This window comes from Malaya genurostris, chromosome 2 (assembly GCF_030247185.1).
Source record: "Malaya genurostris strain Urasoe2022 chromosome 2, Malgen_1.1, whole genome shotgun sequence".
Taxonomy (NCBI): Eukaryota; Metazoa; Arthropoda; class Insecta; order Diptera; family Culicidae; genus Malaya; species Malaya genurostris.
The window spans coordinates 21,594,555-21,882,912 of record NC_080571.1 but is presented as its reverse complement, the minus strand read 5'-3'; the positions used below and the strand labels follow the sequence as shown (position 1 = coordinate 21,882,912).

Sequence of the window (288,358 nt, the reverse complement as noted above, 5' to 3'; positions counted from 1 at the left end):
ATACCATCACTGAAAAGGGCGAAAAAACGTAAAAAGTTTTCTAAATCGACCTCAAATCTTCTCCAATTGATAGTTTTATCAGTAGACGGTCAAATAAACCGATTCGGTTATTCTTTTAAGAATCGAAGAAAAATATTGTGAAGAATACCACAGTATTATATAAGATACTATGATTGATATAAGAAAGGCATCATTACACCACTAGGTGAATTGAAACAAGTTTTTTCTATTGCAGTTAATTTCCATATTTTTTTTTTAGTTTAGAAAACAAACTTTACAAATTGGCCAGCTATAACAGGCAAATGGACGAAGGACAAATAGGAAGCGAAGAGAAACGATTCAAGCAAAATTGATGTTTCTATTTGTAAAAATATATCCAAAAAGCTCTACACACGTTTAGGGAGAATCATGTAAATTTATGTCTCCCGACATCGACATATCCGAGCGCTAAGAGTGACATATTTTAGCAGTTAATTTATCATATGAGACATGAATGCTAATAATTTCACAGAAATTATGGTAAAATTACATGTTTAAGCGTTTAAGAATAACGTCCAAAAATGTAATTTTGCACCTGTAAATTTCAGTCATGTGACGAATAATAGAAACATTATTCGTCGAATTGCGTCAACTATAAATTTCCTAACTTTTTGCTGTGTACACACACAAAATCAATTTTACAAGAGACCTAATCCAACACACGATGGAACTCGTAAAGACCGAATTTGTCGTATGGCGCCAAGTTTCATTTGATGATTCAATGTTGGATTAGATAGAATTTCGTTTATCAAGTGCGACTGTATTAATTTAGCAAGCAGATGTGAGTTCTTGCACATAAATTTGCGAGAACTGCGGCGTTCCATTTATGTGCCTCTTATAAGATGTAAAATTACAAGGTTTTTTCAAAGTGTGTACACACTTAGAAAAAAATACATCTTTATAGACGCTCATAAAAGGAGCGTCGCGATTCACTTACATTCACAATTCAAAGCATGTAGAGATAAGTCATATCATTAATTTCACAGTGAATTTAGCTGAAGTTTACATCGATACAGACGCAAAATTTATTATTACATGTTAGTAGATGTAATATTATGGCATCACCGAAGAAATTACGGTATGCTGGAATTTACGTCAAGCGTAAATTTCATTTTTTCCAAGAGTGTAGAAGACAAAAACACTTAACTGTTCATATTGAAAAAAAAAGGATAATTATTAAAAAAACCCCTTCTTAATCCACCAAATAGTCTCATGATTTTTTTATCTTTTTATAAAATAATTTCTGATACTAATTTGGACTCATTTTTGATTTTGTTTTTTGATTTTGAGAAGAGTGATGCTAATCTAAAAACCTGTTTTAATTCACCTAAAGGTGTAATGATACCTTTCTCATGTATAATATTGTGGTATTCTATTCAAAACTTTTCTCTTCGATTTTTGAAAGAAACCAAGAGATTGTTTGTCCATTAACTAGTATAACATACAGAATAAAACAGTGCTTTGATTGCGTAGGTCATCCTTAAGAAAACGAAGTGGGTTCACTATTATATGCACTTCTGGCACCGGAACCCGAGAACCGGTATAATCAAAGTCGGTTCGTACGGCCACTAACTAACATGACACACAAACTCTACTAGTACGCACTCTTAATTACGATTTAAATGTTTGTTGCATCCGAAAATATGCAGTAATTTTTGGTAGGACCATAGGACCTTTCAATTGACCCTAAGATTGGGGATAACGGTTTAGAGTCCAGTTTGAAACATCTTTTACGGTTTTTGTACAATATTGTACACACTTTACCCTATAGCTCCGAAACAGGAAGTCGGATCCGGATGAAATTCAGGAATTCCGTATGGGACCGGAAGACCTTTCATTTGAATTGTCAAAATCGGTTCAGCCATCTCCGATAAAACCTAGTGAGATTACTTGACACACACACACACACACACACACACACACACACACACACACACAGACATTGCTCAGCTCGATGAACTGAGTCGAATGGTATATGACACTTGGCCCTCCGGGCCAATTTTCACTAGTCGGTTTTTCACCCAATTTTCACCCGTCCTAGTCCACTTAGTGGAATTTTCATAGATCTTGAAAAATCGCCATAGGCGGGTTGGGTTACGTCACTTATACCATCATATCTCCGGAAACAAAAGTCACAGCTTTTTGATCTTCGAACTTGATCAATGGCCCGATAGTAGCTTTCAAACGAGCCTAAGTTTGTTAAAATCGGTTCAGTCATCTCTGAGAAAATTGAGCGGTAAATATATCTTCGAAAAGTGCACACACACAGACATTTTCCGATCTCGTCGAACTGAGTCGAATGGTATATAACACTATGGGTCTCCGAGGTTCCGTTTGAAAGTCGGTTTTTCCAGCAATTCTAATACCTTTCTATAGAGAAAGGCAAAAACTCATAAAAGTAATCCGAATTCAGTACTTTGGAGATATTACAGTCAAAAAAATAGGAAAACTACTCCTCGTATCAACGAACCAAGCTTTTTTTAAACAATTACGGCCATTTTAATTGATTCCAATTTCAATTATTTCAATTGATCTTTTCTCATATATTCTATATTCTTAAAAAACCTATTGTTCTTCCCGTTGGGTTAAGACAATTGACAATCGTTTTTGCCTTTCTGATAGAGAAAGGCCATGCAATCACTGTGAAAACCGACTTTTTAATCGAGGTCCGAATGTCATATACCATTCGACTCAGCTCGACGAACTGAGTAAATGTCTGAGTGTGTGTATGCACTCACTTTTCTCAGAGATGGCTGAACCGATTTTCACAAACTAAGATTCAAATGAAAGGTCCCATGGTCCCATTGCTTGCTATTGAATTTCATTCCGATTCGATCCCAGGTTCCGCAGTTACAGGGCGATGAGTGTCAAAATGTTCAAATCGCCATATAGAATGACAATATGTACCATACCGGTACGTGATGGTACGGTGGAAGAATAAGACACAAAACGAAGGATGCGTGATTTGTTCTATTTCGTACACGCTATAAAGAAAACGAATCGGTTACGGATGTCCGCTACTAGTGTGTGATATTGGTAAAAGACGGTGCTGCTGTTGATAAGAGTTTTAGCTATTTTACGATAAGTGCGACCGAAAGAATAAAAAAATGTAAAACCGTTGTAAAATGAATGATATAAAAAGAAAAATAAAAGAATGTCAATATATTGAAGTTTATTTGAAAAAATATGCTATTTCAGAGCCGGTAGTTCAGTAATACCATGCTGATGGTGTAGTGATGTCAAAAGTAATAATAATAATAATAATAATAATAATAATAATAATAATAATAATAATAATAATAATAATAATAATAATAATTCGCTTCGTTTGTTAAATTTCGTTTAAATGGTTTAAACAAAATAGAGCAAAAGATAGCAAGTCTAGGTTTAACTAGGTTCAAAACTTATAAGTTCAAAGGAAAGGTCTTACAGTTTCATACGGAGTTCCTAAATTTGTTGTGGATACTACTTCTGGTTCCGGAACTACAGGGTAAACAGAATTTGTAGATTTTGTTAGATTAGGTCCGACCAAACTTTTTTATTTCTATTCAATGAACAGTTGTTTGAAATGAAAGAAATTCATTAAAATTCACTGACCTCCTCTTTCGACACAATTCTTGGAACCGAAAGTAGCTGAGATGAAAGCGTTAGAGCAAATTCAGCAACTGCAAGATTCATATGGGTGGTCTATAATGTAAATGAAACTGGAACAAACGTATCCCCAGCAATCCGTTTTAGTTTTATTTATTCGACCAGTTCTACTGTCAAATTTAAAACTGGTATACACTGCCGTTCTATTTTTTCTATATTTAAAACACATATAAAACGCTGCTGGGGATGCCAGTTTATTTAGTTATAATTTCTAGATTTAAATTTTAAAACTGACATAAATTATGCATCTAGAACTAGAACACTCTTGAATATGCCCTTAGAAGCGAAGAAGTTTTTGGAAGTTTTTTTATGTATTTCGGCACGACTGTAATTTATCTCTTTGCCAGAAAAAAATCTGGAGGTGGAGTCCTCATAGCCATTAACTCTTGCTTTACTTCAGAAGAAATCTTTACTCTCAAACTTAAAGAATTTCAACATGTATGGGCCAAAGCCTCAATGTCGGGAGAGGTTCATATTCTCTGTTTAGCCCTCCCCTCATCATCATTTGAATTATTTTTTCAATCCTTAGATACAATCACCTCAAATATACAACCCGAAGTAAAGCTCCACATTTTCGGCGATTTTAATCAACAAAATGCGGACTTTATTCCTGACACTGAAAATGAATCAATCTTACTTCCAGTCGTAGGAGAAAACGAAACATTGCATTACTTCTTCGACAAAATTTTTAACTTTGGCCTGGTAAACTCCATAAAAAATCAACAAAACGCATAAGTAGACCTTCTTTTCACAAAATGCACAGAAAACTTTTGTGTGAATGCATCAAACATGCCTTTATGGAAAAATGAAGCATTTCACACTGCAATTGAATATTCATCATTTTCACACAATGTATCCCTTCCCTACAACTTGGAGTATGAAGAAGTGCCGGAATACAAAAAAAAATTAACTTCGAAGAAGTCAAGCGTAGACTAAATATAATTAATTGGCAAAGTGTATTGAATGTAGAAGGAAATGTCGACGAAGAAGTGGACAAATTTTACTATGTTATAAATAATATACTATCTGAAACTTTGCCAATGAAAACAAGAAGAAAAAACCACAGCAGCAAATTACCTGCATGGTTCAATCCACAACTCAAACACCTTAAAAATAGAAAACAGAAAGCACACAAAATTTATAAACAAGAGAAGAGTGAGGCTAACCTCCAAAATTACTTGGCTCTTGGCAATCAACTTAAAATTTCCATTGACGAGGCACAGGAACAATATAACTGCAAAATTGAAAACGAAATAAAATCATGTCCTACAAACTTTTTCAACTACACTAACACGAAACTAAAAAGCAACAATCTTCCATCTCAAATGCATCTCGATGGGCAAATGCATCTGACCGTGATCGTGAATACTTCCCGTTCATACCTGAATTTTCAAATCACAGCTCTGTAAACTGTCTGTCAGAACATGACATTTTGGCTGCACTGAAAAATCTAGACGCTTCAAAAGGACCTGGACCTGATGGAATACCACCTATATTCCTACGAAATCTTGCAGAAGAACTTTCAAAACCACTTCTACAACTTGTCAATTTATCACTAAAAATGTATTTTTCCTAAAACATGGAAATCATCTTTTCTTGTGCCAATATTCAAATCAGGCTCGAAATCTGATATCCGTAACTACCGTTAGTCATTATTTCAAGCAATCCTAAATTATTTTGAAAAAATATAAACGAAAAACTTTTCCAACAACTGAAAAAATGTGATAACAAACAAACAGCATGGATTTTTTAAAGGTCGCTTAACCACAACAAATCTACTAGAATTTATCACTTTCACTATGAATGCCATGGATTCTGGCAACCACGTAGAAACTCTATACACCGACTTTGGTAAAGCTGTCGACCGTATCGATATACCATGACTATTATATAAACTGCATAAATATGGCATAGAACACATTCAACTTCAGTGGATCAAATCATATTTAACGAAACGTGTACAAGTAGTTCGCTTTCAAAACATTCTGTCTGAACCAATTGATGTAACATCGGGTGTACCTCAGGGCTCTTATCTAGGGCCTCTTCCTTTCATACTGTATGTGAACGACATTTCCTTCATACTTAAGTATCTAAAAATGTTTATATATGCAGACGATATGAAACTCTTTATGGAAATTAGAAACACCAGCGACGCCGCAATATTCCAGAACGAAATCCATCTATTCCACAATTGGTGCTGCAAAAGTCTACTCAAGTTCAAAGTAAAAAAATTGAACTCAATATCATTCAGTAGAAAAAATGAAACTATTTCTATAGACATACATCTAGAAAAGCAATGTGTAGAAAAATGTAAAATTGTACGAGATTTAGGCGAAGTCCTAGACTCAAAACTCACTTTTGTGGAAACTACAATACCATAATCAATAAAGCAAATAATATGCTGGGCTTTATTGAACGCTTCAGTAGTAATTTCGAGGACCCATACACAAACAAATTATTATATAGTACATATGTCAGACCTATGTTGGAATATTGCAGCCTAGTATGGAATTTATATAGTATTACTCACAAAGAAAGCATTGAATCGATCCAGAAATAATTTCTATTATATGCACTTCGTAAATTAAACTCGATAGCATTTCCTATACCATCATATGAAGCACGCTGCCAATATACAAACGCTTAAAGAACGTCGTAATCTTTCAATGCTTTATTTTAGTAATAACATTATTTCACAATTAAATTTGAATGTACCTGGACGTCAACTATGAACAAGAAATTTGTTTCTAGAAAATCACAATAGAATGAATTGTGCAAAAAATAGTTCAGTCAATCGAATAATGCGTCACTATAATCAATTTTGTAATCATCTTGACATGACTATGTCAGAAAATCAAATCAATACCCAACTTTATCGTAGAAATAATGCGTAGTATAAGACAACATTGTAAATTTTTATATGTAGTCTACATTTGCTTGACGAAATAAATGAAAAGATTAATTCGGATTCGGTGGCTGCACTGGACTTTTGATTGATTGATTCGGAGTTCATATTGAATTTCACATGACATTCGCCCAATTGGATTCGATTCCGAATTCAGTACGCACTGATAATGTGGGCAAAAGCGGAATTTTCCACTATCGTTGAGACGAAATTCATGAAAGAGGTGTCAGTTCGTTCGAAACATCTTTCTGAATAAGATGAAGATTGATCTAGCAACAGCGAACGAAACTGATTTTTGTTTTTAAATATTGAATGTTTTTCTAAGCTTGGTAATAGAATCTTAATACACACAATTTTACTATGCTTGCTTAACCAAAATATTTAAAAAATTACTACATAAGAATCTCATAAAAAATGTTCTCCATAAATTCCCTGGTTATTCTGATTCAACAGATCTAATGCTTATAATTCCAAGACTGATTTACACATTACAATCGTTTTTTTTCTTCTTCGAGCTACCCGATTCAAGTGCCCTAACTGATGTCAATAATTTTTGACAGCCGGTAACGTGTCTGACGAAAAAACGACAAGGTTGAGGCAGTAGCAAATACAAATTATAATACGGAGTACTTCGACAAATTTTCAAGGACACATTTTGCATCGTGCGGTACACTGTCATGATACACTGTCAGAGTGACAATGTACTTAAACGAGTTTTCTATAAAACTAGCAACACTGAAGGGCAAGAACAAGTTCACCATTGTTACTGTTTATTGTAGTGAAAAATAAACTTGAACTATGTTGTTGTGTATGAGATATGGTTATTCCATATCGGATTTTGTTTTTTGTCCTCCTTGGCTTTTCAGAAATTTGCTCCTTGGCTTTTCGGAAATTGCTCAGTATTATATGTTAGAATGTCTCGGCACTGTTCACCGAATCGTTATGGTAGCCATCCGTTCTTCACATTGCAAATCACTCCCGTCAGAGGAGTAGGAATTTTTCCAACATCTGCTAAATGCGGGGAACCTTTACGTCATAATACTGATAGAAAATAATTCAATTAATAAGTTTATCCATCATGAAAGAAAAACTGTTGTGTCTGCCACCGTTCGGGCTATAATCAATTTGTCTGGGTCACGCATATATGAGTGACTATTGGGAAAATGCATACACAGCTTGCATTTGTTTCTCTTTTAACTTTTATTTTATCGTGTAGAGCGCTAATCGCTGTTTCCGTGGTACGTATACGAATCGTACCCATGTTCCACACCAAGGCCCGTCTATGAAATAAAGTCCCATCACTGCTAAAAAATATCGCAATTCTTCATTCATCGATTAGCTGGAGTGTATCTTTGAATTTGTTGCAATACAACAACGGAAAACATAAACAAACAAACTTGTTTTGCGCCGTAGCAACTAGCATAAAGCGTTGCCAGAAACGATCTCCTTCCACATTTTCAGACTATCGTAACGAAAGGGAGTAATTTGCTAGGCTTACTTGTTCAGGCTGTGAACCAAACATTGGCGGTTCGTTTGTATGGGACTTAGGGGTATTATCACAGACTAACAGACAGGACACTCAAATTAGATTCTTCAATCATTTTAACGGTCATTTCAAATATTGCTTTATTTGGGACAGTACTCACATGTGTCATGATGGCGCCACGTTACCCTATCAAAAACATCCTGTCTGTCATCTAGACTGTGTTTATTTTTTTCATTTACCAACAGAGTTGCCATTCATACAGAATTACCTGTAGTGTATTGATTTGTATACGTCCATGCGAATTTCATGCAGGATTCAGATTTAATACATATTGCCAAAACTATATACAGAATTGTGCCTACTTCTCATCATTCAACGCAATACAAAATCGAACCCGTTTTGTTACAGTATTTACTTACTTCTGGTCTGCCACCACTTAATTTCGGGTGAAAATTACCAACACAATCAAAAATAGTCTAGATGAACAACGTTGAGAAAAATAAAGGGTTACCTTCCAACATCGCTAAAAATGTTAAATATATTATCAACGTAATCCAATAATTTATTGTGACGATTCATTTTCAAATATTATGATGAAATCAGGCATCCCTGCAAGCAGCTGATCGGTGTTGACAAACGAGGGGAAACCAACTAGTAAAAAAACTTTTACGTTACACAAGGGGTGTGCCGATAGTAAATAGTTCGCGCAGTACAATATAGGTGGAACTAGTGCATCACGAAAAATTATTTTTATAAGAATTTACTCATACTGTCATGTCTGTTAGTCTGTGGTATTATTATTTGTATTTGGCAGTAGCTCCATCTAAGAACTTGTTTTGCTTAGCACACCCAAACAACAGGTATCTGTTTCTCGTCCAAATTTTCTCGCGATCGAAACAGGCCATGAATTTTGTAGGGCCTGTTGAAAATGAATTCGTTGTCGGTTTGAAATAAAAACGGTATAATTTGACTGCGTTCGTCTGGAATTGACAGATGAGTTCAGTTACCGAGTAATTTCATGCTCGATTACGCTCGAATCGATTAATTCGTACAATAGCATTTGCTACTTTAAATGAGTAGTACGAAGCAATTGTATAACTCTTGACAAATATATTTAACTGCTTGATAGAACCGGCTGGCGGGTTCAAAGGTTCTCAGAAGAAACATTTTTGCTCTAGTATTTACAGTAGAAAAAGTTTGAGATCAGTTGTTATTCCCTCTCCCGTACAAGGATTTATGAAACATAGACAATTGAGAAAAATGTTTTAATTAAAGCTCAATCCTACGTTAGAGATAGGGTAACAGAGGTATTTTGGTCCGCTTTAGGATCGATTTTATTTTGGCCCACTTTGTAAAAATATCCACCAAATGTTTTAATATCTTTGAAAAATCCTTCCGCAATAGGTAATTTAATGTGATTAGCTTCAAACTGATGCAACATGGGTTACCTAAGATCGATTGAATCCATATAGTTTGTTAGGTGGGCCAAAATATATGAAGTGGCCAAAATACCTCTGTTACCCTACAGTCAGGAAAAGTGACGCTCTGTGATTCTACCGCCAGCAGTTCGTTGTATTGCGAAATCTGGGTTGGGTTTTAATCCTCGCTTTGTTTCTTACAATATGTTACTCGGAATTTAATTTGAATAGCACAACACTGGGGATTTTCTCTAAACACCATATTCTTGTGTTTCTTATGAGTGGAACAAGTTCCCGAAGATCGATTAGTACGTATCCTGTTTCCAACGGTAGCACTGAATTGTGAGTTTTTCCGTTCAAAATAATTACCTTTATTTATTCTTTAATCGTTCTTGCTAAACAACAAGTAATTTTGGAAGTAAATTTTCATCAGAAATATTAAGTTATAATAAAATGATAGTGAAAACGAAAAAAGTTTGACTCAAATTACGTCTGCTTAGTGGTTCAAAATGAACAGAAATGCAGCAAAAGTAGTTCATTTTGAACTGCTAATGCAAAGTCAATTTTAATACGAAATGTAAGCAAAACATTTTAGTTCATGTTTCTTTGCGGAACCAATGTGATTGATGAAATACATTTAATTATAATTTATAAATTAATTTTCAGCAGTTTTCTTCGCGAACAAACGTAATCCATTTCTTCAGATTTGTTATCACATAAAACTGTTCATAAATTCACTATTTTCATTTAATTTAAACATAAAGTTTAGCTACAATTATATTAGTAAATTAAATAATGGTCCTGCCAACAAAAACTCTACTTTCTCACTATTTCACATATTTGTAGTTATCAAACAATCCAATCAACACAAGTATTTCCATTGAACAGTCACTTATCAGTTCTACAGAAAACAACAACACTTACGCAGAACTTCATCTTGCTGATAATCCGACAGAGACGGTGTAGAACTCACTAGAGAAACAGTTGAACTTTAGCGCGAAAACTTGCGTAGATTTATGAACCAAAATATGAAAAAGTCACCACTTTTATAGGCATACGCCCAGCATCCGACGGACCGGCTGCCAGTGTTTCTCGACCGCGGAGGGAGGTCGGAACTGCGACGCTGTGGGCGAACGGCGGATCACCCTTCTCCCGTCGAGACCCGCGAGAACTCGAGTATGATCGCATATTTACGCGCAGCATAAAAAAAAGTCCAGGGTGATTCAGCGCACTATCGACTTAGCCCCCAAAATGTCATAGCCGCCTGCGATGAATGGCCGAAGGGGGTAGGACAATTTTCTACCATATCAGCCCAGGCTCACACACGCACGATCAAAGGAGGCAATGATGATGACGACGACGGTGGCGCGGAACATGATGCGTATTATCGCGCTGCTCAGGCTTCCTTTGATCTCACCCCTCGCTGGGTTCAGTTGAAGCCCAAGATTGAAGTGTGGCCGTGTTCGATTAGGACTGGTGATAAAATTGTTTTGCCTTAATCATACAAATCACGCGGTCACCGATCAAGCGCCATTTGTGAACAGTTTGCAGGAGGTGAGGTGCGGAGGTGTTTTCTGTTTTTGAACCGGTGAATGGAAATCGTCAAACTCGGTGGCAGTTGTGATAGCCCATTTTGAGCTGATACATCAAAACACTACCAAACAAATTCGAGTATCACAAACTGGTGGAAGATTTCAAGATTCCAAAGAGTCGAAATAGCTCCGAAGAGTTCAAAGAGTCCAAAGAGTCCAAAGAGTCCAAAGAGTCCAAAGATTCCAAAGAGTCCAAAGAGTCCAAGAGTCCAAAGAGTCCAAAGAGTCCAAAGAGTCCAAAGAGTCCAAAGAGTCCAAAGAGTCCAAAGAGTCCAAAGAGTCCAAAGAGTCCAAAGAGTCCAAAGAGTCCAAAGAGTCCAAAGAGTCCAAAGAGTCCAAAGAGTCCAAAGAGTCCAAAGAGTCCAAAGAGTCCAAAGAGTCCAAAGAGTCCAAAGAGTCCAAAGAGTCCAAAGAGTCCAAAGAGTCCAAAGAGTCCAAAGAGTCCAAAGAGTCCAAAGAGTCCAAAGAGTCCAAAGAGTCCAAAGAGTCCAAAGAGTCCAAAGAGTCCAAAGAGTCCAAAGAGTCCAAAGAGTCCAAAGAGTCCAAAGAGTCCAAAGAGTCCAAAGAGTCCAAAGAGTCCAAAGAGTCCAAAGAGTCCAAAGAGTCCAAAGAGTCCAAAGAGTCCAAAGAGTCCAAAGAGTCCAAAGAGTCCAAAGAGTCCAAAGAGTCCAAAGAGTCCAAAGAGTCCAAAGAGTCCAAAGAGTCCAAAGAGTCCAAAGAGTCCAAAGAGTCCAAAGAGTCCAAAGAGTCCAAAGAGTCCAAAGAGTCCAAAGAGTCCAAAGAGTCCAAAGAGTCCAAAGAGTCCAAAGAGTCCAAAGAGTCCAAAGAGTCCAAAGAGTCCAAAGAGTCCAAAGAGTCCAAAGAGTCCAAAGAGTCCAAAGAGTCCAAAGAGTCCAAAAAGTCCAAAGAGTCCAAAGAGTCCAAAGAGTCTAAAGAGTCCAAAGAGTCCAAAGAGTCCAAAGAGTCCAAAGAGTCCAAAGAGTCCAAAGAGTCCAAAGAGTCCAAAGAGTCCAAAGAGTCCAAAGAGTCCAAAGAGTCCAAATAGTCCAAATAGTCCAAAGAGTCTAAAAAAGTCCGAAGAGTCCAAAGAGCCCAAGTAGCCCAAGTAGCCCAAGTAGCCCAAGTAGCCCAAGTAGCCCAAGTAGCCCAAGTAGCCCAAGTAGCCCAAGTAGCCCAAGTAGCCCAAGTAGCCCAAGTAGCCCAAGTAGCCCAAGTAGCCCAAGTAGCCCAAGTAGCCCAAGTAGCCCAAGTAGCCCAAGTAGCCCAAGTAGCCCAAGTAGCCCAAGTAGCCCAAGTAGCCCAAGTAGCCCAAGTAGCCCAAGTAGCCCAAGTAGCCCAAGTAGCCCAAGTAGCCCAAGTAGCCCAAGTAGCCCAAGTAGCCCAAGTAGCCCAAGTAGCCCAAGTAGCCCAAGTAGCCCAAGTAGCCCAAGTAGCCCAAGTAGCCCAAGTAGCCCAAGTAGCCCAAGTAGCCCAAGTAGCCCAAGTAGCCCAAGTAGCCCAAGTAGCCCAAGTAGCCCAAGTAGCCCAAGTAGCCCAAGTAGCCCAAGTAGCCCAAGTAGCCCAAGTAGCCCAAGTAGCCCAAGTAGCCCAAGTAGCCCAAGTAGCCCAAGTAGCCCAAGTAGCCCAAGTAGCCCAAGTAGCCCAAGTAGCCCAAGTAGCCCAAGTAGCCCAAGTAGCCCAAGTAGCCCAAGTAGCCCAAGTAGCCCAAGTAGCCCAAGTAGCCCAAGTAGCCCAAGTAGCCCAAGTAGCCCAAGTAGCCCAAGTAGCCCAAGTAGCCCAAGTAGCCCGAACATCGAATATCGAATATCGAATATCGAATATCGAATATCGAATATCGAATATCGAATATCGAATATCGAATATCGAATATCGAATATCGAATATCGAATATCGAATATCGAATATCGAATATCGAATATCGAATATCGAATATCGAATATCGAATATCGAATATCGAATATCGAATATCGAATATCGAATATCGAATATCGAATATCGAATATCGAATATCGAATATCGAATATCGAATATCGAATATCGAATATCGAATATCGAATATCGAATATCGAATATCGAATATCGAATATCGAATATCGAATATCGAATATCGAATATCGAATATCGAATATCGAATATCGAATATCGAATATCGAATATCGAATATCGAATATCGAATATCGAATATCGAATATCGAATATCGAATATCGAATATCGAATATCGAATATCGAATATCGAATATCGAATATCGAATATCGAATATCGAATATCGAATATCGAATATCGAATATCGAATATCGAATATCGAATATCGAATATCGAATATCGAATATCGAATATCGAATATCGAATATCGAATATCGAATATCGAATATCGAATATCGAATATCGAATATCGAATATCGAATATCGAATATCGAATATCGAATATCGAATATCGAATATCGAATATCGAATATCGAATATCGAATATCGAATATCGAATATCGAATATCGAATATCGAATATCGAATATCGAATATCGAATATCGAATATCGAATATCGAATATCGAATATCGAATATCGAATATCGAATATCGAATATCGAATATCGAATATCGAATATCGAATATCGAATATCGAATATCGAATATCGAATATCGAATATCGAATATCGAATATCGAATATCGAATATCGAATATCGAATATCGAATATCGAATATCGAATATCGAATATCGAATATCGAATATCGAATATCGAATATCGAATATCGAATATCGAATATCGAATATCGAATATCGAATATCGAATATCGAATATCGAATATCGAATATCGAATATCGAATATCGAATATCGAATATCGAATATCGAATATCGAATATCGAATATCGAATATCGAATATCGAATATCGAATATCGAATATCGAATATCGAATATCGAATATCGAATATCGAATATCGAATATCGAATATCGAATATCGAATATCGAATATCGAATATCGAATATCGAATATCGAATATCGAATATCGAATATCGAATATCGAATATCGAATATCGAATATCGAATATCGAATATCGAATATCGAATATCGAATATCGAATATCGAATATCGAATATCGAATATCGAATATCGAATATCGAATATCGAATATCGAATATCGAATATCGAATATCGAATATCGAATATCGAATATCGAATATCGAATATCGAATATCGAATATCGAATATCGAATATCGAATATCGAATATCGAATATCGAATATCGAATATCGAATATCGAATATCGAATATCGAATATCGAATATCGAATATCGAATATCGAATATCGAATATCGAATATCGAATATCGAATATCGAATATCGAATATCGAATATCGAATATCGAATATCGAATATCGAATATCGAATATCGAATATCGAATATCGAATATCGAATATCGAATATCGAATATCGAATATCGAATATCGAATATCGAATATCGAATATCGAATATCGAATATCGAATATCGAATATCGAATATCGAATATCGAATATCGAATATCGAATATCGAATATCGAATATCGAATATCGAATATCGAATATCGAATATCGAATATCGAATATCGAATATCGAATATCGAATATCGAATATCGAATATCGAATATCGAATATCGAATATCGAATATCGAATATCGAATATCGAATATCGAATATCGAATATCGAATATCGAATATCGAATATCGAATATCGAATATCGAATATCGAATATCGAATATCGAATATCGAATATCGAATATCGAATATCGAATATCGAATATCGAATATCGAATATCGAATATCGAATATCGAATATCGAATATCGAATATCGAATATCGAATATCGAATATCGAATATCGAATATCGAATATCGAATATCGAATACCGAATACCGAATATCGAATATCGAATATCGAATATCGAATATCGAATATCGAATATCGAATATCGAATATCGAATATCGAATATCGAATATCGAATATCGAATATCGAATATCGAATATCGAATATCGAATATCGAATATCGAATATCGAATATCGAATATCGAATATCGAATATCGAATATCGAATATCGAATATCGAATATCGAATATCGAATATCGAATATCGAATATCGAATATCGAATATCGAATATCGAATATCGAATATCGAATATCGAATATCGAATATCGAATATCGAATATCGAATATCGAATATCGAATATCGAATATCGAATATCGAATATCGAATATCGAATATCGAATATCGAATATCGAATATCGAATATCGAATATCGAATATCGAATATCGAATATCGAATATCGAATATCGAATATCGAATATCGAATATCGAATATCCAATATCGAATATCGAATATCGAATATCGAATATCGAATATCCAATATCGAATATCGAATATCGAATATCGAATATCGAATATCGAATATCGAATATCGAATATCGAATATCGAATATCGAATATCGAATATCGAATATCGAATATCGAATATCGAATATCGAATATCGAATATCGAATATCGAATATCGAATATCGAATATCGAATATCGAATATCGAATATCGAATATCGAATATCGAATATCGAATATCGAATATCGAATATCGAATATCGAATATCGAATATCGAATATCGAATATCGAATATCGAATATCGAATATCGAATATCGAATATCGAATATCGAATATCGAATATCGAATATCGAATATCGAATATCGAATATCGAATATCGAATATCGAATATCGAATATCGAATATCGAATATCGAATATCGAATATCGAATATCGAATATCGAATATCGAATATCGAATATCGAATATCGAATATCGAATATCGAATATCGAATATCGACAATGGACAATGGACAATGGACAATGGACAATGGGCAATGGACAATGGATAATGGATAATGGACAATGGACAATGGACAATGGACAATGGACAATGGACAATGGACAATGGACAATGGACAATGGACAATGGACAATGGACAATGGACAATGGACAATGGACAATGGACAATGGACAATGGACAATGGACAATGGACAATGGACAATGGACAATGGACAATGTACAATGGACAATGGACAATGGACAATGGACAATGGACAATGGACAATGTACAATGGACAATGGACAATGGACAATGGACAATGGACAATGGACAATGGACAATGGACAATGGACAATGGACAATGGACAATGGACAATGGACAATGGACAATGGACAATGGACAATGGACAATGGACAATGGACAATGGACAATGGACAATGGACAATGGACAATGGACAATGGACAATGGACAATGGACAATGGACAATGGACAATGGACAATGGACAATGGACAATGGACAATGGACAATGGACAATGGACAATGGACAATGGACAATGGACAATGGACAATGGACAATGGACAATGGACAATGGACAATGGACAATGGACAATGGACAATGGACAATGGACAATGGACAATGGACAATGGACAATGGACAATGGACAATGGACAATGGACAATGGACAATGGACAATGGGCAATGGACAATGGACAATGGACAATGGACAATCGACAATCGAACATCGGCAATCGACAATCGACTATCGACTATCGACTATCGACAGTCGACAATCGACAATCGACAATCGACAATCGACAATCGACAATCGACAATCGACAATCGACAATCGACTTTCAATACTTGCTCAAAAAAAGCTCTAATGTACATTCGATCCTTTCTGCTGTCTGTTATTGAATTTGATCGATTCTATCGCGCTCTGCTCAGATGACTACAAACATCATACATTAATGGTTTCACTGCACCGTTAATTGGCTTTCCAACTTAAACAGCCCACCCGTTATCGATAATTACGATCGATTAGACAGCTGATTGGCTCCGGACAACATATCAGAACGATCACACGTCCACTGAAATGACTTACCTTGCAAAACCCTGGTCGATGCATTAACAAACGATTGCGGCATAAACATAATGGTAAACCTATATGCATGCATTGTTGTGCCCTATTTTATAGTAGCAGCAGAAACGTCAAGGGCGCTACCAATATTAATCACTTTATAGTTATCCGAAACGTTAATGTTTCCATTCAGATCGGCCTTGACCGGGACGTGTTCGTCCAATTGAGAACCATTCAATGCGAAACATTACCATGTTTGTAAGTTGCCGGAGCATTACGATAAATTCCAGCAAACATAATTGTTTGTTTCTCTGGAAGGCTTCCCGGAATTTTCGTGCAATGGCATTTTTTTCTGAGTAGCTTTCACATTTTTTTTGCGATGAAAATTTTTATCGGGCACTCACAGTTGGTTGAATTGTATTTTTAAGATCTTATTATATATTTAGGAAGTCGTTTATCATTGCAAAACACTTTCGATTCAATGTTCCCAGAAAGGTGCAAATTCCTTCCCCGTCAAAGGATGAGTTTCAACAGTTTCAACGACCCCCTTCCCCTTTCGAGACACGCCAACAGCAACAGAAAGTTATTTTGAAATCATTCGTCTTGACATAAACATGTCGCTGAGTGAATTAATTCTGCATCTCGGTGGGGTTTTAGAACTGTCGCCCAGCATCATACATAAGTCATGTCACTTCTAAATATAGTGCCGCCTAGTACTGATAGCGAGATAGTGATCAGTTAAATACAGCGTCTGTTTTCCGTAGCGGGCCGCCGTCGTCTTGGTCAGCCACTAAACCTAACCTAAAGTGTTGCAACCTAGAGTTAATTTAAGTTTCACTTACCGCCCCGTGCACGCCTTTCCCGCCGTAGGATTGCAGGTGGGCTCTAATCAATCAAAAGTTTTTCCCATCAGCGTGCTACTCTACTTGACTGAATTATGGATGGATTATTTAACTTCTACATCCTTTGCGTACTTTTCCCAGTGGCACTAGTGCAGCTAACAGTACCGAGAAAATGAGGGGAAAACTCCTAACATATCGAAGCGGTTTGCTGAAGATGGCACAGGCATTTTTCTTTATCATATTTCGTCCGGAGATTGCAAAGCAAGTGGTGCGTGGGGATTGTCATGAATAAAAGATCACCTTTTAGCGGTAGGCCCTTGAAAGCCGGGAATGGCACTTCATGTGACCTCACCGGGCTCCCGACATGTAAATGGCAATTTTAATGAGGCATCGCCTTTGAAACCCGAAGCTTTTGCATTGAAAACAGTTGCCTGACTACCATGCAACGATTTTACTGGATTTCTTGCAGGCCGTGGATTCGGTATGCAACAATAACAACTCTGATATGTGTTCGGGAAAATTATCACGAATCGCTAGCGGTTGCAGTTCAACCACCACTTCATTACAGACACTTCTGTAAACGGTTTGTTTAATAAAACATTCAGGTGTATGGTATTTTATTTTGCCCAGCACTGTATGTTCGTGATTCTGTTCAAACTTAAAAAAATGGTTAAGTTTCAGCTTTCATTACTTTACAGAATCTCTTCTCCATAACTCAATACTTGATTCTTTGTCTTGACACATCTTAAAAGTTTGAGTTAGAGTCGAAGCAATTCTGCACCAGTGATGCGACAATTACTTATAGCCAAGGATGGCTTTTATCGTATCAAAGAACGCTCACTGGCCATCAGTGCCATCAAAGAGAGATGGATATCATCGCAACAACAAAAACCCGACATGGCTTATTTAATATAGAATCGACACTAGTGCGAGAGCGAATTTCTCTCGATGACATTGCTGAGAATCAACAGTTAGCACGCTGCTGTGGGGATCCTCTCTGAAACAACAAACGGTCGCTTATTCTCGTTTCGCGATCCGATTCTATGCGGGTAGTTGATAATTGCGATAGAATCATTTTACTATTGCCGCTTATTCTAACTATGTGCATATAACCTTTGTATAAGTTGTGTCTATTAAAATGTATGTGAATGCTCCACACGAGGGTTTTGAATTGTTGCAACCTAGTACGAGAATCATCAAGTTGAATCATCGATTCGATTTTATGCGATAACAGCAACGATCATTATCAGACTGTAAATTGTAATAAAAGAAATTTTGGAGATATGATGGATATAATAGTTGATTCATTGCAGTGGTACATGGAAATCATCCTGAAGCTTTATTCAACAGATGAAGTACGTGTATTAATTTGTCTATAAATTATATCAAATCATTTTACATAACCAATAACGGTCAACAGGCTTCACGCACGTCTTGATTGTTTATTAAGGAGTGTATCGAAAATAAGCTATCCACATTCATTTGTGTTGTACGCATGTATTTGTGATGTTTTTTTATGCTCAGATCATGCTGTGCGTTTGGCTGTCAGCTTTCGTTTGTTTACTTGTTTGTGCGGTTGAAATTCTGCGTTTTCAAAATGTCGCGTATTAAAAAGGAAATGAAAATTAAGGTTCTGAACACATGGCTAAGTGAGAAGGGTATTACTATGCGAAAATTGGCGAAGCGATTTGGAATTCATCATGCCAGTGTTAAAACCATCATTCATAAGTTTGGGGAACACTATTCTTTGGATGAGCTACCAGAAAGAGGCAGAAAACCCGGTTTTTCCAACCCGAAACTGGACCAGAAAGTGGAATCTCTAATCATGAAGAACAAATCAATGTCAATACGTGGCCAAAAAAGCAGGAACGAGTGTCGGAATGATCCAGCGTATCAAGAGGCGAAATCACCTGAAAACCTACAAGAAACAGAACATCTCGAAACAAAGTGTAGAACAGAAGAAGCGAGCAGCAACAAGGGCCCGGAAATTGTATTCGCGTCTTTTGCAGTGACCAGATGCATGCGTTTTGATGGACGATGAGACTCATGTAAAGGAGGACTCAAAAACCCTTCCAGGTCCACAATACTCTACTGTCGTCGTTGGGGATGATGTGAGCGATGCGGACAGGTCAATTCAAGTGGAGAAATTTGGTCGAAAGGTACTAGTATGGCAAGCAATATGTTCCTGTGGTTCGAAGTCAATCAGTTTTTACACTACCGGAACTATAAATGCAGAAATCTATCGATCTGAGTGTCTCCAGAAGAGATTGTTGCCTTTATATAAGAAGCATAGTACATCTCCACTGTTTTGGCCGGCTTTAGCGTCAGCTCACTATGCCAAAACCACCCTCAATTGGCTTGCGAAAAAGGGTATAAATTTCGTTGAGAAAAATATCAATCCACCAAATTGCCCTCAGCTTTGACCCATCGAACGTTACTGGGCAATCGTGAAGAGGGTCTTCAAGAAGGCTGGTAAGGCAGCTGGGAACATGCAGGAGTTCAAAAAAATTTGGGCTCAAGCGACCAAAAAATGCGATGCAACACTTGTCCGGAACTTGATGAAGAGCGTTCGATCAAAAGTTTGAAAATTCGTGAAGATATAATTTAAATTTCATCCGGTTTTCATTATGCTCCAGTTTAACCTCGTACAATAAAGGATCAATGTTTAGTTTAAAAATATATCATTTTTTATCATAATTTGAAAGAAAAATTTGTGTACAGCTTATTTTCGATACACTCCTTATTTGCACTATACTATGTACCGCGAAAATTATTAATTTGTTATATTGGTTGATGTGGGCAGCCGGCTACCGAGAAAAAATTAGTAATTTATTTACTTTAAATCTATTGGAGTAAGGTTATCTAACATTTATAGGTGATTAAATAAACAAGCATTTTCTTACTATTTATATTATCAACATACCAATCTACGTTGCCTCTGTTTTTATCAGAACTAATTGGCTCAAGTGGCAGGATCTCCTAGTTCCCTGTTATTAACATTGTAATTTTAACGGATATTCGCGATAGTTGATTTTTATCATTTAAATTATAATCTTGAATGACAAGCAACATCATGAAAGAAGAACAAAATACCAAGCAAAACTTTACTCAGTAACTAGATGGAAAATAAAGTCGTAAAATAATGAGAAAATATTACAAAAAACCGTTTGTTCAATGAAGAGATAATTTAGTAAAATAAAGTAATCAGATGTGCAAAGTTGAGAAAATATGATAACTGAAAGAAAAACGTGCTTAATCCACCTGGCAGTGAGATACCTTTTTTTATCAATCCGCATGTATTTTTTGCATGAATATTCTTCGGTGTTTCAGTTTTCATGACATTATTCTAATGTCCGTCGATTCAAGTGGCAATTTGAGATTTTAATCACTCATTACTCTGTAATGTCGAAACAGCAAATCGGATCGAATTTAAATCTAAAAGTGTAACAATCGATTAAACATTCCATGATATGTCGAAATAATTTAGGGTAATTTAAGGTACTACCAGAGCCGGTATTCAGGAACCAGCATAACCCAAACCCAATCGTATGGCCATATGACGACTAAATTGCAATATTTTTGAGTCCAACTTTGAATCTTTTCGGGATTGTTATCTTCTATATCGCCTTGAATTTTAAAAATTCATCATCCTACAAGTCCAGAATCGGAAGTCAGAATTGGATAAAATTGGATTTATTTTAATTTGAACTTTTGTTTCTGAAATTTTACGATTTTTCATATGAATCTGAGTTTGTAGAACACGGTTGAGTCATCTCCGAAAAAAATTGAGTGAAATTATTGGTCACACACGGATTTGCTGATCTCGACGAACTGATTCGAATGGTATATGGCTGTTATTTTCTTCCAGCATTTATTTCTGTAAGTCGTTTAAATCAATATAATTATGGAATTGCTTTCAACTCGAAAATTCGTCTGGTTTACATATGTCATATTCGAACGATTATGTTGCCAAAAACGAACCGTGCTAAAATCGGTCCGAGGCAAAATATCATGTTGTACACAGTCTTTTGGGTACTTAAAACCAATTGTATGTAACAGTATAAAAAATCGTGTTTTCCGTTGCTCCCAAGCATTTCTTTGCCAGACAGCGCTCAAAACTTCTACTGCTGGAATAGGGGGAAAAGTCGTTTACACAAAAATTTCGATATCTCCGTTAAAAATGGACGGATTTTAACAATCTATGGCTTGTTGGATAGGTATTATCGTGCGGAATCTAAGTCTGAAAACATATTCTGTTTTCAAGGTCAATTGTGACAGATACTGTAAAAAAACTGAAAATTTTGACATAAAACTTCGTATAACTCAAAAAGTAAACATCCGATCTCAAAACCATTCAATAGCGTTTTGGGTGACGGGGAGACCTTTCATTTGCGACTAGTTTGATCAAAATCGGTCCAGCCATTTCTGAGATCTCGACCTCTTAGTTGACAACACACATACAGACACACACACATACACACACACACGGACATTTGCTCAGTTCGTCGAGCTGAATCGATTGGTATATGTCATTCGGCCCTCCGGGCCTCGGAAAAATTTTCGAAAGTTTGAGCGAATTCTATACCTATTTTTTTTATATATATAAAAAAGGTAAAAAGAAACTTCTGCAATTGTCGCCTCTGACGACATGGAAGCAGGAACACAGTGGATCTATTCTTGGCTCAGTTTTTACCGCCAAGTTTCACACGGCATCTTGGCTGGACTTGTCCGGAGAAATTCTTTGATCAGTTGGAGACAGTTTTAAAACAATTTTGTAAATAATTCGTGTCAGTTATGTAGAACAGTTTTTAACAATTTGAGTCAAACCTGTTGCAGTTTTTTTTTCCAAACAATCATTCCAATATTGCCTGTTATTTTTCAAGATTAAAGTGTTTTTTTTAAAGAAATATTTTTTGTGACATATTTGTGATGATTATTTGGAGAACCAGTTTCAACAATTTTGACGAGAAAGAAATTTTCATCATTTATAATGACGAAAGAAAGAAAATTATTATAAATAAAATTTTGGTGTAAATTTTTCTCTCATTGTTCGTAGAAAATGTCTGACACAGTCAGTGTGAAGGAACAAGACACTTTGAAAGCGTACTGTCAACAATGTGTGCGTAAAAACAAATTCCTGTGCTTTTTTCCTGATTTTAATCAATAAATCTTCCATATGGTTGAAAAATAAACAAATTAGTTGATTCTGCTTACAATTGCAACTTAAGAAAAGCAAACATCTGAAAACTGCTCGTGAAAAATTATTTCAGTTTCAGCTTTCTTCCACTAACACATTTGATTAAAGACTTTCCCAGAAAGTATGAACGCAACCAAAAACCGCTGCCATTTCGCAATGGTTCAGAATCTGTCAATTTTCATGGCTGCGTCCTGTTGTTTAAACTCTTCTCTAATAACTTGTGCAGTTGTTTATTCGTTTTCATTAGTTTGTTTCGGAATGCGTGGACTTTCAGCAGAACAACGTCGAAAAATTGTGTACAAATGGTGCACAGAACGCGAACTGTCACTGAGAAAGATAGCAAAAATGGAAGGAGCAAGTGAAAAAGCCGTGCGAAATGCAATCAGGAAGTTCGGTGAGGATAACACCTTTGAGGATAAACCGAAAACGGGTCGAAAAAAAGGTCCTGCTAACCCTCAGTTGGAGCAAAAGAAGGAGGTTTCAGTTCGGTAGGGGGCCAAAAACGTGGGCACTTCGAAGTCAAATGTTCTTCGTGCTAAATAACGTTTGAGTCTTCGAACCTATAAGAAGCAGAGACAACCAAAACGTAGTCCGAAACAAGAAGCATCGATCAGGCCGAAGCCACAAGGATCTTGTTGTTTTCTGGTTAGATCTTGCTTCTTGCCACTACTCGAAATCAACGGTAGAATGGTATACTACCAAAAATGTCACTTTCGTTCCAAAAGACATGAATCCACCGAATTGCCCACAACTTCGACCAATTGAGGAATTTTGGGCATTAACGAAGGCACATCTTAGGAAGCATGTCTCGGCAGCCGAAACCATTCAACAGTTCGAAAAAGATTGGAAAAAAGTGTCAAAACTTGTCGCCAAGAAGTCTGTACGGAATTTAATGAGGAACGTTCGCAAGAAGGTGCGCCAGCTAGTCTACAATAGCTAAGTAGCAAATGTTGAGAATAATATTCTGTTGTTGTAGTCTAATATTATCAGTATATCAAATAAAATTTGAATCTCTAACACTTGTGAATTATTTACTGCGAAATCAAAGTGTGTCCATACTTTCTAGGACAGTCTTTAGCTACAAACACAAAATATTTTGGAAATAAGACCACTATTTCCGGTGCCTCCGGAATCGAAAACCGGGAACCATGATAGCCGAAATCAGTGTTTTTGGCCGTCTACTGACAATGACTATTGTTTGTTTTACCCATTCAAGTGATGATATAAAATTTTAAACACATTTTACTCCATAATTCCGGAACCGGAAGTCGGATACAGGTGAAATTCAGAAGGTTTGTATATAATCAGAAGACCTAAGTTTGTAAAAATCGGCCATCTTTGAGAAAAATTTGTACACATATTTTAATTTTTTTGCACATTCTACCCCTTAACTTCGGAACCGGAAGTCCTATCCAAACAATGTTCAAAAACTTTGTATGGGAACATAAGACCTTTCATTTGGATATAAGCTTGTGAAAATCGGTTCAGCCATCTCAGAGAAAAGTTAGTGCAAATAAACCTACCTGCCCTATGGACCTCAGTTTAAAAGTCGGTTCTCACAATGATTACATAACTTTTTTCTATGAGAAAGGCAAAAATGATGTTTATACGTTATATATAACAGGAGATATTCACGATCGAATGTTTAACACTCTTTTGGAGAGTAAATCTTGGAATCGGGCCCCATGGTAATTCACGACAAAATCGGTTGACAGGTCTCCGAGAAATTCGGGTGCACTTTTTTCATATTTTTGCACATTTTACCCTGTTACTCCCGAACCGAAAGTTTGATCTGGATAATATTCAAATACAGGTTATGGGACCAAGAGACTTTTCATTCGAGTGTAAGAAGCCAATCTCCGAAAAAATCGAGTGCACATTTTTGTTACATACACACACACGCACACACATACACCCTGGCATTTTCTCAGTTCGTCGAGCTGAGTCGAATGGTGCATGGCATTCGGCCCTCCGGGCCTTGGTTAAAAAATCGGTTTTCACTGTGATTGCATAACCTTTCTATAAAAGAAAGGCAAAAAATGTAAGGAATTTTCCATCTAACATTGGTGAAAAATTGATCAAAACTGTTACTTCATTAAAAAAGTCAAGAATAAATTATTGCTAAAAACGATTGTTTTAAGCTCAATCTTTGATAAACTGGTTGCACTGCACATATAAATACATAGATCTATGACATACGTACCAAATAAAATGTATGAAGCAGGTTCGTAAAAAAAGATTACGTTATAGGGGATTTTGTTCGTAAACAGAGCTGAGCTGAAGTAGATCGCCCGTAATTGCACTTCGTGATTGACCGAATGAGTGAAAATGTACAATGAACCAAGAAAATAAAGCTTGGGAGAAGCAAATCATTTACACTGTACATACCCACTCACTCCTAACTTTTTATTAAATGATCAATAACGACGCCGGCCACGACCAAAGGCTGTGCTACTGAGGGAAAGGAAGGAATGTTAGTCCGATACTCGTTGTTTCTAGAGACCGCGGGTACCACTGTATCTCCACGAGCATCACGGGATAGGAGATTTGTTAGTAGGGAGGGAAAGAGATCCGGATATGTTTTGGTAAACAATATGATCTCAATAAAACCTGATTTTCGATACTCAAGAGAAGAGAAAAATATAAAATATCTCCAAGGAACGCCAAAAATATAAAATATCACCAGTATGCCTTTTCTCCTGCTCGCTCTGCTGTCAGAAACGCGAGATTAAACACGACCACTGAAAAAATGAAATAAAAACACTCGCGAATGGGTCCACTGTAAACCAACCCTAAACCTTCATTCTGAATGACACGATCGACTTGTAAACTTTCACACAGTCCATAGAAATCCAACAACACCGACAATGACATGCAGACGGCGCTTCGATCGGTTAACAGGTTATAATCGTTGAATTTTGGGGCGGTAAATTCTCAGTTTCCGCCGCTTGAACATCTTTAGTTACGCGGATCAATATTATTCAATAAATAGAACTCTGACTACTAGAAACACACTTGCTACACCTGCACTATCACTCAAAATAACTATTTCAACCTAATTTTTAACCATACGTATCAAAAAACACATTGAAATTATACTTTTTTGACAGCAGCACCAGGACACCGCATCGGACTCCCAGTGATGCCAACTCTCCTCTATATCGGCAGAAAAATGGAACATGCTTAAAATAACAAAACTGTTAGTATATTTTTAAATTTGATTTATGATGAATTCTTACAAGAATATGATTGTTTTGAACTAATTCCTCCCTTCAACATCAACAATGTTCTCGGTTTGATTTGAACCAAAATCTCAAATGAAAATAATATTGCTGTAATAAACTAACTATTTATTACATGTCAACCAAAGTTGAGCTGATGTTATCGGCAATGTCCTTGTTGATTTTTGTATCACGAAAAGAATTGGTTCAATCTATCTATGATGTTATTTGTGTAATGATACAACTAAGTTTAATATTTAAATGAACTGTAATAGTTTTATCTCTCATAAACCAGAATCATTTTTTCCCGTTCGAATAAACCAAAGAACTTTTGCCTCCCGCGGATGAAGTTTGTGTCTGCTCTTTTCATTCCATAAGGGGTTTCAAACAATCTAAGCGTATGACTTGATGATTTATAATATTCTTGAAAATTACATAACATTACATTTTCTTTACAAAACAACTATTTGGTGCAGAGAGACACAAATCTCCAAATAACTAGGATAACGTGCCACTTGAGATAATTAGTTCTGAATAATAACACCCGGGCTTGATTGTGGTTTGTGAATAATTTGGTTTTTGAGAATTTGGAAACGAGCATAAATCAAAATGTAAAGTAGTCTCAAAATAACACTGCAAATTAATTTGAATGAAATCATTTCATTCTTAAAAACAAACAAAAGCGTTAGTTGAAATAACTAAATTTAAGTTTACTTGTTTCAACTAAAAAGTTTGTAAATTTAAAGCGCAAAAAATAATTAACTTAAACTAGAGTTCGTTCATTCAAAATTAATTTTTCAAATTTATTTTACTGTGGAATTGTTTGTCAAGGAATTTAATATGTGTTATTTTTTTCAAAATATTGGTTGAAACAAAGTAATCCACTGAGAAAAATTAATCATCATGTTTTGTAGTATCAAGCAGCAATATTTGCAATATAAAACCAGACTTTCTTTTGTCACTATTTCAATAAAAAAATTCATTGTGTGAAACCCAAATTTGATTATTTTTGCAATTTCTGTATAGTAGTCATTTGCTACGATTTCCGTATTTTTTTTCGATTAGGCTTTACTGGAACATGACATAATTTCACAAAATGAACTTTTTTTTTGTGGTTTGTTTACAGTTTGATGGTTCATTAGAGATTCATCGTTTCAATTTAAAAATTGCAAGTCGCCTCACACTATCATGCTGGGCACGCATACAGGGTAAACTTTTTACTTCTTTTCACTGTGGAACATGTTTTTAACAGGCACTTTTTCGTCAATTTTCAATTTGCAGTCGCAAATCAAAACAAACCACCGGCAGCTGTCAAAGATGAACTTGATTCAACGGCAGTTCTCTGGTGGCGTCATCGTGTAAAACCTAATTAGGTTTGTTACCGTCACTGCTAACCTCAATCGGATGAACACATTTTGACAGTTCAGGGGTACTGTTTGTAAACAGACTTTTTTGTTGGTCTGTTGACAAACGGATGAGACCGTTCACGGTCCATATCGCCTAAATATAGTTTCAAAACATTTGTTAACGATTCGATACGGTTCGTTTCAGAATTTATTAAATTAAAGTTGCTATTTGTGAAGTGTAAAGATTGTTTGAGATGTTTTCCTCGATTTTGTTTAAGCTTAAGCGGGATTTTGTACGTAAACAGAGTTACTTAAAAAGAGGTTGTAGATTTGTTTTCCATAAGCGGTAACCATTTTATTAATCAGCATGAGAATGTATTTGTTAGCGGAAATAAAGTTAAGGATCAAGAGTAAACCAAGTTAACTTGTGTCGGTAATTTGTATATTACGTACATTTTATTTGGTACGTATGTCCAGACTCTGTCAGCTTGGAGCGAAATCAATTTTCAGTTCAACAACGCCATCGCACGGCATCACATTCAACATATCATGTCAATTGTATGGGCGCGCAGTGCTGCTATTTTGGCGCGCACGAATTTGACATTTCTCTCCCCTACTTCTAGGTACGAGATTCGACGTGGACTCGCCTGAGGGCGCCATGCTCGCAAAAAAGGATGTTGCCAAAGATTTGTTGGGGAAATGTGAGAGCTGGATATCTTGTTAATATGATGTCTTTGGTATGTCATAGGTCTATATGTATTCATATATGCAGTGCAACCAGTTTGAATTTCATACAATCTTTTTTAGCAATAATTTATTCTCAAATGAATGTTAAGCCTGACATTTTGGATGAAATATCAGTTTTGATAAATTTTTTACCAAAGTTTGATGCGAAATTGCTTACATTTTATGAATGTAGATTTTAATTCCCTAATAAAAAAGTGAGCAGCACTGTTCCAATGCATTTGTATTAGATTATGCTACACAAAATAAACGAAACTAAATGTTTACTGTTACAAAAGCAAAAATAAATAGTTTTACGACAACATTCCATATCCATTACTTTCGCGTGTTAAATTAAAGGTTCCTATTTTGCGGGTTTACTTATAGAAGGTACGTAAATCTTTATATCGCAATAATTTCTGCAATTTTTCTTGTTGCTAATCAAATAAGTTAGTGAAAGTAAGCTGAAACAGAAATAATTTTTTTTGAGCAGTTTTCAGAAAAAACGGAAGAGTTTTAGACTAAGATTTTCGCTTTTCTTGAATTGCAATTTTAAGCAGAATGAACTGATTGGTTTATTTTTGAACCATATGGAAAATTTAAAATCAGAAAAAAGAAGCGCCGGAATTTGTTTTTACGCACACATTGTGGACATTACTCATACGCTTGCAAAGTGTCTTGCTCCTTAAATTAAGAAAAGTTTATACCAACAAAATTGTTGCCGGCTCAAAAATACTGCTCCCTATCTACACAAAAGAGAAGTATTGTTATCATCGTCAATGTTTTCTGATTTCAAGGTTTTGATTTTTTTTTAATATAGGGTAAGGGCTCCCTATTTCATCTCATTTGTAAGGACGTTACCTTGAAAACCTGATTTAGCCACCAAAATCACTACGATTTTTTCATATTTCTGCTTAATTCGCCTTGCTCTACATTGGGAACTGATTCACATTCCTTGGAAATTAAAATAATAATTGAAAAATCAGCTAAAAACACTTCCGATATTACACTATCAGGTTCAAAATGTCAGAATTTTTCTTAAAAAGGGCCTAATGACACAACACACCATATTTAAAAAAAAAAACAGTTTGGAATCATTTCGACGTTTAAATTTTTTTTGGATCGTTTTTATTACCTTTCGTTTCAAATTTAAAATTTTACTCTGCAGTTAATTTGGAGAATTTAAAAAAACAAAAATAGAATTGTTACTATTTAGGCATTAGCCCTTTAAAAAAAACAATGTAGAACCAGAGATGCCATTCATACAGATTTATCTGTATTGTAAAGATTTTTGCGTTCGCGTTCGTTAACACGTTGACTGCCAACTACGAGATAACTCGTATATTCCGTATATTCTGAGAATGGTCGTGGCAGTCAACGTGTTAAATCAGATTACAGATTTTCTAAATTTGATACAGATTTGTAAAGGTTCATAAAAAGTGAGAAGTAAAACGTTTGACTCTGAGTATCTATTAGTATTTGATTACAGTACTTCTTTAAAAGTTTATTAATCAACGGACAAATCACATGTTAAAATGGAAATCTTTTGTGCAAATGTTTGATGATAAATGAACACTGATAAACATTTATATTAAAATATAAAACCAATTTGAATTTGATTTGAATTTGATTTATTTTATTAGTGAAAACAGATAGAGAAGATACATATTTTCTATGAAAATATCTGGCATCTCTGTGCACAGCCGATGAAACACACACATTTAACAGTATTATGGTGACGTATAGCGGAAAGGAACCAGTGCTACTAGATTTGCCACAATGGCTATTTGATTAGTATTGAACACGCTCTATTGGGTAGTATTAGAATCCGAAACAGTTTTATTTATATATAAATATCAATGATATAATTAAACTAATGTCACGGATACCAAAAAATACTTGTTGATGATAATTTGAAGAAGAAAAAATAATTTTTTTTATTTAACATTACGAGAAAACTTGGCAACCTTGCGATACGAAATGAGATTAAAACAAAGCGCAATCAAGTGAATTAAGTGCAATTTTTCATCTCATATTTTTTATAGCTTTTATTGCTTATCAGGTAATTTAAGAAATCTTCAATCGTTGATTAAACAAGTGGAAAGTGAACATTACTAACTATAAGGTCATCCAACATTGAATAGTGGTGTAATTATGTGAAATAGTGATCATGTTTTGAGACGAGCCGATTAGTAAATATTCTGAAACATGATGAATTGTAAAACTTCAGACGAAAGTGGTTCCTAAATCAAAAAGTGAGTTTATTTTAAATGAAAAAAGCGATCGTTGAAGGTTTTTAAACTATTTTTTTCTATTGGAAAGTATGGCAAAACCTAGAATAAATGTTTTAAAACGTTCCACAGTTTCGTTCAGGTACGTTTAAAGATATGATTAATGTTCAAAGTTATGAGGTGAAGGAATGAGATGGAAATTGGAGCTGAGATGAAATAGGGAGCTCTTACCCTATTCACTAATTTTTTAAACGAGTCGTGGTCATAGAATTTTGATAAAAACAGTTGATGTGAATTGTTTTTTAATTTTTATACATGCATACCTGACCTTAACATATTATTTGTTTATGGAGAGTTATATTATTATTGATAATTCTGCATCCAATACGGTTTTGTTACTTTTCACATAATCATGAAAAGTGCCTTGTATCGCCCTTTTATTCTCAATATTGTATTTAATATGTACAGATATATCCATTGAACTAGAGATGGGCAAAACAGCTCATTTCAAAGAACCGTTCAGTGATGCAGAGTTCTATTAAAAGAACTAGTTCTCGAGAGCCAGTTCGTTCGTTCTTTTCATAGTTACTTTGTCTGTTGAATGACTAACCGAGATCTCAATTAGAACTGAGGTATCGTAGATTAAAAAAAACAAAGGTCCACGACTTTGAACTAAAGAACTACCGTTCTCAAAAAAAAAGAACTATTGATCATTCATTCTTTCAAAACAACTAGTTCTTTTGAACCGTTCGCTAACGAATTGCCCATCTCTACATTGAATCATTCAAAAACTCCGTTTCCATCAGAGTGGAATCCAAATCATATGAAAAAAAATCGAGCGTTTTCAAAAACTGCTTTTCAATCAATCCATATCTTCTTTTCGGAAAGCCGTCTTCTGAACGCATTTTCTCATATGAAAAGGTTATGCAATCACTGTGAAAACTGACTTCTGAACCGAGGCCCGGTCATATACCACTCGACTCAGTTCGACGAGTACGCAAAATGTCTGTGTTTGTGTGTATGTATATGCGTATGTGTTTATGTAAAGTTTTTTTGAACTAACTTTTCTCGAACATGTAGAATGTTGTTATTTGTTAATTGATATAAAATTTTGAAATTTTGCTTCCGATTTCTAACCACTGAGGGTAGCAACGATGACAACGAACACATGAACGAAGATGCAATCTGTGAACCAAGTGTACCTCAATCTACAAAACCTCAACTATTGCTGAATAGCATCGAGAGTGCTCTCACTCAAGAAAGCTAATCTTTCTATTGATTTTCTTCACTTAAAATATACAACGATAAGCTACAGGATCTGTAAAGCATCTGCAGGCTTGAGCCGTGTCAAAATTCTAGCGCTCGAACGCAATAAAACTATGTATAACCAATTACTCAATTTGAGCGAATATGGTCGTGCAGTAATTCACCAGAAGGCATAACATAATTGCCGTAACCGGCACCTCGCAATGCTACTGAGCTCTTTAGCATTGTGTAATCACGGCTACTGAATGCTGGCAACATTTCTCAGCCGCTTGACAAATTGTTTTTTAATTCTAGTCACAAATTCAATTACCCATTCCAAGGATCAAAAGTGCATCACTACATAAGAAGTGCATATCTGAAAGTATATATAACATCCCACCACTCGGGGCTGTGTTTGGAAAACAACACCAAATCGAACTACTGTCGCAAGATGACATTCTACGCACCGTTCTCCGCTGATGGTAAATTTCTCGAATGAAAAAAAAAAACATTGAAACAACAACCGCCAAATACGGACGAAGCTCTGCGCGTGAATTCTGTCTCGCCTGTTTGCGGTTTCTTGACTTGCGCAATGTTCAATGCACTCGCTAAAGTGCGAACTGGCCCAACTCAATGACGTCGTCAATCGGTCGGTAAACATCGGTGCCCTAGCAACCAGCTATGTTGGTTTGTTTGTTTGTTTCGATTCCAGATCGGCTGATGTCAATCATCGAGCCAGCAGTGCCAGTGGTCCTTTTCGCTAAATGTGCTTCCACCGCCCATTTCCAGTCTGCGCAATCAGCCAGACGCGGCAGACACATCTAGAACCAGTTTTTATCACCGATTGGGCGACTGCTTGGTCTGAGTCAACCACCAACAGCCTCCAGATGTGGCCAGGTGACCGTACCGTACACAGATTACCGTTACACGTGACCCGTGTGTAAGCCGTGGGGAGGTGGCAGGAGAAATAGACTGACGTTTTTGTGCGGAATTTCGTCCATTGATCAAAGTTGGCTGATAATTAGGGTAGAGTGGATGATTTAGAACTTGAGTCGTGAAATGTTGGAACAATTACCCATGACTTAGAAAAAGAAGAAGAATTTTTGTTCCATGTTGAACATGGCTTGAATGAAAATGTAATTCGAATCAATCGAAACGACCGTACGAATTTACCTTTTTTTCCCCCGCAGTGCTTGAGCAAATAAAGCAAAGACATTAAGTATTGCATTCTTTTTCACAGGTGAATACAGAACGGGTTCGCCCCGTTGGGGTAGTGTCTATAGACGTGTTCAGAAGGTCGTATGCAAAAGGGTACCGGTTGAGTCAATTCACCAATCTGGGCTTTGCTGTTTACGTTTTGTCGTTGGTGTCACAGACCTGCTCGGCGAGGGCACCGACTGATGGCGTAAAATCATTTAAGCCATGAACTACTTTCGGCTACATTACGGCTCACGCATCGGATCTGTTCTGAGCAATTTTTTTTCCATTAGAATGGAAATTGAAATCGAGCTTAAACTAGACAGTTGGTTGGTTGCTTGGTTGGTTAGAACCCGCCAGAGTTTCATCACCGCTTTGCTGACCTTCGTGCCATATGCTTACCTTTTGTAGTGTGTTCAACGAGAAATTGCTCAAACAAACTGAATACTTATTTGTTAGGAAAATTCATTAACCATTCTCGACTGGTATCTGAAATTCTAAAATCCACAGTTAACGGATCGGCATTGAAGCCGTTGCCATGATTGAAATAATAAGCGTTGTGCAATTACTTGAAAAAAAAATCATTTTAAGGTTAATCGACACTTGCTTTTTGAACTTTGTTTTTCAGTTTATTCTTAAAAGTTTCACTGTCTAACGCATCAAGTAGTCCTTGATGTGAATAACAGGAGTGAGAAATTGTTGACACGTTGGCAGGCACGCCGATAGTATGGGAGGCCCCCTTCCGGAAAAATCCGAGTGAGTTAAAAACCTACTCGGAATCCTAAAGAAGCGCATTTCGTATACTTTGTGTACTGCCGAGCCGCAACGTGCCATTTTTTGAGGGCATGTATGTAAAGAAAAATCAAAGATAAACTCAAGATAGAGTAGTCTGCGATTTCTTATGTATCATTTGAATAGGACTCCTCGATGAGCTCGGTTCACTGTCAGTTTCAGTTTATTTTAAGCAAAACAACAAGCGTCTGATCGCTAGATGAATCGTAACTATGACAATGATTGTTTATGTTTGAAAAAATATCAAGTTTATATCACGATTACTGACCCAACATTTTCCATTGGGACATTGTAATCTTGAGTTTATCTTTGGTTCAATGATTAGTTGAACCGAAACAATAAACATCCAGTCGCTCTATGCGCCGTAACTATGATGATGTTTGTTTTCATATTAGTAACAAATCGTGTTCAAATATGCATGATATCGAACAATCTTGCAGCACATTCTGCGGTTCTTTGTGTACGAATGTAGAAGTATTTTATTACATTCAACTAACCTAATATTTAATTAGTGTAAGATGGTTAAATTCACATAACTTGTAAACGTTTGTTTATTTTCTTTCGGTATTGTAACGTAACCATGGTATTTTTGCGGAGCTTTTTAATGTTTATCGACGCTTTTTAACAAGGGGCTAATATTAAAATACTATTACAGAGTTCTCGGGCTCACGATTACTGAACAAGTTTTTTGCTTTGATTTATATGGGACTTCGCAATCTTGAGTTTATCTTTGGTTTTAGTTTCCCTTACCTTCATCAATATTTTAATACAATTCTCTATATTTCTAAAGAATCATCGGTTCCAAAAAATTGGATTGTTTTTCAAAATTTTTCACTCCTTGTCCAAGTCTAACAAAATCTAAATTCATTTTTTTTTAAATAACTATTTATTGGAATATGAGTTTAAATTAAATTATTAAGATTTAAATTTGGTGTTCAGCCACAAATGGTGACTTTTCAGCCCTACTATAAATATGATTCGGTTGTTACCATGAGGACATCATTTGCTTCCGCAATTCGGAGATTTTTGTGTAGGGAAAATTCTAAACCTACTTGTATTGTGTAATGGGGAAAAGGAACTTATTTACTAACTTACTAACTAATACAGAGAGCGAATCGATTCAATTGAAGATTGCATCGATTTTTGTCGGAATTTGCTGATAATATTATGTGACATTACATCTAATGGTTCTATATTTGTGAGTCTGTGTAACTCATTTGTACTAAACCAGGGAGGACGCTTCAGAATCATTTTCAGAATTTTATTCTGAATCCTTTGAAGCGTTTTCTTCCTGGTGGAACAACAGCTTGACCAAATTGGTACCGCATAAAGCATGGCTGGTCTGAAAATTTGTTTATAAATTAACAATTTGTTTTTTAGACAGAGCTTAGAATTTCTGTTTATAAGAGGATATAAACATTTAATATATTTATTACACTTTGCCTGGATTCCTTCAATGTGATCCTTGAAAGTGAGTTTTTTGTCATACGTTGAATCTAAGTATTTAGCTTGATCAGACCATGTCAATTCCAAGCCATTCAATTTGAGAATGTGATTATTGTTTGGTTTAAGAAAAGAAGCAAGTTTTTGAGCTTTTTCGCCATTTGTAAGAAGTATTTGATTTCCTTCCTTGAGAGCAGGAATTGGTTACTGAGGTTTCTTAAGAACCTTAGAAAGTTTCCAGAAAGGTTTAGAATATGGTTTAATTTGTTCAACTTCTTTAGCGAAATTTTCACTTCGCCAAAGAGTAAATCTATGTTTAATTTATTTTTGTAAATCCCTCACTATGTTTTTCATAGCAGGATCACGAGAACGTTGATATTGTCGTCGACGAACATTCTTCAACCGAATGAGCAGTTGAAGATTGTCATCGATGATAGGAGAATTTAATTTAGTTTGAGCTTTGGGAACTGAAATATTTCTAGTTTCGATAATGTAGTGATTCAAATTATCAATTGCTGTGTCGATGTCCGCAGAATTTTCTAAAATAGTTTACGTTTCGTCTTCGACTCATCAGTGCGTCAGCAGCTTATGCTGGCGCGAACCCCCGGATCAACATAATCCGCTGAGCAGACGTAAAGTTAATGCTATTTGCAAAACACTTTTTTATTACACAAGAAGTTTAACGTCTAAATTGACGTCTAGAACGAAACAAGTTTCGGCTTACTGGCCGTACAGATTGTGGTAATTTGAAGGGGAAAAAGCTTGTTTTTACCCCCAAATTTATGCTAGGTGCACATAACCATTTTCTTAAGTTTACGTTTCGTCTTCGACTCGCGCCAGCATAATCTGCTGACGCACTGATGAGTCGAAGACGAAACGTAAACTTAAGAAAATGGTTATGTGCACCTAGCATCAATTTGGGGGTAAAAACAAGCTTTTTCCCCTTCAAATTACCATTTCTAAAATAGTTTCATGATCCACATGTGAGATCTGTAATCCATCCAATTAGCTCTATGATAGTTGAATATAGAACTAATTGGATTAGTTGAAGCTTCGTTGGAAAGTCTGAATGTTACTGGAAGATGATCTGAGTCAAAGTCAGCATGTGTAATCGGTTCACTACAAATGTGACTTTGATCTGTTAGAAATAGATCTATTGTAGACGGGTTTTTCACGGAAGAGAAACAAGTCGGATTACTGGGATGAAGAACTGTGAAGTAACCAGCTGAGAGTTGATTATGAAGTATTTTACCATTACTGTTATTTTGCCTACAATTCCACTGGACATGCTTAGCATTTAAGTCCCCTATTACGAAAAATTTCGATCGATATCTTGTAAGTTTTTGCAAATCGCCTTTAAAGAAATTTAATTGTTCGCCGGTGCATTGGAATGGCAAATATGCTCCAGCGATGAAATAAATTCCATGAATGGTTTCAACTTCGATTCCCAAGCTTTCAATAACTTTAGTATCGAAAGAAGGTAAAATTCGATGTTTAATTTGCCGTTGGACAAAAATGGCAACTCCACCACCCATTCCAGTAAACCTGTCAAATCGATGAACCACATAATGTGGATTACTTTTCAATTTGACATTTGGTTTAAGAAAAGTTTCTGTCACAATGGCAATATGAATTTTGTGAACTTTGAGGAAATTATAAAATTCATCTTCACTCGATTTCAAAGATCGAGCATTCCAATTTAAAATATTCAAATAATTATTTAACATCACTGTTAAATTTCAAATTCATTATAATATTATTTGCGAATTTCCATCCGATTTGAAATGCTTCAAAAAGTGATGAAGTCGAATTCATTCGGATGATCATTTGAAAAAGTTGATCTTGTAGGTAGATCATTTTATTTTCAGTTATATCGCCTAAATCGACTTCATTTAAAGAAGCGAATGGCATTGAAGGAATATTTGTAGGTAGACTGCCATTAGAACAAGATGATTTGACCGATCTACCTATTAATAAATTGTTTTCGTTAGAAGATGAACTGCAAGGCGGTCTTGTGTTTTGATTATTTACATTAGAAGAATTAAGTGGTAGATTTTTACCTGTTATACTAGCATAACTGACATTGGAAGAAGATGATGACGAGGTCGATCTACCTGTCAATAAATTGTTTTCGTTAGAAGAGGAATTGGCAGGCGTACCTGTTTTTTGTTTTGAATTCGAAGAAATAAGTGCCTTAGAAGAATTAGGCGTGACATTTGTAACGATTTTTTGATTTTGAATTTAAGGTCGTTGATTTGACTTGTTGTCTAAGCGAACGAGCGTTTAAATTTTTTTCCCTGACAGGACATTTCAAATAATTGGATTTATTGGAATTGGAATTAGAACATGAAAATTTATCAGTGGTTTCATTCATTGGACAATCGTCTTTCGAATGCGATTTACCACAATTCAAACACCGTATATCCATATGACAATTTTTGGTTCCATGACCGAAGCCTTGGCAACGACGACATTGCATTAAGTTTACAATACGATTATGCCGTTTGTAATGTCCCCAATGAATTTTTATGTGCGAAATGAAACGTACTTTTTCTAAAGTTTTCAAATTGTTTACATCACTTCGATTGAAGTGTATTAGGTCAAGTTCATGGGAAATTCCAGAGCGTGGTTTAGATTAGTATTAGAAGTATTACTTGGGAAGGGGCAAAACCAAACAATTCTTTTAGTTCATTTCTAATTTCATCAGTACTTTTATCATTTGATAAGCCCTTCAAGACAGCCTTGAAGGGTCTGTCTGATTTTATATCATATGAATAAAATTTATGAAGTTTCTCGGACAAATATCGAATAAGTCGCTCATAATCTTCCAATCCATCAACCAAGACTCGACATTCTCCTCTTCGTCCGATTTGAAATGAGACTTTTACTTCCGGGAGAAAAGTAGAAAGCTCAGTACGGAATGCTTTAAAGTCGGAAATCATCACCGTCACTGGTGGCATAGATTGATGTTTTTTCCCAGAACGACAAGCGTCCATTTTGGGAATTTTTGAAGAATTTTCTTCTATGTCGCTACAAACGGATTCAGGAAGAATCTCGTAAATATTGTTAGACGGCATAGAATTAACGGAAGGAATATCCGTCCGTTGTCTTTTATTTTTTCATTCAGATTCTATAAGATCGTGAATGTTATTAGAAAAATGTTGAATAACGGATTGTGATTTATTCCGTATTGAATTATTTTTAGTCTTAAGCTTGTTACCTTTTCGGTTGGACGCAGACATTTTTGAAATGAATGAAATTTCAAATTAAATTAGCTAGGCTAAATTAGTCTTCGATTATACTCCTAGTTTGGAAAAGTCTTGATAAAGACTGATTTTGTGGTAGTTTTAATAAAAACTGATTAGTTCGAAGACTAGTTCTTTGAATAGCTAGCCTTAAAAAAGGCTGATTAATGGCTTAGTCTTGAAAAAGACTGATTATATTAGAATATCACTCTTTGTATAGCCCTGAGAAAGGCTGACTAATTGTTAGTCTTTAAAAAGACTGTTAGTGATTCAGGTAGCCTTGAAAAAGACTGAAGCCTTGAATCAATGAAACTCTAGGTAGCCAGAAGAAATTTCCAGGAGCCAAGAGCTATACGCGTGCGGTGCGAACGACTGTTCAACACCGACTGACAATTTAAGTGATTGTGATATAAATGTAATGGCCAACCTAGACGTATATCAATCACGAGTCTAACTAGGTTTTGCAATACAGTGCCCTTTACTGTTTATCAACGTTTTTTTATTTTGATGTAGGACTACATCTTTCTTTACTATGCTCATCTAGATGACTTTTCAAAATTTTACAACACGAAAGTGTGACGAAATTACTCCAGATTTGAATTCTCAATAACTTTTTGCCTGTTTGAGTATTTTCTCTATTTCTTTCACCAAACGAATGGAAGAAGGTGTTTTTTTCATTGTTGTCAATACCACGTCCAGGGTTGCAAACGGTACTGGAGAATGACATGAAACAGCAGACATTCAAACTGCGCAAATGACAGCAGTCGCCGATTGTACTTCGCCACGACTGCAGGAGAGGAAAAACGTCATAGGTCTCATGACATTTTTTCTCGTGAATGTCGCCGTTTGCTCTCATCGATAGCTGTTCTAATCTTTTCAATCTGAGAATGGCTAGCCACAATAAACAGTAGCTTCTTCCAAATTCAACAACTTTCGATAGGCAGTCGCCAACAAGGCTTAACTTTGAAATTCGTTTTATGTCGATTCTCATGAGGTGTAGGGGGACATGCACAAGAAAGTCTTGCTTTCCAATGCAAACGGTTTTTTTTGTGTATCCTTACGTGTTTTGTTTCTCTGCACTCCCGTTGGAAGGAAGCGGTTCAGTGAGAAAAGCAAAGTAAATGCTTTGACTTCCAGAATTTGGATGCACTTTTTCGATCAAACAATTGAAGCCCGTTTAGCATGAACAAGAATTCTAGAAGTAATAGGAGCGCAAAACTTATTCTCTCTGCTGTAAGATTTCTTGCCTTTGCGTCATATTAGAAAGGCAAAAGCTGCGCTCCTGATACTTCGTGTATGAAATTTGTGTAAATAATTGTAATATTTTTGAAACATCTGCATGAACAAGCTTTGTGATTGAATTTTTTCGAAACTGAAATTGAACCGATAATAAAAACACCGCCGTTCGCATTAAATTTATCGCCACAGATCAATCACAGCGGATATAACAGTCCCGTTATGAAAATGTCATGACATTTTGAGCTCGTGACATTCTCGAAACCCGTGACCAAAAATGAACAAAGCAGCTACTTATTCAGTATGTACCTACACTACCACAAAGCGAACGCTGTGGCTTTGACTGCTGTGAGAGAGTGCGACAAAATTAACTGCTCTCAATATTGCTGTCGTGTGTCGTGGCTCTCATGATTGCGCCAAGCTCTCGTGTCATTGCGAGTTGGCTACTGTTGAACGTGGCAGCTGCGCATATCGTTGGCAGTGACTGTCTTATGCTTGGCAACAGTATAAAAAAATGTCAAATTTTCGCACCCCTGACCACGTCTATTACATATATTTATACAGCGACCCTTGGTAGCCGAGTGTAAATTACATTCGGACTCTGTAAAATTCTGTTCGAGTGGAATATTGCGTTACTTAAAAAGTTAAGCACACACTTAGAAAAGTTTACATCTTTATAGATGCACATAAAAGGAAATAAAGACTGTCCCAGAAGGTATGGACGCAACCAAAAACCGCTGCCATTTCGCAATGGTTCAGAATCTGTCAATTTTTATGGCTGCGTCCTGTTGTTTACACTCTTCTCTAACCACTTGTGCAGTTTTTTATTCGTTTTCATTAGTTTGTTTCGAAATGCGTGGACTTTCAGCAGAACAACGTCGTAAAATTGTGTACAAATGGTGCACAGAACGCGGACTGTCACTGAGAAAGATAGCAAAAAATGGAAGGAGTAAGTGAAAAAGCCGTGCGTAATCCAATCAGGAAGTTCAGCGAGGATAACACCTTTGAGGATAAACCGAAAACGGGTCGAAAAAAAGGTCCTGCTAACCCTCAGTTGGATAAACGTATACTGAAGGCGTTCGAGCAAAAGAAGGAGGTTTCATTTCGGGATGTGCCCAAAAAAGTGGGCACTTCGAAGTCAAATGTTCTTCGTGCTAAAGAACGTGTGAATCTTCGATCCTATAAGAAGCAGAAACAACCAAAACGTAGTCCGATACAAGAAGCATCGATCAGGCCGAGGGTTCCAAAGCTGTACAATACGATTCTTGCTGGAAATTTGAACTGCATAATCATGGACGACGAAACCTACGTGAAACTCGATTACAAATCCTTGCCGGGACCACAATATTATACGGTGCGAGAAGGGCAAGTGTTAAACCAGTCCGAGACATCGATTGAAGTCGGAAAAATTGGTAAGAAAGCTATGGTCTGGCAAGCAATTTGTTGCTGCGGTAAGATTTCGAAACCCTTCATCGCCACTGCTTCAATGCACAGCGAAATATACATCAAGGAATGTTTACAAAAACTGCTTCTACCCATGATTCGAAGCCATAAGGATCCTGTTGGCTTCTGGCTAGATTTTGCTTCATGCCACTACTCGAAATCAACGGTAGAATGGTATACTACCAAAAATGTCACTTTCGTCCCAAAAGACATGGATCCACCCAATTGCCCACAACCCACAATCAATAATTACATAAATATAATCGTAAAACAAGTCGTACAATCGCTCACATATTTCAATATTTCATACATCTTAATATTTGAGTAAAAGCAATTATCAAAATGTGCCAAATTGTGGAATTCTCTACGATATTGAACACTGTCCGGAACCATTCGGCTGCTAGCTTTATTTGTGCTCGTTTAATGCAAAATCTCGCACTGTGAAAATAGGACATAGCTAATCGAATTATTCTAGATTTGCATCGTTTGTTGATCTTCGATTTGCAAAGAAGTAATTTTATTAGTTATTTAGATGACATTTACAGTCATTAGAACGGCTGAATTTGTATAATGTTCCCCATCATTGTCCACATTTTATTTTGTCTTTCTCCAATGCAAACGACCAGCAGCTGAATGACACAATCGCGGTTTTTTTGAAGCGAAACTCACACTGCGAACGTCCAACAGCAGATATGCTCACAGAAGAATTAGTTGTTGTTTTTCTGTGTTTAGGTTTAAGGAACGGAACTGAAGCTAGCAAACATGCAGCAGGGTCCATTTATAGATTCGATTGATTTTGTTGTTTAGGGTTTGAACCTATTTTTCCGCTATTTAAACAATGTTTTTGTAATACACGTGGTATTGACAACCAGAGCTTAAAATTGTCACGCATTCTCAATGAAAGAAACCATTTCAGCAGTCTCATTTTCAATGTTTTACTGTCTCATTCGTAAAAGACATACACCAGAACAAACGAAGAGAGACGAAGCATTTTTGTTTTTCATCGAAAAAATGAGAGAGCATAATTGCCAACGTCACTACTTCCTCTGTGACAAGACGAAACCAAACTAACGTCTTCAGGTAGCAACAGTAGAATTTCAATTCTCATTCTTTCATCGATGTATTGAAAATATGTGACGCTTGGCTATAACAAGTGACTAAAATATGGCAAATCGAAGTAATTACATCCCACAACTTCTATGGAAACCAAAACTACTACAAATTCGAGCACCAACAGTTAAAACTTATTGTGAAACCTTTTTCTGTCGTTTTCAATTCTCACAGCTTTGGTTGAATATCGACACTGCATACTACGGGATTTTCACTGAAAACTGCAAATGACTGAAAGGGCAAATGAAAGAAAAAACACAATTTTGAAACTACTGTCCCGCTTATGTCATTGACTGGTCATGGAATTCGTTCTCATAGTTTGCAAGCGAAGCTGAGAGTGACAGTAATTTCTTGTCATTTTCGACTATTTTTCAGTCAATGAAGATGACTTTTATTAGCTCTGTTGACAACAATAAAAAAAAACACTTTCTTCCATTCATTTGGTGAAAGAAATAGAGAAAATACTCAAACAGGCAAAAAGTTATTGAGAAATCAAATCTGGAGTAATTTCGTTACACTTTCGTGTTGTAAAATTTTAAAAAGTCATCTAGATGATCATAGTAAAGAAAGATGTAGTCCTACGTCAAAATAAAAAAGGCGGGTTGGTAATGTCAGAGACATAACTGGATGTCGTGAGTACGAAAAAACTGGCATTAAAGTACAGATTAGTTACATTAAACAGCTACTATTCTACAACTATATATTCCAAACTTGAAACAATTCCTTTTTAATTTGCCAATATAGGAGGCTAGGTACGACAAATTTGTAGTTTATTTTTATTGAAGCTATGAAGTTCGAAGATATCTGATTCTTCTCAAAATTTCAGTATTAGACAATTGCAATGGCCTGGTCTGAAATGTATCGACGATTTTCGGTATGCAAGAGTCATTTTAATAATAATAATGATAGTAATAATAATGATAATGATAATAACAATAATACAAATTAATCTGTACATATATGTATGTATAAATAAAATACAGATTAACCTGTATATATGGCAACCCTGTATCACATGGCATATTTTCACACGACCCCATACTAGTATAAAGATGTGTTCAACATCATCACTTTCGCTTTCGCATTGCCGTTCGTAATTGAATGTGTTAGTGACGGTACAAATCTGCCTTTCTACCGGTTTTCGGTGCCATCTAGCTGACGGTGTCTCGTACGTTCAGAGTAGCTGCTTTAACTTAAATGACGCTATTTCTCACATCACATTTAATTTTATACCTGCTACTGGCAACGGTGTACGGACGTCCCCTTTGTTAAAATACCTTTCCTGTTCGCAGAACGGGAAACAGTGAGACGATATAAAAGAGAGAGTTAGTAGAGCAGCATCCAGTAATACTGAATTGGCTGTCGAGCTGTTAACAGCATCTTGTGGAATTTTGACGCAGAAACACGCACACAGGTGGAACAGTTAAGGGCAAGGCAAAGTCCCGCTCAAACCGTGCTGGTCTGCAGTTCCCAGTTGGCAGAATCCATCGTCTGTTCCGGAAGGGAAACCTCGCCGAGCGTGTCGGTGCCAGTGCACCAGCCTATCTGACGGCAGTGATGGAGTACTTGGCTGCCGAGGTGTTGGAATTGGCCGGTAGCGCTGCCCGTGACAACAAGAAAACGAAAATCATCCCTCGCCATCTGCAGCTGGCCATCCGTAACGACGAGGAGTTGAAAACCCCGTCCTTTTCAGGACGACCACATCACTGTGATAAAGAAATATTTAAGATTGCTTTAAGTTTAGCCAGTTCTGATACACCTGGAAAGTAGAAAGCGCAAATCAAGTGGAAACCTTTGTTCTAACAATTTTTTCATTTTTATTTTCGGCCGCATACTAAAGTATTCACGACAAAAATACATATTGATCTATATACGTGGCAACTCTGTTTCGCACGGCATATTTGTATACGAGTATAAAGATGTATTCAACATCATCACTTCCACTTTCGCATTGCCATTCGTAATTGAATGTGTTAGTGACGGTGCAAATTATTAAAACTTCTCGTGTGTGTCTTGTATCGGCAACAGTTGCTCGGAAAATGGTAGGGAAGCGACAAAATTCAACTAGTTCTTCATGATTATCTTTACCACTATAAAGTGCTTTTTGAATGAGCCTTGCTTACTGGACTTTTTGGCAGCCTTTCTACCGGTTTGCGGTGCCATCGTGCTGACGGTGTCTCGTGCGCTCAAATTAGCTGCTTTAACTTAAATGACGCTATTTCTCACATCATATTTCATGTTATACCTGCTACTGGCAGCGGTACACGGAGAGCCCTTTGCCAAAATTCCTTTTTTTGTACGCAGAACGGGAAACAGTGGGACGACAGGTCCTCGATGTTGCTCTCGTGTGTCTAGTTTCGGGAATAGATGCTCAGCAAATGGTAGGAAAAATGAACCACTCAACTTTTATATGGATGCTCTTGTATAGATGCAGACATCTCGCGTTCTGATTGGCTGGTGCTGTCATGGGTTAAATCAAACAGGTTTTTCAATAGTGTACTATTGAAAAACTTTAATGTTGTTGCAATACACGTTCAAGTTGAAAATTTTCGATTCTATTGGTAGTTAGATTATATAAGTCCTTCTACAGATCACTGACCTATGAGCTTTCAAAATACGAGAAAGGCAAACGCAAATTTTATGAATTATTCTCTTTGACACTCGTTTGTACCAAACATTTGAGAAAAGTTCAATTTTGAACTATTTTGAGTTTATGTCACACAACTGAAAATTTTATCATAAAATTGTGATCATATTTTCGATGGCATGTCGCAAGAATTATCATTAGATACAACAGGAGATATTCACGATCAAAAACTTATCACTCTCTCAGAGGGTAAATTTTGAAAAGGCGCCCCATAGTAAAGTAAGTCGTATTCACGACAAAAAATTGATAAAAAATTAAATATAATAATTAAACGTCTAGGTTGGCCATTACATTTATATCACATTCACTCAAATTGAAATAAACTAGTAAACAAACCACTGCAAACTGTCAAACCGACGTTCAACCAGATCATATTGTGAGGTTATGTCATATTCGTATGAAACCTGCTGGCATCACCATTATTACACTAGTTTGAATTTTTACAACTTGTGATTAGCAACAATCGGTTAGTAGATCGAGAAACAGTACAACTCTATCGAACCAGACAAACGGTCAATTATCCCACAAAACGAACCCCTCCGGGCGCGTGCATCGTCGACGGACATCAGGCTGCTGACCGGCACAGTTCTTTCTTCGGTAGGAAATTGCACAACCCGAGACACTGTCCACAGAAGAAGGGGGCGATGCAAGAAACATAGAAAAGTACAAATGTAGAAGAAGAAGAAAAAAAACACTCGCATATTTCCATTTCCAATCTTTTCACTCGTGGTGGAACTTGGGGCTCGCACTTTAAGTATATTTCCATCGATTTGTGTTTTCTTTCCTACGCAGACCTTTTTCTTTCTTTCTTTCTTTCGTTCTCGCTTGATGCATACATTTAACAAAATAAGCTTCTAAAATGGTATTGCTGTAATAAGCAGCCGTGTCTCAATAAATGGCAGCTTCGACTTAAGACCTAGATTCGCACTGATGTTGCTGCCCCTCAAAGAAGGGCTCACTGGTGACGTAATAGAAGTATAATAACGTAATCTCTACAATTAACTGACTGACTGTGATCACATAGCTTGGAGTTCCAATGCGCTTCGAATCCGATTCCAAGTGTGACCTAACCCAGGTACTTTTTGATGCCCAGACCGATGCCGGAGTGCAACAGTGGACCCCCGCTGCCGACAATGGTTCCGCCTAGAACTCCACCGCTGATGATGCCGTCACCGATGAGACCACCGCCGCCGCTGACGATCGGTCCACCAATGGCCGGTCCGGCTGCATAAGCTGGAGCATAGGCCGGTGCATAACTGGGGGCAATGGCCGGAGCGTAGCTAGGGGCAATTGCAATTGGCTGCACGGCTGGAGCTGCAACTGGATACGGAATTGGTTGCGGTACCGGAATGGGCTGTGGCACCGGCACAGGTTGCGGAACTGGGACCGGTTGTGGCACTGACACCGGGACGGTTCTGAAATAAATATGATAGAATTACTCTGTTTATTTATTATCCGGCAATCATTTTATAAAAGGGGTTGCAGTGACTCTCGTAAAAAGCGAATGTCTAATAAATATTTCCGGAACTTTCAAATATTCAATCAAAGGATTATTACTTTTACTTCATCGGCGACGAAACGTTGATCGAGCATACCTTCTAGGATCTTCAATTTCATTCCAGACGATTGACGAAAAAGGCCCGAAGCGTTCAATCCTTTCCATCAGAAAAGGAAAAAAAAACCTAACCTCAATCAATCGCATTCCACTGCGTATCCAACGCGCGCGCTAGTCCCGGGCTGGAAAAACTAGCTGCAATTCTCCCGGAGGCAATGTTAGTTCATTTAATCGAAGGGTAAACCGTCGATAAAGAATGTGACATAATTCGAACATTCCTCGGAGGAAACCCGTTTTTCCCAATCAACGTGCCTTTCGAAGCCATTTCATCGGGGCGCTTTCCACCAAGTGAAGCAATTTGCATCCAGGGGGAAACGAGAAAATAATTCTGCCGTTTATTTTTTGCAGTATGCTGCTTTTTCATAAGGGTAATAACACTGGCTTCTCATGTTTGGGTCGAATGTCTAGAGCATTTGACCTTCGATAATTGTTCTGGAAATTTATATCCTCGGTATTTTGAATCCTACACTGAGATAAAAATTCACGTTCGATTTACTTGAAAAATCTTTATTACAAAGCTAAGACAAGACCTGACAACTGGCAATTTTTTTGTAGTGGCAGCACTGTGTAATTAAAATCAGCATCAAGCCGTTTATCTTTTTAGTGAATTAAATCGTAACCAAAAAAGATTTGTTAAATTAGTGTAAACTCGAAAGTGTGTTTAGTTTTACGAGAAGAATGAACTGTTGTGTTCCACACTGTGGTCGCACTAAGCATTTCTATCCAAACTTGACTTTGTCCGATTTCCAAAAGATCCGGTAATACATCAACAATAGATTCGATTTTGCGTTCAACATGAGATATTTCGTGTTTTGCCATCAAAGCTCAAATTATTGTTTTTAAGCGTTAATATATAATAAAAAAATGCATTCTCTAAAACATTTTGCATGTTTATTTCAAATCAAAACCGAGTCTAAAAATTTAAATTTAATAAATATTTTTTTCTTAGCATAAAGTTATTAAAAAAAGCCGATACGTTGGTATTTACTTCACAGGGCGAAAATGACGAGAAGGATGATTCGGAAGGAAGAATAAGAAGCCACTTGTCAGGTCTTGTCTTAGTTACAAAGCAAAAAAAAATTGTGACTTTGATTTGAAATAATATTTCAGCTATCTTTAGGTTGTTCGCAGCGCTGTTTTATTTCATATGGGCTGATCCATTTTAGATCTACGACACGTCAAGCGCAACACTGAGTTCTACAAATTTAAAACAGATTAAAACTGCTCGACGAATTTGTTTTAAATTAATAAACGAAAAGAACAGTTTTAATTTTTTTGCATGAGCGTAAGTAACGAAACCTTATTTAGAAGCACTCTAGCTCAGTATCGTTCAGAAATTCTTCTAGAATTTGAGTGACAACAATTCATATCGTTTTCGAAATCATTTACTTTGTTTGTTCGTCAACATCACAGTCCAGTCCAGTCTAGTCCAGTCAAGTCCAGTCAAGTCCAGTCAAGTCCAGTCAAGTCCAGTCAAGTCCAGTCAAGTCCAGTCAAGTCCAGTCAAGTCCAGTCAAGTCCAGTCAAGTCCAGTCAAGTCCAGTCAAGTCCAGTCAAGTCCAGTCAAGTCCAGTCAAGTCCAGTCAAGTCCAGTCAAGTCCAGTCAAGTCCAGTCAAGTCCAGTCAAGTCCAGTCAAGTCCAGTCAAGTCCAGTCAAGTCCAGTCAAGTCCAGTCAAGTCCAGTCAAGTCCAGTCAAGTCCAGTCAAGTCCAGTCAAGTCCAGTCAAGTCCAGTCAAGTCCAGTCAAGTCCAGTCAAGTCCAGTCAAGTCCAGTCAAGTCCAGTCAAGTCCAGTCAAGTCCAGTCAAGTCCAGTCAAGTCCAGTCAAGTCCAGTCAAGTCCAGTCAAGTCCAGTCAAGTCCAGTCAAGTCCAGTCAAGTCCAGTCAAGTCCAGTCAAGTCCAGTCAAGTCCAGTCAAGTCCAGTCAAGTCCAGTCAAGTCCAGTCAAGTCCAGTCAAGTCCAGTCAAGTCCAGTCAAGTCCAGTCAAGTCCAGTCAAGTCCAATCAAGTCCAGTCAAGTCCAGTCAAGTCCAGTCAAGTCCAGTCAAGTACAAATAGGAGTAGAAAAATTAATACGAACATTGATCTATATTCAGTAGTGTGAAAGAATCATTTCAGTTTTATTCGTATTCAAGCCCTCCAGTTACGTCTGTGACATTAGCCACCCGCTTTTTGTCCTGAATATGTCTTTCTTTACTAAGGGGCGCCTTTTCAAAATTTACACTCTGAGAGAGTGATAAGTTTATGACCGTGAACATCTTCTGTAGTATCTAACGTATCAACATTATTTTTGCTACATGTCATCGGAAATGTGATCATCATTTTATAGTAACATTTTCAATTGTATGACATAATCACAAATACTACCTTGATCAAAAAGTTCACGGAATCATCACCGTGTGGCGCTTTCAGTTACCCGAACAGATTTTGTTTCATTTTGCAGGTTGCCACATCCGTCGTTGATATTCTATCAAATTTTCAGCTTGATATCTGGACATTTATAAAAGTTATTTTCAAAATGGAATTGAATTTGCAACTACGAGTTTGCAGGGCCGGTGAAACATGTTAAACCCAGGTGGGCAATTTCCAGGTGGGCAATTTTTCATACTGCGGAGAACGACCCACTATTTCGAAGTTTTTCTCTACTCTAATGGAAATGATATTTATCCCTAGAAAGTGCAGTCGTTTTTTTAAATATAATATTGATTCTATAAAACTTTTCCTGAAACGCGTAAATTAGAAGTTTGGAGAGTTTTTGGTACTAAGTTTTAAAACAAAATTTCGCATCTAAGGTTTAACCTGGTTTCAAAATCACTGCCAATATTTGTTTTCAATTCAAAGCACCAACCTTCAAAGAACATTTAACATCGATAGCACCATGAACACAGAATCTATCGACATATAATTGACGTTACTAATTCATTTATGAAAAATGGAAATAACGAATTCCGTGTATTGCTAAAACATTGCTTTTTAAAGGGAAAAAACGCACAAGCCCAGCTATAGCTTGAGAAGTGTTTTCCCCACTAGGATCCATTAAAAATGAAGGTTTGTGGTATTCTTATTTTGAACGTGGCTAAATGAAACAGTCAACCGGAAAAAATTATGCAATTTTTGATAATCGTGATGTATGAACGCAAAATCAAAGTTCTTGAGATTAGATATGCTGAGATCGTTAGCACATGAACTGGAAGTTCTTTTACGATCTTGTGCGAAAATCTGAGCATAAAAAAAATCGTCACCAAACGGATCTCGAACACGGCCGCTCATAATCAACAAAAGTCTGTCGCAACAAAATGGAATGCGTTGGTATGGAACAGTGGACGAAACATGGATCCACTATTTTTATCCGGAGTCATACCAGCATTCAGACTGACAAGCCATCTGAAAACGTAACAGGTAGCTGTTGCAATCATGGCATAAGGTTTTAGATGTTCAAGGTACAATTACGTTGACTATCTTGAACAGGAAAGTACCATCAAAAGTGATTCACCGTTAACCAAGACAATGCACCGAGCCATAAATCAATGAACACAATGAAAAAATTAAACGAATTGGGCTGCGATCTGTTTTCTCATCCACATTGTTCACAATTACACAGCCCCCAGCGATTACTTGTCCTTTGCGAATCAGAAAAAGACACGCCGGGGAAAAATATTTGGCTCGAATAAGACAGTCATCGCCGCAAAGGAAGCCGATGTTTAGACCAGTGACAAATCATTCTATAAGGATGGTATTGAACAATTATTAAAGTGCTAGAACGATTGTATGTCATTTGAAGATGATAATGTTGATGAATAAAAAATATGCCTGCACACGAAATTATTTTTTTTTTTTTTTTTTTTTTTTAAATAACTATTTATTGGAATATGAGTTAAAATTAAATTATTAAGATTTAAATTGGGTGTTCAGCCACAAGTGGTGACTTTTCAGCCCTGTTATATATATATGATTTGGTTATTACCATGAAGACATTATTTGCTTCCGCAATTCTGAGATTTTTGTGTAGGGAAAATTCTAAACCTACTTGTATTGTGTAATGGGGAAAAGGAACTTATATACTAACTTACTAACTAATACAGAGAGCGAATCGATTCAATTGAAGATTGCATCGATTTTTGTCGGAATTTGCTTATAATATTATGTGACATTACATCTAATGGTTCTATATTTGTGAGTCTGTGTAACTCATTTGTACTAAACCAGGGAGGACGCTTCAGAATCATTTTCAGAATTTTATTCTGAATCCTTTGAAGCGTTTTCTTCCTGGTGGAACAACAGCTTGACCAAATTGGTACCGCATAAAGCATGGCTGGTCTGAAAATTTGTTTATAAATTAACAATTTGTTTTTTAGACAGAGCTTAGAATTTCTGTTTATAAGAGGATATAAACATTTAATATATTTATTACACTTTGCCTGGATTCCTTCAATGTGATCCTTGAAAGTGAGTTTTTTGTCATACGTTAAACCTAAGTATTTAGCTTGATCAGACCATGTCAATTCCAAGCCATTCAATTTGAGAATGTGATTATTGTTTGGTTTAAGAAAAGAAGCTCTTGGCTTGTGAGGAAAGATAATTAATTGCGTTTTTGCTGCATTTGGTTTAATTTTCCATTTTGACAGATAATCACTGAAAATATTTAAACTTCTTTGTAGGCGACTGCAGATCACTCTTAGATTTCTACCTGTGGCTAACAGACTTGTGTCGTCACAGAATAGCGATTTCTGACAACCAACGGGTAGATTTGGAAGATCAGAAGTGAAAATATTATACAAGATTGGAGCTACACTCGAACCCTGCGGAACACCGGCTCGTACGGGTAGCAATTCAGATTTACAATTCTGATAGCTAACCTGAAGAGTACGATCAGTTAAATAATTTTGAATCATTTTGATCAAATAAATAGGAAACTGGAAATCAGACATTTTTGCTATTAAACCTTTGTGCCAAACACTGTCGAATGCTTTTTCTATGTCTAGAAGAGCAACTCCAGTGGATAACCCAGAAGATTTATTTGATTTTATCATGTTCGTTACTCTGACAAGTTGATGAGTAGTTGAATGTTCATGACGAAATCCAAACTGCTCTGGTAAAAAAATTGAATTCTCATTTATATGAGTCATCATTCTTAACAAGATAATTTTTTCAAAAAGTTTACTGATAGAAGAAAGTAAGCTAATTGGGCGATAACTTGATGTTTCTGCTGGGTTTTTATCAGGTTTTAGGATAGGAATTACTTTAGCGTTTTTCCATCTTTTTGGGAAGTAAGCTAATGAAAAACACTTGTTGAAAATTTTAACCAGGAGTCTCAAGGCAACATCGGGAAGATTTTTAATAAGAATATTAAAAATTCCATCATTACCAGGAGCCTTCATGTTTTTAAGTTTTCTAATAATTGATTTAATTTCATCAAAATTCGTCTCAATAATGTCATCGTGTGATAACACTTGGGTTGAAATATGATCATATTTCAGTGAGACTTCATTTTCAATAGGACTCACAACGTTCAAATTAAAATTGTGGACACTCTCGAACTGCTGAGCAAGTTTTTGAGCTTTTTCGCCATTTGTAAGAAGTATTTGATTTCCTTCCTTGAGAGCAGGAATAGGTTTCTGAGGTTTCTTAAGAACCTTAGAAAGTTTCCAGAAAGGTTTAGAATATGGTTTAATTTGTTCAACTTCTTTAGCGAAATTTTCATTTCGCAAAAGAGTAAATCTATGTTTAATTTCTTTTTGTAAATCCTTAACTATGTTTTTCATAGCAGGATCACGAGAACGTTGATATTGTCGTCGACGAACATTCTTCAACCGAATGAGCAGTTGAAGATTGTCATCGATGATAGGAGAATTTAATTTAGTTTGAGCTTTGGGAACTGAAAGATTTCTAGCTTCGATAATATAATGATTCAAATTATCAATTGCTGTGTCGATATCCGCAGAATTTTCTAAAATAGTTTCATGATCCACATGATTTTCAATGTGAGATCTGTAATCCAACCAATTTGCTCTATGATAGTTGAAAATAGAACTAATTGGATTAATTATAGCTTCGTTGGAAAGTCTGAATGTTACAGGAAGATGATCTGAGTCAAAATCAGCATGAGTAATCGGTTCACTACAAATGTGACTTTGATCTGTTAGAACCAGATCAATTGTAGACGGGTTTTTCACGGAAGAGAAACAAGTAGGATTACTGGGATGAAGAACTGTAAAGTAACCAGCTGAGAGTTGATTATGAAGTATTTTACCATTACTGTTATTTTGCCTACAATTCCACTGGACATGCTTAGCATTTAAGTCCCCTATTACGAAAAATTTCGATCGATATCTTGTAAGTTTTTGCAAATCGCCTTTAAAGAAATTTAATTGTTCGCCGGTGCATTGGAATGGCAAATATGCTCCAGCGATGAAATAAATTCCATGAATGGTTTCAACTTCGATTCCCAAGCTTTCAATAACTTTAGTATTGAAAGAAGGTAAAATTCGATGTTTAATTTGCCGTTGGACAAAAATGGCAACTCCACCACCAATTCCAGTAAACCTGTCAAATCGATGAACCACATAATGTGGATTACTTTTCAATTTTACATTTGGTTTAAGAAAAGTTTCTGTCACAATGGCAATATGAATTTTGTGAACTTTGAGAAAATTATAAAATTCATCTTCACTCGATTTCAAAGATCGAGCATTCCAATTTAAAATATTCAAATAATTATTTAACATCACTGTTAAATTTTAAATTCATTATAATATTATTTGCAAATTTCCATCCGATTTGAAATGCTTCAAAAAGTGATGAAGTCGAATTCATTTGGATGATCATTTGAAAAAGTTGATCTTGTAGGTAGATCATTTTATTTTCAGTTATATCGCCTAAATCGACTTCATTTAAAGAAGCGAATGGCATTGAAGGAATATTTGTAGGTAGACTGCCATTAGAAGAAGATGATTTGGCCGGTCTACCTATTAATAAATTGTTTTCGTTAGAAGAAGAACTGCAAGGCGGTCCTGTGTTTTGATTATTTACATTAGAAGAAATAGGAGATAGATTTCTACCTAATATACCAGCATAACTGACATTAGAAGAAGATGATGACGAGGTCGATCTACCTGTCAATAAATTGTTTTCGTTAGAAGACGAATTGGCAGGTGCCTTAGAAGAATTTTCAGGTATGTTCTGTAAATTTAAGGTCGTTGATTTGACTTGTTGTCTAAGCGAACGAGCGTTTAAAATTTTTTCCCTGACAGGACATTTCAAATAATTGGATTTATGATTTCCATTGCAATTTGAACATGAAAATTTATCAGTGGTTTCATTCATTGGACAAGCGTCTTTCGAATGCGATTTACCACAATTCAAACACCGTATATCCATATGACAATTTTTGGTTCCATGACCGAAGCCTTGGCAACGACGACATTGCGTTAAGTTTGCAATACGATTATGCCGTTTATAATGTTCCCAATGAATTTTAATGTGGGAAATGAAACGTACTTTTTCTAAAGTTTTCAAATTGTTTACATCACTTCGATTGAAGTGTATTAGGTAAAGTTCATGGGAAATTCCAGAGCGTGGTTTAGAAGTACCATTCGCTCTTTTTTTCATAAGTATTACTTGGGAAGGGGCAAAACCAAGCAATTCTTTTAGTTCATTTTTAATTTCATCAATACTTTGATCATTTGATAATCCTTTCAAGACAGCCTTGAAGGGTCTGTCTGATTTTATATCATATGAATAAAATTTATGAAGTTTTTCGGACAAATATCGAATAAGACTTTCGTAATCTTCCAATCCATCCACCAAGACTCGACATTCTCCTCTTCGTCCGATTTGAAATGAGACTTTTACTTCCGGGAGAAAAGTAGAAAGCTCAGTACGGAATGCTTTGAAGTCGGAAATCATCACCGTCACTGGTGGCATAGATTGATGTTTCTTCCCAGAACGACAAGCGTCCATTTTGGGAATTTTTGAAGAATTTTCTTCTATGTCGCTACAATCGGATTCAGGAAGAATCTCGTAAATATTGTTAGACGGCATAGGATCAACGGAAGGGAAATCCGTCCGTTGTCTTTTATTTTTACATTCAGATTCTATAAGATCGTGAATGTTATTAGAAAAATGTTGAATAACGGATTGTGATTTATTCCGTATTGAATTATTTTTAGCCTTAGGCTTGTTGCCTTTCCGGTTGGACGCAGGCATTTTTGAAATTTTAAATTAAATTAACTAGGCTAAATTAGTCTTCGATTAGACTCCTAGCTAGCCTTAGAAAAGGCTGATTAATTTCTTAGTCACTCTAATATCACTCTTTGTATCACTTAGTCACTCTAATATCACTCTTTGTATCACTTAGTCACTTAGTTAGTGATTCAGGTAGCCTTGAAAAAGACTGAAGCCTTGAATCAATGAAACTCTAGGTAGCCAGAAAAAAAATTCCAGGAGCCAAGAGCTATACGCGTGCGGTGCGAACGACTGTTCAACACCGACTGACACGAAATTATGTTTTTCTGGTTAATTCCTGGACTGTTTGAACGATGTGTTAGCAACTTTTACTTCTTTCCTGAACCACATAGAGTTCAAGTTTATTCGATACAGAATCTTGGTTTGTATGAGTGATTTTCTTAAAAGCGAACACATTCATTAAAACGCAGAAATTCAATGGAACCCGTGAACTTGTATGTATTTGTTAGAATGAAATATGATTTTATAGATATAGATTCATCTACTCCAATCGAAGTGTAGACATATTTTTAATACAGTTTATGTAATGATTTGGAAAGTAAAATAAAAATGATTATAATATAGATCTTCAAAACCTGAACACTGTTTGTACGGTTCTCAGTATTTTGAATTTGCACATCGATTTAGAAAGCAAAAACGTAGTCATGCGCCCGATTCTCTTGATCCCCGTCCCTGTCTATCATCTTTATTGGAACTAACAAGATCTTTTTTTTTGTCACTAACTTTTTCGTTCTTCTTTCCCCCGTCTCTTCACATCTCGATGGCAACTAATTAGATATCTGTCGTATTAAGACATGCTGTTCCCACATCTCCTTTTTACCTCGTATTCCACAATATTTACTTCTCTCTTACTGAAGAGAACATTAACATCGCCATCACCGATAACGGAGAACCGCTCCAGTCGATGACCAGTCTGCGGGCCACCCGCCGAGTCTTCGTAGCCTGATGATATTTCCCGCGGACCCACACGGACTGAATGATGCGGCAAACATAGATATTTACCACCGGCCACTGCTGATCGCCACCAGAAAGTTGAACGCGACCCCGATACGACATTACCTAATGACACTATTCTAGTTTTAAGTTAGTCGTTAATTAATATTAGAAAATACCCTCGGTATCGTAGAGCTCAAGCAGTGTGCCTTAAAATTATATTATATTATTGAATAAAAAAAAACGTAGTCCTACGTCAAAAGATTTTGAGTGATTTTCTTCATGTGAAAATATAGAAGGTGAGATGTGACAAGGTGCATTTCATCATGCAGAAATCTTTTAGTAACTTAACTTTCACTTTTTACAAGAGAAGTCGACCTTAAACATCTGCCGGAAAAATCCGATGAAGGTCTTCTACTATTGACTATTCCGGCAAAGCTACCAAAAGTTGTTACTTTCTACTTGCTACTGCATTCTTCTTTTGCCGGTTCGGAATGCAAAGAGTAAAAGACCTTTATCGGTATTTTCCGGTATCTCAGAGACCCGAGTGATTCGCATTGATGAGATGCTTAAGCTCGGCTCCTTTGCTGGATGGAAAAAGTTAAGTTACTAAAAGATTTATGCCTGCTGAAATGACCCTTGTCACGTCTCACCTTTATATCTTCACAATCTTGCTCTACCTTGATAACTAGCATTCTATAATTCTGATTTTATTTATTACTCCGAATTACAATTAAAATATTCTTATTATTATGAATAATGCTAATATTTCTATTGTTTTTTGTTCGAAATTTCAGGTGGGTAAATACCCACCTTTGGAATTTTCGGGTGGGTAGTGCTACCCACCGTACCCACCTCTTTCACCGGCCCTGCGAGTTTGTATTAAATTTTGCGTTAAAAACTGTTTTAATGGTACGACGACATTGCAAATGTCTCGGAAACGATACTCTGATAAAAACAGTCGGTTGTCAGTTGGCACGGATTATTTGGGCGTTATGAAACGTTTGCGTGAAACAATTCGCCAAAAAAGATCAGATTTGGGGGCAAACAACTCGTGAATATTACAATATTCCATCGTTTTCCGTGCACATTTGACTAAAACCGAAACGAATACCATTCTGCAACCACCGAATTCATTTGATTCGACTCCCTGTGAATTCGCCGGATTTGACTCCCTCCCCTTTTTGCTATTCAGTCGACTCAGGAAACCGTTCCGTGGAACGCGAGGATCAAGTGCCGGCATATGTGTGTTGGAGTCGATGGGATGAACTTTGAAAAGAACAATAGCGTTTTTGATGAATAATCTTGTTTTTTAAATTCTCTGAATAAATTCCGGGAACTTTTTGATCAAAGTAGTAATTCAAAATTAAAATTTTCTGAAATGTTTGTTTGCAGAAGAATAGTACCAAAGAACTGTCGTAGCAAAACACACAGCAAAACCACTCCACGGGCCTGCTAATTATGTTGGAAGGCAAATGGTCACTTCAGTTAATCGTTCAGTTCACGAGAAACTGTCCGGAAAACTGAGCGTGTACGGGCTGCTTAAGACCGTGGGCCCGGGGTACTTGCCCTCACTGCCCTTATATAAAAGCGGCCCTGATGTGGAGGAAATGTGGTTTCAACAGGATGGTGGCACTTGTCATACTGAAGCTGAAATGATCGACTTATCGAAAGAACATTTCAACGACAACACTATTCTGAGAAATGGACCGGTGAATTGGCCTCCGCGTTTGTGTGATTTGACACCACTCGATTATTTTCCGTGGGGATACGTGAAGTCATTGCACTATGGTCCGATACGTGAAATTAGCGTGACAAAAATATTTTCACTATTAAATATTAGTTTTTTGTAGTTGTTGTTTGTAATCAAATGGCGCTTCTTTTGATGAAAAATGTTACTAGGGTGGTCCTTGAAATCTGAAATCAAACTTTCTTAATTGAACTCAAAAATGATTTTGTTGTACAATAAAGTTGAAGGAAATTTTATTTTGAACAACTTTGTTGAAAAAAATACCTCTCTAGCTTTTCATTTGATCGAGTTACATCAATTTTCCCAAATAAAAGTAGGGTGGCTCCTGAAAATTAAATTTTTTTGTTCTAACTTTTTTGTGAAACGTTCTACGGAAAAGTTGTCTTCAAAAGAGTTGTTGTACTAATCTTGGCGCACAATTTTGTACAACCAAGCTTTTTCATATGAGCTACCAGTAAAAAGTAACGATTATTTTTTCATCAAAAACTAGTCAAGCTTCAAATATCAATATTCATTAGATGCCAGTTCGATAAAAATATATTCTACGCGGTTCCTGAAAGGTCATAAGTATAAGTAAAAATTTAAGAGAAAATTGGGAGGGTGTTATTTTTAAAACTTATTTAAATTAGTTTAAAAAATACCTTTAAAAAACTCTTAAACATTGCCTAACTCTTAAACGCCTTAACGTATCAACATACTTCCTTCAGCAGAATAATATTATCAAATTAGTTCTACAAGTATTCCATACATTGTCCTTCCGAGAAATGAGACACACAAAGGCGCAAAGATTAGTAAAAAGTTAGAACAAAAAAATGAATTTTCAGGAGCCACCCTACTTTTATTCGGGAAAATTGATGTAACTCGATCAAATGAAAAGATAGAGAGGTACTTTTTTCAGCAAAGTTGTTCAAAATAAAATTTCCTACAACTTTATTGTACAACAAAATCATTTTTGAGTTCAATTAAGAACGTTAGATTTCAGATTTCAATCTAAATGAGGACCACCCTAGTAAAATTTTTCATCAAAAGGAGCGCCATTTAATCACAAACAACTTTTGTGAAGACACCAACTACAAAAAAATATTATTTAATAGTGAAAATATTTTTGTCACGCTAATTTCCCGTTTCGGACCACTGTGCATTGGTGGGTAAACTTGTGTCATTGTTGAAATACGTTGAAATACTTGAAAAAGTGGTCGAAAATAGGATCTTTGTGAAAAACAGTCATGCGGCCATACATCCAAAATCATATTTAATGTTTAATGCCAAGAAATTATTTATCAATAAAAAGAAAATTGACCATTTCATAATTTGGCTTGTATTTTATTTAAATTTTAAATTAGCTAGCTCTTAAAAAACACCCTTCATAAATCAAAAACTATCATGAAATAAACAACTTTCAATTTATACTGGATCGTCTCTTACTTAAGGTCTGAGGCCAGCGTGTTTTTTAGAAGGCTATTTTCACGCTTCAAATCTGATTTTCTCAGAAACGATTACGGATATCAAAAAACTCAACTGAAAATCTCTTAGAAAATTGGCTTAGATTATTCTGGGAAAATTTCAGAATGATTTATTGACTTTAGCGGTCGGAAAAATCTTTTTTCTGAAGGAGGAATTGCATAACTGAAAACGGCAACTTTCAACTTGTTCATTGAATATCTCGCCTTCAAAGGCATGTATCAAACATCTATCCTGACAATATCTTGATAATTTAATTTAGATGCGATTAGTGCATAAAAACATAGGTGTTATCGCGATGAAAATGAAGTGAACGTTATTTCTGTGAAGGTAAGTCGACTTGCATGCACGCGCCATTTTTTCTGCTCCAGTTTTCTAGTAACGTAACGAAAAATGAGAGAGAAATGAAATCGCTCAGAACGGCTGCCAAACAAGCGGTAGCTTTATTGGATGGAGAAACATTTTATGCTTATACATATATTTAACGACAATCGGTCGAATGGGATTGACATATGAAATATAACGCGTATTTTTATGTCTTACTTTCATGTTGTCAAATTACGAAGCGTATTTTTAAGCAACGCGGAACTTCACACGGAATTTGATCTGTACTTTCAAGTAGTAAAATTTTCACGCATATTTTCAAACAACTAAAAAGTTCTAGCGGAATTTGTTCGATACGTTCAAGTTGTCAAACTTTCAAGTGTATTTTTATGCAACAAGAACATTAACGCGAAATTTATTCTGTACTTCAGAGCTGCCAAAAGTTCCACGTGTATTTTTAGGCAACGAAACAGTTCATGTGGATTTTTTTCTGTACTTTAACGATGTCCAATTTCCAAGCGTATTTTGGAACAATTAGAAAGTTCGCGCGAAATTGGTTATGTTCAAGATGACAAATTTCTTAACGTATTTTGAAGAAACTAGAAATTTCATGCGGAACTTGCTCCAATATTTCGAATTGTCAAACATCTCACACGTATTTTTAGGAAACGAGAAAGCTCTTGCGGAATTGGTTCTACACTTTTAATCGTATTTTCAGCATCGAGAAAAATCTTGCGAAAATTGTTCGGTACTTTCGAAATACCAATCATTCAACGTGTTGTCTGGGTAACGAGAAAATTCACGTAGAAATTGTTCTGTACTTTCAAGTTGCCAAAATTTCCCAATTTCATACTTCGTTCTCTTTTGAAACTCCTTTGAAACCGCCCCCTCCCCTCCCCTTGAATGATGTTTGCGCACGGGCTACAAAAACTTCATGTCGAATTTGTTCTGTACTCTCAGGATGCCGAATTTCTAAACATTTTTTAAGTAACTAGAAATTTAACGCAGATCTGGTTCTAATCTTTCAATTTGTCATATATCTCACGCGTCGTTTTAGGCAACAAGAAACGTCTCGTAGAATTTGTTCGGTACTTTCAAGATGCCAAACTTCCAGGCATATTTTTAAGCAAGTAGAAAGTTCTCACGGTAATTCTGTACTTTCAAGATGCCAATTTTGTAAACGTATTTTTAAGCGGCGATTTTTTTTTTGTACATTCATTTCGTTTTTTTTTCTGCACTTTACAGCTGTTAAATTTCCTAGCGTGTTTTTTCGCAATTAGAAAATTCAGGCGGAATTTTTTTCTATACTTCCAAAATACCCAATTACGATGTGTATTTTCAAGCAACTAGAAAGTTCACGCATAATTTGTTCAGTACTTCCAGGTTGCCAAAATTTTCCAGCGTATTTTTAATCGAAGAGAAAGTTCTCTAGGAATTTGTTCGGTACTTTCAAGATGCCAAAAGTTCGTGTATTTTCAAGCTACGCAGAAATTCACGCGAAATTTGTTCTGTACTTTCAAGATGTCCAACAACTAGCTCGTACGGAATTTCCGTATTTTCAAAATGACGAATTTCTATGCGTATTTTTAAGTAACAAGAAATTTCAGGCGGAACTGGTGCTAATCTTTCAAATTATCAAACATCTCACGCGTATTTTTAAGCAACAAGAAAGCTCTCGTGGAATTTGTTCGGTACTTTCAAGATGCCAAACTTCCAGTCATATTTTTAAGCAAGTAGAAAGTTTACCCGGTATTTTTTCTGTACTTTCAAGCTGTTAAATTTTCTAGCGTGTTTTTTTCTAAATTAGAAAGTTCAGGTAGATTTTTTTCCTGTACTTTCATGATGTTCAATTTCGAAGTATATTTTCAAGCAACTAGAAAGTTCACGCATAATTTGTTCAGTACTTTCAAGTTGCCAAAATTTCCCAGCGTATTTTAAAGCGAACATAAAGTTCTCTAGGAATTTTTCCGGTACTGTCGAGATGCCATAAGTTCGTATACTTTTAAGCTGCCCAGAAATTCACGCGTGATTTGTTCTATACTTTCAAGATGTCAAATTTCCAAGCGTATTTTAAAACAACTAGTTCGTGCGGAATTTCGGTATTTTCAAGATGACGAATTTCCATGCGTCTCATCTCTCAAATTGCCATATATTCCAAGTGTATTTTTAAGTACAAGAAAGTTTCCGCGGAGTTTTTCTGTACTTTCAAGTTACCAAATTTCCAAGCGTTTTTCGAAGCGATGAAAAGGTTTGCGTGGAATTTAATTTGTAGCTTAAAGATCCCAAATTTCTAAGCGTATTTTTAGACGACGAGGAAGTTTACGTTGAGTTTGTTCTGTATTTTCAGGATGATAAATTTTCTAAACGTATTTTTATGGAATTAGGAATTTCCCGCGGAACTGGTTCTAACCTTTCAAATCTTCAAACATCTCACTCGTATTTTTAAGCAACGAGAAGGTTCTCGCGGAATTGGATCGGCACTTTTGTGTTGCCAAATTTCTAAGCGTGTTTTTAAGCACTAGAAAGTTCTCGCGGTATTTATTCTGCATATTTTAGCGTATTTTGAAGCGATCAAAAAGTTCACGCGGTATTTAACTGTACCTTCAAGATGCAATATATTTTGAGCATTTAGAAAGCTCACGCGGAACTGGCTCTAATCTTTCAAACTGTCAGCAGTCTCACTCGTGTTTCTAAGCAATGAGAAATTTTGCGCGGAATTTTCTCTATATTTTCAAAAAGTTAAATTTAAGTAGTGTATTTTTAAGCAAAGAAAAACTTCATGTCGAATTTGTTCTGTACTTTCAGGATGCCAAATTCTGAAGCGTATTTTTAAGCAACGAGCGTACACGCGATTTGTTCCGTATTTTCAAGATGACGAATTTTAAAACGAATTTTGAACAAACTAGGAATTTTATGCGGAATTGGTTTTAATCTTACGAATTGCCAAACATTTCACGTGTATTTTTAAGCAACGAGAAAGCTCTTGCGAAATTTTTCCTACACTTTAAGATGCCAAAACTCCAAGCGTATTTTAAAACAAGTAGAGAGTTCGTGCAGAATTTCCATATTTTCAAGATAACGAATTTAAACGTATTTTAAGTAACTAGGAATTTAACGCGGAACTGATTCTAATCTTTCAAATTATCAATTATCTCACGAATAATTTTAAGCAACTAGAAAGTTCACATGGAATTTGTTCTGTACTTTTAAGATGTCAAATTCTCAAACGTATTTTTAAGCAACAGAAATTTGCCCCGTTCGAGAAAGTTCTTGCGAAATTTTTTGTTCTGAATTTTCCAATTGCCAAAATTTCGTGTAACTTTTAACTTGTTCTAAAACTTGTCCAAATATGTGCAGGAACAAAGATGCAAATTCACAAAAAAATTTAATTTGTGATTCAACTTTTAGAAATCATTTCAACATAATGATGATAGTCACCTCCTGCTAACTCGATAACAGGTAACAGGTGACTCAAAAGCGAATGTCGATGCTGCTTCACCTACTTCATGGAAAAAACAATGTCCATTCTGACTCTTCTACATGAGTCGCGGTGTTGGAATTTTGGCTAGATATTCGGTCTGCAACGCACAGTTTATTGAGCAGAAACAAAACGACGTTAGAATCGAAAAGTGAGCATTAAAAGGTTCCATCGAAAATTGTTTTGCTGCCCCAAAAATGTTATGCCTCCATCGCTTCTACCTAGATACTGTTTCAGAAGCTTGTTTAGTTTTGAACTGTACCGTAGGTGGAACTCAACCGCAACACGTTGACTGTCGGATTCGGACTCAGATCAAGTCTCGGGTTCAACATCTTCTCGTGTACTTTTAAGCAATGAGATAGTTCACCCGGAACTTGCCCTGTGCCTTCAAACTGCCAAAAGTTACATGTGTGGAGAAAAAGTTCACGCAGAACTGGTTCAACAGTTCCGCACGAATTTTTAGCAATATAAAATTTGTTCGGTACCTTCAAGGTGCCAAATTTCCAAGCGGATTTTTAGGAAATTAGAGTGTTCACTCGGAATTCGTTCTTTATTTTCAAGTTACCAAATTTCTACACAGGCATATTCAAGTAATAGAAAGTTTACGCTCTTTCAAGAAGCGATAGAGCTCACGCGGAGCTTATTCCAAACTTTCTAATTGTTAGAAGTTCTAAGTGTGTTTTCAAGCAAGAAAACTTACGCGGAATATGTTCTGTACTTTCAAGTTGCTAAATATCCAAACGTTGTTTTAGGCTACCAGAAAGTTCACGCGAACTTGGTTTTGCATTTATAAGTTTCCTATTGTTCCTCGCGTGTTTTTCAAGCGGAATTGGTTATGAACTTTCAAATTGTCAATATAGTTCCACGTGTTTTTTAAGCAACAAGAAATTTCACACGGAATTCGATTTGTTTGTTCAGGTTGCCAAAAATTCCACAAACAGCGAGAAAATTCACGCGAAATTTGTTCAGGACATTCAAGATCCTTTTTTTTGAGTGAATTTTAAAGAAACTAGAATATTCATGTTGAATTTGTTCTGTACTTTCAAGTTCCCGAAACTTCCGTGCGTATTTTTGTGCTATAAAATGTTTATGCAAAGCTTGTTCGGTAATATCAAGTTACCAAAAGTTACACGAGTATTGCTAAGTAACTACAAAGCTCTCTCTCATTTGCAAGTTTCTTATTGTTCCACGTGTATTTTCAAGCAACAGGAAAATTCACTTGGAATGTGCTATGTTTGCTCAGGTTGCCAAAAGTTCCACGTGTACTTTTAAGCAGAAAAGGTGAGTTCACGAGGAATTTGTTCAGTGCTTTAAAGTTGACAAATTTCCAAGCGTATTTTTATGCGACGAGATAGCTCTTGTGGTATTTGATCGGTACTTTAAAAATGCCAAATATTCAACGTGTCTTTCTTAAGCAACGAGAAAGTTCAAGTAGAAATTGTTCTGTACATTCAAGCAATGAAATTTCCATGCGTATTTTCAAGCAACTAGAAGGTTTACGCGGAATTTGTTCTCTACTTTCAGGATGCCAAGCGTATTTCTACACAACGAGAAAATTCACGCGGAAATCGCTCTACGCATTCAAGTTGTCAAAAATTCCACATGTTTTTTTAGCACAAGTTCACCCGGAATTTGTTCAAGAGTTTACGGAATATTTTTGTTTTGAATTTTCAAGTTGCCTAAATTTCCAAGAATTATTTTAAGTGACGGAAAAGTTCTTGAGGAATTTGTTCGATATTTTCAAAATGCATTTAACGCGTTTTTGTAAGCAACAAGAAAATTCACGTATACATTTTTCTGTACTATCTACTTTACTACTAAGTTTCCATGCGTATTTTCAGGCGACGAGAAGGTTCCTGCGAATATTTTCCGGTACTCTCTTAATGTCAAATATTCAATTTTTTTATGTAACGAAAAAACTCACATGGAAATTGATCTGTGCTCTCTGGATTCTAAAGTCCACATGGAATTTGTTCTGTACCTTCTAGTAATAAAATTTTCATGTGTATTTTCAATCAACCAGAAAGTTCACACGTAATTCATTCAAGTTTTCAAATTTAAAAGCGTATCTTTAGGCAACAACAAAATTCACGCGGAATTCGCTCTGTCTGTTCAGGTTATCGGAAGTTCCACGTGGACTTTTAAGCAACGAGAAAAACAACGCGTATTTTTTTGTCTTATTTTCATTTTGCAAATTACGAAGCATATTTTTAAGCAACGAGCAAGTTCACACGGAATTTGATCTGTACTTTCAAGTAGTAAAATTTTAACGCATATTTTCAAACAACTAAAAAGTTCTAGCGGAATTTGTTCGATACGTTCAAGTTGTCAAACTTTCAAGTGTATTTTTATGCAACAAGAACATTAACGCGAAATTTATTCTGTACTTCAGAGCTGCCAAAAGTTCCACATGTATTTTTAGGCAACGAAACAGTTCATGTGGATTTTTTTCTGTACTTTAACGATGCCAAAATTCCAATCGTATTTTCAGCATCGAGAAAAATGTTGCGGAAATTGTTCGGTACTTTTGAAATACCAATCATTCAACGTGTTGTTTGGGTAACGAGAAAATTCACGTAGAAATTGTTCTGTACTTTCAAGTTGCCAAAATTTCCCAGCGTATTTTTAAGTAAAGATATGGTTCTCTCGGAATTCGTTCGGTACTTTTGAGATGCCAATTTTTCAAATGTTCACGCGGTATTTTTTCTGTACTTTTAAGCTGTTGAATTTTCTTGTGTGTTGTTTTGCAATTAGAAAGTTCAGGCGGAATTTGTTCTGTACTTTCAAGTTGCCAAAATTTCCCAGCGTATTTTTAGGCGTATTTTCAAGATGACGAATTCCTAAACGTATGTTTAACTAACTAGAAATTTCACGCAGAACTGATTCTAATCTTTCAGATTATCAAACATCTCACGCGTATTTTTAAGCAACTAGAAAGTTCACACGAAATTTGTTCTGTACTTTCAAGTTGCCAAATTTTCAAGCGTGTTCTTAAGCACTGGAATGTTCTCGCGGATTTTATTCTGTATTTTCAAGCAGGCCCGTGCGCAGGGGGGAGGGGTCATGGAAAATTTTTAACATCAAGTTTCATGAATAATAGAATGCTTATTATAGAAAAGTGCAAATAATTCATACTTCGTTCTCTTTTAAAACTCCTTTGAACTCCCCTCCCCCTCCCCTTGAATGATTTCTGCGCACGGGCAACAAAAACTTCATGTCGAATTTGTTCTGTACTCTCAGAATGCCAAATTCTGAAGCGTATTTTTAAGCAACAAGCGTAGTTTTAAGCTACAAGAAAATTTACACGGCATTTGTTCCGTATTTTCAAGATGACAAATTTTTAAACGTATTTTTAAGAAACTAGGAATTTCATGTGGAATTGGTTCTAATCTTACGAATTGTCAAAAATCTCACGTGTATTTTTAAGCATCGAGAAAGTTCTCGCATAATTTGTTCAGTACTTTCAAGAGGCCAAAATTTCCCAGTGTATTTTCAATCGAAGAGAAAGTTCTCTAGGAATTTGTTCGGTACTTTCAAGATGCCAAAAGTTCGTGTACTTTTAAGCTGCGCAAAAATTCACGCGGAAATTTTTCTGCACTTTAGGATGCCAAAGTTCCAAGCGTATTTTAAAACAAGTAGAGAGTTCGTGCGGAATTTCCGTATTTTCAAGATGACGAATTTCTATGCGTATTTTTAAGTAACTAGGTATTTCACGCGGAACTCATTCTAATCTTTCAAATGATCAAATATCTCACGCGTATTTTTAAGCAACAAGAAAGTTCACACGGAATTTGTTCGGTACTTTCAAGATGCCATATTTCCAAGCGTATCCCTAAACAACAAGAAAATTCACGCGGAGCTCGCTCTGTGCAATCAAATTGTCAAAAGTTCCACGTGTTTTTAAGCAGCGAGAAAGTTCACGCAGAGTTTGTTCAGGACTTTCAGGATACTAAATTTCCTAACGTATTCCTAAGCAACTAGATTGCTCACCGGGAATTTATTCTATACTTTCAAGTTGCCAAAGCGTATTTTTAAGCATCGAGAAAGATCACATGAAATTTATTCTGTACTTTTAAGATGCCAAAGACTTAGGCGTAATTTTAAGCAACGAAATGTCAACATGTTCTTTAAGTAACGAGGAAGTTCACATAGAAATTGTTCTGTACTTTCAAGTGGTAAAAATTCCTTGAGTATTTTCAAGTAACTAGAAAATTCACGCGGTATTTGTTCTGTACTTTCAAGATGATAAATTTCTAAACGTACTTTGAAGAAGCTAGGAATTTCATACGGAACTGGCTCTAATCATTCGAATTGTCAAATATCTCACGTGTACTTTTAAGCAACGAGAAAGCTCTTGCGAATTTTTTCCTACACTTTAAGATTCCAAAACTCCAAGCGTATTTTTAGCATCGAGAAAGTTCTCGCGGAATTTGTTCGGTACTTTCAAGTAGAAAAATTTTCATGAGTATTTTCAAGTAATTAGAAAATTTGTTCGGTACTTTCAAGTTGCCAATTTTTCAAACGTATTTTGGAGTGGTGAGAATATTCACGCGGTATTTTTTTCTGTGCTTTCAAGCTGTTTAATTTCCTAGCGTGTTTTTTCCGCAATTAGAAAGTTCAGGCGGAATTTGTTCTGTACTTTCAAAATGCCAAATATTCAAGCGCACATTTAAGCAACGAGAAAGTTCACGTATAATTTGTTCAGTACTTTGAAATTGCCAAAATTTCCTAGCGTATTTTTAAGCGAAAAGAAAATTCTCTCGGAATTTGTCCGGTACTTTCGAGATGCCAAAAGCTCGTGTATTTTCAAGCTACGCAGAAATTCACGCGGAATTTGTTCTGTACTTTCAAGATGTCAAATTTTCAAGCGTATTTTAAAACAAGTAGAGAGTTCGTGCGGAATTTCAGTATTTTCGAGATGATGAATTTCTATGCGTATTTTTAAGTAACAAGAGATTTCATGCGGAACTGGTTCTAATCTTTCAAATTATCAAACATCTCACGCGTATTTTTAAGCAACAAGAAAGCTCTCGTGGAATTTGTTCGGTACTTTCAAGATGCCAAACTTCCAGTCATATTTTTAAACAAGTAGAAAGTTTACCCGGTATTTTTTCTGTACTTTCAAGCGATTAAATTTCCTAGCGTGTGTTTTTCGCAATTAGAAACTTCAGGTGTATTTTTTTCCTGTACTTTCATGATGCTCAATTTCGAAGTGTATTTTCAAGAAACTAGAAAGCTCACGCATAATTTGTTCAGTACTTTCAAGTTGCCAAAATTTCCCAGCCTATTTTTAAGCGAAAAGAAAGATCTCTCGGAATTTGTCCGGTACTTTCGAGACGCCATAAGTTCGTGTATTTTTAAGCAGAAATTCACGCGGAATTTGTTCTGTACTTTCAAGATGTTAAATTTTCAAGAGTATTTTAAAACAACTAGCTCGTGCGGAATTTCCGTATTTTCAAGATGACGAATTTCCATGAGTCTCATCTTTCAAATTGTCAAATATTCCAAGCGTATCTTTAAGTACAAGAAAGTTTCCGCGGAGTTTTTCTATTCTTTCAAGTTACCAAATTTCCAAGCGTTTTTCGAAGCGATGAGAAGGTTTGCGTGGAATTTAATTTGTAGTTTAAAGATCCCAAATATCTAAGCGTATTTTTACATTACAAAAAAGTTTACGTTGAATTTGTTCTGTACTTTCAGGATGCCAAATTCTTAAGCGTATTTTTAAGCAACGAGCGAAGTTTTAAGCCACAAGAAAGTTCACACGGGATTTGTTCCGTATTTTTAAGATGACGAATTTTAAAACGTATTTTGAAGGAACTAGGAATTTCATGTGGAACTTGTTTTAATCTTACGAATTGTCAAACATCTCACGTGTATTTTTAAGCAACGAGAAAGTTCTCACGGAATTTGTTCGGTACTTTCAAGAAGAAAAATTTTCATGAGTATTTTCAAGTAATTAGAAAATTCTCGCGGAATTTTTCGGCACTTTCAAGTTGCCAATTTGGAACGTATTTTTAAGTGGCGAGAATATTCACGCGGTATTTTTTTCTGTGCTTTCAAGCTGTTTAATTTCCTAGCGTGTTTTTTTCGCTATTAGAAAGTTCAGGCTGAATTTGTTCTGTACTTTCAAGGTGCCAAATAATCAAGCGTACTTTTAAGCAACGAGAAAGTTTACGTATAATTTGTTCAGTACTTTCAAGTTGCCAAAATTTCCCAGCCTATTTTTAAGCGAAAAGAAAGATCTCTCGGAATTTGTCCGGTACTTTCGAGAGGCCATAAGTTCGTGTATTTTCAAGCAGAAATTCACGCGGAATTTGTTCTGTACTTTCAAGATGTTAAATTTTCAAGAGTATTTTAAAACAACTAGCTCGTGCGGAATTTCCGTATTTTCAAGATGACGAATTTCCATGAGTCTCATCTTTCAAATTGTCAAATATTCCAAGCGTATCTTTAAGTACAAGAAAGTTTCCGCGGAGTTTTTCTATACTTTCAAGTTACCAAATTTCAAAGCGTTTTTCGAAGCGATGAGAAGGTTTGCGTGGAATTTAATTTGTAGTTTAAAGATCCCAAATATCTAAGCGTATTTTTAGATTACGAAAAAGTTTACGTTGAATTTGTTCTGTACTTTCAGGATGCCAAATTCTTAAGCGTATTTTTAAGCAACGAGCGAAGTTTTAAGCCACAAGAAAGTTCACACGGGATTTGTTCCGTATTTTTAAGATGACGAATTTTAAAACGTATTTTGAAGGAACTAGGAATTTCATGTGGAACTTGTTTTAATCTTACGAATTGTCAAACATCTCACGTGTATTTTTAAGCAACGAGAAAGTTCTCACGGAATTTGTTCGGTACTTTCAAGAAGAAAAATTTTCATGAGTATTTTCAAGTAATTAGAAAATTCTCGCGGAATTTTTCGGCACTTTCAAGTTGCCAATTTGGAACGTATTTTTAAGTGGCGAGAATATTCACGCGGTATTTTTTTCTGTGCTTTCAAGCTGTTTAATTTCCTAGCGTGTTTTTTTCGCTATTAGAAAGTTCAGGCTGAATTTGTTCTGTACTTTCAAGGTGCCAAATAATCAAGCGTACTTTTAAGCAACGAGAAAGTTTACGTATAATTTGTTCAGTACTTTCAAGTTGCCAAAATTTTCCAGCGTATTTTTAAGCGAAAAGGAAGTTCTCTCGGAATTTGTCCGGTACTTTCGAGATGCCAAAAGTTCGTGTATTTTCAAGCTACGCAGAAATTCACGCGGAATTTGTTCTGTACTTTCAAGATGTCAAATTTTCAAGCGTATTTTAAAACAAGTAGAGAGTTCGTGCGGAATTTCCGTATTTTCGAGATGATGAATTTCTATGCATATTTTTAAGTAACAAGAGATTTCATGCGGAAGTGGTTCTAATCTTTCAAATTATCAAACATCTCACGCGTATTTTTAAGCAACAAGAAAGCTCTCGTGGAATTTGTTCGGTACTTTCAAGATGTCAAACTTCCAGACATTTTTTGAAGCAATTAGAAAGTTCAGGCAGAATTTTTTCCTGTACTTTCAAGATGCAAAATTTCGAAGTGATTTTTCAAGCAACTAGAAGGTTCACGCATAAATTTTAAAAATTTTTAATTTCAGTAGTTTTAAGTTGCCAAAATTTCCCAGCGTGTTTTTAAGCGAAAAGAAAGTTCTCTCGGAATTTGTCTGGTACTTTCGAGATGACAAAAGTTCGTGTATTTTTAAGCTGCGCAGAAATTCACGCGGAACTTTTTCTGCACTTTAAAATGCCAAAGTTAAAACACGTAGAGAGTTCGTGCGGAATTTCCGTATTTTCAAGATGACGAATTTAAACGTATTTTTAAGTAATCAGGAATTTCACGCGGAACTGATTCTAATCTTTCAAATTTTCAAATATTTCACGCGTATTTTTAACCAACAAGAAAGTTCACACGGAATTTGTTCTGTACTTTCAAGATGCCATATTTTGAGCAATTAGAAAGCTCACGTGGAATTCGTTTTGTACTTTCAAGATATCAAATGTCTAAGCGTATTTTTAAGCAACTAGAAAGTTCACACGGAATTTGTTCTGTAGTTTTAAGATGTCAAATTCTCAAACGTATTTTCAAGCAACAGAAATTTGTGGTGTACGAGAAAGTTCATGCGACATGTTTTGTTCTGAATTTTCCAATTGTCAAAATTTCGTGTAACTTTTAACTTGTTCTAAAACATGTCAAAAGATCCTCGAAGAAAGTATCAATTTTTCATATAGTTTGGATTTGTGGACTAATTCTCAACCGACAAGCTGTTCTGAGTTATCTGAAAAAATATGCTATGTTGGAAAACATATATCAGAAAGTAATTTGATGAAATGATACTGCTGATACTTTGAACAGCCAGGTTGAAGTTCAACTGGATGACTGAGTCGTTTCACAAATATTATCTCACTTTATCGTTTTAATTTTTTTCTCCATTCAACGCCCATTTAAGTTAAATAACTTTTCAAAATTTTAGACATATCTATTCGATTTCTGATACCTGATCCAACAAACATTTGCGTAAATGTGCATATTGTTTAAAACTTTGACTCACCTGGTAACAGTAACCGGATAGGGCTGCGGCACGGGAACGGCTACCGGTCGGTCCACCGGCACATGCACTGGATAGGGACGAGGTACGGACACCGGAACCGCTACTGGATGCGGGATGGGCCTATCAACGGGAACCGGAACGGGTACCTGAACGGGAACGGCAACGTGGCGCGTAACGGGGACGGCTACGGGAGTAGGCACCGGAACCGGGACCGGCTGCGAAACCGTCGAATGTGTGTGAATGTTTCGAGTTACCGTAGGGGCTAATGAGATAGCCGGTGCGGCTAAAGCTGGAGCTATCGAAGGACCTATCAACGGACCACCGATGCTTGGCCCTATGACCGGGCCTATGCCTGCCCCATAGAGAGATCCTGCCAATCCTCCTAGCCCGAGTCCATAGCCTAATCCTCCGTAGCCATAGCCGGCATAACCGCCATAGCCGCCATAAAGGGCTCGTTTCTGTGTAATTTTCGGATAGGACACGAATCCGGCGTGCGCAACTCCCAGCAGCGCCACAACTCCGAGAACCTTTAACAAGAACACAAAACCATCAGTGACACATCTTCACTTTCCAAACTTTCACCGGTCACACTTACAAACAGTAGCTTCATGACTGAAGAACGCTAGTCGGTGCACTACACAATTCTGATAGCTAATTCGATAATGTTCACCTACTTTTATATTAAATTTAGATCACTGGAACTGCGGCGGCGAACCATACTTGCGCCTTAGATTTAGTAGAATTCATCATGTAATAGTGGAGGACCAAATTCGCCAACCCATTGCGATTGCAGTCCGGTCCGGACCGGGTCCAGCAACTGATGGCCATAAATAATTTCTTTTTTCTATCTTTCTCTCTCTCTCGCTCGATTGACTGATGTCTTTGACACGCGTGCTTGGAAAAGCGGAAAAACTTGTGCGCCCAGCCGAGATCTAGTTAGCCGCAGATAACATCGTGAATCATTTTCTCGCAACAGTGTTTCACTGCACCGGGTGCGTTGGGGTAAAAGTGGAACAATCGACGCCATTTGTTCTGATGAACTCAGAATCAGCTCAGTCAGTTAATTTTGGCAAAATGTTAATCTATAATGAAATAATTTAAATTTTACTTTATGGTATGCTACATTTTACCCCCCCATAGTTTTCTCCTATATGAAGAAAGCCTATTGCACTAGATTGCACGAAAAAGGGCTCCGGCCAAAAGTTTGTTGTGCGCTCGATTTCATAACTTATTTGCCCCGTGAAACGTCATCTGCTCAAAAGCACTGGCACCGGCAACCAGCGCAATGAAAAGCAGTCTAAGCTCTTGTTTTCTTTTTATGACCGAATCACATATTGCACGAGTTTGCTGGAACGCCTTACCGACTGCAAGTGGAACACGGTTAGTTCTCCGAATACTGCATCGTGAAATAAAAAAAAAACGAACCCAGCATCAACGGTTGTTGACAGTTCCCTCTTTCGCAGTGATTGTTTTAGAACGATTCATGTCACATTCCATCCAGCTGGTATCATTTCTCGAATGCTTACCGGCATACTGCGATCGATCGATGGAGTGTTGTCACGCGTGTGATAATCGCTTCGGATTGATGGGATTTTTCAGTTTTTGTCATGTTACGCATATTTATGCGTAATGTGTGCGTGTGTGTGTGTACTTTGGCTTGGTTCTGTCGGGTTTGGCGCGAGATTGAAAGAGTTGTTAAGGGGAGAAATTTAATTGAACGAAATGTCATAATATGCGGAAAACTATGCGAACCGAGAAAGGTTTTTCACTTTTCCAGTTATTCAGAATTGTTGCCGCACTAATTGGCTGTGGTCTTAATTGGCAAGCTGGTAGGCAATCGTCTAATGAACATTCTAAATTCCTAGAATGGAAAGTTACATTGTTGGTCGTGGAATTGGAAACCGAATACTGAAACAACAATAGAACTGCTTCACGGTTTTATTTTTCCACAGGCAATATTGTTCTAAGCCAAATTTACGAAGAAGTATGCTTTAAATAAAAAAAAAAAACCAAACATTTTCCGTGTATTCCGTTCGTTCGTTCGTACGTTTTTCTTGCACAGCAGCTGCCGAAATAACCGAAATCGAAATATGCGCCGTATGAAATGTGTCTTGTCTGCATACAGATATTTTGGTAGAAGAAAAACAAGGCGGCTTCCACCGGGATGGATATGATATTTTTCATGGAAATGAGCTTTATTCCAGTCCATCAACACTACATTGCACAGTGATCCAGATACCGAAGTATCATGTTTATGTATTCCGAAAGGATACCGATTCGAACGCTAATGATGGAATTCGTTCATTTCTTGGTTCAATTTCACAATCGTAAATTGATCGATAATTAGTTCTGAGGGGTATTTCTCTTGCAGATAGGGGTACACAATCATCAACACAAAATGGCTTGAATTTCCCAATCAAAATCATTTCTAGCTGATTCGCATTCATTCACAATCTAAGTAACTGGCAAATGATAATTCTACACACGAAAGGATCAACATGAACCTCAAATAAGGTTTGCGCGTAGTAAGTTTTATCCAAAGAAAACCTCTCAGTATGACACATCTGTCACGAGCTGTCGTAAGTGAAAAATAAATAGTGAAAAAGGATATATTTTTGTAAAAATAATCGTTCGTATGAATTGAAAAAATTCACTCAATCAGAATTTTTCAACTTTCCATTCCTTATGACTTATTGACGACAATCATATTCTACCACATAAATAACACTGAGCAAATGATAGTAAAACATTGTGCCACATCGAGACAGATAGAAAAATCCACACGGAACCACCCGCGATTTCATTTCAGCCAGAATATTAGTTGATTTTCTGAATTCGATTGGTTAAAATTTGGTACAACTTGTTGTTTTAACTAAACTGTCATTTTTGATTTTCGATTACCAGAAACGATGGTTGAAACAACTAATTTAACTGTTTGAAAAAAAAAATGCTGTCAATTAGTGAGGACACATACCATTCAATTTCAACAAATATTTTAGTTGAAATAACTGGTGTTGTTATTGAAACAAAATTCTGTTAGTTGAAAAATAAATCAGTTTTATTTGTTTTAGACATTGCAAATAGTTGAATCAACTCGAATAATGTTATTGATTTGCGAAAATAATCAAAATATACTTACTGATACACGTCATGATCTATTTGAAATAAGTTCGGTATGTTGAGATTCATGAAATAAATATCGTTGTTAAAATATTAACAGTATTTTATATTGACATGTAATATCATTAGGTCTGGGAAAACCACCGATCACTGCTGATTTCAAGTGATCTTAATTAAGAAATAAATTATCATTACGAAATCAGAACTGATCTGATCTCTAAGTGATTCTGATTTTTGTATGGCCATGATCAGGTCAAGTCGAGATCAGTAAAAATCTACACGGAACCCCTCGCGATCGTGAAACAACCAAAATATTAGTTATCTTTCTGAATTTGATTGGGTAAAATTTAGTACAACTAATCAATTGTTGTTTTTTCTAAACTGTCATTTTTGTTTTTCGATTAACAGAAACGATGGTTGAAATAACAAAATTTTTGGTTGAAAAAAAGATGCTGTCAGTTAGTCAAGACACACACCTTTCAATTTCAATAAAGATTTTAGTCACAACAACCGACCTTGTTTTTGATTTAACAGTTATGTGAGTTGAAAAAACAAATCGATTTTAGTTGTTTTAGATATTAAGATTACTTATTTCAACTTAAGCAAAATTATTGATTTTGAATGATAATAAAATATTCCTTATTGATATACGTTTTGATTTTTTGAATAAAAATTCGGTATGTTGAGATATTACCTTCCATCTATCGGTATGATAAGACCTTTCTCAGCCCTTGCTTTATATTGAATGAATTATTCATTGAAACCATTTTTATTTTTGTTTTTAATATACTGTCTTTTAGTAGTGCTGGTGTCAACGAAACTTTCTAATTGTGACCACTATATTACTTACGAACAAAAAGTCGAAATCGTTTCTTATTGTACCGCCAGAGCAGTAAAGATGTAGATAATTTATCATCACATTAATATTAACTAGTGTTATGATAAACATTAATTTACTATCATTCAAAAGTTTCTCTTCGCGAGTTTTACAAACGTATAAATAAGCGAATTTCGTTTGCATGAAAATGTATATCTATTCGATTTCTGATACCTGATCCAACAAACATTTGCGTAAATGTGCATATTGTTTAAAACTTTGACTCACCTGGTAACAGTAACCGGATAGGGCTGCGGCACGGGAACGGCTACCGGTCGGTCCACCGGCACATGCACTGGATAGGGACGAGGTACGGACACCGGAACCGCTACTGGATGCGGGATGGGCCTATCAACGGGAACCGGAACGGGTACCTGAACGGGAACGGCAACGTGGCGCGTAACGGGGACGGCTACGGGAGTAGGCACCGGAACCGGGACCGGCTGCGAAACCGTCGAATGTGTGTGAATGTTTCGAGTTACCGTAGGGGCTAATGAGATAGCCGGTGCGGCTAAAGCTGGAGCTATCGAAGGACCTATCAACGGACCACCGATGCTTGGCCCTATGACCGGGTTTGCTGGAACGCCTTACCGACTGCAAGTGGAACACGGTTAGTTCTCCGAATACTGCATCGTGAAATAAAAAAAAAACGAACCCAGCATCAACGGTTGTTGACAGTTCCCTCTTTCGCAGTGATTGTTTTAGAACGATTCATGTCACATTCCATCCAGCTGGTATCATTTCTCGAATGCTTACCGGCATACTGCGATCGATCGATGGAGTGTTGTCACGCGTGTGATAATCGCTTCGGATTGATGGGATTTTTCAGTTTTTGTCATGTTACGCATATTTATGCGTAATGTGTGCGTGTGTGTGTGTACTTTGGCTTGGTTCTGTCGGGTTTGGCGCGAGATTGAAAGAGTTGTTAAGGGGAGAAATTTAATTGAACGAAATGTCATAATATGCGGAAAACTATGCGAACCGAGAAAGGTTTTTCACTTTTCCAGTTATTCAGAATTGTTGCCGCACTAATTGGCTGTGGTCTTAATTGGCAAGCTGGTAGGCAATCGTCTAATGAACATTCTAAATTCCTAGAATGGAAAGTTACATTGTTGGTCGTGGAATTGGAAACCGAATACTGAAACAACAATAGAACTGCTTCACGGTTTTATTTTTCCACAGGCAATATTGTTCTAAGCCAAATTTACGAAGAAGTATGCTTTAAATAAAAAAAAAAACCAAACATTTTCCGTGTATTCCGTTCGTTCGTTCGTACGTTTTTCTTGCACAGCAGCTGCCGAAATAACCGAAATCGAAATATGCGCCGTATGAAATGTGTCTTGTCTGCATACAGATATTTTGGTAGAAGAAAAACAAGGCGGCTTCCACCGGGATGGATATGATATTTTTCATGGAAATGAGCTTTATTCCAGTCCATCAACACTACATTGCACAGTGATCCAGATACCGAAGTATCATGTTTATGTATTCCGAAAGGATACCGATTCGAACGCTAATGATGGAATTCGTTCATTTCTTGGTTCAATTTCACAATCGTAAATTGATCGATAATTAGTTCTGAGGGGTATTTCTCTTGCAGATAGGGGTACACAATCATCAACACAAAATGGCTTGAATTTCCCAATCAAAATCATTTCTAGCTGATTCGCATTCATTCACAATCTAAGTAACTGGCAAATGATAATTCTACACACGAAAGGATCAACATGAACCTCAAATAAGGTTTGCGCGTAGTAAGTTTTATCCAAAGAAAACCTCTCAGTATGACACATCTGTCACGAGCTGTCGTAAGTGAAAAATAAATAGTGAAAAAGGATATATTTTTGTAAAAATAATCGTTCGTATGAATTGAAAAAATTCACTCAATCAGAATTTTTCAACTTTCCATTCCTTATGACTTATTGACGACAATCATATTCTACCACATAAATAACACTGAGCAAATGATAGTAAAACATTGTGCCACATCGAGACAGATAGAAAAATCCACACGGAACCACCCGCGATTTCATTTCAGCCAGAATATTAGTTGATTTTCTGAATTCGATTGGTTAAAATTTGGTACAACTTGTTGTTTTAACTAAACTGTCATTTTTGATTTTCGATTACCAGAAACGATGGTTGAAACAACTAATTTAACTGTTTGAAAAAAAAAATGCTGTCAATTAGTGAGGACACATACCATTCAATTTCAACAAATATTTTAGTTGAAATAACTGGTGTTGTTATTGAAACAAAATTCTGTTAGTTGAAAAATAAATCAGTTTTATTTGTTTTAGACATTGCAAATAGTTGAATCAACTCGAATAATGTTATTGATTTGCGAAAATAATCAAAATATACTTACTGATACACGTCATGATCTATTTGAAATAAGTTCGGTATGTTGAGATTCATGAAATAAATATCGTTGTTAAAATATTAACAGTATTTTATATTGACATGTAATATCATTAGGTCTGGGAAAACCACCGATCACTGCTGATTTCAAGTGATCTTAATTAAGAAATAAATTATCATTACGAAATCAGAACTGATCTGATCTCTAAGTGATTCTGATTTTTGTATGGCCATGATCAGGTCAAGTCGAGATCAGTAAAAATCTACACGGAACCCCTCGCGATCGTGAAACAACCAAAATATTAGTTATCTTTCTGAATTTGATTGGGTAAAATTTAGTACAACTAATCAATTGTTGTTTTTTCTAAACTGTCATTTTTGTTTTTCGATTAACAGAAACGATGGTTGAAATAACAAAATTTTTGGTTGAAAAAAAGATGCTGTCAGTTAGTCAAGACACACACCTTTCAATTTCAATAAAGATTTTAGTCACAACAACCGACCTTGTTTTTGATTTAACAGTTATGTGAGTTGAAAAAACAAATCGATTTTAGTTGTTTTAGATATTAAGATTACTTATTTCAACTTAAGCAAAATTATTGATTTTGAATGATAATAAAATATTCCTTATTGATATACGTTTTGATTTTTTGAATAAAAATTCGGTATGTTGAGATATTACCTTCCATCTATCGGTATGATAAGACCTTTCTCAGCCCTTGCTTTATATTGAATGAATTATTCATTGAAACCATTTTTATTTTTGTTTTTAATATACTGTCTTTTAGTAGTGCTGGTGTCAACGAAACTTTCTAATTGTGACCACTATATTACTTACGAACAAAAAGTCGAAATCGTTTCTTATTGTACCGCCAGAGCAGTAAAGATGTAGATAATTTATCATCACATTAATATTAACTAGTGTTATGATAAACATTAATTTACTATCATTCAAAAGTTTCTCTTCGCGAGTTTTACAAACGTATAAATAAGCGAATTTCGTTTGCATGAAAATGTTTAAGAATGGCGTTTGAATTTCAACTAAAGTTTTTATTTATTTATTTGTCGTCAATCAAAAGTAGACCATAAGGATAATTACAATAATCGTCTTAAATTAGTAAACTATTCTAAATAGATCACTAAATAATGTATAATTTATTATGAGTTCAATAATTATAATTGGCTTACCGAATAGAACTGAAATATTGCTTTAGTTTGTTTTTTGACATAGTGAAATCGACTGCTTCTGAATGCTTGTTGTATACATCCATCAATTGATTTATTGGCCCATTTTTTGCATAGTTTGTTCGCTGGTGGTTTGTAATAAAAATATTTCGATTTCTTAAAGGCCGAGATGGTATGTAAAAATTTAGTTTGGACAGGAGTTGACTGGAATCTACGCGATTCGAGACAATGTCATTTACAAATGAGACCATTGAAAATTCTCTGCGTTCTTTTAATGTTTGAATACTGATCAGCATACAGCGAGCTTTATAGGATGGAAGAGGAAGTCTTGTCCAACCTAATTTACGAAGTGCAAATAACAAAAATTGTTTTTGAACTGATTCAATTCGATCTTCCCATGTGATTAAGCAAGGTGACCAAACTAAGCTACAGTATTCTAGTACTGACCGAACATAGGCAATGTATAATGTTTTAATTGTATACGGATCGTGAAAACAGTAACAAAATCGTTTTATGAATCCTAGCATGTTATTGGCTCTGTTTATGATTGTATTATAATGGTCAACAAAAGTCATTTTAGAATCTAGTATTATTCCTAAGTCCCTAATTCTTTCGCATTTTTGAACTGTTTGACTTCCAAGAGTAAGTATCAAGTCAGGTGTATTTCGTTTTTTACTGAATGTTATTCTACTGCATTTTTTCACATTTAGTTGAAGAAGACTTTTGTTACACCATGTATAAAAAGAAAGAATTTCTTCTTGATAAACCTTGGCATCCTCACTTTTCTCTATTTCTAAAAATAGTTTTATATCGTCTGCGTATATTAGAATTTTTATTTTTTTTAAAAGAAAGGAAATGTCGTTTACAAACAAGATAAATAAAAGAGGATCTAAATGAGATCCCTGGGGGACCCCAGAACTGACGTGAATGGGGCTCGACTTTTTACCCTTAAATTTTACAATTTGTTGACGATTTGTTAGATAAGATTCCAACCATTTAAGAAGACCTGGTAAGATTCCCAATTTCTGTAATTTGAACATAAGCATGGGAATGTCAACACGATCGAATGCTTTGCTGAAATCTGTATAAAGAGCTTCAATGTAATTTCCCTTGTCCATAGCGGTCAGGGTATAGTGGACGAATTCAAGCAAATTAGTAGTAGTGGAACGTCCTTTGAAAAATCCATGTTGCATGTGAGTAATTCTATTTTTTATTTGACTAAACAGTTTGTCATTAACGATCGCTTCAAAGAGCTTCGGAATGCAAGAAAGAATAGCAATCCCGCGATAGTTGCATATGTCTGCTTTTTTCCCATTTTTGAAAATTGGTATAAGGAAAGAGTTTTTCCACGTATCTGGAAAAACTCCAGACTGAAGCGAATTATTAAAAAGCCAGCACAAAGGGGTTGCAAGATCTAATGCTAATTTTTTCATAAATATGGGTGGAATCCCATCAGGTCCGGCACTTTTAGAGACATCCAATTTGTTTAGGGCATCTATTATGTCTAGCACTTCGATTTGATTTACATTAATATCTTCAGTAAACTCTGGAAAGAAATTAAAATATTCACGATCGCGGTCATCTTCAGAAAACTTCGTGTAGATTTGTTGAAAAAATTTAGCGAAAAGATTACAAATTTCTTGTGAGTTATTACCAATGTTTTCCTGTAAATACATTCTTGACGGAAAGTTTTCTGATTTCAATTTGTTTCTAACATAACTAAAGAATTTTTTTGGGCAAGACTTTATTTCCTGTTCAGTTCTTGAGTTATACTCTTTGAATGCAGTATCAATTGCTAAACTTAGTTGGTCACAGATGTGTATGTAATTCGATAAATTGTCACTATTATTTTCTCTTTTGTACTTTTTATGAGCTTTTTGTTTTCGATTTCTTAAATTTCTAATATGCTCGTTATACCAAACAGGATACTTTGAATTATTTTGTCGCCTAATTTTCTTTAATGGGACATGTTCATTTATTATGTCGTACAGCCGTGCGTAGAAAATATCGACTGAAATTTCGACATTTCCTTCGTTTCTAAGGAGTTCTTGCCAATCTATTTCTCGTAGCTTACGACTAATACTATCATAATTTGCTGAGTGGTAATCGAAAATCTCCTCATACTCGTAGTCGTCGGGTCTATTAATCTGATGTATAAATATTGAGAATTCGATTGCTGTATGAAAAACTTCATTTTTCCACAATGGAGTTGGTGATTCTATTACACAAAAATCATCGTGAATATTAGTAAATAAAAAATCTAAATAACAGTTTTGCTGATTTTTTACATGATTAATTTGATTAAGACCTAAACCAGATATTTTGTCGAATAAGTAATGAAGTGTTTCATTCTCCCCAACGAGAGGTAGTAAAATGCTATCATTTTCAGCGTCTTGAATAAAGTCGATATTGCGCTGATTAAAGTCTCCATATATATGAACTTTAACTTCCGATGGAAGCTTAGTAATTATTTCATCAGCAACATGCAAAAACTTTTCATATGTGGCTTTTTGGGCATTGTTAGGAGGAAAATATACTGAAACAAAAATATGTGTTTCACCTGTTAAATGAATTCTTACCCATACGTGTTCAAATTCTTTAAATTTCGTAGTGGTTATCATTTCAGCGTCAAATTCTGCTAAAACAGCAATGAGAACACCTCCCCCCGATTTTTTATCAGATGTATGGAGCTCACGATCGTTTCTAAAAACGTTGTAAATGTTTCCGAAGACTTCCGTGCTGTTAACGCTATCATCCCAACTAGTTTCGGTTGCTAGAATAATTCCATACGAACACCCTAAAATATTTTTATGGATTTCATTAATCTTAAGTGCGCTCTTCATACGGTTAAAATTTTGACAATATGCTACGATTTCTGTCGACGACGCTAGATGAGGAGATCTTATTGAACATGATTGTTGACTTGTGATAATATGGTCATTATTCTCTTCTTCTGGGTAATGCGTCAAAATTGTCGAAAACACGAATGTTGAGCACGACACGCCACGCACGTATCAGTTGACGAACACTCAGCAGTCATTTGATTCGGCATCGTTAGTTGCAGGTTGTGCTCTCGATAAGGATTAATCGTCGGTCCTCTTTGAAAATTAATTGTAGGTCTGTAATTTGTTGGTGGTCCCGAAAATCGATCCTTAGCTGCAGCAAGAAGTATTCTATCAGGTGGAAGATTATTTCGGCTGTTGTTGTAGTTGTTGTTATTATAATTGTTGTTATTATTGTTATTGCTATTATTATTCATGTTGTGACTAATAATGCTATTACAATATCGTTTTGTAGATGAATGATGCGTTGAAAGAATATTGGATCTGTTATTGTAATTTTTTCTTGAATTTCGCTTTTTGCGCCTTCTTGACTTGTCAGCCTCATTTTGCTGACGTCGGAACCTAGATTGGCGTGCGTCGTACTCACTCCAATCTGCTTTCCATACTTTTTTGCTGCCTAATAAACGCCATCCAGAATAGTCGGGTTTTTTACAGTTCAATTCGTCATCCAAACTGGGGCATGAGTCAGGTGTCGATGATGATGATACAGCAATTTGGATTCCAGCAATATTTGTTGATAAAGACTTCAACTCCTCTAGAATGTCCAACTCGACCATAGAATTCGGATTGTTAGGTAAACAGGTTGCTGTGTCAAGTGATAGCTGGCTGAGTTGACTTATTTCGTTACTCAGGTCTCGCAAATTTGTAGAAAATTCTGACGTCACGGTTTGCAGTGTCGAGAACACACTTTCCTTTGTCGACTTTAAAGCTGTATCTAGCAGTGCAGTCATGTGATTTTTAATACTTGTCACACTTCCCGGCAAACTGCTATTTTTATTTAGTGCGATCAACTCATTTTTTATGGTAGTGAGTAAGACTTCTAGTCCGTAATTGTAATGGTTGATTTCCCATTCCGATTTTTGTTTTGCTTTGTGCTGTTTTTGACATTAGACAGCATTAAAAACAACATTTTTTTCAACAACTTCAATATGTGCAAATCAAATAGCGAATTGGTTGAATCAACTAATTTTAGTTAAAACAACAACTGCAAAAATTAAAAATTGCGAGATCGTAATTTTTTGATTGGAGGGTTTTCTGTGTAAATTCTAAAAAAAATACTTCTGGTTCGTTCGGAAATGATTGATGTAGAAAAACGTTTTTAATCAGCAAAAGTGCCCCTAAAATAAGTATTGAAAGATGATGCCTTCAAACGGTTGAACTAAAGTTATGCACTGATAAATTTAGTCAATTTATATGAGCTTGGGTGCATCAGTCGCTGGGAATTGGAATTTTGCGACGGCAATTCAAACGCGCCATTCAGTCGCAGCGCGTTCTGTGTGTTTGAAACCCTTCGCTCCTGTTACTTTCATAAATAAAATTCATGTCAAAAAGCGTTTTATCGCTAATGCATGAACATCATCATCGGTATCAAACAGCTGGAAGTAAAACAGTCTGCTGGAAATAAATCAATGATCGAATTTGAAGCATAAAATTTTTGCGCATACCTCAAAGATTACAAGATGATGATTCATTAACATTTTCTAAATTGTCATCGAATCTTTTTTATCCTAAACAAGGTTAACTTTATCACAACACCGCTGTTAGATAAACACTTGTTATCATAAATTTCTCAAATCGAATGGACACAATTTCACCAAACGCTTTAATCGTCGATGTTGTTTTCATTGACATTTTGAAGCGACGCGAACAGATTTCAACTAAAAAAGTTGTTGATTTTGCATTGCGATTATTGTTTTGCTTTCAACTGTCTCCGGCATTTGACAGCATTCAAAACAACATATTTTTCAACTACTTGAATATATGCAAATCAAAAACCATATTGGTTGAATCAAAAAGAAATTAGTTAAATCAACTATCGCAAAAATCAAAAACTGCGATATCGCAATTTTATGATCGAAGGGTTCTCCGGCGGAAAAGCCAGCGATCGCAAAACAACTAAAATATTAGTTGTTTTTCTGATATTGATTGGTTAAAATTAGGTACAACGAATCGACTGTTGTTTTAACTAATCTGTCATTTTTGATTTAACGTGCTGGCAGCTTAGCAACGACACCCAACAAGTAACAAACAAGTAATGAAACGTTTCAGTTGAGCAATGCAAAACACCCTGAGCAAACAATGAAACGTTTCAATGAGATGTCACTCGTGCAATTGAGCAAAGACACAATCCCAGCAATGTTACTTGTATGCATTAGAGGCGTGCAAAACAGCTCATTTTGGTGAACAGCTCCGAACCGATCAGCTCACCAAAGTGAATCGATTCGATGTATCAGCTCATCAGCTCTTTTAGTTTGAACTTAAGGTTAATTTTGTGCGCCGTTTTTTTTTATGCACCGGGTTTCTTTCATATGCATGATCGAAATTAAATCATTGATTTGCAATGATGCAATGAATGCAATGCGAATTAATTTATTTTTAATTGATGTCGACTAAATTGAATCTTTTAAAGAGCCGAAGATCCGATCAGCTCGTTGCGTGTTCCCTTCGTCATAATACAGTGAATTCGGTAGCAAATTAGTGAGCTGGAAAGCTGCGGTTCTTTTGAAAAGAGCTGTGAGCTGTGAGCTGTCAGCTCACTTCAATGATTCGATTCACTGGAACAGCTCAGGAGCGAATTGCCCATCTCTAGTATGCATGAAAGCAAAAAATGTCTCAGTTGTTTCAACCAATTATTCAGTTATTTGAACTTAAGACGCCAATCACAATAAATATTTTCTACTGTTAGCCTCTTCGGGGGGCAGCTAATCGTTCACTGCTTGAACAACGAAATTTTACCAAATTAATTGCTTATATCTTTATCACAGGGAATTAGGAAATTTTTCCTTCACTTGCAGAATGGGTCGCTGGTAAACCTAATGCTACAGATACACTTTCAAGAAAATACAAATAGTACTAATTCACTTTAGCAACAAAAATTTTAAGCGTTAAGCGGTTTTAATAACATTGACATGAACTGTCCTAGAATGCATTACTCTCAGATTAAATTAAAACATTTATACTGTAGGAATATCTATTTAACACATGGGAAAAATTGTGTTTACAATTAATTTTTATATTCTTCTGCATACATTCACTTACATAAAACGACCACTACGTAACTAACATAAATGACGTTCACTTACCATTGAAAATTTTCAATATGAAACGCTTCTGGTGAAATGAAGAGGTTTTTTGTTCTGCGTTTTGCTGTCTTCGTTCTCCGCCAAGTTTTGCTGTCTTCGTTCTCCGACAGCATTTGAATACAACAATTTCGGTTACCTGAATGGTTATGACAAACTCAACAGATATGTTAGTTAAATCAACAACATTTTAGTTGAAACAACCAGGGCGTGAAACAACAATTGCCATATTGTAATTTTGTGATCTGCGGGTTCTCCGTGCACAAATCTAGCGACCCCTTGTAAATGATAAAAATAATCTTCTCGAGCAACACTGTTTAAGTTGCTATGGACTAGTTATGAAGGAACCCCAAAACAAATAAACACACGGAAAGACCGAAATCAGCATTTTGGCGAAAAAAATAGTTGATTTTTTGATTTTAGTTAGTTATTTTTTGGGACAACTAAAAAATCTTACTTTTGCTAATTTAGATTTTTTAATTCTTATTCCCTTAATAATAAAAAAATATTTGTTAAAATTGTTACTTTTTTTCAGTTGAATTCACAAATTAAACGTGCTGTCATTTTTTTTAGCTAAGGCACACTTCATATCCATTCAACTAATTTTTTAGTTGAATCAGAGAAATAAAACGTTGTTTTCAACCAACATAAATGGTTGAATTGGTTTCTGCAATTTGCAGCTATATGGCGCTCTGTCACCGAAAAAACGTTAACACCGTAATGACTACCAGCCACTAGATGGCACACTACTACCGAAAAAAAGTTCAGTCGCGTTTTTTTTCTATATTGGCAGGTATAAATACGATGTTGTATTGAAGAAACAGACATTAGCGAAACATAAACTTCTTTTTGAAAATTTTTCTTCTAAATCGCTGTTTTCTTCATTCGACTTCGCAAAATCGACTCTCTCACTGAAAACTTTGAGCACTCGGAAAACAAAAATCGAATACAATGCAACATTCGAAACTCACTTTACTGTTCCACGCTTCAAATGCGCACAAATTCTGAATAAATACACTTTCCACTAACAGTTTACGTCATTTTTACATATCGGTTTAGAATGTTATGTATGGATATATCGTAACACATGCGAAAAACATCTAAACAATTTGCAAGCAGTTTCAACAAGACTGTCCCTTTTAGCTTTTTAATGAATTGTTTTGCTTTGACACTTCTCACGAATTTTTGACTAATAAACTTCTTAATAAAACCAATTTTATTTTTGTTTTCTTTGTGCTGTCCTTCAGTAATGACGGTGATAGATAAATAGAAACAAATTTTCTGATTTTAATAACAAAATTAGTTGTCAATGAGAATTTCGTGTTGGATGGAAATATTGCTGGTTTGTGTCCAGAATATTCGCCAACTATACACATTCTCTAAAACTAAGAGTTTTTTTAGCGAAGTAAATTCTCAATTTTAACTAATCTTATAGTTATTTTGGAAATTTTGTTGTTAAAATAAACTAATTCAAAAACAGTAATACGAATTAGGCGCAGAGCTAATTTCGGTCGTTCCGTGCATGTTTTGAAAGCGGTGGAATAGTTCTATTAGTGTTAAACTTTGTCCAAATTAAGCAGAAATGCATTTAAATGAACTAGATTTTCGGAATTTAATCGAAACTATGGATGAAACATCATAAATATGCATTTATTGATTAAACTATATGTATAAATACTCAGAATACGAAGTAATCGAATAGGGAGATACAGAATTGTTGTCGTGATGTTAGGATTCATAACAAATGGTCACTAAATTGCCTGCACCCAATTTCATTTGTAGATCTTCCGTAGTTTTATCATACTCTCACTTTCGAGAACTGAAAAAAGGGCAAAAAACAAAAATTACTATTCGATCTTACCTTATTTCCAGTAACGGAAAACTTGCTAAGATGCAGTTTTTCTCGCTCTTGTGGCCGGTATATGTATGTATTGAAACAATTACCATTACAGTAGTATCGCCCCGATTGAAATGGACGACAGACACTTCTTACGGTAGATGAATCAGATCGATCGTTCGATCGTTTCCCAACGAACGAGGACAATGAACTGCTTCCAGCGATTCATCCGTACACTTCAACTGCTAGCTTTTCTGGGCAGTAGGATTCGGTGTAATGTGCCGGTGTCAAAATTCTTTTGTGTCGGTTGATTGCGCAGCAGTGGAACCAGTATTTCACCCTGTTGGCCATTATTCGAGGATTACTAGTGGAATTCCACAAAGAAATCATTTTTCCGTACGTTATGTAGGTACCGCAGAGCACTTGCATCGCTCAGCTCGTTGTCGGTCATTTCCATGTCTTCCTCGTTGGTTTGCGCTGAGCTGTTATCACACAACGGTTTCAAGTCAGCAGTGAGTTATACATCCCAATGTCCCTAAGACCTGAATTTTGAACTTGGCTTAAAAAAAACATAACTCATACTCCTCAATTTTTACATTCCGCTCGAGGCAGGTAAATCCATTAAAATGTTCCGTAATATAATAACCGATCTGAAATTTATTTTGTTTACATTCATCTTGCCTTCGATATGCAGTAACCAAGGTTATGGTGATTGTTATTCAAAATCAATAAATATATCAACTTGTGCTGCCAGTTTAAAAAAATTCACTAGCGTTTTCGATTTGACATTTCCAGTTACTGAGGGGTAGTTATATTTACGATACACTTTTGATAGACGAGTGGCAGTCGGTGCAACTGTATAAAAACGAAAGTGCCAATATTGATAAATGCACCAACGCATTGTGTTAATGTGTGATTGGCACGTTGTTCTAAGCGTCCTCCCCTTGGTATACACACATTGTAGTTAACATTCTATTTCTGTTCTTGATTTCTGTGTTTTCTGTTCATGATCTTATAACTATTTATAGTTTGTTTGTATCAGTACATCATTTCAATTCAAAATTAGAACGATAGCTAGTGGAAGTGGAAGGTGTCTAAAATTGAAAAAGGACAGTAATTAAATTTAGACTGCTTAAAAATTCTGTCTTGTGTTATTACCTTTTAATCACATCAGATACAACACCGATTCGAAGTTCGACTGTGAACAGTATCATCTGCCGAATGAATTTCTCACTGACAAAGAAAGATGTCTTCATTACACGATGACATCGCGCAGCAATCACAACTGTCAGTATATTCCGCTGGGGGTGAAGCCGATCACCGCCTGCTAAGGTCACGGCTATCGACATCAACCTGCTCGATTCGCCGAACGTCAACCAGGCCGGGAACCGATAATTACCGGTAGAGGAAAACCGTCGGTGCAGTGCCGCGGGTTTCACCGTCTCGAAACCGTTTGTGTAGAAATTGCAGCACAATACTCGTCGATTCAGGGGAGGTTGATAGGTGGAACCTGGCCTATTTACGATGAGTCGCCCCAATCACATAAAAGTGCATTTTCAAGTTTCTTCGTCGTACGCAAAGGAAATGATTATGGGAAAAATGCATCTACTGAAACACGTGCTCTGTTTCCTTCCCTGTTACGAGGGGGGCGTTTGAACTTGAAACATTCAGTTATTAGGTTAAATCTATTACAGGTGTAAAAAATTTGCTATAATAAGTATTTATTATTCCTAAATCCTGCCTGTACGATCCGATCCATTTGCCGACAGTGTCCCTATCGTTCGGATGCACGGTCTTCGGTAATTAGCTAACGCTGACGTGGACTTAATCCTGTGACGTCGGTGTCTTTAACTGCCATTGCCTATTGTGTAATGATACACCAACACGTGCAAAAAATAAACGATGGGTCACTTTTCTATCGGCATAAATCGGTTGCGGGATGATTGGCTGAATACTGAAACAACAGTCATTGTTCGGAAGTCGGGTCGGTTGAACGTGCGAAAGTAGATCGGATCGATCGAAAGGCCGTGGACATTCAATAGTGTATTTAAGTGAACTTGAAAAAATATTGATTTGGTGTTGTAGAAATCGTCTTTGTCTATGAATCGAAGATAATGAGTTTGAGAGTACTCGAGATTTCTGGAGAAGAGTTTGAAAGTGAATTTGTTTTGAATGCCTTGTAGAAATCAAACGAAAATTACCAATAATTATTGTTTAAAAACTTGCATTTTCATTGTGAGAAACTGTTTGCTTTGCAATCATATTTGCAAATAAATACGGGCTCATCGATAGTTTTGTGGATACAATATTTATGGAACACTGAATCAAAAAGTTGTGAGTTGTGAGTTACATTTTCCACTCAAGAACACCAAGGGCGGCGCGTTAATCGTCGGCCGACAAGGTCCAGGTCTCGCCACCACCCGGAACAATCGGTTTGATGATCGTTCTGAAGGTCAATTTTTGTGGTTTATTTTGACGTTTAAATTCACTATGGAGGGTTTTTTTTATATTTATATTGTAGGAGAGTGATGAGTTTTTGATCGCGAATATCTTTCGTTGTATTGAACGTAACAGAGCAGTTCTTACTCCATGACTTCGAAAATATGATCAGCAGTTTATTATTAAATTTACAATACTATGAGATAACATTGAATAAGTTAACATTATAGTTTTCTGAATTGCTTTTGAATTAGAATAAAAGAACAGAATTCAGATCCTGGATCCTGGATCTGAACTATGGACTTAGATTTTAAATGTGGATTTGAAAACTAAATTCTGTTACTGAAATCGAATTCACAAAGTCAATTTTGAATTTAAGTTATGGAACTAAGCTCTGAACCGGGATTCCGAATTGGAATTTAAAAATCGAATTCTTAAACTAAAATGAGGATTTAGGCCAGAAATCATTCACAGAATTCAGCGCCAGAGTCTCCGTTCAGAATTTTTGAATTGGGATTGAATATTGAATCTGATTCTTGGATTTAGATTTTGAAACTAAACCAGGATCAAGCTACAGAATCCAGTTCCAAAATTTATTTGAAAATATCATATTCATCATATCATATTCTGGACTAAAAATTTAGTTACAGAATCCAGGACTATTAAAGAATTTTCTGAATTCAGTTTGAGAATTGAGCTTGAGCGACCACCCCTGGTTGCTACTCCGTTACTGATCGGGATTAGCTGAAATTGTACAGGGAGTTTCTAGATGATTCGACCTGGGACTTCTGATAATCCCAGAACTCATTGATCAGTACCGGCGCCGGCCAGGCCCGAACGTAGATCGTCTAAGGAATGGGAAGGGATGTTAGTCCAACACTTGTTGTTACTAGAGGCCGCATATACTACTGCGAACTCCACAAGTGTCACGAGAGAAGAATATTTGTTAGTAAAAATTTCAGTATTGTTAGTATTCGCGCGCGACTCTGTATGTTCCGGTTTCAAGATGCTCGGATGCACGTTTCAACAATATCCTATATTGAAGTCCCGGGAACTCTTGATTCACAGCTCTTTTTCGAAGAAACTGATGAAAAATTAGCAATACCATCGTGTAACGAATAAAAACTTTCCTGTTTTTTTATAAATGAAATTACGTGATACAAAATAAACGAGTGAATAGGATTTAGACAAAGTAGTTGGTTCATTGCACTGACATATTCTAAACAGTTTTCATAAAATCATATTAAATCACCAAATAAAGGTCAACAGATTTCACGCGCGTCTTGTATCTTTATTATTTACGCTTTATTATTTTTATTATTTATTAAAATTATAATTGGTAATATTGGTTGATGATTGAGTATTTTTTACTATTTATTCAATATACCGATATATGTTATCTCTGTTGTTAGCTTTGTAATATTAACGAGTTTGCGCAAAAGTCGATTTTCAACATTCAATTTAAAATCTTGAAAGACAATCAATAACATAGAAGAGGAAAACATATCAAATAAAACTTCTATCCGAAGCTAGTCGCAAATTGATAACTTGATTGAAGAGATATTTTAGTAAAATAGAGTAATCAGAAGTGAAATTGAAAGGAAAAAGGAACTCCTGCAATTGTCGCCTTTTACGACATGGAAGCAGGAACCCAGTGGATCTATTCTTGGTTAATTTATTTCCGCCGGATTCCACACGGCGTCTAGACTGGTACTGTCTGGAGAGAGTTGATAGGTACTATCAATCTCCTATTGGACCCCAGCCCCTGAACAATTTTCTGAATTCAGTTTGAGAATTGAGTTCCAGAAGTCAGTTCTAAAATCCAGGTATAGGATACGTCTCAAGTTTCCGAATTGATCTATCTTCAATCTAGTTCCTAGTTTTAGATCCACGCAGTTCGAAGAAATCTTGTGATTTTACATCTAATAAGATGCACATGATTGGAGCATTCACCAAGGATGGTTTTTATCGTATCAAAGAACGCTCATTAGCAACTCTCTAAACACAATTCAATCAGTCCCATCAAAGAGAAACGGATATCATCGCAGCAACAAAAAACCCGGCAGGGTTGATTTAACATAGAATAGATAGCAGTGCAAGAGCGAATTTCTCTCGATGACCTGTCTGAGAATCAAAGGTTAGCTCGCTGCTGTGGGGATTCTCTCTGAAGCAACAAACGGTCGCTTATTCTCGTTTCGCGATCCGATTCTATACAGGCAGTTGATAGTTGCGATAGGATCATTTTACTATTGCCGCTTATTCTAACTATGTGCATATAACCTTTCTAAAAGTTGTGTCTATGAAAATGTATGTGAATGCTCCACACAAGGGTTTTGAAATATTGCAATCTAGTACGAGAATCATCAAGTCGAATCGTCGATTCGATTCTCTGCGATAATTGTCAACTTGCGATTCTCTCTTAGTAAATTCCACACAGCACCAATCATTAGCAGACTGTATTTTTTTAAGGGCCGTGAAATATTCAGAGTATGAAGTGGATCGTAGAAATGTAGAAAAATTCTCTCACGGTTCATGCATTGAGAGACACGAGTTCTTGTAGCATCTTCTACCGGATTGAAAATGTTATATAGACACAATATAGATAAATATCGAGCAGCTTCTGTCAAATTATCGGCAATTACCAACACTGTATTTCACACAAATTTATTTTTAAAAGAACATGTAAAATTGTGTGATTTGAAAAATACATAGCTTGAAACCAGATAAAATATAAAACACAATATCGATAGTAACAGCACGACTTGAACGGAGAAACATTAGGTCACAAAGCACGTCAGTTAATTAACTAAACCACAGAAGCACATATCTGCGTAGTGAATAATTGATACATATAAATCCACACAGCGGCAACTGGTATCTGAGAGCAAATAACACTCGGAGCCTATAAAAAAGAATGTTCCGTCATTTGACAAGTTAATTAGTTATGAGTTGTATCGTTCGTAGAATTATGTCGCATGTAAAACTCATAAATTTCTTCTGTGCAGAATCTAGTTCCTGAATTCAGGTTAATTTTGAATATCCAGATCCTTGATAAAGTTCCAGAATTTTCATCTAGAAGCCAGTTATAAAATTCAGGATCTGAATTTAGGTTTCAGATTTTAGGTTCAGAACTCACGTTCCGATCTCTGTTCCAGAATCGAGGTGCAAAAATCAGTTCTAGAAATCCGGTTAAAAGTTCAATTCCAGATTTCTGGTTCAGGCCCAGAATCTATCCATGGATCGGGATCTGAAGCTGGGCTCGGGATCAGATCTAGGTCTTGGACCAGAACCGAGATCATATTGCTGGTCCAAGTCCAGATCACGGTATATTGAGTTTTACCAAATATCTAATCCAGAGTATGGCCCTGAACGATTCAGATCAACAACCTGGGCCTGGATCTGAATTTAATCGATGCTACTTTTTATGCGTTTTATTTGAAACTAGCTGATTTACCCGGCGTTGCTCGGAAATGTTTCGTGAAGGCAAGGCCGGAAAAAATTCTAGAAATTGTCCTCCCCATTGATACTCTGATTGTAATGAAACACAACTTAGACGACATCCCGATTGAACAATACTCCGTTCATTTTCAGGTTGCGAATGATCATTGTCCCATCACAGATCTCACAATCATAATTTTCATGGTATTCTCGACAAATTGGGTCAGTTTCATATTTGAACCCTTTGTTAGAAGCATTGAAAACATCTTTCTCTCTATAAATACCTGTGCTTTTCAAGTACTTGAATTATTATGTATATGTGCTTGTAACGTACTTCCGTACTTCCTTGTCTCATTCGATCTACAATATTTTTGGCTTCCATGGTAATAATCGTAGCAAGTGTTCCCTCCTCTTTATAACAGTTTTTATTGACATCATTATTACCACGTAATTGCTTAAAATTTACCATCTGATAATGATTATTTTAAAACGAAAGGCTGTTTAACATCATAACTACATTTGTACTATAGAATAACGTTTTTATATCATTTATTTTACCAACTCTTTAAAAATTTTAGTCGGGCACCTAGGAGGAAAACGTATAGAATAACGATTAAGTTGATACAAATGTTGCTGTAAACTTATTTCCATCACCTTGGGTCGACAGTTTTCTCAATTTACATAAAAAATGTTCATTGATTGTATGGTTTCGTCAATTCAGATCGATGTTGAGAATACATATTCTCCCTCCCTCTTGTGAATATTATTGTGAACCGCATTCAATTGCTAGACATTTGTTGTACTCGTAAAGAAGTGCCAGTTTTTCGTAAAACCCGATCAATTTTCCCTTATACTTTCCATGTTCGGGGCACTTACTCCACTCTCCGACCCTCAAAATAACCTTAAAATCTATTTTAATTTAACTTCCTTTTTGTCAGTGAACTTACTACAGATCTCCTCCATGAGTAGTGTAGAAAGTATCTGTGCTTTTCAAAAAATATCGATTTCCACCTTTGGTACATGTGCCAAACTTGGTGGTGATTCGTTTAGTTGTTTCGTAATTATGCTGAGTCTTAAATACACTCGCGTCCATAGGCCGATAAAGATTGTTTTCCTTTAGTTCTTTGAATTCCCCGACAAATGAAACCAGATCTTTTGAGATTATTTAAAGAAGATTGCGTTGCATCCGAAATTACAACTGTAATACTATCTACTACGACCATTATATCCACCCACCACAAATACGTCTAGAACCATATTTGAGTTTTTCAAAAAGTGTCGACTTTCTTTAATTTATATACATTTCATCATTGACCCCCTTCCCCCATATTAAGGACACTTGCAACACACTCTCCCCACTGAAAATGTTCTAACGATCATCTCTGAAGAGCAAATATCTGTGCCAAATTTGATAGAAATCCGTTCAGTAGTTCCGGAGTTATGCCGTTACAAGCATTACATCCTCCTTTTTAAAGGCACTTACTACATCCACCCCACATTTAATCATACCTATGGAAAATGTTTGCATGGTCTTCAAAAATTATCGATTCTTGTCAAATTTTATGAATTCTTTTCATGACAGGAGGGTTAACGACACTTGCTACGCTCCCTCTCCTACAAAAATATCCCAAGAACCATCTCTGAAATGCAAGAAGTACCTGTGCCAAGTTTGGTGGCAATCCGTTCGGTAGTTCGTTATGGCGTTACAAACATACAAACTTACATCCATTTTTATACACATACTAGAACCTTAATTTACGCGCAGAGCCGGGGATGCGTAAATTAAATGACGCGTTAATTAAATAGAACATAGTTATTTTCCATTTTTTCGCGTAAAAAAGGTAACTTTCATTTGATTTTAGTGTAAATAACATGAACAATCCTGCTACGTCCGATGCTTTAGCGCCTGAGGACTATGTTCTGAGACTATGGAAATGCTTAAGAGATGTTCCAATATCCAAGAACTACTTTCAGTATTGTCCTTAGGGACTACACTGTGTCACAGCAAGAACTACAACGGTTAATGCCTGTTTTGTTTGTGCTTTTAGAGCTACACATTGCAGGTAGTTTTCTCGTCGTCCAAGTACTTCGGTGAAAACAAGTCTTAAGACCTACTATAGCTTTCAGCAGTCTATGTATAGTTTTTCGATGTTGCTCATAGTCGTAGAGCTAAAACTCCATGTAGTTTTTTGAGGGTCTAGAGCAATCGCATTTGTCCTATTGATCGCATGTAGCATCACGAATATGGACCGAGAACGATAAGTTCGTTAATGCACTTTGTTACACTGGTAGATCTTAAGGCCTGAACTTCCGGTAGTTTTTGGATGGAGCATCGGCTATGTTAGTAGACTTTAAGGTCTTTTCCGATGACCTTTTGGATGTGCAAGTTCTTTTACAGACCTTATCACAGTATGTTAATTTTCTGTGAAAAGTGCTACGAGTACATACCGCACTCATGTAAAAGTGATTATATACAATACTTGCTTTCCAGATAATTCTTCGATACTCACGATCTTATTTAGATTCTTTGAAATTAAACAATTCATTTATGTACATTTCACAATATTCAATTCCCTGAAGCAAGTTAGATTGTTTTGTATATTTATATAAATTGAGACTTCCTTCAAAAACCTTTTTTTACGCGATCATCGCGTAAATGAAATAAAGAAAGTCGCGTAAATTCAGGTTTTAGTGTATAGATTACGCGATTTTAGATTTGTTCTACGCGATAGTCGCGTAATCGCGTAAAAAAGTTTTAACGAAGTATATTTATATTTATATGGGAAAGTCTTATAAAGCGGCCCTGCTAGCCAAAATGCCCCCTTTCCTTTCTTAAGCATTGAAGACATTTCTGAACCAAAGTTTTATCACTAACACTATCTTTTCGTAGGATCTTTCTGCTATGCAAGTTTGGTGGTTGTCGTTTGCAGGAAAGTATAAAAAAACTAAAAAATTCATTTGGCAGCTTTTCGATGTTAGGATTTGCTTCGACTAAATAGATGTTTTATCCGCTATTTCTTTGACATACTTATTATCTCAAAACAGTAACTTTATGGACATTTCAAGAAGCATAATGCATCATTGTTGTGGGATAAAATGTCTTTTGTTGTGTGTCATGCCACTGATTTGTTGTGAGACATATTTTACGGCTGCTGGGGCATTATGTCTGAGGCGAGCGAAAAAAACTAAGAATGTGGCCTCTTTGAAAAATGTGTTTATATCAATCAATTCTCATCTTTTCTATTGGAGTCATTGAACATTATGTTCCTCATCCGTATTGCAATGAAATACTTACATTCTCGAGGAAAATATATCAATGCACTTGGAAATATCTCAATGTTGTCTTAAGGGGGGCATATTATAACACTTTACCCTACGTAGAGGAGACCGGGGCGCAAATGGTTACTCGCAATAATTTGAACGCTATATGTCACATCCCATAGGCTAAGCCCTCTATACGTGGGCTCGAGATTAAGCTACAATTAGCTTATGCTCATTCGACATACCGTCCATTCATTTGAACCTCAGTAGTCGGTGAGTGCGGAAGGGTCGATTATTTCGCCCAAGGTAAAATATTCTGCACAGAAAAAAATAATTAATTTTACAGGTGACAGAATTCTACAAACGATACAATTCACAACTACTTAATTTTTCAAATGACGCAATATTCCACTCGCACAGAATTTCACATGCTCCAAGTGTAATTTGCCCTCGGCCACCAAGTGCCGCTGTATGGATTTCTATTTATCAATTATTCAATGAACAGATATGAGCTCTGCGGTCTTGTCGAGTAACCGATGTGCTTGTGATCTAATGTTTCTCGGTTCAAGTCGCGCTGCTGCTATCGATCTTTTGTTTTTTATTTCATTCGAATTCAAGACATGTAATTTTCAAATCATACAATTTCTTGAATATAAATTCGTATGAAATACGATGCTCCATTTATGTGCATTTTATAAGATGTAAAATCACAAGATTTTTTCGAACTGTGTGGTTTCCGAATTTTTAGGTTGTAGAAAATGCTCTCAGGAACAAATCATATTCGGTGAGTGTTTTTGGCTAATTAAGATGCGCTGAATCGAATGGTAGAGGTGGTTTTTATGACAAAATAATTCTGGTTCTTGATATGCAAAATCGATACGAAAGGGTGGGGCGGAAATGGTTACTAGAATGGGTCTGAGTCGTAAATTGATTGCTTTTTCTGGGGGAAAAATTGCTCCTGCACCCCCCCCCCCCCCCCTAATACACCCTAACACAATAGCAGCATTATTTAGCTAGGAAAATTTTCCTTTTTGATTTCGAACCCCCGGATTTTCCAAGCCTACTACATACTAACGTTTACCAATTCATTGTGGAGACGCCCAGTCTTTTTATCTGCGAAAGACTTGATTGATGCGTCAAGCGAGAAACCCAATGTTTTTTTGTTTCAGCAAATCATGCATCGTAATAAAAAGTGATACATAAGTTATTAGCGATTGTGATTGTCTTGAATCAGTGAAGGCTTTTTTTCTAAATACTTATTAACCTTTCTAATAACTGAAGATTGAGAACTGTCTGACCCGTTGCAGGCGTAAACAATACGAACGCTATTCAATCAATCTCGAGTAACGTGTTTAACTGAGAAACTAGTGACTAACCGACGGGGGAATCTTAAACTGAGAACTACAGTGCCTGTGATTTGTGACCAATATGAAGGTCGAAGAGTTGAACTTCAAAAAGATTGCCATCATATGTGCCATCACACTGGTGGGAGGTTTGACGTTCAGTTACGGAATTTTTCCATCCATATTGAAGTTCATGCTGAAACAGGTAAGATGATGATGCAAACATTTTTATATATTTTGTTTTTGCAATATATTTAGAATTATGAAATTTTGATCATAGTTTTATATACACTCATAGAAAACATGAAACTTACACTTGACGTTGGTATTGGTTGAATTTTTGGCGAAAAAATCACGAAGAATCAAGGCAGTATGCGACGGTTCATTGACGAGGTGCAAAAACCAACAGTTATCGGCCCATAACTACGGCCGTGTACTCAAATAGATTTGTGCAGATGACGAATAACACTCAAATAGTATTGCTTTGTTGACAGTTTGGCTGGTCGGAGTCTTTCGAAATCGATTGTCCAAGAAATATAGTTGAATTGAAAAACTCTAGGATTTATCGGTTTCGTCATATATAACCTTTCATTTTAGATTTCATTACTCGACACATGAGTTTTCATATAAGTTGCACAATCGTTGTGAATTAATATTCGTAATAACACAACAGTAATAGTAACATAAACTAACTTGGTAAATTTTGCGAATGAAAGAAAACGCCTGCCGCTGGTTGTTGCACTTGCATACTCAGGAATAAAAAGATTAACGCGAGCACACTTCGGAAGCATGTTCGCCTATGCTGATGATGATGGTGTCGGTTAGTTACTGGTGACGAAGTCTAGATCCATTGTTTTACGCCAGAAAACAGAAAATCACCGGATTTTCGAAAATATAAATATGTGTGCATTATTGGATCGATTTAAAATCGGTGTGAGCTCTGAAAAATTTATGTGAGTTCCGTTTTTGAGATTTTGAATGCTACTAAGAAAATTTGAAATCACTCCCAATGACGAATTTAAATTTTTATACTCATAATCCTGTAAAATTTCAAATCTGCGGGTCTGGCATCTTCCCCTTAAAATTTCAAATATATTCAAAAATTTTAACTCAAAAAAAATCTGCGAACTCCAAGTTTTTTTAAAAGAATGAAACATGGAATTGGTATAGCGAACAAAAAAAAAAAGACCGCGGTAATTTCAAAAATCGGTAAATTTTTACAAACGTCTACTAAAAACGTGATTTTCAAAAGTCTACAAAAAAGTTTGCAACTGAAACATGTCTACAGCTTATTTTATAAATCTGCGGGTCTGGGATCTCTGATCCCGACACGGAAGTTGACTAGATGAAATTAAATCGGATCATGTGTTATTATAAGGCACTTCATTTGAATATAAATTTGTTAAAATCGGCTTGACCATCTGTTTGACAAATAATCCACAAATTTTGCAAACTAGAAGAGCTTACTGAATAGTTTCGAAATGTTTGTTCCTTTTTACATCGTGGCTTATAAGAACACACCATTGGAATTGAAGGTTTGAATACTCATCACTCAGCTTTCCATAGAACTTCTTGCTTTAATCTCTCATTGTCGAATCCGAAATATGTGAGTACATAAATATTTACTTAAATTGCTAAATACTTGCAATCACTCTTCAATGAAAAAAAAAAAACGAAAATTTTTAAAGGGACAAGAATCATCACTTGGATGCATTATTTCTTGTGGGCCCCTCCCGAAACGAAATCCTGGGTACGGGCCTGTTGTAAACTACGTTTTCTCAGAATGAATTTTATCAAATTTCTTCCTCATCGACCGCTGGGAATTGACCGAGAAAAAGACATTTTATTCTCTTGAAGAAAATTGGGATAAATTCATTTTGCCACCTTCAAATTCGGCTGCCGGTTGCTAAAACAATCGTTTTAAAAGTAGTTTGGGCGACTCAGGGGCTGCTTTGATTAATGAAACGAAAACAGCAAAAGACGAACATTTCAACGGGCGGGTTTAACGTGTTGTTCAAGGCGATTTGCTATTCACGTGGCCTACTAGGATTCAAATCTCGACACCCACTAAAGCTACGATCAGACTAGTCAGTTTATCTGTCACAGTTTATCTGCCACAGACAAGTAATTTTTCGGCAGTTTATATTTGGTCTGGCAATGTGATTACACTATTCACAGTTAAATGACTGCAACAGTCAAGTTTGACTGCCGACAGTCAATATTTTGACAGTTGTTATGTTTGACTGTGACAGACTTTTTGAACATGTATATAATCTGATTACATTGATCAGACAAATAAAACTGGTTACAGACTTAAATTTAGGGAGTGGGCTGTTTATTACCGTTTGTCTGCACAAAGTGATCACATTGGAAGAAAGTTTGGGGGGGCAGAGAACTTTTCACGGAATATCGCATTATGATAAAATATCGATCAGGTCTCACAACAGGAAGCTCGTTGCATTGCTACTTGGTGTGTTGTGTTTCGTAGCAATTAAAGAAGGAACATAAATGTGTTTTCGTTTTTTTACATTTTTTATAAATATACAAAATAGGTATAGCAATCGCTTAAAATTTAGAAAAATTTTCCGAGACTCGGAGGCGCATGGTGGATTGGTTATTATTTTAGAAAATCCCAAATACTGAACTTTTCCACAGCTCTTCGATGTATCTTAAAAATATTTTTTAACCAAATATGAAGTGAGCGTGTATTTGTTAAATTGAAACGTTTATTTTGAATGAGAGAAAATAGTCGAAATAGTGACCATCTTTCTGGCAATTTGTGGATACCTTGCGAATCAGACATCCAATTTTCGACTTCTTCGTAGGAATTGAAATGGTGCAAAGTCAATGCGTGGCTATTCGACGAAAACAAATGGTAGTCATTTAATTTAAATTCATATTTGTTCACCTTACTTTTTTATCTCTGAATGATTTACATTTCAAGTGATTCTATAATAAAATATTTCATCTTTGTTACAGTACTTTGGTTGTTCTGTTTCTTATTTCCTATCTGTATCTTGGTGTTCACTGATTTAGTGTCATCGATACAAATAGTATTCGGAAATAAATGAATACGACGGTGAGGGAGAAGCTCCCAGTCCAAAGCTATTATTGTATCCTTCCTGAACTTTGAAACTGATTTTGATTTGACTCTACAGCACTCTTCTTCAAAAGCAAACAAAATTCTTATGCTTTCCCCAAATCATCACTTTCTAGTACAAAACTCGACAATTTTTAAAGGATGAAAATATACGATGTTGTTTGTTCTATGACTATGATGTATATTTGATATGTTTAGCAGATGTCATAACAACCAAAAGAATTCAGTTTTTGCAATGACTGAGCGGAAACATATATTGGAGAAGCCAAATGAATGAAAAACTAATAGAAAAGATGATTTTTTGGAAAAAGATACGCTCAGAGACAGGACTCGAACCTGTCGTTTTAAACGGCAAATTGAGATTTTAATCATCCATTATCCTGTATTGTCGAAACTGCAAATCGTATCGAATTTCAATTTTAACGTGTGACAATCGATTGAACATTCCATGAGATGTAGAAGCAGGTTTCACTTTAGAGTTTTTCGTCATTATTTATGGTACTTCCAGAGCCGGTATTCAGAAACTAGCATAAACCCAAAATGATTCGTATGGCCATAAAATAATACGTCAAACAATTTACATCTTCTATGTATGTATGAATTTTAAAAACTCATTATTCTGTAACTCCAGAATCGGATGAAATTCACCAATTTTGTATGGGTCCAAAAGTCCTTTAATTTGAATTTTTGTTTTTGAAGTTCGACTTGGCCTTTTTGAGAAAATGATTGAGCTTTGAGAAACGATTTGATACTGGAACCGGAATTCTAAAATCGGTGTAGCCTAAATCAGTTAAATTCAGTTAAACCTGTAGTGTAGACATCTTTGAGAAATTGTAGTGCGAATTAAATTTTTGGGTACCTTCCGAATCGAAAACTGTAAACCGCTTAAACTGAAATAAATTTATTTGGTAATCGACTATTCAAATCTAGTTTTTACGTTTCGTCTTCGACTGATCAATGCATCAGCAGATTATGTTGAACTGCTGATACAAAACCCCCGGATCAACATAATCCGCTGAGCAGACGTAAAGTTAATGTTAATTTCGTAGTTAGACGGAAATTGACAGGTTGAATGAAGAGATAATTGAAAATATCTGATAACTGAAAGGAAAACGAAACTGCTGCAATTGTCGCCTTTTACAACATGGAAGCAGGAACCCAGTGGATCTATTCTTGGTTCATTTTTTCCGCCGGATTCCACACGGCATCTAGGCTGGTACTGTCCGCAGAGAGCTAATAGGTACTATCAATCTCTTAGTGGACCCCAGCCCCTAGTATCTCCTAAATCGGAAGTCGGATCTGACTAAAACGTAAGATGTTTTATAGGATTTTAAGACCTCTCATTTGAATCATAGATCGGTTCAGCCTCCTACGAGAAAAATAAGTTGCATTATTTTAATTTCGTTTCACATATCATCCTGTGGCTCCGCAATCAGAAGTCGGATCCAAACGTAATCCAGCTTTTATTACTGTAAGTAGTTTAAATCAACATAATAATGGAATTACTTCCAACTTGAAAATGCTGCCATCATCTTACATGTCACATCATTTACATGTCACACTTGAACGATTATGTTGCCAAAAACGAACCGTGCTAAAATCGGTCCGAGGCAAATTGTCATGAAAAAGGATGCTATATACAGTCTTTTTGGTACTTAGAAACAATTGTATGTAACAGTATAAAAATCGTGTTTCATTTGGGTCCGAAACAGCGTTTTATCATCAAACGCGTAAAACTCCTACTACTGGAATAAGACGAAAAGTCGTTTACACAAAAATATCGATATCTCCTTTAAAAATGGATGGATTTGAACAATCTATAGCTTGTTGGATAGCTATTACCGTGCGGAATCTAAGTTCTGTTTTCAAGGTCAGTTGAGACAGATATTGTCAAAAAACTGAAAAATTTGACATAAAACTTTGTATAACTCAAAAAGTAAACATTCGATCTCAAAACCATTCAATTGCGTTCAAGGTGACAGAAAGACTTTTTATTTGCGACTAATTTGATCAAAATCGGTCCAGCCATCTCTGAGATCTCGACCTCTTTACAACAGACACACACACGGATAATTGTGCAGTTCGTCGAGCTGAATCGATTGGTAAATGACACTAGGCTCTCCGGGCCTCGGAAAAATTTTCTAAAGTTTGAGCGAATTCTATACCTATTTGTTATATTTACCTTATGATAAAAAAAGAACCGGAATTTTCATTTTAAAATTCCCGCGCTTGTCCAATCGGTAAACTCAACGTTGGCAACACTTTTATACATATTCTGTCAAATTTTAACGCATATCGTACGATTAGTTTTAGTTTGGCGTCTATACAAATAAGTTTTCGTGTGGCGATTTTTATAATGGATGAAAATGTAGAACAACGGCTCGCCTTCGAAGCGCCATTCGGTCGATTGTTGTGCGGTTTCGACGTCATATTCGTAGATCCACACCTCATCACCAGTTATGATGCATTCGATGAATGTGGGGTCACTATCTGCGTTGGAAATCATCTCTTTGGCCACATCAACACGACGCTGTTTTTCAATGAAATTCAGCGTTTTTGGCACCAGCCGAGAAGCGACGCGTTTCAAACCCAAAACATCAGTTAAAATGTGTTCGGCTGATCCATAAGAGATGCCCAAAAACTCAGCAATCTCTCTAATCGGTACAGAACAATTTTACAACACGGTTTGCTTCGCCGATTCAATGTTTTCTTCAGTAACAGATGTTGTTGGGCGGCCAGGGATCTCATCATGATCCAAGCTTGTACGACCACCTTTGAAGCGTTTATACCACTCGTATGCCTGTGTTTTTCCTACGATTCACCAAAAACCTTTTCTAACATTTTCAACGTTTCGGAACATCTAAATCCATTTGCAACACAAAATTTGATGCACGCACGTTGTTCTAAATTTTCATCCATTATAAAAATCGCCACACGAAAATTTTTTAACTTCTTTGTATAGACGCCAAACAAAAACTAATCGTGCGATATGCGTCAAAATTTGACAGAATGTGTATAAAAGTGTTGCCAACGTTGAGAGAATAAAAGTTTACCGATTGAACAAGCGCGGGAATTTTAAAATGAAAATTCCGGTTCTATTTTTATCATAAGGTATAAAAAAAAGGTAAAAAAATTGAGTTTCTTTCACATCATACATTCATTATCTACACATTTGTGTCTTAACGCTCACATCATACGGGTATATGTGCTACTACTAAAAAATCCAGAGCGGCACCGAGATCGAAAGCGTCAAAAAATATGTTTCGCAATTGTTAAGTATTTTCCACGCAACAAATACATTTACAATAAATTGTAAATGGAGTGGTAGACTCAAAAATGCAAATGCAATGAAAATCCATAGAATCATCCTACCTCCATAAATATGACAACAAAAGGGTTGAAATTTTGGGATGGTTGTCTCCAGTCCAAGCTCCTTCAAATATTTTGGTATAACGGTATGAACTCGCTTTGTGGCAGAGTTCAGATTTTGACAGATCCACAATTTTATTACCAAACGCTTCGTAATCAATTCAATTATCGAACTAATGAACGAACGATAAGCTATTGGAAACTCGGTAAATATCTACAAAATCTAGAAAAAAAAATCAAATAAGTAAATTTTCTGTTACCGTTCAGAATTTTTTAATTTGGAGTGGTTAATACTTTTTCCTTTAAACGTTCCAGTACTATGCTTCTGGAAATCCATTGCACTTTATCGTGAAAGAGGATCTCGGAAAATTCAGTAGTAATTTCTTTTAAGAATTCTACGAAATATGCGATAAGCTTCATTATTTCGACCGGAAATGACGACATTGACAACGCGGTTCGGTGAGAAGTGGGGTCTAATACTCGTTAATTCCAATCGATTTTAAGTACTTCTTTGTAAAATAAACAATATTTGTATATAGAACTAAAGAGCCGTAGCATCATATCCAAAGAGTTTTGGGCTATCCTGATTCCCGGCTTCCTATTCCTGAAATAGTGGTCATATACTCAAAAAATGGAACTCACTCACTTTTCGTAGTGGTCGCTTGACCGATATTCACAAATTTAGGTTCCAATAAAAGGAAAAACTCCTGAGCTTCTGAACTTTGCGCGGATGCAAGTGTCTAAAATTTCATTTTTGCCATTTTTAAAATTATAAGTATTCAAAATTTAAACCGTCGTTTGAAGTACGACAGCCGAATCATATAAAATCTTATAAAATTTACTAAAATCAATACAGTTTGTAAGCTAGAAAATAATTGATCACGAAAACAACCCTCTTGGGGAAAACCACGTGTATTCACTTCTCACACTGGTGTTGGAACGTTTTGCCAAATACAAATTATAATACGGAATACTTCGACAAATTTTCAAGGACACATTTAGGGATGCCGGAAATTTCGAACTACTCGATTATTTAGTAATCGAGTATAATTTTGAAACTAATCGATTGAAATTTATTCGATTATCTGGGTTATTATTCGATTACTAGTTTATTCATTCGATTATTACTATGGGATTTTTTTAATTATTCGATTAGCTCAATAATCGAATATTAGTTTTAAGTTAATCGATTAAATATTACTCGATTATCTGGGTTATTAATCGATTACTCGATTAATCGATCGATATTACGACATCCCTAGACACATTTTGCATCGTGCGGTACACTGTCATGATTTTTTTTTTTTTTTTTTTTTTAAATACGTTTATTATGTCTCAATTGGAAAAAAAGATAAAATAATTATATCGGGATACTAAAATTAAAACGTAATGCGTTTATACAGGGTGATTTTTTAAGAGCTTGAGAACTTTTTTAAACAATAAAACGCATAAAATTTGCAAAATCTCATCGGTTCTTTATTTTAAACGTTAGATTGGTACATGACATTTACTTTTTGAAGATAATTTCATTTAAATGTTGACCGCGGCTGCGTCTTAGGTGGTCCATTCGGAAAGTCCAATTTTGGGCAACTTTTTCGAGCATTTCGGCCGGAATAGCCCGAATTTCTTCGGAAATGTTGTCTTCCAAAGCTGAAATAGTTACTGGCTTATTTCTGTAGACTTTAGACTTGACGTAGCCCCACAAAAATAGTCTAAAGGCGTCAAATCGCATGATCTTGGTGGCCAACTTACCGGTCCATTTCTTGAGATGAATTGTTCTCCGAATTGTGGCATGTAGCGCCATCTTGTTGAAACCACATGTCAACCAAGTTCAGTTCTTCCATTTTTGGCAACAAAAAGTTTGTTAGCATCGAACGATAGCGATCGCCATTCACTGTAACGTTGCGTCCAACAGCATCTTTGAAAAAATACGGTCCAATGATTCCACCAGCGTACAAACCACACCAAACAGTGCATTTTTCGGGATGCATGGGCAGTTCTTGAACGGCTTCTGGTTGCTCTTCACTCCAAATGCGGCAATTTTGCTTATTTACGTAGCCATTCAACCAGAAATGAGCCTCATCGCTGAACAAAATTTGTCGATAAAAAAGCGGATTTTCCGAATGGACCACCTAAGACGCAGCCGCGGTCAACATTTAAATGAAATTATCTTCAAAAAGTAAATGTCATGTACCAATCTAACGTTTAAAATAAAGAACCGATGAGATTTTGCAAATTTTATGCGTTTTATTGTTTAAAAAAGTTCTCAAGCTCTTAAAAAATCACCCTGTATCTACTGCGCCGCTGCATTCTTCAATAAAGTTGATGTAGCTTAACAAAGTCTTTAAGATTTGCGTTCGCGTAGTTTTCGCGATCCACTCTAATGATGGTCGTAGCAGTTCACCACTCTGGAATGTGTGCCGGCTACCAACTAGTTCCGAAAGTTTTTGCTGTAGAAGATCGTAAGCTTCACTTACTCTCAAGCATTCGAAGAATTTGTGTTCGATGGTTTCAATCTGTCCTGTACAATGCAAACATTGCTCGCCGTCGGTTCGTCGCATTACATTCATTAGTCGTCTGTGTGAAACTTTTTGGTTGACCCACATATACAGTGCACTGCGTTGAGATGGTAGCAGCTCTCGGGCATCGATGTTCTTCCATATCTGAGGCCAGTTATATCCAGGATTTGTTGTTTCTACCTTTGGTCTGTCTGTACGCATTACATAAAAACTGTGAATGAGATTGGTGGATGGGTGTTGGCGGATCTGGAAAGGGAGCTGAGGATAATTTTGTAGTATTGTTTTTAGACAGGGGAGGTCTGAGACGGAATTTGCGCGGGGGGAAGTTGCTTGGTGAAGAAGGGAAGAATAGTACGGAAGGATATCAATCTCTTGCAGATGACGGTTGATCAGCAGTGCCTTGCATTTCAAAGCCGGTAAATGCAGTTTGAGTCCGCCATCTTTTTTACTTCGTGCCAATTGTTGCATCGGCACAGTAGCACATGCACCACGGAAGAGGTAGGTTCTCATGGTGGCCGTAAGTTTTGCAATGTGAGCCGGTGTTGGATACAAATTCGCCGCCACGTACCACATCTTAGACGAAATGAATATGTTCAGAAGGGTTACTTTCTGATGCAACTCTAAACAACGAATCGAGTGCAACCAAACCTGACGTGCAAAAGTTGTCACAATTGCGTCCCAATTGAGCGCCACCATTTCTCGCACTGAGTTTGTGAAGACGATGCCAAGTATTTTTATTGTTGGTTCGGTGCGTACCCAGTCAACTACAAGAGGATTTTCTGTTACACCAACATCGATGGCAGTTGTCTTCGCTTCGTTCAAGCGAGCCCCTGCCACTCGTTCAAAATGCCTAAAGAGCGCACGCATATTATCCAGCCGGTCTGCACTGGTAACAATAGTACTGATGTCGTCCGCATACGCAACAATCAGGTCTGTCCCACACACCCGCTCCAGCTGGCGCAATAGAGGGTGCAAATAAAGCACAAACAAATGCATCGAAAGAGGGTCTCCTTGGCGGACTGACCGCTGAATAGGGAAGGGTGCTGAGAGGTGTCCACGCTTTTTTACTAACACAATTATCCCATCGACGAACTGTGCAGGAAGGTTAGATCTGATCGCCTCATTCATGATCAGGTTGAGCTCTCGGTGGATTACGTCAAAACTGCGTAAGTAAAATTCCTTAGGCAGCCCATCGGACCCGGGTGATTTTTTCGAAGCACTACCACGGATAACAGATAGTATTTCGCTTGTGGTGATTTCGTTCATGCAGGACTCATTAATTGGATCCTGCTCGGGTATAACTCGCTGGCACTGAAAGGGGCCCCCTTCTACTTCCTCTACATACTCACGTGCGTAAAGATCGGTGAAGTATTGCACCATATGGTCCTGGATGGCAACAGAGTCTTCGATGACTTCGTCTCGTTCGTTCTTCAGGCGCTCGATAGTGGTTCTTTTCCGCACACGCTCACCCAGCTGGTAGGTAGAAAGGGGTTCGTTTGCTACGAATGTCTCGTTGATCCGAATAAACATCTCCGAAAATCGTCGCTGGTGAGAGAGCATCTCTGCTTTTATTCGGTTGATCGTGGTAAGCATGCCCGGATTGTTTTGATATCCGTCATACGCTTGTCGTAGTAAGCCGAACAGACGCTGCTGCTCCCGATAGAATTCATCGAAGGCAAGCTTTGACTTCCAGCGATAGAATGATTTTATTTTTGGTTTTGCGCACTTTAACCACCATTCCATCCAAGTATGGTAGTTACGGCGCTGACGAGTCCAATATTGCCACCGTATTTGGAACTCGTCAATGTTTTCGGTGGTCAAAAGATGCGGGCGAAGCGACCAAAATCCGGTACCATGAGGTCTGTCGGTGAAAGGAAGGCAAATTCTAGCGGTAACAGCTTTGTGATCGGAGAAACAGCAGACGTGAGTAGCGGTGGTTCTCAGGTGATTCCGCAGGCCAGCGCTCACATACAGACGATCGAGCCTGGACGAAGAGTTGTGCGTGATGTACGTGTACTCAATGTCACGTGGTCGAAGCTGTAGCCACACGTCCTGTAGTTGTAGTTGTTGGACGGTCGATTGTAACGATCGGCTAGCGTTCGTTCCCGTAGCATCGGATATTCTCAACACGCAGTTGAAGTCGCCACCGAAGATTGTGTGTTCTGTCCGATGACGAAGGTAGTAAGCGACAGTTGTGTTGAAGAAACGTTCGCGTTGCGCTCGTAGAGCAGTACCAGATGGAGCATATACATTACACAGTGTAACATTATTTACACGCAGTGCGATCAATCTTCCGTCCAGGCTTTTTTCCACATGAGAGAATTTTATATGTTCTTTGAGAGCGATTGCGGTTCCTCTCCTCGCATGGTCCACATTGCACACCACGTTGTAGCCGGGTAATGTTAGTGTTTCGTTTTCAACTTCTTGTAAGTAGACGATATCGAGATCCATCGATCGGACGAAAGTGCGGAAAGCACTCAGTTTTGTTTCGTTGGTTATTGTGTTTATATTGATGGTTCCAATGTTAACGCTGACGAAGTCCATCAAGATTGCATTTCACTGTCCGATAGGTCAGTGTGTGCAGACTCGGTCTTGCTGGGTTTTAATTTCTTGTTCGGCTGTCTGTTCGAGCGGCGTGGACCGTTCGATGTCTGCGAGCTGTCCGTTTCATTTCCATCGTTCTTTCATTGTGAACTGATAGTTGCCGGTATCCAGGGCTGGGGGGCAGCTTGTGCTGCAGTAATTCTCAGCTGGATGGAAGCAGGTGTAGCTGGAGGAGCCATTGTGTTGTTCTGCTGTGTCTCGGTTATCTTCGAGTCGAGGCTCGAAATGCTCGGTTGGAGTCCCGCGGGTTCGGGCGACGATTGTGTTTGTGTGTCCGCTGGCTGTTGCCGCGGTGGTTTTTTCATCGGTACTGTCTTCTTCGGCTGGGCCGACATTTTTGTGACGTTCGCGTATGAGAGGTCCGCTGTAAGCTTCTGAACTAGTAGCTTCTTGTTTTGCACACACGGGATGCCAATGTGTACAAATTCGTGGCAATGTAAGCAAGTGTGCCGCTGCCCCTTGTAACCTACCGCTGTGTCTTCCCCCTGGATGGTCACGAGTGATGGGATATTCTTCTTCACCACCATCCGAGCGATACGCACACCAGTTTTCACTCCTTCAAATGCACCGTAACGATTATCCCAAAGGAGGTCACGAACTTTTAGCACCTCGCCGTATTCAGCGAGAAAAGACGCGATTTGTGTGTTGGTGACGTCTTCGGGAAGATCGAATATTTGTACATCAACCGCTCCGTCCTCCATCGTTATTCGTAACTTGTAGGACTTCCCGTCGACGTTGAACTCGTGCTTGTTGTCGTGTTGCTCCACAATCTTCTCGGCCAGCTCGAGGTTACTGACCTTCACGAAGGTACATCCAAGCCGTCTGCTTGGCTGAAGTTGGAGCACATTTTCGCGGGTTAAACCGAGCTCCTTTCCGACGAATTTATGGATCACTTCGTGCGAAAAGTGTTTCGGAAAACTCGAATAATCGATCCGAAACGTGTTTTCACGCATCCCGGCGTTTACGTCGCGGTTATCGCGAGCACGGTACTTGAAACTTGATGGATCCGATTGGCAAATAAACGTAGTGAAAGATTTTGCGACTTCTGAGAAAACATCGACTGTTTGGCTCGGAAGATGAACGCTAACTATGATTCACTGTCATAGTGACAATGTACTTTAACGAGTTTTCTATAAAACTAGCAACACTGAAGGGAGTTCACCATAGTTACTGTTTATTATAGTGAAAAATAAATAAACAAACAGTTTTTATCTGATAATCAAGATCACAAGCGAAATGTAAGTTAAACAATAATCTAGAATGGTTAAGCCACCATGAATATACTACTAGCTGTATTGATATTTGTAGATTCGTGGGTGTTTGTGTTCATTTTTCATCTTTTGTGCTAGTGCCGGTGATATTTAGACTGATTGTTGCAGTTTAATACAGCAACGATAAACATAAAGAAACAAGTTTGTTTTGCACCGTAGCAACTAGCATAAAGCGTTGCCAGAAACGATCTCCTTCCACATTTTCTAACTATCGCGATGAAAGGGAGTGATTTGCTAGGCTTACTTGTTCAGGCTGTGAACCCAACATTGCCGGTTCGTTTGTATGGGACTTAGGGGTATTATTATTTGTATTTGATTTTGCTTTGTGTTTGTATGAAAGTTTTTGGTTGTCATAGAATCTGTGGCAGACAACTTCTGCACAACAGTTTCAGAAACAGTCAAATTTGTCTGTACAGTCATCAACTAACTATTTGTCTGTCGACTATGATCACACTGTGATTACATTGTCACAGATAATCTGCACACTTTGACTGCATACAGAAGGACAGTCAAGCCGATTTTGACTGCTTGCAGACAACTGCGAACCGATTACACTATGATACAGTCAAACTGCACAATTTTGTGCAGATAAACTGGCTAATGTAATCGTACATCAATAGAGTCGATAAATTTGTTTGTCCCGATCACCATAACTGAAGCTATTGATAATTCGGGAACGGGAATAGCGTGACCATTTCTGATCCAAGAGACGTTAAAATGTTTTGAGAAAAAAATTATTCTACAAGATTATTTAATCACAATCCGTTTCCTCTGTTTCAGAATGTTCTTCTCAAGCCGGGTACCCAAATGCGTGGAATGTACGAACATATTCCGTTCCCACTGAACTTCAAAATTCACCTTTTCAACGTCACCAACCCGGATGAGATCATGCGAGGTGGCAAACCTCGCGTCAAAGATGTTGGTCCGTTCTTTTTCGAGTGAGTATTCTTTGATTCTGGAATGCTTTATTTTCGATCAACGATTTTCCCCGCGTCCCGTTTTGGCAGGGAGTGGAAGGATCGGTTCGACTTGGAAGATGATCCGACGGAGGACACCCTGACGTACACGCTGAGGAACACATTCATCTTTCGGCCGGACCTGTCGGCACCGTACACCGGAGAGGAGATCCTCGTGCTACCGGATATCCTGCTGCTGAGTGCTCTGCTGATGGTTCAACGGGATCGCGAAGCCATGATGCCACTGGTTTCGAAAGCGACCAATATTGTGTTTGACCCGATGACCGGTTTCCGCCCGTACCGAGTTATGGACTTTTTGTTCGACGGAATCCCGGTCAATTGTGCCAGTCAGGACTTTGCCGCCAAAGCGCTCTGTTCGGGAATGGAGTCCGAAGGAGCCCTGAAGGAGCATAACGAAACGCATTACTTGTTTTCGATGTTTGGAATGGTGAGAGGAAATTTTGGATCCAGTTTGTCGGTAAGGGCTTGAAAGTGTTGTTTTTTCTTCTATTTCCTTAAGCGAAACGGCACAGACGCCGGTCGATGGGTTGTCTATCGGGGTGTGAAAAACATTCGGGACTTGGGTCGTGTCGTCAGTTACAACGACGAGACCGAGATGGACGTCTACGATGGTGATTCTTGCAATCAGTACATTGGAACGGATTCAACCATCTTTCCACCATTTTTGACGAAGGACGACAAACTGTGGGCTTGGTCTCCGGACATCTGTCGGTCGCTGGGAGCCAACTACGTCGGTAAGGCCAAGTACGCCGGGTTGCCGATGAGTTTGTTCAAGCTTGACTTTGGTGATTTGAAGGTTTGCAGTGAATTGAGGCAGCATTGGGAAAGCTTTCTACAGCATAAATACTTGTTCTTTCAGAACGAACCGGAAAACCATTGTTTCTGTCGGGATCCTCCCGACGATTGTCCACCGAAGGGAACTATGGATTTGAGCCCTTGTCTGGGTGGTCCTCTGATCGGATCGAAGCCGCATTTCATCGATGCAGATCCTCAACTGCTTCGCGATGTAGATGGGCTGGAGCCGGACGAAGAGAAACATAATGTTCGGATTTATTTTGAACTGGTCAGAATGAAAGATTTGGTAAGACCGGATTCGATAATATTTGTACTTTTGTTTTACAGCGTTCCGGAACTCCGGTATCGGGTGTTAAGCGATTGCAGTTCAGTCTTGAACTGGAACCGATCAAAAATCATGAGGTCTTTGGGCAGCTGCCTAAGGTGATATTGCCTCTCATGTGGGTAGAAGAAGGCATTTCGCTGAATAAAACCTGGACAAACCAATTGAAATACCAACTGTTTCTGTACGTATTTTACTTTCTTTTTGCTCATTCGAATGATTCACCTGACTGGGTTTAAATCTTTCCGAGCAGGGGTCTTAAGTTCAACGCAACGGTGAAGTGGCTAACCATCATTATCGGAACGATCGGTTCTATCGGGGCCGGCTATATGCACTTTAAGGGAACCTCCAAAACGATGCAAGTCACTCCGGTAGAAAGTAAGAGTGATTCGGCAACCGGTGAACGGAACCCAAGTGCCAACCCCAACAATAAGGACATGGTGAGCATAAACAACAGTCGAAACCTGCCAGCGGTGATAGATTGGCCGGAAAAACCACCGAAGGTTGTTGCTGCCGAGCTGCAAACGGAAAAATACTGAACCAAACAATGTTTAGAAATAGTGAAAAGTGATTAGTTAAACACTAATTTAAGCACGAAGCACGGTGAAATCCTACCCCTAGGTACTTTTCGAAAGTCTCACAACAGTTAAGATAAGGAAGCTAGGGATGAGACAAACATTAAAAAAATGTACATTCGAATAGTTTATTTAGTGTCATATTGTAGTTATATCGCACCAACACTTTATTGGGACGTGATACAACAATTCTGTAGTTTGCACATTCAGTGTAAAGCAAAAACCTATGAATAATTAGGAATCATCATGATCATGAACACGACTCAGGAAGCTGACTGAGTACTGAGGAACCTTGTGATTAGAACGCAGTGAAATTTCTGAGCGTTCAAACACTAGTTTAAACTGCGATAGTAGATTTTATTGTGCCTAACTCTAAATGAAAAATAAAGTTTCTATTCTACTTCTCTCTTCTAGAATTGGATGATTTTTTTGAAATAATTAGTTACTTGCACAGAAGCTTTCATGGTGCACATTCCATCTCTGTAACATCCCGAGCAAAGTCGAACATCAAAACGAGAGCAAATCGAAATCTAATTATGATAGCAACATCACAATGAAATCTTAGTTTGATTTCAGCTCATCAATTTTTCAATTGACATCACATTATGTTATCTTTTGCTGTTACTTTTGGAAAAAAAAAACTTGCCAGGCAAAAATTGTGCAAAACTCTAAAGATGATTATTCAAAAGCAACAACCTACTGAATGTCAGTTCGCTTTCACATCTCATCCAAGTCAGTCGATAAAACAAAACCGCTTACGTTCGGGACGGAAGAAACCAAGTACAGTATTGTGTAGTGAACAATACCACGATCTCGAAATGAGTGACGAACAAAAGCTACCACCGACACGTTTCGTCTTCCATCTGCACTCCGCCATAGATGGTCCTCAGTACCTTTCTTTCGAAAACACTGAGGGCGCGTTGGTCCTCTGTCAGCATAGTCCAGGTCTCGTGGCCATAGAGAACAACCGGTCTAATGAGCGTTTTGTAGATGGTGAATTTCATGCGGTGGCGTACTTTTCTCGATCGGAGGGTTTTTCTGAGTCCAAAGTACGCACGATTCCCTGCCAAAAAACGTCTATGAACTTCTCTGCTGGTGTCAATGTCGGCGGTCTCCAGTGAGCCCAAATACACATTCATTGGATCTACACAACCATCGTTAGACCAATTTTAGCATATGGATGTCTTGTATGGTGGCAGAAAGGAGAAGTCTCGACAGTTCAGTCAAAGCTCAATCATCTCCATAGGATGGTCCTAATGGCGATGACAGGAGCATTCCGACAACTTCTACTGCTGCTCTAGAGGCGCTACTGTGCATTAAACCACTTCATGTGTTCCTAAAACAAGAAGCATTATCTTGTGCATACCGTCTTAAGGTTACAGGGCTTTGGAACAGTAACCCATTAGATTATGCTACCAGCCACACTCGCTTGTGGTCTCAGATGGTTACCTGGGATGAGTATTTACTCGCTAAAGACTGTTCACTGGTTATTTGGAACGACAGCTTGATGAACACACAGTTTGTTGTACGGACGGTTCTCTGTTGAATGGTCGTGCTGGTGCTGGTGTCTACTGTCGTGAAATGAGGCTAAAGCAGTATCATTCACTTGGTAGATACTGTACTGTGTTCGAAGCAGAAATCTACGCGATTCTGTGTGGAGTACAATCGGCACTTCAGCAGAGGATCTGTGGTAAACGAATTTATTTTTGTTTCGACAGTCAGGCAGCCTTAAAAGCACTCAGTTCGAATGACTTACGGTCGAATCTAGTGATCGCATGTCGAACTCAAATTGAAGACCTTAGCATCTCAAATGCTGTTTACTTCTTATGGGTACCCGGCCATTCTGGTATTACTGGAAATGAATGGGCTGATGAGTTGGCTAGAGCTGGTGCAACGAATGATTTCGTTGGTCCTGAACCAGCTTTACCACTTTCAACTAGTTGGACAAAGCACAAGATTCGTTCTTGGGCTGCATCCAAACATGCCAGCTACTGGCGCAGCTTGCAAACTTGCGCTCAGACAAAAGCATTTCTACCAGATTTAAATCTGAAAATGTCAACGTGTCTACTGCATTTCTCCAAGCATCGTTGCAGTATTCTGGTCAGAGCTCTTACTGGACATTGCAAACTCAATTATCACATGGCTACTATTCAACGTGCTGAGTATTATTCGTGTGATTTGAGTGAATGCGATTATGGTACTTCATATCATCTGATATGTAACTGTCCCGCATTGACGCAGCTACGGGTTTTTGGTTCTCCATACATGATTGAGTCTGTGTATGCGAAGCTAAAATTGAAGGATATTCTCTCGTTTCTCACCCAATGTGGTAAGGAGCTATAGTCAGAAGGGTTCATCGTTCTTCCTGGAGTGAATGAATCCCTTCTGTATTCACCTTAAATAGGGTTTAGCAGATTGTTTGGCATCCTTTAGGGCGTACCGAATTTACTTCTGTTCGTACATACTGCGAATCGTTCTGCTTTATTCCGGGAGTGCAGAATGGTGTCGCTTTTGTAAGATCTCTAAATCCTCTCGGGGGTTGGAGGTTTTATTAACAGCAGACTGTTCGGGACCTCTTAGAGGTTCAGAATTTACTTCTGCTTCCACTAAATGTGATCCTCAGCAGATTGTTCGGCATCCCTTAGGGGTGCAGAATTTACTTCTGCTTTTATGTGTTTTTGTGTCGTAAATTTTTCCCGTCATCCTAGTCCAACCCTTACCATTTCCTTTCAATCCTTCCCTCTTATATATCAGGAAAATGATGCTAAAAACAAATTGATGGCAAGGCACAAAAATATCCAAATATCAAGGGGAACGTGCCATTTGAGCCAATTTGTTCTGATTCCAGATTCCTGATTCCACATGCCGATTTGGAAACATTCAGAATTAGCTACATGGGTCTCCCGCAAGGCTCATACCTCAGTCCGCAAATTAGAGCGAATTCAATATCGTTGTTTGCGAATTGCTTTAGGCTGCATGCATTCGACACATACAATGAGTCTTGAAGTTCTGGCGGGAGTTCTTCCATTAAAAGATCGATTTTGGGAGCTTTCATCACGCCTGCAAATAAGATCTGAGGTGCTGAATCCCATGGTAATTAATAATTTCGAACGACTAGTCGAGCTTCGATCTCAAACAAAATTCATGACAGTATATTTTAACCATATGTTACAGGAAATCAACCCTTCAAGATATATTTCTATCCGTGTCAGCCTCCTAAATGTCCCTGACTGAACTTTATTTTTCGACACATCCATGCAGCGTGAAGTGCGTGGAATCCCGGATCACCTACGCTCGACGGAAATCCCTAAAATATTTTCAAGTAAGTTCAGGCATATTGACTCTGAGAAAATGTTTTACACGGACGGATCGCGAATTGAAGAAGCGACAGGGTTTGGTATGTTCAACAATAATGTTTCGGCCTCATTTAGGCTTCAAGAACCTGCATCTGTTTATATAGCAGAGCTAGCAGCAGTTCATTATAGTTTGAGTGTAATCGTCACATCATTTCCAAACCATTATTTCCTCTTCACAGATAGTCTGAGTGCAATTGAAGCCATTCGCTCAAACATGACTAGCAAGAATGAAACGTTTTTCTTGAGCAAAATAAAACAGTGCCTGAAAAACATATTGAACAATAATGATCTAATCACTATAGTCTGGGTCCTGGCTCATTGCTCCCTTCCAGACAATGAAAGAGCCGATATTTTAGCCAAACGTGGTGCTATAGAGGGTGAAATTTATGAGAGACCGATTGCTTTCAACGAATTCTATAGCGCGTCTCGCCAAAGAACACTATCCACCTGGAAAGCTTCTTGGGATAGAGATGATCTAGGTCGGTGGATGCACTCAATTTTCCTTTAAATATCGACAAAGCCATGGTTCAAGGGACTGGATGTGAGTAGGGACCTCATTCGTGTGATGTCTAGACTAATGTCCAATCACTACACGTTAGATGCACATCTCCTTCGCATTGGACTTTCAGAAATTAATCATTGTGCTTGCGGCGAAGGTTATCGGGATATTGATCATGTCGCTTGGACATGCGTGGAGTATCGTGATGTCAGATGTCAACTAATAAATTCTTTGCGTACCCAAGGTAGACTATCCAATGTCCCAGTTCGAGACATTCTTGCTTGTCGTGACCTTCCAGGACAAGAATTTCATGTAAAAGTGATGCTACGGCGAAGGAAAACTTATGTAAACTGCCGTAATTTTATTTTTTAAATCGACTTTCTGGGAATTGATATATTGAATTTTGATATTCTGATATTGAAAAAAGAAAGTCGTTATTTTCAAAAAAAAATTTTCGAGATGACACTAAATCTCGACGTTTCGTGCAATTCTGAGGCATTTGGCATCGAAATTTTTTTTTTTCGATCTCGAAAATTTCATGTGATATGGTGATTTTTCAAGATCGAAAATTTTCAAACCTTAACCGTCGGGCAGCACCTCTTACCCATATCTGATTCAGCTCAAATTTTGTATGGGGACCATTTTCTAAGTGCTCAAACTTTTGAGTACCACTGCCTTAACCACTTATATAAACAGGTATGTTCAGATATATAACTTGCAAAATAGGTACTGCGCAGAACATGTCCATTGGTCATTCGAAGATAAGGCAGTCACTGATAAGACGTTGTGAAATGTACTAGTCATTAACACTAGATTTAAATAGACAAGATTTCTAGATATTCCGAAATATTACTATGCGTGGTATATAATGATCCGCTCAATTCAAAAGATACACCTTCTATTTATAACAAATTAACACGAATTATTGTAATAGTTGTCGTGCTGTATGTTTCATTTTTATAACTTTATCAGGCTCAAACCATGACCTCGAAACTGACACAGAAGCGCATATGTCAAAGAGCCCGAAGATTTGTCGGTTCTTATTCGAAGGATCCTTTGTCTGAGAGTGATTTCGACGAACTTTTGGAAGAATTTACAAAAACCTTAGATGGAGTCTCATTTCTTTTCAAGAATTAGCATAGCGAACATGACCGAATACACCCAAACCTTCTTTTACGAACCTTATACATGTATGCTTACACACTCACTCGTCTGCATATATGTGTATTTATTTATACATATGAATGATCGCTTTTACTTCACTAATATTTATATGTATTAAGAAATACAAATATTTGCACACATGTGTACGTATATTAACAACTGCGACGCCAACAATTGTGACCAAAGGGTCATCTATCGAGTCTACCACACCAACAGCTGCTATACGATATGCCACGACATCGAACCAGCCTAATTCTAGGTCAGCACTTTCGGCGCATAGATACTTGGAACCACCGACCATCAGGGCGTACAACGTGACCAGCAGACAATCGTCAAATGCAGGATCAGCAGTTTTAGGGAAAGCCAGGGCCATCGTGCAGTCGATATAGAATAAATAAATTAGTCTAGTTCATACCTCCACGGTGTGCAGTTCAGTTATTATTTTTTTAAAATCCGAAATCCCCAAGCGGGCTATTAATTTATAAACATATATAAGTTACGTAAATGGAGGTTTGGGTGTACTGTTGTTTTCAACCAGTGAAAATTTTCGTCGACTGGCACGCAGGGCTTGCATATTGAAGCAACGAATATGAACGAAAGGGTTTCACCGACGACACGACCAGGCACTCCGAAGAAAAATCAGCATTAAAACTGTTCGCTAACGATTCACCGCCAGTTACCACAAACCTAGCGACCCCTTGTAAATGATAAAAATAATCTTCTCGAGCAACACTGTTTAAGTTGCTATGGACTAGTTACCAAGGAACCCCAAAACAAATAAACATGTTTTGAAAGCGGTGGAATAGTTCTATTAGTGTTAAACTTTGTCCAAATTGAGCAGAAATGCATTTAAATGAACTCGATTTTCGGAATTTAATCGATGGATGAAATGGATGAAAACCAACGAACGAAGACAATGATCTGCTTCCAGCGATTTATCCGTAGACTTCAACTGTTAGCTTTTTTGGGCAGTAGGATTCGATGTAATATGCCGGTGTCAAAATTGTTTTGTGTCAGTTGATTGCGCAGCAGTGGAAACAGTATTTCACCTTGTTGGCCACTATTCGAGGATTACTAGTGGAATTTCACAAAGAAATCATTTTACCGTACGTTATGCAGGTACCGCAGAGCACTAGCCTCGCTCAGCTCGTTGTCGGTCATTTCCATGTCTTCCTTCTCACACAACGGTTTCAAGTCAAGACCTGAATTTTGAACTTGGCTTTATAAAATACATAACTCATACTCCTCAATTTTTACATTCCGCTCGAGTCAGGTAAATCCATTAAAATGTTCCGTAATATAATAACCGATCTGTAATTTATTATGTTTACATTCATCTTGCCTTCGATATGCAGTAACCAAGGTTATGGTGACAATTATTCAAAATCAATAAATATATCAACTTGTGCTGCCAGTTTAAAAAAATTCACTAGCGTTTTCGATTTGACATTTCCAGTTACTGAGGGATAGTTATATTTACGATACAGTTTTGATAGACGAGTGGCAGGTCGTGTCGTCGGTTTCACCATCTGTGCTATTCACACACATTCGTATGACAGGTAGAATCGGCCCTCTGTCACGACGCCATCTTGAAGAGATCAAAATCGAAACTTCAAAATCAGCTGATTGCAACGTAAACAAACAAACAGTAATACATTTGTTATACGCGTTTACCTTGTTTAGTGCACGAAAATTAGTGAATTTTTTGTCGACTCTCTCCCAATAACTTGTCGGTTTACCTAAAATACAGCAGACAGTGTTTTGGGACATCAAGTGGAGATAATTTTTACAATTTGAGAGTCGCGATGAGTATCAAAACATCGCAGTGTTTGGGGCTCGAAACGCGAGGGGCTCAACGTAATCGGTATACTTTCAAATGGCTGGTGCTCACATGCCGGTGTCAGATGGGTGGGTAGAATTCACAGCGCAACCCAAGCCAGGAGAGCTGCTTCGTTCGTTCATTAGTTCATGAATATGCCCGCTTGCTGAGACCTATGCTTCATGAGGTTAGCATTTGATGAATGGCTCTCATATTGTAGATGCCTATGAGGAAACTAGTTTCATAACTTTTAGTTCCGATGAATATTAATTTAAAGAACATTGCTTTTAGTGTTTCTAGGATATATACACAGTGTAAACTGCCAAGAAACAAATTGATCGTTTTGAAAATGGGCTCAAATGCAAAATTTCTGCTATAAAATGTTTAAAGTATGTTTGAAATGTGATCAAATTTGGTCTTGGAATGCGAACATTATGTTAAAAATGATTTCTGTAAACCTACTTTTTAAAAATAAACCGTAAACATTGCCTATATGACGTTGCTTCGCGTCTTGTAGCACACCGTGAGGCAAGGTCTTCTTTCTCGTACAATACTAACGAGAGTGAACCCTTCATTTCATTACATTGCCATGGATTGCTTAGTTCATGTGTTAACTGAGAATGAGAGCACAGACAATTTACTTGGCAAGGGGAATTGGTCTGCTCAGTAGCATATACTCTCACGCATCCAGTTTCTCTCTAATATAGGTCTCTCATTCAGCTATGTCAAGCAAAGTGTTCACAGCAGATATTTTTTGTTGCTTCGTTCGTTTGAGGATTCACAATACAAGCCCCGTGGCACGTGAGACAAGACGATTCGTTCCGCTGGTTAACTTCTTCTTACCTAGCAAAACCGAGCGAACCTATACAGGTACCCTCAATGGGTTATATCCTGCAATATTACTCCTAATTCAAGAACAACACTGACAGATTCTGAAAAGGCAACAATCAATAGTTTGTCAAAAGTATTTCCGTATTCGCAGCAAAAATATTGTTTTTTCATCTCACACAATTTTTTTTCAAAAGAGTACAGTGCACTGTATTTCGCTCACTGTACATAGAGAACGGATTCTATGAAATATTGCACAATTTACGTGAAGAACAAAAGCTAGTGAAAGGGACGATTATTGAGATACTTCAGGGATCATTGAGATTAAAAAACAGGAAGAAAATGGTGCATGGAAAAATCCGTTACTGTTATCATGATTAGAAAATCATGAAGCCAATCATTTCAACTTCTCATGAGACCATGAGCAATAAGTCTTCTCGCATGAAAATTTATCGTGATCCGGAAATGCGTTACTTGAAGAATGTATTTCTTTCAAAACTCGTAACTCTGATTTTCTACCCGGATATCACTTTGAACCCTCTGTCTCAAGTGATGTGATGGATTGCTCAATAGATTAATGGTAAGGCAAAAAGCAGACATTGAAAAGCAAGAACTACTGAGAATGTTTACTTGATCCTGAGGCATATTCATTTCATAATTGTGTTGTTTTACCCAACGGCTGACAGAGAATTGACAACGTGAAGATAATTAACCGAAAATTGACATTAAAAGAGACTAAGTACGGTTACGCTTTTCATTTGGTAAACATAAATGTTACATTTTGAATGAATACATCTGAATGTATTCCCACAAATTTAATGCGACTATTGTTGTTAGAATAATATTACTAGAGCTAGTGTAAATCGAAAAATAAATTGAACTGTGAATTATTCGAACGCCAACTAACGAAACATCAGAAAACTTTTTGTTCAACCACTTTGATTAATTTGTTTCATAGATATAACAACATAAGCTGTATTGATTCACCTAAATATTTTAAATATGACGATTTTTCAAACGATGGTTTGAAAAAGTAAAAGGAAATATCAATCAGCGGCATTTGCAAGAATTCGACATAGAGTTTGTTTTAGGAGGTTTGAAATGGGTCGAAATGGGCACTCGCCTTGGACGCAACGTTTTTAGGAGGGCGGCAAACCGACCATTTTTTTTTCTCACCCAAGTCATCTTTCCGGAGATGGAATTCAGCTTGGTTTATATTTTTGCTCACTTTGTATAAGTTGTGTCTATGAAAATGTCTGTGAATGCTCCACACAAGGGTTTTGAAGTATTGCAACCTAGTATGAGAATCATCAAGTCGAATCATCAAGTCGAATCATCGATTCGATTTTCTGCGATAATTGTCAACTTGCGATTCTCTCTTGGGAAATTCCACACAGCACCAATCATTATCAGACTATATTTTTTTTTAAATGGCCGTGAAATACTCAGAGTATGAAGAGGAGCGAAGAAATGTAGAAAAAATCTCTCACGGTTCATGCATTGAGAGACACGATTTCTTGTAGCATCTTCTACCGGATTGAAAATGTTTGATCCTTTTTATATTGCCACTTATTAAAACATTTAAGGTTTTAACAGTCATCGGTCTGTTATTCCGGAATCGAGGGTCGAAAGGCAAAAACCGACCAAGCTTTAGCCTAATTGAAATCGTTCACCGGACCAAGAACTATTTTAAAAAAAGTCATCAGTTAGAGGTTTCCTTTTTATCCGTGGGCCCTCCCGGAACGGAATCTAGATTCCAGGTTAAGATTTCATGTCCAGATCAATAATTCAGGCAAAGAATTATGATTCAGAATTCAGGTCCAAAATCCAAGTCCAAAATTAAGGTACCGATTTCAAGTTCAGGTCCCGATCCAGAATGCCATAATCCTGTTCCAGTATTCAGATAGAGAATTCTGATTCACCGGACCAGAATCCAGGTCCAGGTCCAGAATGGGATTCAAGGTGAATTTTTAAAAATAAAAGCTTAGCATCTCTCACCACCAAAAAAAACTAAATGGGTCTTCTCTGCCATCTGAAATTCTCAAAAATCATCCCAGTGATTTGGACAATATTTGCTTAGTCCCTATTTCCGGAATAAGTTTCACTTCTGATTAAATCGAATACTTAATTAAAAATTTCATTGATATGGAATTCATAAAACTAAACATAAATAAATAAACATAAATGTTTTATTCGGCGAAATTCAAACTCGGCATCTTCAATTTTTTAATCTCTATAGCGCGGTAAAAATTTTAGATTTGGAAAGCGATTACCAGTTTGGTACAGTAATACTTGCTAAACCATCGGTCGAAGAATAGCAGAGACAAACGTTTCATTTCATCACTTTTATTACCCTAATATGTACACTTTTCTTGTTTTGCAAACTAAAGATAGAGATTATCATATGTACACACTTAAAACTGAAGCTGAAAAGCAAATGTTCACTTCCTGTTCAATACAGAACAAAACCTATGAAGTTTGGTTAAAGTAAATCTACATTCTACCACTGACTGGGACAAATAAATTATTGAATTTGCTGTACGGCAGCATACCCATCTAACGAGAAACTAACGATTTTGTTAAAATAGAAAACCCACACTTCCTAGTTGTACTAGCAGAACCGATTAAAACTTGCTTATAGTCTAGAACGTGATGAAACCTTTTTTTTCCACTATCACAATTGTTGAAATAACCGTTGCTCGAGATGTTTTTGTTGATTCTGTGCTCATCTCCGGGACCTTCTGGTCTGGTCCATTTTCCAGCCAAGCTAGCGCCGCTTAGAAATAATATTAAATATTGCTTGAGCAAACCTTCCAGTGGCACGGCACTATGCTATCTATGCTAAGAATAAAAGCCAAATTTTGAAACCAAAAAACCTAGCAGAATGGAAAGTAAAATATTTTCATTTGCACGACGAAACGTTTTTCGCTCCACCAGTCCAAAATGAATAGCTGCGCACAGTTCTGAACAAATTCGGAGATTGCTTATTCGGTTCACTTGAACCTGACTTTTATCTTCCTCCCTTCGTACTAAGCACCCATGTTTTTCGTTCAATCAAAGTAGCTGTTGATTTTGCCATACCATCATAGACACTCAGACGGTACACGCTTCCGGTTTGCATTTCTTTTTTTTTTGTCTTCGCTGACAGTTTGCAGAAGTTGGTCGAGAAATTTTAGTTCCATGATGGGGCGTTTCTGTTTATCGGTGATTGGGTCGGCATTTCATCTATAGAATCAAAAAGATTTTCCCTTTTTTTTTGTTTCCCTCCTTCCAGTCGATAGGCGGAAAGTTTCACATCCTGTCATTTTGCTGCTGTAGATTGCAGTACACTTTGTTTTTAACTTTACTTGATTTTGGTGTGTGTTGCTTCGGGTGTTTGGATTGTCCTTGACTCGTTAGCCCACTCACAAATGGCGGTGCGTGTGTGTGTGTGTGTTCGTTTGTTTGCTCTAGTGAATTTTCTCCTTGGAAAGTTGTATCATCTGGGGTTTCAGTACCCTTCGGATCACCAGGCGGAGCAGGTAGGCTGTTATCAGGAAGAAACAGACGACATCGTAACCGTAGTAAGAGATGAATCTGTAAGAGAGAAAATGTTTCAGTGTTTTGCGGTTAAAAAGGCACGTCAAGCGACTAGGAAAATGTAAATGAAGTACTGGAAGTTTACCGGAGACCTAGTGTTACAGATTGCTAGTGTCAACAAAGCTGAATTTTTGCTACATTTGCTTAACCACATTTCGACGAACTGGCAACAAAAGGGTTGTCATTCAAAGAGTTCTGTCAGATCAAAGTAGTTGCACTTTTGATCACTTTTGCTTCAGCACACATTCATACGGTGTAGTACGATTTAGTACTCACTTTTTTCTGGAGAGAGCTTCTTCTTAAAGCTTTTGACAGTTTGAAGCAGACAATAGCAAAAAAAGTACTGTTAGAAGTCGAAGAAAAAATTCATCAACTTCTTGGGACCCCGACCACCGAACGATATTTTTGTTATTTACTTTGAAAACCAGGCTGATGAACTTCTTATGACATTTGATTGAAAATTGAAAAATTTGAAAAAAACTCGTGTCAGATTTCCTTTAAATACAAACATGACATTTTGTAAACTTCATTTAAGGAGCAAGGCTCTTTGCAAGCGTATGAGTAATGTCAACAATGTGTGCGTAAAAACTTCTTCTCCTGATTTTAATCAATAAATCATCCATAAGGAGTGTATTGAAAATAAGCTATCCACAAATTTTTCCTTCAAATTATGATAAATAACGATATTTTATTCAAACTAAAAATTGATCCTTAATTGTACGAAGTTAAACTTGAGCATAATGAAAACCGAATGAAATTTAAGTTTTAAGAACTTTTCATCGAACGCTCTTCTTCAAGTTCCGGACGAGTGTTGCATCGCATTTTTTGGACGCTTGAGCCCAAATTTTTTTGAACTCCCGCATGTTCCCAGCTGCCTTACCAGTCTTCTTCAAGACCCTCTTCACGATTGCTCAGTAACGCTCGATGGGTCGAAGCTGAGAGCAATTTGGCGGATTAATATTTTTCTCAACGAAATTTATTCCCTTTTCCGCAAGCCAATTGAGAGTGGTTTTGGCATAGTGAGCCGACGCTAAATCCGGCCAAAACAGTGAAGGTGTACTATGCTTCTTATATAAAGGCAGAAATCTCTTCTGGAGACACTCAGATCGATAGATTTCTGCATTTATAGTTCCGATAGTGTAAAAATTGGTTGACTTCAAACCACAGGAACATATTGCTTGCCATACCAGTACCTTTCGACCGAATTTTTCCATTTGAATCGACCTGTCCGCATTGCTCACATCCACCCCAACGACGACAGTAAAGTATTGTGGTCCTGGAAGGGCTTTTGAGTCCCCCTTTACATAAGTCTTATTGTCCATCAAAACGCATGCATCCGGATACTGCAAAAGACGCGAATACAATTTCCGGGCCCTTGTTGCTGCTCGCTTCTTCTGTTCTACACTTTGTTTCGAGATTTTCTGCTTCTTGTCGGTCTTCAGGTGATTTCGCCTCTTGATTCGCTGGATCATTCCGACACTCGTTCCTGCTTTTTTTTGGCCAAATCACGTATTGACATTGATTTATTTTTCATGATTAGCGATACCACTTTCTAGTTCAGTTTCGGGTTGGAAGAACCGGGTTTTCTGCCTCTTCCTGGTAGCTCATCCAAAGAATAGTGTTCCCCAAACTTATTAATGATGGTTTTAATACTGGCATGATGAATTCCTAGCCGCTTCGCCAATTTTCGCAAAATAATACCCTTCTCACTTAGTCATGTGTCCAGAACCTTAATTTTCACTTCCTTTTCAATACGCGACATTTTTTTACTCTCGAAACAACATGAAAAACTACTCTAAAACCTTCTTAAAAACTGCTCGAAAACATCTCTGATAACTGTTCTAAAATCTACTCGAAAACAGCTTAAAACTACTCGAATATGGCTTTAATAACTGCTTTAAAAACTGTTCGGAAACTCAAAAACCGCTCTAAAAACGTTCCAAAAACTAATTGAAAACTGCTCCCCAAACTGAAAACTGCTCCAAAAATCGAAAACTGCATGAAAAACTGCTCTAAAACCTGATAAAAACAGCTCTAAAACATCTCTAATAACTGTTCCAAAATTTACTCGAAAACTGCTTCAAAAACTGCATAAAAAACCGCTCTAAAAGAGCTCTTAAACCTACTTTAAAACTGCATAAAAAACTTCTCTATAATCTGCTTAAAAACTGCTCGAATATGGCTCTAATAACTGCTTTAAAAACTGCATGGAAATTCAATCGCTCTAAAAACTTTAAAAAAACTGATTAAAAACTGCTCCCAAAACTGTTCTAAAAGTGCTCCAAAAACTGCTGGAAAACTGCATTAAAAACTGCTCTAAAACCTGCTTAGAACTGCAAAACCGCATAAAAAACCGCTCTAAAACAGCACTAAACCCTACTTTAAAACTGCACAAAAAACTTCTCTATAATCTGCTTGAAAACTGCTCGAATATGGCTCTAATAACTGCTTTAAAAACTGCACATAAACTCAACTGCTTTAAAAACTGTTCGGAAACTCAAAAACCATAAAAAACCGCTCTACAATCGATCCAAAAACTAATTGAAAACATCTCCCTAAACTGTTCTAAAACTTCTCCAAAAATTGAGAACTGCTTGAAAACTGAAAAAACTGCTCTAAAAACCTGCTAAAAACAGCTCTAAAATCTACTCAAAAACTGCATAAAAACCACTCTAAAAACAGCTCTAGAACCTGCTTAAAAACTGCTTAAAAATCTGCTCTAAAACATGCTTAAAACTGCTCGAATATGGCTCCAATAACTGCTTCTAAAACTGCTCCATAAATTGCTTGAAAACTGCTCTCAAAACTGCATGAAAAACTGTTCTATCAACTGCTTTAAAATTGCTCGAAAACATCTCTAATAACTGTTATAAAATCTACTCGAAAACTGCTTTAAAAGCTGCTTAAAATCTGCATAAAAACCGCTCTAAAAACGATCCAAAAACTAATTGAAAACTGCTTCCTAAACTGTTCTAAAACTGCTCCAAAAATTGAGAACTGCTTGAAAACTGCATAAAAAACTGCTCTAAAAACCTGCTAAAAACAGCTCTAAAATCTACTCGAAAACTGCATAAAAAACCGCTCGAAAAAAAGCTCTAGAACCTGCTTAAAAATCTGCTCTAAAACATGCTTAAAACTGCTCGAATATGGCTTTAATAACTGCTTTAAAAACTGTTCGGAAACTGAAAAAACTTTGAAAACCGCTCTAAAAACATAAAAAAAACTAATTTAAAACTACTTCCAGAACTGGTGTAAAATTTGCCTAAAAAATTGCTTGAAAACTGTTTGAAAACAGCTCCATAAACTGCTTAAAAAACACTCAAAACTGCTCTTAAAACTGCATAAAAAGCTGCTCTAAAACCTGCTTAAAAACTGCTCGAAAACATCTCCAATAACTATTCTAAAATCTACTCGAAAACTTCTTCAAAAACTGCATAAAAAACCGTTTTAAAACTGCTCTAAAACCTATTTTAAAACTGCATAAAAAGCTTCTCTATAATCTGCTCAAAAGCTGCTCGAATATGACTCTAATCACTGCTTTAAAAACTGCACGGAAACTTAACTGCTCTAAAAACGTTCAAAAAACTGATTGAAAACTACTTCCAAAACTGCTCCAAAAATTGCTTGAAAACTGCTCTCAAAACTGCATAAAAACTGCTCAATAAACTGCTTAAAAATTGCTTAAGAACTTCTCTCAAAATTTCATAAAAAGCTGCTCTAAAACCTGCTTTAAAACTGCTCGAAAACATCTCTAATAACTGTTTGGAAATCTACTCGAAAACTGCTTCAAAAACTGCATAAAATCTGCATAAAAACCACTCTGAAACCTGCTTAAAAACTTCTCGAATATGGCTTTAATAACTGCTTAATAACTGCTTTAAAAACTGTTCTGAAACTCAAAAACCATAAAAACCGCTCTAAAAAAGTTCAAAAAACTAATTGAAAACTGCTCCCAAAACTGTTCTGAAACTGCTCCAAAAATTGAAAACTGCATAAAAAAACTACTCTGAAACCTGCTTAAAACAGCTCAAAACATCTCTAATAACTGTTCTAAAATCTACTCGAAAACTGCATTAAAACCGCTCTAAAAACAGCTCTACAACCTGCTTAAAAACTGCATAAAAATCTGCTCTAAAACATGATTAAAACTGCTCGAATATGGCTCTAATAACTGCTTTAAAAACTGTTCCGAAACTAAAAAAACTTAAAAAATCGCTCCAAAGACGTCAACAAAACTGATTGAAAACTACTTTCAAAACTGCTTAAAAATGGCTTGAAAACTGCTTTCGAAACTACATGAAAAACTACTCCAAAACCTGCTTATAAACAGCTCGAAAACATCTCTAATAACTGTTCTAAAATTTACTCGAAAACTGCTTCAAAAACTGATTAAAAGTGCATAAAAAATCGTTTTAAAACCTGTTTAAAAACTATTCGAATATGGCTTCAATAACTGCTTTAAAAACTGTTCAGAAACTCAAAAACCATAAAAACCGCTCTAAAAACGTTCCAAAAACTAATTGAAAACTATTTCCAAAACTGTTCTAAAACCGCTCCAAAAATCGAAAATTGCTTGAAAACTGCATAAAAAAATGCTCTAAAACCTGCTTAAAACAGCTCGGAATCATATCTAATAACTGTTCTAAAATCTACTCGAAAACTGCATAAGAACCACTCTAAAAACAGCTCTACAACCTGCTTAAAAACTGCATAAAAATCTGCTCTAAAACATGCTTAAAAACTGCTCGAATATGGCTCTAATAACTGCTTTAAAAACTGTTCGGTAACTAAAAAAACTTTAACAACCGCTCTAAAATCGTAAAAAAAACTGATTGAAAACTACTTCTAAAACTGTTCTAAAACTGCTTAAAAAATTGCTTGAAAACTACTCTCAAAACAACATAAAAAACTGCTCTAAAACCTGCTTAAAAACTGCTCGAAAACATATCTAATAACTGTTCTAAAATCTACCCGAAAACTGCTTAAAAAACTGCTTAAAATCTGCATAAAAAACCGCTCTAAAACCTTAAAAACTGTTCGGAAACTCAAAAACCTCAAAAACCGCTCTAACGATGTCCAAAAAACTGCTTAAAAACTGCTTCCAAAACTCTTCTAAAATTGCTTGAAAATTGCTCTAAAAACTGCTCTTAAAACTGCTCTCAAAACTGCTTAAAACTGCTCTTAAAACTGCTGTAAAACTGCTCTCAAAACTGCTCTAAAACTGCTCTCAAAACTGCTCTAAAACCTGCTTAAAACTGCTCCAGTAACTGCTCTAATAACTGCTAGAACACACTAAATTTTTTGGCCTATAATCGCCTCTAGCAAACCATGGAAGTAATTTACATGATTTAATACCGTAATGGTACTGGTTTGTGTGACGTGCGCATAACAATTATCTTAATTTTATGTTTCGTCTTCGACTCTTCAGTTCATTAGCTGCACGCAAAGTTAATGCACACTTTTTGCATCGAAGTAACATGTTAAAGACACGAACCGGCTTTATCTGCTTAGTGGTTTATGTTGAACCGTTTGGTGGTGTTAGGCACTTCAAACATAAACAGCTAATGCACTGTTGAGCCGAAGACGAAGCGCAACTATACTAGTCCTGGTTTTCTTGTCAACTGCGTCAGAGCTAAGCTTAACAAATTAAGGGCAACGTGTTAAATATTCCGCTCATGACTGCATTATTTAGGCTTCTGCAGTCATTAAGTCATCAGAACGAGAATACACCTGTACTGAAAACTTACGTGAGATTCCTCGCTGGCGTCTGCAGGTGGTACGCTCCGTTATGCCGCAACACGTACTCCGTCCAGTAGATGGCCGTCTCCAGAGGGGTCGTTCTTTGGTCTCGGAGTAGCATCTGACGACGCCTAAAATAGAAAACAGAAAACAGTTTCAGCCAGCACTTCAATTCACCAATCGTGCCCTTACTTGGCATCGTTTCGATACTTTGGATCGTGTATCACCCGATGGATAGCCCGCACCAGTTGTTCACTGGTCAGCGTCGTCAAGTCCAGCTGAAGTGCGTAGCCGTCGGTTTCCGCTTTGGCCGCATTCGAATCGTGATCACAGAAAACCGGCATCGTCACCACCGGGACGCCGTGGTAGACCGTTTCGAACATACTGAGCAGGCCACCGTGTGTCACGAAGGCACGCAACTTCCGGTGACCGAGGATATCCTGTTGCGGTAGCCAACGTCCCAGTTTAACATTCGACGGTAGATCTTTGATGCTTGCACTGGATTCGTACTTCCACAGCACTCGATAGGGCAACCGAGCAAACGTCTGAATCAACAGCTTTCGCAGTTGATCCGGCATGTTGGCCGCCTTAACGGAGGAACCCATCGACACGTAGATAAAGCCGGACTCACCTGCTCCGGCGATAAAATCTTCCAGATCTTTCGGCAGAGGACCCGCCGGTTTACAGTGGATACAAGCGATTTCGGCGATGTTCGGCAGATTCGGACGCGGATAGGTCACGGTAGCGTGACCGTTCTGCAGGATGAAACTCACGTTCCGAGAAAGATCCCACGCATTCGGAATGTCCGATCCGAGGTGCTTTCGAAGAATTACCTGCAATACGGCAACACTTCCCTGCAAATGGCGAAAAGAAAAAAAAATACGAAAACACATCAGATTAGAGTCTTACTCCATGGAAATTACAAACTAAGTTATGTCATCCTTGACCCTCTACTAAATCAGCTTGTTAACGCCGTATATGAGTGTGTGTGTGAGTGAGTGCCGACTCGAGTGACATTAACTGCAGCAGCAAAATGTTATTTACGCAAAAGCATGAGCAAAAGCAGATCGTTTTACAATAATTAATTCATCAACTGGCCATCAAGTGTTTCAAGTTTAACAAGCCATCATCCCTCGGAACGTCAAAAGAGTAAAAACACTATCATTTCCAGTGCCTCCAGTTTGCGAGGACGAACGACGAACGACGAACGGCGAGACGCGGTGCAAAATATGGTCATTAAGGTGAGCCTGCGGGTTTTCCATCGGGGCTTCGCCAGTTGCGTCTCCGTTGAAAGTGCTGTCGACAGTTGCGCTTACCCGTTGGAACGACCACGGAAAGGGGAGGAAATGTGAAACGGGCGGGTAATCGCGGAATGGGAAGTAACACACAATTAGACTTCCGGTTCGGATTGGCACGACATCATTGATAACTAGCTCTGACTGGGATAACACTGACTGAAACGGAGAACATCTTCTGGATCTGGAATTGTGGTGGAAGTCAAATGAAGCTGAAAAAGGGTCAGTTTATTGGTTCGCTTCGCTTGGAACTATATCAAGTCAAGAACCACTTTTCTAGTAGAACTATTTCGAATAACAAATAATACGACATTCACAGCAAATTTCAATGTTGAACCTTTGGGACCTTCCACCACTTTTACAGTTTTGTCGTAAATAATTCCTCATAAAAATTCACGATTTCACTAACAAGTTTACAACGGGAAGCGCAAAAATCAATTACTTTACTGCTTCCGCAGTTAGAAAACCACGTTGATGAACAGAACTATTTATTTAATTCATTACGTAAAATCGTTTCCTGCTCTGGTTTGTATAGTTCTGTTCAACGCAACCTGCTAACCTTCTCCAATTACCATTGTGCTACCCTGGAGACAAGAGCTGCTAACAATTTCTTTACATTTATTGAATTGATCGATTCCGGAAATCGGCATATGATTCAATCTTTTTCGCCTTACTTGACTTTATTTTAAGTACTGGAAATTGTCATTTGTTATTTGTATCCATGTATTGAATGATTACAAGTTAAGAAAGATTTGTATAGAGCAATTCCAGAAATGAGTAGACGAAAAAGTGACAAAATTAAAATCGACCATCTCCGATTTGGATGAAACTTTGCACATGGCTTCAGTATGGCAAACCATAAGTTTTGAAACGATGGAGAGGTCAATCCGACTAACGTATGATTTTTAAAAAGGGCGTATGTATTTTTGCATTTCACAAAAATTGCCTTGTAACTCGGAAACCGTTAATTATACAAAAATGGCGTCCAGGAAGAAGTTGTAGGGAACCAATAGGGCACCCTTAAAAAGATATACACTGGAAAAAAAATTATTTTTTTTTCTCAATAATTTCAAAATGAACCAAAAAAAATTAAATTTAAAAACAATCAGGGTTTCGATTTTTTCTGATAATTTTCATTTTAAAGCTCTTATTGAAACCTACAGATGGCTATCCCATCCGTGCCTTTTGAAAAATGAAGTTACAGCTAAAACAATTTACAGATATATTCGAAATTTCAAGTTCTCGTTGAAAGATAATCATTTCAACCAGGGTTGGCAAATTTTTTGATTCACAATCAATAAAAATAGTCAGTATTATCTTTTCATATCACATATTTATTGTAGATATTATAATGAATTTTGAAACGAATGATTTTTGATACGATAAATTTTGGTTTTACTTAGAGTTTAACATTGTCTTCATCGTTATCAGTATCACTGTCTGATTCAGAATCAACATTTCAACAACGTTAGGCTCGTTTTAATGCTACTCTGTGTTATTTGAACAGATTTGAAGTTCAAATGGTTGTCACTTACGGTTCCGGTGATATAATGGTATAAGGGACGCAAACGTTAAAATTGATTGCTGTTCAATTTTCTCGGGTATGGGTAATCCGATATCAATAATTTTAGGCTCGTTAGGTGTATATATTTCGTCGGTCGCATCGAAATTCCTTGTTTCATGACATATTTGAAATTTATTCAGTAATACCCTCGTGGTGGAGTAATATCACCAATAAAAACCGCTAATAATATCAACATACATGATGCGATGAATAATAATTATAATGATAAGAAAAACATGTCCAATCATAAAGCGTGCTACGCTGCGGTATGATATCATCCTATTTAGCTTGAATATAATACACAAAAGTAACAGGAGTGCAGGATTTCTTCAGCATCAACCAGCTGGAAGTAAAACAAAGTCTTTTGTCGCCATAATCACTATTCGGTGTGTTATATTTTTTTCACTAATATTGCATTGTGTGTTGCTATCAGAGATGTCTATCTCCTCTGTGTGACGAAGAGCAAGCAAAATTTCTCCCCTCGCACTGACAACTTCAACGAGAGCTCTTCTCTTTCACATTTATACACCACTGTTGTGTAAAGTGTACACGCATCATGAGTGCGTTTGTTTATTTCCTTTTACCTCTTCCACTGAATCGCACCAAAGTGCTAGAGCATTAGCTAATAAATTCTGTGAGGAGGATGCAGATACTTTCACAGAGGTGTACACGCCGGTGAGCACTCTGCTGTATGGTTTTCGTAGATGAAGCGTGGACACGCAAAATCAGCAAAATAAAACAATTTATCGTAAAATTTTCGGTTTTCTTTGCAATTTTTTCATAGCAAGGCCAGATCTACTCTCTATTAATTGAAGTTCACAGAAGTGTTCGCTCTCCATCACGCGCCAGTGGTCACTTGGGTGTATTTAGACGAGAGCGCGTGTGAGCGATTCATGCGAAGAGAATGTGTTTCACTCGCGCCAGCTGCTTTAACCACAAGCACACACTCAAATGCTGTCTATTCGACACTGAGAAGAAGTGCGCTTTCCTCTTTGTGCGGTGCTTCGTTTTTTTCATCCTTGGTGTGGCAAAAATCTGACTCTAGCGTGTATAACTCTGGTGAAATGCCATCTCTGGTTGCTATTGCTCAGTAAAAACAGTAAAAGTTACATTATCAATTTGATTACAATCCATACTGATAATTTTCATAAACCCTTCATCTAATATTCATTTACCTTCATTTAGTGTTCATTTTATTGCGAATTAAACAACAGATTGCGAAATCGAACACGGTTTGTATCAAACGAGAATGATGAAATTTCGTAAACCGTGCCGTAACGAAACCAGTATTTTTACCAACTCAGGTGATAAAGACTGTTAAAGGAGCATTCCTGAGAGTTACAAATTGACAATTTTCCCCAATTTGAACACCCTCATGCATAAAAATTGATAAACATAATTGTTGTACATGCTCATTTAATATTCCTTATCACCCATTACTAAACTTTCCAAAGATACAAAATTTGCAATTTTCCACAATTTTAAAAGTCTTATGGATACGCGTTATCCTTAGTTAAAAGTTCCTGTAGGATTACTGTTGTCACTAATGTTTACACCCGTCTTCGGGATAAACGATTTTAGACGTAAATCAATCGGTACACATGTCTGATATTGTTCATATGTGATTTTCTTCCACAATGCTCAAAGTTGATCGAACCGTCCAGTGATTTGATCTTGCAGGAATCGGTGATAATAGTAGCTCAAAATCACTACCGATTTTGTGTGACCGAAGATCTGTATTGATTTAGATCGATGTGATTCAAAGATCACTGATCAACTAATCCTTATTGGGAGAGATCACAAATGATCATCTTCGCTAGTGATTATGGTTTGATGATTATTTGCTAAGTTAACAGTTTCCCTACCTGTAAAGCTCAAGAATTCAACTACAGAATCTTCTACATATGGGTATAGATGCAAAAATTTGAAAAAATGATGCCTAACTATTCATAGATTTTCAGTAAAACGTTCTATCAACCGACTAGAAATAGCAAATTCGCCATATTTTTCGAATATATTCCTGAATCTGTTTATATATTCGAAATAGAAATATATGTGTGAGATCAATTTTTGAAGATTTATAACCTTTTTGTGAAAGTTATTTTTTGCAGAATCGGAAGTTGGATCTGAATACACAGTTCCCACAATTTTAAAATAATTGCAATTTTAGTTTTGTTACCCATTTTTTAATTCACGGTGTTCGATTTCTTGATTCACAATCGGAAATCTTGATTCACATTTTCGTGCGCAAAATGGTCTTATTTCCACCTCTGATTTAAACAGTAGAATGTTATTCTACAGGTTAAAGGCAATAAATTTGTTCGAGATATCCTTTCTTCTAGAAGTAGCTATTCTTGAGATACTTGGATATTTAATTATAACACCATTTTTTATATTTCCATGAATTGTTTACATGTTGTACATGTACATGAATAATTCTTCATTATATTTAAGGTTTTAAGTTTTTGAAAATTGTATGAATACTACGTGCATCGTCATTCGAATACAGTCTTGTGACGATTGTGGTTTCTGAAATCGGAACGAAAGAATGGTATTTCTGTGTGCCTGGAATCATTTTGGTATCCTTATAAACACTACTCCACTCGGTCACACCTCGTTCATATTCTTCTTGTGGCACGTAACAAAAAGACATGGTCGTGGATGCCTCTCGACGTCTCTGCTCTGCCCATTCATATACAGGGTCCGGCGCTCGAAGTGTAACCAACTTCAGACCGCTCGCGCAGCTGACGCACGGGCATCAGCTCTCTAGAAATTTGCTAAATGACAGTTCGGAGTTGTATTGTTTACAACCGCAAGAAAGCATTTTGCCAAAAGTGAACGCGAAAAACAAATCTTGACTTGAGAGAGCGTAAACTCTCAAAACGATAGGGTTTACTTGACCGACTGTTCATACGAGAATTTGTGTCATCGATTGGCCACCAGGAGGCAGCACCCGCAACAGATAATGGTTTGGGCCGCTGTAACCGCAGATGGGCGCTCTCCAATCGTTTTCATCGAGCCTGGCGTCAAGGTAAATGCGACATATTATCGGGAAAGTATTCTGGAGGTTGCTTTGAAGCCGTGGGCAGACAAACATTTCGGTGGCAGACCATGGACGTTTCAGCAGGACTCGGCTCCGTCTCACAAAGCTCGAGTGAACCAAGAATGGCTGAAAAACAACGTTCTGAACTTCATCACGTCCACACAATGGCTCTCGAATTCACCAGATGCGAATCCAATGGATTATTCTCTTTGGGCCATTTTGGAGAGCAAAGTCCGAACTAAAAGATACACCAGTCTCGAGGCGCTGAAAAAAGTTATTGTCCGCGAGTGGGCCAAAATACCTGCAAGTCACATTCGGCCAAACGAAGCAACTCCTTCGCTCTCTCAAGTCATCAAGTCAAGGCAAAAGGTGGTCATATCGAGCAAAAGTGAATTGATTCTGAATTTTGTATTATTTTTACACATTTTGTACTTTGAATTAAGTAAAAGTAATTTTCCAAACTGAATTTATGGGCTTTTTAATTGGTTACACTTCGAGTGCCGGACCCTGTAATTGTTTTGCAGTTGTGATTGGGTGTTCATGTAGATTAGCCAAGCTTCTACATCGTGCCATTCGCTTTAAATTACCCCCGAGTGCATCACATGGTCCTCTGCCATGAGAAGTTGCAAAAAATGTCACTCAGCATGTTATATGTTATATGTTATACATTGATTTAAATTTACTGAGACTTGCAAAATTTTTCCTGTTTTTGTACTGCGAGGCAGCTCCATCAGACATAAATAAAACCTTAAATATAATTAAAAAATATTACATGTAATAATTGTAGATATAGCAAGCAAATAAACAAATCAAGGAAATATAAAAAATGGTGTTATAATTAAATATCCAAGTATCTCAAGAACAGCTACTTTTAGAAGAAAGGATATCATGAACAAATTTATTGCCTTCAACTTGTAGAATAATTTTCTACTGTTTAAATGATTACCTTTAAAGAGAACTTGAAATTTCGAATATATCTGTGAATTGTTTTAGCTGAAACTTCTTCATTTTTCAAAAGGCACGGATGGGATAGCCATCAATCTGTAGCTTTTAATAATAGCTTTAAAATAAAAATTATCAAAAAAAAATTAAAACCCTGTTTTTTTTTATTTAACTTTTTCGGATTATTTTGTAATTATTGGGAAAATTTTTTTTTTCAGTGTATATTTTTCTAGAGTGCCCAATCGTTTCCCTACAACTTCTTCCTAAATGCCATTTTTGTACAATTAACGGTTTCCGAGTTACAACGATTTGAAAAAGGCAATTTTTGTAAAATGCAAAAATACATACGCCCTTTTTAAATATCAGTCGTGAATCGGAAAACGAGCAATTCCAGAAATGTGCAACAAATTATCGGACTCGACATACTCCGATGTGAAAAAAACCTTTGCAACCTGCAACTTTTTTACTTTTTAACTGGTACTAGTCAAATAACCAACAAATGAGAATTTAAAATTTGAGTTTAAATGATATTAGTCTTGAAGAGGTTTTTTTTTTCAATTCGATTTTTCCGGATAATTTATAATTTTTAAAAAAGTATTCGCCTGTTTTGCGTTGCATTTTTTTTTATTGTTCGATCAATTTCCTAGAACATCTTTTTTGACACTATATTTGTACAATTAACAGTTTCCGAGCTACGAAAACAATGTGAAATTCAAACAGAATGACAGAGTTTTTTCTTTAAATTTCATAATTAAGTATTTCGAGAACGACTACCTTTAGGAAAGAAGTTACTATGAGTAAGAATGAGATTTTTTTTTATAATTATATTTTTTCGGTCAATTTTTGCATTCTCGAAAATTCGTTTTACGTTGGGTGGTGGTGAGCTCAATTCGTCCGTGTCCTTTATCGTCAATATTTTATGACGATCCTATAATCTTTGTATTTTTCCTGATTTCGCTTCTCTTGATAACTTTATTAATATTCTTTACTTAGTTTAAAGTGCATATTTTAAGGGGTCTGTAAATTGGTTCGATGATGCCATTGTAAGGAAACAAGCATCGCTAATCGTGCTCACGAAACTTCATACTGAACAAACTGTTTTTTATTCTTTGTGGTTGTTACATGTTACATGTTACCCTTCGGCCTGGAAGGGTTGTTAGTGTCAGTAGTATCATAGTAGAGGAATCAGGAATCAGAACAAATTGGCTCAAACGGTACGTTCACCTTCATATTTGGAGGTTTGTGCCTTGCTATCAATTTGTTTTCAGCATCATTTTACCGATATATAAGAGGGAAGGATTGAAGGGAAAAGGTAAGGTTTGGATTAGAAGGATGTGGAAAATTGACGACACAAAAACACAAAAAAGCAGAAGTAAATTTTGCACCCCTAAGGGATGCTGAACAATCTGCTGGGGATCACATTTAGTGAAAGCAGAAGTTTAGTGGAGGGTTGGCGGCTCAATGCATAGGACGCTGGTCTTACAAGCCAGTTGTCGTATGTTCGATCCCCGACCTGAAAGGATTCTTAGTGTCAGTAGGATCCATAGTACTAGCCATGCAATGATTCTGTACACTAAGAATCGGCTGCGAAGTCTGTTGAAACAGAAAGGCCAAATTCCACAAAAGGAATGTAATGCCAGGACTTTGCTTAGAAGTAAATTTTGAACCTCAACGAGGTCCCGAACAGTCTGCTGTAAAACCTGTTTAGGTTTGTTACTGTGTGCGTTTTTTTCTGATGAACGATGCACACTTTATAAAACCTCCAACCCCCGAGAGGATTTAGAGATTTTACAAAAGCGACACCATTCTGCACTCCCGGAAGAATGCAGAACGATTCGCGGTATGTACGAGCAGAAGTAAATTCGGTACCCCTTAAAGGATGCCAAACAATCTGCTAAACCCTATTTAAGGTGAATACAGAAAGGATTTATTCACTCCAGGAAGAACGATGAACCCTTCTGACTATAGCTCCTTACCACATTGGGTGAGAAACGAGAGAATATCCTTTTGCTGGCATGTTTGGATGCAGCCCAAGAACGAATCTTGTGCTTTATCCAACTAGTTGAAAGTGGTAAAGCTGGTTCAGAACCAACGAAATCATTCGTTGCACCATCTCTAGCCAACTCATCAGCCCATTCATTTTCAGTAATACCAGAATGGCCGGGTACCCATAAGAAGTAAACAGCATTTGAAATGCTGAGGTCTTTAATTTGAGTTCGACATGCGATCACTAGATTCGACCGTGAATCATTCGAACTGAGTGCTTTTAAGGCTGCCTGACTGTCGGAACAAAAATAAATTCGTTTACCACAGATCCTCTGCTGAAGTGCTTGGAACACAGTACAGTATCTACGAAGTGAATGAGACCGCTGTAGTCTTATTTCACGACAGTAGACACCAGCACCAGCACGACCATTCAACAGAGAACCGTCCGTATAACAAACTATGTGTTCATCAAGTTGTCGTTCCATTCTTCACGAAGAGGATAGCTCACATTGAATGTTTTGAAAGGAAAACTGCATGTGAGAGTTAGGTCACTAGGAGCGAGTAAATATTCATCCCTCGTAACCATTTGAGACCACAAGCGAGTGTGGCTGGTAGCATAATCTAATGGGTTACTGTTCCAAAGCCCTGTAACCTTAAGACGGTATGCACAAGATAATGCTTCTTGTTTTAGGAACACATGAAGTGGTTTAATGCACAGTAGCGCCTCTAGAGCAGCAGTAGGAGTTGTCGTGAATGCCCCTGTCATCGCCATTAGGACCATCCTTTGGAGATGATTTAGCTTTGACTGAACTGTCGCGACTTCTCCTTTCTGCCACCATACAAGACATCCATATGCTAAAATTGGTCTAACAATAGTTGTGTAGATCCAATGAATATATATGGGTTCGAGTCCCCATGATTTTCCAAAAGCTCGTCTGCATTGGCCGAAAGCCATGCAAGCTCTTTTAATTCTGAAGTCAATGTGAGCAGACCAATTCAGTTTTGAGTCAAGAATAACTCCGACGTATTTAACTTGATCAACCACAGTGACCTCTGAACCGAAGAACTGTAACGGACGAGCTCCTGTGATTATCCTACGATAAGTGAAAAGCACCATTGATGTTTTGCCCGGATTTACAGATAATCCAACCTGACAACACCATTACTCAACAGATCGCAAGGCTTGCTGCATTAAATCAAAGAGAGTGTTAATGCTTTTACCGGTCATCAATATATGATAATCGTCGGCAAAACCATAAGTCGGAAATCCAAGGTTATTAAGTTTCCTTAACAAACCATCAGCGACTAGGTTCCATAAAAGTGGGGATAGTACACCACCTTGAGGACACCCACAGACACTCAGCTTTCTAATCTCTGCTTGCCGAAGCGATGAACAAAGAAGTCGATTGCTAAGCATTGCGTGTATCCAATTTGTGATACTTGAAGGTATGCCATGACCACGGGCTGCTTCCAGAATTGAATTGAAAGACACGTTATCAAAGGCACCTTCAATATCTAGGAAAACTCCCAAGCAATATTGCTTTTGTGAGAAAGCTTTTTCAATGTTGTACACAACATCATGTAACAGGGTTGTAGTGGACTTTCCACGCTGGTAAGCATGTTGCATTCCATGTAGCGGATGCACGCCCAAACTAACATTCCTGATATAGTGATCTACTATGCGTTCCACTGTTTTAAGAAGAAATGAGCTAAGACTGATAGGCCTGAAACTCTTCGCTTCCTCATAAGTGTCGCGACCGCCTTTGGGAATAAATTTGACAATTATTTCCTGCCAGGCTCTTGGAATATATCCAGTCGCAAGACTAAAAGTAAGTATTTTCTTCAAAACATGTTTGAAATGTTCATACCCTTTCTGCAGTAACACTGGGAAAACTCCATCCTTTCCAGAAGACTTGTACGGAGCAAAACTCTCAACTGCCCATTTGACCGATTCAATCGTCACAACGCTTCGAGCAAGGGCCCAAGAATCGTAACTACCTGAAAAAGTCTCGGGAAGAGCTGTCGGTGATGGATCCATACATCCTGGAAAGTGAGTGTTAAAAAGGCAGTGAAGTACATCACTTTCATCAGACAAGTGTTCACCATCTGAAGTTCTTAAGAAACTGACATTAAAGTCCTTAGACTTCGAAAGTAACTTATTTAATCTGCTAGCCTCGTTGAGACTAGAGACATTTGTGCAGAGGCTTTTCCAACTACTTCGCTCAGATGATCGAAGAGCATTTTTGTAAGCCCTTCGAGCCGACACGAATGCCTCTGACCCATCTCTGCGTCGGTGGTTCCAAGCTCTTCTGCATAGTTTCCTTAGTCTAGCAAGTTCAGCATTCCACCAAGGAGTTCCTCTAGTAGCTCGCACAATCCGAAGTGGACAAGCCTCTTCATATGCTGCAACTATGAGTGAATTTGTCTTGTCGACAACATTTTCCAAATCAATTGGGGTTTCAATTGTTGGTTGGTACCCGTAAAATCTAGTCGCCAAGCCCTCTTCATAGAGGTCCCAGTTTGTAGATTTGGGATTACGATATGTGATAATATCAAATTTAACGTTTGAATGATCAAAGAATATGTACTTATGATCAGACAACGAAGGTTCGAGCTCATCGGAGACGAGCCAATTCACCAACTCATGCGCAATTCTATCAGAGCAGAGAGTTACGTCCAAAACCTCCTCTCTTCCAGATCTCGCAAAAGTTGGGCGGTTTCCTGCATTGACTATGTGCAGGTTTGTACTGCTCACAAATTCCATCATATCAGAGCCACTCGAATTTATATCTGTGCTGCCCCAAATGATATGGTGAGCATTTATGTCACTGCCGATTACAAGCGGTAAATCACTCTTGCAGCAGTATGATACAACCTTTTTGAAGTCATCGCTTGGCGAAGGTTGGTTATGCGGCAAATATGCCGAACAATAGACATATTTTCTGTCTATGCCATCAATAGTCATACCAACTGTGACAGCACAAATATCCCGAGTTCTGAGCTCCGATATGAGAGAAACATCGAGAGCACTATTTGCAAGTATGCATGCTCGAGGCATTTCACGTGGATTAGTCATACCGTTCTTGTTGAAGGCAACAAAGACTGGGTTTAACAATTTTCCAATGTAGAAGTTTCTCTTTTGGAAATATGGTTCTTGAACCAAAGCTATAGAAGCTTTACCTTCTTGCAGAAGTCTGGATAGATTCATAGTTGCTGTACGTTTATGCTGAAGATTGATTTGTGCCACTCTAACCATTATCAATTAGAGTAATGAACACTCCATCTCCACTGTGCCAGAGCTTCGCTTAACACAGTAAGGGAAAACCCCAAGATATTCCGTTCACGACTGCATTGTTTAACCTCCTGCAGCCATTGAGTCATCGGCACGGAAATACACTTTGACTTAGGAGTTCCTATTTTTGTGGCCTTTTACGACATGGAACAGGAAACCAGTGGATCAATTCTTGGTAAAAAATAATTCCGCCGGATGCCATACGGCTTACCTGTTTGGTGGACTTGTACCACCGCACAGATAAAAAGATTTTGTGATTTTACATTTATTTTCATGCACATATTTGGAGCAGACAATTGAATGTAAATTTACATTACAAAACGAAGCGGTTTGTAAATATACAGTCTTGTTCAATGAAAAACTAAATGAATTTTAATGTAATTTTACATCAATCATGGTTTTAAATCAGATTTTCGTTTCAACTGATGTCTATTTCATAGTACTATCGGTTTACATGTCGTGTAAGTTTCATCTTTTCTTTCTGTGCGGTACAGGTGTACCGTAGTGTTATTCTTAGCCAGTTGGGAAACCGCTACCGACACTACACGGCTATCTTGGCTGCTCAGAAAGGGAAGTTGACATTGATGGACAACTTCCATGGATGGCCGAGCAGCCACTAAATTTATTCGAGAAGTACAATTGTAGGTCAACAAAACGGACGTTAACGCTATCATCTTTCATTTGTCTTTATTTTAAATAAATTCTAATTACGATTTTAAAACGATTTCAGGATTCGGCGAAATGAACCTGATCCTAAGCACATATACATATGAAACTCGGAAGTTAGAGAGAAAGGTGTTTTAAATGTTTCTAACAAAAGGGTTCAAATTTAAAACTGATCCAATTTGTCGAGAATACCATAAAATTTATGATTATTGTGGCTTTCACGAAACATTTCCGAGCAACGCCGGGTGAATCAGCTAGTATTTCAATATAGATGCTCAGTTAGAATTCTACAAGGGAAGCAGTAAAAGTTGTACAATTCGGAGGTGTGAAAGATGTGCATGTTTGTTTTATTCGTATTCACGTCCGCCAGTTATGTCTCTGACAAAACCCTCGCACTTTTTCATTCGCATTTTTGTCAATTTTGAAATCGGAAATGATAACCAATAAGCATTATTATTGGCAGTAAAATTCTTCTAGCTCAAAATCAGCACTCAGAAAGCTTATCAGTTGTAAATCGATAACCATTCAGAACTCTGAATGCACACTAGCCATAAATAAAAATAATCAATGATTTGCTGCATATTGTGCCACAGTCGGTATTTTTAAGCAGTTTGAAGAACAACTAAAATGTCAGTTAGCGATTTCATTCTGTCAGAACGTGGCATTAGTCCGTGCTTATTGGCATTTGTTAAAAAAGCGTTTCTGTTCTAGTTCTGTTCGAATTCTACTCAATGACGACCGATATTTTGAAAATGTGTATTTTATTATTTCCATCCGGATAAAAAGTTTTCCCTACAAGTTATGCCATAATTAAATCGCGTCAACGGACCGCGAAATGTTCCACGCTATTGTCCGCTCACAAAATGTCAAGCTAATGATTATAATCAACGGGGATGATATCGTATTGAATATAGACATTCAATTTCCCTACCGATCAGATAATGAGTAATTAATTTTATCGAGATAAAAAGATAATTCCCATACGACCGGCGACTGAATAAATTGAACAAAAAAAAAAATCCATTTCATTTACCGTGTCTTCCTCGAAAGCCCAACCACCGCCTCATCGTCAGTCAGTATCAGTAGTAGATAGTAGCAGTGGCGGACACAAACTTGTTCTTGTGCCGAAGCCAGCCCTTTCCCTTCGGGGTACACTTGAACCCTTAACCCGGAGAAGAGTTGAAACCGTCGTACGGAAAACGTTGATTATCCTTATTATTCAGCTCATCAGTGCGGAAAAAGAAGCGGGCATCGATTGGCATCACGTAAATGTCACGGCGGGTCGTCTTCTCGTCACTTGCAGCAGACTCGACCCGTCTCGACAACACGGCGCGCACGTGGAATGATAAAATTCCTTATCAGGCCAGGCTTCGGAAGAAAATTTCGAATCAAGATCCAAAGGACCAACCTGCGCCATCGGGCCGAGCACGTAGTTGACCTTAACCGTGTCGATTGGCCGTGTTTGTGGTCAATTGCTTTCGCCCTGCCAGTCTGCCAACCTGTCCGACGACCAGTCCTACCTACCTCTCACTGTTGGCTGCCGATTGGCGCGGATTGATGACCGAAGAACATCGTTGGCAGCCGAGCACCGGCGTTGGCTCGTGACCGCGTTTGGCGGACTGTTCTAGAAACGTTCGATGGATGAATGGATGCTGGGAGCGAGTTTGTGTTCGTGTCACCACAACAAAAATTGCCTGTTTTGCTAAGTGGTCAATTTTCTAGACCACGGCTTTCCACTATTTCCAACCATCCATCTCCAGCACGGGACCGGTTGATGGCGGTGTGTAATGTTTGCTCAAATCTAGCCTCTGACCGCGGCGCATGATAACGAAATCAATTTAGATGTGCGTTGGCGTTTGCGTTTGCCGGTTCGGTGCTCGTACTCGAAACTAGTTACGCATTCTGTGCAAACATCAATTGGGCGTAAATTTTCCGACTGGACCGTCGGACTAATGGGGGGAGGGAAAGGGAGGCAAGCAAGCAAGCAATTATGTAGAATGTTTAATTGGTGAGAGACACGGGGTGAGCCAGTGGTTTCAGGTTAGGTTTGCTTGTTCATATGAAAGCTGTAATTATCAATCGATCGTTGGGACCTTGCGAAAAATTGGAACACAAATTCGATCGAAAGAATTTATTTGAAGGTCGCAATGCGACGCCCGCAGTAATAGGCACATATATCTCGCAGCTAAGTCCGTGCAGTTCCGTTCAGGTTTGACATTTATTGTCTCGGAAAACATCGAATGTCACTGCAATGCATCGCAGTTGAGATAAATGACTTTCGATGGAAAATGCCCGAACATAAATCTCGTTCCTGTTAATTTTGTTTCCCTGTCTGAATCGCATAAATACTTACATATTGTATCGGCAGAGTAAAAACACTGAAGATGGTGTTCATAACCCGCTGGAAGAAGTCCATGTCGTCGGTCAGCGGTCGATAGAACACGGGATTCGTGGAATACGGCGACGGGTTTCCGGCCAGCGACATTGTGCCGGTGTAGAATCCGACCGTGTTGATGTACATGTACGGGGCTCCCAGTCGGTACGCCAATCCCAGGGCACACTCCGGGTAGGCACCATCCAGGATCAACAGATCGAACTTTCTCCCCAGCAGATCCATCGCTTCCTTGTCTTCCAGGGTAGCGTCGCAGGCCTATCGGCAGAAGAACGGCTCTAGCTCAAAATAACATTTGTAGAAGAATGGCAAAGACCTTTTGCCAGTTACGGAACTCACTTGCCACGCGTACCGGAACACGTCCCACAGCGACAGGGGGAGATCGCCACGCATCCGGGCCCCCAGCAGGTCCCAGTTGGTGTAGTTACGGATGTACTCGACCAGTCCGGACGGGGTGATTTCCTGCAGACCGTTCATGGCGAAGTCGGCCGGGAAACCACTGACGAAGGTGATGTTGTGTCCTCTGGAAGATTGAAGGAAGAGAGTCGTGGGTTATTTTACTCAACAGATTATAAAATGTTTACAAAATTATTTCCCGGATAAAAAGTCGGAAGGGTAACGTCAGAGACATAACTGGATGACGTGAATACGAATAATACTAACAAGCTTTTTTCCAAACATCCAAATATTCAATGGTTTGTTTTCAGTCTTTGTTAAGACGTAGAGTCGTCCAGAGATGGCATTTCACCAGAGTTATACACGCTAGAGTCAGATTTTTGCCACACCAAGGATGAAAAAAACGAAGCACCGCACAAAGAGGAAAGCGCACTTCTTCTCAGTATCGAATAGACAGCATTTGAGTGTGTGCTTGTGATTAAAGCAGCTGGCGCGAGTGAAACACATTCTCTTCGCATGAATCGCTCACACGCGCTCTCGTCTAAATACACCCAAGTGACCACTGGCGCGTGATGGTGAGCGAACACTTCTGTGAACTTCAATTAATAGAGAGTACATCTGGCCTTGCTATGAAAAATTTGCAAGGAAAACCGAAAATTTTACGATAAATTGTTTTATTTTGCTGATTTTGCGTGTCAACGCTTCATCTACGAAAACCATACAGCAGAGTGCTCACCGGCGTGTACACCTCTGTGAAAGTATCTGCATCCACCTCGGAGAATTTATTAGCTAATGCTCTAGCACTTTGGTGCGATTCAGTGGAAGAGGTAAAAGGAAATAAACAAACGCACTCATGATGCGTGTACACTTTACACAACAGTGGTGTATAAATGTGAAAGAGAAGAGCTCTCGTTGAAGTTGTCAGTGCGAGGGGAGAAATTTTGCTTGCTCTTCGTCACACAGAGGAGATAGACATCTCTGGAGCCGTCTTGAGTTAGTTTTAATATGATCAGTATCTAACGGCGAAAACAGGTTGAAAAATTGAACACAATGATGTAATGAAAACCGCGAAAATGTTACCGCCGAGACGAGACTCGAGCTTGATTAGCCCACCTCCGCGATGTTTTTTATCCAGTCGTTATCAATGCATTTTTTTATTCAATATTATAATATAATTTTAAGGCACAATGCTTAAGCTCTAAGATGCCAAGGGTATTTATTAATCTTAATTACGACTATCAATGCATATTGCTCTTCTACCAGAGTTTTTTGCAGTCTCGTTAGCATAGAATCAGGTTTAGCAAACTCTAGTTTTCTTTTTAAATTTTCGTTCTCATATTTCAATTTTGAAACTTCCCTGTGGAATAGAAATATTAGTTTTCGTATTTCACTACACGTTTAATTTCTAGTACTTTTCAATATTTTCATTTTTCGCAATCGAACATCTGTCGTTCGACTTGACAGGCTTAATGTACCTTTTATTTACATCTATAGGTGCCGATTCAACAACAGTATTTGAATGAACGATTTCTGGCATACAGTTTTCATGATCACTATAGCAATAGTCTTCGTTAAATTTAAGTACCGGCTTAGAAAGTCTCAGTTGCGGTATATTCTGATATCGTGGAATCTCTCCAGGAATTTTTCTTAAAGACTGTCCCAAAAAGTATGGACGCAACCAAAAACCGCTGCCATTTCGCAATGGTTCCGAATCTGTCAATTTTTATGGCTGCGTCCTGTTATTTACACTCTTCTCTAACCACTTGTGCAGTTGTTTATTCGTTTTCATTAGTTTGTTCCGAAATGCGTCGACTTTCAGCAGAACAACGTCGAAAAATTGTGTACAAATGGTGCACAGAACGCGGACTGTCACTCAGAAAGATAGCAAAAATGGAAGGAGTAAGTGAAAAAGCCGTGCGAAATGCAATCAGGAAGTTCGGTGAGGATAACACCTTTGAGGATAAACCGAAAACGGGTCGAAAGAAAGGTTCTGCTAACCCTCAGTTGAATAAACGTATACTGAAGGCGTTCGAGCAAAAGAAGGAGGTTTCAGTTCGGGATGTGACCAAAAAAGTGGGCACTTCGAAGTCAAATGTTCTTCGTGCTAAAGAACGTTTGAATCTTCGAACCTATAAGAAGCAGAAACAACCAAAACGTAGTCCGAAACAAGAAGCATCGATCAGGCCGAGGCTTCGAAAGCTGTACAATACGATTCTTGGGGCGAGAAGGGCAAGCAATTTGTAGTTGCGGTAAAATTTCGAAACCCTTCATCACCACTGCTTCAATGAACAGCGAAATATACATCAAGAAATGTTTACAATAATGTTTACGACTTCTACCCATGATTCGAAGTCACAAGGATCTTGTTGTTTTCTGGCAAGATCTTGCTTCTTGCCACTACTCGAAATCATCGGTAGAATGGTATACTACCAATAATGTCACTTTCGTCCCAAAAGACATGAATCCACCAAATTGCCCACAACTTCGACCAATTGAGGAATTTTGGGCATTAACGAAGGCACATCTTAGGAAACATGTCTCGGCAGCCGAAACCATTCAACAGTTCGAAAAAGATTAGAAAAAAGTGTCAAAACTTGTTGCCAAGAAGTCTGTACGGAATTTAATGAGGAACGTTCGCAAAAAGGTGCGCCAGCTAGTCTACAATGGATAAGTAGGAAATGTTGAGAATAATATTCTGTTGTTGTAGTCTAATATTATCAGTATATCGAAAAAAAATTGAATATCTAACACTTGTGAATTATTTACAGCGAAATCAAAGTGCGTCCATACTTTCTGGGACAGTCTTTAATTACAGAGTAATGAGTGTTAAATACTCAAATTTCAAGTTTGTGTGTTTTTATTAGTGAAGATGTAAAAAGGAGAAAACACTTTCAACCTTTTTTCGGTAAGCTCTCCTAGTTTGCAAAATAACGGTTCTATTTAATTTAATCAAGAACCAACCTGCGGATCTGAAAATACAGGGTTATGATTATTCAACAATTCAATTCGTCATTAGAAGTGACGATGCATCAACGGAAAAATCTTCTTAGTAACAGTCAAAAACACCACAATCCACAATCCACCTTATTAAGATTTCTCAGAGATGACTGGACGATATTCGCAGATGTACGAATAGATTTAATAGAAAGGTCTTATGGTTTCATAGATTTCTATAAAATTTCATCCGAAACAAAATGTTTAATGTCATTTGTCTATTTCCTTATTATCATCAATTTGAATTAACCTACGCGCTTAAAAAAATGTTCCTCAAAAATAAGTAAAATCCCACTCATCTGGCGAAAAAATGGTGGGAGGGTACTATCAGAGACGTAACCGTAAAGCTTGCTTCATTTAGAATTGGAACAAACTTTTGCTCATATTGTGGCGCTCCTGGTTGACGGATTTGGAAGTACTTGGCGCTCCTCACGCGCCGGGAATTTTGTTAGCTTCATGTATGATTTTTGACATTCCGCAAATCGACAATTAACATGGAAGCCGAAAGAAGGGAAAAAATTGTGCACAGTTATTTGGAAAATCTATTGTGGTCTGCATCTAGGCCTGCTAAACAGCTGAAACTGCCCAGAAATACCGTATAGCGCATTATCAAACGGTATAAAAGAACATTGACGACGATTCGGAAGCCTCTAGCCAATCGTAGGAGTGGAACTGTCGACCGGAAACTGCGTGGTAAGATTTTGAAAACGATTAAGAGGAATCCTAATCTATCGGACCGTGATTTGGCCAGAAAATTCGGTGCTGCGAATAGTATCGTGAGATGAACTTGGCTCCGGTAAGGAATCAAGTCGTATCGAGCTAGCAAACAGCCAAATCGGACCATAAAACAGAATAGTGTGGTCAAAATTCGTGCTCGGTAACTATATGACCAGGTGCTGACCAAGTTCGACGGGTGTCTTCTGATGGACGATGAAACCTATGCTATGTCAAGGCTGACTTCGGACAAATCCCAGGTCAAAAATTTTACTTGGCAACGGCTCGGGGAGATGTTCCAGCCAAATTTAAATTTGTTTTTGACGACAAATTTGCAAGAAAATTTATGATTTGGCAGGGCATTTGCAGCTGTGGCGAAAAAACGAAAGTTTTCGTTACAAATAAGACAATGACATCGGAACTATACCAAAAAGAGTGTCCCCAAAAACGAATTTTACCGTTCATTCGATCCCACGACCATTCCGTAATGTTTTGGCCAGATTTGGCAAGCTGTCATTACAGCAAAGTCGTTCAAGAATAGTATACAGAGAAAGGGGTCCAGTTTGTTCCAAAAACATTAACCCACCCAACTGCCCCCAGTTCCGCCTTATTGAGAAATACTGGGCAATCATGAAGAGGAGACTCAAGGTAAAGAGAAAGGTTGTCAAAGACATCAATCAAATGACGACTTGGTGGAATAAGATAGCTAAAAAAATGGACGTGCGCCGCCTAATTAGCCGTGTATAATTAATTGTTTAAAAAAGATTATGAATTCAATAATAAATAACTGAAATACAGGAAATTGTCTTTGTTCCAATTCTATCTGAAGCAATCTTTAAAACTGACATGCGTTTTTACCCACATCCGAATATCCAATAATCGCACGTACTAGTTGATTGATTGTGTGAATTTTGTAAACTTTCAACACTTTATTTGTATAACTGTAACGGTACAATTATAAGACGGAACACATGAGAGCAAAACATTACGGATTTGTGTAGGGGACAAGACCAATTATATAAAAAAATGTAATATTTAAATCGATTCATGCATTGAAAAATTCGCTACAAATCGTTTTTAGCCATTTAGGGTTTTTAAATTTAAAGTAGAAATAATTATGATATTAATTTCATTCAATTACTTGTCAAACCCGTCTCGAAAATGCATATTGTATATTGATTATTTGAAAGGCTATACACAAACCGAAGCCGTCATCTTTGATTTTAAGCATTCTAAAGTATAAATCATGTATATCCACTTGCCAAGCATGGACAAAAGGTATCTATAACTCCCTTAAAATTCTTGAGAAACAGTAACATATTATTCATTTATATACCGAAATGATATGCACTTCACAAACTAGATATTTTAGTAAACATCCAACAAACCAGTAATAATTCCATATAATAAAAATCTAGGAGTTAAGGCCATCATCCAAGTACCATGCGCGCGGGTGGTTTTAGGAAATTTTCGATGGAAATTTTGAAAAATTTGCCAAAACCGAAAACATACAGACCTTTGAAATACTTTTATCTATTTATGGCTGGAAAATACGGAGGATTTTCCGAGTCTTATCAAAAATAGCTCTAAAAAATGAGTGTTTTTGTGATCTTTCACAATTATCTGGAAAAATAATGCGATGGCATAATATTTTTTTCAAATAAACCTTATGATGGATACACAGATTTTACAATTTTTTTTTTCAAAAAAACCTTATGCTGGCAACAAGGATCACATTTGGACACATTTTTGGAAAACCTCTTCACGCTTTTCATAGAAAATCCAGGAATTTCAAAAATTTTCACGAAATCGGTTATGTGAAATTCGTTGATTTTCCATGAAAAGCGTGAAAAGGTTTTCCAAAAATGTGTCCGAATGTGATCCTTGTTGCCAGCATAAGGTTTTTTTGAAAAAAAAAAATTTCATTCCATCGAATTATTTTTTCAAATAATTGTGAAAGATTACAAAAAAGCTCGTTTTTTCAGTGCTATTTTTGATTAGACTCGGAAAATCCTCCGAATTTTCCAGTCATTTTCACCCTGTAGATAGATATAAGTATTTCAAAGGTCTGTATGTTTTTGGTTTTGTCAAATTTTTCAAAATTTCCATCTAAAGTTTCCTAAAACCACCCGCGCGCATGGTACTTGGACGATGGCCTTAAAGGCGGTTAAAGTTAGAAAATTTTTTATCTTGAAAAATCATCACGGGGAAGTACATGAAATTTCCGAAATCGAAAACATTTTTTTGACGCCAAATGTCTTAGAATTACATGAAACGTTGAGATTTAATGTTATCTCGACGTTTCAGGAAATTCTTAGATATTTGGCAACTAAAACTAAATTTTAGATTTTGGAAATCTAAATATTCTAATTCCCAAAGAGAAGATTTGTTTAAAAAAAGAATTTCTCAGATACATAAGGACTTTTGGCAGTAAAAAGGCCTTACTCTTCTCTATATCTCTCTTCTGTTGGAGAAGTCCAAACAGTAATTTATGACTGCTTAGTGCATCCACCATTATCTTTATTTTGGTATTAATATGGATACCTTAGATTTACTTCATTTTTAATGTAATCGTGCTCGGTCGTGTCTTGCATACAACCCTTTAATTTTTTTCGAGTCGTCGCACAGTGGTTCGAATCAATAAAAACGTGGACATAAATCAGTAGCTGAAAAACCGTTCTTTAAATGCATATAGTTTAAGAAATAATTTACAAATATATACCGCGTAATTTGATTCTATCCCTAATTGTTCATGGCCTACTTTGACAAAAAATATAACCATAATTTTTTTTTCTGAAGAGATAGAAAAATTTTTTCTTCTACAAAGTTTTAGAACTATTGAAAATAATTTACTTTGTCAAATATACTAAAAGTCTAGGTAGCACCGTTTCGGATATACAAAGCGTTTTTATGGCAACTCCCTTAAAATCAGTTTCTTATTCATAACTTGTTTCGAGTTATTTTTGTATGCATACTTTGTTTGGAATAATTGAAGAGAATTAAAAATCCCATATTTTTGTTGAAGGTAGTGCATATGTTTGTTGTTTCCTGGCAAAGTTATACAACATTTTACCTTTTTTTTACCTATGATAAAACCTTACACCGAAGCGAAATATGCAACTTTATGCAGCTGATTTTTACAAAATTTATAGGAAAATATATGCCCAAAAATATAAAAAAAAATCTAAGTGGAACTCAATAGAACTTTTTTTTAGGCCTTTTCAAAATTTGTTTAGATATTGAATTATGACAACCCCCTTAAAACTAGAAAACTAGTTTTAAGGGGGTTGTTTCAAGTTATTTTTTATACATACTTTGTTTGTAATAATTGTAGAAAATATAAAATCCCATAATTTTCTAGAAGGTAATGCATAAGTTTATTCATTTCTGGAACAGTTGTACATCATTTTACCTATTTTTACCTCGGAAACCTTGTGCCGAAGCGAAATATGCAACTTAATGCAGCAAACTTTTACAATACTTTTAGGAAATTATATTCCTAATCCAATTTATTTTCCAATGAGAATATCCTGAGTACTATTCGTGTGACTCATTTTCACTATGGCCATGCTGAAACCATGAATGGTTAAGAAACGGAGGGCGTCACGCGTCTGCTATTTCTGTAACTCACTTTTGCAGTGAGCGTAAGGATGGGCAATTCGCTCCTGAGCTATTCCAGTGAATCGAATCTCTAAAGAGAGCTGATAGCTCACAGCTCTTTTTAAAAGAACCGCAGCTCACCAGTTCACCGCACTGGTAAACAGGGATGCCAGGTTCACAGATTAATCTGTGTTTCACAGATTTTCAACTTTTTGCACGGATTTCAGAAATGGCACAGATTCTCACAGATTTCTGAAAATGGTCACAGATTTACACAGATTCTGAAATCGATCACAGATTTTTGAAATTGAAAGCTGAACGAATTCTCGGCTCTTGAAGAGCGAGTTATAAATGAGAAGAAATGTGTGCATGAGCTTTTGTTCGTTCTTCCAAATGTGTATCTATCCTTCTTTAACAGATTGACTGAGCCGTTGTCAATAAGAAATCTTACCTCTCACTCAGTAGGCTAAGGTACATTCAGGGATGCCACTTTGGCAGATATTCTCAAAATTGATATCAAACGTTTCAGATAATTTCAATTTTGTGTTATTTGTAGTTATCTCATACTACTGAAAGTTTCATCACAAATTTCTGATCATATTTTCGATGATATGGAGAATAAATTGTGTTGTGGCTTTAAATACAACAAGAAATACTCGCGATTAAGTTCTACCCATCTTTGTACAGGGTAAATTTTGAAAAGGCGTGGGTTTTCATTTTGAATTCGAAGATAATGCAAAATTTCCATTATATGGTTTAACACGTCGCCATCGAACAATTATGTTGCCAAAATTGAACCGTGCTAAAAACAACTCGAGCCAACATACTATGCTGAAGAGTACTGTACTGAATCACTCAGAAACGATTGTATTGAAAATTGTGTTTAATTTTGATTCCCAGTGTCATTTCATCATACTTCAAGATGTTGCACACACACTAATACATACACACACATTAATTTGATGAATCGATTAATACACCGAAACCTCCGCTTACGAACTGAACGGTTGTTCGTAAAAAAGTAGCGTAACGGCTCCTCATTTCATCTCATTTGCAAGGACGTTACACCAAAAACCAGAGTTAGTCTCCAAAGTCACTATAATTATTTCGTATTTCGGCAGAATTCGCCTTGCTCCACATTGAAAACTGATTCACATATCTTGAAAATTAAACTAATATTCAAAAACAGCTAAAAGCACTTCTGATATGTTCACTACTCTGTTCCTAATTTTATCTTAATGGATTTTTATTAATCCTATCGTTGGTCCTATACTCATTATATTATTTAGTAATAGCGATAACAATCAAAACAAAATATTGCACTATTACACTCTCAGGTTTAAAATGTCAGAATTCTTCTTAAAAGGGTCTAATGCCAATTGTGAGACAACACACGATGTTTTGTTTAACCAGTTTGATATCAATTCGATTTTTGAAATTTATTGGTTCGTTTTCGTTTCCCTTCGTTTTGCATTTAGAACGTTACTGTTAAGTTATTCTGCATTGGCTCTTTTAAAAATATGAAAATATCGAATGCACAGCCAATGCAACACACACTTAACTGCGTTATGTTGATATGAGAAAACTTGGCAACCTTGCGATACGAAATGAGATTGTAGCAATGCGCATTCAAGTAAATTAAGTGCAAATTTTCATCTCATACTTTTGAAAAAATCTTGCTTAGCGAGTAGTTTCAGAAGTTTTCGATCGATCGTTGATTAAACAAGTGAAAAGCCAACATTATGAAGTCCTCCAACATTGAACAGTGGTGTATTTATGTAAAATAATGATCATGTTTTGAGACGAATTAATTAGTAAAAATTAAGGTACATGGTGAACTGTAAAACTTAAAGAAAATGAATTTTGTTTATTGGGAAAATGATCGCTGAAGGATTTGAAACCATTTTCAATGGGAAAGTGTGAAAAAACTTGAATAAACATATTAAAACATTTCACAGTTTGGTTCAGGAACGTTGAAAGAAATGATATTCATATTGTTTCGAAGAAGTTCAAAACTGATTTTGGACATCCACTTCGAAATTACGACGTGGTCATGTTAAAAAATCGTAAGGTCATAAAAATCGATCGTATGTAGTGTTTTAGCCAATAAATTTATAAAAAGAGCCTATGATGCGGCCAGATATTACACATACATGACTTTATTTGAATGTACAAGTGGAAGTACTTCAAAAAGCAAAGCATGTGGCCGACGACACGACCTGCCACTCGCCTATCAAAACTGTATCGTAAATTTAAGCACCCCTCAGTAACTCGTAATCTCAAAACGAGTTCACTAATTTTTTTTTTTTCTGAAACTGGCAACTTGGACCGATAAATTGTTATTTTTCGAATAATAGTTACCATAACCTTAGTTACAGATTAGATATAATTGAAAATATCAACAAAACGAGCCGAAGTGTCAAATACACATAGGAATCAGTTCTGAAATAATACTGCATGTATAAAGTCGTAGATTCGTGAAATTCGGTAAACCAATGTCCGAAAAATCTTATTCCAGTTGCAAGATTATGTTCTGGAAAACTGGTGTGTAATTTTTAAGGACTTTTTTAATTAGAGTTTTTGAGTAGTACGATAGAAGAAAAATTATTTAACCTAAGAATGTTATGCATTTAATGTTGTAGATATTTATTTCAAGAATATGTCATACTTCCTAGTACGGTTTCTGGTGAATGTAACGTAAAAACAACAAATGACATTTCCAGTTAGAGATTACATCGGATGAAAATAAAACATATGAAATTGATGAAAACAGTTTTGTATCCTCCGCTATCTTAAGCCTTCAAGTTCATTGTGCATTCTATTGACATTCTATTGACATTCTATAGGTGCATTCTATAGGTCCCGTTGCGATCAATAACTTTGGTCAAATTATTGACGACAGTTCAATTGAAATGTTACTTACAGCGATATTTTTCCGAATTATAAATCTCTCACTTTCATTTAACTTCTTTGCACTAATCTTGTGATTTTTATTATCAAGAGTTAAGATTATCATAGAACGTCTGTCGTACATACTCGACGGAGACCTGTTTCATGAAATATGTTTAATATTGCTGTTAAGAGAATGATATAAGATGCTATCTTTTTTTTTAACTTACGGGCCAATATTACTTTCGAACAAAGAATTAGCAGAATTTGTCATGTTGGCCGTTATTAAGGCCCTTGACTTAAAGTTTATATAACATTGCGATCTTGATTTTTTTTTAAATTCACTAAGTTCTCGTTAGCATTTAAATTTTTACGCTCAATTTCTATTGTCTAGAATATTTTTGCTGTTTTCCGTATTTTTTTAATCGTTTGTTCATTTATGTTGGGGTTCCTTGGAAACGAGTTCATAGCAACTAAAACAGTGTTGCTAGAGAACATTATTTTTGTCATAAACAAGGGGTCACTAGAATTGTGGTAACTGGCGGTAAATCGTTAACGATCACTTTTATTTTCGATTTTTCTTTGGAGTGTCTGGTCGTGTCGTCGATGTGGCTTTGGACTAATATGGAAAGCTGTCACAACAGCGGAGAAGTTCTACAATGCTATAGAGCCAACAAGATGGATTCTCATTCGAAAAATATTGGGCATTCAGAACCAGAAGTTGATGAAGGCAACTCGGAATGCAACATGAGTCTTGAAGAGATGATAGAACAAAATGGTTGCTCAGGATAGCAAACAGAGAGTCCAAAATATGATATGTGGTATTCGAAGAAAATGTTCGAGATTTCTTCAAAACCAAAAACGTGAATGATTTTGACCGTTACCTCGCACCAGTCATTTCATTCAGCAGCAGTTTTGCTTCGGTCGGTTTTGGGAGGCATCGCATTCGGTACAGTATGAGCATTCGCACAAAACGGAATCTATGAATATATTCTCTGTCACATTTTTCTGCTCAGTCAACGTCCGTCTTCATGTAGAGCAAATGGGTGAAATATTCGCTCAGTCCCCCGCTCGATGACTAGCTAACTGTTCGGTTTGTGTGGTGTTCTACAAGTTTATTTTATGTGCCGTTCGCCTCGCTCGAGCGACAATGATTTTCAATGTGTTTATTCGCGTATAAGAAAATAATTAAGAATTAGTATCGATTGGACTGCTTGTGCACATCAGCAACTGGACTGACAGTGAGTTTATTTTATGTGCCGTTCGCCTCGACGATGAGCGGCAAAAAGGCTTAGGTTCACATGAAAGGTCCTGTGGTCTCATACGGAATTCCTGAATTTCATCCGGATCCGTAAATATAGTATAAATTGTGTTAAAAATTTTATACTATCACTGAAAAGGGCAAAAAAAGAACGTAAAAAATTTTCTAAATCGACTTCGAATCTTCTCCAATTGATAGTTTTTGTTAGTAGATGGTCAAACAAACCGATTTCGGTTTTATTCTTTCAAGAATTGAAGAAAATTATTTTGAAGAATACCACAGTATTATATATGATAGTATGTTTGATATGAGAAAGGCACCATTACACCACTAGGTGGATCAAAACAAGTTTTTTACCAAACTATCACTTGGTTCAATAAAGTGTTTTTTTCATGCTTCATTTCTGGAGGCAATGTTTTCTTTTCTATTTCGAGCATTTGAAAATAATCAATTTTTTTTCTTTTATATTATTTCTCGTTCTTCAACACTACAGGTTGTGGTGAGCTCAATTCATACACGTTTCTCATCGCTTATTCTCATGACGTGATTCGTTAGCGGTACTTCCATTGAATATGTTCCGCTTAGTTATTGTTTGTAGTTTTCTTTGTTTCACACGACTCTTACATAAAATTGAATAATGAATTTAGTTTTCTAATACATATTCTTAGCCGTCTAGAATAGTTTTACTATTCTAAATAAGCTGTTTTAATGCTTTGTTTAGTGTTTGTGTGACAAACTAGAAACATGTCCATGTACGATTTCCTTAGGTTATCGGTTCATACGAAATAAAACGAAAATCAAATATAAATTCAACTATCGACTTCTTCTATCATTATCATGGTACCTGGCTTTAGAACTAACTGATTAAAATTTAATTAAAATAAATCCATAATTCTCTGCCGGTAACCGGCAGCCTAGAGATTGAGAAAAAGTTCCACAAAACAACATTTCATTCGAATTTCACCAATACATTTCGACTACCAGTGTTTTTCAATGAAAAACGCCATAAGTAAAATTAGGTTACATGTTGAGCATGGTCTTCGACTCTAAAGTATCATGCATTTGGTTCAGTTTGCAATTTCAACTGGTTTCTGATCAATCACGGGAATTTCACGGGCGGTCAACTAAGCTGTAATGTCAATATTTCGTAGTTTACAATGAGATAAGTGTTGTTGAAATATAAAGGAGAAGATAGTTCTATTGATTTAAAGATAAAACCAGAAAATATGTTACAAAAACACACGTTAAAATATTAGATTTCATACTTTTAGTCATGCCACTGCCGTCGCCGAAACAGGCAGAGCTCAGAGTTCACAAGGAATATTGAATGAACTTCCTCTGGCATTTTGACAGTTGCCAAATTTTCACATGCTACAAGTAAAACTTTCTGGGAGAACGCATTCTATCACGCATGAAAACTCACAACAACAAAGTTCCCGCTGAAGTCGACGAACGACAAAGTTCAGTTTTCGCTGCTGCCGTTGAGTGAAAATTCATTAACAAAATATCTGTTCCCTAAGTAAACCCCTCCAGATAGTTAATTGATGTTCTATGAGAAAGTAAACCAAAGCTGGTCTTTTTAGAAAGTCAATATAAATATTTTCAATGATAGGTTTTCACTCCTTTTCGTCATTAACAGTAATGGCGAAATCAATAGGAAAAGCCTCTAAGTGATTTAAGTTTACCCTTCGCTAAAAGCCTCAAAGTAGGAAGTTTATTATTTTCAGATCAAACATTGGGAAATATTTCTCACTCATTCATAATTTGCATCACGGATCTTGTTTATTTGCTTAGCCAGTGCAATTATGTGCTTTTGAAGTAAAATATTCGTCGGATTGGTTGTTTATGCACGATTTGCGTCAGCTACGTACTTAGAAAGTACAGTGTAAACAGCGAAACATTGATGCTCGAACAATACATAATGTTTATAAAGAGTTTTTATGGTATCAGACCAAAATAATGCGATGGGAATCACAAAATAGATCATTGCGTAAACTTAAATTGTTATTTTTGCTGGACCACAACCAACACAGACACATTCTGTCACTATCTGAAAGGAATTTCAAATATGGTATATCTATAGACTGTAAGTTCATGGCTTACTATGTAAACTTCGTAAGCATTTCTGACGTGCTTCCATAGAAACTCGATCAATTGCAGTATTCCTTTGGATTTTCAAAATGTTCAATTATCAGTCAAAAAATTTCGAAAATTTACAGGTTATTCAATATTTTTAAACCACTTTTATTGAAAAAATATTTACTTTTCACGATCTTTTGAGGTATTTCAACTATCAATGAAAACTTCTCGAATTGGAAACGGGAATTTACCGGGACAAAATATTTTCACTATTAAATATCATTTTTTGCAGTTGGTTTCTTTATAAACGTTGTTTGGAATCAACTGGCTTATCTTTCGATGTCAAAATCGGGCATATAACTTTCTTGATAAAATTAAAAAAATGTGGGTAAAGTTGTAGGAAATTTTGTTTTGAGTAGCTTAGCTTTCTTCACCTTATATACTTCTTTATTTGATTAGGTTACATCAATTTTTCTAGGTAGAAGTAGGGCTCTTAAAAAAATTAAGACGTTTTTTATTTTCACTTTTTTGTGAGCAATTTTACGAGTAAATTGTCTTCCGAAGAGTTATCAAACTAATTACTGCATACAATTTTGATTAACTAAGTTTTTTTTTTCAATATAAGCTACCATCAAAACGTCAATCTTGTAATATCCATAATCATCAGATGTCAGATCGATATAAATGAATCTTATACGTTTTCTGAAAGGTAATAAAATAAGGGAGGTTTGAAGAGAAAATTAGTGTTTAAATTGCCTTACAACATTTTTTGATAATAATAATAAGATAATTTAGACCTTCTATATTTAAAACTGTCATCCACTGTTATCTCATATTCCATTTTGATTATTAATGTTGCGAAAATTGTAATAATGGGTTCAAAATCAATCGAAACAATCTTTTTGACAATAAATTAATTCAAATTGTAAAGCTAAAAATCTATTTTCGGCTATAGTTTCTTTGTTTACCATTTTTCGAAAAAATGGTGTATGAGATATTTATAGGGCTGATTTGAAACCATCATTCTGCGGAAAATGATATGTTGCCACGGTTTGGTATTTAGGGGTTATTTGTTTTTTGTAAACCAATATTTAATTTGATTTAAATGATTTAAAATAAAAACATCCTCTCAGATCAGTCTTCTTAAAACTTTCCTTATCTTACGATGGTCACTACTTATATTTCGGGAATAGCGAATAAGAACAAACATTTTTTAGGGAAAATGGCTTTATAGTTTTTAAAGGATTCTCCATGATGATCGATACACTTTTACAAGCGTTCGAGCCAATCAGAAAAACATGTTTGCCACTGTGAAGATGGTACCTTAAAAACATGGTTTCTGAATGCTTCAACAGCATCTTCTGGCGTCGAAAATCGTTGACCACGCAATTTTTCTCGATATGCGGGAATAAAATGAAATTATTGGGTGCCAAGTCAGGGTTGTATGGTGGATGACCAATCAAATCGACGTTTTGGCCGGTCAAAAACGCGCTGGTTTGAGCTGATGTGTCAGTGTTCGCATTGTCATGATGGAGGATGATTCGTCTTCCGCTGTTCGATTGGGGAATTTCTACAAAGACTTCAGGCAAACAAATGACTGTGTATCATTCAGAATTGACCGTTTTACGTTGCTCTAGCGGCACAGTTGCCACATGAACCGTTCTTCCGAAAAAAACAGGCGACCATTTGATTAGAAGTGTTTCGTGCGCAAACAACTTTTTTTTGGATTTGATTCGTTTTGGAACATCCACACAGTCGATTGCTGTTTTGCTTCCGGCTCATACGTATATATCCATGATTCGTCACTTGTTACGATCTTATATACGTCGGGTGATGCACCGCGATTTTTTGACATTTCCTTGCACCAATCGACAGGAGTCTATTTTTGAGTGATTGTCAAATTGCGCGGGATCCAACGAGAACAAACCTTTTTTTCTTTTTTACGGCCAGGTGTTCATGCAATATAAATTGCACGCGTGTGGAACTAATGCCCAAGGATGCCTCTATCTCACGGTATGTCACATGACGATCTTGCATTATCAGTTCAAGCAGCGCATCGAAGGTTTCTGGCAAAATAACTGATTTTGGACGACCTACGCCCACGATTAAATTCACTATACCAGCGATATACAGTGGTCTTTGGTGGTGCTTAATCGCCATACAAAGAACTAAGTTCATCGACACACTCTTGTTGCGATAATCCACGTCGAAAGTTGTGAAAAATAATCCAACGAAATCCTTCTCTTGAAATTTCTATTTTTCAGCCAAACTGATTTTTTTTAAGTCACTGTAAACAACACAAATAGCGCTTGTACCTCAAAACGTTCTGAGTACGTTTATGTTAAAAAATGTCCAGCTTTATTTTGGTGTAGCCAGATTTTAGCAATTAACATTAGTGTGGCCAGTTCCCGAAATATAAGTAGCGGCCTACGTATGACCTTTCGGAACCCGTGTAAGATTCATTTATATCTCTTCATTGTAATAATATACAGTACAAAAAAATAGATGTTTCATTACTCCAAAGTAATCAGAAGTGATAAGCAAAAGTTGGAAAAAATAAAAAAAAGATGGGTGGGTAATGTCAGAGACATAACAGTATGACGTTAATACAAATAAAACTGACATGCTTTTTAAAACTTTGGAAAATTTGACCGTAGAGACACCGATGATGCAGAACGCAGTGGACGTCCAAATGAGGCGGTAAACCCAAAAAACATGAAAAATCCTCAACATCGTTTTAAATTATCGAAAAGTGAAGTTGTGTGAGTAAGCTAGCACCGTAAAGATATCAAAAGAACGTGTTGACTTCATATTGCTCTGTCCAAAGAGGGTGCCGCGTTTGCTCACTGTTGACGAGAACGTGTTGATGATTGAGGATTGAACAAAACAACATGAATTGAACTTTCACATTCACATTCCACATCCACCGTATTCGCCAGATGTGGCTCCCTGCGACTACTGGTTGTTCGCAGATCTAAAAAAAAAGATCGCTGGTTAGAAATTTCGCACGAATGAAGAGGTTATTGCTGAAACTGAGGCCAATTTTGAGGCAAAAGATAATTCGTGCTTCAAAAGTGGTAATGAAATGTTGGAGCGACGCTGAAATGATTGCGTTTCTCTTGATGGAGAATACGTTGATAAATAAACTTAATTTTGAACCAAAAAAATCGTGTCCTCTTTGTTAGGCCCGGGACTTTTCAGCCCATGTGTTATAACATGTTATAACATGTAAAAAATCAAGTGAAACGCAAATTTTTATCGCAAAATATTCGTATTTTCGTATCTTTAGGAGTAAATTGTTGCAACTGAAACATATATCTGCTCGGTTTCGGCTGTTTGAATTTGTAAGGGTTTTCAAGGAATATCAATAAACCGGAAGCCGCCATCTTGAAATTCAGAACCACCTCAAACAACGTTTCCCGACATCTACTCATCCAACCCGTTCCGAAAATAGGGGAAGATGGGATAAAACGCACGCCCGAGACATAATGCACCTTTTGCTTTTCCAATTTTTCACATTGAAATTTTAATGAAACTGAAAGTCCGCCATAACAACAGATTACTATAAAATTTTGGGAGTGATGGTTCAATCACATTTGGAAAAATTAAAAAAAAAACAACTATGTCTCTGTTATAAGTAATTTTTTATAGTCGTTCCATAGTTGTCGAAGCTGTCGGACGCAAACAGAAAGGCGCACAAACCGTTTTGATAGCTGTTTATTTAACGCCGCAACTAAAACAGATTTACAATTAGCTAATTCACTTTTCCATTACATCATGCAAACTTACAATTTCGGTTTTCTAGTCGCGACAATACTTCTTCTGCGCGTCCTATCGAAACTGCTTTCTGCAAACTATATACAAATTTTCAATAATTCAAATAATTTTTTTTCAGGTAATCTTACAGGTAAGTAAACGGGTGAGTATAAACACAGATAAAAATATTTTGTGAATTTACATTTATTTTCATGCACATATTTGGAGCAGGTAATTGAATGGAAAGTTACATTACAAAACTAAGCGATTTGTAAATATACAGCCTTGTTCAATGAAAAAGTAAATGCATTTCAATGTAATTTTACATCAATCAAGGTTTTAAATCAGATTTTCGTTTCAACTGACGTCTATTTAATAGTACTATTGGTTTACATGTCGTGTAAGTTTCATCTTTTCTTTCTGTGAAGTTAAATATATCGGTAAGTATTTCACTCTATAATCAGCAACTCTAACTACTTCTATTTTCAGTAACTTTTAAACACGACTGATCACTTCAACGTTCGATTGGAAAAGAAATTATCTTCGCAAAAACGTGGTTTTGTCAGTGACGTTTTCCCATCTGTTGTCGATTGACATTTGTCATGTGATGACAGATCGGTGCGTTGCTAAATGCCGCTTTGTGTCACCTTCACTTGAGCAGTGTGTCCATCTCGACTGTTTTCTGAGTTGACAATAGTAATTTTCTAGGGTGAGGAAGACACGATTTTAATTATGTAACCAGTGAACTTCTTTGCCAATTATTCGGGTTTCTGAAATTAGTTCTTCTACAGACGATGAATTTGCAATTTTATAGAAAAATCGTCAAATATATCGTCTCATATTTTTGGGGCAAAACGACCCGAATTGTATGAGGCAAAATGCTCAAGAATTCGCTTACAAATATTATCCATAAGTTATCAATTTAATGAATAATAGTGAACAATCTTCCACCTGGCAAATATTTTGTTAACGAAAAGTCTAAAGCTTTCTTTAAATAAGAAGAAGAAGCTTTATGAGGGTGCATATTGCCCCGTGGTTGTCATGAGTTATTCCGTTATCCGTTGGTTAATCCGTTGTTTTGATGGATGTTTACCCGTTGTTTAAAATCATGCTGCCTCTATGTTCAGATAATCGTCACTTCGCGTAATTTAGAATGTATATTTTTCATGTTTTCCACGATCGGGCGTCATGCCTCGCATATATTTCAATAGACAATTTTTAAGGGTTTTAGAAAATAAGATATTTCATGTATTTTTCGATGTATTCAGCGAGTATTTGCACGTAATTTTGAGAAATAATGATTACGGAAGATAGTCATGCATGATACTCTTCTGTGTTATTTTCTATAGATAAGATATAGCTACATTTCCTTAGGGGGTGCATTTTACCCCATCTACCCCTACCCATATTGTAGTAATTTCCATGGAATATATAAATGAGCCGGAAACGATGTTCATTGCATGCAAAAACCTCTTTTTACGAAGTAGGTTCATAAGAAAAGTTTATGTTATTTGAGATTTTGTTCGTAAAAAGAGTGACGTAAAAAGAGGTAACGTAAAAAAAGTTTACGTAAACGGAGGTTTGAGTGTACCCTGTAACTCCGGAACCGGAAATCGGATCCAAATGAAATTCAATAGCAGGTTATGGAATTGTAAAATCTTTCATTTGAATCTAAGTTTGTGCAAATGGGTTCAGTCAGCTCTGGAAAAAGTGAATGCACATTTTTGCGCTTTCCGGGCTTTGGTTAAAAAGTCGGTTTGCATAGCCTTTCTTTATGAGAAAGGCTAAACAGAAAAATGAAAATAGTTTTTTGAAATGAGCAAAGTCTTGGCATTACATTCCTATTGTGGAGCTTGGCCTTTCTGTTTCAACAGACTTCGCAGCCGATTCATAGCGTACAGGATCATTGCAAGGCTAGTACTACGATCCTACGATTTTTTTAAATGAGCTGCTAGTCAAATAAATAGCTGTAATCACCAGAGTGCGTGTCAGTAAGGCTCAGTCGAATGTTGAAGGATTTTCCTTATGCTATTGTGTGCTTTAAAAACCAATCAATTTTTGGTACTGCCCGAAAAAAGACACGATTGGCGGCCGAAAACGTGTTCTGAAGGTTATTTATCACGGTAATTATAGGTGCACGATGTTAATAATCACCTCATAAAAATGCAATCAGTGTGTTGACGACTAAACAATAATAATAAAATAGAAAAGATTACAGATTTACAGTAACCTTCAGGGCACATGCATGAAGTTCACGTTTCATAAGATCAATAGTGTACGCTAAATGAATCCTCTTCGAATGCATTGTCCCTTGTTAACGATCCGTTGCGGGAAATGCAAAATCCGTTCAATGTCAAGTTCTTCATTAAAAACGGATAACTCACATGGAATCGCTGACATTGAAAACACCGAACAGATGGAGAGATGGGTCACAAACGATTCGCTTTTTTCCCTCTGCCATCATCAGTGCATATAAACAGCAGCAGGCCATGTGCGCTGATTGAATTGAAACATGACAAAACACAGTGAGTGTGTCGTGGCACGGCTGATCAGCTATATGCGAATCTCGGCTAGAAGAATGCCGCAACAGGATTACGCCTGTTAGCTGACAAACGGCTCCACACATAACACCCGTTAATAACGCTCGAGGTCCGCGTCATTTCCACGAGGAAAGTAAAGAGCACATCATCGCCTAGAAAACGTTAAACGAAGGAAGCAAAAAAATATCAAACAACGATCGGCCAGATGGACATTTTTATCCGCCTACTGTCCGGTTGTAATCCGGTTTTGGATTTTGTCATAACGCCGGCTTCTGTTGTCAATCGCGAGCATGGTGTTAGCACTGTCACAGTTAACAGTTAATTACCGCCGTCATTACGCTGGGATTTTGGTCCGGTAGGCCTTTTATCGGACATGTGCCGAATGTTTTCACTTTGATTGTATCGATTCATTACTACCATTATTGAAATTAATGCATTCGGTGATTAAATTTAATGCATAAGAACCGCTGTATCGAATGCAACGCCGGCATGATACTCATCCTCCTCCTCCTCCTCCTCCTTCTCATCTATGATGAAATCGAAATTAACACCACCTACCTCGGTATCAGTCCTTTGGCCAACTCCCAGAAGGGTATTTTGTGCGATTTGGTGCCTCCCATCGTAATCATCAGGATGTCCGCCGCCGAACATAGCGACGACAGTGTCACCAGTGCCCAAACCGACGGAACCCGCATCACGTACGGGTTTTATCTGCAAAACAAAACCAGAAGGACATTGTGTTAGAAAGTGGCGTTCGGTGAAGCATCCTTAAAAATCTCATGTATCTTGACAGGAGTTTTTCGACAGCGAAAATGGAAATAGGATCCACAAACCAATTCATATTTATATTCATTTTGTGCCTGGATGTAGTAAGGGGGGGGGGGGGGGGGGTTGAGTTGAATTGCTGTTTACTTTCTTTGATCTCCATCGCTCTAAGGAAGGTGACAATAAAGCTAATGAGTTTGGTTTTGCACACTTATGACAGTATTACTGAAAATGAAGCAGCTAGCAGAAACGGAACAAATTTGGCTTTGTAGTGAATTCAGATGCGTTACTATACGCAGCCGATTCTTAGAAATAAGTTCGGCACGGATATGGCAAATATACCACTGTAGTGCTGGTAAAATTAATGTAGCTTTTTTAGCATGCCAAGTAACGTCAGAAATTTGCCCTCATTTTGGGTCACACAACTCGATCTAGTATGCTTTGAATTGACGGTGTGTCGCCATACTTACCGAAGCACTTCTGAAGTACCAGTAAGCTATCCCGATCAGAAGAGAATGTCAAACGAATACCATATTAACACATGGATCAATAAGTCCCGAGACTAACAATGGAAACAACATTTTTTTTGCAAAATTTTTTTTTATTCAACAACATAATCACTTTTTAGGGTGATACAATGGTTCCAACGTTTTTCCAATTTTTCAATACCATGTTTATAAAAAAATTTATCTTTCGCTTCAAAATAAGCTTCAGTTTCAGCGATGACCTCCTCATTTAAGATCAGCAAAGAGCCATTAATCACTGGGGGCTAAATCTGGCGAGTATGGGGGGTGGGGAAGCAGATCAAAGCCCAATTCGTTCAATTTCGCCATTGTTTTCATCGACTTGTGGCAGGGTGCATTGTCATTGTCGAAAGCAATCGCGGCACCCACTTGGAAAAAACTTTTTTCATGCTCAATTTTTCATGAAGGATAGTAAATACACTTCCATATGATATCTGTATCATCGTCAGCAATCTCACGGAGCTTCACTTTACGATCTTTCATTATAATTTTTGTCACTTCACTCACATTTTCCGGTGTAACGGCTTCCACAGGTCTACCCGAGCGTTCCGCGTCATTTGTGTCGGTACGACCACGTTTAAACTCGGCGAACCACCGACAAATCGTTGCTTTTGATGGCCAAGAGTCCGGATAACATTTTTCAATCCATTGTTTCGCTTGCACGGTGGTTTTACCCATTAAAAAACAATGTTTTATCAAAACACGAAACTCGTTTTTTTCCGTTTTTTAAACAAACTACAAAACGACTCTACTCCAACCTCGATAACTTAGCTGTTTCTGGTTGGATCGACTTAAAATTTTGACCCGTTTCAAGCAAAGGTTAGTACTCTAGAAAGACGTGGTTACTGGTTTACTACGAGCGCCATCTCTGCTTCAGTCTCGGGACTTATTAATCCATGTGTTATGTCATTCTTTTCAGAATAGCTAAATAATTTTACTTGGTATTGGTTAGGTTGAATTAAGAGCTGAAATATTAAAATTGAATATCAAAAACTTACACCATCCATACCAGATTCATAACAAGTTGAGCTATTTAAGATACTAAAACAATACCACAAGAATATTAGTTTATACCCAATTTCTTTCTCGATGTCTATTTGTACCCAATTTGGATTACTACGATTTATTTGTGCTGATCTAAAAATTGAATCACAAACATAATGTATTTCAAACCAACATTTAGGCGACGACACGACCAGCCACTCCGAAGAAAAATCAGCATAAAAAGTGTTTGAGAGTGATTCACCTCCAGTTACCACAAATCGGATATCCCTTTGTAAATGAATAAAAATATTTTCTCAGGCAACACTGTTTTGGTGGCAAACAAGTTAGTTACCTTGGCGCCCTAGCAATATAATAAACAAACAAATTGAAAAAGTTATTCTGATTTCGAGTATCGCTCGATTACTTCTGGGTAAGTTTAAAAATTACATTTCATTATTTTCGTTAAAGTCATGCATCTAGTAGCGTATATCTTCATGAGTAAACCCGAAACCTGATGGTAACAATATTTGGAAGCACCAACAATCTTTCTAATTTTGTAGGATACAAAACCGGTTCATAATACACGCTTCTGCTTCCAGGATATGTAGATTTGTATTCTGCTCTTTGAATTGAAGTTTTAGATCGAGTAGGTATCATCTCAGATTTTTGAAATCTGAATACCCAAGGTTTTGCACGAAGTACTATGTTTTCGTGCAACTGTAGCTTATACCAGGATTCACATGAGAAGCTAAAATTTAAATAAAGAAATTACAACTGTGACCTTTACTACTAGTTGGGCATCCAATTGTTTCCTGGAAAATATGGATAAACTCCGTTTTATGTTGACAATATACATATTCTTAAGTATGGATATTATAGTCCTAGAATACGGTCAATTACTAGATTTGAACGTGGTCATTCCATAAGGTAAATAATGATCTTACCATGGCACGAAATGCCGCATTGAAATGTTTATTTTATCCATTTCTACTGCTTTTAGAAAATCATAAACTGATCATATTGGATATATGCAGCAACTACCTTCGGTTGGGTGCTCCGCTATACGTCTTGTTCCCGGATAATTAAAGAGACCCTGCGAATAATTAATATTGGAAGTACGTTTGGACAATAAAATCAGGTTATGAAGATGATCTAATGAACCAACCAGTAAAAATCCAAGAAATCTGCAACATTACTGAATATAGGGCTTATTATAACAATGGATGGCCAAAGAAAAACAGCATTATATCAAAAAATACTTTTTGTTTTACAGAAAATCTACTTCATTAATCTATCTTAGTGAAATTAGATAGTTTTTGGTTTGTACAAAAATTTTCCTTATTTTATCTAACCCATTTTCAATTGAAACCGAATTCGTCTTATTTTTCTCCTAGGAGTTTCTATTTTTTTGAACCACATTTTGATTTACTCATAGAATAGAAATCTGCCAGTGGTTCAAACTTAGAAGCTCTTATTGTAGAACCGTGATGAAATAGATCCCATCTTGGATTTATATTTTTCAATAGACCATAATTAGGTTAAAACCGGGTCTAAATAAAACTTATAAAACTTAACTTATATTTTTCAATTGAACCAAACAAGTAGCCATGGTTCTGGTAACTGTTATTCTAAAACCAACAGTTTATCAACCTGGGTTGCCAGCTTCAAATATATTTTTAAAGCTTTCATTATGACGTTTCGAGTTACTGAGGGGTAAATAAATTTACAATACAGTTTTGAACAGCGAGTGGCAGGTCGTGTCGTCGATTTAGGCGTATGAAATTTGCCATAAAAAGGCTTCGTGGAAATTGAACCTGGATAGTTCTGGTTTTTCTATGGAAATTCCACGTTTGGTTACCCGCACGGAGAACCCGCAGATCACAAAATTACAATATTGCAATTGTTGTTTCACGCCCTGCTGGTTTCAACTAAAATGTTGTTGATTTAACTAACATATCTGTTGATTTAGTCATAACCATTCAGGTAACCGAAACTGCTGTATTCAAATGCTGTCACTTGGCGGAAAACGAAGACAGCAAAACGCAGAAAAAAACAACTCTTCATTTCACCAGAAGCGTTTCATATTGAAAATTTTCAATGGTAAATGAACGTCATTTATGTTAGTTACGTATTGGTCGTTTTATGTAAGTGAAAGTATGCAGAAGAATATAACAGTTAATTGTAAAACAAGTTTTCCATGTGTTAAATAGATATTCCTACAGTACAAATTTTTTAATTTCATCTGAGAGTAATGTATCCTAAGACAGTTCATGTCACACGGAAAAGCCAGCGATGCAAAACAACTAAAATATTTTAAAGTTTTTGTAATGAAACGTTTCAGTTGAGCAATGCCAAACATCCTGAGCGAACAATAAAACGTTTCAATGAGATGTCACTCGTGCAATTGAGCAAAGACACAATCCCAGCAAAGTTACTTGTATGCATGAAAACAAAAAAATATGTCAGTTGTTTGAACCAATTATTCAGTTATTTGAACTTAAGACGCCAATTGCAATAAATATATTTTACTGTTAGCCTCTTCGGGGGGCAGCTAATCGTTCACTGCTTGAAATTTTACCTAATTTACTGCTTATATCTTTATCACTAAACTCACAAAGGATGTAGAAATGAACCAAAAGATTACAATTCTCAAAAGGGAACTGACCAGAAAAATGGTCACATGGAATTAGGAAATTTTTCCTTCACTTGCAGAATGGCTCGCTGGTAAACCTAATGCTACAGATACACTTTCAAGAAAATACAAATAGTACCACTTCACTTTAGCAGCAAATTTTAAAACGTTAAGCGGTTTTAATAACATTGACATGAGCTGTCCTAGAATACATAACTCTCAGATGAAATTAAAATATTTATACTGTAGGAATATCTATTTAACACATGGAAAACTTTTTTTACAATTAACTGTTATATTAAAACGACCACTACGTAACTAACATAAATGACGTTCATTTACCATTGAAAATTTTCAATATGAAACGCTTCTGGTGAAATGAAGAGGTTTTTTGTTTCTGCGTTTTGCTGTCTTCGTTCTCCGCCAAGTGACAGCATTTGAATACAACAATTTCGGTTACCTGAATGGTTATGTCAAAATCAACAGATATGTTAGTTAAATCAACAACATTTTAGTTGAAACAACCAGGGCGTGAAACAACAATTGAAATATTGTAATTTTGTGATCTGCGGGTTCTCCGTGCACGGAACCACCCGCGATCTCATTTCAACCAGAATATTAGTTGATTTTCTGAATTCGATTGGTTAAAATTTGGTACAACTAATCGATTGTTGTTTTAACTAAACTGTCATTTTTGTTTTTCGATTAGCAGAAACGATGGTTGAAACAACTAATTCAACTGTTTGAAAAAAAATGCTGTCAATTAGTGAGGACACATACCTTTCAATTTCAACAAATATTTTAGTTGAAATAACTGGTGTTGTTATTGAAACAAAATTCTGTTAGTTGAAAAAAAATTTGTTTGGTTTTATTTGTTTGTTTGTTTTGAGATCAGTAAAGATTAAATTTAAAAAAAATACTTCTGATTCGATCGGAAATGATTGATGTAGAAAAACGTTTTTAATCAGCAAAAGTGCCCGGAGGGGCGAGTAAATTAGCGAAAATATTAAATTTATCTAAAATGATGCCTTCAAACGGTTGAATTGAAGTTACGCACTGATAATTTTAGTCAATTATTATGAGCTTGGGTGCATCAACCGCTGGGAATTGGAATTTTGCGACAGCAATTCAAACGCGCCATTCAATCGCAGTGCGTTCTGTGTGTTTAAAACCCTTCGCTCCTGTTACTTTTATAAATTAAATTCATGTCAAAAAGCGTTTTATTGCTAATGCATGAACATCATCATCGGTATCAAATAGCTGGAAGTAAAACAGTCTGCTGGTAGTAAATCAATCATCGAATTAGAAGCATAAAATTTTTTGCGCATACCTGAAAGATTACGAGATGATCATTCATTAACATTTTCTAATTTGTCACCAAATCTTTTTCATCTTAAACAAGGTTAACTTTATTACAACACCGCTGTTAGATAAACACTTGTTATCATAAAATTCTCAAATCGAATGAACACAATTTCACCAAACGCTTTAACCATTGATGTTATTTTCATTGACATTTTGAAGCGACGCGAACAGATTTCAACTGAACAAATTGTTGATTTTTCATTGCGATTATTGTTTTGCTTTCAACTGTCTCCGGCATTTGACAGCATTCAAAACAACATATTTTTCAACTACTTGAATATATACAAATCAAAAACCATTTTGGTTGAATGAAAAAGAAATTAGTTAAATCAACTATCGCAAAAATCAAAAACTGCGATATCGCAATTTTATGATCGAAGGGTTCTCCGTGTACTTAAAATAATCTACAACCTTCACAAAATGCGAGGGTGTTAAATTTATTGAAATTGGTCAAGTAACAACTAAGCTATGATAGCTCAAAGTTACCGTTCCAACTTTTTTCAGGCTTGGTGTTAGGAGTGTTAAGCGTATAACATACGGCAGACGTCAATCGGCTGGTCACCTAGTACGAATGCCGGAAGAAAGAATTGTGAAAATAGTATTCAGTAGAGAACCAGGTAGGGGTCGGTGACCGCGCTGGCTGTATGCAGTGGAAGAGGACCTGGAATCTCTAAACGTTCGGGGAAACTGGAGAAACATCGCCCAAGACCGACGAAGATGGAGCTCTACAATACGCCCGTCACTGGCGTGAAGTTACGCTGTAGCCATCCAGGTATCCAGGTAGGTATGAGCAAAGACGCATCCAAATTGAAAATAATATTTTTAAGTTAGCATAAGTGTGTAGTTATAAAGTAAAAGTATCTGCTCTAGTCGAAGACAATAAAGAATAAAGAACAATCGGCTGGAAAGATGTGCGTGGTGTAATACTTATCGACTATCTTGAGAAAGGAAATACCATTAAGAATGAATATTATATGGCGTAATTTGAGCGTTTGAAGCCTGAAATTGCAAGGAACGACCGCATATGGGAAATTTTGTTTCATCAAGACAACGCACCGCATCACAAAATCAATCAATCAAAACAATGGAAAAACTATATGAATTGAATTTCGAAACGCACTCACATCCACCGTATTCGCCAGATTTAGCTCCCAGCGACTACTGGCTGTTTGCAAACCTGAAAAAATGCTTGCCGATAATATGATGAATAAAGTTAATTTTAAACCAAAAAAAAATCGTGCTCTCTTTGTAAGACCCGGGATTTTTCAGCCCATGTGTTATATGAAACTTGGCACTTCGGGCCTCGGACCAAAAGCCAGTTTTCACAGTGATTATATAGGCTCTCTGTATGAGCAGCGCAAAAAGTGCATAAGAAAAACGTTCGTCTTTATTAAAAATCACTCTGAAGTTGGATTGGTCTCTTAAGTCGCGAAAAATAAAACCTTTGTCTTATTGAAGGCATATGCAGAACATTTTTTTTTTCAAAGTGTGTCTGATGTCCATCTACACATTTCTAGAGCTTGTGAAATTGTCAAAACGGACTTAGGATACTTGTCAACATGGAGATTGAATTTAAGAGTATATAACCGACGAAAAAGGCAACACGTTTATCGTTCAACGAAAATTTTCCGTTATTATTATATTACTGAAAAAGTTTTTCAAAAGAAATCTAGAATTATATCGTCTTCGCTGCTCAGTAAAAACAGAGCTTCCACCCAAACCAGAACCCGTCATGTTCGCGCATTCCCACGGTGCTTCAGCAATAGCAAATACAAAGAACAACGTCGCTACTCGACTACATCCCTAGGCAACGCACGCGACGGATGGTGACTTCGATGAAACCGGTTTCCCGGGCAACTCCAGGGGGCTACACGGTGTCTGCTGTCTACACTCACGGTTCGACCGAAGAAAGCGAAAGTGGCTGATTGTGTCACGTGCACTCGCGCGCCAACGTGTGCCCGGACGGAAAAACAAACAGACGATAGAAAAACGGTTCCGTCGGGTGGCCGGGCCATTTTTCTGTCGACCGGTTAAGAGAAAAGATGAGCATATTTGTTACAGTCGGAATTGCAATAAAAAAAATGTACATTAAATTGAACGTAGGATTTGACACGTACTCGTTTATATTCGCCGTTCTAGTGTAAACGATTCTGATTTTGAAAGGGTAGAAACCACCTTCCATTCCGCTGAAATTGTCTATACGGTAGCCATTTTTGTCTCGTAATGCCTGCGAACGAGGTGGGTGACATCCAAGTAACCAGCCAGCATTGGCAACTTGGATACTTGTTCAGTTCCGTATTTTGCAACCAAACCAGGGCAAACAAGCAAGGGGAGGGGGGGGGAGGTGCATGGTGAGAGACGCTGAGAGAGCAATTCAATGACGAAGAAGCATAGGAAAATGCGTTCACGTTTCGCTAGACGAAAAATACAATCTATATCATCAAGGTCGTCGGTGAACCGGAGAATCATTTCATAATATTAGATCGGCTTACGCCCGTACGCAAACAAAGTCGAAAACAGCACCGGGAAGGAAAATTGTTAGCGATTATCGTGAGGAGAAATCAATTCCATGATTAGTCCGATCGGGTCTGATGGCATTGTGAAAATGAATGTAACGATAATTGACGACCGTACAAACGAGCAATAGATTCAAATCAAATCGTCGAAAGTTTATCATTATCCGATTCAAGATGTACCTGGTCATGTGATGATGATGATTCAGTGGACGGATTACTGTTCCGTAGATTCTATCCGATACAAAAACAAATTTCTTCCTTCTACATGAACAACTATTTATACCATGTCAACAAATACTGAGTTAATGTTGTCGGAAATGCCTATGTTGATTCAATCCTGTTAAACCTTTATATTATGAAAAAAGATGGGTGAGTAATGTCAGAGACATAACCGGATGACGTGAATACGAATAAAATGAATGGTTCAGTTTTTTTTTATATAGAAGAATCTGATCTTTGAACCTGGATTTCAGGAAACCAAATGTTGAAGCCGACTGAACTAGAACTGAATTTTGAATCTGAATTCTCAATTTTGGTGCTAGATTCTGGAACTGAATTCTGAAGCTGAATTCTAAAACTTAATTCTGGATTGCTGAACTGATTACTGAATCTGCGTTGTGGAACTAAATTCGAGACCAGGATTCTGACTCGGCACTGAATTCTTAACCTGAAGCCTAGTAACGTACTCTGCATCTAGATTCTACAGCTGAGTGTTAGCTACAGAATTCCGGTTCAGGATTCAGTTTTAAAATTCGGATTCCGAACTCAGCCCCGAAATTCAAAAATCTTCAGATTCTATTTCCTGATTTCCGTTATTCTTTTGTAGAACAGAATTCTTGAACCAAATTCTAATCCTGCACTGAACTGTATTCTTAAAATGGATTCTGTAGTGTATTTTAGAACTGAATTCCGGAAATACAATTGAATTTTGAATCTGATTTATAATCCTAGATTTCGGTCTGAAGTTCCAGAGCTTCAGGTTCAGAACTCAGTTTCAGGATTCTGATACTGAATTCTGAACTCCGGACAGAAACTTTTAAACTGAATTCTGGTCTGATACGCATCTTCAGTTCCAGAATTCAGTTTCAAAATTCAGATCTTAGTCCAGAATTCATTTCTGAAATTTAGTTCGAGAGCCCAGGTTTACAATCGAGACCTCAGTTCCAGAATCCAGGCGCAGAATCAAGTGCTAAAATTCGGTTTCAACTACAGATTCCGAATTCTGGAGCTCGATTCTGGCCTTGGATTCGGGACGAGGAGCTGAATTTAACATCTGGATTGTGGAAATCTTAATCTGAAATCCAGAACTGAACTCTAGAAATGGATTCTGGTCTGAACTGAAGGACTCAAGTACGTAGGTTAGAATGAATGAAGTATCAATTTGCTGGCTTATTCACTTGTGAAATATTTAGAAAAAATGCAATTCGAATTGCTTGTGGTTACCTCATGCTACTGAAAATTCTGTTGAGAGAAAACTATGTTGAATGAAACAAAAGATAAGCTCTTAAAAGGCGCTCCATAGTAAAGTGAAACGAATTGACGTCAAAAATCCGAGAAAAGTATGCGAAATTTTTCTAATTAGAATCTATCAGACTGTCAACCTTCACTAAACTTATTTTTTTCACTTCCGTTTTGCATATTTCAACAGATAAGTAATTCTAAAAGTTCTTTAGATAACATTTAGAGCCCTTTAAAGGGCTGATTGCAATGCAAACGACCAGCAGCTGGATGACGTAATCGCTCATTCATGAAGTGAAACTTACACTGCGAACGATGCACAAAAAACAGTCACGCAGCAGAACTGAATGCTTGATTCTGTATCTGGAGCTAAATTCTGTATATTAGCACTAAAACTGAGCTGTGGACCTCAACCAACCGAAATGATGCACTTGCTTCACTTCCTGTACAGTCAACTGCGCAAACAAGAATAAACGAAATATATGAAGTGTTAATCTTTTCAGACCTATTCAGTAGGTAACGCGGAAATGAAATGTCGCTTACTACATCCAAACTGTCGGCTCGGGTACGAAAAAGGCTAACACGCTTTGTTTTCTGCTTTGATACTCCTTGACACCACACAACTCAGAAAACTTTAGTTTGAATAATTTGTGATTATGTCAAAGAACTGAAAATGTTATCATAAATTGATGATCATATTTCAGATGGCGTGTAGCGAAAATGATGTTGATACGTTAGATACAACGAGAGATATACTCGATCAAAAACTTATCACTTTCTCAGAGGATATATTTTGAAAAGGCGCCCCATAGTAAAGTAAGTCGTATTCACGACAAAAAAATTTCTATTGATAAATGATCTTATTTATGTAATGATACAATTAAATTTACCCACAGATAACAGATATCAACCAACATTTTTCAAAAACCCGTGTAAATTGAAAACATTCCACGACGATCCGGAGCTATAACAAAGTTCTCCTGCCTGTCATAGAAAATTCCAGCTACAATGATTTGCACACTTCTCATACGACTTCCATTAGTGTAAAAGACAACTTTATTGCCATGGCGTTTAAATCACACGTGAATTCAATCGTAATAAAACAGAAATAAACTTGTGATTTCTACCAGCAGCAAAACAAAAACCTAGCGTGCAGTGAATGTAGCATCCAAAATAGTATCCCATGTTAAAGCGACACCCAAAATAGAATCGATCGCGGTGACATCTGAAACTATTCGCCACGCTGAATGAGCAAATTTAACACAAGTGAGTTCATATGCGAGCCTGCTTAAATGAACTGTGTATTAGTTTCATTTCTTATAAACGGAAGTAATTTTTCTTTCATTTCCAAGGAACTTTTCAGTAATTCAAGTGTAGGAATTTTTACGCGGTTTCTTACGCAGTTCTTTCTACGCGGATTTATTTTATTATTACTTTATTATTTATTTTTCACAACTTTTAAGACCAATCCAACTCTCGGGGTGACTTTTAAAAAAGGCGAATGCTTTTCTTATGCACTTTTTGCATTTCTCATACAGAATGGTTATATAATCACTGTGGAAACCGGGTTTTGATCCGAGGCCCGCGGGGTCGAGATTCATATACCAATCGATTCTTTTCTACGAACTGAGCAAATGTCTGTGTATGTGTGTGTGTATTGTGATTTTGGAAAAAAAAACTAGTTGCAAATGAAATGTCTTTCTGGAGGTATTGTACGCTATTGTTTTTAATTTTAAATCCGACAGTTACTTTTCGAGTTATATAAAATTTTATGTCAAAATTTGTAGCTTTATACAACATCAGTTATAATCATCCTTGAAAACTAAGTATGGAATTTAGATACCCTATGGTAATACCAATCAAACAAGCCATAGATTGTGAGAATCCGTCAACTACTCACGGAGATTTGGATATTTATGTGTAGGCGATTTTTCCGCCTATTATTTTCCCAATAATAGGGGTTTTCAACGAAGCACGATGAAATGACGCTTGGAATCGAAATGAGATACAATTTTCAATACAATCGATTCTGAGTGGTTGAAAGATCGAATACGTTTTAGCACGGTTCCTTTTTGGCAACATAATTGTTTGACATGAATATGAATGAACATCTAGGGGTTGTTTGTTTTGCACAAAAAGCACATATTTTGTTTCAATTTTCTTTGCGTTTCGCCTTCGGCTCGTCAGTGCTTTAAGCAGTTCAAATTGAACTGCCATCTCGTGCCTAGTAGTTCAACTTAAACCGCTAAGCAGACGCAAAGCTTACACAACTAATGCAACGCTTTTGGATATTACACAGAAGTGCAATATCCTTTCTGACGTTTCGGGCGTAAACGAATGACGACTGGCTACTGGTCGCCGCAGAGATTTGAACATTTAGGGGTTGTTTGTTTTGTGCAAAAAGGCACGAGATGGCAGTTCAATTCGAACTGCTTTAAGCACTGACGAGCCGAAGGCGAAACGCAAAGAAAATTGATGAAAATGAATGTTTGAAGGAATCTTGGAAATTCAGGAAAATCTTTGAATTTTAAGCGACAACTCATAAATTTTTATAACTTGTTCTCCGTTCAAGAAGTTACAAACATTGGTCAAAGACGGATTCGTTTTGTTGGTTTTAAAAAATATAACGCACTTCCACTTAACATTACAATTTTCAATTTCATGAGTGTTTATTCTCAAGTAAATGGCTAAATTTTTTAAAAATTTACTGGTAAATACATCTAGTTGGCAGACCTTGTTTGTTATTAGATATATATGAATCTACTTTGGGACTACTAGCCACCGGTTTCCGCTTCCGAACGCACCGGTAATAGTGAAAAAAAAGCTCCAAAAACAGAACTCCGAACATTCACAAATCATGATTCAAATTAAAGCTCTCAGTGTCTTGAAAGATACTGTGCAATTTCATCCAGATTAGTCTTTCAAAAGTGTCAAAACTTTCAAACCGTCATACAAAATGACGATGCAAAACCGGTGCGCATCGGTACGTTCTGGTGCGAAAGAAGAAAACACCACCGACTACCAAACAGTGTGCCTTGTTTAAGAGGCGGGTAGGGTCTAACACTTTAGAAAAATCATTTATTTTTTTCTTTACATTTCTTATAGTAAAACATTTCAAGAATTTTCTGTGAAACTTCCATCTTATCGGAATCAGCAAGTTATGAGCTTTTATCTTAGCGTTCAGGCTCAAGATTTCTGCTTCGACTGAATTAAAAAACTTGACAAAATCTTCTTGAAATGTTCCATTATAACATATTACAAAAGAAAAAAATGTGATTTTTTGAAAATGTCAGACCCAATGGCTCCCTAGAGTAATAAATTGTTTCCTTCGATTTTATAGACAAACAACTTTAAAAGCGTTTTTCTCGAAAGCAGGTTTTGAAAGTCCGTGTCCATCGTCATTCGAAAACCTCTTCACCAATATTTTTCAAATTTTGCACACACTTTTTACATGTAAAATACTAGACCCCAACGTTTTCCCTTTCAATTTTTTTTTGTTGCTTTGGGGAGGTTTTACTGTTACAAAATTACCTTTTTTCGTGAAAAAATGCATTTTTGAATTAAAACAACCACTAAAAATGTTAAAAAATTTAAAAAAAAATAAAATAAAATCGTTCGGGTCTGGAAAAACATCTACTATAACTATGCTTGACTTGATTTGTTGACTTCCGATAAGTCTTCACTGAGAGTCAGGATAACCGAATATAATTTGTTTGGTTGTCTAGTGATAATAGCTACCAATTGGACTAGTTTCGAGGCCAAATTAGAAATATATTTACGTTTTTTGTTTCGCCGCTTTGAGTGACGGTATCAAATTTTTAACACATTTTACCCTATAATCCCGGAACTGGAAGTCAGATCCTGATGAGATTTAGACTTTTTGATGGGACTATAAGACCTTTCATTTGAATTCTAGCATGATATTTTATTCTGAAAACGTACATCATTCACCTTCAGAACTAAAAACCATGCGTTTTTATCTACAATTTATGTTCAAGGCTTGAGTATTGACGTAATTAATAATGATAAAATAATTTCATTTCTTATGTCATTTATACACACCCGTACGCCTCACACGATTTACCTAGCAACACTGTAGAGGGAAATGTACTGGTGAGCACGTGTGCCATCGGATGAAAACGGACCACTAAGGGAACGTGAATCAGAACTAATAAATGAACAAATATTTATTTTTTAATATACTTGACTGCTAAGTAATTTTTCTAACATTTATTTTTGCTATATTTAGTTAAAGTTCTAGAAAACATTAAAAATATAGTTCTTCGCAGAAAAAAGTATTCGCCAGACACCATGACCATGCGCGAAGTCAACAAGAATCCAAAACCAAGCGAAATAGAAAAAAGAACTCATCAGCTATCAGTGAAAATCGACGGGAAAATTATGACAAATTATGTTTCTAACTTCATTATGTTTCTTGTGGGATAAGATAAGTTGAGCTTTCAGCAGGACAGCGAAAATTTCGGATCGATTTCAGAAAGAACAGGTTTTAGTAATGAGGACTAGTAGCTATTAGCAGTCCTAAGAAATGCTATAAAACCTGATAGAAATCATGTCCAAACGTCAGCAGCAAGTTCCGAAGACCCAAAACGAACGTATTAATTCGAATCGTCGAGTCATTGAGATAATGTTACTATCATTGTTGGTTTTCCAATAATTTGAATTAGCGCCATATTTTTCAATACTAATTATGAAGTGCTATCGATAATATTACGGACATCGGAGTTAAAGTTCTTGATATATTCCAATAATTTTCCATCTTGTTGATTAGTTTGAAACCGAGCTGAATAATCAATATTTCGAATGATTGATTTTATTATTTCAAAATTCTTTATGAAATTTGGCCATTTGTCCATTATTATTAGTATTATTTTAAAATAATAATAATAATATTTTTATGATTATTATATATATTTCTGATATTACATCTTTTAAGATTTTATCTGATCAACAATTCTTCTCCATGTAACTCGATCCATGGCTGCTTGCCTCCAACCACGTCGGCGCCCGATACTATCCAGGTTTCGCTCCACTTGGTCCAGCCACCGTGAACGCTGCGCTCCTCTTTGTCTTGTACCTGCCGGATTAGAGGTGAACACCAACTTGGTGGGGCTGTTGTCCGGCATTCTCACGACATGCCCCGCCCACCGTACCCTTCCAGCCTGGGCTACTTTCCGGATACTTGGCTCACCGTAGAGTTGCGCTAGTTCGTGGTTCATTCTTCTCCTCCACACCACCGAAGATCGTTCTCAGCACCCTCCTTTCGAAGACTTCGAGTGCTTGCAGGTCCTCCTCGAGCATTGTCCACGTTTCGTGCCCGTAGAGAACCACCGGTCTTACCAGTGATTTGTACATGGTGCACTTCGTGCGGGGGTGAAGTTTCCTGGATCTCAATGTTTTGTGGAGTCCATAGTAGGCACGACTTCCGGATATAATGCGCCTCCTGATCTCCCGGCTGGTGTCGTTGTCCGCAGTCACCATTGAGCCAAGATAGATGAACTCGTCAACCACCTCGAACTCGTCGCCGTCGATCGTAATACTGCTGCCCAGACGTTGCCTATCGCGTTCAGTTCCGCCAGCCAGCATGTACTTTGTCTTAGACACATTTATCCTCAGTCCTACTCGTGCCGCTTCGCGCTTTAGTCGGGTATACAGATCTGCTACCGTCTCCTTGTTTCTACCGATTATATCCACGTCATCAGCGAAGCACACGAATTGTCCGGACCTCGTGAAAATCGTGCCCCGCATGTTGAACCGCGCTCTTCGCATAACTCTTTCAAGTGCGATGTTGAACAGCAGGCAGGACAACCCATCACCTTGTCTTAATCCCCTACGTGATTCGAACGGTTCAGAGAAACCGCCCGCAATCTTGACACAACACTGTACACCATCCATCGTAGCCTTAATCAGTCTTGTCAGCTTCCCAGGGAAGCCGTTCTCGTCCATAATTTTCCATAGCTCTACACGGTCAACCGTGTCGTATGCGGCTTTGAAGTCGATGAACAGATGATGCGTCGGGACCCGGTATTCACGGCATTTTTGGAGGATTTGCCGTATAGTGAAGATTTGGTCGTTTGTTGATCTACCGTTGATGAACCCGGCCTGATAACTCCCGACAAATCCATTTACCAGTGGTGATAGGCGCCGGAACAGGATCTGGGATAACACTTTGTAGGCGGCATTTGACACTGTGATTGCCCTGTAGTTTGCACAGTCCAATTTGTCACCTTTCTTGTATATCGGGGTGATGACCCCTTCCTTCCACTCCTCCGGTAGCTGTTCTCTGTCCCAGATCTCTTCGATTATTCGGTGCATGCATTCCGTCAGTTTCTCCGGTCCCCTTTTGAAGAGTTCTGCTCCTAGACCATCCTTACCAGCTGCTTTGTTATTCTTGAGCTGTTGGATAGCCTCCTTGACCTCGTTCATAGTGGGCGCTGGTACATCTCCGTCGGCTGCAACACTGACATAATCTTCCTCCTCCAACGCCTGATTGTCCGCCTGTGCACTATTCAGATGTTCATCGTAGTGCTGCTTCCACCTTTCGATCACCTCACGTTCGTCCGTCAGGATGCCACCTTCCTTGTCTCTACACATTTCGGCTCGCGGCATGAAGCCGTTGCGAGAGTCATTCAGCTTCCTGTAGAACGCCCGTGTATCCTAAGAACGATATAGCATCTCCATCTCCTCTCTCTCCGACTCTTCCAGGCGGCGCTTTTTGTCCCGGAAAAGGCGAGTTTGCTGCTTTCGTCTCTGTCGATACGATTCCACGTTCTGACGGGTGGCTTGACGCAACATCGCTGCGCGTGCTGCATTCTTCTCGTCCAATATCTCCTGGCATTCGCCGTCGAACCATTCGTTCCGTCGACTCCTTGGCACGTATCCCAGGACGCTCTCCGCAGCATTGCTGATGGCTGCTTTAGTTCTGGTCCAGCAGTCCTCCAGGGGAGCATCATTGAACTCCTCCTCCGCTAGCAACGCTGCTTCGAGATGCCGCGCGTAGGCAGTCGCGACCTCGGTGTCCCTCAGTCGGTCCAGATTATACCGCGGCGGGCACCGGTACCGTACGTTATTCACAACGGACAGTTTTGGACGCAGCTTAACCATCACAAGGTAGTGGTCCGAGTCGATGTTAGCGCCCCGATAGGTTCGTACGTCGATAATGTCCGAGAAATGCCGTCCATCAATCAGGACGTGATCGATTTGTGTCTCCGTTTGCATGGGTGATCTCCAGGTGTATCGGTGCAGGAGGCGGTGCTGGAAAAAGGTGCTTTTTATGGCCATGTTCTTGGAGGTGGCAAAGTCGATGAGTCTTAGGCCGTTCTCGTTCGTTTGCTGGTGGGCGCTGAACCTTCCAACTACCGGTCTGAACTCCACCTCCTGGCCAACCTGAGCATTGAAATCGCCGATGACGATCTTGATGTCATGTCTTGGGCAGCGATCGTATTCACGTTCCAGCTGCGCGTAGAATTCGTCTTTGTCGTCATCGCTACTTCCGAGGTGGGGACTATGCACGTTAATTATGCTGATATTGAAGAACCGGCCCTTGATCCTCAACCTGCACATTCTGTCGCTGACCGGCCACCATCCGATCACACGCTTTTGCATCTCCCCCACAACCATAAAAGCTGTTCCCAGCTCGTGTGTGTTGCCGCAGCTCTGGTATATGGTGTGGTTCCCGCGAAAGACCCGCACCGTAGACCCCTTCCAACACACCTCCTGCAGCGCTACGATGTCAAACTTGCGGTCTTTCACTATATCGGATAGTATACGCGTGCTTCCGATGAAGTTGAGAGACTTACAGTTCCACGTACCGAGTTTCCAATCTCTTGTCCGTTTTCGTCGCAAAGGTCTGAGCCGATTAGATCCATCCGAATTTTCTTGTTGAACTTCCTGAGCAAGTCCTTTTTATGGGCGGCTAGCTAGGCCTGCGCCAACCTTGCAGTAACGCTGAAGGACCGCGAGAAGAGAGAGATTTGGGCCAGGTGCATATTGAAAGGCGGCGCCAACTCGCCTTGTCAGGGCCAACTACTTTAGGTCTTGTGGTTTTTAGGCCTAGAACGTGTAGGGCCCACTACCTCGTCCTACCCACACCTGCAGTCAGCCCCCGCTACATGGTTCGGGTCGCGAGTCACAACGAGTTGCTATCGCGACTAAGCATTATCCACCACCTATGACCCGCCCGGTTGCTTGCAGCTCAGCTTCCCTCATAGTGCTCCTCCTCCACCACAGGGCCCGAGATTATTATTATTATTATTAAAATTACTCTTATGATTATTATTATTATTATTAAAATTACTCTTACATAACCAAGATCGTCTATACATTTCGGACCAGGCCATTGCAATGGTCTCTTACTAAAATTTCTAGAAGAATCAGATATCTTCGCACTTAATAGTTTTCAAAAAAATAAATAAACTACAAAATTATACCTAGCCTATGTTAGCAAATTAAAAAGGAATTGTTTCAAGTTTAGAATGTACAGTTTTAGCAAAGTAGCTGTTTTATGACTAATCTGTACTTTAATGTAGGTGCATCGTTTCAAACTCTGGCAGTGAAAAAGGGGAAAGCTTGCGCAATTCACACAATCAATCAACTAACTGATATTCGGAAGTGTGAAGAAAGCGTGCCAGTTTTTTTTCCGTATTCACGACATCCAGTTATGTCTCTGACATTACCCATCCGCCTTTTTTTTTTGTACAAACAATATGTTCTTCTAAACTTACTATTTTCTCATTATTTTTACGTTTCGGCACATAACCGTTTTCATTATTTTTACGTTTCGTCTTTGACTCATCAGTGCAGAGCAGTTCAAATTGAACTGCTTAGTGCTAAACTAAACAAAAAGTGTTCTGTAAGTAGCAGAAACTTTACGTCTGCTTAGCGGTTCAAATTGAACTACCGAGTTTAAAACAAAATTTGGCTAACCCCTAAATGATTACTATTTTCTGTTTTTTACTATTTCTATTAAGCCGTTTCGGAGAATCGTATTGTTTTGTTGCTATAATCGAAATATGTATTAACTAAGAATATTAATGATATGTATAAAAATCGAACTACAAATATCGAACCTGCTGGATCACATTTAAACACCATTTTCACATGTTTGCCATCCGTTATCCTGATGACATGCCCAGCCGTTCGTAGTTACCCAATTTCAGCTGTACGTATGGATGGATCTCCAAGTAGCTGTTGAAAACTGTGGTTTATACGCCGTTGATTGATTTCTTATGGTCACGTATTACTTTTCTTGTACCCTTATTCCTTATGAAAATCTGAAGAATCACACTAACTCCACAAATATGGAAGGGTTAAAATTTTATGAAAATTATATCCAATACAAGCCTTTTCAAACAGTTTGTATCAGACCCGTACCCAGGATTTCGTTTCGGGAGGGGCCCACAAATAAGAAATAACGCATCTAACTAAAGATTCTTTATGTGTCTAGTTCTAAGTGTGCCTTTAGTATCTTTTAATTTTTTTTTGGAGAGTAAGTGCAAGTAATTAGCAATTTAAATTAGTACTCAAATATTTTTGATTGAACAATGAGACTTTGAAGCAAGATGCTCTATGTGTCAACGGGAAGGGTTCGATTTTTTACATATCCTTTATCATAAAGCCCCATAGTTCGGATTCGACTTCTGGATTTGGAAAAACTGAGTGAAGAGTATTAAAACCTTCAATTTCAAGGGTGTGCTCTTATAAGTGCGACGCAAAAAGGAACAAATATTTTGAAACTATTTAGCAAGCTCTTCTAGTTTTCAAAATTTGTTGATTATTTGTCGAACAGAGGAACAAGCCGATTTTTACAAATTTATATGAAGTGCCTTATAATCTCACATGATCCTATTTAATTTCATCTTCCGGTCAACTACCGGGTCAGGATGCCAGACCTGCAGATTTGTTTGTAAATCAGTAGATTTTTTAAAATAAGCTGTAGACATGTTTTAGTTGCCAACTTTTCTGTCGATTTTTGATAATCACTTTTTTCGTAGACGTTCGTAAAAATTTTCAGACTTTTGAAATTGCCGCGGACTTTTATTTTTGTTCGTTAAACAAATTCTGTGCGTCATTTTTTATAGAAAACTTAAAGTTTGCAGACATTTTTTCGAGTTTACAGACTTTTTCAGCCCTTCCAGAATGTATATGAAATATTTACTTTACATCTCTGGTTTTGATGTACAATGTGATGAGTATTACAAATTGAAATTCGTCATTGGGAGTGACGATGCAACAACAGAAAAATTTTCTTAGTAGCGGTCAAAAACACCAAAACGAAATTCACATAAATTTCTCAGAGACGATTAGGATGATTTGCACAAATGTAAGAATGGATTCAAATGAAAGGTTTTATGGTTTCATAGAATTCTATGCTGTTTTAACCGAATCCGGCTTCCGGTTTCGGAACAGGTTCCGGACGTAGCGGTCAGAACTCAAAAATGAAGCACACACTATCACACTATGCTCTTTTATTTATTTATTTATTTCTGTTTATGTCCATCGGATAAACGAATCTAAATGGACAGATTGGGTGGGAAAAAGCTCATTTGAGTTGAGTCTTGTTTGTCATTCTCATACGGGCGTAAAAACCACCATCTTTTAAAACAGTTACAGGAACAAAAACAAGAACAAAACAACTACAATAATCTTAAAACGGCTAACTACATACTAAATAAATAACATAAAAATAAATATTGTAAAACATTGTCAAAACATAATGGCACATCGTTTAATTTTACTAGCAAAGCGACTAGATGATTCACCAAACTCGAAGTGATCTTCGACTGCAGTGAACGTTCGAATACAAGCGGCTATCGGTTCATTATATCCGAAAAGAGTCCTGTGGAATCTGTGCTGAAGCAGAGTTGCATTTCGCAGTGTTCTACTCGGTGTCCGAAAATTCATTTCACAACGTAACTCAGGTGCATCAATCTCTCCGTTAATCAATTTTGCGACGAACAATGCTTGCTGAATTTTTCGGCGACGTTGCAAAGTATCGATACCAATTAGTTTACATCTATCAGGATAGGGTGGCAGATTTGCTGGATCTCGCCACGGCAGGTGTCGCAGTGCCAAACGAACGAAGCGTTTTTGAACACGTTCAATTCGCATGCACCATGAAATTTGATGAGGAAACCAAACAACTGACGCGGTCTCAAGGATTGGCCGAACCAGTGAACAGTACAAAGCCTTCAAACAATGTGGATCTTTGAATTCCTTAGCGATTTTAGAGATGAATCCCAATTGACGTAACGCTTTCGTGATTATTAATGATCGATGTGAATCGAATGTCAATTTTTCATCCATTTGTATTCCCAAATCATTCACCAGGTTCACTCTAGTCAGGACTGAACCACCAATACAGTAGTCGAATTTAACAGGATGCATATTACGATGAAACGTCATCACCTGACACTTTGAAACGTTGATGAAAAGTTTATTCACGCAGCACCAATTGACGAAGAGTTGTAGTTGATGCTGTAATCGCCGACAATCCTCCACAGTTCGAACTACGACATACAATTTTAAGTCGTCTGCATATATCAGTTTGAAACCATCTCCCAGAGCCAATGAAACATCATTGAAGAACAGTGTGAATAGCAATGGTCCCAAATTACTGCCTTGTGGAACTCCAGAACAATTCGAAAATTGCGATGACGTACAATTATCCAATTTTACTCGTAAAATCCTACCAGAAAGATACGAGTTTAACCACGACACAAGCTGAGCAGAAAATCCGAGATGAGACAATTTGCACAACAGTATTTTATGGTCAATTTTGTCAAAAGCAGCTTTTAGATCCGTATAGATAACATCCATCTGTGCCTTAGTCTCCATGCAAGCGATGCACTTTGACGTAAACGTAATTAAATTAGTTGTTACTGATCGTCCTGGCATAAACCCATGTTGGTCGAATGAGATGTAGTTCTTTGCACGATCCATGATAGCCTCGCTGACGATAATTTCAAAAAGTTTTGAAGAAGCAGAGAGACTGGTTATCCCGCGATAATTTGCCACATTTCGTCGATCCCCATTCTTGAATACGGGGCACATGAATGATTGTTTCCATACAAGTGGAAATTTTGCTAGTTCAAACGATCGATTGAAAATAGTGCTAAGCGGTCCTGCTAAAGCAGTAATACAACGAGTTAAAATAGCAGCGGGTAATCCATCAGGCCCGGGAGCGAACGAGCATTTCAATTTTTTTGCAGCTTTTTTAACCATCTCTGGAGTAACGATAAAAGTGCTCAAATTCACAATATCCACGGGAACGTAGGTGGTAGCTTCTTCAGCCTCATTTAAAGACGTCGAATTTACTGAGTAAACACCTGCGAAGTGTTTTGCAAACAACTCGCAGGATTCTGAAACTGACGATGCAACCTCACTATGAAGAAAAACATCTGCCGGAATGGATGAGCATTTCCTTTTAGAGTTCACAAACCGCCAGAAACTACGTGGGTTACGTTTTAGATTAGATTGCATTCGAAGGACGTACGATTTATACAAGCTAGCATTAAGTGATCTATACGCATTGACTGATCGATGATAATTAGAAATATTGAGAGAGGTCCGTTGACGATGTAGTTTACGTTGAAATGCGTTGCGCTCACGTTTCAAACGACGCAGTTGAATCGAACTCCATGCAGGGGAAACGAGCGGTTTGACACGAGGAACGTTTAGGTCAAGCCATCGGTTAATCTCCAAACAAAAACCATCTGCCATATCATCAACATCGCCAGTTGAGAACAATAAAGTCCAATCGATACTGTTCAAATGATCCGAAAGAGCAGAGAAATCTATCGAACGATAATTCAATGGGCGCATCGTACTGCTGCTACTGTTTGACGAAAGTTGTGCGTTTCCTTTTTTTTCAGGGATATATATACCAAGCGGTGGATGATGGCTGTCTACGGGAAGCAGCGGGGCAGGGCAACGATCGACTCTAGTCTGGCTACTTATCGGGATAAAAACCAAATCAAGTGTGCGTCCTAATAAGTTACACTCGAGATTCGCCTGTACGAGGCTCAGAAATTCCATACCGTCTAGTAAAGTGTGACTGGCTGGAGGCAATTGCGAAGTATTGCAAAAAGTACCGCTTTCACTCCATGCCCAACGCATTCGTGGCTGATTATAATCACCACAGACTAAAACAGTATCACGATCGGAACTTTTATCAAGAAGTTCATTCACAGAAGCAATGTGCTCATTTATCACATTCAAATCTTGACTTCGATCCGGAGGGATATAAATGGCACATACTGTTACATACCTATTGTTTATACGAATCGAAACAGATAGCTGTTCTAGATTTTGTCCATTGGTCGTCGTTACCATCATGCTTGTGTACCGATGAGCGACTGCGATCAGAACGCCGCCAAACCGAGATTTATTACTGTTACGAAAAGAACGATCGCATCGAAACACGTTGTAGGCAGTTCCAAATAGCTGGAGCGACGTGATGCAATTGTCGAGTCCAGTTTCAGTTAGTACAATTATGTCGAAGTCACAATCGGTGGATGTCAGAAACAAATCGTCGATTTTCGTTCTTAAGCCTCGCACGTTTTGATAATAAATCGAAATATCACTATCACAAACAGGCAAATGCTGTAAAGGACAATGATTGAATGCAGAAGAACTAAATACATCCAAATACTCGCCTCTGATGGGAGCCCTTGGGCTCCCACCGTCCACCGAAAAACGTGTTGCATTCAAACAATTGTCATCCGGAGAACCGGTGTCGTTACTGCTGGTTGGTCTCGGGAGAAAATAAGCGATCACATCACGTTTTTTGAAACGTTGACAAACTCTCTAAACACCAAGCCGGTTGGCCAACACGCAGGATCGAGAGCTTGCTGCTTGAGCGCTGGATCAAGACCAATCTTGAAAGAAATGTAGGTCATATTGGCCACACCCTTAGGCACAAGTCGAATAACATCAAATGGATCAGACGAATGAAGACAACGGGTGACTATTTTTTTTACATCATCATTGCTTATCAATGGTTGAAAGCCCGACAGATAGAGCCAAAATCTAGGTGGAGGTGCTGCCGGTGTGACGAAAGCAACTGAGAGATCATCAAAATCCATTGAGTTAGTGCCTCGATCGGCAGGTGGTAGTGTTGATGTGTCATTATCCACACGACGACGCTTCCTGTTAGAATTTGGCCATAAAGGTGTCATGGGATCACGAGTCGTAGAGGGTTTCTGAATTGAAGTATTTGCAATAAAATCAACTTTTTTGCTGAGTACTTCAACAATACCAGACAATTGTTCAATTTGTCTATTAATATTGTCAGTTGTCTCATTTGGAGACAAACGTTTGTTTTGATCTGCCATGTACGCACGAATAGATCGACCATTAAGCTCACCTCTACAAGATGTACAAATAAATATTATCTTGCCTTGGGCGAAAACATCCTTGCATGAGCGCTATTTGAATCCGCAGCAATTTTGGCTAATGTGAAAAGGAGTGCATTGTCTCGAAAACCGATATTGAATCGCTCCAAAAATGCACACTTATACTTGCTGTAGATGGTGTTTTTCTTTTTTCGAGGTAGTCCATGAAAATTATACTGTGACAGACCCAGAAAACCGACTTCATAACCATTCCGCCCAATTTCAGTCCATTGTCGAGTGATCATTCTGTTCTCTGGAGTATAATAATGGATCCAGGCTTCGGCAACAGTAACCAACCGACACCAATTTGCATCAGCATAAGTGAACACGCTTCTGAAATGTGCTCGCGTTCCTCTTTTTAATCTTGAGTATGAAAATGCGGCGTCCAGCGGTAGAACATCTACCGCGGATTCTTGCTGAAACTATGATACGTTTGCGTAGTATTAATCCTTACGGCACTTTCTGATCATCCAGTACCATTTCCTTTAATTTTGACATTGATTTTTGTAATCACAATGCAAGGCCTGCCACTACGGGTTTCTCTCGAAACCACTATTTCACGATGTAGTCCTGCACTAGCTCCGTATTATTTATTCCAAAAAAAATAAATAACGAAAATCTGTTTGCCTTTCTCATGTAGACATGGTAGGTAATCACTGTGGAAACCGACTTTTGAACCGAGACTCACTAACAATTCGAATAAGTTCGTCGAGATAATCCAATCTAAAACTTTTAAACAAACTTAAATTTAGTTGAAAGGTCTTGTGGCCAGCTATGACGTTCCAGAATTTTATCTGACTCCGACTTCCGGTTCCGAAATTACAAGGTTATTAGCGTTCCAAAATGAGAATATGTGAACTAACCTTTCTCGGAGATGGCGAAACCGATGTTCACAAACTTATTATCAAATGAAAGGGCTTAAGATCCAACAGAAAAATTCTGAATTTCATTTAGATCTGAATTCCGGGTCTGAAACTACAGGGTGATAAGCACAAAAAATTCGATTGCAAAACAAAGCAGGCTATTTAAAACTATTCTAATTAGCAGATCATGTTAGTTGATCGCCAAAAAACTCATTTCTGTTCCCGATTCCGGAAATAGTTTTTTTTTTTTTTTTTAAATAACTATTTATTGGAATATGAGTTAAAATTAAATTATTAAGATTTAAATTGGGTGTTCAGCCACAAGTGGTGACTTTTCAGCCCTGTTATATATATATATATATGATTTGGTTATTACCATGAAGACATCATTTGTTTCCGCAATTCTGAGATTTTTGTGTAGGGAAAATTCTAAACCTACTTGTATTGTGTAATGGGGAAAAGGAACTTATATACTAACTTACTAACTAATACAGAGAGCGAATCGATTCAATTGAAGATTGCATCGATTTTTGTCGGAATTTGCTTATAATATTATGTGACATTACATCTAATGGTTCTATATTTGTGAGTCTGTGTAACTCATTTGTACTGAACCAGGGAGGACGCTTCAAAATCATTTTCAGAATTTTATTCTGAATCCTTTGAAGCGTTTTCTTCCTGGTGGAACAACAGCTTGACCAAATTGGTACCGCATAAAGCATGGCTGGTCTGAAAATTTGTTTATAAATTAACAATTTGTTTTTTAGACAGAGCTTAGAATTTCTGTTTATAAGAGGATATAAACATTTAATATATTTATTACACTTTGCCTGGATTCCTTCAATGTGATCCTTGAAAGTGAGTTTTTTGTCATACGTTAAATCTAAGTATTTAGCTTCATCAGACCGTGTCAATTCCAAGCCATTCAATTTGAGAATGTGATTATTGTTTGGTTTAAGAAAAGAAGCTCTTGGCTTATGAGGAAAGATAATTAATTGCGTTTTTGCTGCATTTGGTTTAATTTTCCATTTTGACAGATAATCACTGAAAATATTTAAACTTCTTTGTAGGCGACTGCAGATCACTCTTAGATTTCTACCTGTGGCTAACAGACTTGTGTCGTCACAGAATAGCGATTTCTGACAACCAACGGGTAGATTTGGAAGATCAGAAATGAAAATATTATACAAGATTGGAGCTACGCTCGAACCCTGCGGAACACCGGCTCGTACGGGTAGCAATTCAGATTTACAATTCTGATAGCTAACCTGAAGAGTACGATCAGTTAAATAATTTTGAATCATTTTGATCAAATAAATAGGAAACTGGAAATCAGACATTTTTGCTATTAAACCTTTGTGCCAAACACTGTCGAATGCTTTTTCTATGTCTAGAAGAGCAACTCCAGTGGATAACCCAGAAGATTTATTTGATTTTATCATGTTCGTTACTCTGACAAGTTGATGAGTAGTTGAATGTTCATGACGAAATCCAAACTGCTCTGGTAAAAAAATTGAATTCTCATTTATATGAGTCATCATTCTTAACAAGATAATTTTTTCAAAAAGTTTACTGATAGAAGAAAGTAAGCTAATTGGGCGATAACTTGATGTTTCTGCTGGGTTTTTATCAGGTTTTAGGATAGGAATTACTTTAGCGTTTTTCCATCTTTTTGGGAAGTAAGCTAATGAAAAACACTTGTTGAAAATTTTAACCAGGAGTCTCAAGGCAACATCGGGAAGATTTTTAATAAGAATATTAAAAATTCCATCATTACCAGGAGCCTTCATGTTTTTGAGTTTCCTAATAATTGATTTAATTTCATCAAAATTCGTCTCAATAATGTCATCGTGTGATAACACTTGGGTTGAAATATGATCATACTTCAGTGAGACTTCATTTTCAATAGGACTCACAACGTTTAAATTAAAATTGTGGACACTCTCGAACTGCTGAGCTAGCTTTTGAGCTTTTTCACCATTTGTAAGAAGTATTTGATTTCCTTCCTTGAGAGCAGGAATTGGTTTCTGAGGTTTCTTAAGAACCTTAGAAAGTTTCCAGAAAGGTTTAGAATATGGTTTAATTTGTTCAACTTCTTTAGCGAAATTTTCATTTCGCAAAAGAGTAAATCTATGTTTAATTTCTTTTTGTAAATCCTCAACTATGTTTTTCATAGCAGGATCACGAGAACGTTGATATTGTCGTCGACGAACATTCTTCAACCGAATGAGCAGTTGAAGATTGTCATCGATGATAGGAGAATTTAATTTAGTTTGAGCTTTGGGAACTGAAAGATTTCTAGCTTCGATAATATAATGATTCAAATTATCAATTGCTGTGTCGATGTCCGCAGAATTTTCTAAAATAGTTTCATGATCCACATGATTTTCAATGTGAGATCTGTAATCCAACCAATTAGCTCTATGATAGTTGAAAATAGAACTAATTGGATTAATTATAGCTTCGTTGGAAAGTCTGAATGTTACAGGAAGATGATCTGAGTCAAAATCAGCATGTGTAATCGGTTCACTACAAATGTGACTTTGATCTGTTAGAACCAGATCAATTGTAGATGGGTTTTTCACGGAAGAGAAACAAGTAGGATTACTGGGATGAAGAACTGTAAAGTAACCAGCTGAGAGTTGATTATGAAGTATTTTACCATTACTGTTATTTTGCCTACAATTCCACTGGACATGCTTAGCATTTAAGTCCCCTATTACGAAAAATTTCGATCGATATCTTGTAAGTTTTTGCAAATCGCCTTTAAAGAAATTTAATTGTTCGCCGGTGCATTGGAATGGCAAATATGCTCCAGCGATGAAATAAATTCCATGAATGGTTTCAACTTCGATTCCCAAGCTTTCAATAACTTTAGTATTGAAAGAAGGTAAAATTCGATGTTTAATTTGCCGTTGGACAAAAATGGCAACTCCACCACCAATTCCAGTAAACCTGTCAAATCGATGAACCACATAATGTGGATTACTTTTCAATTTTACATTTGGTTTAAGAAAAGTTTCTGTCACAATGGCAATATGAATTTTGTGAGCTTTGAGAAAATTATAAAATTCATCTTCACTCGATTTCAAAGATCGAGCATTCCAATTTAAAATATTCAAATAATTATTTAACATCACTGTTAAATTTTAAATTCATTATAATATTATTTGCAAATTTCCATCCGATTTGAAATGCTTCAAAAAGTGATGAAGTCGAATTCATTTGGATGATCATTTGAAAAAGTTGATCTTGTAGGTAGATCATTTTATTTTCAGTTATATCGCCTAAATCGACTTCATTTAAAGAAGCGAATGGCATTGAAGGAATATTTGTAGGTAGACTGCCATTAGAAGAAGATGATTTGGCCGGTCTACTTATTAATAAATTGTTTTCGTTAGAAGAAGAACTGCAAGGCGGTCCTGTGTTTTGATTATTTACATTAGAAGAAATAGGAGATAGATTTCTACCTAATATACCAGCATAACTGACCTTAGAAGAAGATGATGACGAGGTCGATCTACCTGTCAATAAATTGTTTTCGTTAGAAGACGAATTGGCAGGTGCCTTAGAAGAATTTTCAGGTATGTTCTGTAAATTTAAGGTCGTTGATTTGACTTGTTGTCTAAGCGAACGAGCGTTTAAAATTTTTTCCCTGACAGGACATTTCAAATAATTGGATTTATGATTTCCATTGCAATTTGAACATGAAAATTTATCAGTGGTTTCATTCATTGGACAAACGTCTTTCGAATGCGATTTACCACAATTCAAACACCGTATATCCATATGACAATTTTTGGTTCCATGGCCGAAGCCTTAGCAACGACGACATTGCGTTAAGTTTGCAATACGATTATGCCGTTTATAATGTTCCCAATGAATTTTAATGTGGGAAATGAAACGTACTTTTTCTAAAGTTTTCAAATTGTTTACATCACTTCGATTGAAGTGTATTAGGTAAAGTTCATGGGAAATTCCAGAGCGTGGTTTAGAAGTACCATTCGCTCTTTTTTTCATAAGTATTACTTGGGAAGGGGCAAAACCAAGCAATTCTTTTATTTCATTTTTAATTTCATCAATACTTTGATCATTTGATAATCCTTTCAAGACAGCCTTGAAGGGTCTGTCTGATTTTATATCATATGAATAAAATTTATGAAGTTTTTCGGACAAATATCGAATAAGACGTTCGTAATCTTCCAATCCATCCACCAAGACTCGACATTCTCCTCTTCGTCCGATTTGAAATGAGACTTTTACTTCCGGGAGAAAAGTAGAAAGCTCAGTACGGAATGCTTTGAAGTCGGAAATCATCACCGTCACTGGTGGCATAGATTGATGTTTCTTCCCAGAACGACAAGCGTCCATTTTGGGAATTTTTGAAGAATTTTCTTCTATGTCGCTACAATCGGATTCAGGAAGAATCTCGTAAATATTGTTAGACGGCATAGGATCAGCGGAAGGAAAATCCGTCCGTTGTCTTTTATTTTTACATTCAGATTCTATAAGATCGTGAATGTTATTAGAAAAATGTTGAATAACGGATTGTGATTTATTCCGTATTGAATTATTTTTAGCCTTAGGCTTGTTGCCTTTCCGGTTGGACGCAGGCATTTTTGAAATTAATGAAATTTTAAATTAAATTAACTAGGCTAAATTAGTCTTCGATTAGACTCCTAGCTAGCCTTAAAAAAGGCTGATTAATTTCTTAGTCACTCTAATATCACTCTTTGTATCACTTAGTCACTTAGTTAGTGATTCAGGTAGCCTTGAAAAAGACTGAAGCCTTGAATCAATGAAACTCTAGGTAGCCAGAAAAAAATTCCAGGAGCCAAGAGCTATACGCGTGCGGTGCGAACGACTGTTCAACACCGACTGATTCCGGAAATAGTGATTAAATAACCTCAAAGAGGAAATTACTTCCGACCTCCTGTTTTGGAATTATACAACTTTTCCAATATGTAGATCTTATAAGTTGATGGTCAAATTAAGTGGTTTCTGCTATACCGGTTCTCAGATTTCGGTTCCAGAAGAACCGGAAGTAGTGGTCAAATGAATGTATAAATAGTATGTATCAAAACAACCGATGAAAGTGTCTGATTTCGGGAGGGGCCAGGGCCCCTTGGGTCCCCCCTCTGGGTACGTGCCTGGTTTGTATTAATTTAATTTCTGTTCGGGATTAGACTTTATATGCATACCCTTTATAATAACTTGACATAACTGTTTACGAACTGAGATTATTATGCTAGTTTATACCCAAAGACCACCAGGTGGTTTAAAAAAGGTTTTTTGTTTATACAAAGCAAAGTCCTGGCATTCCATTCCTTTTGTGGAATTTGGCCTTTCTGTTTCAACAGACTTCGCTGCCTATTCTTAGTGTACAGAATCATTTCATGGCTAGTACTATGGATCCTACTGACACTAAGCATCCTTCCAGGTCGGGGCTCGAACATACGACAATTGGCTTGTAAGACCAGCGTCCTATGCATTGAACCGCCAACCCGGGACATTTTTGTTTATACACTACCTCTTAACTTCATTTCCTTTATTGGTATCGCAATTATGTTTTTAAAATAGAACTGAGTGAAGCACAATAAAACTGTACAAATCAAAATCATCGCGAAAGATCCATTGATGGTCCCAGGCGACCTTTCGAACGTGACCGTAATTCGACCGACCGGTCCGTTCGAGTGTCGGCAGGTTTCCTTCCCCATAAGGACTCGTTTGTCTCGTTATCAAGGTTACAACGACGAGTGCTTCGGGGTTGTAGTAGCTGTTGACGTTCCTCAGAAGTCAAGGATTATCACACCCACGAAACCAAACAGAATACAACCCCTCCCCGTCTGCCTGCTCACCTGCCCGTCCCATGATGGTAGATGCTAGAGAATATAATAACAGTAGTGCTGTTTTGTTGATGGTGCCCACAGGTTGATTTGCGGTCGTCAGCCGGTGAATTTTTGCACACCAAGCCTTCCCGCACCACCACCACCGACACCCTCTCAGAAAATACCATTTCAATGGACCTTGTTATGCTCCGATTGTGATGTGCTCAGCTCAGGTGATTTCATTTCTTCTAATGGCAAAGGTTTTTTTTCTATTTCAATTGCCGGAAAGGATTTGTAAGAAACGTACAACCGAGTTACATTAGTTTTCATGTGCAGCACTCTCAGAAAACGTACCGCCATGTTTTTTTTCTGGCTTTCGAGAATTTGATTCGTAATTTGTACAGAAAATTCACGATGCTTTGGAGCAATTTACTTTCTTACTTTTGCAATTGCGTCCGAAGCAGCTTGCCACCGGCTGGAATCATGCCAAGTTAATATTTGCAAAGCAGTAGGTGTGAGTAGGTGTGAGCAGCCTTGTTGAATGAATAGTACCTTGAAGCATAAGCACTCTTGATAGTGTTTGGTAAAGATTTTACAATTAATTAAAGCTATTGTCTAGCTAAACTTTTATTATATTACACGTGGAAAAAAATGGAACCATTAATCAGTTATAATTGAGAGTGATCAGATCAAATTGCTGGAAATGATCAAATCGAATTTTAAATAATATCACGTGGAAGATTTTCGATTCAACTACTTGAATGGTTCCGCCCACGCAAAGCCCATTTTCTGCAGAATGGAAAATTTGCCTGGGCGTTCTAAACGAGTAGCAAACGGGGGGATGTTTCACGCATAGCAAATTAACTTTGAGATATCAGTTAGCATCGTAGTAGGCAGGTGATTCACATCAAACGAATTACATCACACGCGTACATGCGAGCACTCATTTATTCTGTCAATGTACGATTGAAGCGGCACGTGAGTTCGGACGGACGCCACAGTGGTCCAAAACTGGCAAAAAGACGGTCAAAAGTCTGTACTGACTTTCACTGATTTTAGAGAGCTAACGTGTCTTCGAGGATGTTTTACAAGATTATATAACGCTTCTTTTGAAAGTGGCACCTTAATTCTTGTTAAGGGTGTAGTACTGATTTCGAAAAAAATTTTTTTTTGTAGCAAAAGATAAAAAAAACTATCTTATTTTGAAGAAAACACCTGTTTTAATCTAACTAGTGTTTAATGATGCCTTTCACATGTTTTATACTGTGGTTTTCTATTCAAAATGTTTTGAAAGAAACCAAAGGATTGTTTGTGCATTAACTAGTATAACTAAAATGAAACAGTTCTCTGATAGATTAGGCAATCCAATAGAAAAATAAGTGGATTCACTATTATATGTACTTCCGGCACCGGAACCAGAGAGCTAAAATTTTATCGAATCGATCATGTTTCGTATTATGGCGCTCGATTCGAACTCGATCATCGAGCTTCGTTCGACTTCACTCGAAGAAGTATTATACCGTTTTCGTTTTAGAACCTACACGCGGGCGACTCTGACTCCGAATAAAACGAACACGTGGTACACGCCCTAAACAACAGCTCATGAAAAAAAGAAAAAATAAACAAACTCGCATGGATGCGAGAAAATTTTCAGAGCGAAACTACGCGATTTGAGTCCGATCTAGAGCGACTCCAGGTTGCTAAAGCAAACTCATCAAAAGTTGTTTTGGCGACTCTGGGTCAGCTCTCGGGATGCTCCGATCAATAAACGAAAACGGTATTAGATTATAGAGAAGTTTCGGCATTATGAAACCAAAACAATCGTGCTCGTAAACGACTAAACTCGATAAGAAATGGTCGAAAGCTTTATTGCTATCGACTTTGAATTTTGGACTTTCTTCCCGTTTTATTTAAAGATATCTCGGTTGATTTTTCATTAGGGCGTATAAGCAAGTGACAGTATCTCTTTGTTTACTTACTCTTCTATTAATTACCAAGCGGTTTCCACGTTTATCACTCAACTCTTTGCATAAAATGATACCCGAAACTTTCAAACAGAGTTTATTTCAATTTAATCTGAATTACCTTTAATGTTTTTGTGCTTTTCTGCGGCATTCAAAATATTAATCAGCAATTTAAAAATGGAATATGAATTTCGAAGAATCGTGATTGGTTGTTATTTACACATCTGGAAAATGCTTGGTTTTTATAATATACTGGACAGTTTTCAATTATACGCGTGATGACAATACGTGTATAAAGTTTTTTTTCATATTCATAAGGTTTTATAGTCAGTAATCGTTTAAACTCAAGTATTGATTTTTTCTCCCTAACACCTTCAAAGTATATGGGACAGAGCTAATAAAAGTCATTTTCATTGACTCAAAATAGACGAAAATTACAATAAATTATTGTCACTCTCAGTTTCGCTTGCAAACTATGAGAACGAAATCCATGTCCAGTCAATGACATAAGCGGGACAGTAGTTCTAAAATTGTGATTTTTCTTTCATTTGCCCTTTCAGTCATTTGCAGTTTTCAGTGAAAATCCCATAGTATGCAGTGTCGATATTCATCCGAAGCTGTGAGAATTGAAAATGACAGAAAAAGGTTTCACAATAGCCTTCACCTGTTGGTGCTTAAATTTGTAGTAGTTTTTATTTTCAAAAAGGTTCTGGGATGTATTTACTTCAATTTGCCATATTTTAGTCACTTTTCATAGCCAAGCGTCACAGATTTTCGAATACATCGATAAAATAATGAGAATTTAAATTCTGCTGATGCTCCCTGAAGACGTTAGTTTGGTTTCGTCTTGTCATAGAGGAAAGAGTGACGTTTGCAATTATACTCTCTCATTTTTTCGATGAGAAACGAAAATGCTTCGTCTCTCTTCGTTTGGTGTCGGCCATTTACGAATGAGACAGTAAAACATTGAAAATGAGCCTGTTGGAATGGTTGCTTTCATTGAAAATGCGTGACAGTTTTAAGCTCTGATATGGAATATGTCAAAATCATCACTATCTCGTTATCTCGCGATAAACACTCTAATTTGACTCTTCAATAGTACCTAGATAGATTATAAACACTACAATGAATGCTGCAGGACCTTAAAGCCTGTGATTAAAACTACGTAAGTATACTAAACTTGCAACAAAAAATGTATTCAACGTGAATGTATTAAACTTGCAACAATACATGAAAACCACAGAGCATATTTTATTATAATTTCAAAAGTTTATCTACAGATTGTTTACAAGCTCGCACTTAAAAAAGGAAGTCGTGAATACGAAAACAACTGTCATGTTCTTTAACACTTTCGAATATCAATTAGTTGATCAATTGTATGAATTATGCAAGCATTCCCCTTTTTCGCATATTTCGCAATAACAAAGAAGGCTTCACTTGATCTCGATTACTGAGAATTTCACACAGCGAAAAGTGCACACATCAAATCAAACAGTCCTAAATTTGCACTAAACTGAGTATATTTACCTTCAATTTGCAAGCAGGAAATCCTAATAGTTCTTTGGAACACTTTTAGAACCATTAGAACGGCTGATTTTGTGTAATGCTCTCCATCGTTGCTTTTCCACCAATCCAAATGACTGGTAGCTGTGACGTAATCGGCTCTTGTCGGAAGCGAAACTAGCTTTGCAAACGACACACAATACATCTGCTCGCAGTGGCGATAGAATCCAAACTGATCAAAACTGATTTCGTTTGTAGCTTTTTCACTAATGGGCGGTCCTTACGGCTATAAAAATAGCCGCATACAGAATTTTAATGTCGATTATTTCATTTTGGATTTGCATTTCATTGAAATAAACTATCAGGATGCTGTACGGGATTCATTCCTGCCTTTCAGATGGACCAAATTGTGGAACTTACTACGATATTAAGCACTGTTCGGAACATTTTTTTCGAACGATTTGTTGTACAGATATTTTGTTCTTTTCCTCAGAACGTGTTCTGATTGGCTGGTGTTGACATGGGTCAAATGAGACAGGTTTTTCAATAGTGTACTATTGAAATACTTCAATGCTGTTGCTATACACGTTGCGGTTGAAAAATTTCGATTCTATTGGTAGTTAGAGCTATGAGCTTTAAAAATACGAGAAAGTCAAACGCGCCGTATGAATTATCTTCTTTGATACTCGTTTATACCAAACATTTCAGAAACGATTAATTTTGAATTATTTGAGATTATGTCACACAACTGAAAATTTTATCATAAAATTGTAATCATATTTCCGATGGCATGTGGCAAAAATTATGTTGATTCGTTAGATACAACAAAAGATATTCACGATCAAAAACTTATCACTCTCTCGGAGGGTAAATTTTGAAATGGCGCCCCATAGTAAAGTAAGTCGTATTCACGACAAAATCTTTACTCTTTCAAATGGATTGAAAATGTATTGGCATCTCAATTGACAAAAAAATTGCAGAAAGGTAGTCACATTATTCTAAACAAAATTTCGTATTACAATTTTTTTTCTTTTTTTCAGTACTAATTTAAAAGAAATAATTTATAGTTTCATTTTTCCGTGATTGCAAAAATCAATTTTCAAAAATAATCGTTTCGAAAAACTCGATTCGAGATGCAGTCTCGGTATAATCGAAGTCGGTTCGTACTAACATGACGTACAAACTCCACTCCAATTTTGAAGATTTTATACAATTTTGCCATCGCACTCTAAATGACGATTTAAATGTTTGTTGTATCCGAAAATATGCAATAATTTTTGGTAGGACCATAAGACCTTTCATTTGACCCTAAGATTGGGAATAACGGTTTTGAGTCCAGTTTAGAATTTTTTTACGGTTTTTGTTTCGCCAGTTTAAGTGACGGTGTACAATATTGAACACACTTTACCCTATAACTTCGGAGCCAGTAGTCAGACCCAAATGGAATTCAGGAATTCTAGGACCATGAGACTTTGCATTTGAATTTAAGTTTGTGGAAATCGGTCGAACCATCGCTGAGAAAAGTGAGTGAGATCCATTTCTTAATATATGACCACTATTTCCGGTACTTCTGGAACCGGAGACCGGGAACCAGGATAGCCGGAATCGGTTCGTTTAGTTGCTTACTGGTAATGGCTATAAATTTCTATAGTACTGAGACCGGTTTAGAAAATTTGTTGCGTTTTTTGTTTCGCCTCTTTAAGTGACGATATCAAATTTTTAACTCATTTCACCCTTTAATTCCAGAACCGGAAGTCGGATCCGGATGAAATGTGGGTGTTGTTTTGGGATTATGAAACCTTTCATATGAACTCAAGATTGTAAAAATCTATTACGCCATCTTTGAGAAAAGTGAGGAAGTAGATTGAAATAGGATTTTTTTCAATAATCACTCTGTAATTCTGGAAGCGGAAGTCAGATCAATATAAAATTAAGGAACTTTGTATGGGACAATTGTACCTTTCATTTGAATCTAAGTTTGTGAGAATCGGTTCAGCCGTCTCCGAGAAAAGTAAGTGCACTTATTTTCATTTTTTTTTGCACATATCACCCTGTAATTCTGGAACTGGAAGTCGGATTCGAATAAAATGGACTTCGATGCATTTTGTTAGGCCTTTTCAAAGTTAGTTTTAATTATTGAAAATCAGAAAAATTATCAAATGTTCTACACATATTTAAAAACTGGAAAACAAAATATGATAAAGTAATGTAAAAGTACAAACCTTTACGAAGAAATTCGATTTTTAAGACGAGATATTGTTCGTGCGACGCTCACTGCAAAAGTGAGTTACCGAAATAGCAGACGCGTGACGCCCTCCGTTTCTTATAAACTCATTTAAAAATAAATTGGATAAATGAATGAATAAATTCGGCACAAGGATTCCTAGTTAAAAAATAGGTAAAATGATGTATAACTTTTCCAGAAAATAATAAACCTATTCATTACCTTCTACAAAATTGTGGAATTTTATATTTTATACAATTATTCCAAACAAAGTATGATTAGAAAACTGGTTTTAAGTGAGTTGCCATAATTCAATAACTAAAACTAACTTCAAAAAGGCCTAATAAAAAGTTCCATCGAGTTCCACTTAGATTTTTTTATAGTACTGGGCATATTTTTTCCTATAAAGTTTGTAAAAATCAGCTGCATAAAGTTGCATATTTCGCTTCGGTGTAAGGTTTTATCATAGGCAAAAAAAGGTAAAATGTTGTATAACTTTGCCAGGAAAGAACAAACCTATGCACTACATTCAACAAAAATATGAGAATTTTTATTTCCTACAATTGTTCCAAACCAAGTATGCATAACAAAATAACTCGAAAAGCAAAGCCTTGGTATTACATTCCTGTAGTGGAATTTGACATTCTGTTTCAACAGACTTCGCAGTCGATTCAGCGTGTACAGAACCATTGCATGGCTGGTGCTACGATTCTACTGACACTACCAATCCTTCCACTCGAAATAAGCTATGAATAAAAACTGGTTTTTGGTTAGTTTGCATAGCATTGTTCTTTGTGCATCAATGATTTCGATCATGCATATGAAAGTAAAACGGAGTAAGAAAAATGGTGCTCAAAACAAACCCTCAGTTCAATCTTAATGAGCTGATGAGCTGATACATTGAATCGATTCCCTTTAGTGAGCTGATCGGTTCGGAGCTGCTCACCGGTATGAGCTGCTTCGCACATCTCTAAGTGAGCGTCGCACGATCATCATATCATCTGAAAAAAACGTGTTGCTTCGCGATAACTCAATTTATTGACACGTTTAAAAATGAAATCTCTTCGTAAAGGTTTGTACTTTTACAATACTTTTTCATATTTTGTTTGGAAAACATTTTTCCATTCTTTTAATATGTGTTGGGCTTTTGATACTTTTTCGGATTTTCAATATTTAAAACTAATTTTGAAAAGGTAAAAAAAAATTGCATCAAGTTCTTCTTAGATTTTTTCTAATATTGTTAATTGTCAAAAAGTAAACAAAATAAAAATCACAACAATTTGCTTAAGTTGCGCGTGCAAGCATGAGCTTGTTTATGCGTGTTTACGCGCACTTTGTAGTAGATACTTAGGTAATAGAGGTAGATTCTACGTAGATAAATCCAAAAAAACTGGTTTTAAAATAAAGCGAATATATCTCAACAAATTTTTTTTTGCATTATTTATATCTACAGCAAAAATACTTCAAAGGTTTTTTTTCTTCAAAACGAGATAAGGTGCCACTTTCAAAAGAAGCGTTATATAATATAAAACTTCTTCGAAGACACATTAGCTCTCAAAAATCAGTGAAAGTCAGTACAGACTTTTGACCGTCTTTTGCCAGTTTTGGACCACTGTGGGACAGACGGACGGACGGACGAAAACGAAAATACATCATAATAATAATAATGAAAAAAAAAAACAAAACTGAAACTGAGCCTCACTTCTGATCAGCTGGTCGTTGGTCGTCGTGAAGTCACTCGATCTCCGGGTGGATCGGGACGGGCGATCAGCGTTTTGTGGTATGACAGCAGCACGTGCACTTTTATGGTGGCAGCATCGCGACGCGACGGCCATTGTCCAGTCAGTCCAGTCCAGTCCAATGTCCGTGCGCGGTGTGCGGGTGAGGCAATTTTTTACGCAAAAAATCGCACCGGCTACGTTCAAGGCCAGCCTCCTACTCTCGCGACCCGGGTCGGTCTGTCGGTCCGGTGTCGGCGTGAAGTGAACTGTTGAGATCATTTTGAAGAGTGCTGCTTCGAAAGAAAAGACACTTCTGTTTGCATACATCGGATTGTGACATCGTGCGGTAATTTACGAGAGATGAGAAAGAGATGCGGTCGCCTTTACGGTTACGCGACTGTTGCACCGACGTGGAATGGTGAAATGTGTGGTGGGGACGGAGCCCGAGAGGAACGGAACATTCAACCTTTCTTCGCACTTAATCGGTGTGATTCATGGGCGATCTTTCGTGAAAGAGAGAGAGAGAGAGAGAGAGAGAGAGTGAGACGCCGTCGGCAAGGAGGCTGAAGAGTGGGTGTGCACTTAATGCAGGCAATTGCACACGGCAGGCAGCTCACGTGGTTGAGGTTGAGCAAGATACAACATCACTTTTCTTCATCTCGGGGCAAAGGCGATGATTGGCGCCATTACGATGGGAACTGGCTATCGCAGGTTCAGGTTCGAGTAAATCGCGATAAATACAAGTAATAATTTCTCTACCACCCATCGGCTATGTTTTGTCGGGAAAGCGTTTTTCATCCTGAATAGATAGTGTATGTTTTTTTTATATAAATTGCATGATATGATATTCGGCGACACCTCGGTTGTTGGCTCAACAAAAGAAAAGGGTATGTTTTTTGCCTTTCTCTATAGAAAGGTGATAGTATTACTAAAAAAAACAGACTTTTGATCGAAGCCCCGGAGGCCACTAGTTTCATATACCATTCGATTCAGCTCGGTGAGATCGGTGTTTCTGCTTAGGCTCATTTGAAAGCTCTGGCTGTAAATCAAGTTCGAAGATCAACTAGCCGTCACTTCTGGATCCTAATATATAAAGGATATAAGTTACGTCAACCAATAAAACGCATTTTGTCGTGAATACGCCTTACTTTACTATGGATTCGCTCTGTAGAAAAATTTCCAGAACTCAATAGTGAAAATCTCGAGTTGTACTAAACGCAGCAACAACAATTCTTTCTCCATGCCATCAGAAATATATATGATCAAAAAAGAACAGGAATTTTCATTTCAAAATTCCCGCCCTTGTCCAATCGGTAAACTTTTATTCTCTCAACGTTGGCAACACTTTTATACACATTCTGTCAAATTTTGACGCATATCGTAAGAAGTTGAAAAATTTTCGTGTGGCGATTTTTATAATGGATGAAAATTTGGAACAACGTGCGTGCATCAAATTTTGTGTTGCAATTGGATTTAAGTGTTCCGAAACGTTGAAAATGTTAGAAAAGGCCTTTGGTGACTCGTGTCTGGGAAAAACACAGGCATACGAGTGGTATAAACGGTGGTCGTACAAGCTTGGATCATGATGAGATCCCTGGCCGCCCAACAACATCTGTTACTGAAGAAAACATTGAATCGGCGAAAACAAATCGTGTTGCAAAATCATTCTGTACCAATTAGAGAGATTGCTGTGTTGTTGGGCATCTCTTATGGATCAGCCGAACACATTTTAACTGATGTTTTGGGTTTGAAACGCGTCGCTTCTCGGCTGGTGCCAAAAAAGCTGAATTTCACGATAATGCGCCGGCTCACACAGCGTTGGTTGTGTTGCAGTTTTTGGCCAAAAACTCAACCAATATCATCAACCAAGCACCGTACTCTCCAGATATGGCCCCGTGTGACTTTTTCCTCTTCCCCAGACTCAAATTGCCATTGCGGGGAACGCGTTTTGAGACCATAGAGACCATAAAAGAGAATTCGCTGCGTGAACTAAAGGCCATACCTTCGGCGGCCTATAAAACTTGTATGGAAAATTGGATCAAGCGTTGGCATGCATTTTTTGCCGCAGGAGGAGAGTACTTTGAAGGCGATAATAAAAAAATTTATTAAAAATTGAAATTTTGCGTTTTTTTAATAAAATTCCGGTTCTTTTTTGATCATAAGGTATGTCCCTCTATGACGCTTACCTTGAGGCACCCGATCCACGCTTGTTCGCTCCCTGAAACGTTTGGACACGAGTCTGGAAATTAAAAGTCGCACTTTGCTGGAGTTTTGATGAAAATTCAAGTTTTTGAAGAACTTATCAATGTTGATATCCCTTCTGATACATAAATTTGTCTGTTAAATCCCGTATATTGTTTTCGTGTGTCCATGCAGGACTTTGACTTATAATTTGACTTGAACACAATTTATATACTGAAAAATTACTTAGGAAACATGTCCATACTCAATTAAGCATATGGTTTGAAATAGTGAAGCACATGGATCAGGTAGGCTACGTCAAATATCATAGTATCAATATTTTGCTCTCCAGCGGGCAAGCATTACACAAACTGATACGCGCCAAACAATCATCGACGATCTAGGAAGCATTGAGTGGAAAAATTAAAATTCCATATAGAATAGTTTTACAGATAGAGAAAACTCTATTTTTCCGGTAGATTTGCCTTATTATTTATATGCTATATTATAGGGGAAGTCAAGGCGGATAATATAAAAAAAAAGAATTATGTAACACATGGATCAATAAGTCCCGAGACTAAAGCAGAGATGGCGCTCGTAGTAAACCAGTAACCACGTCTTTCTAGAGTACTAGCCTTTGCTTGAAACGGGTCAAAATTTTAAGTCGATCCGACCAGAAACAGCTGAGTTATCGAGGTTGGAGTAAAGTCGTTTTGTAGTTTGTTTAAAAAATGGAAAAAACCGAGTTTCGTGTTTTGATAAAACATTGTTTTTAATGGGTAAAAACACCGTGCAAGCGAAACAATGGATTGAAAAATGTTATCCGGACTGTTGTCCATCAAAAGCAACGATTTGTCGGTGGTTCGCCGAGTTTAAACGTGGTCGTACCGACACAAATGACGCGGAACGCTCGGGTAGACCCGTGGAAGCCGTTACACCGGAAAATGTGAGTGAAGTGACAAAAATTATAATGAAAGATCGTAAAGTGAAGCTCCGTGAGATTGCTGAGATGACACAGATATCATATGGAAGTGTGTTTACTATCCTTCATGAAAAATTGAGCATGAAAAAGGTTTTTTCCAAGTGGGTGTCGCGATTGCTTTCGATGGAACAAAAACAGCAACACTGCACCCTGCCACAAGTCGATGAAAACAATGGCGAAATTGAACGAATTGGGCTTTGATCTGCTTCCCCACCCCGCATACTCGCCAGATTTAGCCCCTAGTGACTACTGGCTCTTTGCTGATCTTAAAAAAATGCTCCAGGGAAAAAGATTTCACTCAGATGAGGAGGTCATCGCTGAAACTGAAGCTTATTTTGAAGCGAAAGATATTTTTTTTTTATAAACATGGTATTGAAAAATTGGAAAAACGTTGGTGCCATTGTGTCACCCTAAAAGGTGATTATGTTGATGAATAAAAAAAAATTCTGCAAAAAAAAATGTTGTTTCCATTGTTAGTCTCGGGACCTATTGATCCATGTGTTAGAGTCAAAATCTCACATATCACTGCCCAGCAGGAGATTTAAGGTCTGAGGCCAGTGTGTTTTATTCTATTTTCACGCTTCAAATCTGATTTCCTCAGAAACGATGACGAATATGAAAAAAACCCATCTGACAATCTCTTGGAAAATTAGTTTAGATTATACTGTGAAAATTTTAGAATGATTCATTGACTTTAGCGGTCGAGAAAGTCTTTTTTTTAAGGAAGAATTGCATAGTTGAAAACGGAAACTTTCAACTTGTTCATTGAATATCTCACGTTCAAAGGCATGCATCAAAAATCTATCCTGACAATGTCTAGATAATGTAATTTAGATGCGATCAGTGCATAAAAACATAGGTGTTGCCGCGATAAAAATGAAGTGAATGTTATTTTTGTGAAGGTAAGTCGATTTCAATGCACGCGTTATTTTTTCTGCTCCAGTTTACTGGTAACGTAACGAAAACTGAGAGAGAAGAAAACAAAAAGGGCCATAAAACGATTTGAAGCTTTAATTGGTTTGCTTTGATCTTGTGTCATGCGAGTTTGGATGAAATGCTTTGTTATGTCGCTTTGCAAGCATCTCAGGGTGAATTTTAAGTGCTTAAGATAAATTTTTAATTTAAACTCGATTTATTAGCGAAATCGCAGAATGATAGTAATGGTAGAGAACTGCATTCTATGCTAATAACTGCATGCATGCACAACTTGAATACAAGCTTGGCGAAAAGAAGCTTAATTATCAAAATTCGTTACGCTAGTATGTATATATTTGGGCTATTAATGTAATTTCGGTGATTTCGTCGGATACAAGACACACACGAATCAAGCGAAACAGAGTCCGGGTTCGCGAGTTCGATGTTGGTTCTTAACACACTGAGGTCTTTTGTTACGCGGGAGATACTTATAGCGTAACTTCGAGAATCCGCATATAAAACAGTATAGCTTCGGAAGCCCTTGTAAAAAAGCCGCGTAACAAACTTGTTCCACATCAATAGCTCGAACAACCCCATGGGGCTGATCCTTGTAGTTTTTTTTATGAGATTTATCAATCAAAGTGAAGAATTAGCATAAGCTTGCGTTGAATCTTTTTCGAAATGATTCAAAATTCAAGAAAACTTTGAAACAAACAATAAATAAACTGTAATTTTGATAATGTTTTTCTTAAATATGTGTGTGTTTCGTATCGGTTTTGAATGCATTCAGTAAGAATATCTCAGATTTTGATTACGACTTAGAGGCTGTTTATCAATGTAAAACTGCATGCCCTTCTACTTTAATCGTGAATGTATGGATAATATGTTAATGTGCATTATAACTAATCGTTTCGAAATAAATGCAGTTTTTGCGAAAGTCTCCATGATTTATAAAAATTATTTTTTGGATTTCATCGGCATTTTTGTATAAATCTATTTCGTTGCGTCGAAGCTTGTGCATACGTTCTGGAAATGAATCATATTTCGAGGTTTATTTTGGCATTTCGAAGTTTATTTGCTTTCAATAAATGTTACGGTATAGAACATCGAAATGGCGGTGATGAAATTTTCCTTATTGCAAATAACACTTAACCTAAGAAGTAATAAATCAAATTGCCCACAACAAATGTGCCATAAGAACCATCAAATTTGCACTGAGTGAAACTGTCTTCCAATAAACACGCACACACACAAAACTAGATTTATGAAAGAATTGAATTGACAATAATGTTTTAAAGAGAATGTTTGAAGCAGTATTAAAAATGTATGCATGGTTTTATTCTAGAACAAGTTGTTTTATTTTTAGATTAGTCTTAGATTAGGTCTTAGAAACTTTTACATTTTATGTCAAAAGAGGCACTAATTATAGTCGTCATAAAAACTGGTTGTGATTGCAGATCCAATTACAAAACTCCTAAAAACTATAATCAGAACCATAAGGCATTTGAATTGTTACTTGACTTGTCAAACCATGTAAAAATCCGAGTCAAGGAAAGTTTCATTTCTATGACCAGTGCGAACCTTCAACCAGCCTACTACCATTTGTATTTTGTTGGTTGATCTACACGGAACAATAACAACAAAAAAAACATAATATCAAATATACAGTCCAAAATAAACACATCTGGGCTGATTAACTTCTCGACTGACTGCCCCCGCAGCAGGCCGGTTTTCTTCCATCACGTTGGTTGATGATGCAAACATTTTTTGTTTTGTGTGTGTTTTTTTTTTTGCTCGCTTCCAGTCAAACAGATGCATGGGAAAATTTTTGTGGAAAAAAATCTCCGCGGAAGTGATTTTCATTTCATTCAAATTAGGCTTCGGACCAGCCGAGGGAGCCTACGGTAGAGCACACACTGGTTTCGCTCCCATATGTTGCCACCGGTACATATCGAGTGAAATTCGCAAATTTGCAAACCTCGTCCATCCGCGCTTGCATTCTTTTTCGACCGACTTTTCACAAATGGGAGTGAGTGTTCTGCACGCGAACAATGTTTTGATATGATTTGATAGCTTTGCACCGTAAACACCCGTAATGGAGTCCAAGTGCACCGCACCAATGAAGCGTGGATTTTCCTTGGATTTGTGGAAATCGGAGGAAAATTGTGCTGGCTGTTGTTCGTTCGAATTCGATTGAACAGGTAGTCGCATGAAACACGAGGGAAATCAAACTGCCATTCAGTTTTGTGAGATCACGCCAGTTAGCGGGTGAGTTTAAGTAGTATTAATTTAATTGAAACTTTCCGTGACATTGAGTTGTTTTCCTGCAACCGTTTATGCGATGAACCGTCAATTTGTTGTATGGGTAGTGGTTTTCAAGGAAATAGAATGCTTTTTTGAAGTATTATAAATGATTTCGATTCGCATATTGCGATTGTCCTCATTCTCGTCTAAAAGAGAATACAGAAGAGAAAAAATGGTTTACCTACTTTACGGAAGGATGGCAATGCATCAAATTAAATTTGGTCAGTATCTAACAAGGAAAACCAATTGGAAAAATGATATACGAGTACAACTATGTAATGAGAACTGCAAAAAAGCAACCGCAGAGACGGGACTCGATTCCGTAGCTAGCTCCTATCCGTGAATACTGTTTTGCCAATTAATCTACTGTGCATGTGAAATCACATGAATGAACAACCTAATTGGGTAGAAGAACCGAGCATGCTTCGCTGAGCTCGAACGCCGCGGCAACCCCTCCGTCAGCAATCACTACACGTCGTATTCACTCTCTACTTTGCCGTCAGACACTGATTTGAGAATTTCGTGTCTGCTCCTTTTCGCTGCTTTTGGGGATACTCATCAAATCTTTTCCCCAGGTGCCACAGATAACAAATATGACGTGGACATGGACGTAGAATTCATGTGATTAAATTCAATGTTTGAGTAGTTTTATCGAAATAAAGTACAACATATTCAATTCCTTATGAGGTTATCTTCAATAGTCTTACTCGTACAATAGAAAAATACCAAATTTTCAAAATTCGGTTCATTCGGCTGAAACAAGCATCAAAATAACCCGAGAGCGTCTTAACAGATCGGCTGAAAAGTTCGTATCGTTTCTATGAGAGGGCGCCACTAGAATTAAATCCATACCATTTTTAGTTAGTACCAACTTTCAAAAGATACGTGTATAAATTTGACAGCTGTCTGATTATTAGTTTGTGAGATATTGCATTTTGAGTGAAGCTACTTTTGTTATTGTGAAAAAAATGGAAAAAAAGGAATTTCGTGTGTTGATGAAACACTACTTTTTGATGAAAAAAAGTGCCGCCGATACCAAAAAATGGCTTGATGAGTGTTATCCAGACTCTGCACCGGGCGAAGCAACAATTCGTAAGTGGTTTGCAAAATTTCGTACTGGTCATTTGAGCACCGAAGACGATGAACGCAGTGGACGTCCAAAAGAGGCTGTTACCGATGAAAACGTGAAAATAATCCACAAAATGATTTTCAATGACCGTAAAGTGAAGTTGATCGAGATAGTTGACACCCTAAAGATATCAAAGGAACGTGTCGGACATATTATTCACGAATATTTGGATATGAGAAAGCTTTGTGCAAAATGGGTGCCGCATGAGCTCACAATCGATCAAAAACAACAACGAATTGATGATTCTGAGCAGTGTTTGGAGCTGTTATATCGAAATAAAACCGATTTTTTCGTCGATATATAACAATGGACGAAACATGGCTCCATCACTTCACTCCGGAGTCCAATCGACAGTCAGCTGAGTGGACTGCACGCGATGAACCGAACCCAAAGCGTGGAAAGACTCAACAATCGGCCGGTAAGGTTATGGCGTCTGTATTTTGGGATTCGCATGGTATAATTTTCATCGACTACCTTGAAAAGGGAAAAACCATCAACAGTGACTATTATATAGCGTTATTAGAGCGTTTGAAGGACGAAATTTAAAAAAAAAAAAACGGCCTCATTTGAAGAAGAAAAAAGTTTTGTTTCATCAAGACAATGCACCGTGTCACAAGTCGATGAAAACCATGCTGAAATTGAACGAATTGGGCTTCGAATTGCTCCCTCATCCACCGTATTCTCCAGATTTGGCCCCCAATGACTTTTTCCTGTTCTCAGACCTCAAGAGAATGCTCGCTGGTAAAAAATTTAGAAGCAATGAAGAGGTAATCGCTGAAACTAAGGCCTATTTTGAGGCAAAGGACATACATACAAATCGTACTACAAAAATGGTATCGAAAAGTTGGAAGATCGCTATAATCGCTGTATCGCCTCTGATGGCAATTATGTTGAATAATAAAAACGAATTTTGGCAAAAAAATGTTTGTTTCTATTAAACGATACGAACTTTTCAGCCGAACTGTTAAGACTGCTAGGAACAGGGCCGGTGAAAGAGGTGGGTACGGTGGGTAGCATTACCCACCCGAAAATTCCAAAGGTGGGTAACTACCCACCTGAAAATTCGAACAAAAAACAATTGAAATATTAGTATTATTCATAATAGTAAGAATATTTTTATTGTAATTCGGAATAATAAATAAAATCAAAATTATAGAATGCTAGTTCTCAAGGTAGAGCAAGGATGTGAAGATATACCGCAGAAAGGTGAGACGTGACCAGGGTCATTTGAGCAAACAGAAATCTTTTAGTAACTTAACTTTCCCCTTCCAGCAAAAGAGCCGAGCTAAAGCATCTCATCAATGCGAATCACTCGGATCTCTGAGATACCAGAAAATACCGATAAAGGTCTTTTACTCTTTACATTACGAACCGGCAAAAGAAGAATGCAGTAGTAAGTAGAAAGTAACAACTTTTGGTAGCTTTGCCGGAATAGTAAATAGTAGAAGACCTTCATCGGAATTTTGCGGCTGATGTTTAAGGTCGACTCCTCTTGTAAAAAGTGAAAGTTAGGTTACTAAAAGATTTCTGCATGATGAAATGAACCTTGTCACATCTCACCTTCTATATCTTCATATGAAGAAAATCATTCAAAATCTTTTGACGTAGGACTACGTTTTTTTTTATTCAATAATATAATGTAATTTTAGGGCACACTGCTCAAGCTCTAAGATGCCAAGGGTATTTTCTAATCGTAATTAACCACTGATCTAAAACTAGAATAGTATCATTAGAAAATGTCACATCGGGGTCGCGGATTCTCGAAAATTCAACTTTCAGGTGGCGATCAGCAGTGGCCGGTGAATTTAATATAGCATGAGAGTCTTCCAGATGGCGTTTTTAAATATCTATGTTGGCCGCATCATTCGGTCCGTGCGGGTCCGCGGGAAACATCCCCAGGCTACGAAGACCCTGCGGGTGGCCCGCAGTCTGGAGCGGTTCTCCGTTGTCGGTGATGGTGATGTTACTGAAGAGAATGAAAGAGAAGTAAATATTGTGAAAAACGAGGTAAAAAGGGGAGGTGGGAAAAGCATGTCTAAATACGACAGAGATCTAATTAGTTGCTATCGAAATGGCGAAGAGCCGGAGGAAAGGAGAACGAAAAAGTTAATGACAAAAAATAAAGATCTTGTTAGTTCCAATAAAGATGGTGGACTGGGACGGGGATCGAGAGAATCGGGCGGATGAATACGTTTTTGTTTTCTATACCGGTTTGCAAACTCAAAATACTGAGAACCGTATAAACAATGTTCAGGTTGACACGAACTGCACTAAAAATATTTCTACACTTCGATTAGAGAAGATTATTCTATGTCTATAAAATCATATTTCAGATAATTGGAGATCGAAACTTTAGTTAGTAACGAAAATCTTTGTCATGGATTCTTTTAACAAATACGACAGTTTCGTATACATACAAGTTCACGGTTTTCATTGAATTTCTGCGTTTCAATGAGTGTGTTCGCTTTTAAGAAAACCATTCATACAAACCAAGATTCTGTATCGAATAAACTTGAACTCTGTGTGGTTCAGAAAAGAAGTAAAAGTTGCTAAAACATCGTTCAAACAGTCCAGGAACTTACCAGAAAAATATAATTTCATGTGCAGGCATATTTTTTATTCATCAACATTATCATCTTCAAATGACATACAATCGTTCTAGCACTTTAATAATTGTTCAATACCATCCTTATAGAATGATTTGTCACTGGTCTAAACATCGGCTTCCTTTGCGGCGATGACTGTCTTATTCGAGCCAAATTTTTTCCCCGGCGTGTCTTCTTCTGATCCGCAAAGGACAAGCAATCGCTGGGTGGATGAGGAAACAGATCGTAGCCCAATTCGTTTAATTTTTTAATTGTTTTCATTGACTTATGGCACGGCTTTTCCAGTCTGAATGCTGGTATCCGGATAAAAATAGTAGATCCATGTTTCGTCCACTGTTTCATACCAACGCATTCCATTTTATTGCGACAGACTTTTGTTAATTATGAGCGGCCGTGTTCGAGATCTATTTGGAAATGATTTTTTTATGCGCAGATTTTCGTACAAGATCGTAAAAGAACTTCCAGTTCATGTGCTAACGATCTCAGCATATCTAATCTCACGAACTTTGATTTTGCGCTCATACATCACGTTTATCAAAACTTGCTTAATTTTTTCAGTTTGACTGCTTCATTTAGCCACGTTCAAAATCAAAACACCACAAACCTTCATTTCTAATGGATCCTAGTGGGGAAAACACTTCTCAAGCTATAGCTGGGCTTGCGCGTTTTTTCCCTTAAAAAGTAATGTTTTAGCAACACACGGAATTCGTTATTTCAATTTTGCATAAATGAATTAGTAACGTCACTTATATGTCGATAGCTTCAGTGTTCGTGGTGCTATTGATGTTAAATGTTCTTTGAAGGTTGGTACTTTGAATTGAAAACAATAATTGGTAGTGATTTCGAAACCAGGTTAAACCTTAGATGCGAAATTTTGTTTTAAAACTTAGTACCGAAAACTCTTCAAACTTCTTCTCCACGCGTTTCATGAAAAGTTTTATAGAATCAATATTTTATTTAAAAAAGTACGGGTGTGTAATGTCAGAGACATAACTGGATGTCGTGAATACGAATATGACACGCTTTATTTATGCTTCCGAATTCGAATTGGTAGTTCATCGATTGTTTGAATTGTGCTACTTTCCCCTCTTTCATTACTAGAAATTTAAACGATGCGCCTAGACTAAATTACAGATTAGTTACATTAAACATTCTGAAACGCACTTAAATACTATGAAATAAGCAGTATAGTTCTTTATAATAAAAAAAATGGTGACGATTTGAGTTAGTTCAGCACGCAGACTCTGAATTCTAAACCCATATTCCAGAACTAAGCTCTAAAACATGAAGACGATTTTTCGCCATGACTACCAGAATGGGTTTTATAGAGTACAGTAAAGTAAATTTCCGCATAATTCTTTAGGAGTATTATTATGGTTCTAAAAAGAACCGAATAGAAGAAGTCTGGAATAAAGAACTGGATCCTGAGTTCAAGAACTAAATTTAGAACCAATAACAGACTCAGAATCCAGTTTCAATTCTAGAATTGCAATTTCGAAACTCAAATTAGTTCCGGAATACAGTTCCAGAATCCAGTTTCAGCACGCAGGCTCTGAATTCTAAACCTATATTGCGGAACTAAAATCTGAAAATTGAACTTCTCGTTACGATTACCGAAACCCAAATGATGGCAGGTGCTCTCTCCGTCGCTGATGGTTTAACTCCCGCGATGGCAGTCTGCTTGCCTTGAAGCCCAGCAAGCGAATGAAAGTTGCTACCTGAGCGTTTGAGGTTTTAACCACGCAAAAGGCGCTCTCTCCGTCGCTGCTGGTTGAAGGTTTAACTCCCACGACGTCTGCTCCCATCGAACGCACAAGAAGAAATGATCGATTTTCACCACGGTTCCCCTTTTATACGCATTCAGTTGAAGATATGTGCCTGACTACCTCAAAATCGTCGTCCTTGCGCGAAAAACCCAAGCGAAAGTAAAAAGTTTTCCGCATTATTTTGAAATTTTGAGAAAACTTAATTTTTGAGTTGTTTGTGGTTATCTCACACTGTTCAAAATATTATCCTAAATTCCTGATCATATTTTTGATGAAATGGTGAAAGAATTATGTTGCTACCATTAATACAAGTAGAGATATTCACGATTAAGTTCTGCCCATTCTTCCATATGGCTAATTTTGAAAAGGCACCCCATAGTAAAGTAAGTCGTATTCACGACAAAAAAAACGACTAGAGTGCAGAGTGATAAATATAGGGATAAATATCTTTTCCATTAGAATAGAGAAATACTTCAAAATAGTAGGTCGCTCTCCGCAGTATGAAAAATTACCCACCTGGGTTTAACATGTTTCACCGGCCCTGGCTAGGAAACCATGAACAGTAGGAAGCTGTCAAAATTTTATTGAATACCCAGTAAAAAGTTATCTTCTTTGCTGAATATTTCACTGAGCCGATGCAGAAATTAATTACAATTGGCATTGTCAAGATTTGAGTATTGGTTTGAGTGAAATCTATGCAGGCCACAAGTTTCGTAACCTTTAATCACACATTAAGGTAAGTGTTGAGTTTTCAACCGCGTCGAACTCTTCTGTGCGTTTTCATGAATTATTATTATATTACTTATTTTGATCCGGCTTTAACCTAATTATGGTCGTTCACCGGGTGATTTTGCATTAACGTGATAAGAATATATCAATTCCAATTGTTTTCAATGCCGATTATTGCGCTTATTTATTGGTTTTAGTTATGTCGAGTTCAATTTTGATTCCAAATAGGTCATCATCAAATTGAACAATTTCTACTTCCCATTAGGAAGAGAAATTGTTCAAACTAGAAATCTCTAGTCTAGTCTAGTCTTTTCAAATATAAATGAATAGGCGATTGCAAATAACTCGATGAGTTAAATTTACTCAAACTTCGGAAAAAATTCCGACAGCTTTTGTTCCCTAACTCGAGAATGAATAGATGGGTGGAAACTCAAAATATAACTTTTTTTTTTATTTGAATTGAATAGCGCGTCACAATTTTTTTAGATCGATCGCAGTAGGCGTGCGTGATTACATGGAACTATGTTATCATGGACAGGCCCGTAGCCAGGATTTCGCTTCGGGAGGGTGTGACTCTAACTGATGATTTTTTATGTGTCTAGTTCTAGGTGTGCATTTAGTGTCTTTTGTTTTTTTAAAGAGTGTAACTAATTTTCAATTTAACTAGATATTCACATATTTTGGATTGGTCAATGAGGGATTGCAGCAACAAGTTCTATGTGTCAAAGGGAAGGAATTGATTTTTCACATTGCTTTTATCGTATAATACCATAGTTCGGATTCGACTTCTGGTTCCTGGAAAACTGACTGATGAGTATTAAAACCTTCAATTTGAAGGGTGTGCTCTGACGATTTGAAAAGAAGCAAATATTTTGAAACTATTCAGTCTTCTAGTTTGGAGAATTTGTTGATTATTTGTCGAACAGATGGTCGAGTCGATTTTAACGAATTAATATTCAAATGAAGTGTCTTATAATCCCAAAAGCAAAGCAAAGCAAAGTCTTGGCATTACATTCCTTTTGTGGAATTTGGCCTTTCTGTTTCAACAGACTTTGCAGCCGATTCAGAGTGCACAGAACCATTGCACGGCTAGTACTATCCAACTGACACTAACAATCCTTCCAGGTCGGGGCTCGAACATACGACAACTGGCTTGTAAGACCAGCGTCCTATGCATTGAACCGCCAACCCGGGCCTTATAATCCCACATGATCCAAATAATTTCATCGAGAGATCAGCGATACCAGACCTGCCGATTTGTTTGTAAATCAGCAGATTTCTAAAACAAACTGCAGACATGTTGTAGCTACAGACTTTTATGTAGACTTTTGAAAATCATTTTAATTCGTTTATTTTTACCCGACTTTAACCTAGTTGTGGTCGTTCGCCGGGATTGGAGAATCATATTTCTTTTCGACGTTTGTTAAAATTTGTAGACTTTTAAAATTCCCGCGGTCTTTACTTTTTTTTTCGCCAATCGAATGCCGTGAATCATTATTTATAGAAAACTTGAAGTTCGCAGGCTTTATTTCGAATTTACAAACCTTTTCAATCCTGCATGAAATTTGAAATTTTTACTTTGCATCTTTGGTCTGGATATACAGGGTGATGAGTATTAAAAAACCTTTTTTTAATCCGCCAAGTGGTGTATAGATGCCTTTCTCATATTACTTATATTTTCAAAAATATCACTAGAAGATTCTGCGAAGAAATTTTTTTTCAATCTTGAATAAAATAAGAAACTTTCTTTGGGTATAAACTAACATAACCTTTTCGATTTGAAAACAGTTAAGTCAAGTTAATAAGAATTTTTCTTTATTTTACATCGTCGCACTAAATGATTAAACACACTTTGCCCTATAGTTCTGGAACCGGAAGTCGGACCCGGATGAAATTAAACAGCAATCTATAAGACTGTAGGAACTTTTATTTGAGCCTGTTTATGAAAATCGATCAAATAATCTCTGAGAAAATTGGTTGAGTCTCATTTTAAACTTTTTGATCACTATCTCCGGTACTTCTGGAACCGGGAACTCGGAACCAGTATAGCCGAAGTCGGTTCGTTCAGTAAGTAACTAATTAAACCCACAAGTTGAATAAGTTTAGGGAAAAATCTAGAAATATTTCACCCTTTTTTGCGTCGTCGCTCCAAATGACGGAGTGAAATCCAATAGCATAGTACTTTTATAGAAAAGCATCGTTATCATGATGTTGTAATAACACTCACAAGTAGGTACAAATTGAACAAAAGAACTAGAAACTTACATTTTTTCATCAGAAAAATATAAATTTTAATGTGGCAACCCTGTAAGTTATACGAAATTGAGCAAAGCACGCTACGAATGAAACAAAGCCGCACGTACCGTCGCGCGCTAGTTTTGCATCGTCATTTTCAATGACGATTTGAATGTTTTGACACTCATCGCATTATAATTTCGGAATCGGAAGTTGGATCAGAATGAAATTGCATGGTATATTTAAAAACAATGAGAGCTTTAATTTGAATCATGATTCGTGAAAATCGGCTTAACCGTTGCTGAGAAATCGAAGTGAGTTCCGTTTTTGGAGATTTTCTTCACTATTATCGGTGCTTCCGGAAGCGGAAACCAAGACTAGCAGTCCCAAAGAAGTTTTATATATCCACTAACTAACAAGATCTGCCAACTAGATGAATTTAGCAGTAAGTTTTATAAAAATGAGCACCTTGTTACGCTATCGCCTATGAAAAAATACTCATGAAGTTGAAAATTTTCACTAATCGCACTGTAATTCCGCAACCGGTTGTCGGATCTGGATAATTTTTTCGGGGAATTTCAGGAGGATTTCAAGACTTTTTACTTGCTTCTTAGTTTGTGAAAATCGGTGGAGAAATTTCCGAGCGCATTTTTTAGTAAGTTTGCACATATTTCCTTGTAACTCCGAAACCGGAAGTTGGATCCAAATGAAACTCAGGAACTCTGTATGGGACCTTAAGACCTTTCATTTCAATTTAAGTTTGTGAAAATCGGTTCAGCCATCTTCGCGAAAATTGAGTGACATTATTTGTCACATACATACATACATACATACACACACACACTGGATTGAATTCGGCTTCCGGTTTCGGAACAGGTTCCGGAAGTATCAGTTAGAACTCGAAAAAGAAGCTCGAACTATGCTCTTATGTATCGGCGCATTGTCACGAACAGAGCTGCAAATTGTCAGTCATGTCAAATGACCTTGACAGACTGACTAAAATCATCGTCAACTGTAATCGGTACGGTCAAAGTGTCTGTTAAATGAGATACTCGATAGTTCAATGACCAAGTAGAAGTATACTCAGTCAAAGACAGGTGACGCATTTTGTTCTCTCTCTCATTCTCCTATTCCCTGTTGAAGTAAAAAAATTCCATGAGAGTACTAACATAAACATAAATTTATAAAGTTAATTGTCCTTTGTAAAAAGTCATCGGATTTCGGAGTTTATTGGTGATAATGAATTTAATTCAATGTTTATGCTGCTTGATTAATATTTAGTCACATCGTAATCAAGCAGTGACAGGAGAAATGAAGATAATATCAATCGCATCGGCAATCAATGAGCGTCATGGTGAGTATAATATCAAGAGAATTTAAGTTATGACAGATCGGCTCTCAGACACTCAATATATGACGATTGGTAGAGCCTGGTTGGCAGCAGTCCAGTGACATAAACTTTCCAATTTTCGTCGTGCAAAGTTGCTCGTTGATAGTGGCATTTAGCAGCTTTGGTCACGAATAACCGATTTTTCCGATTTTCAATCGCTCCAATAATGCACACTTACCTTATGATCAAAAAAGAACCGGAATTTTCATTTTAAAATTCCCGCGCTTGTCCAATCGGTAAACTTGTATTCTCTCAACGTTGGCAACACTTTTATACACATTCTGTCAAATTTTGACGCATATCGTACGATTAGTTTTTGTTTCGCGTCTATACAAAGAAGTTGAAAAATTTTCGTGTGGCGATTTTTATAATGGATGAAAATTTAGAACAAGCGCCTTCGAAGCGCCATTCGGTCGATTGTTGTGCGGTTTCGACGTCATATTCGTAGATCCACACCTCATCACCAGTTATGATGCATTCGATGAATGTGGGGTCACTATCTGCGTTGGAAATCATCTCTTTGGCCACAAGATTTGATGCACGCACGTTGTTCTAAATTTTCATCCATTTTAAAAATCGCCACACGAAAATTTTTCAACTTCTTTGCATAGACGCCAAACAAAAACTAATCGTACGATATGCGTCAAAATTTGACAGAATGTGTATGAAAGTGTTGCCAACGTTGAGAGAATGAAAGTTAACCGATTGGACAAGCGCGGGAATTTCAAAATGAAAATTCCGGTTCTTTTTTGATTATAAGGTATACTAGCTGTCAATGGTGTTTTTCTATTTTTTTTTGTTTCGATTATAGAGGTTTTAACCTTAAGGTCATTCGCCTCTTCGGGCCAGAAAAATTTTCTGACCCTATGTGCGGGGTTGGGAATCGAACCCAGGTGGGCTGCGTGAAAGGCATCTACTTACCCATCACGCTATACCCGTTCTATTTTAAAAGTAGTCCACGAAAAGTATACCGTAACAAACCCAAAGAATCGACTTGATAACCATTCCGCTTATTTTAGCATCCCTAGGCTGCTTCGGAGCACTCATGCCGATTCCAGTCTATTGTCATTATGTTCTCTGGCGTATAATAATGGATCTAGGCTTCGATAACAGTAACCAACCGACTACAATCTGTATCAGCATAGGCGAACATGCTTCTGAAGTGTGCTTGCGTTCCTCCTTTTAATCCTAAGCTTGCAAGTGCGGCATCTAGCGGCAGGTCATCATATTTATTCGCATTATTTCCATTCCATTATTTTTGTGGTGTAATCTGCAGAAGAACTTAGCCCGTAATATTTATTCAACTTGTGCCTTTCACATTTTTTTAAGAACGAAAACCTTTTTGCCGTTCTCATAAAGAAAAGGTGGCCCGTGGAGTGAATTCGAATTAGTTCGTCGAATTAAAGCTTTAAGTTTGAAAAAAATTTAAATTTAACTGATAGGTCTTGTGGTCAGTGTTGGTGATTGCCGAAAATTTCACAGAAGCTGCTATATTGCTATCTATATTGTATACAACATTTTCAATCCGATAGAAGATGCTACAAGAACTCGAGTCTCTCAATGCATGAACCGCGAGAGAATTTTTCTACATTCCTTCGCTCCACTTCATACTCTGAGTATTTCACGGCCCTTAAAAAAAATTGCAGTCTGATAATGATCGCCGCTGTGTGGAATTTACCAAGAGAGAATCGCAAGTTGACAATTATCGCAGAAAATCGAATCGATGATTCGACTTGATGATTCTCATACTAGGTTGCAATATTTCAAAACCCTTGTGTGGATCATTCAAATACATTTTCATAGACACAAATTATACAAAGGTTATAAGCACATAGTTAGAATAAGCGGCAATAGTAAAATGATTCTATCGCAATTATCAACTGCCTGTATAGAATCGGATCGCGAAACGAGAATAAGCGACCGTTTGTTGCTTAAGAGAAGATCCCCAAAGCAGCGTGCTAACCTTTGATTCTCAGAAATGTCATCGAGAGAAATTCGCTCTCGCACTGGTGTCGATTCTATGTTAATTGAGCCATGCCGGGTTTTTTTGTTGTTGCGATGATTTCCAACTCTCTTTGATGGCTCGGATTCAATCGGTGAAGAGTTGCCAGCGAACGTTCTTTGATACGATAAAAGCCATCCTTGCTTGTGGTTGGGTTTCTCAGAATTCCGAATTTTATCTGACTACGACTTCCGGTTCCAGACTTGCGGGGTTATTAGTGTTCAAAACTAAAAATATGTGCACTAACTTCTCTCGGAGATGGCGGAACCGAATTTCACAAACTTAATATAAAACGAAAGGGCTTAAGATCCAACAGAAAAGTCATGAATTTCTTTTAGATCCGATTACCGGGTCTAAAGTTACAAGGTGATAAGGACCAAAATATTCGATTGCAAAAATAAGCGGGTTATTTAAAATTAAGGAGTGTATCGAAAATAAGCTATCCACATGTGTTGTACGCATGTATTTGTGACGGTTTTTTACGTTCAGATCACAGCATGCTGTGCGTTTGGCTGTCAGCTTTCGTTTGTTTACTTGTTTGTGTGTTTGAAATTTTGCGTGTTCAAAATGTCGCGTATTAGAAAGAAAGATAAAATTAAGGTTCTGGACACATGGCTAAGTGAGAAGGGTATTGCTATGCGAAAATTGGCGAAGCGGTTTGGAATTCATCATGCCAGTGTTAAAACCATCATTGTTAAGTTTGAGGAACACTATTCTTTGGATGAGATACCGGGAAGAGGCAGAAAACCCGGTTCTTCCTACCCGAAAATGGACCAGAAAGTGTTATCTCTAATCATGAAGAACAAATCAATGTCAATACGTGATTTGGCCAACAAAAAAAAAACAGGAACGAGTGTCGGAATGATCCAGCGTATCAAGAGACGAAATCACCTGAAGACCTACAAGAAGCAGAAAATCTCGAAACAAAGTTTTGATGGACGATGAGACTTATGTAAAGGAGGACTCAAAAACCCTTCTAGGTTCACAATACTTTACTGTCGTCGTTGGGGAGGATGTGAGCGATGTGGACAGGTCGATTCAAGTGGAGAAATTCGGTCGAAAGGTACTGGTATGGCAAGCAATATGTTCCTGTGGTTTGAAGTCAATCAATTTTTACACTACCGGAACTATAAATGCAGAAATCTTTCGATTTGCGTGTGTCCAGCAAAGATTGTTGCCTTTATATAAGAAGCATAGTACACTTCCACTGTTTTGGCCGGATTTAGCGTCGGCTCACTATGTCAAAACCACTCTCAATTGGCTTGCGGAAAAGGGTATAAATTTCGTTGCGAAAAAAATATAAATCCACCAAATTGCCCTCAGCTTCGACCCATCGATCGTTACTGGGCAATCGTGAAGAGGGTCTTCAAGAAGACTGGTAAGGCAGCTGGGAACATGCAGGAGTTCAAAAAAAATTTGGGCTCAAGCGTCCAAAACATGCGATGCATCACTTGTCCGGAACTTGATGAAGAGCGTTCGATCAAAAGTTCGAAAAGTCATTAATTTAACAACTTTAATTTCATTCGGTTTCCATTATGCTCAAGTTTAAGTACAATTAAGGATCAATTTTTAGTTTGAAAAAAATATCGTTTTTATCATAATTTGAAAGCAAAATTTGTGGATAGCTTATTTTCGATGCACTCCTTAGTTGGTAGAATCTACTAATTAGTCTTATTAGTTGATGGCCAAAAAAACTCATTTGTGCTCCCTATTCCGGAAATAATGATTAAAAATTCCAAATTGGAAATTACTTTGCTTCGATTTTTCGAAAACTGTTCGACCGGTTTTCACAAACTTAGATTCAAATGAAAGATTTCATCATTCCATAGATTACTATAAAAATTTACATGGCTCCGACCTCCGGTTTTAGAATTATTTAATCGATTAGTTGAGAGTCAAAATAAGTTGTTTTGGCTATACCGGTTCTCAGATTCCGGTTCCATAAGTACAGGAAGTAGTGGGCAAATCAATGTGTAAATAGTATTTCGGGAGATGCCAGGACACCTTGGGTTCCCCGTCTGGGTGCGCGCCTGATCATGGAGATTGGACTCCAGATTCGACAGGAATGGTGTAGTCGGTGAGATTGTTCTAATTTTCATTTAGTTTTGTTGCACCAATATCGCAAGCTTTTCCTAGCTTTTTTAGTATGTAAAACATCAACATTTCCTGTTCTCCTTATCCTTCATTTTTCCCTGTGAACAATGGAGATGGAAGACGGTCGGCAATCCTCCTCAAGCCGTTGAAATGTTCAGTTTGAGTAGGAATTGTATTGATTCCCAATACTATTCCATAAGCAACTCTTATTTGTCGTCACAACGCAACTCAAGTTATGTTCAATAATGGTGTAGCGTCGGCGGTGAAGTGAGAGATGTCGAAAAAAAAGCTGGTAATATCGTTCACAACAGAAGCACAACATACAAGTTAAGACATTAGAAGACGAACTGTCAACGTCGTACAAGATAACGCTGACAACACCAAGCATCGAGATGACAAGCAAAACGCCACGGCCAACCAATATTGATTGCGTCCTAGTAGGCACTGAAACATAAGTCAAATTGGATTTTCAACAGCTGCCATGCCAACAGTTTTACATAGCTACTGGAAATTAACTTGGGCTGAAAAGTGGAGTTTTCAGTTCAGATGGCACAGTTGGCCAATAAGTGTTTGGAATGTATAATAATTGAAAAAATAACGCCTGTGGTCTTTTTCGAAGAAACACACTTAATACGCTCTGTTTCGGACAAACCACGCATCCTCGCTGTCATTAAAAATTGAAAAAATCGTATTAAGTTGAATTACCTATAGGCAATCAATTTGGCCTACGCCGAGCAATGGCGATGAAAACGGATGCGTAAAAAATAAACCACAGTTGATTCAACCAAGGATAAAAAATTGAAGCCCTTCTCCACAGCCGAGTATATTTAATCAACAGAATTCCAAATAAATATCATAACAAGTCAAACAAGTGAAAATCCCACTTCGCTGCTCTTCCGACAAGTATTTAATTTTCAACTTCCGACTTCCAGGAACACATCCGGAAAATTCCGCACCACTTGTTAAACTTTGACGTCCCGAATACAGCCCACGAGAAGGGGTTCTCGTACTCCTGCTTTTCTTGTTTTTTTTCTTCTTTGGTTGTTGTCGATTTTCCAGTATGGTAGACCTTCGTTTGAATCATCATTACCGAGAGTCCCGTTTCAGCATTCAAACAGGTTGGAACCGAAAAAATGCTCAACAATGACGGCAATGACGCATTCACCGTCAGACACAATCGAACGCAAAGTCACAAGGAATGTCATGGGATATGCTTCGCAAACGTGATTCGGTTCCCGAGCGGTGTTGGGTATCAACATTCGATGCTGAAAAGTTTTTGGATCATTATCACTAAGCATGCTGTGATTTTAGTTTGGGTTTTGAGCACTTAAAATGGAATACAATTTCGATCTTGTTGAAAATTTTTTTATCAACATGGATCCGAGCTGTAGTTATTCCGATACCTAGCTGTGCTCGGGTCGGTAGCAATCTCGGGAAAAAGTTGAAGATGGACTTACATGTGTGTACTTTCGTTCTCAGCGATCCGGATTGGAAGATAGGTAAACTCTGACTTCTACAGGGAGGTTGAGGTCCTGTCATCCAGTGACATTCAAAAACGCACATATTCGGTTTACGGTTAGTGGTGCTGGCTGGTAGTATTTCATTCTTCTTGGTTGGATCCCCGGTAGTCATCGTCTATTCACAACGTGAAACTTGATGCCGTTAAAAGTTTTCACCGAGTGAAAGATTAATGGACATTTAAATCTCAAGCAAGCAAGAAGAAAAAGGAACAAAATAGCATTCCGCATTCTCGGTCCTTTTACGTGCCGTTCGCTTCCGGAAGCTCTAAACCTTGTCGGAATTGTGCAGCTTGCAAAAGAAACTTGTACTGATGCAGGACAGCGACCAGACAGTGACTTTCAGTGACAATAAACTGACGTGAACAATTTTATGGTGCATTAGGATGGATTGGTTTTCGAAAGAATGTGGCTTGGCTACATTAAGATTGATTTTTCCTATTCGGTTTTTTTTAATGGCTCAGCTTCTTACTCTTACTCTAGAACATGTGAATTTTAATTACGTTAAATTACAATAAAGACTGTCCCAGAAAGTATGGACGTAACCAATAACCGCTGCCATTTCGCAATGGTTCAGAATCTGTCAATTTTTATGGCTGCGTCCTGTTGTTTACACTCTTTTCTAATCACTTGTGCAGTTGATTTTTTGTTTTCATTAGTTTGTCTCGAAATGCGTGGACTTTCAGCAGAACAACGTCGAAAAATTGTGTACAAATGGTGCTCAGAACACGGACTGTCACTGAGAAAGATAGCAAAAATGGAAGGAGTAAGTGAAAAAGCCATGCGAAATGGAATCAGGATGTTCGGTGAGGATAACACCTTTGAGGATAAACCGAAAGCGGGTCGAAAAAAAGGTCCTGCTAACCCTCAATTGGATAAACGTATACTGAAGGCGTTCGAGCAAAAGAAGTATGTTTCAGTTCGGGATGTGGCCAAAAAAGTAGGCACTTCAAAGTCAAATGTTCTTCGTGCTAAAGAACGTTTGAATCTTCGAACCTATAAGAAGCAGAAACAACCAAAACGTAGTCCGAAACAAGAAGCATCGATCAGGCCGAGGCTTCGAAAGCTGTACAATACGATTCTTGCTGGAAATTTGAACTGCATAATCATGGACGACGAAACCTACGTGAAACTCAATTACAAATCCTTGCCGGGACCACAATATTATACGGTGCGAGAAGGGCAAGTGTTAAACCAGTCCGAGACATCGATCGAAGACGAAAAAATTAGTAAGAAAGCTATGGTCTGGCAAGCAATTTGTAGCTGCGGTAAGATTTCGAAACCCTTCATCACCACTACTTCAATGAACAGCGAAATATACATCAAGGAATGTTTACAAAAACGACTTCTACCCATGATTCGAAGCCACAAGGATTCTGTTGTCTTCTGGCCAGAGCTTGCTTCTTGCCACTACTCGAAATCAACGGTAGAATGGTATACTACCAAAAATGTCACTTTCGTCCCAAAAGACATGAATCCACCAAATTGCCCACAACTTCGACCAATTGAGGAATTTTGGGCATTAACGAAGGCACATCTTAGGAAGCATGTCTCGGCAGCCGAAACCATTCAACAGTTCGAAAAAGATTGGAAAAAAGTGTCAAAACTTGTCGCCAAGAAGTCTGTACGGAATTTAATGAGAAACGTTCGCAAGAAGGTGCGCCAGCTAGTCTACAATGGCTAAGTAGCAAATGTTGAGAATAATATTCTGTTGTTGTAGTCTAATATTATCAGTATATCGAATAAAATTCGAATATCTAACACTTGTGAATTATTTACAGCGAAATCAAAGTGCGTCCATACTTTCTGGGACAGTCTTTTAATTCATAATAACAAGAAATAATCTAACGAAAACAATTTATTGACAGGTAGATTGACCTCGTCACCATCTTCTTCTAATGTCAGTTATGCTAGTATAACAGGTAGAAATCTATCACTTAATTCTTCTAATGTAAATAATCAAAACACAGGACCGCCTTGCAGTTAATCTTCTAACGAAAACAATTTATTAATAGGTAGATCGGCCATATCATCTTCTTCTAATGGGAGTCTACCTACAAATATTCCTTCAATGCCATTCGCTTTTTTAAATGAAGTTGATTTAGGCGATATAACTGAAAATAAAATTATCTACCTACAAGATCAACTTTTTCAAATGATCATCCGAATGAATTCGACTTCATCACTTTTTGAAGCACTGCAAACTGGATGGCAATTTGCAAATAGTATTATAATGAATTTAAAATTTAACAGTGATGTTAAATAATTATTTGAATATTTTAAATTGGAATGCTCGATCTTTGAAATCGAGTAAAGAATTTTATAATTTTCTCAAAGTTCACAAAATTCATATTGCCATTGTGACAGAAACTTTTCTTAAACCAAATGTCAAATTGAAAAGTAATCCACATTATGTGGTTCATCGATTTGACAGGTTTACTGGAATGGATGGTGGAGTTGCCGTTTTTGTCCAACGGCAAATTAAACATCGAATTTTACCTTCTTTCAATACTAAAGTTATTGAAAGCTTGGGAATCGAAGTTGAAACCATTCATGGAATTTATTTCATCGCTGGAGCATATTTGCCATTCCAATGCACCGGCGAACAATTAAATTTCTTTAAAGGCGATTCGCAAAAACTCACAAGATATCGACCGAAATTTTTCGTAATAGGGGACTTAAATGCTAAGCATGTCCACTGGAATTGTAGGCAAAATAACAGTAATGGTAAAATACTTCATAATCAACTCTCAGCTGGTTACTGCACAGTTCTTTATCCCAGTAATCCGACTTGTTTCTCTTCCGTGAAAAACCCCTCTACAATTGATCTGGTTCTAACGGATCAAAGTCTCATTTGTAGTTATCTTTCTGTAACATTCAGACTTACCAACGAAGCATTAATTAATCCAATTAGTTCAATATTCAACTATCATAGAGCTAATATTACAGATCTCACATTGAAAATCATGTGGATTATCTGTCAAATTGGAAAATTAAACCAAATGCAGCAAAAACGCAATTAATTATCTTTCCTAATAAGCCAAGAGCTTCGTTTCTTAAACCAAACAATAATCACAATCTCAAATTGAATGGCTTGGAATTGACATGGTCTGATCAAGCTAAATACTTAGGTTTAACGTATGACAAAAAACTCACTTTCAAGGATCACATTGAAGGAATCCAGGCAAAGTGTAATAAATATATTAAATGTTTATATCCTCTTATAAACAGAAATTCTAAGCTTTGTCTAAAAAACAAATTGTTAATTTATAAACAAATTTTCAGACCAGCCCTGCTTTATGCAGTACCAATTTGGTCAAGTTGTTCTTCCACCAGGAAGAAAACGCTTTAAAGGATTCAGAATAAAATTCTGAAAATGATTTTGAAGCGTCCTCCCTGGTTTAGTACAAATGAGTTACACAGACTCACAAATATAGAACCATTAGATGTAATGTCACATAATATTATAAGCAAATTCCGACAAAAATCGATGCAATCTTCAATTGAATCGATTCGCTCTCTGTATTAGTTAGTAAGTTAGTATATAAGTTCCTTTTCCCCATTACACAATACAAGTAGGTTTAGAATTTTCCCAACACAAAAATCTCAGAATTGCGGAAGCAAATGATGTCTTCATGGTAATAACCAAATCATATATATAATAGAGCTGAAAAGTCACCACTTGGGGCTGAACACCCAATTTAAATCTTAATAATTTAATTTTAACTCATATTCCAATAAATAGTTATTTAAAAAAAAGAATCGAAATATGAATATATTGAGGAACATAGTTCTCCGGGACAACTAGTACAAATTATAACTGAAATACAACCCATCAACTGTAAATTAAATCTCTTTTCTTATGTTTTACGTACACTCGTCTGTTATCACAATGAAATAGATACACTGCAACAGAACGGAAAAAAAGTGACAACCGACACTTTTATTTCCGACTCGACTTTCACCGATCGATTCTGCTAGAACAATCAAACACCTTTCCCAACCCCCACCGAAGCGTGCAATCGTTAGTGTGATGGGAAGTACGACTGTAAAGTATCCAGTATTCACATCAGAATCATAGATCAAAAACATCAGTGCAGAGTTTTGTTCCATGTCAGTGTGAAATTGATACGTCGAACTCGTTCTGGTGTGCTTTGATGTGGAACGCAATTTCGATTAAAATACAGTTTAAACATAGCAGGCTCTGCCGCGTCCGCGCCCTGTAGGTTTGCGTGACATGTCAACATCCCAGCAACTCTTTCCCCATCAACCGGGAAAGGGAATCATTTGCGAAATCACTCATTGGCGGATTTAGTGTCGAACAAATTGTACCGCATGATGATGACAGATTCACATGTTGAACCATGTCATCGGGATCCATCGATTTTCCGAACATAGGAACAATTGCGCTGTACAACAATGTTTAAACAGATAATGAAAATTCCACACAACCCAATTCGTTGTTCACTCCCATCAGTGCATCAACCACAAACACAATCACAAACGCATAGGAAAAGTAAACAATTGTGACCCACACGTTGTTCGCAGTCATAACATTTGGTGATCTCGGTGGCCGTCTGTGTTTCGAATTCAACCAACGTTTAATATTTAATTGCTATCGTCAATTAAATATTTGCTCATTTGGACTGCCTCATTACCTTCGATAAATTCATACCAAATGATCGGTGGTTTTGCACAGTTCAATAGAGCACAACGCACTGAACGAGCGGTGAATTTGAACACTCGGAGAAAAATCGTTAACATGGATTAACAATGAAAAACTGCCGGTTTTTTTTTTGCGTGGGGTGTCAGTCAAGTTGAGAATATGAAATATAGGTTCTTTGACTGAGCCTAACGGAATTATTTCAGCAGTTTATTCGTTACGGCGTAAATGATCATGTACTTATCATATCATTATTACCATCAGCTGAAAAGATCGAATGGAAAATGATAGATGGTTGTAAACAGCGCAAATGTAAAATTTAACACTACGGACAATTTAGCTGTAGGTCTGCTTAAATGAGTAAAATTTCGAACCCTATGCTAACTTATGTAATTTGGTGAAAATTTCCTAGACCAAACCACTTAAACATTGGTACAGAGAATGTCGTTTCATTATTACAACAGGTTATTGGAAAAGTTCACCGCTTTCAGCAATAAAAGTTTTGTTTTTTCGTGAATACAACCTACTTTACCATGGGTCGCCTTTTCAGAATTTTACCTCGGAGTGATAAGATTTTGATCGTGAAAATCTCTGGTTGTATCTAACGTATCAACATAATTTTTGCTACATGCCATCGTAAAAAAGATCATCAATTTATGATAACATTTTCAGTTGTCTAACATAATTACAAATAATTAAAAATCAAAGTTTTCTGAAATTTTTGGTATCAACCAATGATTCTGCGTTGACTACTCGGTAGGTATAAAAAATTACCACTTGATGGGTCGAAGCTGAGGGCAATTTGGTAGATTGATATTTTTCTCAACGAAATTTATATCCTTTTCCGCAAGCCAATTGAGAGCGGTTTTGGCATAGTTAGCCGACGCTAAATCCCGCCAAAACAATGGAGGTGTACTATGCTTCTTATATAAAGGCAGCAATCTCTTCTGGAGACACTCAGATCGATAGATTTCTGTATTTATAGTTCCGGTAGTGTAAAAAATGGTTGACTTCAAACCACAGGAACATATTGCTTGCCATACCAGTATCTTTCGACCAAATATCTCCACTTGAATCGACCTGTCTGCATCGCTCACATCCTCCCCAACGACGACAATGAAGTATTGTGGATCTGGAAGGGTTTTTGAGCCCTCCTTTACATAAGTCTCATCGTCCATCAAATGCATTCGGACACTGCAAAAGACGCGCTTCTTCTGTTCTACACTTTGTTTCGAGATTTTCTGCTTCTTATTAGTCTTCAGGTGATTTCGTCTCTTGATACGCTGGATCATTCCGACACTCGATCTTACTTTTTGGCCAAATCACGCATTGACATTGATTTGTTCTTCATGATTGTGGTATCTCTAATCTGGTTCAGTTCTGGTTCAGTTTCGGGTTGGAAGAACCGGGTTTTCTAATTCTTCTTGGTAGCTCATCCAAAGAATAGTGTTTCCCAAACTCATTAATGATAGTTTTAACACTGGCATGATGAACCGCTTCGCCAATTTTCGCATAGTAATACCCTTCTCACTTAGTCATGTGTTCAGAACCTTAATTTTCACTTCCTTTTCAATACGCGACATTTTGAAAACGCAGAATTTTAACCGCACAAACGAGTAAACAAACGAAAGCTGACAGCCAAACGCACAGCATGCTGTGATCTGAGCATAAAAAACCATCACAAATACATGAGTACAACACAAATGTATATGGATAGCTTATTTTCGATACACTCTTTTTACATAGAAGTCAATAAGTTTTGATTTGAATAAAATTTGCAAAGACGCTCATAATTTAAATCTCGGGCCAAATGCGTTGAAATTATTTGTAAAACACTTCGAACCAACGTGTCGATTTTTATCAGTGTATAAGTATGTATTCACTGTGGTAGTTTTTTCAGAGATGGGTAAGTCCTACAACGGTTTACAATTCGATTTTTCCCTGCGAAAAAATATATCATTATCAAATAATTTAGTCTGGAAACTCTGATTCTGCGAAAATCTCAAACTTAGTAATACAAAAATACCAACTTTGAAACTATCATGCCATTCGGTTTCGTAAGTTTCACCCTTCGTCTTCCATACTAACAAATACTTTATTATTGTTGAACTGTTATATCATCTTGCAGTTCAAAGTTAAACGCCAAGTAGACGTAAAGCTCTAACCGACGACACGACCTGCCACTCGTCTATCGAAACTGTATCGCAAATTTAACTACCCCTCAGTAACTGGTAATGTCAAAACGAAATCGCCTGAAAAACTATTGAAACTGGCAACACAAGTTGATAGAATATTGATTTTGAATAACAGTTACCATAACCTTGGTTACTGCATATTGGAGACTTGGGAAATGTAAACAAAACAAACTACCTCGAGTGGAATTATCACTTAGTTTAATCGGATAGAGGTCTTCGTTAAGGCTTGCTGGTGCTCGAACATATTAAAAATGACTTCCAGACAATTCAATATTCATGGATGTTTGTTAAATAGTTCAACGTAACCATACTTAGATCTATAATGACTGTCTGCTATATAAATGAGTTTTTAAATGGTGTTAAGTTTTGCAGTCATTCAATCCGTCATTGCGAAACTTTTTATCAGTCCGATCATCAGAATTTAGTATTGAAAGCATATTTGTTATTTTCTAATGACTTTCTAAAGTAAAACCATTTCAATTCGCCCCTTGTTCCTTGTTGCTAATCAGCATACATGTCGTGAAACAATGCGCTGTCATATTTTGGAAACTCCTCTACTTCTACTCTCAGTGATTAGAGGTCTTCGAAAAGTGCGTGTATACTTTGATGAATATGAAATACACTTGAACAGCACGGGAATCAAATTTCTCAGTATATGAAATCTGATCGAAATTATAGGTTTTGAAGTGCACATAGAAAGCCTCCAATGCAAACAGGTCTCCTTCAAATAATTTGATTATTTGTGTCACAAACAGAAAACAGACTGTAACCACAAACGAATTTCCAGACATGACAGTCACGATCATTTTTTGGCGCACATCTACGGTCGTGAAACTGGCACCAATGGTGATTAATTGATTGCACTGCTGAGTTCCCATCATCACATTCATAATGCAACTGTCAAACCCTTTCGATTCGTTAGCTCATTTGTATATCGACGTGAACATTTCAAAAGGGCCTTAAAACAATTGACAGATTCTCTTTGTTTACTTTCTCCTTCGATTATATCTGCGTTATTACGCAATTGTTCGTTACATGTATGATACTATTACAAAGCTAGAGATATTTTCTTTCATTCTATATGCAAATTTGGTAAGTGAACGTGAAAACTTAGGTGTTATTAACAGAAGAGAAAGTAAACAAAGAGAATCTCTCATTGGTTTATGTGCCCTTATGAAATGTTCACATCGATATATTGAGATTTTATGGTACACTTTGGTTGAAATGATAACAATGCAATTAATCTCGCGCTTCACCAAGCGGTGAGTGCGGTTATTTTAGAAAGTACCGGGAACGAACCAGATTTTTTTAAATATTTGTAAGCACATACATGTCTTTATTATTCATCTTTGCTGTAACTATGGTCTACCGTAAGGCTGCTGGAACTTGTTGAAGTAGTCGAATGTAAAGAGTGTGAGATACAATTTAACAATGAAGTCTCATTTTCATTTCGTGTAGACTGGTACTAACTTCCGTATTAAAAAAAGTCACTGACATGCCGAACGTAAGTAATAAATGCGACAGTAAAATTACCCGCAAATTTGTCTTAACAAAAATATCGCGGCTCTCAAAAAGAAGCGTGGCATTAAAATCTACATACTCACATTTACATCATGTAAATGTACGTCTTCATAGATGCATAGAAAAGTAGCGTCGTAATTCACTTAAATTTACAATCCAAAGCATGTAAAGATAAATCAAATTTTTACATTTTAAAGGTAATGCAGCTGAAGTTTACTTCGATACTGGCACAAAATATATATTTACATGTGAATAGATGTAATATTGTGTCATCACCGAAGAAATTACGGCATGCTTGAATTTACGACATGCAAAAATTTCAGTGAAGGGAGATTAAAATCGGGTTGATTGAATACGTTTGTTTTCTGTTTGTCAATACGACTAGTTAGAACAGCAGCGAGATTATATAAATCTAGGACTTTCACAGAACTGTGCTGAACTGGACTGCGCTGAATAACTGCAAATTTATAATCATCACTTCATGATGGAAATTTTGTTTATTCGTAACAAAAGATAAATACATATCTCTTGTAGATGACAAAACAGATTTGCTATTCAATATTCCAGCTATCCAACTCTCACATTTCCCGAACAAATCATTGGCAACATCCTTTTTTGCGAGCATGGCGCCCTCAGGCAAGTCAGCATCTAATTTCGTACATAAAAGTAGGGGAGAGAAATGTCAAATTCATGCGCGCCAAAATAACTGCACTGCGCATCCATATACACACTAAGAATTAATTCCTTTGTTCGGTAATATTTTTGACGAGAAATTCCGGTAATCGATAGAAATGACCGATATTTCGGTACATGAGTTATATTTTACGATAATTATGCTAATTTTTACCGGACGATCAGTTTGACGTAAATTTTCGTTACAGAATTTTGTAAATAGATATACAATTCATACGGTAAATCTGAATAGCCGCCGAGTATGGTAATAACCATACTGTCCGTATGGTAAAATCATCTTCCAATAGCCGAACTTCTGTGAAAACTGATTGTCGTTAAACTAACTGTCAAACAGTTATTAAAATTTTCAGTAAGTGTCTTTTTATTAACCAAACAAAAAATTCTTGAAGAGTACATCGAATGGATTGAGGTACAGGTGCTAAAGTTTTCAAAACATTAGAACCGCTAAAAACTTTTTGTTTACTTATAGACAGCAAATAATAAATCCCTTTTCCACTTGCTGCCTACACAAATCGTTCGAGGGTGATTTCTGGTGAACTCGACGGATTGTGCAGTGTTTTGGAAGGCGCTCAGAATTTCGGTCAGCCGGAAAACATTTGACCCTTTTTACCTTTTTTCATATAGGGTAAGGGCTCCCTATTTCATCTCATTTGTAAGGACGTCACCTTCAAACCTCGATTTAGCCACTAAAATCACTATAACTATTTCATATTACTGCTTCATTCGCCTTGCTCCACATTTAGATTTGATTCACATTCCTTGGAAATTAAAATAATGTTCATAAAACAGCAAAAAACACTTATGAAATGTTCACTACTCTGCTCCTAACTTCATCTCAATGGATTTTTATCCATCCTATCGTTGATCCTTTATTCATCCTATAAATTAGCAATGGCGACAGCAATCAAAACAAAATATTCCACTATTACACTCTCAGGTTCAAAATGTCAGAATTCTTCTAAAAAACGGCCTAATGCCAACTATGAGACAATATACGATATTTTTAGAACCAGTTTGAAATCATTTCAACGTTTAAAATTTTTCCAGTCGTTTCCGTTACCTTTAAATTTAAAATTTTACTGTAAAGTTAATTTGGTGAACTTTAAATAAAAACAAAACTGTGATTGTTACTATTTATTCATTAGCCCTTCTTAAAACAAAGTGTAGAGCCAGAGATGCCATTTATACAGATTAATATGTATTGTATAGATTTTTGCGTTCGCATACTGGTTTAAATCAAAGTACCGATTTTGTAAAGATTTCCTAAATTTAATACAGATTTGTACAGGTTCATAGAAAGAAAGAAATAAAAAATTAGACTTTTCTCTCTGAGTATCTATTAGTATTTGATTGCAGTGATTCTTTAAAAGTTTATTAATCAACGGACAAATCACATGTTAAAGTGGAAATCTTTTATGCAGATAATTGATTATGAACACTGACAAACATTTATATTAAAATTTGGAACCAATTTGAACTATTTGAAGCCAGATATTTTCATAGAATATGTATTACGTTGCATAGAAAGTCAATATCTGGTCTATCTGTTTTCACTAATAAAATGATGTTAACAGATTTTATTAGTGAAAACAGAAAGACCAGATATAGAGTTTCTATGCAACGTAATACATATTTTCTATGAAAATATATGGCATCTCTGCGCACAGCCGATGAAACACACACACTTCACAGCGTTATGTTGACGTATAGCGGAATGAAACCAGTGCTACTAGATTTGCCACAATGGTTATTTCATTAGTATTTAACATGCTCTTTCTGGTAATATTCGAAGCCAAAACAGTTTTATTTATATATTAATATCAATAATATAATTAAACTAATGTCACGGATACCAAACACATACTTTTTGATGAGATTTCGAAGAAGAAAAACAATTTTTGTTTTGTAACATTATGAGATAACTTGGCAACTTTGCGAAACCAAATGAGATGAAAACAAAGCGCAATCAAGTGAACTAAGTGAAAAACTTTCATCTCATATTTTTAAAGACTTTTATTGTTTGTCGGGTAGTTTTTGAAGTATTAAATCGTTAATTAAACAAGTAGCAAGTGAACATTACTAATTATGAAGTCATCCAGCATTCAATGGTAGTGTAATTGTGCGAAAAAGTGATCATGTTTTGAGACGAATCGATTAGTAGATAATCAGAAACATGACGAACTGTAAATCTTGAGACGAAAATGTGTCCTAAATTGAAAAGTGAGTTTATTTTAAATGAAAAAAACGATAACCGAAGAACTTAAAACAATTCTTTCAATAGGAAAGTGTGACAATAGCTTTTATAATCATTTTAAAACATTTCACAGTTTGGTTCAGGTAGGTTTTAAAATATTATTCATGTTCAAAGTAATGAGGTGAAGGGATGAGATGGAAATAGGAGCTCAGATGAAATAGGGAGCCGTTACCCTATATAAAAATAGATATAGAATTCGCTCAAACTTTAGAGAATTTTTCCGAGGCCCGGAGGGCCGAATGACATATACCAATCGATTCAGCTCGACGAACTGAGCAAATGTCCGTGTGTGTGTATGTGTGTGTGTATGTGTGGGTGTCTGTATGTGTGTTGTCAACTAAGAGGTCAAGATCTCAGAGATGGCTGGACCGATTTTGATCAAACTAGTCGCAAATGAAAGGTCTCCCCGTCACCCAAAACGCTATTGAATGGTTTTGAGATCGGATGTTTACTTTTTGAGTTATACGAAGTTTTATGTCAAAATTTTCAGTTTTTTGACAGTATCTGTCACACTTGACCTTGAAAACAGGATATGTTCCCGGACTTAGATTCCGCATGATAATACCTATCCAGCAAGCCATAGATTGTTAAAATCCGTCCATTTTTAACGGAGATATTGAAATTTTTGTGTAAGCGACTTTTCCCCCTATTCCAGCAGTAGGAGTTTTGAGCGCTGTCTGGCAAAGAAATGCTTGGGAGCAACGGAAAACACGATTTTTTATACTGTTACATACAATTGTTTCTAAGTACCAAAAGGACTGTGTACAGCATCCTTTTTCGTGACAATTAGCCTCGGACCGATTTTAGCACGGCTCGTTTTTGGCAACATAATCGTTCGAATATGACATATGTCATATTCGAACCTGATGATGGCAGAATTTTTTTTAAATTATATTATTTTAAACTACTTACAGCAATAAATGCTGGAAGAACATAACATCCATATACCATTCGAATCAATTCGTCGAGATCAGCAAATGCGTGTGTAACAAATAATTTCACTCAATTTTCTCGGAAAATTTCTTTTCTGCAAATTCAGATTCATACGAAAAGTCGTATGCTCCCAAACAAAGTTCCTGAATTATGTTTGTTTCCGACCTCTGGTTCCGGAACTACAGGATGATATGTGAAACGAAATCAAAATTGTGTAAGTCATTCTTCTCGTAGATGGCTGAACCGATCTAAGATTCAAATGAAATCTAAGAATCATCTAAGATTCAAATGAAAAGTTTCAAGATTCTTTAAAACATCTTGCTCTTCAGTCAGATCCAACTTCCGGTTTCGGGGATACAGGGTGATTAGTATAAAAATGTCTATTCCACATAAATTAATCAGGTTTATCGGGTTAGCAGATTTGGATAATCGATAAAAAAAAACTTTTTTCAGTTTTAGTGGTATTCATTTTTCGATTCAGAAGGCACCTAAAAATTTAATTCATGCTATGATTTCTCAAAGATGTCTTCTCTGATTTTCAAATATTTTGAAACAAATGTAAACTATATAGCTACTCAGGTGAATTTATCTGACTTCGGCCATACCGATTTTAGAATTCCGGTTCCAGTATAAAATCGTTTCTCGATCAATCGTTTTCTCAAAACCTAATCAAATTTCAGAAACAAAAATTCAAATTAAAATAAACTTATATACAAAATTAATTAATTTTATACATACATACAAAAATTAATTAATTTTATCCAATTATGACCTCCGGTTTTCGAATGACATGATGATGAATTTTTAAAATTCAAAGCGATATAGAAGATGACAATCCCGAAAAGCTTTAAAGTTGGACTTAAAAATATTGCAATTTATTCGTCATATGGCCATATGGTTTGGGTTATGCTGGTTCCTAAATACCGGCTCTGGAAGTACTTTAAATTACCCTAAACTCTAAAGTGGAAATCACTTCGGCATATCATGAAATGTTCAATCGATTGTTACACTTTTAGATTCAAATTCGATCCGATTTGCAGTTTCGACATTACAGAGTAATGAGTGATTAAAATCTCAAATTGTCGCTTAAAACGACGGTCATTAAAATAATGTCATGAAAACTTAAACACCGAAGAATATTCATGCAAAAAACACATGCGGATTGATAAAAAAAGCTATCATCTCACTGCTAGGTGGATTAAACACGTTTTTCGTGGAAATTTGTGTTGTTTTTGAAACCCGAAAATCCAAAATTTTAACCAATGGAAAACAAACAAACAAAAAATTACCGAACAATCAGTTAGATCCAATTGGTTTACAGTGTACGGTAGTTGTTTGACAGTTCAGCAATTACCGAACGATCGGCAATCAATTTAACTACCGAACTGATTACCGAACGTTCAGCTGTTGAAAAGTCGGTAAAAAATTACCCAATTCTGCGAAATTTTCTTAGTGTGTAATGCTTATGACAGACATGTGGTATCGGTATCACTGTACACCATGAAATCACATGTCTGTCACCCTGAATCACGGTGGTATCACGCGAGCATCATGATACAACGGTGATTTCCGTACTACGGTCATTCATCGTTGTACAGCGCAAAATCACATCACTGTTTACTGCTACCAGCGCCATTGGCGAGCGATGGTGAACTCATGAAACAGTATTTCCTTCTTCTGAGCATCAAATAATAAACAATCATCGTCATATTTTGAAAAAAAAATCTCGGTAAAATGCTAAAAAGCAGCATAAAACTTATATACTTTGTAGCATATTTTCAAAAAGCAGTCAAGCCAAGAAATATTCATTAATTAGGTGAAGTTTTGAAATACAAATGGAGAAAACAATTTATTCATATTTGTACAAAAAATCAGCACTATTGAGTAATTGTTTTCTATTCAATAACAAGTAAGATTATTGTTGAAATGGGCTTCAAAACATAATGATTCATTTGTTGAATGCACATGTGGTAATAATAAACGATAAATATCCAATACATGAATAAACCAATTGTGTAATCATCCTGTTTCTTGATGACCTATCGAAATTCCATTTATAACATTGGTCCCCTATATTCACTTCTGGAAACTCTAAATCTTCTTATTACTTCGTCTTGTGTCATCGGGTTGAATGCCGTTCGATGGAAAGAAAACTTGTTTTTAAATTGTTTAGAAAGAGTCTTATTTTGGGGTATGAATAGAGAGAACATCGAATCATGTTTTTCAGTGTGAGTAATTTGAAGCAGAAAACATACCAAGTTACATATTCAATTTAAGAAATACTTGTAATAGTTTTCAGTGTTACTTCATAAATATAGCATAACAACTTTGAACTTCTCAAAATCCTAATAAAACCATTATCAGATTATATTCCAGTGTAGTAGACCGTTTTTCATAAGATTTCTGTAGAACTTTGCTGTTATATAATAGCATCAAACCTATGTCAAATCTATTTCGGAATGATTTAAAATTCGAGAAGGTTTTAAATTCAGTTTTATGATGAACATAATCCTTTTTATGAAAATTTCGTGATGAATAAACTGTTACGTTGACAGAATTTTTCTGAAATATGTGTGTGCCATGCCGTTTCTGATGGTTACATAATATCTTAGATTTATTTACTATTTTGAGACTCAATCTTAATAGTTTATGCGCTCTTTTTTTTATCCTGAATATGCGGGTGAAAAAGGAATTATGACTGAACACCTTGAAATTCATTCGGATTTGGCAAAAGTCGGTAAGATTTACAAACAAAATTTAGTGATTCATCACCATTTTGGTAGAAATCAGCGTCGTTGCAAAAAAATAGTGCTCGTGTACCGAAAATTAGTTCTAAAAGCCTTTCATATTTCCTCCATTCTATATTTATATTTGTTTTTTATTTTTATCAGTGAATGTTACGATAGAACATTAAAATTATGAACATCTAATTTTCTCTAATACTAATTACATTTGAACAATGATATGAGTGATACTGTCATCCAATGAACACTTAATAGTTTAATAGCTAATAGTTTAATAGCTAAGACAGAGCGACAAGATTATATCTGTCATAAATTAGTTGCTAGTAATAATCTTCAAACCACAAAAATTTTTGGTTTCAATATTATCGATCATCGGAGCTGGGAAATTAAGCTAAATTTTGAGTTTTTTCGTTTCACACTACATTCATTCTGTGCGCAAAACATGTCTGTCACCTCATCGTTGTACGCGTACAACGTTGTACAGAAATCATTGTACGGAAATCACATGTCTGTCAGCGGTATTTATCGTTGTACTGTGCAAAATCACATCACTGTTTACTGCTACCAGCGCCATTGCCGAGAGATGGTGAACTCAAGAAACAATATTTCCTTCTTCTGAGCATCAAATAATAAACAACCATCGTCATATTTTGAAAAAAATCTCGGTAAAATGCTAACAAGCAGCATAAAACTTATATACTTTGTAGCATATTTTCAAAAAGCAGTCAAAAGATTATTGTTGAAATGGATTTAAAAACATAATGATTCATATTTTGAAGCACATGTGGTAATAATAAACGATAAGTATCCAATACATGAATAAACCAATTGTGTAATCATCCTGTTTATTGATGACCTATCGAAATTCCATTTATAACATTGGTCCCCTATATTCATTTCTGGAAACACTAAATCTTCTTATTACTTCGTCTTGTGTCATCGGGTTGAATGTCGTTTGATGGAAAGAAAACTTGTTTTTAAATTGTTTAGAAAGAGTCTTATTTTGGGTATGAATAGAGAGAACAGCGAATCATGTCTTTCAGTGTGAGTAAATTGAAGCAGAACACGTACCAAGTTACATATTCAATTTGAGAAATACTTGTAATAGTTTTCAGTGTTACTTCATAAATATAGCATAACAACTTCAAACTACTTAAAATCCTAACCATTATGAGATTATATTTCAGTCTAATAGACCATTTTTCATAAGATTTGTGGAGTAAAGTGAAGCATCAAACCTATGTCAAATCTATTTCTGAATGATTTAAAATTCAAGAAGGTTTTAAGTTCAGCTTTATGATGAATATAATCCTTTTTATGAAAATTTCGTGATAAATAAACTGTTACGTTGATAGAATTTTTCTGAAATATGTGTGTCCCATGCCGTTTCTGATGGTTACATACTAATAATATCTTAGATTTATTTACAATTTTGAGACTCAATGTTAATAATTTATGCGCTCTTCTTTTTATCGTGAATATGCGGGTGAAAAAGGAATTATGACTGAACACCTTGAAATTTATGCGGATTTGGCAAAAGTCGGCAAGATTTACAAACAAAATTAGGTGATTCATAACCTTTAAACAATGAAGGAAAAAATTCTGTATCCCAGAACAAACGTGTCAAAAATGTATCTTAAAACCATAAAATTTGATATGAGTGATAACGACGACACGACCTGCCACTCGCTTTGCAAAACTGTATCGCAAATTTAACTACCCCTCAGTAACTCGTAATGTCAAAATGAAGTCTTCTGAAAATTATTGGAAATTGGCAACCCAGACCGATAAGCTGTTGTTTTTCGAATAACAGTTACCGTAACCTTAGTTACGGCTTCTATAATTTAAAGATCTAGTAGAAACGAATCCTGGTGTCATGTACAGAGCAAAAATATATTGACCTAACATGATTGAATGATTGAAGTGGTAAATCAGTTGCAATAGTAAGCAAAACACTATAGCTCGTGCAGGGACTCTGACAGAAAAATGACGACTTGCTGCTAATCAAAAGTGGTATATTGCGAATGAAGCTGCCACTATATTTTGGCTGAACTGCTACCAAAAAAGGTGCCAAATCGTGGTGAAATCTTTGATATAAAAAATGTATAAAATGCTGGAGAAACTTTAAAGTGGATCGAGCCCACCAAAATTAATCATCCATACTGTTTCTGCCCGACTTTCGTTAGTAAATTCAGATTTAGAACAGGAGCTAATATGCTAGGACTCTCATGGAAATAAAAGCTAACAAAACTGCTCGAAATTTTGGTTTTAGTTGCATCATTATTTTGGTAAAAAACAGAGGAGTCCAAAATTCTTGATCTTTGATCTGCTCTCAACATAAATAGCAATTGAAATAATGAATAAAATATGAATAAAAGGAAACCTATAAAACAAACCAGTGCAATGGAATAACATTGAAAATTACGTGACATCAAAAAAATTTCTATCTTTCTTACTTATCAATAATAATTTGGAGTTCAATGAACAGTATACAGCAATACAATATTGAAACTATATTTCAAAGCTAAAAGCTATAATTTCATTATCTACTCAACATTACGGGTACTCATGTTAAGTTCCTTTATCAGGTACCATCGCATAGCTTGAATCAACGTCGGATCGCAATCTTGTCTCATATCGTTCTATTCATTCTGCATTGATTTCAAGACCTCTTCGAAGGTTTTTATGGTCATCTGATCTCTCTGCTATATCCATTTTGTTACCATTAAATCAATCGTTGGGTCTGAGTCGAGTCTTACGAAGATCAAAACAGTTGCATGCCCTGCTGAAGGTGAGCCATCACTTCAGTTATTCAAAAAACTTTTTGAGATTGGTTGATACATCGCCATTCAGTTGTGTGTATTTTGTTATCCACTGATTCAAAGCCAGTAGATCTTCGTCTTACCTCAACGACTTTCGGAATGCTTTGGTGAAGTTTTTATTCTGCTGACAAAACCGAGAGTAAATCGTTTTATGAACTGAGAACGATAAATACATTTGCTACGTCTTTGGAAACAAAGAAAAGTATAAACTTACTTGCCCTTGCAAATTATTAGTGGTTTTACATTATTTTTGGCGGTTATAGAATTTTGCCCGTTCAACAATTGTAATTGAAATATTTAGACTAGTATTTTATATAGATAAAACAATATATCAAATCTCCGTAGCCGAACCGGAAATTTGATATAATGGAGCAAAACTACAGTTTGTTTTTGTTTATTTTTGTTGCTATGATTTTTGCTAATGAGATCATAGCAACCAGAAAAGTGTTGCTGGAAATAGTTTTATTGAGAATTACCAAGGGGTTTTTCAATATTGTGGTAACTGGAGGTGAATCACTCACGGACACATTTCAGGACAAATTTTGTTCGGAGTATCAGGTCGTGTCGTCGGTGATACTGTCATCAAATAAACACTCACACACAAATAGTTTAATAGCTAAGAGAGACATTGATTATATCTGTCATAAATTAGTTGCTAGTAATACACTTCAAACCGCAAAAGTTTTTGGTTTCTCTATTATCGATCATCTGAGCTGGAAAATTAAACAAAGTTTTGAGTTGTTACGTTTCACAGTACATTCATTCTGTGCGCAAAACATGTCTGTCACCTCATCGTTGTACGCGTACAACGTTGTACAGAAATCATTGTACGGAAATCACATGTCTGTCAGCAGTATAATTGACATGATATGTTGAATGTGATGCCGTGCGATGGCGTTGCTGAACTGAAAATTGATTTCCTTCCAATCTGACAGGGTTGTCAAATTTCGTTTTACTCTAATTTCAGTAGGTTAACTTTAAGCATCAATCACCGTATTCCGCTTAATTTTCTCTTTAAAGCTACTAATTTCTTTGGAAGGTACGAAATTTTTAATTGAATCTAATAAGTTCCGACAAAAACCGGTCAGGTTCCAAAAACTAAGTATGGAAAAGCATTCTTTATATCCAGTTTAAAAAGGCTACCCATTTCCAGTAGCTGTGCGGTGAATAAGAGTGAAGTTTGTTGCAGTAACGTGTTAACATACTCGTGCAAGTACTATCGCGCTGGTTCGCCTTGCATGTGGAGTAATGCAACCATTGAACATCACTACGTCACTGGGAACCAAGACCTACTGACCGAGAGATCGACGGAGACACCGAGAAGACCAGCAGATCATTTTGAAAGTAGTTTTGCCTTTGCAAGGATTGCGGAAGTGATTGCGATTTTGCTACGTTTTTCGTTGGTTTTTACTTGATCTTAAACGAGTTGTGTAAGGTCAGGCACTGCACCGGGAAAGTATGTATTTTTGGTTTGTTATTTGCTGGGACCAGAAATCATATCGAAAGTAGTTTTCAAGTTTTTCTCACGATTCAAGTTCGGAGATCAGACTGCCATGACCCGGCTCCGCTGGAACAACGCAATAACAAAAGCTTAGTCGTTTCAGCTTTTTTTCTCCCTTTGTTCGTTGTCTTCGGTTACTAACGTTACACCAGATAAACTCAATTAGATTGGTAAATTGTGCTGCTTCTATTCACATCACACACCCGCCGGTCCCGGCCCAGAGGCGGCCATTAATTTTAATCGCATCGTGCTTTCTTCCCGCTACGGAGAACTTGATGGGTACTTATCGCCAAATCCGTGGAAGCGACGTGGGTACGCGGCCATTGCCTGGAGTCTTCAGCGCGGAGGCAAACCGATGCGATGTATTGCTTCGGTATTTTTAGAACTTGGGATGGCTTCAAGGTGAAACTGTTCGGCAGAAACCGGAAGTGGCAGCACACTGTACATGACATTGTGTAGAAAAACCGACTAATTAGCTACGTTCCAGGAAATTAATTCAATTTATTTGCCGGGTAAAGTTGGAACTCGTGTTTAGTTGCTTAAAAAAAATAAGAGTTCTGAACAGATTTGCTAGATTATCTGAAAAGCTTTTTGATTTGAGTGGAACAATTTTTGCTTGTTAATCACATCTGACATTTTAGCACAGACTAACAGACATGACAGTATGAGTAAATTCTAATAAAAATAATTTTTCGTGATGCACTAGTTCCACCTATATTGTACTGCGCGAACTATTTACTATCTGTACACCCCTTGTGTTATGTAAAAGTTTTTTTTTACTAGTTGGTTTCCCCTCGTTTGTCAACACCGATCAGCTGCTTGCAGGGATGCCTGCTTTCATCAAAATATTTGAAAATTAATCGTCGCAATAAATTGTTGGATTACGTTGATAATTTATTGAACTTTTTCGCGATGTTGGAAGGTAACCATTTATTTGACTCAACGTTGTTCATCTAGACTATTTTTTATTGTGTTGGTAGTTTTCACCCGAAATTAAGTGGCGGCAGACCAGAAGCAAGTAAATATTGTAACAAAACGGGTTCGATTTTGTATTGCGTTGGAGGATGAGAAGTAGACACAATTATGTATATAGTTTTGGCAATATGTATTAAATCTGTATCCTGCATGAAATTCGCATGGACGTATACAAATCAATACATTACAGGTAATTCTGTATGAATGGCAACTCTGTTGGTAAATGAAAAAAATAAACACAGTATAGATGACAGACAGGATGTTTTTGATAGGGTAACGTGGCGCCATCATGACATATGTGAGTACTGTCCCAACTAAAGGAATATTCGAAATTACCGTTAAAATGATTGAAGAATCTAATTTGAGTGTCCTGTCTGTTAGTCTGTGATTTTAGGTAGTGCTCAAAATCACAACAGATTTAAAAAAAAAGACGATCGCTCGAGAGCCCGGCATAATTATCGTAAGTCAGGCAGCCCGGTAGTTTTTTTTCCAAACTGATATTGCCAGGCGAACCCAAGGGGCAAATCACTCTAAACTTTGTCTGAACTCAAACAAGTTTTACCGGGAGTTAAAAAGTTTAGCAGGGATCTCGCTGGATTAGAATGGGATTAGAGAAGTTTAGCCGAGATCTGGAAAAGCATTATTTTGACATAAGAAGCTGTAAACGTGGGAGCAGAGATGCCAGATATTTTCATAAAAAGTCTGTATTGCTTTGTATAAAAAATCTGTATTTATCTGTATTCACTAATGGAGGGAAATTTCGGAAATAAAATGATGTTTAAAGATGTTATTCCATTAGATTATTGTTAATGCATGACAAATGCAAGGAGCATTCCTTTATATCGTAAGTCCTTGCCGCACTGACAAGAACATTCAACGACGAAATTTAATTTTTACCTATTTTTATATATATAAAAAATAGGTATAGAATTCGCTCAAGCTTTCGAAAATTTTTCCGAGGCCCGGAGGGCCGAATGACATATATCAATCGATTCAGCTCGACGAACTGAGCAAATGTCTGTGTGTGTGTGTGTGTGTGTGTGTGTGTGTGTGTGTGTGTGTGTGTGTGTGTGTGTGTGTGTGTGTGTGTGTGTGTATGTGTGTGTGTCCGTATGTGTGTTGTCAACTAAGAGGTCGAGATCTCAGAGATGGCTGGACCGATTTTCATCAAACTAGTCGCAAATGAAAGGTCTCCCCGTCACCCAAAACGCTATTGAATGGTTTTGAGATCGGATGTTTACTTTTTGAGTTATACAAAGTTTTATGTCAAAATTTTCAGTTTTTTGACAGTATCTGTCACAATTGACCTTGAAAACAGAATATGTTTTCAGACTTAGATTCCGCACGGTAATACCTATCCAACAAGCCATAGATTGTTAAAATCCGTCCATTTTAAACGGAGATATCGAAATTTTTCTGTAAGCGACTTTTCCCCCTATTCCAGCAGTAGGAGTTTTGAGCGTTGTATGACAAAGAAATGCTTGGGAGCAACGGAAAACACGATTTTTTATACTGTTACATACAATTGTTTCTAAGAACCAAAAGGATTGTGTACAGCATTCTTTTTCATGACATTTAGCCTCGGACCGATTTTGGCACGGCTCGTTTTTGGCAACATAATCGTTCGAATATGACATATATAAACCAGATGATGGCAGAATTTTTTTTAATTATTTTGTTTTAAACTACTTACAGCAATAAATGCTGGAACAACATAACATCCATATACCATTCGAATCAGTTCGTCGAGATCAGCAAATGCGTGTGTGACAAATAACTTCAATTAATTTTCTCGGAAATTAATTATTTTATCCAATTATGACTTCCGGTTCTCGAATTACATGATGATGAATTTTTAAAATTCAAACCGATATAGAAGATGACAATCCCGAAAAGCTTCAAAGTTGAACTCAAAACTGTTGTAATTTATTCGTCATATGGCCATACGAATCGGTTTGGGTTATGCTGGTTCCTGAATACCGGCTCTGGAAGTACCTTAAATTACCGTAAACTCTAGAGTGGAACTTACATATCATGGCATGTTTAATCGATTATCACACTTCTAGATTCAAATTCGATCCGATTTGCAGTTTCGACATTACAGAGTAATGAGTGATTAAAATCTCAAATTGTCGCTTAAAACGAGGGTCATTAAAATAATGTCATGAAAACTTAAACACCGAAGAATATTCATGCAAAAAAAACATGCGGATTGATAAAAATAGGTATCATCTCACTGCTAGGTGGATTAAACACGTTTTTTTCTTATCAACCACAATTGAATTGTAAATCCATATACTTTTTTCGTTTGAAAATGATTACTTGGAACGCCAAATACGCAACGTCAAGTCAGGTCATACAACTTTTCAGTCTGACAATAAAGTTTCATGACGCCATGACTTCCTTGAACATCAGTTCAAATTGGTTTCAAATTATGATATAAATGTATTTCAGCGTTCATCATCAAACAACTGCACGAAAAAATTTTCATTTTAATATGGGCAATCAAACACGCTCAGACGGAAAAGTTTCATTATTTCTTTCTTACTTTCTGTGGTATCTGTATAAATCTGTATTTAATTTGAGAAATCTTTATTAAATCTGTATGCGCATGTAAAAATCTGTATAATGCAGATGTATCTGTATAAATGGCATCTCTGCGTGGGAGCTCGAATGACAGATACACTTCAAACAAGATTAGGCAAAACTAGGTTGGATTAGTTTTAAATTACCCAAACTTATCTAGACTAGTTGGGATTAAATGAGATTAAAGAAAATTATTTTGGAATGACATGAGTTTATTAGTATGAGATTGTCTAGAGTTTAGAGTGATTTGCCCCTTGGGCGAACCTGTGTAGGTGCCAATCCTCCTAGCCTAAAAATAGTAATTAAGATAATTTGTTGGGTTTATGTAAAACCTAGTGAGCTGTGAAAAATCGAGTGCGCGTCATTCTGATCAGATTGATATTCGCACCACGGTTACAGTCAATGAAGAAACAAAAATGAGGGTAAGAGTCATCCTAACTCACGACGGATTGATGGTGTAATTCTTTTCTCCTTCAACACAATGGTATACTTTACAGTCTCTAATTCACTCCAATGGAAAGAAAGCATTTACAACCGTACCGCACCGCAGTAGAGGTGCAAATTTCTTAAGCAAATCACGTTATCTCAGCCTTACCTTACGGTGACGCCTGATGTCAGTCAGAATCGTATTGTCATTGAACGCACGAATGACAACTGATGCCACCGGCTGCTGCGATTAAAATTGTTTATTTTATTTCTGTTATTTGAGAAACCTCCCTTTAAGAAAAAACAAACGGAAGTCCTTCGATGGTCCAATACGTTGAACCGTATTGAATTCCAATAAATCGTCCGATGGCCAACTCGGGACTTTCGTTTGCGATTGCCAGAGTTGTAGCCCCGTTTGACTAGTTTTGCTGGCGAATGTTGGAAATTTTTAACTATCTATTTTATTGAATAAACACCACATACGTGTAGAATACTTTAACTTCGCGTAGAAAAACAAAACACAGTCAAATTTTGACAGCAGTTAAATCGTTTTTTTTTTCAAGCGGAAAGAGTGTTAGGTTAAAAACTGGGCTCTAACCAACGATTTGACTGCAATTTGAATGGAAAACACTATTAGCACAGCCAAAAGAGCATCATTTATCGGTTTAATTAAATTTAATTGACAGAACGAAACTATTAATTCGACAAATAATACACTATTTTGCAATGCGTTATAGGGTAACGCCTACAGTAGTCATCCCTTGTTCCGAAACCATTAGTTAGAGTGAAATCTGCTGTCTCTGTTCGATAGATCTACTTTCTGGGTAAGATGAAAATGGTGACATTCGCTTCGAGTTTTCGCGTCGCTATAACACGCTTTTTCCGCGGTATTGCTTCCCAAAGCCGAAACAAAGATATTGCATCCCAGTCGGTGTTGAACAGTCGTTCGCACCGCACGCGTATAACTCTTGGCTCCTGGCTACCTAGAGTTTCATTGATTCAAGGCTACCTGAATCACTAACAGTCTTTTTAAAGACTAACAATTAGTCAGCCTTTCTCAAAGCTATACAAAGAGTGATATTTGAGAGCCTAAGAAATAAATCAGCCATTTTTAAGGCTAGCTATTCAAAAAACTATTCTTCGAAATAATCATTCTTTATTAAGACTACCACAAAATCAGTCTTTATCATGACTTTTCCAAACTAGGAGTCTAATCGAAGACTAACTTAGCCTAGTTAATTTTATTTCAAATTTCATTCTTTTCAAAAATGCCTGCGTCCAACCGGAAAGGCAACAAGCCTAAGGCTAAAAATAATTCAATACGGAGTAAATCACAATCCGTTATTCAACATTTTTCGAATAACATTCACAATCTTATAGAATCTGAATGTAAAAATAAAAGACAACGGACGGATTTTCCCTCCGTTAATCCTATGCCGTCTAACAATATTTACGAGATTCTTCCTGAATCCGATTGTAGCGACGTAGAAGAAATTTCTTCAAAAATTCCCAAAATGGACGCTTGTCGTTCTGGGAAGAAACATCAATCGATGCCATCAGTGACGGTGATGATTTCCGACTTCAAAGCATTCCGTACTGAGCTTTCTACTTTTCTCCCGGAAGTAAAAGCCTCATTTCAAATCGGACGAAGAGGAGAATGTCGAGTCTTGGTTGATGGATTGGAGGATTACAAACGTCTTATTCGATATTTGTTCGAGAAACTTCATAAATTTTATTCATATGATATAAAATCAGACAGACCCTTCAAGGCTGTCTTAAAAGGCTTATCAAATGATCAAAGTATTGATGAAATTAAAAATGAACTAAAAGAATTGCTTGGTTTTGTCCCTTCCCAAGTGATACTTATGAAAAAAAGATCGAATGGTACTTCTAAACCACGCTCTGGAATTTCCCATGAACTTTACCTAATACACTTCAATCGAAGTGATGTAAACAATTTGAAAACTTTAGAAAAAGTACGATTCATTTCCCACATTAAAATTCATTGGGAACATTATAAACGGCATAATCGTATTGCAAACTTAACGCAATGTCGTCGTTGCCAAAGCTTCGGCCATGGAACCAAAAATTGTCATATGGATATACGGTGTTCAAATTGTGGTAAATCGCATTCGAAAGACGTTTGTCCAATGAATGAAACCACTGATAAATTTTCATGTTCAAATTGCGATGGAAATCATAAATCCGATTATTTGAAATGTCCTGTCAGGAAAAAAAAATTAAACGCTCGTTCGCTTAGACAACAAGTCAAATCAACGACCTTAAATGTACAGAACATACCTGAAAATCAAAAAACCGTTACAAATGCCACGCCTAATTCTTCTAAGGCACTTATTTCTTCGTCTTCTAACGAAAACAATTTATTGACAGGTAGATCGACTTCGTCATCATCTTCTTCTAATGTCTGTTACGCTAGTGTAACAGATATAAATCTACCACTTAATTCTTCTAATGTAAATAATCAAAACACATGACCGCCTTGTAGTTCATCTTCTAACGAAAACAATTTATTAATAGGTAGATCGGCCATATCATCTTCTTCTAATGACAGTCTACCTACAAATATTCCATCAATGCCATTCGCTTCCTTAAACGAAGTTGATTTAGGCGATATAACTGAAACTAAAATGATCTACCTACAAGATCAACTTTTTCAAATGATCATTCGAATGAATTCGACTTCATCACTTTTTGAAGCATTTCAAATCGGATGGCAATTTGCAAATAATATTATAATGAATTTAAAATTTAACAGTGATGTTAAATAATTACTTCAATATTTTAAATTGGAATGCTCGATCTTTGAAATCGGGTGAAGATGAATTTTATAATTTTCTCAAAGTTCACAAAATGCGTATTGCCATTGGGACAGAAACTTTTCTTAAACCAAATGTCAAATTGAAAAGTAATCCACATTATGTGGTTCATCGATTTGACAGTTTACTGGGATAAGTGGCGGAGTTGTCATATTTGTCCAACGGCCAATTAAACATCGAATTTTACCTTCTTTCAATACTAAAGTTATTGAAAGCTTGGGAATCGAAGTTGAAACCATTCATGGAATTTATATCATCGCTGAAGCATATTTGCCATTCCAATGCACCGGCGAACAATTAAATTTCTTTAAAGGCGATTTGCAAAAACTCACAAGATATCGACCGAAATTTTTCGTAATAGGGGACTTAAATGCTAACCATGTCCAGTGGAATTGTAGGCAAAATAACAGTAATGGTAAAATACTTCATAATCAACTCTCAGCTGGTTACTTCACAGTTCTTTATCCCAGTAATCCGACTTGTTTCTCTTCCGTGGAAAACCCCTATACAATTGATCTGGTTCTAACAGATCAAAGTCACATTTGTAGTGAACCGATTACACATGCTGACTTTGACTCAGATCATCTTCCAGTAAGATTCAGATTTTCCAACGAAGCTTTAATTAATTCAATTAGTTCTATTTTCAACTATCATAGAGCTAATTTGTTGGATTGCAGATCTCACATTGAAAATCATGTGGATCATGAAACTATTTTAGAAAATTCTGCGGACATCGACACAGTAATTGATAATTTGAATCATTACATTATCGAAGCTAGAAATCTTTCAGTTCCCAAAGCTCAAACGAAACGAAATTCTCCTATCATCGATGACAATCTTCAACTGCTCATTCGGTTGAAGAAGGTTCGTCGACGACAATATCAACGTTCTCGTGATCCTGCTATGAAAAACATAGTTAAGGATTTACAAAAAGAAATTAAACATAGATTTACTCTTTTGCGAAATAAAAATTTCGCTAAAGAAGTTGAACAAATTAAACCATATTCTAAACCTTTCAGGAAACTTTCTAAGGTTCTTAAGAAACCTCAGAAACCAATTCCTGCTCTCAAGGAAGGAAATCAAATACTTCTTACAAATGGCGAAAAAGCTCGAAAACTTGCTCAGCAGTTCGAGAGTGTACACAATTTTAATTTGAACGTTGTGAGTCCTATTGAAAATGAAGTCTCATTGAAATATGAGCATATTTCAACCCAAGTGTTATCACACGATGACATTATTGAGACGAATTTTGACGAAATTAAGTCAATCATTAGGAAACTTAAAAACATGAAGGCTCCTGGTAATGATGGAATTTTTAATATTCTCTTTAAAAATCTTCCCGATGTTGCCTTGAGACTCCTGATTAAAATTTTCAACAAGTGTTTTTCATTAGCTTACTTCCCAAAAAGATGGAAAAACGCTGAAGTAATTCCTATCTTCAAATCTGATAAAAACACAGCAGAACCATCAAGTTATCGACCAATTAGCTTACTTTCTTCTATCATGCAAACTTTTTGAAAAAATTATCTTGTTGAGAATGATGTCTCATATAAATGAGAATTCAATTTTTTTTACCAGAGCAGTTTTGATTTCGTCATGAACATTCAACTACTCATCAACTTGTCAGAGTAACGAACATGATAAAAGCAAATAAATCTTCTGGGTTATCCACTGGAGTGTCTCTTCTGGACATAGAAAAAGCATTCGACAGTGTTTGGCACAAAAGTTTAATAGCAAAAATGTCTGATTTCCAGTTTCCTATTTATTTGATCAAAATGATTCAAAATTATTTAACTGATCGTACTCTTCAGGTTAGCTATCAGAATTGTAAATCTGAATTGCTACCCGTACGAGCCGGTGTTCCGCAGGGTTCGAGTGTAGCTCCAATCTTGTATAATATTTTCACTTCTGATCTTCCAAATCTACCCGTTGGTTGTCAGAAATCGCTATTCTGTGACGACACAAGTCTGTTAGCCACAGGGAGAAATCTAAGAGTGATTTGCAGTCACCTACAAAGAAGTTTAAATATTTGCAGTGATTTTCTGTCAAAATGGAAAATTAAACCAAATGCAGCAAAAACGCAATTAATTATCTTTCCTCATAAGCCAAGAGCTTCTTTTCTTAAACCAAACAATAATCACATTCTTAAATTGAATGGCTTGGAATTGACATGGTCTGATCAAGCTAAATACTTAGGTTTAACGTATGACAAAAAACTCACTTTCAAGGATCACATTGAAGGAATCCAGGCAAAGTGTAATAAATATATTAAATGTTTATATCCTCTTATAAACAGAAATTCTAAGCTCTGTCTAAAAAACAAGTTGTTAATTTATAAACAAATTTTCAGACCAGCCATGCTTTATACAGTACCAATTTGGTCAAGCTGTTGTTCCATCAGGAAGAAAACGCTTTAAAGGATTCAGAATAAAATTCTGAAAATGATTTTGAAGCGTCCTCCCTGGTTTAGTACAAATATAGAACCATTAGATGAATTATTAGCAAATTCCGACAAAAATCTATGCAATCTTCGATTGAATCGATTCGCTGTCTGTATTAGTTAATAAGTTAATTTTCAAGTTCCTTTTCCCCATTACACAATACAAGTAGGTTTACAATTTTCCCTACACAAAAATCACAGAATTGCGGAAGCAAATGATGTCTTCAGGAATCAGAACTAATTGGCTCCAGTGACACGTTTCCCTGAACACCCAATTTAAATCTTAATAATTTAATTTTAACTAATATTACAATAAATTACACAGTAAAAGAACAACTCGAATTGTTGTCTTTTGCTCTGTAGAATCGACAGGAAGTTACGTAATTCAGAATTACTGATTAAAAAAAATTCGTAATGAATTCTAGCTGACTTACCAGGTGGATCTCATCCAACATTCCCGATCCGACTACCATCAATCAGACGGACAGAACTTACTTGTAACCTTTAATATGAGCGGTAAAAACGAAAAAAAAAGTTCAAAGTTGAGAGACACAGTGTCGGACAACTGTATGTGGTGGTAAATGTTGCTTGCGATAAGAGTAGCACATTACCGGTCGTGCAAAGTGTCACTTGTTTCAACGGGTTGCTTCTGAGATTACCGGTTCCCTTAACACATCTGCAAGCTAGCTCAATGGCAGAGTAGTTCCGCGGTGTATTTCGTAACATTTCGTTCCGCTCTCAACATTTAGGCATATTCATCTTCCAATTAGTTAGCACACAACGTTAGAACTACGTGTTCTACAGAAACTCGATTTCGCTTAGTCAATTGAATTAATGGATTCATATATTAAATCATCTACAACCAACATTGCTGTGATCATTAAATCATCTTCGAACGATTCAGTTTTAACTGGATGAACAGCTGCTGCTGCCGATTTCAATGGTGTTGTGTAGTGGAATGCAGTACGAGATATGTATAAAATTACAAACAAACGTACATAACCACGTATAGGTGGCAGCCCGATTGCACAACATCAGAAATGTGCATCAGTCTCGTTCATACATACATATATATATTCGAGAACCTGGCGGCTAGACACCCTCGGCGAAAGAAAAAAAAATGAAGCAACAAAGAAGAAGCCATAAAAAGCGTCTCAGTAAAAGATGAGTTGTAATTAGATAATAATCACTGCAGCCAGCCAGCCCGCCCGCCCGTTGTGCCACTCGCTTCTCGCAACATAAACCCGACATACCTGGCCCGGACTAACCGCTGCTGGACCATATGCTGCTGGAAGATGCGATCGGTCGGTCGTACCGATGCTGATCCGAGATGCTGGAGAAAACGTCGATATGCCGGCATGTGGTGGGAGCCGCACTCCATGCTTTCATTAATTCACTTTTAGCCGCCAGTGGGTCACGTCTGTCGTAGTAGCGGAGCGGCTCACGCACCAATCCGACGCGACTGTTTGACATTATCTGCCGTGTACTTGTTGTAATAAATCGTGGTTGCATGTTTTTCGGGTTATCTGCTTTAGTCACTCTTTCAAAGTGTTGTTTATTTAGGTATTTCTGTAGTAATATCAGGGTCAGGGACTCCCTGACTTAAAGGATTCAAAAATGTTAGTGATCCTTGGAATTGAGCCAGACAGTGACAGTAATCGAATGTACTGATTTTTTGTACTCAAAAAACCTACACAGAGACAAAAAAGTACTAAGCTAACCTTTTTAAAATACTTTTGATTTTTTCAAGTTTTAAAGTACCCAATATTAGTTAGTTTGTTTTCAATATTGCGGAATCGTAGTAGGCGGCCGTGTGAGTCTACACTCAGCCAGAAAGAAAGTCATAAAAATGAATTATGACCTTCAGACACAAGGATTATAAATGCATTTCTTAGATTTGTCTTATGTTTTGAATTCAGTTTTTAAAACAGCCTACGAACAACAAACCGAGAAGGATGATTGAACTAACGAAAAAAAAATTTACGTAGAAAAAGTTTCATAGTACGTTTATTTATCAATTACGCGAATCCTACAGACGTGATTACTTTAAAAAATCATCACAAATGATTGAAATGGTCAATAAAAAATTGAACGTAACTTTGGAAACCGGAAATCAGAAAGTAATATTATGTCGTTTTCGCTTGAGAAAACTGAAACTGACCCTGAGTAGTTCCATCAAACTAACACTTCTCATGAAATTGTGTCGGGTTCGCACCTAACAATAGGAATTTGAGCAAACTTGATCCAGGTTTGAAACCGACTCGATTTTCAGTTAAAAATGCAAACGAATTAGAATTCGTCTAATTTTTCATTGGCCTCTCATATCTTCTACAGCTTTGATTTGTCCCCGTTATCGCATTTGTTTTTTTTTTCTCTTATTTTTCTTATTCCACTTATTTCGCTCATTCCTTTTATTCCATTTATTTCTCGTAATTCTTTTATTTTCCTAATTATTCTGATTCTTTATGTTTTTCTAGTTTTTCTCCTATTTCACTCATTCCTACATCATTCATTCTTTTTGTTTCTCTTTATTCCCAATCCCTTTTTTCTTGTCGTTCCTCTTATTTCTTCTATTCTTCTCATTCCTCCGAATTTTTTCGTTTGTCTTCTTATTCTTCTAATTTATCTTATTTTCATTATTGCACCCATTTCTCTTATTCGTTTTATTCCTCTTATACCCCTTAGTTTTCGCATTTCTCGTATTTCTCGTATTACTCCTATTCCTCTTATCCCTTTTATTTCTCTTATTCCTCCTATTCCTCTTATTCCTCTTATTCCTCCTATTCCTCTCATTCTTCATCTTCCTCTTATTCCTCTTATTCCTCTTATTCCTCTTATTCCTCTTATTCCTCTTATTCCTCTTATTCCTCTTATTCCTCCTATTCCTTTTATTCCTCTTATTCCTTTTACTCCTTTTATTCCTCTTATTCCTCTTATTCCTCTTATTCCTCTTATTCCTCCTATTCCTTTTATTCCTCTTGTTCCTCTTATTCTTCTTATTCATTTTTCTTCTTATTATTTTTGTTTTTCTTATCTTATAACACCTTCTCTCCTGTCGTTACTCTTATTTCTTTTATTTTCTATGTTTCTTTCTTTCTTTGTTCATTTTATTCCTATAAATCCTCTCATTGGTCTTATTCTTCTTATTTCTCTAATTCATATTATTGCACCTATTTCTCTTATTCTTCTAGTTCCTATTGTTCCTCTTATTACATTTTTCCTATTAATCCTCTTATGCCTTTTATTCCTCTCATTCCTTATGTCTCTTATTCCTCTTGTTCCTCTTATAGCTCTTTTTTCTGTTGTGAAGGATTCAGCCTCGTGGTGGTTGCTTCGGGTTGGAGAAAAGTTTTTTACACTATGTGCAAAATTGGTAAGCGAATCCGGACAGACTGCGTGCCATACATCGACTTATCACTTATCACTATTTCCGCTCCACCAACGCGTTCCTCTTGCTTCGCGTATTTATTTACCTAATTTATTAATCCTTTCATTATATTTATTCGATTGATTTCTTAATTCTTCTGATTTCTTTTACGTTTATCACCTAATTTGTTTCTCTTATATCTACAAGGTTTTATATATATTTCTTTTCTTTTTATTTTTTTTACTGATATATAACAGCAAACGAATTAGAATTCGTGTAAATTTTTGCATTGTCCTCTCATATCTCCTATAAATCTGATTTGTCTTCATTATCGTATTCCTTTTATTTCACTTATTTTTATATTTTTTCTTATTAGTTTTATTTCTTCTATTCCTCTTTTTTCGCTAATTTCTTTTATTCTCTTATAATTATTCTTATTCGATTTGCTATTCTTTCTTCTTTTATTCGTTTTATTTCTCCTATTTCTATTAAATCTCTTATTTTTTTAAATTTTCTTTTTCTCTTAACCCCTTTTTTCCTGTCGTTTTTTTCTTTTTTTCTTATTCTAATTATTACATCTATTTCTCTTATTCGTGTTACTCCTCTTATTCATTTAGTTCCTGTTTTTCCTCTTACTCTATTTTTTTTCTTAATTTTTTAATACCTTTTACCTCCTCTCATTCCTTATTTCTTTTATTCTTGTTCCTCTTATTCCTCTTATTCCTCTTATTCCCCTTATTCCTCTTGTTCCTCTTATTCCTCTTATTCATTGTGTCTCTTATTCCCTATTTCTCTCTCTTGTTTTACTTTTATTCCATATATTGTTCCTATATCTTAAGTTGCTCTTGCTTATCTTGTTCTTTATGTTCATCAAGCTTCTTTTATTTGTTTCGTTTTTCTTATTCTTTTTGTTTTTTTTCCTAATCCCTTTTTTCCTGTCGTTCCTCTTATTTCTTTCATTTTTCTCATTCTTCTTAGTTTTTCATTACTTTTCCTCTCATTGTTTCTTGTTTTACTTATTTCTCTCATTCTCATTATTATTCCGATTTATCTTATTCTTTTACTCTCTATTGTTCCTCGTATTATATTTTTCATATTAATATTCCTATACCTTTTATTCCTCGCATTCCTTATTTCTCTTATTCCACTTGTTCCACTTATTCCATTTTTACTCTTATTTCTTTTATTTTTTTTTTGTTCCGATTATAGACGTTTCAACCTCTTCGGGCCAGAAAAATTTTCTGACCCTATGTGCGGGGATGGGAATCGAACCCAAGTGGGCTGCGTGAAAGGGATTCCTTTTATTCTTATGAATAGATATAAGTTTACTTCTCTTATTAGGCTTATTACTCTTATTCTTCTTATTACTTTTATTCCTCTGGTTCATCTTATTTCTATTAATCTTTCTAATCCTCTTATTCGTCTTATTCATCATGTTCTTTTAATACCGATTATTCATATAGTTTCCCTTATTCTTCGTATTTCTTTTGTTTCTCTTTGCCTTATCATTCTCCTTTTTCCATTTATTTGTCTTCTTCCGCTCATTTCACTTATTCGTCTTATTCCTTCTATTCTTCCTTACATGTTTCAAACATTTATTAGTGTTTTTTTTATTTTGTTTAACCGTCTAGTTATACTTATGCGTCTTATTGCTCTTATTCCACTTATTCCTCTTATTTTATTACTCGTCATATTCGTTTTATCCACTCAATTCCTATTGTTCCTTTTATTCTATTATTCCTCTCATTCAAACTATTCCTATTGTCTTTCTAATTCTTCGTATATTCTCTTATTTCTCTTATTCCTTTTATAGCTCTTATTCGTTTTCCTCTTTTTATTTTTATTATTGCTCTTATTTCCGGTCTTCTTCGTATTCCTCTTATTTCTCATCTTCATCGTATTCCTCTTATTCTTATTCCTTTTATTCCTCTTATTCCATTTATTCCTCTTATTCCATTTATTCTTCCTATTTCTCTTATTCCTTCTAATCGTCTTATTTCTTTTGTACCCCTTATTTCCTGTATTCCACTTTATTTCTCTCATTTTTTTCGTTTCTATTAATTTCCTAAACCTCTCTCTCCTGTCACTCTTCTTATTTCTTTTATTCTTCTCATTCTTCCTGATTTTTTATTTCTTTTCCTCTTAATCTCCTCATTTGTATTATTCGTCTTATTTCTCTTAATCTTATTATCATACCTGTTCCTCATATTCTGTTAATTCCTCTTATTTTTTAATTCCTACTGCTCCTCTTATTCCATGTTTTCCATTTTTCCTCTTGTAGCTTTTATTACTTTCATTTTTCATTTCTTTAACCCCTCTTATTCCTCTTATTTCTCGTTTTTCTCGTGTTCTTATTTCTCTAATTACTCCTATTCTTGTACCAATTATTCAGCTTATTACTTTTAATATTCTTATAACTCCTATTTCTCTCGTTTCATTTATTCCTCTTATTACTCTTATTTTTCTTGTTGCTCTTATTCTTCTGATTCATCCAATCTTTTTTATTGTTTTAATACCTATCATTTATTTATTTTCTTTTGTTCTTATTCATCGTTATCGTCACTTCCATTTATCCTTTCCTCTCGCATTACCGTTAATGCTCTAAACGACCGTTTTCCCTTGTTTTTATCACTTCTCTTTGCATTTGATTCCATTATATTTGTTCTTTTTTCTAGATTTCGACAAATTGCCGCACATATACAACATTTCTTTCATTCATACCAAAATTGATTCAGTGACGGTTGTCAAATCCAATTTGACAAAACAAAGTCGCCTGTATCTAAGCTAGCCGAGCGTTTTCATCTTCTCACCTTCGCTGAAAATGTCAAAGATTTCAATGTGGAAAAATCCTGGTGGATACGTTTGAGATGTATATCTAGCAGCGGTGAGGCAGTCGGTCAGCAGAATGTCTGCCAGCCATATTTTTCCAGCCGGCAGCGTTTAGTCAGCCATCTGGCAGCTATGCGTATACGGCTAACAGTGTGTCGTCACTCCAGAAAATACGGCATGGTTGAATTACGTCACGTGTAAGTTTCATTTTTTCGAAGAATGTAGTTTTGTTTTCTCACTATTCGTGCAATTTTTTTAGTCTGTTTATTATGTTTATTGTTCTATTTCATCCAAATAGTTTTTACTCTTCAAATACCTAATTTGTCTAATGTTCCTACCCCCAAATTCCATTCCTTTTTTCAGATGATTTAACCGCAGCTATTAACTAGGAACTGTTTAACTCACCAAAGATGCAGATGCCGTAACTACCAGCCTCAAATCAAACAAATGGAAAAAAACGACTGCCAGGGACTACAACACTAATAGCCTTGGTAGGTAAAGGTACGCTTTGAAAAAAAAGGAAAAGAAAAACACATGTTGAAACAGAAGGTCAAGTTCCATGACGGCGCCAGGCAATGAAAGTAGTTGCCGTAGCTTTCTTCGCCAGTCGGCTTGACAAATTGGAACAAATTCTTAACGCGGTTGGTTAAGCCCCTTCAACCGAAACCAATGCTTATCCGCCCCTGGATACAAGTGTGTAACAAATTACTTTACCAGCCGTAACAACCGTTGCTAAGGCCTTAGCCTGCAATTTACGGATTACGTACGGAGGCAAGCATTTCATCACTCACTAACTCGTGCCAACAGTCTCCAAATTGGTAATTTAACACTTTCAACCGTTCGTGATATACCGGTCATAACAACCAGCTGAAAACAAAAATTGGTACACGTACTTACTTGTGGACTTTTCCTCGGAAACAGTGACGGCGAAGTTGCACCGAAAACTGGGCTCTCCTCGTTGCCTCCTAGACGCTGGAGTCAAAGTGAATTATCAGCTGTTCTAATCGGTTGCATACAACAACCAACCTCCGCAAACCAGCCGCAGCAAATCTGGGTCAGCACGATGTCAAAATAAATCCGAACCGGCGACTTCCTCGTTTCCTTAGGCTTGACACCCGTGCTTCTCTTATTCTCTATCTCGGATCACCACCCTCCTGCTTGACACCGTTCGTAGTGGAAAAGCTAGTTTTAAAAGCTTTTTTTCTATTTCCCTCTATTTTTTCTCAGAGGAGGGAGACAATTGTTGCACTAAGTAATTCACCGTACTGCTGCTTCTGCTGTATTTTTTTTCTTCTTTTCACTCTACTACTACAGTTTGGTCGAATTATCACGAAACAAAGCAAGCGTTGGAGTTTTCTTTTTCTATTTCCTCAAAAAAAAAACATCGATCATTCACAGCAGCTGGAAAGAAACGAAATCTGCGTTACGCACGTCGAAATGAGCGCTTTATTTGAAATTTTTCCCGCGTCGATTACGCTTTATCACTATTTTTGATCGTAAATTATCGTATAACTATCGCCGGTCGGATTCGGAATAATGACAGTAATTTGCATGCGTAGAGTTTCACGGTTAACTCACCAGGTTTCTGCCTTTCTTTGGCCTAGCGCCTAGCGAGCGTGTGCAAGTGCGATCGTGACGAAATATTTAAGTGGACTTTCGGCTTTCGGGCGGGTTTTGGTTCGCTGCTTGTGAATCATTCAAGTTTCACAATGCGCAAACAACGGTGCTTTAGGTTACGGGATCAATTCATCTTTTTGTTGCTCGGGAATTATGTGGAAGCATATTAGTGTTTTATTTTAGTGGTAACTATCCAGCATTATTGAACAGAAAATACAGTTTTCAGAACAAGACAACACAAAAAACTTGGACTATCAACAATGTGGCATCAATCTTAAGCCCATAGCTCTGAAACCGGAGTTCTGATATTTAATTTCACTGCTCATCAAGTTTTAAAAACTTTTCGTAAAGTTATATGAATGAAAGTTTATAGGAGTTAGAGCGATTGCATCATCCAGCTGCTGGTCGTTTGCATTACAAAAAAAAAAAGAAAACGAAAAGTGGACAACGATGGGAGAAAATCATAGAAAATCAACCGTTCTATTTGCTCTAAATGTTATCTGAAAAACCTGTTTTAATCCACCTAGTGGTGTAATGATGCCTTTCTCATATTACTAATATTTTCAGAAATATCACCAGAAGATTTTGTGACGAATTTTTTTTTCAATCTTGAATTAAATAAAAATTTTCGTTGGGTATAAACTAACATAACCTTTCTAAATTGTAAACAGTTCTGTCAAGTTGATAAGAATTTTTCTTTATTCTGCATCGTCGCACTAAATGATTAAACACACTTTGCCCTATAGTTCTGGAACCGGAAATCGGACCCGGATGAAATTAAACAGCAATCTATAAGACTGTAGGAACTTTTATTTGAGCCTGTTTGTGGAAATCGATCAAATCATCTCTGTGAAAATTGTGTTATTCTCGTTTTAAACTTTTTGACTACTACTTCTGGTACTTCTGGAACCAGGAACTTGGAACCAGTATAACCAAAGTCGGTTCGTTTAGTAAGTAACTAATATAGCCTACAAATTGAATCAGTTTTAAGCCAAATCAAGAAGAAATTTACCCTTCGTCGCTCTAAATGACGGTGTGAAATTCAATTGCAACCCATGGAACCACGAAATTTTTCATTTTCAGCAGATTGTGTTGAACTGCTGACGCAAACCCCCGGATCAACATAATCCGCTGAGCAGACGTAAAGTTAATGCTTCCCCGATCCCCACGGTAGCGATCATCTACCTATCGTAATTTCAATCGCCAACGGATTAAGACCATCGGAGACAATCAATGTTTCGTATGACCTCACACGAAATATTGATTGGAAATATTACGCAAATTCGATGTCTGAGAAACTGGAAACAACACAAGAACTTCCTCCGGAGGAAGAGTACACGCTTTTTGCTGGCTTGATTCTCGACTCCGCGATTCAAGCTCAGACGAAACGTGTACCCGGCGCGAAAACTAACATCCTTCCCCCCAATCCGTGGTGGGACAAAGAGTGCTCATCACTGAACGCGGAAAGATCTTTAGCATTCAAAAAGTTCAGAAAATATGGAACACCTGATAATTATAGAAATTACGCAGCGCTAGATAAGCAAATGAAGAACTTAGTTAAAGCAAAGAAACTAGGTTACTGGCGACGGTTTGTTGACGGATTAACAAAAGAAACATCGATGAGCACTCTTTGGAACACAGCCCGACGAATGCGAAACCAAAACACCACGAACGAAAGCGACGAATATTCCAACCGTTGGATATTCGATTTCGCTAAAAAAGTATGTCCAGACTCTGTTCCGGAACAGAAGATCTCCCGCGCCGCGACATCAAATACAAACGAAACACCGTTTTCGATGGTAGAGTTCTCACTTGCGCTCTTGTCATGTAACAATAAGGCCCCGGGGTTAGACAGAATCAAATTCAACTTGTTGAAGAATCTGCCTGACACCGCCAAAAGACGCTTGCTGAATTTATTCAACAAGTTCCTCGAGGGTAATATTGTCCCACACGACTGGAGACAAGTGAGAGTTATCGCCATTCAAAAACCTGGGAAACCAGCCTCCGATCACAATTCGTATCGGCCGATTGCTATGCTTTCCTGTATCCGGAAGTTGTTCGAAAAAATGATTCTCTTCCGTCTAGACAATTGGGTCGAAACTAATGGCTTTCTTTCAGATACACAATTTGGTTTCCGCAGGGGTAAAGGAACGAACGATTGTCTTGCGTTGCTCTCAACAGAAATTCAAATGGCATTTGCTCGTAAAGAACAAATGGCATCAGTATTTCTAGACATCAAGGGGGCTTTTGATTCAGTTTCTATAAATATCCTATCTAAGAAGCTGCACCAGCATGGTTTTTTATATAATCTATTGTCCGAGAAACACATGTATTTCGCACATGGTGATTTGTCGACAATACGATTTAGCTACATGGGTCTTCCTCAGGGCTCATGCTTAAGCCCCCTTTTATACAATTTTTACGTAAAAGATATCGATGAATATATCAACACATCTTGCACGCTAAGACAACTTGCCGACGACAGCGTTGTGTCCATTATAGGATCCAAAACTGCCGATCTGCAAGGACCATTACAAGATACACTCCACAACTTGTCCACGTGGGCTCTTCAACTTGGTATCGACTTCTCTACGGAGAAAACTGAGCTGGTTGTATTTTCAAGGAAGCGAGAACCAGCACAACTACAGCTTCAACTAAGGGGTGAAACCATAGCTCAGGTCTTCACATTCAAATATCTCGGGGTCTGGTTCGACTTCAAAGGCACCTGGGGATGTCATATTAGGTATCTGAAACAAAAATGCCAACAGAGAATTAACTTTCTTCGTACAATAACCGGATCATGGTGGGGTGCCCACCCAGGAGACCTGATCAGGCTGTACCAAACAACGATATTGTCCGTAATGGAATATGGATGCTTCTGCTTCCGATCCGCCGCGAACACCCATTTCATTAAACTGGAAAGAATTCAGTATCGTTGTTTGCGTATTGCCTTAGGTTGCATGCAGTCGACTCATACGATGAGTCTCGAAGTGCTTGCGGGCGTCTTACCGTTGAAAAATCGATTCTGGGATCTCTCATATCGATTGCTAATCCGATGCGATATCTTAAATCCGATGGTGATTGAAAACTTCGAAAGGCTTGTCGAGCTCAATTCTCAGACCCGTTTTATGTCCTTGTATTTTGATTACATGGCTCAGAATATTAATCCTTCTTCGTTTGTTTCCAACCGTGCTCATTTCTTGGATACTTCTGATTCTACTGTGTTTTTCGACACATCCATGAGAGAAGAGATTCGTGGAATTCCGGAACACGTGCGCCCTCAAGTGGCCCCAAATATTTTTTATAATAAATTTAGAACAGTCAACTGTGAAAAGATGTTTTACACTGACGGATCAAACATCAACGAGTCCACAGGCTTCGGCATCTTCAATCAGAACATCACCGCTTCGTACAAACTCAGTGATCCGGCTTCAGTTTACGTCGCAGAATTAGCTGCTATTCAGTACACCCTCGAGATCATTGAAACGTTGCCCAAAGACCATTACTTCATTGTCACGGACAGTCTAAGCTCAATAGAAGCTCTCCGGGCAATGAAGCCAGGAAAGTATCCCCCATATTTCCTGGGGAAAATACGGGAACATTTGAGAACTTTATCTGAACGGTCTTATTTAATATCGTTAGTCTGGGTCCCTTCACATTGTTCCATTCCGGGAAATGAAAAGGCAGACTCATTGGCTAAAGTGGGCGCATTAGAAGGTGATATTTATGAAAGACCAATCTGCTTCAATGAATTTTTCAGTATTTCTCGTCGAAGAGCACTTGAAAGTTGGCAAACTACATGGAGTAATGACGAACTGGGACGATGGCTACATTCCATTATCCCTAGGGTATCGACGAAACCTTGGTTCAGGAGGATGAACGTGAGTCGCGATTTCATTCGTGTTATGTCTCGGCTCATGTCAAATCACTACACATTCAACGCACATCTTCGGCGTATTGGGGTCATGGAGAGCGGTCTCTGCACCTGTGGCAACGGTTATCAGGACATCGAGCATGTCGTATGGTCATGTGTGGGGTATTGTGACGCCAGGTCTGTTTTAAAGGACTCCCTCAGGGCCCGAGGTAGACCACCTGAGTTTCCGGTTCGAGATGTGTTGGCGAGTCGGGATATTTCATATATGTTGCTCATATATAAATTCCTTAAACACATTAATATACAAGTGTAATCTGCGTTAGTTACCCCTGTTCCTCGACTGATGCTAAGAAGAAACTCCACCCACAGGTTCGACACTAACATCCGCCCGAATCTCCCCATCCCTCGTCTGTCCACCATCTTCATTGGAACTAACAAGATCTTCCTGCTGTCACTAAATTTTCTGCTTCCCCCTCCCACGTTTTTTCACCATCTCGATGTCAACTAATTAGATCTTTGTCGTTCTTAGTCATTTTGTTCCCATATCCCCTTTTTACTCTGTTCTCCGTAATATTTACTTCTCTGTATATATTTCTTTTTTTTCATTTTCCTCCGTAACATCATCATCATTGCCCACGGACGGCCGCTGTAGTCTATGAGATGAATATGGGCCACCCGCCTGGTATTCGTAGCCTGGGGGTGTTCCCCGCGAACCCACACGGACAGAAAAAAGCGGCTAATACCAAGATACTTACCAACGTGTTACATTCAGTACGCCGGCCGGTGCCGATTGCCAGCTGAAGGCGGGATCTGCCAAAGTCATTACATTATCTTAATATACTATCCTAGTTTTAAGTTATTTGTTAATTAAAATTAGAAAAAGCCCTTGGCATCTTAGAGCTTAAGCAGTGTGCCTTAATAAATTATATAATTAAAAAAAAAAAAAAAAAGTTAATGCTATTTGCAAGACACTTTTTTATTACATAAGAAGTGTAACGAACGAAACATATAAATAACTATAAGAAAGTATAAAGTTTCTTTATGAGAAAGGCAATAAGTGCACTATTATTGAGAAGCATCTTTATCATGATCTTGTAATAACACTAACAAGTAGGTACAAATTGTATAAAAGGATTAGAAATTTACACCAGAAAAATATAAATTTTAATGTGGCAACCCTGCATCCTATACGAAATTGAACAAAGCACGCTGTGATTATTGAGGCTGCTTTGCTCCATTCACTTATTGCCTTTCTCATAAAGAAACTTTATACTTTCTTATAGTTATTTATATGTTTCGTTCGTTACACTTCTTATGTAATAAAAAAGTGTCTTGCAAATAGCATTAACTTTACGTCTGCTCAGCGGATTATGTTGATCCGGGGGTTTGCGTCAGCAGTTCAACACAATCTGCTGAAAATGAAAAATTTCGTGGTTCCATGGGTTGCAATTGAATTTCACACCGTCATTTAGAGCGACGAAAGGTAAATTTCTTCGTACCATCGCGTCCCAGTTTTGCATCGTCATTTTTTTCGATTATTGAGGTTTTAACATTGTAGTCATTACCCTCTTCGGGCCAGAAAAGTTTTCTGACCCTATGTGCGGGGTTGGGAATCGAACCCAGGTGGGCAGCGTGAAAGGCATCGACTTACCCATCACGCCATATCCGTTCCCCTGCATCATCATTTTGAATTTGAATGTTTTGACACTCATCGCCCTATAATTTCGGAACCGGAAGTCGGATCAGGATGAAATTGCACAGTATATTTAAAGACAATGAGAGCTTTAATTTAAATCATAAATCGTGAAAAACGGCTTAACAGTTGCTGAGAAATCGACGGGAGTTCCGTTTTTTGGGATTTTCTTCACTATTATCGGTGCTTTCGGAAGCGGAAACCGAGGACTAGTAGTCCCAAAGTAGTTTTATATAATCACTAACTAATAAGATCCGTCAACTAGATCAATTTAGCAGTAAGTTTTATAAAAATGTGCACCTCGTTTCGACATCGCTTGTGAAAAAACACTCATGAAATTAAAAATTTTCACCAATCGCACTGTAATACCGGAACCGGAAGTCGGATCTGGATCAACTTTTCGGAGACTTTTTAAAGAATTTCAAGACCTTTTATTTGCTTCTTAGTTTGTGAAAATTGGTCAAGAAATTTCCGATAAAATTGATTGCATATTTTTTAATAAATTTTCACATATTTCCTTGTAACTCCGGAACCGGAAATGAGATCCAAATAAAACTCAGGAAAGATGTATAAGGCTATAAGACCTTTCATTCAAATCATTCATTGGATCCATATGAAACTCAGGAACTTTGTATGGGACCTCAAAACCTTTCATTTGAATCCAAGTTTGTGAAAATCGGTTCAGCCATCTCTGAGAAAATTGAGTGACATTATTTGTCACACACACACACACACACACACACACACACATACACACACACACACACACACACACACACACACACACACACACACACACACACACACACACACACACACACACACACACACACACACACACACACACACACACACACACACACACATACACACACACACACACACACACACCACACACACACACACACACACACACACAGAGAGAGAGAGAGAGAGAGGAGAGAGAGAGAGAGAGAGAGAGGAGAGAGAGAGAGAGAGAGAGAGAGAGAGAGAGAGAGAGAGAGAGAGAGAGAGAGAGAGAGAGAGAGAGAGAGAGAGAGAGAGAGAGGAGAGAGAGAGAGAGAGAGAGAGAGAGAGAGAGAGAGAGAGAGAGAGAGAGAGAGAGAGAGAGAGAGAGAGAGAGAGAGAGAGAGAGAGAGAGAGAGAGAGATAGAGAGAGAGAGAGAGAGAGAGAGAGAGAGAGAGAGAGAGAGAGAGAGAGAGAGAGAGAGAGAGAGGAGAGAGAGAGAAAGAGAGAGAGAGAGAGAGAGAGAGAGAGGAGAGAGATGAGAGAAGAGAGAGAGGAGAGAGAGAGAGAGAGATTTTGTGATCTCGATGAACTGAGTCGAATGGTATATGACACTCGGCTCAAGAGTCGGTTTTCACAGTGATTGCATAACCTTTCTATATGAGAAAGGCAAAACTACTAAGCTTACTTCTTTGCAAATCGATGGTAAAAATCATCAGTTTAGTGCAAACCTAGAATAATTTGATTTGCTATGTGAACTTTTCGCTGTTCGAAATTCGCACCAAACGAGCGCAAATAAAGCCAGCAAGCATTTGGCTGCATCGCGTTCGAGAAAGAACTGTGTTCCGAACAGTGTTCGATATCGTAGAGAAATTCACAATTTTTCCCTCCGAAACGAATGAAATGAATCCATGAACGCATCTTAGTTTGTAAAAATCGGTTAAGAAATTTCCGATAAAATTGAGTTCGCATTTTCTCATAGATATTAATTCAGTAATTCCGTTTTCAGTGTAACGGTTCTAACCAAAATTCAGTTTCTCCGAAATTTCGGAGAAAAACCTCTTCGCTTTTTTTCTCAAAATGGTTTTCAGCACAACAGTACTCGGTGCAAAGGCTTTTACTAGGGTAAGGGCTCCCTATTTCAGCTTCAATTTCCATCTCATTCCTTCATCTCGTAACTTTGAACATTAATTATATCTTTAAACGTACCTGAACAAAACTGTGGAACGTTTTTAAACACTTGTTCTAGGTTTTGCGACACTATCCAATTGAAAAAAAATAGTTAAAAAACCTTAAACGATCGCTTTTTTCATTTAAAATAAACTCACTTTTTGATTTAGGAACCACTTTCGTCTGAAGTTTTACAATTCATCATGTTTCTGTATATTTACTAATCGATTCGTCTCAAAACATGATCACTATTTCACATAATTACACCACTATTCAATGTTGGATGACTTTATAGTTAGTAATGTTCACTTTCCACTTGTTTATTCAACGATTAAAGACTTCTGAAATTACCTGATAAGCAATATAGGCAATGAAGAATATGAGATGAAAATTTGCACTTAATTCACTTGATTGCGCTTTGTTTTCATCTCATTTCGTATCGCAAAATATATAATATCAAAAGGAAACTAAACTGAACAAGACGAGCAATAAAGGAATTGAAATGTACAAGTAAGAAAATAGAACAACAGAAACGATAGATGAATTCAAGTGTGAAAGAGTAAGAGTTAACCGAATAAGATATGGCCAATGAAAACGAAACGAGTCAGCTCGAAGAACACAAGTTCTCGGCGAACGAACATAATTAGGCTAAAGCCGGGTCTCAATCCACAATATAAATAAACAAGTAAGAATAAAGTTTGGACTTAAAACGTAGAATATTTGAACAACAGAAAAAAAATTGACTGTAATAGAATGGTGGCGATCATGAAAGTTGTAGTGCAAAGGAATATCAACGTGAAAGAAGATAAAATCGCTGGGAGTGAAATAATAGAATAGCACTAGAGCAAACAGATTGTCCAATACGAGACAAACATATAAAAAATAGTAAAGCGATTGAAATAATAATTCAAAATTCGAAGGGTAACAAAAATAGGGAAATGAAAGCAAAATGTGGAAAATGAAAGATTGTGACGAGAAAAAAATCAAATAACTCCAAAGTCAAAGAATGCAGAAACAGGAAAATAAAAGCAAAATGTGGAAAATAAAAGATTGTAAAGATAGTAATCAAAAATGATAGAAGAGTATAATTTCAGATGAGTTAATTGGGAAAAATATAACATGACGAAAAAGTACGAAACAATAATTGTATTTAAAGAGGATGTATAAAGAAGTGCAAAAGAGAGACATGGATGGAAAAGCAAATTAATATGATGAATGCTTAGAGAAAATTCAATGATCATCGAAAACGACTCAAAAATGTCATGTTCATGAAACATTAAAAAAGAAGAAAAGTAAAATCGTAAACTGAGTAGTAGAACACGGAACTAATAGAGTATAAAAGTGTATGAATGCAAGAGCAAAAGTGTGTAAAAATACATGAGATCGATTTAGCAGAAGAATCAAAGAATAGATTAAAGCAGTATAACAAAGTATAAAATGCGAAACATGTTCTTGATGAAATCTTCATATTGGGACAGGAAACGGGCGCAGTATAATGGGAAAGACCATCGCCTTTCACAAAGAGTCAGGAAATTTTTTTTATTCCGAGAGCCGAGTGACCATGAGCTTGAAACATTCGAAATATAAAAAAAATCCTAGAAGATTGAACCCGCGTTTAAGAAGAAATGCAGGAGAACAGGAAATATACAGATGAAAAAATATAAACAGAAAGAAGTAGAAAAGACAAAAACATAAATGAACAGGAACATAAATAATAAAATGAAACATAAATAATTAAATAAATTTCGATGAATATGAAAGATGGGCCAGAGAAGGAAAATAAATTTAGGACAGAATGAAAGAATACATCAGAAGAAAAACTATAGAATAAGAATATCAGAGACATTTAGACAGGGAAATTTCAATAATAGAGATAGAAATACTTTAGAATATCAAAACTAAGGCAAATACTATTATCGAAAAATAAATTGATTGAAAAACAAATACATCAAATTCTGTTTCTTTTTCTTTCATTCTGTTTCTTTGATTAAAAACTTGAGTTAAAGAAAGAGGAATAATAATAAAAGTAAGTAGTTTCGAAGATCGAAATTTTCAAGAGCGAAAACTATAAAAATTAAGATAAATGAAAAATAGCAGAACACTAGAGGCATACTAAAATAGAAGATATCAGAAATATGCAACACTTAAGGTGAACGAAATTAAGTAATATGAGATGGATGAGTGTCAAATTGAAAAGCAACCCAAATTACAGTATAAAAATGGGAGGGTGCAAACGAGATAAACCAATAAATGAATCAATAATGGAATAAAAGAAATGAGAATATGGTTCAGTAAAAGGTATAATAAAAAAAACTAATGTATTTTAAACAATAAAAACGCACGAAAATATTTCGTTCTTGAAGTGCAGAATAAAAGAAGAATAGAGCTTTATAGAAGAAGAGTGAGGGAATAAATAAACAAAAGTGCTCTGGAATAAAAAAGAAAATTGTATCCAGTAAAACAAAGAATACTAGAAAAGAAGAGCCTTAATATAAAATACAAAAAAAATGTAGGATATTGGAAAAGTGGAAAAAAGAACAACTAAGCAAGCATAACATAATACGAACAAGATAGGAGTAGAATAATACTAAAATATGTGAGTAGAGGAACTATAACGAATTTTGTGTGAAATAACGAAAGTTTGACAACATTGATATTGGAAGAATTGAAGACTTTTGAGCTATTGAAAAAAAACTGATGACCTTAAGAGCAATGTAGAAACATAGGAAAATGTAACCTCAAAAGAAAAAAAAAGAATAGAAAAATAGAACAATAAATAATGAGAAGAGTATCAAAATTAGACTGATAAATAATTGAAATAGCTAGTTCAAAGCAAAGGGAAAAATACAACAGCAAACTAGTTCGAAGAAGTAAAGCAAGAATGAAATAGAGTAAACGAATTAGAGGAGTAAGTAAGAGAGTTAAGAAAAATAAGTTAAAAAGCAGAATGATTGGGAGGATAAAAGTATTTGAGAGAATAAGACTCAAAATGTTTCATTTAAAACAGAGGAACCTCGCATAGTCAGAATTATCCATATTGCTTTAAGGACTGAGTGTGTTTCAGGGCGTTTTAAAGGGCTATTTTCACGCTTCAAATCTGATTTTCTCAGAAACGGTGACGAATATTAAAAAAAAAACAACTGACAATCTCTTAGAAAATTAGATTAGATTATTCTGTGAAAATTTCAGAATGATTCATTGACTTTAGCGGTCGTGAAAGTCTTTTTTCTGAAGGAAGAATTGCATAGCTGAAAACGTCGTCTTTTAATTTGTTCATTGAATATCTCGCCTTCAAAAGCATGGATCAAAAATCTATCTTGACAATGTCTAGATAATTTAATTTAGATGCGATTAGTACATAAAAACATATATGTTGTCACGATAAAAATGAAGTGAATGTTATTTTTGTTAAGGTAAGTCGATTTCTATAGACGCACCATTTTTTCTGCTCTTGTTTCTTAGTAACGTAACGAAACATGAGAGAGAAATTAAGGGCTGAGGCCAGTACGTCGCGTAAAACCACGTGGCTCGCTTAGCGTATTACATTTCTCTCCATGCTCTCTTGCAAATGTGTAAAATGACTCTCGATGTGGCAGGGTGGCCAAGAAAGTTTCGGTTACAAGTTTGATATTTTCGGTTACAAGTTTTTACTACATCACATAAAATTCAATACAGCTACCGCTTGTTTGGCAGCCTTGCTGAGCCGATTTCATTTCTCTCTCATGTTTCGTTACGTTACCAGGAGTCAATGAATCATTCTGAAATTTTCACAGAATAATCTAAACTAATTTTCTAAGAGATTGTCAGTTGAGTTTTTTTTATATTCGTCACCGTTTCTGAGAAAATCAGATTTGAAGCGTGAAAATAGCCCTTTAAAACGCCCTAAAACACACTGGCCTCAGTCCGTAAAGCAATATGGATAATTCTGACTATGCTAGGTTCCTCTGATTTAAATGAAACATTTAAGTCTTATTCTCTCAAATACTTTTATCCTCCCTATCATTCTGCTTTTTAACTTATTTTTCTTAACTCTCTTACTTACTCCTCTAATTCTTTTACTCTATTTCATTCTTGCTTTACTTCTTCGAACTAGTTTGCTGTTGTATTTTTCCCTTCGCTTTTAACTTTTATTTAGCTACTTTCATTATAATCTAATTGTCTAATTGTGATACTGCTCTCATTATTTATTGTACTATTTTTCTGTTCTTTTTTGTTTTGAGGTTACAATTTCCTATATTTGTACATTTCTTTTAAGGTCTCCAGGTTTTTTATCGTTTAAGAGTCTTCAACTGATTAGACTGATTAGACTGATAAATAATAAAAGTAGCTAAGGGAAGTTAAAAACGAAGGGAAAAATACAACAGCAATCTAGTTCGAAGAAGTAAAGCAAGAATGAAATAGAGTGAAAGAATTAGAGGAGTAAGTAAGAGAGTTAAGAAAAATAAATTAAAAAACAGAATGATTGGGAGGGTAAAAGTGTTGGAGAGAATAAGACTCAAAATGTTTCATTTAAAGCAGAGGAAGCTAGCATAATCAAAATTATCCATATTGCTGTAAAACTAGAAATTAGCAACATTCAAAGAATTGTACATTCTTTCGGCGATATAAAATCTTCCGTTAACCCCAACAATTTCAAATCTTCCATTAAAGAGGAAAGTATATAGAGACAATACTCGAGAAATGAGTGTAACTATTTGTTATTTACACTTTGTAGAAAATATAGTGACCAAAAGGAAATTGGAAAAGATTCATCTGTGATGTGAATATGATATTTGATTAGAAAAATATGCGGAAAGAAAAAATAAGACATGAGAATGGAATTAAAAAAATAGTTCAAGTCACCGTTAACATAAACTGTAGAAGAACCATTTCCATTCTCACAGCCATCATTACGTTTACTTTAAAAAAATCTTCAAATGTCACTACCTGGAGAGTGATAGAAAAAAAATCGTGAATCATTGACTACGGTATTTCTTAGGTGAGTGGCCTCACATTGGGCAAGATTTGAACAGAGCCTTTCCGATCGTGTGTGCAGTTTAATGTAGTAGCGTTTTTAGATGAGCAATTCCAGGAATGAGTAGACGAAAAAGGGACAAAATCAGAATCGACCTTCTTCGATTTGGATGAAACTTTGCACATGGCTTCAGTATGGCAAATCAGAAGTTTTGAACCGATTGAGAGGTCAATTCGACTCACGACTGATTTTTAAAAAGGGCGTATGTATTTTTCCATTTCACAAAAATTGCCTTTTTCAAATCGGAAACCGTTAATTGTACAAAAATGGCGTTCAGGAAGAAGTTTAGGCACTCCAAAAAAATATACACTGAAATTTTTTTTTGATTTTTTACTCAATAATTACAAAATAATCCGAAAATGTTAAATTAAAAAAAAAAAGCATAGTTTTAATTTTATATAATTTTTAGTTGTTATTAAAACCTACAGATTGATGGCTATCCCATCCGTGCCTTTTGAAAAATGAAGAAGGCAATTTTCGTGATATGCAAAAATACATAAAATACAAAATGCCTTTTTTAAAAATCAGTCGTGAGACGGATTGACCTCTCCATCGGTTCAAAGCTTATGGTTTGCCATACTGAAGCCATGTGCAAAGTTTCATCCAAATCGGAGAAGGTCGAGTCTGATGATCTGCTAAGCATTTCTAGAATTGCTCAGATGTTAGATGACTTATGAGATGTGATTTCCTCACAACTTCAGAGTAGCTCAATTACAGAACGGTTCAACGCTTAGTTGGAAAAACTTTGAGTTCCGCCTCTAGAGAGCTCTCTTTTACAAGTTTCACTTTCACTATTCTATGCAATTGTCAGTTCGAAGGATGAATTTTTACATGAGACGGAAGTAGTGAACATACAGTTAGTAATTGGTTTACAATTATGTGCAACTGTGATGGACTCCATTCATTTCTATCTTATATTTGAAAGTAGCCGAAGACTACGCACTCATTTCATCTAATAAATGAAAAACTGTTCTGTTGACATTGTCTCCGATCAAAACATTTCCAATCGTCTCCGGTAAACAAATTCAAGTCGATTCATGGCATCCAATTGAATACCTCATCGAGTAAATCAAGTGGCAATCATTTTAATTCGAAAATATTTACTCAACGATTGAAAAGTGTTTGAATGAATAAAACATTGCCCGACCCGGTAGTAAGTTCCGAGGCAGATTAGATGTTTCATTTTACACTTCAAAGAATCGTTCACAAACAAACTGTCTGGGGTGTGTCCTTCTGGGTTCGTACTGTTTATCAAAAGTTATTCCGATTGATTCTGTACTTCGATTATTGATTGCTAGAAACACTGTCACCGGATTTGCTAATGCCAGTGAATGAAAAGAACAAGGCACTAGAAAACCCGGCTACTAGATTACAAAATCATCAGCACGTGGTCAAAAAGCAACCAGATATAAACAGAGGATGCAGAATACACACACACAGACAATGGCAGTAACCGAGTAACGACATAAACAATTTCGATGGTTGTTCGGTCAGACGTCATAAATGAAAACTAAACATGCATTGATTCAATGGATCGGTCGATCGAACGGTATGCCGAAAGCTAGCACATGTTCCTGATGTTACTCAGAATGTTGAAGCTAAAATTATTGCACCAGCAGCACTACCGTGTTAGGTTAGCCTTCCTTGTGTCTACCATGTGGCCATGCGAACACCTTTAAATTTCAAATGTATTTCTCACAACTTGTACATTTTTTTAGCAGAACGATTTGAAATGGTCTCGTATGAAAGCGTATCAAAAATTAACTTCACTTAGCAGGCGTTGAAAACCCCTATGATTCATAAAGCCTTGCCTGTTGAAATGCCCAGTAAAAAATTTGGCTGTGCTTGAAATGTGCACTTAGCCGACGAAATCGGATGTCTTTGAGCAAGTACAGTTTTTATGCATAAATCAGTTGATCTTCAAACATCTAAATTTCTAATATTAAATCTTGTTTTAGTAAATAATAATAATTCTCATCGATGTAATATTGACTATTATTGTGTTGATTTTTCAAATTAGTGATACTTAGCCTGCACATAACCGCATGATTCTACTCCAAACTGAATAAAAAATTATTTTCTATGAAGTAATGCTATAATGTTTTTTTTTCTCAAAAAAATGTATTTTAGCGGCAATAGTTAAACGTTCGGCTTATTTAGTACCCGGATTTGTTAATTGCTACCCAAATAATAGAACTTTTTTCAACAAATATTTTATTATGTTGGTACATTCTTCCTTCAAATACGGTAGAAATTTTGTCAATTAGTTTGTTCACGATAGCTGATAATGTGAGACTACCGCAAGTGGATTTTTCAATTTTTACTATGGAAAATTCAGTTGAACAACGAATTAGTTTTAAAATGTTGTACTTTGGAAGAGTTTCCATATATTTAAGCATTGAAAGTGGTCCAGAAAGTTTGCGAGGACTCTTCTATGTCACGAACACAGCCATACGAGTGGAATAAATCATTCAAAGAGGATTGTGAAGTGGTCGAAGATTTGTCTCGTTTGCTCACTGCTGACAAACAACGAGAACGTGTAGATGATTCTGAGCAGTGTTTGGCCATGTTTAAACGTATTGCTGATGCAGTTTATTGAAAAAGGAACCACTGGATCAATTGTACTTGAAGAAATTAGATGCCTCATCAATAACGAAATAAGATATAACAAATCTTGATGCTAAATAGAGATTGTCTAATCTATCAAGAAGATTCATTCGATGAAATATCATGAAAATATAAAGTATTGCTATGACAGCACAGAAACGTCAAGATCAGAGCTTAAAATTGTCACACATTCTCAATGAAAGAAACCATTTCAGCAGTCTCATTTTCAATGTTTTACTGTCTCATTCGCAAATGACCGACACCAGAACAAACGAAGAGAGACGAAGCATTTTAGTTTCTCATCGAAAAAATGAGAGAGCATAATTGCCAACGTCACTCTTCCCTCTATGACAAGACGAAACCAAACTAACGTCTTCAGGTAGCAACAGCAGAATTGAAATATTCATTCTTGCATCGATGTATTGAAAATATGTTACGCTTGGCTATAAAAAGTGACTAAAATATGGCAAATCGAAGTAATTACATCCCAGAACTTCTTTGGAAACCAAAACTACTACAAATTCGAGCACCAACAGTTAAAACTTATTGTGAAACCTTTTTCTGTCGTTTTCAATTCTCACAGCTTTGGTTGAATATCGACACTGAATACTATAGGATTTTCACTGAAAACTGCAAATGAAAGAAAAAACACAATTTTGAAACTACTGTCCCGTTTATGTCATTGACTGGACATGGATTTCGTTCTCATAGTTTGCAAGCGAAACTGAGAGTGACAATAATTTCTTGTCATTTTCGTTTATTTTTCAGTCAATGAAAATGACTTTTATTAGCTCTGGTCAAGATAAAATATGATGGTAAAATTTGTTATTATTTTGATTTTTGTTCACTATTCACATCTACCCTGGAGAAGTGCAGGTTTTGCTATGGCAATTCAAACGCGCCTTTCAAACGCAGCGCCTGCTGCGTGTTCAAACCCTGTGCTCATGTTACTTCCATAAATTAAATTCATGTCAAAAAGCGTTTTATTGAGTTTAATCAAAATCGTCATAAACATCATCATCAGCATCAACCAGCTGAAAGTAAAACAAAGTCTTTTGTCGCTCTAATCACTACGTGGTGTGAAAAATTATTCTAAACTTATTTTGCATGGAGCATTGCTATTGCGTAGAGAATGCTGTCAAATTAACAATATCAATGTGATTACGATCCAAACCTATTATTTTCATGAATCTTTCATCTAGCATTTATTTCTCTTAATCTAGTATTCATTTTATTGCGAATGAAACAACGGTTGCGAATTCGAACACGGGATGCATCAAACGAGAGTATATGTTGAAACCAAGGATGGCTTTTATCGTATCAAAGAACGTTCACTGGCAAATCTTCAACGATTCAATCTGTGCCATCAAAGAAAGTTGGAAATCATCGCAACAACAAAAACCCGGCATGGCTTATTTAACATAGAATCGACACCAGTGCGAGAGCGAATTTCTCTCGATGACATTTCTGAGAATCAAAGGTTAGCACGCTGCTTTGGGGATCTTCTCTTAAGCAACAAACGGTCGCTTATTCTCGTTTCGCGATCCGATTCTATACAGGCAGTTGATAATTGCGATAGAATCATTTTACTATTTCCGCTTATTCTAACTATGAGCATATAATCTTTGTATAAGTTGTGTCTATGAAAATGTATGTGAATGCTCCACACAAGGGTTTTGTAATATTGCAACCTAGTATGAGAATCATCAAGTTGAATCATCGACTCGATTTTCTGCGATAATTGTCAACTTGCGATTCTCTCTTGGGAAATTCCACACAGCAACGATCATTATCAGACTGTATTTTTTTAAGGGCCGTGAAATACTCAGAGTATGAAGTGGAGCGAAGGAATGTAGAGAAATTCTCTCGCGGTTCATGCATTGAGAGACTCGTGTTCTTGTAGCATCTTCTACCGGATTGAAAATGTTGTATACAATATAGATAGCAATATAGCAGCTTCTGTCAAATTTTCGGCAATCACCAACACTGGTTGAAAGTACGTAAACCGTGCCGTAACGAAACCGGTACTTTCCCCAACTCTGTTGATAAGGAGTGTTAAAAGAGCATTTCCCAAAGATACAAAATTGACAATGTTCCATGATTTTGTAAGTCTCATTGACACGCGTTATCCTTAGCTATAAATTCTTGTAGGATTGCTGTTGTAACTAATTTTCACACACCTTAGCGGGGGATCAACGATTTCAGACGCAGATCATGTCATGTCTTATCTTGATCATATGTGGTTTTCCTCCACCAAGATCAAAGCTGATCGAATCATCCAACGATAGAACTTACATGATTCAAGAATCATTTTAGCTCAAAATCACTACCAATTTTGTGTGACGGATTTTGATCGATGTGATTTAAAAATCATTGATCAACTGATCTTGAAAAGATCAGATCAGAAGTGATCTTTATTGAGAAAGATCACAAGCGATCTTCTTCGGCAGTGATCTCGAATTGATGAGGTTTTGATCTTTATTTTCTCAGCCCTGTATATTATTCCTTAGCTAAAGAAATGATATATCTGTGTACCCCTAGGAGAATTAAAATGGGTGATTTAAATGTTTCATCAAGTCCAATCAAATACTTTTGTTAAATTATATAAATAATATTAATAAAATAATTTCGATGGTTTTGTAGTTTCAGTGATATTTTTAAATTTTATGACAGCATGTAATAAATCGATTTTTCCCTTATATTTGTATGGTTTGTCATACATATTGAGTGAAATTAGCGTGACAAAAATGTTTTCACTATTAAATATTAGTTTTTTTTTAGTTGGTGTTTTAACAAAAGTTGTTTGTAATCAAATGGCGCTCATTTTGATGAAAAAAGATACTAGGGTGGTCCTCATTTAGATTGAAATCTGAAATCTAACTCTCTTAATTGAACTCAAAAATGATTTTGTTGTAGAATAAATTTGTAGGAAATTTCATTACGAGCAACTTTGTTGAAAAAAGCACCTCTCTAGCTTTTCATTTGATCAAGTTACATAAATTTTCCCCAGGAAAAGTAGGCTCCTGAAAAATCACTTTTTGATTCTAACTTTTTTGTGAAACGTTCCACCGAAAAGTTGTCTTTAGAAGAGTTGTTGAACTAATTATTTCGCACAATTTTGCTCACCCAAGCTATTTCATATGAGCTACCAGTAAAAAGTATCGATTGTTTTTTCGGCTCCCGGACAAAAAGAATATCCAAGAAAGGTGAACTGTTGTCTTTCTCTTCCTTATAAGTCAATTTAATATTTTTATGTAAATCATTAATTATTTCTAAGAAGTGTAATGAATCGTTGCGTTTGATGATGCAAAGTAAATCATCTACGTACCTCCACCAGCGATTAGGTAATAATCCCTGCTCATTTAAAAGTTCCTCTAGGTTTGCCATAAATAATTCACATAAAAACGGGGAGAGCGGATTACCCATTGGTGCCCCTTGTAATTGTTTATAGAATTCCCCTCTGAATTTGAAATAATTTACATCCATGCAAAGCCGAATTAGGGTGAGAAAAGACCGTACTTTGTTTGTCCATAAACTTTAATTCCGCCTGAGTTCTGAAGTTGAGTAGCGAATATTAGTGTGTTAGGAACTGATTTACTGAAAAAAATTTTCTAGCATAGATTGGAATTCTTTTACTAGCCGTTTGGAGATTTTTTGAGTTGGGGCACCCACTGAAAAAATTATTTCCCTTGTTTCGTTACCGTTACTGTTTTAATTTATGTATCAATTAGAATTGTAGCCAAAGCTTCAAGTCATGAATGTGGACGAAATGTGGTTTCAACAGGATGGTTCCACTTGTCATACCGCGGCCAAAACAATCGACTTATTGAAAGAACATTTTAACGACAACATTATTTCTAAAAATGAACCGGTTAATTGACTTCCGCGTTCGTATGATATAACGCCAGTCGATTATTTTTTGTGGATATACACGAAGTCATTGGTTTATGTAGATAAACCAGCAACGATTGATACTTTGGAAACCATATTCAACTTGTCATTGTTGAAATACGCACTCATAAAAAGGGGTCGAAAGTTGAACCTCCAGAATGCACTTTCTGAAAAATAGTCATGGCGGCCAAATGCCCGAAATCATATTTAAATGTTAAATACCAAGAAATTATCTACTAAATCAAAAAATTGGCCATTTCATAATTTCGCATGTGTTTTATTTAAATTTCTAATCAGCATACACTTATAAAAAACACCCTTTAGATTGATTATATTTTTTCGAAACCGTTTCCTTATGTTGGAGCAACTGCTTAAACACATTGCACCAAAAATTTTGGCTCCAAGCCAATTGTATGCAGATGACAATCGTACCATGGGGGTGGTTTCGGCCCATGTCCGTGGTTTAGCCCCGGTCTACCCTACCGCATTGTGTTTTTTAGGGTGTTTTAGCGGGCTATTTTCACGCTTCAAATCTTTAGTTTAGATTATTCTGTGAAAATTTCAGAATGATTCATTGACTTTCACGGTCGGAAAAGTTTTGTTTTTCTGACGGAAGAATTGCATAGCCGAAAACGCCGTCTTTCAACTTGTTCATTGAATATCTCGCCTTCAAAAGCATGGATCAAAAATGTATCCTGACAATGTATAGATAATTTAAATTAGATGCGATTAGTGCAAAAAAAAAACAAATATGTTGTCGCGATTAAAATATAGTGAATGTTATTTTTGTGAAGGTAAGTCGATTTCTATGACGCGCCATTTTTTTCTGCTCCAGTTTGCTAGTAACGTAACGAAAAATGAGAGAGAAATAAAATCGGCTCTGAAAGGCTGCCAAACAAGCGGTAGCTTTATTGGATTTTATGTGATGTAGTCAAACTTGTAACCGAAAATATCAAAACTTTCTTGGCCACCCAGCCAATCGACAGTCATTTGCACAATTGCGAGCGAGCATGGAGAGAAATGTAATACGCAGAGCCAGACACGTGGTTATACGCGACCTACTGGCCCCAGCAAAATTTGGTCGACAAAAAAAATCGTTTTTATTTTTTTAGTCATAATTCAGCGACGTCCCGCTACATTCTTCGTCGTCGCTGCCACGTCCGGATTACGGTTGCCAAGCTTCCTGGCGGTCGACAGACGCTCTCCAAACACTTTAAAAACGTTGGTCACGATCAATTTCGCCACATTCAGCAATTTGCGTGTGAGAACGTCGGATTTTCATGCTGTGCGAGCAAAATTTTGACACGCTGTTGGACGTCATTTAGAACAAATGGTGAAAACTTATCATAGTTACCATTGTATATACACTCAACTTCCAAATGCAGCATTTCAGAGTGTTTTTACTTCATTTTTAACAGAGTTAACAGAGTTTTCATTTTGCGCGTTCCAGTCTTTATACATGATTACATCTCCCGATCCGAGAAAACTTGACATAAATTTTCCAAACTTGATCAGAGACTTGATAAATGCCTCCTAATCTATATCTATAGCTTTCACAAAACTTTTTAAAATTCATCAAACAAACAAGCATCCAACGTTATCTTGATTATTCATAAGATGATGCATAGATAGACCTTTTGAAATGTTCATCTTTCATATGAAAGCAACACATTTTTCAACTATCCGATTTTTTCAAAAAATAACAAACATGCTAAGTAACTTTTTAGTTGGAACAACCAAGGCAAGAATCAACAATCGCAATATTGCCATTTTGTGATAGAACGCTCACAAAAATTACAAACATTAGAAGAAACAAATTATGCCAAATATAATCTTGTTATTCAAATGATGCGCTTTTATAACGATAACTGCCCATAAATCGAATTAAATATGTCCAGGAAATTCTAGCCGTCATCTAGCTTACAATCGCTAAATGGCCAATGTTAAAAATAATAATTTGTTTTGCCAGTATAATATTAACAGAATATACAGCAAAAACTGAACTTCCAAAAATTTTGGGACAGTCTTTACATAAAAATTCGTTACAAGGTCTTATGAACTGCAGTTTGATTTCAAATTTAACATACACTTCTTACTGTTAGGATCTGGTAATTTCGCTGTTGCTTAGCTTATTGATTTTTTAATTTATCACTTGAGTTGACAAAATTATTTTTGTTTTTAAAAATGAAATGAATAATCTTCAATTGTACGAAATGATTCCACCGGTGATAAATGGGTTAATAATTGCTTTTACACTTTATGAACCGAAACTAGCAACCACTATTTGATCAACTTTGCGTTCAAGTTTTGTTTTTTAACGTACATTTTCGCATATCGCCAAGCGCTAACCAAAGAGCAACAAAGGCACATTTTTTTCTTCTTGCACTGACACTGTCTACTAGGATAAAACACAAATATTTTCTTTTCTATCATTTTCCGTACAAGTCTCCCTTTCACAATCACAGCAACCAGCCAATATCCCAACAATTGTTCCTGTAGTAGTTTTTTTTCGGTGGACGCGAGACCAGATGATGCGGCGGTTCCACACCAGCTCGGTAAAAGTGGGAGGAACTCCCAACTGAAAATTAAACTTTTACTTTTTTTTAATATCTTTTCCTCAATCCATCGGCTGTCACACCAACGTCTGGCGTCTGTCATTGCGCTCGAGTTGTTAGGGCATGCATTACCTCACTTGCGCGCATGCAGACGAAGAGGACCGCAAACAAATGGAGGGAAAATGAACGAAACAGAAGAGAAAAAAAAAAATATCACACCACCGAAAATGATGTAAAACACGGTCAGAGACAAAACAAGCGAGGTGAAGTTGGAACAAGAGAAAAAACAACAACAAAATAAACGGTAATTTTATCATACCTCACACCCGATGATAAAAAAAAGAAACTAACAGAACGCATAAACTAACTAACTAACGAACGCGGACGAAATTCAAACGGTCCGAAAGCTCGGAAGCGGAGAAAAGCGCGTCTGAAACCGGCCGCAGTGTGGTCGAAACTGAAAGTTGTTTGCGCATAAGCAAATAAGCCCGCGACGCTGCCGAATCGCAATCGAGCGCCACGGCAGGGTAACGAAGTGCGCATTGCGATTGCGCAGGAATTGAACGAGCAGAACCATGCCATCAGCCGACCAACCAACCGACCGTCCGTCCGTCGAACGTTTCGCGCGGTCGGGGGTAAGTCCGAGCGCAATTGCAATTGCGTTCGGTACCAGAGCTGATCAAATGTTTTTTTTTAGTATTCAAGCAAAAAAAGCACATCTTTTTAAAATGGTCATCACAGTTTTATACAATTACTGATAAATTTCACTACAAAGTATTTCCGTATGAACTCGACACGGTCAAATTAGAAAAACAAATTCGGGGGAAATAGTATTTACCATATTCAGTCACTCCAATAAAAGCTCACGAGGCATGCGACTAATTTTCGCCGGTGCGCAAGGTGAATCGTGGCCGTTTGGGGGCGGTTTGGAGGTGGTTTGCGGTCAGTGTCTTTTGTGTCAGTGCAGTGCGGTTTGCACTTATTTTGAGTTGAGGTCTTGCGGTCCCGCGTATTGCAGTTGAGTTGAGTGCAAGGCAAGTGGAAGGTTATAATACATGTTATAATAAGCTCTTGCTCCCTCTCTCTCACGCTCTCTCGCGAAAGCTTACCGCGGTCGCAAGGCTCTCCGGACCAGTCATGCTCCGGAGGGGCAACAAGGTTTTCACTACGTTGGTGATAATAATCGATGAAAATTGGAGTAATAAGCCGATCGGTAAAACTGTTCAGGGGTGCCATTCGCGTTGGCCTGGTTTTCCTTTCTGCTTGGCATCGACCACTTAGAGTTGTCGAAAAAAAACTTCGATCGAGTTTACCCATTGGATTTACCAAATTGATCAATTCAATTACTTTTCTATTTGTTTAGCCACTTAATCACATGTCTAGCCGAAACATCAGACCCTGTTCGGGTATTTTTGGTAATAAAAATCATTAATCATTTTATTATGCCTATTTTACACCCATTTTATACTCGAATTCATTTGAATTAATATTTCCCAACACTCTAACAAATTTCAACAGCCTTCTACTAACACTCACAAAGAAAAACATTGTAAAAAAAAATTCCAAAAAAAATCTTCCCTCAGACTAGAGTTGAACTGCAATCCATGGAACAACTCTGCCATTGAGCTACCCTGGTGATGTAAGCAACCAGAATTCAGAAATCAGAAATCAGAAATCAGAAATCAGAAATCAGAAATCAGAAATCAGAAATCAGAAATCAGAAATCAGAAATCAGAAATCAGAAATCAGAAATCAGAAATCAGAAATCAGAAATCAGAAATCAGAAATCAGAAATCAGAAATCAGAAATCAGAAATCAGAAATCAGAAATCAGAAATCAGAAATCAGAAATCAGAAATCAGAAATCAGAAATCAGAAATCAGAAATCAGAAATCAGAAATCAGAAATCAGAAATCAGAAATCAGAAATCAGAAATCAGAAATCAGAAATCAGAAATCAGAAATCAGAAATCAGAAATCAGAAATCAGAAATCAGAAATCAGAAATCAGAAATCAGAAATCAGAAATCAGAAATCAGAAATCAGAAATCAGAAATCAGAATTCAGAAATCAGAAATCAGAAATCAGAAATCAGAAATCAGAAATCAGAAATCAGAAATCAGAAATCAGAAATCAGAAATCAGAAATCAGAAATCAGAAATCAGAAATCAGAAATCAGAAATCAGAAATCAGAAATCAGAAATCAGAAATCAGAAATCAGAAATCAGAAATCTGAAATCAGAAATCAGAAATCAGAAATCAGAAATCAGAAATCAGAAATCAGAAATCAGAAATCAGGAATCAGAAATCAGAAATCAGAAATCAGAAATCAGAAATCAGAAATCAGAAATCAGAAATCAGAAATCAGAAATCAGAAATCAGAAATCAGAAATCAGAAATCAGAAATCTGAAATCAGAAATCAGAAATCAGAAATCAGAAATCAGAAATCAGAAATCAGAAATCAGAAATCAGAAATCAGAAAGCAGAAAGCAGAAAGCAGAGAGCAGAAATCAGAAATCAGAAATCAGAAATCAGAAATCAGAAATCAGAAATCAGAAATCAGAAATCAGAAATCAGAAATCAGAAATCAGAAATCAGAAATCAGAAATCAGAAATCAGAAATCAGAAATCAGAAATCAGAAATCAGAAATCAGAAATCAGAAATCAGAAATCAGAAATCAGAAATCAGAAATCAGAAATCAGAAATCAGAAATCAGAAATCAGAAATCAGAAATCAGAAATCAGAAATCAGAAATCAGAAATCAGAAATCAGAAATCAGAAATCAGAAATCAGAAATCAGAAATCAGAAATCAGAAATCAGAAATCAGAAATCAGAAATCAGAAATCAGAAATCAGAAATCAGAAATCAGAAATCAGAAATCAGAAATCAGAAATCAGAAATCAGAAATCAGAAATCAGAAATCTGAAATCAGAAATCAGAAATCAGAAATCAGAAATCAGAAATCAGAAATCAGAAATCAGAAATCAGAAATCAGAAATCAGAAATCAGAAATCAGAAATCAGAAATCAGAAATCAGAAATCAGAAATCAGAAATCAGAAATCAGAAATCAGAAATCAGAAATCAGAAATCAGAAATCAGAAATCAGAAATCAGAAATCAGAAATCAGAAATCAGAAATCAGAAATCAGAAATCAGAAATCAGAAATCAGAAATCAGAAATCAGAAATCAGAAATCAGAAATCAGAAATCAGAAATCAGAAATCAGAAATCAGAAATCAGAAATCAGAAATCAGAAATCAGAAATCAGAAATCAGAAATCAGAAATCAGAAATCAGAAATCAGAAATCAGAAATCAGAAACCAGAAATCAGAAATCAGAAATCAGAAATCAGAAATCAGAAATCAGAAATCAGAAATCAGAAATCAGAAATCAGAAATCAGAAATCAGAAATCAGAAATCATAAATCAGAAATCAGAAATCAGAAATCAGAAATCAGAAATCAGAAATCAGAAATCAGAAATCAGAAATCAGAAATCAGAAATCAGAAATCAGAAATCAGAAATCAGAAATCAGAAATCAGAAATCAGAAATCAGAAATCAGAAATCAGAAATCAGAAATCAGAAATCAGAAATCAGAAATCAGAAATCAGAAATCAGAAAGCAGAGAGCAGAAAGCAGAAATCAGAAATAATAAATCAGAAATCAGAAATCAGAAATCAGAAATCAGAAATCAGAAATCAGAAATCAGAAATCAGAAATCAGAAATCAGAAATCAGAAATCAGAAATCAGAAATCAGAAATCAGAAATCAGAAATCAGAAATCAGAAATCAGAAATCAGAAAGCAGAAAGCAGAAAGCAGAAAGCAGAAAGCAGAGAGCAGAAATCAGAAATCAGAAATCAGAAATCAGAAATCAGAAATTAGAAATCAGAAATCAGAAATCAGAAATCAGAAATCAGAAATCAGAAATCAGAAATCAGAAATCAGAAATCAGAAATCAGAAATCAGAAATCAGAAATCAGAAATCAGAAATCAGAAATCAGAAATCAGAAATCAGAAATCAGAAATCAGAAATCAGAAATCAGAAATCAGAAATCAGAAATCAGAAATCAGAAATCAGAAATCTGAAATCAGAAATCAGAAATCAGAAATCAGAAATCAGAAATCAGAAATCAGAAATCAGAAATCAGAAATCAGAAATCAGAAATCAGAAATCAGAAATCAGAAATCAGAAATCAGAAATCAGAAATCAGAAATCAGAAATCAGAAATCAGAAATCAGAAATCAGAAATCAGAAATCAGAAATCAGAAATCAGAAATCAGAAATCAGAAATCAGAAATCAGAAATCAGAAATCAGAAATCAGAAATCAGAAATCAGAAATCAGAAATCAGAAATCTGAAATCAGAAATCAGAAATCAGAAATCAGAAATCAGAAATCAGAAATCAGAAATCAGAAATCAGAAATCAGAAATCAGAAATCAGAAATCAGAAATCAGAAATCAGAAATCAGAAATCAGAAATCAGAAATCAGAAATCAGAAATCAGAAATCAGAAAGCAGAAAGCAGAGAGCAGAGAGCAGAAATCAGAAATCAGAAATCAGAAAGCAGAGAGCA

The 288,358-nt window shown here is 36.8% G+C and overlaps 4 protein-coding genes across 8 annotated transcripts in view; 1 reads left to right on the top strand and 3 right to left on the bottom strand.

Moving 5' to 3' along the window:
* LOC131429906 (larval/pupal cuticle protein H1C) overlaps nt 1-10,509 on the bottom strand; it is a 14,333-nt gene extending 3,824 nt beyond the window's left edge. Inside the window, exon 1 of the mRNA XM_058594357.1 lies at nt 10,424-10,509. Coding sequence (XP_058450340.1) covers nt 10,424-10,435 — 12 coding nt within the window. The 5' untranslated portion in view covers nt 10,436-10,509. The remainder of the gene's footprint in view (nt 1-10,423) is intronic.
* A 35,495-nt stretch (nt 10,510-46,004) lies between these two features.
* LOC131427115 (tetra-peptide repeat homeobox protein 1-like) lies at nt 46,005-76,071 on the bottom strand. Its single transcript, XM_058590040.1, has 4 exons — nt 76,066-76,071; nt 75,538-75,657; nt 71,313-71,839; nt 46,005-46,353 (listed from the first exon to the last, which is right to left on the bottom strand). Exons 1-4 carry the CDS (start codon nt 76,069-76,071, stop codon nt 46,005-46,007), a joined length of 1,002 nt encoding a protein of 333 aa, XP_058446023.1.
* A 12,746-nt stretch (nt 76,072-88,817) lies between these two features.
* LOC131430328 (sensory neuron membrane protein 1) lies at nt 88,818-113,247 on the top strand. Of its 2 annotated transcripts, XM_058595212.1 has the most exons (8): nt 88,818-89,168; nt 97,280-97,520; nt 110,959-111,116; nt 111,186-111,582; nt 111,655-111,951; nt 112,015-112,218; nt 112,278-112,456; nt 112,526-113,247. In XM_058595212.1, the coding sequence occupies exons 2-8, from the start codon at nt 97,401-97,403 to the stop codon at nt 112,809-112,811; spliced, it is 1,641 nt and encodes a 546-aa protein (XP_058451195.1). In that variant the 5' UTR covers nt 88,818-89,168; nt 97,280-97,400; the 3' UTR covers nt 112,812-113,247. The 2 variants fall into 2 exon arrangements, with proteins under 2 accessions (XP_058451195.1, XP_058451194.1); XM_058595211.1 differs by lacking the exon at nt 88,818-89,168 and having other exon boundaries at nt 96,990-97,520.
* Nucleotides 113,248-122,749: 9,502 nt separating this feature from the next.
* Nucleotides 122,750-284,228, bottom strand: LOC131427148 (UDP-glucosyltransferase 2). 4 transcript variants are annotated; one of them, XM_058590085.1, is made up of 8 exons: nt 284,102-284,228; nt 261,528-262,035; nt 165,799-165,951; nt 145,351-145,534; nt 144,973-145,269; nt 130,024-130,685; nt 129,840-129,962; nt 122,750-124,089 (listed from the first exon to the last, which is right to left on the bottom strand). In XM_058590085.1, exons 3-8 carry the CDS (start codon nt 165,933-165,935, stop codon nt 123,963-123,965), a joined length of 1,530 nt encoding a protein of 509 aa, XP_058446068.1. In that variant the 5' UTR covers nt 165,936-165,951; nt 261,528-262,035; nt 284,102-284,228; the 3' UTR covers nt 122,750-123,962. The 4 variants fall into 4 exon arrangements, with proteins under 4 accessions (XP_058446068.1, XP_058446067.1, XP_058446070.1 ...); XM_058590084.1 differs by having other exon boundaries at nt 261,532-262,035; XM_058590087.1 differs by lacking the exon at nt 261,528-262,035.
* Nucleotides 284,229-288,358: the final 4,130 nt, after the last annotated feature.

Bases quoted from the DNA above. Each gene is read 5' to 3' on its own strand.
- LOC131427115 (XM_058590040.1), bottom strand. The intron at 71,840-75,537 runs GTGAGTCAAAGT...TTCTTGTTAAAG, and splicing joins TATCCGGTTACTGTTACCAG to GTTCTCGGAGTTGTGGCGCT. The intron at 46,354-71,312 runs GTGAGTCAAAGT...TATTTATTTCAG, and splicing joins TATCCGGTTACTGTTACCAG to AACCGTCCCGGTGTCAGTGC.
- LOC131427148 (XM_058590085.1), bottom strand. From the start codon at position 165,935: ATGCGGGTTCCGTCGGTTTGGGCACTGGTGACACTGTCGTCGCTATGT. The intron at 145,270-145,350 runs GTGAGTTCCGTA...TTCTGCCGATAG, and splicing joins TGTTCCGGTACGCGTGGCAA to GCCTGCGACGCTACCCTGGA. The intron at 124,090-129,839 runs GTAAGTTTTCAG...TCTCTCTTACAG, and splicing joins ACGCCAGCGAGGAATCTCAC to ATTCATCTCTTACTACGGTT.
- LOC131430328 (XM_058595212.1), top strand. From the start codon at position 97,401: ATGAAGGTCGAAGAGTTGAACTTCAAAAAGATTGCCATCATATGTGCC. The intron at 111,117-111,185 runs GTGAGTATTCTT...CCGTTTTGGCAG, and splicing joins GTTGGTCCGTTCTTTTTCGA to GGAGTGGAAGGATCGGTTCG. The intron at 112,219-112,277 runs GTCAGAATGAAA...TTTGTTTTACAG, and splicing joins TTCGGATTTATTTTGAACTG to CGTTCCGGAACTCCGGTATC.